The 212,016-nt window shown below is 27.4% G+C and overlaps 13 protein-coding genes across 29 annotated transcripts; 3 read left to right on the plus strand and 10 right to left on the minus strand.

The window, feature by feature from the left end:
- The first annotated feature begins 618 nt into the window (after positions 1 to 618).
- On the plus strand, positions 619 to 84,460 carry LOC111028604 (nitric oxide synthase, salivary gland). 3 transcript variants are annotated; one of them, XM_022307324.1, is made up of 25 exons: positions 619 to 1,091; positions 13,467 to 13,700; positions 38,486 to 38,625; positions 56,605 to 56,767; positions 57,999 to 58,090; positions 63,148 to 63,289; positions 65,424 to 65,563; positions 67,955 to 68,129; positions 68,203 to 68,304; positions 68,395 to 68,589; positions 69,037 to 69,134; positions 69,267 to 69,411; positions 69,566 to 69,670; positions 71,082 to 71,170; positions 71,259 to 71,378; positions 74,171 to 74,378; positions 77,379 to 77,511; positions 77,598 to 77,891; positions 78,750 to 78,919; positions 78,983 to 79,193; positions 79,511 to 79,598; positions 79,775 to 79,899; positions 80,015 to 80,160; positions 82,036 to 82,227; positions 83,941 to 84,054. In XM_022307324.1, exons 2-25 carry the CDS (start codon positions 13,482 to 13,484, stop codon positions 84,052 to 84,054), a joined length of 3,606 nt encoding a protein of 1,201 aa, XP_022163016.1. In that variant the 5' UTR covers positions 619 to 1,091; positions 13,467 to 13,481. The 3 variants fall into 3 exon arrangements, with proteins under 3 accessions (XP_022163016.1, XP_022163018.1, XP_022163017.1); XM_022307326.1 differs by having other exon boundaries at positions 74,171 to 74,345; XM_022307325.1 differs by lacking the exon at positions 619 to 1,091 and having other exon boundaries at positions 13,482 to 13,700; positions 83,941 to 84,460.
- Positions 84,461 to 92,024: 7,564 nt separating this feature from the next.
- LOC111028605 (pre-mRNA-processing factor 19) lies at positions 92,025 to 97,212 on the minus strand. 2 transcript variants are annotated; one of them, XM_022307327.1, is made up of 9 exons: positions 96,944 to 97,212; positions 96,247 to 96,396; positions 94,197 to 94,498; positions 93,916 to 94,110; positions 93,636 to 93,821; positions 93,313 to 93,516; positions 93,098 to 93,236; positions 92,784 to 92,988; positions 92,025 to 92,714 (listed from the first exon to the last, which is right to left on the minus strand). In XM_022307327.1, exons 1-9 carry the CDS (start codon positions 96,960 to 96,962, stop codon positions 92,573 to 92,575), a joined length of 1,542 nt encoding a protein of 513 aa, XP_022163019.1. In that variant the 5' UTR covers positions 96,963 to 97,212; the 3' UTR covers positions 92,025 to 92,572. The 2 variants fall into 2 exon arrangements, with proteins under 2 accessions (XP_022163019.1, XP_022163020.1); XM_022307328.1 differs by lacking the exon at positions 96,944 to 97,212 and adding an exon at positions 96,512 to 96,536.
- Positions 97,213 to 99,555: 2,343 nt separating this feature from the next.
- On the minus strand, positions 99,556 to 101,597 carry LOC111028611 (small nuclear ribonucleoprotein F). The gene is made up of 3 exons (XM_022307336.1): positions 101,464 to 101,597; positions 101,097 to 101,320; positions 99,556 to 100,204 (listed from the first exon to the last, which is right to left on the minus strand). Exons 2-3 carry the CDS (start codon positions 101,291 to 101,293, stop codon positions 100,132 to 100,134), a joined length of 270 nt encoding a protein of 89 aa, XP_022163028.1. The 5' UTR covers positions 101,294 to 101,320; positions 101,464 to 101,597; the 3' UTR covers positions 99,556 to 100,131.
- A 2,332-nt stretch (positions 101,598 to 103,929) lies between these two features.
- On the plus strand, positions 103,930 to 108,979 carry LOC111028597 (E3 ubiquitin-protein ligase RNF185-like). 11 transcript variants are annotated; one of them, XM_022307309.1, is made up of 6 exons: positions 103,930 to 104,232; positions 104,500 to 104,680; positions 106,579 to 106,710; positions 107,765 to 107,819; positions 107,892 to 108,003; positions 108,072 to 108,979. In XM_022307309.1, the coding sequence occupies exons 2-6, from the start codon at positions 104,526 to 104,528 to the stop codon at positions 108,167 to 108,169; spliced, it is 552 nt and encodes a 183-aa protein (XP_022163001.1). In that variant the 5' UTR covers positions 103,930 to 104,232; positions 104,500 to 104,525; the 3' UTR covers positions 108,170 to 108,979. The 11 variants fall into 11 exon arrangements, with proteins under 11 accessions (XP_022163001.1, XP_022162997.1, XP_022163003.1 ...); XM_022307305.1 differs by having other exon boundaries at positions 104,520 to 104,680; XM_022307311.1 differs by having other exon boundaries at positions 103,930 to 104,190.
- A 2,743-nt stretch (positions 108,980 to 111,722) lies between these two features.
- Positions 111,723 to 113,726, plus strand: LOC111028598 (tRNA (uracil(54)-C(5))-methyltransferase homolog-B-like). Of its 2 annotated transcripts, none has more exons than XM_022307314.1 (8): positions 111,723 to 111,878; positions 111,939 to 112,121; positions 112,275 to 112,445; positions 112,506 to 112,738; positions 112,823 to 113,034; positions 113,124 to 113,266; positions 113,332 to 113,410; positions 113,471 to 113,726. In XM_022307314.1, exons 1-8 carry the CDS (start codon positions 111,771 to 111,773, stop codon positions 113,683 to 113,685), a joined length of 1,344 nt encoding a protein of 447 aa, XP_022163006.1. In that variant the 5' UTR covers positions 111,723 to 111,770; the 3' UTR covers positions 113,686 to 113,726. The 2 variants fall into 2 exon arrangements, with proteins under 2 accessions (XP_022163006.1, XP_022163005.1); XM_022307313.1 differs by having other exon boundaries at positions 111,771 to 111,878; positions 111,939 to 112,169.
- Positions 113,727 to 115,928: 2,202 nt separating this feature from the next.
- LOC111028600 lies at positions 115,929 to 118,019 on the minus strand. The gene is made up of 2 exons (XM_022307315.1): positions 117,888 to 118,019; positions 115,929 to 116,996 (listed from the first exon to the last, which is right to left on the minus strand). Exons 1-2 carry the CDS (start codon positions 117,939 to 117,941, stop codon positions 116,298 to 116,300), a joined length of 753 nt encoding a protein of 250 aa, XP_022163007.1. The 5' UTR covers positions 117,942 to 118,019; the 3' UTR covers positions 115,929 to 116,297.
- Positions 118,020 to 124,281: 6,262 nt separating this feature from the next.
- On the minus strand, positions 124,282 to 134,960 carry LOC111028607 (ribosomal protein S6 kinase beta-2-like). The gene is made up of 13 exons (XM_022307329.1): positions 134,360 to 134,960; positions 129,433 to 129,476; positions 128,766 to 129,024; positions 128,483 to 128,616; positions 127,508 to 127,570; positions 126,776 to 126,904; positions 126,616 to 126,706; positions 126,436 to 126,552; positions 126,136 to 126,267; positions 125,958 to 126,071; positions 124,954 to 125,208; positions 124,499 to 124,887; positions 124,282 to 124,426 (listed from the first exon to the last, which is right to left on the minus strand). The coding sequence occupies exons 1-12, from the start codon at positions 134,468 to 134,470 to the stop codon at positions 124,507 to 124,509; spliced, it is 1,830 nt and encodes a 609-aa protein (XP_022163021.1). The 5' UTR covers positions 134,471 to 134,960; the 3' UTR covers positions 124,282 to 124,426; positions 124,499 to 124,506.
- Positions 134,961 to 139,898: 4,938 nt separating this feature from the next.
- LOC111028616 lies at positions 139,899 to 145,132 on the minus strand. Its single transcript, XM_022307341.1, has 10 exons — positions 144,906 to 145,132; positions 143,997 to 144,164; positions 143,703 to 143,927; positions 142,220 to 142,420; positions 141,979 to 142,161; positions 141,739 to 141,918; positions 140,899 to 141,088; positions 140,636 to 140,757; positions 140,409 to 140,559; positions 139,899 to 140,076 (listed from the first exon to the last, which is right to left on the minus strand). Exons 1-10 carry the CDS (start codon positions 144,966 to 144,968, stop codon positions 139,925 to 139,927), a joined length of 1,635 nt encoding a protein of 544 aa, XP_022163033.1. The 5' UTR covers positions 144,969 to 145,132; the 3' UTR covers positions 139,899 to 139,924.
- Positions 145,133 to 165,747: 20,615 nt separating this feature from the next.
- Positions 165,748 to 175,885, minus strand: LOC111028608 (gamma-glutamyltranspeptidase 1-like). The gene is made up of 10 exons (XM_022307331.1): positions 175,554 to 175,885; positions 170,400 to 170,615; positions 169,671 to 169,891; positions 168,527 to 168,722; positions 168,098 to 168,298; positions 167,625 to 167,853; positions 167,364 to 167,554; positions 166,737 to 166,977; positions 166,210 to 166,323; positions 165,748 to 166,131 (listed from the first exon to the last, which is right to left on the minus strand). Exons 1-10 carry the CDS (start codon positions 175,655 to 175,657, stop codon positions 165,970 to 165,972), a joined length of 1,875 nt encoding a protein of 624 aa, XP_022163023.1. The 5' UTR covers positions 175,658 to 175,885; the 3' UTR covers positions 165,748 to 165,969.
- Positions 175,886 to 179,168: 3,283 nt separating this feature from the next.
- On the minus strand, positions 179,169 to 185,737 carry LOC111028609 (gamma-glutamyltranspeptidase 1-like). Of its 2 annotated transcripts, XM_022307332.1 has the most exons (11): positions 185,504 to 185,737; positions 184,045 to 184,090; positions 183,358 to 183,561; positions 182,483 to 182,703; positions 182,120 to 182,315; positions 181,476 to 181,676; positions 181,015 to 181,243; positions 180,743 to 180,933; positions 180,403 to 180,643; positions 179,463 to 179,576; positions 179,236 to 179,388 (listed from the first exon to the last, which is right to left on the minus strand). In XM_022307332.1, exons 2-11 carry the CDS (start codon positions 184,056 to 184,058, stop codon positions 179,236 to 179,238), a joined length of 1,764 nt encoding a protein of 587 aa, XP_022163024.1. In that variant the 5' UTR covers positions 184,059 to 184,090; positions 185,504 to 185,737. The 2 variants fall into 2 exon arrangements, with proteins under 2 accessions (XP_022163025.1, XP_022163024.1); XM_022307333.1 differs by lacking the exon at positions 185,504 to 185,737 and having other exon boundaries at positions 179,169 to 179,388; positions 184,045 to 184,058.
- A 3,084-nt stretch (positions 185,738 to 188,821) lies between these two features.
- LOC111028612 (gamma-glutamyltranspeptidase 1-like) lies at positions 188,822 to 195,254 on the minus strand. Its single transcript, XM_022307337.1, has 10 exons — positions 195,032 to 195,254; positions 193,670 to 193,873; positions 193,102 to 193,322; positions 191,669 to 191,864; positions 191,180 to 191,380; positions 190,772 to 191,000; positions 190,505 to 190,695; positions 190,177 to 190,417; positions 189,333 to 189,446; positions 188,822 to 189,255 (listed from the first exon to the last, which is right to left on the minus strand). The coding sequence occupies exons 1-10, from the start codon at positions 195,040 to 195,042 to the stop codon at positions 189,103 to 189,105; spliced, it is 1,761 nt and encodes a 586-aa protein (XP_022163029.1). The 5' UTR covers positions 195,043 to 195,254; the 3' UTR covers positions 188,822 to 189,102.
- A 4,774-nt stretch (positions 195,255 to 200,028) lies between these two features.
- On the minus strand, positions 200,029 to 207,511 carry LOC111028613 (gamma-glutamyltranspeptidase 1-like). 2 transcript variants are annotated; one of them, XM_022307338.1, is made up of 10 exons: positions 207,465 to 207,511; positions 206,315 to 206,512; positions 204,479 to 204,699; positions 203,668 to 203,860; positions 202,998 to 203,198; positions 202,565 to 202,793; positions 202,302 to 202,492; positions 200,875 to 201,115; positions 200,367 to 200,480; positions 200,029 to 200,276 (listed from the first exon to the last, which is right to left on the minus strand). In XM_022307338.1, the coding sequence occupies exons 1-10, from the start codon at positions 207,473 to 207,475 to the stop codon at positions 200,124 to 200,126; spliced, it is 1,752 nt and encodes a 583-aa protein (XP_022163030.1). In that variant the 5' UTR covers positions 207,476 to 207,511; the 3' UTR covers positions 200,029 to 200,123. The 2 variants fall into 2 exon arrangements, with proteins under 2 accessions (XP_022163030.1, XP_022163031.1); XM_022307339.1 differs by lacking the exons at positions 204,479 to 204,699; positions 206,315 to 206,512; positions 207,465 to 207,511 and adding an exon at positions 204,025 to 204,196.
- A 1,533-nt stretch (positions 207,512 to 209,044) lies between these two features.
- On the minus strand, positions 209,045 to 211,870 carry LOC111028615 (gamma-glutamyltransferase light chain 1-like). The gene is made up of 5 exons (XM_022307340.1): positions 211,655 to 211,870; positions 210,375 to 210,565; positions 210,046 to 210,286; positions 209,422 to 209,535; positions 209,045 to 209,345 (listed from the first exon to the last, which is right to left on the minus strand). Exons 1-5 carry the CDS (start codon positions 211,742 to 211,744, stop codon positions 209,196 to 209,198), a joined length of 786 nt encoding a protein of 261 aa, XP_022163032.1. The 5' UTR covers positions 211,745 to 211,870; the 3' UTR covers positions 209,045 to 209,195.
- Between the last annotated feature and the right edge of the window lie 146 nt (positions 211,871 to 212,016).

Here is a 212,016-nt window from a genome sequence, read left to right on the forward strand (position 1 = left end):
GCGGCACTTAACCATTGGTATTTAGTGCCATCTGACTTTGGATTGGCTCTTACACGTCATCAGCTCGTGATGTTCTCCGTACCTATCTGTACTATACATCGTATACCATTAAACCATTATACCATTGGTCTGGTATATAAAAACAGTTTCTCTGTTTCACAGTTACTGTGAAACCAAACGCTGCGAGTCCGACGGATGCTCTCTTTCTTTTTTGTTACTGTATAGATCTGTACGCCACAAGAGAAAATAATATCACTCGTGCATTGTTTGAAAAAAATTAACGCATTATTCGCGTATATAATATTATTATAGGTACATCATACTACCGAGATCGGTTTTTCCCCGTTTTTAAGTGTTAATAAAAGGGAAAAAATCATGGTGGCCCATCCGGTTCACGAAACAGCAGCTAGTGTTATTGAATACAGATAACATTCTGCACATGGATCGCGGTATCACCCATATATTTATTATATTATTATTATGTTATAGGAATATTGTGAAGATAATGTCGACGGCGTTACCACGAGACGGTGGCGCGCGCGCCATTGGCCGACCGCCGGGCGGCGCGCGTGGCCGTTAAAAAGTGGCGGGCGAACGCGGCGTGCACGTCTCGCGAGGCTTCCGACACGGAACGCGTCGGCAGTAGACTTGTACGCGGAGGCAGCGACGACGACGACGACGACGACAAAATTATTATTGCAGCGTGCTCCTTCGAATCCGATTGTTGTGTTTTTTTTTCACCGAAGATTTTTCCATTTTGGTTTCACACGATCTCCGCCGGCTAGACAATAGTTATATAATAATATTTAATATTATCCAAAGCCATCGTCGCCGTGACGATTTTACAACACGACACCGCGTGAGACGCTCTCCCTGCAGACGACGACGAAATCGCTATCGTCGGGTATATGACAATAATAATAATAATATTATAACAATATCAACTGCAGCCAAAAGTGTGAAAAATCGCGATTTTCTCGTTTCGGCGAGAAGCTCGCGTTGTACAACAGTAGTTGTACGCGTCGCCGTCGGCCGCGGCCAGGAGAAGCGCAAGTCGTCGTCGTCTCCACGATTTTATCGTCGTCATATACGTAAGTATATTAAACTAATATATAAAAATAATATTAGTAATGATTATTTATGGGATCATAATATTTTTGTATTGACGATTCACACGTAATAAGTCTTCGCTGAAGAAGCTAGAAAGTCCACGGCACAATTGTTATTATAAAAGACGCACTCATAAATCATTTATTATTAAACAACATTTTAAAACTATATGCTAGTAAAATATTATATTTTATAATATAGTAGAACTGTTTGGCGTGGGGTAGTAGTTAATAGGCGTATCTGCCCTACCACTTCACGATTTTTGTCTAAACTTTAAATGTAATCTTTAAATTTAATGATATATTATATTATATATGATATACGCTTTAGAGAACCTAATTACATTACGTGATGCGGATAATGGTATCACTATCATACATGCATATAAAAATAGGCTATTTCATCATTATTTAATATTATTTATATGTCAACCATTACAATTTTTTTATGAGACATTATCATGATAAAAATTAGTGTAATAACTAGTTTTAATTTTGAGGAAGTTATTGTTATTATGCACTTACCTAAAATATATAAAAAAATATTACTTACGAAACTCAAAACTTGTTTGGGGTGATGGATAATTTAATTTAAAAATAATCAGTGTGTGTTAATACCAAATATATGTAGGAAGCATGTAGGTAGTAAACACAGGAAGTGTTATTAAACTGTCAATAAGTACATTATATTATTATACAAACAATTTTAATAAAATTAATTGTTTCAATGTTCACCAAAATATATTTTTAAATAAAAGACAAACAATTATAAAAATTAAATAAATAATAGACTATAATATCATGCATTTATACTATAAGCGAGTAATCAAATTGTTATGTTGAGTAGATATTTAAAGATTAAAGATCAGATTTATTTGTAAATACCTACATATTTTCACTATGACATGTAAGCTAATTTCGGTAAGTGACAAAAACGTTACAGAAGATTTTTATAAAAAATTGATAAAGATAGATAGATAAAATGAGCTATATTTGATTTTACATGTTTTGTCATAAATACATGTTTTTATATATTATTTAACAATTTTTCAATTTTTTCTTACATATTTAGACAATTTTACTGTTTTAAAGTGTTTTCTCCAGAGCTAAAAGTGATTGAAAATGTATCATTAGTAAGCCAATACTTAATAGTTTACGACTTGTGTAGTATAATATAGTCGGTAAGATGGTGTCGACCGGTCATATTTTTGACGTGGCTATACGTATAAATCGGTATAAAGCAATTTCACACCAGAATCGACGATAGTTTAAGCATTTTTTAAATATTTTATAAAAAATTAAAAATGCATGTTGTTATAAATTACAATCAAGATAATTAGATAAATCATAATTTGTTTTATTACATTTTATTACATACATTATTTTTTTTTTTTTGATAATTCATATTTTAAACATTTTAGCACATATTTATGTGTAAATATAGTTTTGTTGTATAAAAACATAGTTTGGTTTTATAAATACATATAAATCCGAGTCCTTATAATTATAAACATTATAAATTATGATCGGCCTAAAAATAAGAAATATTATTTTCTTTGAGTACTGAGATTGGAATTTTTATTTTATCTCAATAAAAACTATGGAAATTCTTGATTTCTAGTTCTTGATTTTTATTATTAATGTTAAATGGTGACACAACGATTAATAAAATGTTTGAAATAAAATAGAAACATTTTTAATCGAAATTCTTATATTTATTATTACCATTTTTAACAAGGTACTTACTGTAAAAAAACAAAACCATTTGTTTGACAAATAAAACACTAATTTTTCAATAATATTGTATTCATCCACTAGCGGTATGCATTATATCACAATAATATAATTAAAAATAATTTTAAATTAGTTTCATAAAACGTCGCATAGCGTTACAAACATAAAACGTCTAAGAAAAAAAAAACGATCACGTTTAATATAGGATAAAATAGTTAAACATAATTCAATTACTCTTGGTTAGGATTTCAAGGAAGGAATTCGGACATCTCGCCCCCGCATCGTTCTTTTCACCACGGTACCGTATTTTTCGCTGTACTGGACATTATATACGGCGTTACGGTTAATGTTTGGTTTTTTTTCATTTTATCTAGGGTGTTTTTTACAACAAGTTGACAGTTATTTTCGATTTAAATTTTAGACTATCTGATCGAATGAAGCGAGCTAAGGATATAATCGGGTGTATTAGTAGATGCAAGTGCAATCGTGTAGTGTATATACAAAAATAAATAAAATATCATTACACGTGAATTGTATTGTGTTGTTTGGTGCCTGAGTAGTTCAATAATTAGTTTTTTTACGAAGCTTTCAACTCGTTTTAAAATTCAAAATTTGTGGAGAATGTTAAGTTTTCATCCAGTAATTTGATTGCATATATATTTTTTTATTTTTTTCTTGTGCAGTAAGTTTAACGGAACCGTCCTATTAATGTGATGTACGTATATATTTATTTCATCATATGACGTCTGTAAAACAATTACATCGAAAAAGAGTGAAATATCTTTCAAAGAATATATAATATTGAATTTTGAAATCTATTAATAATGTTAAAAGAATTTTATAAGAAAATGAAAAATCTCATAGATGATCACATAACTTCATAAATTAAATTACTCATTAATTTTGATTTTTTTTTTATGTCCTAGAGCACAAGAAGATTGTAAATAAAATATTTACTTATAAATTATAATAATGGAGTAAGAAAATATATTGAGAACTCTTATACTTGTAGCTTAAATATTATAATTTATAAATACAAAATATTATTATGTTATACTTGAAATGATTACGCTAAAACAAAATAAATACCGAAAAAACGGCGAGCAAATAAAGATACAAATGTTATACAGTTTATGTGTAATTTAAAAGCTTTTATTCGTAATGTAAATTAAAACTATATTATATAATATTATAATTGAGATATAATTTTAATTTTATCTATGTTAGTAGTGCTTTATTGGTATACTTATCAATTATACAGCCAAAGTTTACTAAACTTAAATTGCAGGATATCAAAATATTATTACCAGGGCTTAACAACTACAACCAGTGTAGTTGTTAGAGCTTAAGATTTTGTTAGACCAATATCGAAGTAAAATTTTTATAAAAAGCATAATATAGATATAATATAATTAAATGCTCAGTAGACGCCACATTGATTTACTTTGTGAATTGAAGTACAAGTGAGATATCGGAATATTGGTTTGGCAATATCATTATTTTTTATTAATAGAACATGAAATAGAATATGTAAGAATGCAAAAGAGAATATTTTTTATATCAATAATAATTATTAAAAATTAATTATTGTTTAAATTGCTTTTATAATGATTTAAATTAGCCTAAAATTGCAGATTTCAATATTTATCACTACCTACTATCATTAAACATTACCAGGCAATGCTTTACTATATTATAATATAACCTATAAATATTATTTCTTCTTGTTGAAATACAGAGATAATACTCTGGATAAAACAAAAAACACGATCAATTCTTTAAATCAATTTAAAAAATAAGCATCTCAATAATTTCTATTAAATATTTTACAATAAATTCGAAAAAAACATTTACCAATTTATTGGAATTATTTATTTATAACATATTGTTACAATCAGATTTTTTTTCTTTTTCCAAACAATGTGGTTATGTGTGATTTAATAATAGAAATGCATCAATGTAATTACTTATATTATATATTTTTATTTTATATTTTAAATTTCAGTAGTTTCTTTTGAATAAAAATGAATATGTATTAATTATGTTTCTATTGATGACAATCTTAAATAGTTATTAATTGATATAATTATATTTATGCTACCTACTTTTAATGAACACAATTGTCTTCACTTATAGTAATAAACTATTGTCAATTGGCATTCAACATCATGGAAGATAATAATATAGCAGGTATGTCATATTGATGACCAGAGTGAGTGACAATGTTTAATAAACTCAATTTTCTAATATAAATTGGTGGTCTTAAATTTTAGATTTGTTTTAACTTGTATTGTGTTTCAAATACAAATAATGTGTTCAATAAAAATAATACGCTTTTATTCTGAAGTTATAATATCAAAAATATCTTGTTTACTTTTGTTGTTTAATATTAAACACAAAATTTAATAATATTATAATGTAATATGCAATTAATTTGTAGCATATTTCAACACTGTCTTAGTATAAAATCTGGGTTAGTGAATCCAAACAATCACGTCCGGTTTATAAATCTATAAATTGTAATAAAAATATAAATGTTTTTTCAATAGTTTCTCCACTAACAAAACTGTGTACCTACATACTTTAGTTAGTTGCAACGTAAAAAGGTATACAATATACATCAAAGGTTACTTCTAATCTCACTTACCATAGTAAATTAGCCATAAATATTTATTTATTAAAAAAATTGTTTTTTAAATTATTTTTGTTCTTATTATTTATTATCTCATTCATAAGTAAATAGTTATTGAAGTACTTACTTGTCTTAAGAAAAATGAATCATAGGAGTTATTATGGAAGTGTAATAATGGCTAGGGCTCGGATTTATATGTATTTATAAAATCAAACTATGTATTTATACAACAAAATAATGTTCATAAATAAATGTGCTAAAAATTTCAAAATACCTTTGTATTATTAACAAATAATAATAATCATACTACAATAAAATGTAATTTAAAAATGATTATTTATCTAACTATCTTGATTGTAATTTACAATTAAAATTTTCAAATTCTATCATAAAATTGCTTTATACTGATTTATAAGTATAGCCGAGTCAAAAATACGTCCGGTCGGCACCACCGTACCGACGATATTATACTACAGAAGTCGTAAATTATTAAGTATTGGCTTACTTATGATAAGCTTTCAATCACTATGATTTCTGAAAAAAACGCTTAAAAATAGTAAAATTGTCTAAATATGTAAGAAAACATTGAATAATTGTGAAATATGTAAAAACATATATTTATGACAAAATATGTAAAATCAAATATAGCTCATTTTATCAAAAATCTTATGTAACGATTTTGTCCATTACCAAAATTAGTTTATCATACCATAATGAAATTATTCAATAATATATATATATATACACATAAATCTGAGCCTTACTCACGACTTTAGTTATTTAATTCTCGTTCCTATTTGAAGTTCAAATAGACTACATAATTTTATTTTTTGAATAACTTTACAGTTTAGTTAATTGCAGTTATTAAGTAAATATTAGCAAAAACTAATTACTTCATAGGAATGTTTTCTGTGAACAAACCAACAACTTGTTACTATTTTTGTAGAATTTCAAATTTTAAATTGTTTCTTAACAATTAATAACTAATATGACTTAATTCGATTACGGTAGGTAACCAATAATACGTAGTTAAACTATTTATTTAAATTTAAAAAGTAATTATATCTCTATAGGAACTGTCAACTGTGAATGATAATAATAATATAACTTAACTAACCATATTGTGATATCAAGATAAAAACAAACAGTTATGTGTAGAATTTTGCTGTGTTTTAAGTCTTTATTAAATATAAAATAATGGACCAAAAACTAAAAATGACTGCTATATCGACTAAACAAACAAAATATCTGTACTTAGTATACTACAAAGAATCATTGTTTACCTGGTTGTTATAATATTATCATATTGAAAATGTAAGCTTTTATCAATATTCAGATTAATTTGTATTGTTAACCCATATAATAGTATAATGTGATATACTATTATATAGTATAAATGTATAATGACACAACTTTTTTACATTGGTAGGTAATTTTAATAATTTACGAAGTTTAAGAATATTGATATAATTTAATGTAATTCGTCAAATCTTTTGTCTTATAGTATCGTGTAATATATTATGTCAAATTATTTAGATTAAAACCATGAAATTAAAAAAGATATGAGTATAGCATGAAATATTAGGTATAAAATGTTTTTTTAGTTATATTCGTTCATATTATTTTTTTCTTTAAAATAAATTGGTATTACATTATGTTATTTTCTTTCCATGTATTTTAGTACCTTCAGTAAATCTTAAGAACTATCACATAATATGTTCTACAAAAATACATATATTAGCTATTTTTGTCAATTAATTGTAATTTTATGCTTTGTACCTACTACCTAGATAACACCTTACAAATTACAACAAATAATCACAGTTTATCTACTAATATTTCATGCACCACATATATTTTACGTTTATACATCGTAACTATGATCTACTAAATATAATTTATATTTTCATCAATTCTATTTGTTATTTAGGTGTATAACTTAAATGAAAACATTAAAAATATTATTTCTAATGTAAAAAATTAATTTTCTATTAATTTTTGTATCTAAAATATGTATTGCTTGTCATAATAAGTATAATACTGAACTAAAATATTATAAAGTGTATGGTATACTTAAAAAAAATTGAGCTGCCGTTTATAAAGTTAAAATCTACCGAAATCACTTTGGTAAAAACTGCTAAAAATAAATTTAAAGTACACTTTTTAAATACTTAATCTATAATTTATGCATATTTTCTGTTATTTGTAGGTTGGTAGATACCAACATAATAAGTTTTTTTATATAATACAAAAATGTATATCCTGTTTTAAAATAGGTAAAGATCATAGGGTTTTTAATACCTAGGTACCTATAATAATTGGTTATACGAAAATTAATTATTTTTTATTATAAACTAAGATACAAAACATATTATATTTACATAAGTATAGGTACATAGGTACTCAGATAATCTTATAATATCTATTGTAATACAAGTAGGTACATCATAATTTTCTAACTAAGTTATAAAAATTATAAACCTTCAAAATCTACAGATTGCACTATCCTCTATTGCATATCGAAAATTGTATGAAAAATGAGTTATCTATAGTGTTTACAGTTACTACCCATATGGTTACACTTCTTGTGAGTTGTAAACCATTTTTACTATATCCAATAATATGTTGCGTGTGTCAGACAGATAAAGCCATTGGGTGTGTAATATATATTGTTTTTACTATTTAAAAGTGAATAAATTACAATAGAAATTAATTTTTTTCAAGATAAGTTTACAGGCATTGAAAACGCATTTCGAAATTGTGTCTAAATGGAAATCATTCTTTCAATATAACCCTGACACTACCTTATACTGAATTCAGAATTTCTTATGTTTTTTAAAAGAAAATTATTTAAAATCTAATAAATCTATAAGTTATTTAAATATATTATTGCATATTATCGATAGTAATTAATTCAAGTTATTAGTTTGCATAATATTTATAACTTATAATGAAATGTTTAAAAAATAATATACCTTAAGTGTTTTAACAACTCAACAATAAATAAATAATAATGATGAAGTAAAATGCATGTTTAAAAATATTTACCGTGTTCGTTGAAAATAAGTATCAGATTAATTGTTTTACTTTCTTACTTCAAAATGTGTGTAACTGGCCTAGTAAATTAAGATACATGATATAAGACAGAGAACAATTAATATATTATTTCTAACTAACATAAGTATTTTAAGTATATATAAATATATAATTCGTACATTAGTAATATTTTTCATTCCATATTATTATAAAAATAATAATTCTTAGTAATAACTTTGGTATATTTTGATGAACAATTTTGAATTATCTGAATTGTTATTAAATGAATAACTTGTATTGGTTACTTAAAGGCTATGTTGTTTAATATTATAATATACGATATGTCAATGTGTGTATGGTTTATAATAATTGTGTGTAATTAATTCATTAAATTCATAATTATTGTAAATGCTATATATTTTCTATTTTTAACATTGTAAATTACATGCTTTTATGCATGGAGTAAAAAAAACAAATGTTTACTTCCAGTGGTTAGTATCCAAAGTTGAGATAGAAAACTAATTTATTTCAGTTTTTTTTTTTAGTACTTATCCTGATTAATAATATTATACATTTACACAATTACCTAATATGAACGTAACTTACCAATCTAATATACAACTCTTATATTTCTTTTTCTTATCACTTAAACCGTTTATGAAACTGTCTTAATATAATTCTGCATCCACTCGCTCATCGTTATCTACTAATCCTCTTGATAGACTTATGTTGTTATACATATTTTCTATAATCGTTCTTGTTGTATTTGATTTATACTTTGAAATTGTAATCTTATTACTTAGTTTTATTGCATATAAGTAATTCCAATACATTATAGTGTAACACCCTAGGTATTTCATTATTTTCCACTGTTTTCTGTACATAACTTACTCTTAAAAATATAAATTATTAAAAATCATGAGCTGTTAAAAGTAATTTCAATCTAATACTTCACAAGAAGAATAACAGATAAACTTTAAGTTTAAAAATAATTAGCAAAATAATCAGAAAAATACGGTTAAAAAAAATTAGTTTATAGAAGTAGAACACGATATAGCTGGATTGCACACCTGCATAATGCAGGATACTCTTCTCCCTTCGCTAACATTAGAATTTAGACCTTAGTGCAGGTTATGGTGTATTCAGTATTTAGATATTAAATGTAAGGGCTATAATAAAATATTGCATTCAAATAACTCTTCTGAGTTCATTGTACAACTCATAGATTCTATATCACACAGATTTTACTTTGAAAATATTAATTATTTAAATTATTTAAATTAAAAGAATTAGTCTAATATTCTAATCAAAAAAAAAAAAAATTCAACAGAAAGTGTCACTACTGGGAGGGTTTTCTAGCAAGCATTTCAACGTCACTGTAAATTAGCACGTATTCTTATAGTGCCCTCCGGGTACAGATTGTATATTTCTTTAAAAAAAAAAATGTGGTCATGTATTTATTATGGTAAAATGATATTCCATGAAGGTTTAAAAGAAAACATTTATTTTATTTGAAATTTCTACAAACAATAACTTATACAAATACTTTACTACTTTAAATAATATATTATTGTGATCAAATATTTAAAATATCATATTAGTAGTATCTATTCTGATGTATACCTATCACACTCCGTAATATTTTATTATGTTATACTACAAAACTGGTTAGGTTAGGTACAATACTATTCTAAAATGTATGAAGAAGACCATTATCTAAATTATCTACTCTCGAGTTTATTTTTCAAATTGTTTTTATCAAGAAATGATCTGAATTATAAGTGTTCAAACTCCCTATTTTAAAATCCCTGATAACAGCTTCTTAAAAAAAAAAATAGAAAAATATCACCAAGACTTCTCTATAGATTTTATAATGGATATATAAATATAATTTTCAACTGCGTATTCCAGTTTTTGGAAGTATGAAATCCAAATTTATTATTTTACGTAAAATAGATATTAAAGATGACATATTATTATTGCTATTTTAAGAGTAATATAGATTTATGGATCAGTCGTTACATTTAAAAATTGCATATTAGTGTAGAACCGTGCTCAAATCATTTACTTTTATTATGAATACTATTATTTTATTACAAAATCTACACCTTAGGAAGTTCGTAAAAAAAAAAATACGATACATTCAACTTTATTTCAGACTTTGTCAAATTTATAAACAACTAATCAAGAAAAAAATGACCAATGTTAATCAATGTAGAAAAAACGTATACTGCGTTTTAGACAGTTAACAGTTCTCGCTGATGAAGTTCGTCTCCAGAGCGATTTGTTTTTTTGATTTTTCCACACAGTAAATATCAACATAAAAAAAGACTCACCGATTGGCGATTTTCGCGTTAAACAAATACATAATAATATTTATTACTAAATATGTATCGAATACATTAACAAAAAAACCATATGTCAAAACTAAAAGCCATTTTTGACAGTAATAAAAAAACTCTTCATTTAAAATCAGGAACCAGCAGTCTGTTTGTTACCTGTTTGGTACTTGATAATACACACTGTCAATAGTGTTATTATTATTATATTGTCATTTTTTTATTTTGTCCGAAGGTATAATTTACAGGGGTACAACACAGTGTTTCAGCACACACCGATTGTATTTTTGTATTTTTTTTGTATTTTCAACATTATAAATAATTTATTACTATTATTAATTTTTACCGAAAAGAGGGTGAGGTGAAACAAAAACAATAATTATTATGCTCTGTATGTAAAGAGGCAGGCGACTGCGGTCAGTCGGAACGTTATTCTAACACAAGTGGCATATAATCGACCCTTCCGGTTCATTGGACGAACATAATACATACATCCGGTACAACAATAATACCCCCGCGAAGTAGAATAAGAAAAACGTTTTCCCCGATGACTTGCAAATAATATTTAACTACAAGCACAAGTCTTTGACCCCTTTCCCTCGCTCATATTATTTGACCATTAACCATCCCAAGACGTTTATTGAACTACTTTTATTTGTATTTATTATTGAGTGTATTGAGTGTACATTAGACTATTAATAGACTATTAAACGGTTTAATTTACAATACTTAGGGAAGGAAATAAACGAACGATAAAATTGTCTAACTGCGTTTACCCTTTCTTCCCGTGTGTATTTAATTGCAATTTGCAAAAACACACATACATTGAATATGTTGATAATTGAAAATTATATTTTTAATTCCAAATCAAATGTTTTTTATTCCCAACGTATGGTTTCTATTATATGTTCAACACCTTACAAATATACAATAGAAGCAAATCAACATTAAACTATAATTTTGTAACAAAATCGATGTACTCGTATGTACCTACCTATTTTAATTTTGTTTAAAATTTAATCTCAGTTTTTGTTTTTGAAAAGTTGAACTGTAAGACTTAAATATATTTTGTAATTTTATTTAATTTTTTGATTTGTCTTAGTTGTTCCTAAACTCCAATCATGTATAATTTATTTTATACACAGCTTATACTTTCTTAATTCTAGATTTTTGTATCTGTTATCACCTTTTGGAGTAGTGAAAAATGCTTCAATTTTCCACTTTAAGGGTATTCATGGTGTGAAAAATTATATAGGTGATACATTGAAACTTTTGACCAAATAATAGGGAAAAAATTTTAAAAAATAATTAAAAACGAAATTTTTACGCAACACCGGTTTTCGATAAAATCAATTTTGATTTTTATTGGAATTTAAAAAAGAATTACGTCACATACTTGAAATTTTCACAAAATATTTATAAATTGCATTTTTGCAAACATTGATAACATTTTCAAAATATTTTGACTCTTTTTGAACTATTTAAAGAAATTTGAAATTTTTTCTTTTTTTCTATTGTTTTCAGTTTGTTTTTATAAGAAGCTTAAAATATAAGTTTTTATTACTAGGCTATTCCTCGTAAGTTGTTCTTACAGACATTTAAAAAATATAAATTATACAAATAGAACAATTAAGTATAACAAGTATAGGTAGGTATTTGATTAAGATTACATTATTATTAATTATTACCGATATTCGGCAAATAAATTACTTATAATATAGTTATACGAATAAATTATATAAAATATCTTTAGACATAGACACTGTGTCTATACAGAGAATCGTTATGTACGTTTTGTATGTAATGAATTATCATTGAATTCAACATTTGAACATATATCCTATACAGTGGTCTACTAAACTACGAGGTACAATATTGCAAATCTATGATAACAGAGTGCTTTTTTTTAATTATGTAAAAAAAATTCTTACACGAAATTTCTACTCTCTTTTTAGAAATAATGGTAAAATACAATAAAAGAAAATCAATTATTCATTACACTCAAACATTTTAAAAGGGTTCATTGAAATAAACAACCAATAAGTCATTATGCTTAATAGTCAGGTAATGCTAAACCGATGAAAAAGTAGTTTAACCCAAAGAAACTCATTAGGGATATGCATTAATCTTATATAATTATTTTAAGGCTCTTAAGGACATTTTCAAAATATGATTGTTGTCAATTTTATCTGTGGTTATTATAATGGGATATACGTGTTATATTATGAAGAATATGAAGTAGAGTGGTAAATAATGATAATTTAAAATGTATGATAATAAACTATTAATGTAGGTAATATATTATTATAACATTCAAATAATAATTTTTTTTTAATTTAAATATTATATATTTTTATAATAATATTACTTGTCTAGGTTTAAGAATTGCAAAATCAATCGTAAATATCATTACTATTCTTCAAATATTTCCCAGGACTAAAACACATTAACTATGCGTTTGATTTTTTAATACTTACCTTCGTTATTGTCATAAAATACATTTAATGTAGGTACCATAGCATTGTGAGTGATTTGACATTTTTATAAATCAAAATAAATTTATGAAATTTAGTTTTAAATAGTTTTAAAGTATTTAAATATTTTGAATTAATTTAGAAATAATTGACGAGAATGGCACGTGACACTCCGGACGAATCAGTTCCACTAGAATTAGTCATACCGGGTAATACAACAAAAAGAGGATCGTTGGTCAGTAGTCGTTTCGTTGATTTAGCCGCTGATGGATTGTCAAACGGCCATTCAAACGTCCCTGTCCAGAAACCATTAAAACTGAAGAACCTAATATCCAAAGGAGAAGCATTCGATTCATTGCACCATAATTCTACCAAGGTTAGTGTTTTATTAATATTGTATATATTAATTAAACTTATCTTTTATTTCAAACCAAAATATGTGTAGTGTGCTTAAACAGTTGCATTTTAATTGAAACAAAAAACCATCCCGATTTGAACAATGTTCACGTATGTAAATGGCTTTGTGGGCCGCTAATATATGAAAAAAAAAAACGACAGATGCTTATCTGACTTATCTGCCGACAGAATTTAACGTTCAAAAGCCAACTCATCTCAAGAGTAGAACGAACCCTATTGTTAGAATCACGTATTTTGAACGGTCAAAAATCAATATTTTTTTATAGTCACACTGTATACAATTTATTTATTTTTCTTTAAGAAATCGTCTAATAATTCTGATCGAATCTTAAGAATATTTTTGACCAATAATTAAATCGATTTGGTAAGATATTTTTGTCGACAGGTATTTTAAAACTATATAATATGAATACACTATCATATAATACTAATAAAGTAATAACAGTTATATGGTTTTAAATACTAATATTTATGGAAACTGTAGATTGTAAAATCACTAAGAATTACTGACACGAATTTACTATAGTATTCTATGGTCATTGTTTTATCAGTTTTGAGTGTTTAAAAACTAAGCGTTACACTTGTAAAACGCACCATCTACAAATTAAGTAATTCCAATTGATAGAAGAGATATGTATAAATTGTTTAGGCATTCCCTGAAATCTTCCTAGAATTCCATCACAGCTAATCTAAAAAATTCAATTAAAATTAATTAATAAGCACATAATTTTAAAATCTCTAAATTCCTCGATAGAACTCAAAATCTAAAATATAAATACATTTCCTATACCAATATTTACCATGTTATAGGACACATCACTAATGGACATACATATTATACTTCGTAGTTCGTAGGTTGTACATAGGAGTCGTGTTACATAAACAATATACTGTATATTTTTGAATAATTTTTAGTTATCCGTTGTCAAACACATTATCGGCATAAATCCTGTTTTGAAAATATACATAATACTCTTTATTTTCCCATAATATATTAGATTATTTGTTCATACATTTTTTTCAAATTACTTGGTGAAAGGATTTGTATAACAAGTTATAGTGATTATATAAGTTTAAGTGAATAAACCACACTATGGTGTTTTGAAATCAGACGTGTTACTTAATCCTAACTACGCATCTATAAAATGCAAGCAACAAAGCAAAATCGATCATAACTAATAACAATATTTGATTTGTATATGTTTTAAGCTTCAATACATATTTAACATAATAATGATATTATAAACTTTGTATTTTTATTTCCTTATAAATATATAGATAGGTACTTATTATATAAGTGCTTAATATTTCCTCATATTTTATCAACTATTATCTACATTATTTGTTCAGAGTTTCTAGATTACCTATTCAATAAAATCATTATTTATTAGATCAATTGTGATTTTTAACCTACAATACTACGCCCGATTCGTTTTTACAAATAGTCTCTGAAATTTTGAGTTCAACAGATAGGCAGTATACTTCAAAATTAAATTAATAAACAAGTTTATTAAAAATATACACATACAAATGTATAAATATTATAATAAAATTCTAAAATATGCCAGTTTATTAAAAAATATGTATTTTTATATACACCTATAGTCACTACATTTACGGTAAATAATATCATAAAAGATTATTTACTTGGAAACGGAATCAACTTCGGTACCAATTTATTATTTAACAAAACGAAAATATCGGCTTACCACTTTTTCTATCTCTCTTAATAATAGATGAAACATGTATCGTTATTTTTAGGGGCAAGTATCTTATTGGAGTTGTATAGATTTTACATATTTTAAATAAATTGTCCATTAAGTACTTTTAAATAGGATATTATATCACGTTTGTCCAAAACTAATTCAAAAATATAAATCAAAGTAAGTTAAATGACCCATAAACTTATAATCTAAAGAAAGAAAAATTCGGCATATTAAGAAATAACTACTGTTCGATTTTTGCTGTCATTCTGAAGCTGATTAACGAGTTTATTCCGATTTGACGCAAATAAAAGAAAGTCAATTCCAAATCAGTTATGCTGTCGTTTTAGATTAAATAAGACTATCTCCATCATTAAATCATAATAAAACTTTAAATTTAAATAAAAACTTGAATCTCTATTGTGTTCTAATAATAAAAAACTTTTTATTCGATTTATCATATTGTAAATCTATAACATCGTTGTTGTTTTCGGAACTATCTGAATTCTGAATGCTTTAACAACAAACTAAAAAGAACGAACAAGCATTTGATTCCAAGTTGTCTTGAATTTGAACCTTTAAACATTTATTTCACTGTATCAAATACCAAATACCAATTAATATCCATACTTAATTATTCTATGATGCATAAGTAAATTACATAAAACGATCATAATCTGTAGAAAAGTCTATGAGAATTTGATATTTTTACTACATTTCTTTAAATAAATTACTGAAAAATAAAATACTTCTTAAATTAATTTTCTTAAGTATTGTTGCTTAAATCTCGTAGTCCGCTATATTCCCAGTAATCCTCCGAGACTCATTCAATGACTTTAAACGTAAATTGTGTCGTTATCTGCTGGGTGCATAATATTAATTACAAACCAATTACAAATTAAATACATTAAAATTTAAAAAATAAATGTATATAGTAAGTACAGTGACGTATAAATTAATTTTAAGAATACAACTATGAGTATCATTAATATTTGATAGCTTCTCTCCTCAAAATTTTTCCACCATTTTAATATACCGTTTTTTTGTTTTTATGTATTATAGATTTTACACGTATGAAATAATATACTTATTTCATAGCCCATAGGTAAAAATTTAAAGATCTTTCTTGTAAAAATTAAAAAATATTGTTTATTCAAAATAATATTTATTATTACACCACCACCGAAACAATTATTATAGGTGTAACGTCATATTAAAAATAATCATCAATATTGCAAAATTCCTCAAGATTAAAGTCATAAAGATTAATATAATATCTACGTTAAAAAATCAATACACATAATTAATGATTAGTTCTTAATATTTTTTTCACTTTTTTACCGAACCAGATTATAACGTAATCGCGTTGGTGTAGAAACTAAATTAATGTCAAATTTAATTTTGAGATGACTTGTGGTAAAAAAAAACTTGAACAATATTAATTTTTTCTTATTAAAAATGTATTATCAATTTACACTTTACCAATAAACTTTCAAGTTTAATTTAAAAAAGTATTTTCACCTATTCGTTTCCTAATAACATCTCGGTATCACAAAATAAAAATTTACTTCCAAACTGTTATTTAAACGTGAGGGTTTTATTGATTCCATTTTGAGGGTAATTATCATCCATTCTATTTAAAAATAATAGACAGAAAAAATATGTAAAATGTAATGGAATATTTTAGTGAACACGGTAGTTTTTTTAGAATCTAAAAAAGACTAAATCCGTCATAATTTGTGTCAAGTATAAAGACAAAGCAAGGGTCAATAGATATATCAAGGTTTTCAATGTAATATAGCTTTTTAACTCAAAGGATACTTTATCTTCAGAATTTTCTAGGAAGTTCTGCTGGAGAGTTCAATCGAATCCATATTTTTTACACTGTTCGGCCAATATTATGATTATTATACCTACCTATGTGCTTTTGTCGTTTCAAGTGTAATTTATTGTTGTTAGTCTTTTTAAAAAATGTTCAAGCTTCACAAAAGGTTGCATAATAAAGTTTAAAATAAAAAATATTCTAATGTTTTGTTCAAATAATAAAAATATACAGCGTCAAGTAAATAATATATACAAAAAAATACTGAAATTAAAATGGGTGATTACACTGTTGTATTCTCTTTATAGGTAGTAGGTTCCTACATTTAATTTGACAACATTATGTTCATTGATATATCCGATACTCCGTTACATCGATTTTAAACAAACACATCATATAAATAATATATAAAAACTAGGAACATTAATATAACATTATATTCACAATTTACATGTACCTGTGTAAATTAAATTTAAAATCCCTTGCACGTTACTATTTATGTCAGGTACGATGTGCAAAATACAAATACTATTTATTCAACATAATTCAATAGAATAAATAGTTCTTTCGTTTTTTAAGATCGATTGTGTCGTTTGAGATTTACAGATTAAATCTAAAAACCAATTAACATAACTCACTGATAGATATCATAGATAGCTCTGATTCTTATAATATTCAATTTGCATTCCATTTTATTTTTGAAATTGGTAATAATCTGCATTAAACACTTTCATTACAATATTCAGTTGATAATACAAATATTACCACTCTAATATGTACTAATTTTTTTGAAATAATAATTCATTAATTTATTAACTTATTAATCTCTATATCAATCGACGAAAATCTGGAGCTTACATATTTTCTAAAAATACTGAAATACTTAACAATCGAATAAATAATATTACAATTTTTTGCTATCTTGTACAAATACATTTTGAAAAAAATTATTACCTTTAAGCATTTCATATCATACTATTTTATATTGTTGATTTATTTCAAAAACATGTTCAATAAGAATCCATAGCACAAGACGCATTTAAAACGGACAATGATATTGAAATATACAATTTAAAAAATTATAACTCTAAAAGAATGTCATACTGTCAAAAAAAATGCACATGGATATGAAAATACGAATTATACGTCATTCATTGTCATAAATATAATATATTATATTTGTAATTTGTATTGTGTATATGAACCAGGCATTTATGTAATCCACGAGAGAAAATAATTTCTTTAAGTACCAGCTGCAATGTTCTAAAAATAAACACAAGGGAATTAAAATAAGAAGTAACAATTTGTTATTTTCTTAAAAATATTTTACCATTTCGAATTCGGAATCTAAGCCATTTATATATTGCTATGTAATATAAAAAGCGAAGTATATTTGACGTATTGTGAGTTCGGATGAATTCACAAACGTGAAGACGTGCTGTGACGTGGTAATGGTATATTCTATGCTTAGATCTGATTTTTTTCTTGTAGCAGTTTTAAAATGTCAAACACAAAATTATAGTAATTTCAGTTACAAATACTGAAATATCTACCTAGGTTTAATAACTACTATTGGGTATATATTTTAGGATTTTAATTTAACAATTATTTTATTGATATTAATTTTGAATACAAGACGGCATTCCATTACTCTCTGTATTCACAATAAGATAAGATTTAAAAACTATATTCTTAAATTATAAATCGATTCAATAAAATATAAGGACAAACTTTAAACTAAAAAAGTCTTGAAAATATTCTGCGTTAGTAAAAGTTCTTGTTTGTCCTGGAATCTGATTTTTAATTATAAAAATCTATAATTAAAATTACTCTAGATTGTTTCGAACTAGTGTATTTTTTAATTAGAGGATATATTCAATGATGGACATAATGTTGTATTGCATATTGAATGTATTATATATATTACATAAAAACTAACTTTTACTGAACAATTAATACATAACAAAAGAAAATCTGTAAAGTAGAAACAAAATATATAAGTGTTTGTTCATTAGTTTCGTGGACGGAAATTTTCACTGTATTTTAAGTCTAACTACAAATTATTGTAAATTTGGTAGGATTTAATTTTTATTAAACTAGTGTTATAATTAATATTTCATAATTATCAAAGAGAAGAAATAGATTTTTAAATCCCTCTTAAAAATTTATTTATAGGATCTAATATTCATAGACGTTAATTTAGTTACGATGTACACATTTTATAATAGACACAATGATAGATCATAGATTCGTAAACCATTTATACTTCTAATCTTTAAAAATACACACTCAACATAAAATACAAGAATATATAATATTTAGTTCATTTGGTCTTGATGTTTAAGTTTTAAATTATTTGTGAAATCTATAGTGATGATTATTATCATTTCCGTGTATATAATTATTTTGTCGGCATTAATGTATACCAAGTCAAAACTAATTTCCAAAGTTCTAATCTTAATCGAATGTTTAACATTTAAATTAATTAATTAACAGCAATTATATAATAAATATATATTTAAAGTTGAGTAAATTAATTTAAAAGCGTTCAACTAATTACACACAGAAAAATATATATTCTTTTGTCGAAAATTGAATAATTGAATGCTAATTGACACTAAATAAATCTCAAATATTCGAAATTAAATATCTTTAATACTTGACAAAACAATTATTTCCTTTACACAAAAGCGATCGTGTGTTTTGATTAACCATTAACATGATAAATTTAAAGTAAGATACTCATTATTTCAACAACTATTAACGTTTTTGGAAGTATTTTTTTAAATTATTTATATTTGTTAAACAAATGTTTTCTAAAAACAATACATTTTTAATTTCTTATGGCTTATTCTGAAGCAGAATGTTTTTGGATGTACTTCGATACATAAAAATCAAATTTCAGACAAGTACCTAGTCAATGAGTAAAGTAAGTATTTAAAGTTTAAATAAGCAAAATTGAGAGGTACAGAGTACCCCTCAAAATATTGGTCCACGACTCCACTCGTCTAAACTTTAAATACGTAGAACTACATATAAACTGCGTCAAAATTGATTTTTATAGACCTAAATAATCCGAATAATATTTTGCTTCAGTTTATGAAATAAAAAGTATTTGTTGCCGTTAAAAAGATTAGAAAACTCAACAAATGATAAAGATAAGAAATGATAAAAAATTTAATTATTTTTTTCAAAAATGTTGTTTTGAAACGACTGAAAATCAAATAAATTAAATATTTTCAAAAAGTTAGTATTTTCTGAAATATATATATGCGTTGAATAGATCATCCTGTAGTTAACTAAAGAGATGAATTAAAATAGGTGTTATGCACTTAAACTACTGTTACTGAATAATATTTGTTATTATTATTTTTATTAGCATATCTAGAAATTAACATGTTTATATACATCTAAAGTAATGTCTCTCTGCAGTATAAAATATATTTTATTATAAGCATTTAAGAATATAATCAGATAATAACATAAAACTTTCCGTATTTATTAAAAAAAAACTTGGTTAGGTAGGAAAATTGAAACGGAGATTTAACCATTACAACGTTCGTAAAACGCACATTATTTTTGTTGTTAATAACTTGGCAATGGTATATTATGAACACTAAAGTATAAAAACTCGCATAAGAAACACATTTTCATAAAAAAAATTACACACACTATATTTGAGCATTATTATAATCAAAAAAAAAAAAAAACATCACTCGGTATTCTTTCTACAAAAATATAGCCAGCTCTTTTATCAATAAATTAATTTTAATGATTATCTTTACGAAACATATACGCTGAACATTTTTAACAATTGTGTTCGTATTCGTTTAACTTTCAATGGAATCTACCGTTTTAGTATTGTTGTAACTTGGAGTATAGGATATACGTTTGGAAATGTTTGAAAATGTTTGGAAATAAATTAATGGTTAAAATTATACTATTTATCTTATTGATGTGAAAATATCAATATCATCTCAAATGGCTTCATTAAATAGTTCCAAAAAAAAGATCATTCATACATACGATATTATCTAAAACTATTTTTTTATTTTTAACTAGGACATATTTTATACTAAATTGAATTTAAATTTAAAAAAATTTCCATATTAATTTTAATGGGTACCTGCAAAATACAGATTTCTAATAGGAATAATATCATCGTGTGACGAATGATAAGTATAATGCAATATCATAGTATATTATGCGTGACGAGAACAGTCAATATTATACTCTAAAATATCCAATTTCTTTACCAATTAAAAAATAAATAAATAACTTGCATTGTCGGTTTAGTACAATACTCAAATTTGATATCAACAAATATACAATACATGACTCCAAGAGTAAAAATATCACATATAGGACTGAATTAATTGATTTTAATAATTTAAGTCATCTTCACGCCAGTGTCTTTGGAACAATGAGCTGGCTTATCGAGAAAAAGCATATCCAAATAAACTACTCGAAAATAAGAGTATAAAAAAATAAAAATTCTGAATATATTCTTTAGAAAAAATAAATTTTCTCCTGCAAGGAACACTTGACCTAAAAGGTAATGTATTCCTTGTTTACTCGTAGTTTGTTACATAAAATACATGTTTACTTTATACTTGAAATATAAATTTAAAAAAGTTCACACAAATTTCCAATTATTATTCCGTATGTTTGGAAGGATTTTATGTTACATCATATCAAAGAAATAAGTCAATTGTATTAATGTTCTAATGTTTACATAGCAATATGTGTACATAATAAATTGTTTATGTAAAAAAAACCATACAATTTAAATGTAATATAAATGTATAGGTATTTTTAATTGGACATTTTAAATTTTGGTGATAATTTTAATAAACAAAATATCATATAATATGTAAATTATTAACAGTGATTATTTTCATAAAATTCCTACCTATTAATAATTTTTTTAATTAAAATATTGTTTTCATATTAGCTATTTACATGTAATGTCGAATTGACCTTCATAAATTGTTATAAATATAAAAATCATATTTTATGATGATAAATTTAAGAGTTACAGCAAATTATATCGATCACTTCAATTTACAAAAAAAGAAGAGTAAGTGGGTAACGCTTTGCTGTATATTAGATGCCTAGAGAGTAGAGAGTCTCTGTAATGGATGTATTAAATTTAAATTCAGTGATATAAAATCATTGCATACGAAAAACGATTCTGGGAGAAGACGGCCTGTCAGTCTACAATACTACTAAGTACATATAGCCTATATTATAAGATATAATTTGAATTAAAGTAGTTTATTCTACTATTAGGCATTTGTACTACAGTAGGTTATATACAGTAGGAAACATTTTTTAACAACATTAATTTTTTGTTTTTAACTAATCGAAAATTGCATATGCTTGTGAATAGCTCAACAGGAAACAAAATATCTTGTGGTATATAGAAATTTCCAATATGAACATTCAGTGAAATTTGCATGTATCTAAATTCTACGTTAAATATTTTTTGAGTCACGCCAGAAACCAAAGTCGATTTTTCGAAACCCAATTTTGCGTAAATATTTCTGATTTTTCTTGATTTTTTTTCTCTTTCGATACTTTTGAAAACAATTGAAAGAAGCATTATTTTAACCTATACTGTAAAAAGATACCACAAAAAAACAACTCAAATACATCATTATAATTTATGAAATCAATATATTCATTGATTCACTCAGAATCTAAAATGTTCATTCAGTGATATTTTAATACACAACCCTATGACGTCTTATAACTTTTTATTGTAACATACGTTCAATCATATTATCCATAATCATACAACCCATACTATTCCAGATACCATTAAATGATTACAAATAATAAATAAATATTCAATGTAGTGCTAAACGTTTTGAATTAAAAGTATTCAAACTATTAATTCTATGTAATATATCAGTACAGCGGAGTACCCATATATATGAGACAATATTAAGTAGATAATTTTAAGCTTACAATCGCTTCTCAATAACATAATTAAGAGTATTACTTTTTTAATAGCTTATTAAAATATAATATGACATGAAAAATGTTTTAATATCAGAATTGTGAATCGGGGCAACACTATATTATAAACAATATTAGACTGTAGAAGTAGATATCTTACAGGTGTGCATTCGATTTAAAACATTTAATTATTGATCATGTGAGTTTATCAACTTAATTTCCGTTTAATACAAATGCCATAACAGTGAATTCAATTTTTGTAAGCCGCGATAACCAATTATCATATCTAATATCTCATATTTTATGCTTATGAAAACTAGATATAATTCCTAATGGAGATTATGAATAAATATGAAAAGAGACTCATGCCTTTATAATTTGAAACAAATAATTGAATACAAATTCGAAATAAGTTATATGTATAGCAATGAGAAATGAGAACAATAATTAAAAACTGTTTTAAATCCTGGCTTATAGGAATAAAGAGAGAAAGAGAGTGAGAGAGAGTGAAAGAAAAAGAGGAAAAGAAATAGTGATAGCAAATCAGAATTACTTCATTGGGATGCTTTGTTGTCAATATTTATTTTGCTGTATTCAAGGTATAATTTACTAAAAGTATTAGTAGATGCTTAACTAAGGTAAATTTTTGCATCAAAATACTATTCTTTTATACCTGGACTATAACCCAAGACCCAAGATAAATATCATATCAAAAATTAAAACCTCAATAAAGACAATTCACTTTTTCAAAGTCAATTTTTTTCTGAAATGAGTCGTCTCGGTAAATCGCGACTAAGATCATAAACAGATTGGATCCCGGTTGATTATGCCTTTTTAATTATTATTTTATTTACTTTAAGGAACACTACTAGATTTTTTAAGTAGTTTTATGTAAATTAAATATTTTTCTCATTAGTGTAGACAATTAAGTTGTCAATTTAAATTGTTTAGTAATCGATAGATGTATAACATAACTACATAAGACAGTGTTTCCCAAACTTATTGCAATGGTGACCCCTAAATTTAATCTTTATTGGGTCCCGACCCCCTGCTAAAAAACAAAAACAAATCAAGTATGCCATAAATATATAATATTCTTAGTATTATACATTTTATCATTTCCACCGATAAGATAACAAATGTTCCTTAATTGTAATAAAATTATGTACAGATTACTACAAATATTATGATATCTAATGTAAAATCGTTGTCATTCATTCTACAATACTAGTTGGACTTCAATTTACGGCTAAAATAACCTTAACCATAACCTTGGAGTCACGACCCATCAACAAAATGTTGCGACCCATGGTTTGGGAAACGCTGACATAAGATATAAACATAGGTAAATTCTGTTGTTATTTATTTTTTTATTTAAGAATACACCTTTTAATACACTAGTAATGCAAGATTTTGATAATATTAATTCATCATTATTAGCATTGAAACGAATAACTACAACAAGGCATTAAATAATGTCTAAATAAAAATTGTCAACATGTTATCCAAATATGTATAATGCAATATCTAAGAGTTAAATTTAAAAAAATTCACAAAGTCATAATAGTTGAATAAATTTGAATATCCTGTTGAAATTGGTTTATAATTAAATGAGTAACACGAAGCCAACGACTATTGTTGTCAGGTGCCTTGCGTTAAAGTCAAACGAACGCACTTAAGAATATTATACTATTTTCTAAATATACCTAGTGTTTACAATGGTCAAATAATGAGTGAACAATAAAATACAAATTTGAACATTATTACTAATTATTAATGACTCCAAAATGTAACCTGTAGTTGTTATATTAAAGAATATAATAAAATGAAAAATCAACAACAATTAAATCGAATTAATCAAATGTATACAGGCATTAATTATAAATACTATTATATACATATTTAAAATTTTAGTGGAACTGTAATTGTAAGCTTCGGCTCTGGTATATTTTCTGGTAGCAATGAAGGATTGTTTTTTGGAAGGTCAATAATACAAAATTACAAATAGTTATATTAAGAATTTAGAAAAAAAAAACGGGAATTTTTACTAGAAAAAAATACTGTAATATCATAATATTAATATAATCTATAAATGTATAATATGATATGGTCTAGACATTCTCCACCTATAACTCTTCGTCATGTGCAATTATTTATTATTAAATTTAAATAAACACATCCATTATGGTGACTTACTCAGTAACGACCTAAGAACACTCGGCATACTTAATATTGTTTGATAATTATTTCAAATTATATTATCCATTATAAGTAATTTTTTTATTTGTTAGTAGGTGTTTATCAAATTACTAAAAAGGGGCAAATGTAAAAATACTCTACACTGCAGTGTATTCATACAAATTTTAAATTTTAAAATTTTAATAAATAAAATATAATGTATATGAAAGAAAAGTAAACTTCTGTTAAAGTTTAATCTCTACATTACGAATACAAAATAATTATAAATTAAGTGCCAAATATTTTACATAAGGCTAATGTCATAACTCGTTGACAACCATTGGGGTCTGGGAAACTCTTCTATCCGCCTTCTATCTTAATAATATAAAAATAAATTAAATTGCGATTTGTGATACAATTTTAATGTCTATAAAAATATCTGTGAATAAGACCATAAATTGAGTTGGATAGCATGTTATATTCGCTATCTCTTTCATTCATTTTTTTTTATATACATTTTAATCTTAAATTACGATCAAATGACAGCATGTAGATAGGTAGCTACAAAATACGGTACCTATATAATCAAGTCTAGTGACCATTTAGAATCTCATTGTTGCTTATGTATCCGAAATATAAACCTTCAATAGAACAATTGAAAATGGGCGATAAAAACGTGTCGATGACCCATTAGTCTTTACCTACTAAATGATAATATCATCTCTTAACACATTTTGATCAAACTTTATTCCTTCTAAAAACAAAAATCATGAAAGTACATAACATTCACAGCACCACGCCAGCTACATTGAATCGTATTCATATAATATACAAATAAATAGTAGCAATATACATTATCATAACACAATAAATAATATGACTCAATAATTACATTTCAATATCAATTTTGATTATACAAATTTTTGTTTTATTGTGTAGATTTTTTACATATAGTTTTAATAATAGATTTCAGTACCTAATAAATAATATACTATTGTGATAAACGAATATTATCTATTTCTTTATGCAAAAGAGAAAAAAGTCTTTATTTGTCATTCTAATCATAGGTAATATTTAATTCAGTTTTATTTTTGTGTAAACATAATACAAAACCTTAAATAGTGTTATATTAAATTATGACATATTCTGACATCATATATTTTGTACATAGGTAATAAATTAATATATACTCTTTTACGTATTAACACACAAAAAATCTAACGCATGTATTATCTTTCCATACCTGTTAGTAAATGTATTGTAGGTATTCATTGGAGCGAACGAATATATTGAGAAAAAGCAAAAGCATTTTGATAGACTGCCAACAAACGACGTATGGATGAATTTTACAACTGTTCCGATCTTCCATAACATTTGTTAACATTAATAAACTGTTAAAAACTTACTGAACTCCCATAATAAATCTAAAAAAAATTGTTAATAATAAAATGAAAAAATAAAATATAATAATATTTAAGGATATATTATTACCAAAGATGAATAGAAGTAATTCTTATAAAGTATAAATTTATTAATCGTACGAAACACTTCCAGTTTCATATTTAAAATTCTGATGGGTTTAAACTTGATGCAAAATTTTTATATTTTTGAAAATAGAAGTTAAGCTCTTAGAAAATTTTTACTAAAACACTTCAAAATTGTTATCTATTCAAAACACCAAAAAAAAAAGGATTTTACCTAACGAGTAACAGGCACATTATTTTATTAAACTATAAAATAAATGAACCAGTACCTACTGTTGACAGTGACTTCTAAAATAAAAAAGGTAAACTTTGAATAAATTTGATATTTTGAAAAGTTGTTATTAATATTTAGCTTACATTCTTAATCATGATGGGTAAACAGTTGTAACTAAATTACAATGGAAATTATTCGTGAAATTTATTTTTATATTAAAGTATACACTGAGCGTGAACCATGGATTTTATATAAAGTTATTTGCATTTTTGTAAAACAAATAACGAGTACCAAACCTACCTATAATAAACCTTTTTGTTCGTAAATTGAATTATATTTCATATATATTTTACGAGTATTAACGATATTCAGTCGATATATTAATGAATACAAATGTTTTAATTATTTTTAAAAAACTCTGATATTTTCAAAAACCATATTATATACTACCAATAACTTTATAGACAATATTTACTGTGTAACTTTACTAAATACAATACAATAGATATTCAAATTATCACTAACCACGAGTTGTATACTAATAATTGCGATACTTAGTATAACATTAAAGCATTCTATCTAATTACTTAATAATACATAATAAGTGTTATTGTACTAAAAAGTCTCTATGTTATTTAGATTTAAAAATACATAGGTAAATGCTTATTAAGTTGATTTTAAAACAAAATCTAAAAATTATATACTCAAACGACAATTTAAAAATATTATTCTTACGATCTACCTACTAACAAAATATAAAATATTATCGCGGATACGATAAAATATAAATGTTTCTTATGTAATTGTATATTGTTTGTACAATTTACAAACATAATATTATATTGTATTATAACAAATTGCAGTGATGTACAAACCAGTTATTAAAAATTCAAAAAATATTTAATTTAGCATAGCAATTTTTAGCATATAATCAAATGGAGGTAACTGCCAATATCAGAGAGGATCACAGTTTGAAATAACAAAAAAAAAGGAGAAGGTAATCGCTCTGTTAAATAGTAGGTGTCGAGTGCACCTTGTCATTGAGTAGGTCACTAAAATGTATGCTTCTAAATTTGATTTCAATGATAAATCATTACATATTATAAAAAAAAAATTCTGTAAGTGAAGAAGGTCTGCCAGTCTGATATTATAATAATTTATTTCTACTTATTTTTTTGTAGTAATAGTTCAATAGGTAGAATTAATTTTTATTGAAAACATTGAATTTATTATATTATTAATATTCAGTTACAATAATAAAACATAATATTTATAATATTGTATTATAATACTACTGTTATAATTGTTTTTATCAATAACGACTTACTGTAGAACGGTGTAATTAGGTTCGTGATATAAATAAGCAATACCATGAAATTATTTTAAATGTTTTGAAAAAGTAATTCTCTATACAAATTATAAAACTATACGTTGAAGTTTCAAAAGTTAAACGAAAAATATTTTTGAATTCAAACAAAATATTAAATAACTAAAATTGTTATTGTTTGTTTAAATGTATGATTTCGTCCAAATTCGAACTTAAAATGTATTTAGAAAAAAAATTATGTTTATTTATTTTTTTAGATTTTTTGGTTTCTGTATGAACTGGATATAATTACATATTATGAAAACCTTTGCTATAAAAATTGATCATTTTATAAATTTGTAACTGCAAAATAATTTGTACATTTTCTTGATTTTTATTTTTTACAAATATTTTCAAAATGTGAAATATTTTATATTTTTACATAGATAAAATAATAACTTATAACTTTATGAGAAACCTAGCATATAACATTTTAATTTTTTCAACCAACTCGAAATTATCAAAAATGGCAAATGTCTATAAAAATGTGACAATTTTTTTAAATCGTACCATTTAGTGAAAAATTCAAATACCCATGGTTATTCGTTAGATAAAATAAGAAAATTGATTTGTCCAGAACTCTGTTTGCATATAAATTTCCGTCTTCCGTTATTGTTTTTTTGTTTCACCAAATTTTGAAGAATACTTGTGGCTTTGACTTTTTACATAACAATGTACCAATAAGATTCACTTCCATAACAGAAAATCAAAAGATTAATACTATAAAAAGAGTTTCCAGAAACAAAACAAAACACACGAGATTGTAAAAATAAATACATTCATCACTCCAAATATAAAAGAAGATTCTCAGTAATTATTAATATTATTACTATTTTAAAATTAATACCTATCTAAATCAGTATCTTTTGTTTGTTACTTATTATTTTTATTTACTAATTATTCGTAACTAATGATATATAATAACATTAGTTTAATCTAAAAAATTAAAAATGTAAACAAATAGAAATAATGATTTAAATAATTTCAAAGGATGATGCATTATTTTTTATTCGTTTTACATAACTTTTATAATACATAAATGTATTATGATATCAGGTTCCATTGTATTATAAAAATAGATGATTGTTGTTACGTAATACGCAATGCACAAGACGAAGCGACTAGAGACTCAGCTTTCGTCTTAAACATTCTTTTAATACATCTAAAGTTCGTTGATATTAAAAAAGTACTACAATGAGAAGATTTTTTCCCAGACATGTTAAAATTAAAATGTGTCATTTTTTATTGATTCTATTATTTTTGGCATGACATTTTTCGGAAAATACTGTTTTATCTCATTGACTTATTGTAATGAGTATTTAAAATATATAAATATGTATCCCTCCGAACCAAACCGTCTGTACTCACATACAATATGTGGAATGACCGTGACAAACTGTTACCATTTAGATGAAAAAAATCTAATTTGGATTGGTTTAAAATATAAAAATGATTGATAACTACCATAAAAATCGATTATTTAGCGAAAAATAAATACTTAATAAAATATTATGTATGTGAGTTCAATACAATCGTTTAATCTACGAGGGTTTAATTATTTAATGTGTTGAAATTTAAATTTTGGTTTTTGTCCTTTTTTTATAAGTTATATAAAATAAATTATTAATAATGTAAGACTCATACCATTGTATGTTATACTTCGGGTTTGAAATATTGAAGAAATTGTATAGATGAAGAAGATATGATTACAACTTTTGAAATTATTGTCAAACATTTGTGTCCAGTAAATCTGATTATGTCATAGGTAATAGTTATAAATGTATAATAATAATATACAATATACTAATGTACAATAGTGTTGTTTTTGTTTCATTTAGAACACACAATTTTATTAAATTAGGACATTTTTTGATGTGTTATATGATGCGACAATTAAACTTTGGAACTGATTCAAACCTAAATCGTTTGAGGAGTTAACAATAATATTATGATTTGTGATTTGGTCATGTATTATAAAGGTCACAAATTAACTTCCATTTAATTACTTTTAGAAGTTACAGATTTTTAGGCGGTCTGAAGTGTTAAGTATAAATCAGTATACCGCCTATCAGATTTCTAATTTTAGCTTAAAGTTGAACGACATATAACACGAAAATGGTTGGAGAAAGCACTATTCTATGAGAACATATTATGTGATTTCGTGGATAAAGGATAGATGAGAGAAATTGACCGGAATAAGGGTTTTACGTTGCAATTCGATAGTCTATAAGACAATAATTCAATGTTGCCAAATGCGTTACGATTAATACACTTCGAACTTTTTGGAAAGAAAAAATGCTGATTTCGATTTTTCTCTTAAGGCCACCTCGTGACAACTGGTCCACTTTCAAAATCACATTGTTTAAAAGTCAACACTATAATTATATGATTAATCTTTGTACCTACTCAGTTGAATTAATGTAGTTTTCAAAGAATCGAATATATGGCACGCATGGCACGCATCTTTGGTTTGATAAACTGACACTGAAAATACTCAACTTAAAATAAAAAGCATCTATTATAAATACTTATTAGTCATGATAGTTGTCAAACAAATCATATGCATGAAGTCAATCAATTTATTTTATGATCATTTAGATTAAATTGGATACCAATATATTATATCACTTTTTAAAATTGAATTAAGTTCTTATTTCGTTTAACGAAAAGTGGCAAAAAGTACTTTTTAGTTTTTATCTCCATTGTAAGTAATAAACGTCTACTGTAATAAAGTGTATATAGCATATTAATATGTAATTTATATTATATATAATTAAAAAACTATTAAGAAATTTTTTATTATTATTAAGCCATTAAATTCTCTATTTTTTTGTGTTAATAAATTGTCGTATATATCATATACACATTAAATAATTAAATAAAGCCTATATTTTAAAACCAATTACTCCAGCCTAACTCACAAAAATCTAAAAAAAATAGGAAACTAAATTCATCAAATAATAAGTTTTTAAACAGCAAATACAGTGATTATGTGCTATAAATGATTTTTAGTTAGACATTAAATGTCCACAAAGCACAGGTATGAACTCATTTTACTGCTTTATGATCCGATAATTTCAAAATAATTTGGACAGCTGTTTTAGTTATTTTAGTTATTAAGTCGACTCAACAATTTAAATGATTTAATTTATTCTACTTTTTTCAATAAAGTACCTATAATATTATGATTCGATATGTGTTATGTATTAAATTATTAATTTATTCAGTTTAAATGTAAACAAATTATTTTTTTGCTAAAAATCTGAATAATCTAAGTCTAAACAAACAAGTACCTATATAAAATTATTATAAATACTACTCAAAGTACTCGTACGTTTTATGAATAAAATAAATATTAAAATTAAAAACGTTTTACATAAATGTATTTATTCTAATTTAGTGATGTGCAATCATCAATATAATATAAAATAATTAAATAGATATAATATAATATGTGGCTATTATTTATACATAACATTTGCCAATAATTGCGATTAAAAACCAAATACTTCTAAGGATAATAAAGTAACACACCTACGATGTTATAGTCGGATACTTTTAGTAACTTAGTAAAATATGGCAAATAATTTATTATAGTTAGCTTATATTAAATATTAAATTGATATAATACATAAAAAAATGTATTTACAAATTAAAATTAATTATGCTCGTATTATATTTTAAATTGCATACTAATCTTAAACATATTGACAGAGTATGTGCAGTATTGATTTTCCACATTTATGAATAATAGCGTCGTCAATATTAGATGAAAGCAAATATTGAGTAGAAGTATGCGTTGAGACTTCATAAATACAAATTATTCAAATTATGAAACGACCTTACTAAATCTTAATAGACAAGGATAATTTGATAAGTTAGGTTAGTTTACGGGTAAATAATAAACTTAAAGTAAGATTTGAGAATGGATTAAACATATTTTGAGTATAGGTATTGTTTTCACTATAGAAACGATACACAGAGAAAAATACCAATTTAGAGACAATTTATTATGTCTTATAAATTCAATGTTGATAATTGAATAGTAAAGAAAACAGACAGTGGTGTCAGACAAGTAACTAAAAAAAATGCCAAGAAATAATTATAGATTACGTTATATAACGGTAAACAAGCATGACTTGATCCTGAAAAATTTAGCTCTCATAACTTTTTGAAACTAATTTAATTCCTGCTTCGCCGCTCACCCCACCATACACTTTTTTTAAAAGAACAGTAGTTTTTAGTATTTTTTTTTTTATTATTCCACAAATAAATTAAAAGTTTAAATTATTATAATCCAACGAGAACGCATAAAGTATGTTTAAGACATAAAAGGAAGTTGATTCAATGACTACATAGTGCAATTAACAGGTTTCTAGTCACTATAGTTATAACACCCTACAAGGAAATCGCGCTACTTCTTAATCTCTTTTACCTTGTGTTTTTAACCAAACCCGCTAAATAACGTCGGATTAATGACTGTTAGGAGAAGCCTTTCGGCAGCTTATGTGTCACTTGTAACCTAGCTGCCATTATATGATGCACCTCGCGAGACACGACGAACTAATAAATTTACTTTTTATACACAAATCTTGATTTCAATTAAAATGATTTCCTCTCCAGACACAAAATAATCCTCGTGCTTATAGAGCTTTTCGACATCCGAGTTTCGAGGCGAGGATATACACCAGACAAACTTCTTGTGTGTGGGTGTGTGTTTTGTATATTATAATAATCTGGATTCAATGGAAAGCCGACAGTACAAGCGCACGGCTAATAAACACGTCGATGCTTTTACCGAACACTCTATTAATAACACGCGTATAACGATAACCGAGTATGGGGAAACTTTGCGGCGCAGAAAGGGTGCAACTGTGTTAGGTTGGGTATAGAGACTACCTGTGACCTTCAGCTAGTTTTAGAATAAGCAATCATTATAATATTATATAACTATGCCTACAGTGCACGAGATAGTCGTGTGATTTAATGCACGCAGATTAAGATATATTAAGTATAATAAATACTTGTTTAAAATTCTTGGGAAAAAAAGCTCATGTCGGTTATCTAACAATAGTCTGATGTGTTTTGTTTCAATGTTTTCAACCAATTGTAAAAAATAAGAATCGATTAAGCTAATAGAAATCTGAGTGTTTTAATATACAATATTTATATTCTTAATAACTTATCTAAGGCATTATGTTCATTATTTTTTTTTTACCCATATTTTATTTATTTATTTTAGATTCTAAATGGACAGATGTATATATTTTTGATTTTTATCCGTTAATACTCTAATTTAATGTTCCTATAATAGCCATATAATATTGAAATTTGAAATTGGTTTTAACGTGACAACATTACAATAATGAGTGTGCATTTAAGTCCCTATAAAAAATTTCCAACCACCTTTCAGAAACTAAGTATGATTAACAAAATAAAAACTACCTAAAGTTTTTCGTTGTAAAATGAAACGTAATACAAAGCTATTTAACTCATAATAAATCATTGATATTTTTATAATTCATACCACAGTCCTGTTTTATATGAATAAATACATAATTTTCAAAAATGTTTTTCAATCAAATATACGTTTTACACCACATTTTCTTCCCAGAATTCATGGTATAAAACTTTCAATGACAGTGCAAAATATTTTTTGTGGAATTTTTTCATTGTTATTGTTATTACTATTATTTTTGTTTCTACGTCACCAATAACACCTAAGTCAATAATTGAACGTTATTTGTTAGTTTTTTTTTTAGTTGTATAAAATGAGAAATGCTTAAGAAATTTCATTAAAAATAAAAATTGGATTCTGGGATATTACAGTTACTACACCTAACCGACACGGTACAACGTTATCGAATGTATATCGATTTGAAAACACGGCTTCGGTGTATAAAATATTAGTATTTAAAATAAAAGTATATGTATTAAAAGTATTTACAGATTGACTCGTTTCGTTTAAAATAAGAAATGATTAATAGCTTTTGGATTTATAAACGATTTGATTTTATCAAATGTTTACATACAGTCAGTATTTATTGAGTAGTCCGGTGGTCTTATTATGAAATAATAACACATTATTATACGTCTCTGAATCTCATCTCATTTAACTGTTTATATAATTAAAAGACATTTACGATAATACCCTAGTAGGTGTACTAAAATATTTTAATTCTAAAGGCAAAGCAGTGTCTGTCGATTTCCGACTTATTGACACATGGGAATTAGGTTTTAATAATATCATTCGAAGAGATAATTAAGAGTATCTATAAACATTGCGCTTCGTTAATATCTTTTGATTTACGAATCAGGATATTTGACATAATATTACATAATTGTACTATACCTAATTTATATTATAGTATACAGCTCACAATAATAATAAACTTATTTTGTTATTTAAATTGGGTTTAAGTAATTTGTTTAATAATCTGATCAAACTAATATGTAATAAACATTTAATATCTAACAGTGATATTTAATCCCCTGTTTAGCACTTATTAAGCAAACAATGATACATCTTTATGGGTCCAATGACCTAAAAATTATACATACATTTTGTGATTTTTGTAGCCATCCAAATCTTTTAGTTTGGAGTATTATTATTTTCATCGAGACAATGTGATTGTAAATAACTGACATTTGTTTCTTCGTAACCGAGAAGCTCTGATGTTCAGTAGAAGCACTCCATATTGTCCTCTCAAGAGAACACTTACCCTAAAGGTTACAACATATTTTGTCATAAATATTGTCCTTATGTGTTTTCTTGTTTTGAGACTTTTTTTTGTTTTTAAAATTTCATCAGTCAATATACTTTTCTTATAAAATAAAAAATAAATATGCCTATGAAATTAGGACTTTATCTTCAGTATAATATAACAAAATAAAATAAATAAATACATATAACTATGATATAGACTAAAATAACTTTTATGTGGATTTACGTAAGCAAAATATACAGAGAAAATAATGAAAGCATTTTAAACAAAATTTTGAAAAATACATTGTTTATACCTAAATTAGAATATTGTTAACAAATAGTTAATTAATAAGTAAATCCACAAATTCAAAAATGTATATTTTCATAACAAAATAATTATTTATATAATTATGTAACATATTTTATTCATGACCATAATACCTTTATTTTTACGGTAAATAAAATAACTAATTTTTTTTCATTGTAAAAATTACAAAATAAATTAAAAGCTTAACCGATAGATTTACATTTTCACGCATGCACGTATGAAATTGTTTTTTTTTATTTGTTTAATCCATTGAAATATTGTCAAAAAAAAATTTTTTAAAAATTAACTTTTGAAAATTATGAATTCTAATAATAAATAACGAGTAATCAATTTTTACTAAAAGCAAAAAAAAAGGATCAACCAAGTTTAACATAATTTATTGTAATTCATTAAAAATCAAAATATGTGTAACAAGTTATTTTAAGATAAGAACATGCAATCTTGATCAAACAGTTTAAGTAAAATATAAATTCAAACTTGTTGGTTTTATTGCTCATAATTAATATATATTTATTTTTAAGAAAATAAACTTCACCTCTCCATGAAAAAACGTTTAGTTAAAGATTTATTTCTATTGCTTTTTATAATATATACTTATAAAGCAATAAATATGTATAATAATTACTTTAAACTATTGTTGAAAACGTGTCTTAATAATAATGTTTGTTTAGTTTTTCTAAAATGTACATAGACTATGATTTGATATTTATAAAGTGAATAAATAATAAATTCAGCTTATTATTCCCAAACTTGTGTTAAATCACTACTAAAAATACTTTTATTTTAATTAGAATAAAATAAAAATATGATTAAGTCTTTTCGAAAGGATATACGTCCATTTTTCTAATTTTTCCAATATTGGTTTTTGATTCAACGAATTTGAATTTGTAATTGACAGAATAACTAATGACTTAAATTGGTTATAAAATATTTAATGCAATCCTAAAACTTTTCATTAAAAAAATAGGTTTATATTAAGATTAATAATACATTTAAAAATTATAGTTTTTAATAGTTTATTTTATGAATTTATCAAGACATTATGACACAACTTAAGTAATAATGTACATAATGAATAATATGAATAAATTGAAGAATATAATTATTTAGACATTATTAATTTGTACTATACTTTAATATTGCAAATATTGTACTAAGTTTAAAAAATATACTTAAAAAATATGTAAATTACATTCTTATAAATAATATCTGATAATAATGGAATATGTTATGTATTATGCATTTATTTTATTATAAGTATAAATTAAAGTATGAAAATCAAAATTAAATTAAATTATTTCTTGTGTATCGATAACTTTTTTGAATAAACAAAAATACTATAAAGTAGTATCCATGTGTTACTTCTGGATCCGTCTCATATCTTTTCGTGGTAACTAGGTACATCATTATGTTTTACGGGCATTACTCATCTGTACAAAACATTATAATGGGGATGAGGTGACCGAGTGGTCTGACGCGTCCGCTGCGACGCAGCCGGTCGCGGTTCGATCCTCGGCTACCGGGCGGCATTTTTCTCCGGACAAGTCGCGGTGACCGGAGAACAAGTGCTGCCATCCCCCACCCCCGGGGCATGGCAGAAACCTACGGGTGCCCCATTCGAAATTCTGCCAAAAACAAACACACACGTGTTCCCCCCTACCGTTCCAAAAAATATACAATACAAACTACAATACAAATCCTACTACAGCTAATAGCCTCAGTTGCCGAAGCTTAAGTTCAATAAAAAAAAAAAAAAAAAAATTATAATTTACCAAGTAACAGTCCGTGGAAAACACACATTCACTAACTTTGACCACCAATTTGTGCCTCACACAAAAATATTTACTCTACCTTTACAAAGCGTTTGATTTTCTCAAACCTTTTTGAACATAAACTGAAATAGTTTTTTAACTTGAATTAGAAAACAATTTGGATAAAAAAAAAAGATGATTATTTTATACGAAAGAAATTAGTTTTCTACACGGTTTAAATATTTACAGTGTGCGAAAAAATTGATGGTGAGAGATTAATAGGATTTTCCCGGAATTGTATAGGTACTATAAATTGAATTTTTTTAGCGAATTATTGCCCGTACAACATTGTGTAGTTACCGCTGAAAGAAATGAAAATAGGGCTAGAAGGAACGAATATAGTATAATATTATTACTATAGATTTAATATTTTATTAAAACAAAATATGGAACGTGTATATTTGCATCACAGATTTCTATATAAAATCTATTATGTTATAAACTACCTATAGACGATAATGAAATATTTTAAGATCCCCGTAGCGATGACCGATTGTCAGAGCAAACAATGTAGAAGATTCTAAGTATTCAATATATCGATCCGAAATATACACAACTGATTACTCGGCGTACAGTATTTGATTTTTCGTAAGTACCTATACAGCGCTAATAGCAGTTAACCTACACTATATAGGCTAAAGAAAATACCACTCGAAATTATTAGAGTACGAGTAGGCTTATTGCATTTTTTTAACGCCCAAAGCCGCACTATTTGTTCTGCACAATTTCATCTGTGTACTTTATGTTAACACGTGAAACAAATGTTTATCTTGAAAATCCATGTTTTGGTTTTCGTTTACGATAACAAGTGTTTTAGCTTCAACGGAAAATAAATAGATAAATTAATGCAAATATTTACAGTGTTTCCTAAAAGAATTACAATTCATAAATTACATTTTCAGTTTTCCACTTAACATAATATTTATAAAAAATGAACATGGCTTTATTAATAATTTATTTTTATAGACTGAATAAAATAAAATTGAATGCTTAATAAATTCTAGTCAACTTGTTAATTTGATGTCATGTGTTTTTAAATAGAAAAATGACTGTATATTGTATGGGTGCGGTGATATTATAATCCATTTGGGCTATTATGTTTTACATTAAATCGTGATTACTGTGTTCATAATGTTTTAAATCTAACTAAAAACTGTAATGTTTTCAGCCCCCGTTGTGTAATGAAAAAGCATGTCTGGGCAGTGTTATGCTTCCACCGGCATTCCATAACTCAACCGTAAGACCAAAAACTGAAGTACTAGACCTTGCCGAAGATTTTATGAAACAATATTTTGCCTCCATTAAAAGGTAAGCATTTTTAAATATAGACAATTTGTGAATAAAATGTTGAATCTAAAACTAGAAAATGAAACTGTGTCAGCCCGAAGTGTGAAAATGGTGCCGATTAATTGTGTAAACTCGTATTTCTTTATATAATAAACATATACAAGCATGAGACTTATAATGTATGCATTATAACAAATTATAAAAAACTATATTATGAATACATAAACTAAGATATTATATTTTGAATTAAAAAAATACGCGATATTAGAAACACGAGGTGATGGAAAAAAAACAAATATTTTCAATATTAAAATATTTATTCTAAATGTTTTAACAAACATACGTCAAAGCTATCGTCTAGGTTCTTAAATTTACTCTTTAGTTCTCTTTACTCTATTCATTCTGTGGACCTAATACCTAATATAATGTTTTTACAGTAATTTTAGATCTAAAATTCTATAAACACATCTGTAATGGATAGAGGTTATGCACTGAAATATTTCAGAAACTAGATTATATAACACAATTATATTTTAAAATAATCAAAATTAATTGAGATTATTCATGTGTTGTATAATTTAAATGAAACTAAGAAATTGTGTGTAATAAATAGTAAGAAATAACTATATATTATATTATTATGTTTACGTTTCGCTAATTTTTTGAAAATAATATTTTAATCACAACATTAAAATACTTTCAAACATATTATTGAAAATATATATTTTACTATTATTAATGAACAACCTAAAGTTTTGCTTAATTTTAATTTTTTATAATATTCATGATGTTCATACGTCTTGTTATATATTTGTTTTGAAACGTCTCAGTCATCTTTAATCTTCCTCGAGGCTTAGCAAATATACCTACAGGTCTATTCAATATGGTTTTCTCATTCGTCGTCTATTAGTCCTCTATTATATAACTATTTTTAATACTTCTTATCTTTACTTTGATTCTTACAATACTTCAACTTTCGTTCTACATTGTTACTTTTCATTCAAGTTATCATTTATAAAATAAAATAAAATCTATAAGCCTACTTTTGTGGAAAATTTTTCGTCCGTAATAAACTTAATCGATCGATGTATCATTTATACAATACAATATATTATGTACCTGATGTAGTTGGGTGTATACCATATATATACTTTGTAATATTATATAGAAATCATAAATATATAAAGATGTTTTTGAAAAAAAATTCTAATGGACTTAATACGTGATTTATTTAGAATTTACTATTTTAGGAGTGCAATAAATATAATATGATTAAAAGTGCGTAATATGGAATCATACAGTGATTATAAAACAAATCTCAAAGAGAAAATAAATGCTAAATCAGTATTGGGGTCTAATTTTAAATTTAAAAACGATCAAAAAACCAGCCCAAACCAAGCTTAATTTATTGAAAATTAGTAAATGTTTTTTTTTTAAATCAGGTGTGCCATAAAATTCACTTTTTCCCTACTACACTTCAAGTGAATTTTTTAAACTACTTCAAAGATAAAAATTAAATAACCTCTGTAACTGATAAGTACAATTTCTGTTTATTTTCCAACAATTTTATAGGTTGAAAATTGCATAAGTTTATGGGTCTAACAAAAACCAGTGAAATTTTGAGATTTAAAATTTAAAAGCGAACAGAATTTAAATATTGTATAAATATATATTCATCGGAAACTTAGTTATCTGTATAATGACGCCAATAGTTTCTCATCAACATTAATTAAAACCATTTAAAAAATATTATTTCCCTTTTTTTTTTTATTGATATTTTGTAGTTTATAATTAATCTCGACAATTAAGTTAAATTATTTGCCTTTAATAATGAAAACAGAAAGTTATTTGTTCGATTAAATCCAATAATATGTATAAGTAATAATATCCACTGTAAGTAAGTACTCAAATTAACACAATGAATATGTTACAAGTTCTATTATTATGAAATATAGTTTTGGTAAAGTTTTCAAAAACATGATTTTTAAAAAAAGGTATTATTATTTATAAATAAACAAAAAATGGTATAGTAAACATTTGTTCTTGAATTTATTAATAAATAAATATATATGAGACTTAGAATTTGAGGTCAAAAATCATTATTTTATTCCTAACTGTAGGCACATTTGAATAATAAAAACGGAACATATTATTTTATTGCTTATACATTATTCTTTAGCTAAAATCGCTTCAGGTAAAAACCCAATAATGCTACACTTATAAATAATTATTTGATAGATCCATAAACAATAGACTTATAGATTTTTTTGAATCTAAAAAATGGACATATTTGGTGTTGGTATTTTGGTTTTAAAATGTTCTTAGTACAAATAGTAAGAGTTCATAATATTATTAATTATTACGTATAAATATATTATAATGGTAGTGTAAAATTGTTTAATTACATGTACTTTTTAATAATATATTTTACAACAAAAACGATTTAAATTTTTAAATAAATGCTCATTAAATATGTTATATAATATTATTTGATTTGATTTAAAATCGAGTTTTTAAATGATTCAACAAATATTATAATCGAATTATCTAGAACCAACACATGCATACTTACATTGCATACTTTAGCGCATTCTTTACATTTCTATTGTATAAATCACTGAAAAACGTCCATTATTCTTAACTTTTTACTTTCTTATAATATTGGTGTCAAAAGTTTTTGTTAATTTAATGTGAAATTAATTTAAATGTAATAATCAGGCCGATTTTGGGACTATGCTTAGCTTGTTAGGCCTTTAATCACGGCGTTACCTAAACTAAAGTTTAGCTACTGAGACCAAACACAGATATAACCGATTTTCCGGAAACTTGTGTCCCAGTGTCAGACTGTCAGGTGTATTTAGCGTTTTCGGAGTCAAGTGTATAGTATTACACGAAGAGTTTTAATCACAGTTACATTTACCGGATAGCTGGATTTAAATGACCCAGCCAAAGTTTAAAACGTACGGTGGGGCTTAAATGTTCTACAAATTAAGTCGATAGCATAATATACTTTAATATAATGCGTATTAAACAGATGATGTTGTTTTATTTTTGAGTTACTTTTGGCGCGCGGGTGGCAGACGCGTCACGCGTAGTATTATGTGAGCGCAATAAAATCGAAAATCTTTCAAAGGTGTGTCTTTTCCGTTAGTTAATTATACTCATCCGATGATGTTTATTATTGCGGCCCATCCGCCGAGCGTTCCGAAAATGTTACGACCCCAATAAAACCATACTGCAGTTTGCACAGCAGCTATAAGGGTCGTTCCGTGCGTATTTAACCGTGTGTATATATATATACATATGTGCGCACGACAGTTCAGGCGAATTACGATTCGGATTCATTTGTTTGATTGAAAAAATAACGCGGCTTTATCGAACAAATCGAATGTTTATATACGTATAAAAAAAAAGTAATAAACCGTGGAAGACAATAATAGATCAGCGAATGTCAAACGTCCGCAGTAAAACGATATTAGGCACAGTATAATTCCGTCGTATGTAGTCGCTCGTGGCGAGTGAACTAGGGACAATAATATTATTACAATGCGTGTAGACGACTCAGATGGACGAACGTTTTGATGGAATGATAAAAACAGCTAACCGGCCCCCTGCGCTCCACCGTAAAAGCCCCATATTCCAATAAAAAACAAAAAGAAAAGAAAGAATACTTCCGTCGTATAAACTTCGAACTGTCTCAATTACTACGATAGATGCTATTATTATTATATATATATATTATAAAGATGGTACTAACACAAAACAAAAAAACTCCAAAGAAAATGATTCCGCGTTAAATGGATATAGGTACTCTGCTACAAAACATTTTAGCTACATGTTCTAAAGTTATTCGACTGGAACTTTTAGTATATCTACCCGTTTTTCACATGTTTTGTTTTGACGCGCGTTTGTGATAATTGCTCCCCGGCAACTTACATGTTTGTAAATGGTGTGTTACACATTTCCAAATAAATACTATTGTATAATATTAATCTTTTTCTTCCCGACCAAATGTATAAACGTGTTCTAAACTCCCATGTTTTCTAAATTTAAATATTTTACGTCTACTTATAATTATAAAAGATTTTATTTCCAAGGTTAAAAAGTAAATTGTATCGAAATATTATAATTGAACATTTTAAAGTTACCTACTTACGTTTCAAAAACGCGACAAATTAAATAAATAACAATAAACCGTTTGTGTATTAAACACGTTTAGTTAAATTACCATATTTAGAAATGAGACGCACCATTGTATGTATAACGTTTGTTAAATTGCCTGTGACAACTTCATATAATATAATATCGGCTTATTGCATCATAATAAGCCGGTTAAAAAGTAAATATTACTCGAGGTGAATAACATTAGCCCGCTAGTCCTTTAAACTGTTAAGACTTATGAACAACATCATCAATTTCACGGCTAATTTGCATAACTCAAAGAGATTCGACAGTTTTATTTATTTAATTTGCAGTGTTTTATGATTAAGTTCAATCAGTATATTTTTTATACCAAAATAATAATTAATACTTTTAAAAAAGCGGTAAAAAATTATTGAATATGATTTCGTGGTGATTTATAAAATGTCTACTATTTTTCATTTAAATATAACACTAGGTTTTTTAAAAACTAATTCAACTAAAAATGTAGAAATGACAATTATACGTCTTGGCAGACTCTACTAGTTTAATAGGAAAATAAATTTGTTTTTACATTGTTTCTTTTTTTATGGAGTCTGCGTTATTTGAAAGACAGACGGTTTAACACTCAATACATCCAACACGCAATTTCATCAGTATAATACGCGTGCAATGTGTACAAAACTAACAATTACTATCTGAGAACAAGATTTTGACAGCCTATACCCGGGTATCGGTTAAAAACTACTAAAATATTACGTCGAAAAAAAAAACGCGTTAAATCTGCAGTAAGTAGTTATTATTTTTTAAGCCTGGACATTAAACACATACAAATTACAGTATAATAATATCCTCGTAATAGAATATGCCACGGACAATGTCATATTAAACCGATAAGGAAATCGTTATCTTTAAAACAATTAATTGTTTTATTATTTGTTGAAGTTTAAAATCGTAATTCAATATGTCGGACGTTACTATACGTAGGTACGATACACAAAGTCAACAGTATTAAATATAGTTAAATGATTTATGAATACAGCTGGATCCTAACAACGCTTTTACACAGTTATATATTTATAGTTAAGTATATTGAGCAACTTAAGGTTCTAATGGTTTAGTAGGTTTACGTAATAATTATATAAACTGAACATATGTATTTAAATAAAGGAAAGGTACGGAAATATTACCGGTTTAGCTTCTGCTAATGATCCGTGCAAATCGGGGTAAGCTATAAGCGCTCTGTTAAACATTTTAGTCACTAATAACGCAAAGAGATTAAGCCGATGGATTTTCCTCTATTTTTTCCCTCTTTTAAGTATCCCACCCATTTTAGACTAATTTTTTTCCATAACATAAATGTTATTTTTTTATTTTTTTGCTTCTTGAAATTATTTTACATGAATAACGACGTTAAAACGTCACGTTTCAAACAGCTAGATACGCAATAACAGGAAAAAACAAAATTACTTATGTAATCTTAATAGCTCTTGTGTATCCATGTCTTCCCATATTTGATATTGAAAACGATAGATTTTTACTTTTTTCAAGTTGTTGATGTTTGACATACAATTTTGTTCAAAACTTATATCGACATCATCACCAATGTCAATATCAATGTTACTTGGTTTCGTTTTTGTTTAGTATATATTTTATTTTGTATATTTTTGAAAAACAAATTATCTAATAAACTGTTCAATCACCTTCTTGTATTTGTTAGATACAGATTAAGATACGTGAAAAAAGTGATATTTCGGACAAACTCACGATTTCATAAATTGATAACAAAATATACACACACTAATTACTTTTTTTGATTCGTAATGAAAATATCTAATACACTCAGCGCTATTTATAAGTCATTAGTACCCTGAAAAACTATTTTTTCAATTCGAATGAATCTACAGTTTAAAGATGAAAATATAGCTATGTGCTAAAGTTTAATGTGGCTATGTTATGAATCGAATGCCAAGATTAATTATTTATTCACGTGTAGTCAAAATTTTGTCCTATAGGATTAAATTAATATTATTGTCCTCTAGTGACTAGTATTAATATGATTAACTGCATTATAATGTTCAGTATAAAATTGGTTTAATTTTTAAGGCGGTCAATGGTACTTAAGCCATATACCCAAAAGGTACTTATATAACACACACATATTTGGTTCACTGTCAATTCTCTAAAAAAAAACATATCATATTATATACAAATAATAATTAGGGATAACAAAAATACGATAATCATGCAAATTATCTAGTATCTGATAGTTTATTTAAATGTTACTTTATTATTCATAAATTATATTTTATTCAGGTTTAAATAATGTAATTGTTTTTAGTTCATCAATAAACAAACTAATAATCTTTAGCAGCTATTAAATAATATAAGCTACCATGGACGAATATTACATTTAAATAGGTATTTCTACACTATGTATTGCTTCATAGCCTGATATACATAATATTATTATCTAATAAATAGCCAACTTTTTGACTAGTTAAAATATGTATAATGCAACTTAATATATATATATATACAGTTTACTGGCTGATATATGAAAAAGTATACATATTTTGTCAGTGAAAATAATATTAATAATACATATCGTTTTTTTCAAATATACTTCATACTCGTGTTATTTTATTGTTAATGTACTTGTCTCGAAAATACATTATGTTTATACCTTCAAACTACGGAATAACCTTATCATTAGTCATATTTTTAATCTTTGAATGCATACATTAGATATTACACACCATTTCTCAAAAATTCTTAATATAATATACTTGATACATAATATTAATCAATAGTAAAGTAAGACAAATTCTTTATCAGACATAACAACACAAATAAATATACTTAATGCATATAGCCATATAGGTAATCCGTTTTAAGTTTTTACTCTTCTCAAACCGTATACAATACGATATTATATTCATATACGAGCTACTACCAGGCGCCAGCTGTATTATGAAAATGTAACAATGCATTTTAGACTGTGTGCTGAGCGAGGAACGTATTTTAATTTTATAAGCTTGCGAATAATAAATTTGATCAAGGAAACCATTTGGCCTAGATAGTTTATTCTCATTGAAAATAAAATCAACAAATAATTACTATCAAAAACTAATTTGTATATCAGATTACTCGTGTATGGCTGCTGTGTAAATTGTAATAATTATACATATTTTATGTTCATTAAAACTTAAGTATTATTCACTTTGTCGAAGTCATAATACATTTATAATAATATTAATAATCCTCTCATAAATTTAGCTTACTCGCGTTAATCTAAAGCACTGTTGATATAATATATAAATATAGGTACTAAAATTACTATTATATAAATTATATTTCACTTTGATTTAACATAGGTAATATAGAAGGTAAGTAAATGTAAAAAAGCCAGTCATATCTACATAACTAGAGTGAGTAATGCGACTATTTTGAAAGTCACAATCCCTGGATTGGTTTAATTTGCAGCAAAAAAATGTCCCCATAACTCTTGTGTATTTACAATGTTCCTGAGCAGCTTGTGCGTATTGTCTCCGCCCTCCGGTATCTTTCATTATTTTACTGCCGTATACCATGCACACGGATGTATAGGTTGTTCTTGATATTCCTCTCACACATTTCCTCTCAATCATACCTTTTGTTATTAAGTTGTGAAGTTTACCCCATTACCGCACTGTTGAGTTATTGTATTCTTTTTAAAATATGATTTCTAGCAAACTTATTTTCTCTGTTACTATTCGTATTTAATTCACCATCGTTTGTTTTCCGATTTGCCCAACTTTCATCTCCAATAGCTTCTACATTTTCAGTGCTTCTAATGTATGTACTATGCTTTGATTTTTTTTTTTTTGTTCATAGACCGCATTATGGTTTACCATTTGTTAAACGACCACTTTTTCATTACATTTCGAACATAATATTTGATGTTAGTATTTTTTTCTTTGGCATAAAAACCTCTTTGAGTATTAATTTTGATTTAATTTATTAATCTACCTACCATATAGTTATTTTTTGCTAGTCAAAATTGTATAGTAAAAAATACAAATTTTAGTTGTTTTGCGTATTTACTTATTATATAATTTGTCCAAAAATAATAAACTCTTTAAAAATCTAGCAATTAATCACAAACTATAATAAACATTTTCAAATTATAATATTTATCATCATAATAATAAATAGGTATTGCTTTAAAATATATAATAAAACAACGGTAATACATTGGCTTACGAGACCGCATGGCCTTAACACCACGTGCAGTCTCTCATCTTGTGTATATGTTCTTTATTACTACATACTACTTTTTTTTCTGAAATAAGTTAAAAACATTTTTAAACTTTATTTAGGCACCATAAGCATAGCTTGGTCAGGAGAAAATATACAACATAACATAATAGTTTAAGCCCCAGGTGGTTCGCCCATTTAGGTTATGTTAAGGTTCGGTGAGATTTAAGTTTAACACGGGCGTTGGATTAGAAGATCAATCGTGACCAAGTTGGCTTACTTAATTTACATTTGCGCCTAACATATAAATCTAAAAGTTACAATGAATAGACATGGTTTAATTTAAATGACGAAGTTATGTTAAACTTAAAACAAAAACAGATACATGTAGAAATCTAGGACAGAAAAGTTGTACAATTATTTGTATTTGCTTGTCAAAACGATTTATAGCTACCAAGGCCACAATCTTACTCGCGTTTCATGAGATCTAAAATTTAAATCATTTTTTTCTCATATTTTTGAACGTTTAGCACATAAGTTTTCCAGTAAAATTAATTTTGTATAAGTACCTACCTATTTAATACGAGTTGTGACTTTATAAATATTTTTAGTAAGTGTAGTATTTCTCATCGTTTTATAATATATTTTACAGCAAATAACTGTTATGCCTAACGGCCATAGCTGAATAAAATTAAAATCAATAGGTTTTATTTATCTACGTAATATTAATACTAATTTACGTGTTTAATATTTCAATTATCTGAACACATATTTTAAGAATTTTGTTCTTTGAATATTTCATGAATAACAATTTCAAAAATTGTTTACCCTACTCTATATATAAATATTACATAACTAACAATTGATAAATATTCCTGAAATCTGATGTCAAGTTTATACTTTGTATATACGAGTATTAACTAGGTATAATGTGACTTATTGTAGAATGTGGTTTATACAATAACTTATGTACATACTACACCATTGAGCAATAAGTTAATTGTAGGTGGATTCAATTCTAAAGCCCTCTTTAAGTACCTACAACCTATTTTTGCTTTTTCTTAGATAATATGTTTTTAATATTGGTGTAACTGTACAAAAAAAAATTATCTTCAAATAAGATTCTTACAAGATAACTTAAAAAAACAACAAACAATATGTCTAAATCTGAATAAATCTTGAAAATAAATTGTAGGTTTAATAATTATTACTTATTTAATTAGAAGTAATTTAAATAACTTATAATGAAATACTCAATATATGAATTATATTCATAGAAATCTGCGTCGAGGATAAAAAAATATATATATTTTATATTCAGTGTAGTTAACATTATTCGATATTTATGCAAATTCTATAAGATTTAACTTTGAAATATTTTATCACTAGGTCGTTATTTATTTACATGCAAATTACTTTTTAGTCTTAAAAATATAATGCACTATTATAAGATATTCCACGGTTATTCGATTTTTTTTTCTTTTTAACTATATCTATTAAAACGCTCCATTACCCTGACGTCTGGTTCACCCTTATTTCCTAAACATATATAAGTGCATTACCAGCAGATCGTAAAGTAGTTATGCGATTTTTGATAATATATCAAAATAGTTCAATAGCTGTATATACTATATATTGTGTATTAAACAATTTAATATTGATCTAAATTTATTTTAAATTAAAGACTTTAATTTTTCGAGATTATTGTAATTAGTGACTTTGAAAAATCTCAAACATAGTGCACTACAATTTTGTAATGAGCGCTCAAAAATTCTTACTATAACACCAATAGCAATCAATAAGCTAAGTGATCAGAATTATTTTCCCGATGATTTATCATAGCTTTCAATATATATTATATAATACACACAACTGGGGCGAGAGTTTATACTCTCGAAATAAATCGAAAATGCTTGTTGAAAATATGTTTTACAAACGATTTAATGGATTTTGACCTTTAATATCCAGTCGATTAAGAATGTGAAATAAATTATATTCAAATATAGCTGGCCAAAACAGGATTGAGAGTGTGTTTTAAAATTAAAAAAACACTACCTAGTTTTGATCGTATATTTGTTCTCGGTTTATTTATACGAATATACCCATGCATTATGCCAAGATAAGTAAAGCCATTATGTATACTCTGAATTTTAATTTCTCAAAAAACAGTGAGAGAACTGCAATAATTGTTAAGTGCAATTGTTGGTGTTTTTTTCTTTTTGAGCTAGGGAATGATTTAAAATTTTTTAGAACATTAATAAGTGTTAAAAATAGTACATTCAACTAATTCTCCAAACTGTAATTTATTATGGTAATTTTTATTTTTCCGCACTAGTTGTTCAAATAATCGCAACAATAAAGAAATAAAAACTAGCCTATTAACTATCTATTATAACTTATAAATGCATACCTCCCTTCGCTCGGAATTTAAAATATAATATATTTTATGCGTCTGATAATACACATTTTAGTTAATGTGTTTTCTCACCCTCGCAGTAGTAATTGAAATAAAATATCAATAGCTTAACATTATACAACTTAATAGTTTTCTAAAAATCGATAAAATATAATTGTTTGTATTAGATAGATATACAATTTTACTCAAACCCATAGGTAATAGGAACTATCGCAGCAAAAGGTGTTGTAATATTAGTATTGTTTGGGTGCAAAAAGACATGCAAAGGCATAATTTGATTCTGAGCGTGTTCTGAATTTAACATTTACGTATACTTAGCTTCCATGGATAATGTTATTTATAAAATATATTACAAAGCACATTTCGCATAACAGTAAAGTCCTTAATAGTTATTATTATAAGCAAGTTTCGTAGGTATCCATAGAGTTGATAAAAGTGAGCAAAAAGTTGGTGTGCGTTTCCTCTATTGGCGCGCGAGTATATTATTATAATGCAAAAACTTGAGCTTTCACTGACGAATATACCAGTGAATGGCACAGGGAGGATGTGTTATTTTGGCGAAGCTATTATAATAATACAACAGTATAGTAAAGTAGAAGTAGTATTGTAGAAATAGTGGTTTAAGTGGTAGTAGGTGGTACTAAACTGGTATTGGTAGTAGCGGGTAAAACGTATTCACCTGGGGGACGAATGAGTTATTATTAAGCGATCTAACAATATGATAGCTACAAAACTTCGTGGACGAACCAAAGTCAAAACGCGGTAGTCGTATATGGGCGAGCATACTAAATAGGTAGTTGGTAACCACCGCTCCGATAAATCACACACGCACACGCACTCACACACGTAGGAATCGCGTATATAGAAAATGGATAGGGATCAATGGTTAACGAAAGGAAATGAAACGTAAATGACCGAAACCTTCCGGCGAGAACTTTTAATACAAAAAGCCACTTTCTTTTAACGTTTTTCCGGAAAACCGTTCTTGGATCTTCTCCCAGTAGAATATGTGTTGTCAGATTTTTCGTTCCAAATGATTAAATGCGTTAGGCCGGCCGCCACTGCCGGCCGCCCCCGCGCTAACGCCACTGACTAATAGTAATTTGGTGAAAAATAGTAACGTACCTATACAGTTTAAGCGACACACATACGTAAGCACGCTGTTCAACGTGTGTGAGTGTATGTTTGTGTGTGTGTGTGTGTGTGTGTGTGTGTGTGTGTGTGTGTGTGTGTGTGTGTGTGGGCGCATTGGGCGTGATATTCGAATTGAACTACTTTAAGTATAATACTAGGTACTGATTTATCTGTACGACATTCGGTAGCGTGTACTCATTTGAAACTGATTCGTCCGTACGAGGAAACAACACGATAAAAATAAACGCAGTTAAAAAAAAACCTATTTTGTACGACAGCAAAAGTGAAAATATGATTTATTTCAAACCAGTTGATTCGCAACACTATGTGGTAAAACCGTTTAATTTTTTTCCCCCACTGTCATTACGATAAAAAATAAACATTTTGTGAGCGCATATAATATTATAATGCTATAATATCATTATTATTATTTGTTCACTATTGACCTATCATGTGATTGTTGTGCATAAAAAAAATAAACCACATAAACAGTAATGCGTCGCGCGCGTTTAAGCAATTTCCTGCTAACCATATTGTTAACTTTCATGATATGGGCATTTCGTGATACTACTTGATACGAGAAAATTATTACGACCTAGTATGTATGCAAATATTCTGGGGAGAAAAAAACATACTACTTTATATGGGTAATAAAAACCGTTTACTTTAGCGTAGACACCAGCAATTTTCCCGATTTGGCACGAAGTATTGTTATGCACTTGTGCCCTTATTATCCGATGTATTCATTATCCGTATAGAGATAAGACGTTAGACGACCAACTTAGTCGGTTGTGAAGTGATGAATAACGATTACCCGTTTACCCACATTATGAAGACTAAGTCTAAAATACTTACGACAGTTTTATACTCTTAAAACAGTATCGCGTCTATTATAACTTAGCATATTAATAATAATAATTTTAAAACCAGAATTAGCTGTCAACTACTCAACTACGTTATTTTTCGCTTCATTTTGCATCTCAAATTCACAACTGTATGTTTGGCAGAATAAAAATAATATCAACATCCTTTTTTTTATAAATTCATAGTTGAATGTACTTATAATAATGTATGATGCTCAACATGGCTTATTAAAATAAGCTAAACACATTGCAATTTAAAACAGGCCTTACGTACAAGTATAATATACACCTTGATTTATTTCACATCAATTATCATAATTTTCCAATTTTTCATTTTCATCGAACTTCCTTCGTGTTGAAACCTACCCACGTAACGATTTTCGACGTTTACTATTATGCTTGATAAAAACACAATCAGACATAACGATAGTTAGATACCTACTTGTATAGATAAAATATCATACGCGAGTCATCATTGTTTAAAATATTTAAATAAAAGCAAAGTTTGACTTAAACGAACATGCTGTAATACTCCGGACAAAGTACCAATTCAGAATGCCATTTGTTATTGTGAAAATATTGTTGTTGGGAGGTCATTTTATGCACCGTTACACTCGTTAAGCGATTACTCGCTACTCATGCGCATGGTTAAATAATATAAGAGATGAATTCATAGTATTCATTCCGTACATTAACGAAGAGCGAGTATAAAATCATCCGAACTTTTGTTGGACTTACACATTAGTATTTCGATTTTAATGGATTATTTATATAATCACGTAGTGTTGGCGAAATCGGTGGGTGGACGTTGTAAATATCTAAAAACATCTCCCGAACGAGAATTCCCGATTATTCAAATTTCACTGGACTCTAGAACCGGTTGCTTTTGATTTAAAATCGTTTTGAAATTACACAATTATCATCGTAAGATTTCATAATACCAAAACTCTCATCCCGACGTCCATCGTATTAAATACGAGTGGACAAATAGAGGTATAAAATGTGTAATAATATGTATAATAATCTAATTGTGCTGATCTAAACAATCGTATCCCAGAGCTCGTAAAAGATAAAACGATTTGTTTATATTATTCTACAGCAGCGTACCTATTATAGTACTGAGCGATTCAATTCTTGACAGTCCTCAACTCGATGCGTCTAACATTTGTTAACGTTAAGACGGTATGGGATCTATAGATTCCTATATTTTGCAGGTGTGAAGCACATTAGGATAAACACGAATTTCAGTGGATCAAAAGCTATTTATTAACGTGTAAACATACATTTTACATAATGCTTAATCGATAAACATTCGTCGGAAGAAATGCCTGGAAAAGATGTTGGACACGTTTCACACAGTGTTGTTATTATTATCATACTGAAATCCTACGCTATAGTAAAATGTATAGGTTGGGTTAGATTGCAATGTATTTGAGTACCAGTATTTAAATTCATTTATTCTCGATTATTCCATGAAGTTTTTTTAATGTAAATTTAATCGAATATACTTATGCGTTATTTTGGTTTTTGATAGTTATTTTTACATGTCGGCGGGACACCATTACACCAATATCAATCACTACCTATGTTATACATTATTTGTGACTAGAATGTATTATATAAATATTACAGAACAAAAATATTATACTAATATTAAATACTACATTACATCATAACTAAGAAGCTATCGCATACTATACTTTGTTTATCTGTTAAACCATGGATCAAAACATTGATATGTGGGAACTTAATTTAAAAAAGTCATAAATCATTAAACGGTTATTATTTTTTTCTGTCTAACAGCACTCCAGCCTTGCTGTCAATAAACGCTACCTACTCGAGACAAGATCGAGCGTGACCTATATTAATATTAGGGTTCAATGCAAAGTAGTATACAATGAAACCTATCTAAATACCGGACACCCTCGGTCACTGATATTTTGTCCACTATTCCGACTTACTGACTTACCCGCTATTCAAAGGATTCAGTTTTTAGTTTGTTCACAAAAACAATCCGCTGAAGGTATTCATCATGGGAAGTTTCACTGTACTTTTAACATTCAAGGTGATGAACTGGATCACGTTATAAGAACAAAGAGTGAACTCTCTAATCAAATATTTCATCTCCACTAGAATTCGGAAAGAAACTTGATTTATAATAAAACAGAATACCTACTAGCAATAATTGTCTGGTTTGTGTATTGACTAAGCACGAGAAAATAATATTGTATGCTATATTAAATTGTTATTTGTTCCACTGTTCGGATGTTTTGCAAATACTCGGTATTTGGTGAAAAATGTACTTGCACTATACGTTCAAGATTGAATATATCTCCGATTCTATAGTGGGTATTTGAGAAGTATTTACATTATTTGTTTTCGATTTATTTAATTTATTCGTCAACCAGTTTTTTAAAAGTATTATTTATAACAATGCCATGTGGCGCAAACGCACTATTACAATTTACAACACTAAAATATAATAAAAATTAATGTTATAATTATTATCATAATAATATTATAATATATTATATTATCCATATCTAAGAAACCACTCTTCGTCACGATACCTCCCACACCCGTCACCCAACGTGTCATCGCCGCCGAGCGACGTCAACCGGGTGGGTGAGGGAACAACGTTCGCCACGTGTCATACACCGCTAGAACGATAAATTATCATAATAATAATAATAATAATATATAAACGTGCCACAGGTAATTATATGCCTAATCTCGATATAAACCTTCTCAGACGGCAGCGTATTATATGCGTTTCTTGCGCTCGCGAGAAGGGTAGAAAAGGACTATTATTAATACAGCGGAGACCGCGTCGTATCGTTATACCCATTCAGTCACAATAAATTCGTCGCCGTGTGCTACTGTACACTAGCGTAGATATATAATAATAATAATAATAATAATAATAATATAGTAATCCACGCAGAGCCGTCGAGAGCTTATTCTCTATCCCCCCCCCCTACAGCTAACCGATGTACCCCGCCCATCACGTCACGTCTAACCGTCGTCGTTTCCGTCGCAATGATAAAATAATTGTCATTATCTACCTATATGTAATATTATGTTATTACCATTGTATTATTTTATACGTACATGCATACGACATGTGCTGTATACCCACTTGTAAACACAATACACGGTACACGCAAAATAATTGTTATAACAATAACAATAATAATTTCAAATACCCAGGTTTGCCCGCGGCTGTTGTGTATTATTATACAGAGTAGTAAATAGTTCTTTTATCACTAAATCGCCATTTTCTCGGTAAATTTATGACTTTTTGAAAACTTTTTCATATTTAATAATAATCTGAAGTCATTAATTATACACCACATCATTTGTTATCGTTATCATTTTTAAGATTTAATTTTTTTTTTGTTAATGAAAATACATTTATAATTGTATACCCCTTACCAATAAGCATTTAAAGTTCTGATGAATGGAGAATGCACCAACATTCTGAGAAGTATTACTGAAACGATTCCACGACTCCGCTCATCTGCTGGTTCAGAAGATTGACTAAGAATTAATGTATGATATTGTAATTTAAAAAAGTAAGAGAATTCAAAAAATAATGACAATAAAAAATAGCATTATAAATGTAGTCGAATACGTGGATAATTCGTAAATAATAATAATAGTAATTATATATATATATATATATATAAGCCTCATTGCTCGATCGCAATTTCGATCGCACTGGTTTTAGTAGGTAATAGCAATTTTCAGTTAACTGGCGAAATTGAAGTTGTGTGACGCAATTTTTTCGTCGACGTCAATCGATAAACCCTCCTTACGGGGGAAAGTATATTTTAGCTTTAAATGATCACATGCAAAAATAAATAGACCGAAGTATCCCAAAACGGAACGATGATTGAAAAAAATCGCCATAATTATAAAGCCACGGTCTACGACAACAGAGTCAGGCGTCGGTGCTAAATTTTAAATCATGAATTGTTTTACTTGAAATACTATAGCTGTGCATTTAGCGGGAAAAAGTGTGAATCTAGGAAAATGGGTCGTACATAATGCACACGTCTGACCACCCTCACCGACGTCGCCGCGTGGTCAAAACATTTTTATTTTATACCTTTTGTGGATCGCAAGGTGCAGGTATACTCAACCTTCTGACCACCTCAAGGATATCGTAAGGCGTAAACTATCATGTTATTTCGCAGACGTCTTATTCTATAGAACCCGGTGTCCACTTACACATAGTGGCAGAATGCTTGAGACTGTATTCTAATATACAAATGTATTATTTCACTCGATCGCTTTTTCATATTTATTTGTTTTGTCCGCATTATAATATAGTCTCAAATAAAGGAAATTTCTGAATCGTATGCTTACAACTTTCTATTGAATAGTAATCAATATTTGCCTAACACGTACTTGAGAGTACATAAGTTGTATAATTATAATATAACCTGCACCAGTAGCAATCTGAATGGGGTAGATCTGGGTCAAGATACCCTCTTTACTGTAGCATAGTCAATTATTGACGAAAAAAAAATGTTATTACAATTTTGTTATGGTACTGATATATTATAGTAATTAATATGAATTATAATAATTTGTAATATATTAAAATGCATGTAAATAGAAAAATTAAAATGAAATGGAAATAAATATCTTGATTTGACCTCTCCCAACACAAAAAAAACCCTGCTTGTACCACTGGGCTGCACGTTCCCTGTCTGTGGTGAATTCGTATGAAAAATCTGTTAGATACGCCGACGTGTTATACACATAGTATAAAATTATTTTACAAAGGTTGTATGAAAAAAATATATTAGTAAATATAATTAGAAAATTAATTTTATATTTAAGCATACCTATATTTTATGATGAATTGAAACTATATATTATTCTAGATTTAAATTTTTTTTAGTCACTACTCACTACAAATGTATCGAGATTAGTAGAGTGACTTTAAATACTAATTTACTCTAAAATAATGTTTGTATAGTAGTATTACTGTGGATTTTTAGATGTTTTCTGATATTATCAAGACATTTCTAAAATCGGTCATTATTTGTATAACTTGTATTCAGTGTCTAATAATTTAAGGTACTACGAGGTTCAATACGGTATAATACGGTATTATACAATAAAAAAATATCGTATTTTAATAACTCTAGGCTTTAGTTAAACGAGTTAATTTTACAACGGTTTTCATTTTTACAGGTCCAACACTCCAGCGTATGAGGCCAGATGGGAACAAGTTCAACAAGAAGTTAATTCTACTGGTACTTATCAACTTACAGAAACTGAATTGGTATTTGGTGCCAAATTAGCGTGGAGGAATTCGGCTAGATGCATTGGACGAATACAATGGGCTAAACTGCAGGTTTGTGTATTCACATGATTTATACAACTGTTGAACAGAGACATAGAGTTATATTTTAATTATATTTACGTCATAATATAATAACAACAGTCAATAATAAAACTCGAATATTTCAGTAATATTACGAGAGTAAAATTGTAAGGAATTGTTGATCGTAATGCTTATTATAAAAGACTAGTAACGAAAATCATTTTCGGACCAGATTAAATATGAAAACATTTGCAAAATAAGTCGGAAATATTATATTATATTTTATTAACTAATATTTTTTTCAAATAAATATATAATATTATGTATGCCATTTTGCAAGACTGCTACAATCTCACTATGCGTGTTTCTTATTTTTCACTGAGTTGCATATAGATTGTCAATGGTTGTATGTCTACCATACGTACATTTAAATGTTCGTGAAAAATAAAAATATCAATGAAAACATTTTTTTTAAGTTGTAACTTTAAGGCTACGCACGGATCATTTTTAACCCATTCTGCTGAACACGCATCAATGGTTCTAAGCAACCATTCAATCAAGACTATAATCGTTTTCTTTTACTAAATCATCTATACAGATACATTTTGAACTCAAAACCCATTGAGTATTCACGAGGGATTGAGAAGAAAACATTTGAACATTCGATGATAAGTCAGTTGCTGTCGGTGGTTATCTCGAATAAAACGTACATAATCTCATTCTGGTGTGTTAAAAATGAATTGAACTATAGACATTTGTCTGATAGATACGTCTCGTACTGTCCCAGATAATAAAAATGAATAATATTATACGTAAAATTTATCATATGAAACTCCTATACTCTATAAATATGAGTGCATAATGTCTCTGTATCAATTCCTTATAATTTAGCAGTATTATTTTTAAACACATGACTCTATTTATTGTACATTGCAAATGTTTACTATATAATTATAACTACGAAATCGCATAATATTATACATAATGTTACACTATAATACATCAGTTAAAATATTTGGTAGAATGCTAATTGAAATGCACAAATGTTTAACATTTTAAAGACATTTTTCGTGTTTTATTCGTGACAACACCTAATTATTTAACTATTTAGTAATAAGCTATAAAATATAAACTTTTAATATCATCAAACATTTATATAAAAAATAAATCGTTAATATTGCGTTCTCTTAATTATCCAGAAAGTATTTCGAATGTATACATACTTACCCGAATTTGTATGCAATTTTTGTTTATTTTTCAGATGTTTGATTGTAGATCGGTGACTACGACTAGCAACATGTTCGAAGCTATATGCAACCACATCAAGTACAGCACAAACAAGGGTAACATAAGGTTTGTAACCAAAATAAACATTATTCACAATACGCGGTACAAGTCTTTAACATTTCTCAAAACACAAATCATTCATCCACGACCACTATAAAATACCTATCTATGTATGTATATTAGCATATTAAACAAAATTCTGGAACCGAAACCTCTCAATTTATTCTTCTTCAAACCCTTATTATACACCGATGTTATTGTTGTTCTTGTTGTTGGTGGTGATGGTGGTAGTAGGGATGCTGACGGTGAAAGTAGTTGAGGTTATGGTGCCGGTGGTAGGAGTAGTGGGGGAATGGTGTTATATAAATAGCATCGTCGAGTAGTCCGATTTCAGTGTGCGTTTAATAATTTAATTTGCATACGCAAACCAGCGTGCGATACTTCTCCACTTCATCTAATACAGACAGAATTAAATTCTACAAGTTTGATTAAACTGTCAGCTATTGATTGGATGTACCACATGAACCCGTTCTTGTCACCTTTATTCTTGAAGATTTCGTTGTAACCAACACATTTGCATATATCAGAGAATAAATCGTGTCTTAAATCCAAAACAGATATTTCACGTCATCTTCTAACTAATAATGTATTTGACTACCGCGTTTGCAAATGAAGTACACGTAGACTATAAATATAACCATGAAAAAATTAACTCTTAGGTTCCTTTTAACGTTAAATATAGCTTAGGCATATTATATATATATGCAATATGTATATAAGTATATAAAATCTAATAAATTATAAAAAAATAATTAAAGAAAAAACTAGGCTGAATATGATATATTTTAAATATGTGACATTTTTGTTGAATACTGGAAATATGTCTTTATTCGTATCAAAAGGTGAATACAAAATATATTATTATCCAATGTAGATTAAAGTAAATATCGATGACAGATGGCAAAATAATCCACTAACGACTTACCAATAAAAACCAATAGATTTTCTTCTTATAGAATCGAAGGCCGTGGCATACAAATCATAATTTTATTTTTAAAACTGAATGATCATTATACCGTGTAGTGGCATATACCTAATAGCATTTCGTATGCAGTTACCATTACCGTAGAAATCGATATTCTATAATACTAAGAACAAAATTATTACGACCTACGTGTGAATGTTGTATCCATTTTTTTTAACTGTATTTTAGTTATTCTACCAACATATAATACGAAACATAAAAAAAAATTGGTTTTGTTATAAACTGATATAGTGCCTACCTACTAACAAAAATAAAAATAAGGTGTCATATATCTTTTAACTCCAAATTTACTACTAAAATGAATATTTCATAAGGTTTTCTTCTATAATTTTATCGTATATTTGACATTTATAAAAAATATTATGTTTATTACCTTTGGTACCATATTGGTGCTTGAACGCAATGAAAAAAAAGAATTCATTTAATAAATTAGTTTCGACTTATTGCAATTTGAGATTTATTTAACTATTATAAAAATGTTTTAGTAACAAATAAATTATAATATATCTGGTCACAGAATAAATTACCTTTCTTTTCATTTGGTATAATATATAATTATTAGAAAAAACTAGATGCAATAATGATATTATAAATTGAAATAAATAATTGATTGAGTGGTTCTTTGAATTAGAAAGAAATCTATATTAAACTAGTGTCAAATAATTGAGATTCAAAAGTAATTAATACATATTGTTATAGTGATTAGGTTGATTTTTGAACTTTGTTCAATTTAGGCTAGATTAGATTTTGGAGATTTCGCATGAATATTTGGTTGATTGTTGCATATTTATAATTATCAACATTTAATTTTGTAAGTAGATTTTTGTATTTTTTTTTTTTAGTATTTATTATCTTTCCTATATTTGTTTGTAGCCTGTCTGCTACACTTGAATTATTTACTGTGATCAACAATCTGATGCGATCACAATTGTAATGATCCTGTTAAGGTATGACTTTTAAATCGTTTTAACACCTTGTCAGTTATCTGGGATCGTTGTCATATTGGATACAACGTGGTCACGTGAAATGAAACGACAATTAAGCTGGAATGGCAAATAGAACGACATCAATGGTACTGAGGATACCATGACGTTTTGTTTTAAATTTGAAATTAAATAAAAAAATAATATACAGAAATTGAATGACCTTACAACTGTTGATATTTTCAAATATCTCTGTATATTTGACTGTTTACTCGAGCTTCCATGGAACAACAAAATGTATTCTTTTTTCAGTGAGGTGGAGTATTGTTGATGGCAGCAGAAGTACTATAGTATATATACTTTCTAATAAATAATTAACAATTTAGGTTGATACAAGTAAAACCATTTTAAATTAGTAACCATTTATTATTTTCCGTCAATTATTACGAAAATAAGATTGCGTGCAATAATTATTACCTATATCGAAGTAGATACAATCAAAGACTGATTTCCAACCGAATAATTCGTAAGCAATAAAATTATTCGACTTAGTAGAAATACAATTAACAGCAAGGTGTTATTTAAAAGTTTTATCAACAGAAAATGCATTAAATGAGATTTAATTTCCTGCGCCACCTAATATCGCTCGCACTTATTCCAGCATACAGTATAATAATATAATATATTATTATATATGTATATAAATTTGATAAACTCAAAGTTAGAAGTTAAGAGGAAAGGATTTAGCATATAGGAATACCAATGAACTTGAAAACTTTCTTATTAAGACAATTTTGCCAGTAAACTTTACATTTTATGCAATTATTTTGTACAAAATGAGCGTTCCGAGATTAACATTTTCCACATTATTGTCAATCTTAAAATTGAATATATAAAAATCAAACAGTTAAAACTTCAAATTCATCCAACTGATAAAATCTACTTCCAGCGTAAAAATACACTTTATTTTCTACTAAAATTTATGACTCATAACATTATTGTCATGAAAGTCACAGATCAAATTGCTTTTTCGATAAAATTACAGATATAGATTTTTAACCCGACAAACAATTCATTCGACAATAATATTCGCCTCTGTTCAAAAGCTCAACGATTCTCAGCATACATTTAAAAAAAAAATCCAATCGACTATTTACATTTTAGTTACGTTTTCCTACGCACAAAAATTCTACAAATTGTTTTCGACTTCACATCTATACACTTAAGTTCTAAATTCTATGATTTTCGTTGACTGATTATAAAGAATTTTGAATTTTTCTTTAAATAAATTCATTGAGAATAAAAACATTTAGCATACATTTAACTGGGTAGTTAAAATAAAATATCAACTACTTTACAAAAATTATCAGTTATAAATACTGAATTTATTTTTACAAACATAAACTTTTCCCGGTAAAGATTTTTGGTTTTACAACACTTTATTAAAAAGTTACAAAGATGAATTGAAAAGTTTCAACAGTCACTTACAATTTACAAAGTTTTGAAAGGATAAGTCTATAAGTTCTCTCTTGTACAAAAACACAGTAGGTAATTCGGTTGAAAGAACTTGTCACATTTTTTTGTTAGTCAGCGGAACGATTCTATTTACACTAAATACTTGTTATTTTAATTATGTTGGTTGTAACTTAAATAAACTATAAAAATATTTTATTTTTTCTAAGTGAACATAATTTATTATTTAGTAATTCATTCATTATGAACCAACAATCAGTTCTTACGTTCAATGTTTACGTAACACCACTTTGTTTAAACACAAAATGTTAAATTATAATAAATTTTAATTGAAACTGTTAACTTCTTTTGGCGGTTTTTGTTTTATTATTATCCGTGTTGCTGTTTGATAATAGGTACACTTAAAAATGTTTAAACATTAAAGTCACAATCCTAAATTTGTTTTATTATCAACATGCAGATATTGAGAATATTTTTTTTTTGTTTTTAAATAATATACAAATGCTTGTCGTAAAAAATATATTTTAAAAAATTGTTATGTCTTTATTTCTTTACTGTTAAAAGGGACTATGGTTATAGTTTTATATTTTAAGTATATAAAAAAAATATAACTTTGAGGATTCTCAATAGAAATAAATAATCATTATCTAGTTATAGTTTTGTGTTATCTACTGCAACATAAAACTTGTTGTTGTTTATTTTGTGTAACAATCTATGATTTGTGCAATTGGTATATATTAATAATATCGTTAAAAATATAACTACTTTATTAGAATAAAAAATAATGATATAATAGGTACTTAATAAATATTATTATAATATAATCTAATACGAACAAATTTTAACAATTAAATTAGACATATATGTATGAAAGTTGAAACGATGACTAAGATTATTATAATATAAGTATTCTTGGTAACGAATAATAAGTAAATTAATATAATATGTACAATTACCTAACTATACAAAATAAATGGTAAATTTGAAGGACTTAATTTTTTTTTGTATTACCAACCATTTTACTCGAAAATTCTAAGATGGTTACAATAATATAAATCAGATGCTACCCTGGGTTCAACGAGATACGTATAATCAACTATTATCAGCCAAATTTGTACCCTTCAATTTTAGGACCGATTCACTTTTCAGCCTAAGCAAACATTTTAATATTTACTATATCCTATACACATTGAAAAGTAATAAAAATATATTATGTTGTACAGAAATTATATAGTATGAAATAACTATATTTTTCGTCAATAATTATTTTATTAGTACCTACTACAAGTTTTAAACATGTAAAATGTTCGTCCAAAATTAATGACATATTTAACATATGCATGGAGTTATTATAGTACTGATCAAATACTGCAATGCAAATAATTTATTTTTATTTTTACATTGTATAATTCATATACCATATATTATGTTTGATCATTTTTCAACAATTAACTAAAACAAAATATTATTATAGTAGAATATTAAACTTTTTGATTTGGCCTTAAAGAGAAAAGAATGATTTTAAACGAAAAGATAATCGACTTTTTTTAATTTGTTCAAAAGGGGATGTGTACGATTTTGGTCCAAAAAAATCTCGCCCGTTCATAAATATTGTTGATGGGTGTACCAATAAAATAAGATTAAACATGATATACTTCATAATCAAATATTTATGTTTATAGATCAGCTATAACTGTATTTCAACAGAGGACCGACGGTCGGCATGATTTTCGTGTTTGGAACTCTCAACTAATTTCTTACGCCGGATACAAACAACCAGACGGAACAATCATTGGCGACCCGATGAACGTAGAATTCACTGACGTAATGTTATTTTAAAAAGAAAAAATAGTTTACTTTTTATGTCTTTTGGTCTTTAATAATAAACTTCCGAGTTCCGATTCTTATATAATATTGACCATGAAAATAATACGATATTTGTATACAAATGTTTACAAAGTATCAGGCAGGTATTATTATAGTGGTGTAGAATTGTAAGACGTACTTCGATTCCGTCGGTTTTATATCGATTCCACCTCTAATCCGAGTAGTTATTGAGTTATTTAACTTTGTGCCCCAAAAATAATAGGTCCACGATAATTGGTTTGGTAGATGTGAAGACTATGGGGATTTAAAAATTTTGGTGATTATTGTTAAATAATTATTAACTTATAACCATTAATAATTTATGAAAATCGTTCAACTGTAATAAACACCATTATAACATCTGTTTATATTTTTATAAAACCATTTTTAAGCACTATTACAATTAGAATATTTAATATACATTTTAATAAGTGAGAAACAAATAATTCTAATTTTGAATCAGGTACATCACATTTTTCAAAAAATTAATCTACTAATAATTTACAGAGGGGGGGAGTCTAATTTGAAAAAAAGTTTGTTTCGCCACAGAACACTCTTTAAGAAGTAAAAAAAATCAAAAATTAAAAAAAAATGGTCTAGGTATATTTTAACTTTTAATATTCCAAAAATCAAAATTTGAATAATTATTCAAGGAAAAAATAGGGGTGAGATACTTGGTGATATTACCTGTATATATTATGTATATTTTTTTAAATAAATTATATATAGTGATTGGATTTTTTAAATTCACTGTGTAACGTATTTGCATCATATGGATGTGATAATGATATTTTAAGATATATTATGCATAATATTAATGCACAATTGGCCAAGTTCTGGTGAACCATTAAATTAATAAATTTTTTATACAGCTCAGCATTGACAATGCAAATGGGTTATACTATTTTAGATTCCGAGCCGAGCGATGAATGTAATTATAAATTTAAGACTCGATGTAATCGATAGGTAAATATAATATGAACTGTAGTTGGTAGAATCAATAGCCGATGGAGTCGATATATACCTTTTTAAAAACAGAATGTTTTGGCGGAATCGATAAATTTGCGTACGAACTATTAGGTACAATTACATTTTGAATCCCCATCACATTTTGGGTAAAGTATGTTACTTATCAATATAATATGTTAATATTGTTTCCCTAATTATTATAGATTGTAGTATTATTCTATAAGTACTAAATACACAGTTTATATATTAATCACTACTATTGGGTACTATAACACATTTTTCAATACAATCTAAAGCCAGTCATTCATAAATTCTTCAAAAATCATAACAGATAGATGATAATGAAAAGACCTTCACCGCAAAAAATACTATACTGAATGCTGTCATTTAGTTTGTATTGAAACTGGACAACACATATTACCAAAGACATTCAATTAAGACTAAAATAATATGTCACAAAAAAAAATCATTTAATAAAATGAATACAAGACTTAACTAAAAAAATCACCATTGTTTACAATCAAATAGTAAAAATCCAAATAGTGAACTGTACGTAATGAAACAGACTGCACTCAAAATTAAATAATTATATTTGTCTATTAGTACTATTTATATTGGTCTCTAGAATATTAGACATTGATGAACCTACCTACTACCCATGACTCAATAGTTATTAGTAAAATATTTATAGTATTAGACATTAGCTAATATATTGTTAGTATATTGTTAATATATTGTCTTAGTTTATGGTTGTAAACTCATCATAATAATACGATTATATCGGTAAAAAGCCTCTCATTCACATAGCCACAAATATTTATTTATTACTTGTATGCATACTTTACTCAAAACAAGTCCATTATAAATAAATTGTAAACTCGAATTCCATCGTTTATATTATTTTTTGTTTATTATTACAATATAGTATTGTCGTTGTGCAAGCTAAATGTTTCGGTAATTCACGTGCATTGCGCGGAATGTGTGGTAGGTCAAGTGGGGTAGGTACACGGAATGTGTGGTAGGTCACATACTTTACCCGAAATATGTTGGTACATCGAATACTCAATTGCTACAATATAACGTGCTGGACGTAATTAAATCAACAAAGTGACGTGGTTTTCAGGTGTGTACGAAACTCGGTTGGCGCGGAAAGGGCACAAGATGGGATTTGCTGCCTTTAGTGTTATCAGCAAACGGTCATGATCCAGATTATTTCGATTTACCGAGGGAACTAGTTTTGGAGGTTTCGCTTATTCATCCTTCGTGAGTACAAACAATTATACTCTATAAGTGACACATTAATAAATCAAAGTTAAAATTCCGAAAATCAATACAATTCATCAATTGTTTGAAGTATACATACATTTGTATTAATACCGATTTGTTATTGATTACCTATTACCTACAATACTTACGTGGATACGTGGGACTTCAATAGAACTTTAAATTATATTTTAGTACAATGTATAAATAGGTAGTAAATAATATATACACATACTTGTATAAAATTATACAATCACTTTGGTCTTTCGCGTAAAAAAGTTACGCTATTATAATTCTATATTGTACTAATATATTGTCATCCGTGAAAAATACATTATTATTAATCAATTACTTGAAAATGATGGTCCATCGTGTACTTTAATATTTAACACATATATGTAGAAAACGCGAAGCACTAACTGACAACTGAGTTTTTTTTTTATTTAAATTATATGCCAAAGATACAATTACAATTGGCAATATTGTTTTACCCATAATTTGATTCTTCAAACACGAATTGCGTACCCAAATATTTAAACTAATAATTTTCACTTAGTTAACTTAGTAAATATTTGTACTGTGTTTTTATAAATATTTTTTGATACATAAATATTTGTTTGTTAATTTCAACAGTCCACGAATATAATATAACTAAACCACACAAATAAAAAAAATACATAAATCTTATGAAAATTGTTTACCATGTATAATTGGCAATTATACGTGTATGGTAATTCTTACTGGAATTTTCATTAAATTTCATATTCCGATATTTGAACCAGTAACGCAGTTTATAAAGTATATGACACATGCCGTCATAATAAACATGCGAAAAGCTATTAAAATATACACACATAACCTATGTATATGATTGCTATGAGTTTCATTTGATGTACCTATGTAACATGAAATATAGTGTTGAAAGGAAGTACAAAGTTCAGAGATAAAAAAAACATTATTTTTTCTTTTAACGAAGCAGTTTGATTAAAAACCAATAAAAATTCTAATAAAAACTAAAGATAATTTGCTTTAACAAAATATTAATTGATTAAAAATTGAAATATGATTATTATTCCATATATATAATAATCTTCAGGGCGGACGATTTTTGAATTCGCATATTCACATTTTATTCTCGAATCTTAGTATACTACCTTATAACTTCATGTTATTCATATGGCTTATAACTGAAAACTGATTTAATATTTATAATAAACTATAAAAAGTGTATTTTATCAAATTTTAATTACGGTACATGGACAAAATGTATTATGACATAATAATACACATACTACATATCTACATACCACCTTGTATAATATAGATGACACAATAATATTATGGATATTATTTGTATTTAAACATTATGATCTTAACTGTAGCATTCCAACACCTTTTCTACAAATATTTAGATTATCGGTCCTATTTATGCCTGTGTGTGATTATACAGAGTGAATCCAAAAGATAGTTCATATTAATTTTGTGCATGATTTTTCAGTCCTCTAGATTCACCCTACATATTTGTATTATTATATAATGCATATTATATATTATATGGGGATTGGAAGCGATGATTTTGTCTAACACACGTGGAGCCTAGGAATTTAAACGTGATTTCATTCCAACTTACCGATTGATCTAATGAAGCGATAAGATTTTTTTTTTATTTATTAAAAATTAAAATGTTTCATCATATTGTACATGCTATTACAAGTTTGTTAACAGTTTTTTTTTAATGAACAATTTCGAAATACTAATATTATTTGTTAGTATAAGATTTTTAAAACAGATTTGAATTTGTGGTCAAGTCTAACCCCTTGAGATCGAGTTCCCCGCATTTTTTCATTTTATCTCTCCAAATCCTTAGAAAAAATTGTAATAAAAAAGGAAATTAAATAATTAAATTTTTGGAGAAGTTAAAAATTTAAAAATTTAAGAAATGGGATAAACGATCTCAGGTAGACTTGATGAAAAATTCAAATCTGTTTTTAGAATTCTTATCGCATCATTAGATAAATTGGTACGTTGGAACGAAAAAAGTCTATAACTTCCTATGATCCCGTGGGTTAGACAAAGACAGAAAATCACAGCTTCCAATCCCCTTAATACTTCTGTCAAACGTACAAAATATGATTCATGGGTAATGATTTTAGTGAAGCCATTCTAATAAAGTAGAAAGTTTTGACTTAATTTGTTTTCAGAAAAAAGCAATTTTTTCCATGATTAGAAATGATATAATGTGTTTAAACCTCAAAGTATCAAAATATGATATTAACTTACGCACTGCAGATATAATATAATATATTAGTGTACAATATACTTAAGGAGGACTCCACTGTGCGTTTTAAATTTCCATCGCTTTATCTGATAGTTCCAACCAATTGTTTGTAGATTCGATTGGTTCTCTGACTTGGGTCTCCGGTGGTACTGCCTCCCTGCAGTATCCGGAATGATGTTTGACTGTGGAGGAATCCAGTTCACAGCGTGTCCGTTCAACGGGTGGTACATGAGTTCGGAAATCGGATGTAGAAATCTATGCGATCCACACAGATATAATGTTCTAGATGTAAGCGTTCGATGAGTTTTTGTTGTTTTTTTTTTCTTTTTGTTATTACTTAGAAGTTATTTACAACTTTCAGGACGTTTTAGAACGTATGAAAATCGAATTGAAAAATTATGGATTTTTGAAAAAAGACCGAGCTCTTGTAGAAGTGAACTTAGCCGTACTACACAGTTTCCAAGTAAGTCAATATATAAGGTTCTTGTTTTTGTAAACAATTATTATAGTATATTTTGACGATCTTAAATTATAAAATGTATTTTGGCAACAGTCAAACAATATTACGATAATGGATCATCATACCGCATCTGAATCGTTTATGAAGCACTATGACAACGAGTTAAGAACAAGAAAAGGATGTCCAGCAGATTGGGTGTGGATTGTACCGCCAATTTCTGGCTCCATCACACCCGTTTTTCACCAAGAAATGGTCAGCTACGAACTTCACCCAATGTATGCTTATCAGGTAATATTTGAAATTTTATATTAATAGACTAGAAAGATTATGAGTTAATTTACCATTGATACATTTATAATTTTTTTAATTAATCAAATTATTTAGAATAACATAGTTCTCATACAAAAACTTTTATATTGCTGTAAGAGTTTATTTTAATCGAAAAAACATACATTGTAAATATTAAAATCGTTTAAGCGACATAAGATTGGCAATATTGTTGAATGCATGTTTGAATCATTAACAAACACTTTGTAATTTAATATTAAAAATACATGATTCACAATTCACAAAAATCATAAACTTACATGAAATATTTAATAAATCGTTCTTCTGAAAAATAATTTCACAAAAACACACAATTGCTATAATTACATATTTACATCTAAAATGACTTCTTAATTCTTAAAATACATTAATAAATCACTAAATAATATTTAGTAAATATGTTCAAAGGAACCAGCCTGGAAAACTCATGTTTGGAAAAAAGGTCAAAATCAAGGAAAATCTTTAAAGAAACAGAGACGCAAGTTCCACTTTAAACAAATTGCTAGGTATTTAGAAAAAAGCATATATATATATCTATATATTATACAATATTGATATCTATATGGTATAGGTATACGGCTATACTTAATATATTTATTTTTCATTCAACTAAAGCACCTACATTTTTTTTTAATTAGAGCTGTGAAATTTACATCGAAATTGTTTGGACAAGCATTGTCTCGTAGGATTAAAGCAACCATACTATATGCAACAGAAACAGGAAGATCAGAAATGTATGCGAAAAAATTGGGTGAAATATTTGCTCATGCTTTTCACTCTCAGGTACATTGGGCGAATAATTAATTTACATTTTACCGATACGCATTAAGGCGCAAAAATTATATTAAACCAGTGATTATTATCTTTATATAACATTGTATTTATATTAAACGATATTTTATTTATAATTTGAATAACAATAAAATTTATATAAAAGGTAATGAGCATGGAAGAATATGATATGACAAGTATTGAACATGAGGCGTTATTGTTAGTCGTTGTATCAACTTTTGGAAATGGTGATCCTCCCGAGAATGGACAGGTATGTTTAAGTAATTTAGTTTCAATAAAATAGTCCGATCTTGTAATTTCACATTATTACTTCTCACATTATTATTAATTGAAAATATATACTAATGACTTAATACTAAATGACTAAAGTTAACACAAATAATATTGATGACTGGTTAGCCACAAGTTTTTTCTTAAAGATTTGTACATTACACTTATGCGTTTTATTATTATAACCTAACTATACCTTTTTTAGATGTGCTGTCTACATTATTATTTTTTAAAGCAGATGTATGAATAGAGTTGTAATTTCACTCAAGATAAAATATTTAGATAGGGAGGCGTAGATTTGATAAATGTACACATTTAATTGAATACAATTTACATGATTAATAACTGTGTCAGTTGGGAGGTGCATTTTTTTATTAATTTGGATAATCTATAATTAGTTTTTAATTTAAAAACCCCATTTCCTTGGCCCTGTGCCTCTCCAAAAATCATAAATATCATAGTCTTGCTTGGGAATCCTATATCAGGTATATGACTATTTCAAGAACGGCATTTTTATCCACTCAGAAAAAGATAATACCACGTAAAAGGAAAATAATGTATATATTTTATTAAGAAAATAAAACGAAACAGCGCAACTTTACTAACATTTGTTTTAAAAAAAGAGGCCACAACCCACAACTTTATGAATGTTCTTTTCTTTTTAGATTGTGAAAAGTAGGGTCATTGATATCGTCTATTGGTTAAACAAATAGCTTTGCACATGTTTTTAATATGAACATTGAACACTTTTTTAATCTAAAAAAAGCGCTTTATTAAATCTATATCTATCAATTGAGTATTTGTTTAATCATAAGCGTAAAAAAGACTACCAAAAAAAATTGTAAAATTCACGGAATACACTTTTTATAAATCAGTTTCTTGAAATTAAAAAAAAATAATAATTCAAATAAACTGACGATAGTCCCTTTTCGGAATCTAGTTTAATGTAGAAGAGGGTATTATTGGTCATTGATGGAGGCTTGAACTAAATAGATCTATTTCTAGAATTTAACACTTATTTTAACTTCTTATGTTTTTACAGTAACTTTGGTCAATTATTGTAATTAATATCAGTCTTGCCCAGGTTTAATTATGCCTATCAAGAGTTAGTCCTAAATATTTTACCCAGTTCTGGAAAAATTCTTTATTTAGTTGTACATACAGTTAGAGGTTAGCCAATTTTCAAAAGAAAGTACGAACAACTTTTTTTATTGACTCCTTAGAAGTCACGTTAATATAAACAAAAAGAAAACCCAGCAGAAATCATACTTTTATTTTTTAAAACAACCTATTTAAATTGTAACAAAAACTTATTCAAAAAAATAAAAAATAAAAACACAACTTTCCAATAAGAGTAATATTTGTTTTTGAGTTTATATTATTCATTACAGGAATTCGCACAACAATTGCATTCAATGAAAATGGAACACGAAGGCACTAATTCTAATAAATCACTAGCCGTTAAATCATCACCTCTCAGGTACTAGATCTTAGCCCGTCCAAACTTAGTAAAAAGACAATAAGTAATCACCATTATTAAAATATTTATTTTTAATATTTATTTTTAGTTCAGCGTCATTTATAAAAGCGAATAGTCTTTCAGAATGCCACCATTTAACTGAGCTAAATGATTTGTCTAACAGAGATTCGACAGATGTTGATAACTTCGGACCACTTGGAAACGTCAGGTATACAAAAAAAATTAAGCAAATAAAAAAAAATAAGTATAAATTTAAGTACGAAATGGGTGTTCAATAATTAGATAGGTACATAATTGGTTGACACATTGTAATCGTTATTAACATACCTATGGTAAAATAGTTATTGATTAACATTTATTTACTACCTATAGTCGGGACATAGTTATGATAATAATATTATGTGATATATAATAGTTTATTCTTTGACTCAAAGGTACTCAAAACGAAATAATGATAAATAAATACCTCTGTAAGTACAAATGAAAACTCTTAAGTATATAAAATATTCAAAAAGTTTCTACCTACTAAATATTTCATTGAATAATTTAACATTAAATTCATATCGTGTAACATAATAAGTTTTAATTTTTTCAGAAGATAGACAATAACATATATGCCCATATAGAATTTGACAAGGCTGGCCCATAGTTAAAAATTCAAAAGTTAAGTTAAATACCCCGTTACTTTGATTTGATGGGAAAACTTTAATTTTATAAGTTAGTTCATAACATACATAAAGTGTTAAATTTTAGGTGATTTTACACAGATGTATAAAATCAAGTTACATGTTTATGTAAACCATTCATTTATAATTTTGTTTATTTGAAAATTAGAAGATATCCTAGAAACACTAGGGTTCGGGTATAAAATGTGTTTGCCTCAAAAGTTGATAAATCCAAGACAGAAAATTCCTAAAATAGTAAAATGTATAATCATAATCAGTTTGAGTTTGACATGCATTGGTGCACGCACCGGTGCAGCAGAAGGTTGTTCATGTGCAACATCTGCAACAAATTTTAGCAGGTTGGCCGCGGGGCAGGTTATAGTCACTTCTGCCGGAAAAAATTAATTTGACTGATGGTAAAAAAATAGGCATCTTTATTCTATAGACATGCGTATCTGCTATGAAAGTCAGAGCACGCCTATGTATACATTTTACTCGCTTGTATATAATCGGTAATCGGTATTTATTTATTTATTTATTTATTTATTAATTATAAACGGGCGTGAGCCCATGATACAGATTTGTATGGTGTAATGTTGACATTGTGGTATTATAAATACAATACTTCGTTTCTAATATTTTTTAATTTCAGGTATTAATTGAAACAAATTTAACACTCAGAAACACGTAATTTATTAAGCTCGGGCACTGGAAAAGTTTTTTCCAAAAATCTTTGTAAAGCGATTAGCTGCTTCAAAATATGGATTGGGTTACTCCATGATTGATATAACTTTTATTAATTGTATAGTTTGCATTCATACAAATACTAATATGCAAAGTTTTCCATAACGTATTAAATAAAAATAGCCAGTTGTATTAACTCTATAATTCCCCTTTTTTAGCAACTAGGAAAAAAGTTCGCTGAAGAGTCAACTGCCCACCCTAGTCCACTTCAAATACAAGGGGACATAACTCCCAAATTCAAAACTAACAAAATTCGTCTATTTTTTAGATTATGCTATTTTTCTTTCCATAGTTATTATGTCTATTAATTATTAATTAACGAAGTTACAAGAAATATATTAGTCAATTTTACCTCTACTTCACTTATTTTGTCTTATATTATATCTTAACATAACAAGTTAAACAAGTTCGTTAACTTGACCTACCTTGGAATTTTATAGCAATAAATTTCAATTATTTTAAGATTAATGGTGTAATTTTGAAACAAAATTTACATAAACATCTAATGTTTGGTTCAAATATTTATCGAGGTAGTAATACTGTAATAACGCTAAACTCATAAATTAGAATGAACTAAAAAGGCGCAAAACACACACACACACACACAGAAATGCTCTTGACTGGTGATAAGATTTAGTAATCCACTTGAAAAAAAACCTCAATACCTTTAAAACTTATCCGAATGTTAGGTACCCTGCAGGTGGCATACGTATTAACAATTGCGTATTATATATGTATACCTGTATAGTGTAAATTTGGTAGGTTGGTAAATTATTAAATCTTTTATTTCTGAAATTTGAGGAAAACACATCATCGAAACTCAATTGTAGTAAATATAAGGCATACCAAAGACAAGAATGTACGTGTTTTAAAAAACATTCAAACCGAAAATATGCAAATAAATAAAGAAACAGAAAGTGCCTGTCTATTTTACAAATCATAGTGGAAAATAATCTTGCTAATTAAAAAAATTCAAACGCAGTACCTATCTACAGATATATTTATAAACTTAAAATACACCGAAAAAACATTTTCCTATATTTAAGTATAATTTCAATATTTCTTTTAATATGCCTTATCGTGCATACATAATGCATGTGTGGTAATTTCATTAATTTATTTTTGTACATACTTTATATTTTAGGTGTAACATTCAACTCCAAATAAATTTTAAATCCTTACTATTCTGTACATTTACATTTATAAATAGTTTAGTTTCTTTTCATATTTATATGATATACATTATACGTAATATTATATTATAAATATTGTAATTGTGCTGATGGGAATTGTTCCTTAAACTCGTTATTGATTTTAAATAACCAAATATTAAATATGAACTCAAAATATCGAACTCTGAAAAAATATACTCAACTTTTGTAGTACATTTTTCTCATTGAAGTTCAAAATGAAAGAACTCTACGACAACTGTGTAAACATCGTTTAAGAGCATAAATATGATAAAATAAGTAATCATTAAAGAATGAAACTATGTTTTCAATTTCATGTTATTTGTATAATGGAAGATGTAAAAAAAATTATTCTTGAATCGACCAAACTTAAAAGTAAAAATAATATTTACTCGTTACAGATTTGCGGTGTTTGGATTGGGCTCGAGTGCGTATCCAAACTTCTGTGCATTTGGATCGTATGTTGATAATCTTCTGGGTGAGCTTGGCGGAGAGCGACTCATCAAACTCAATAAAGGCGACGAGATGTGTGGCCAAGAGCAAGCCTTTAAAAAATGGGCTACTGATGTTTTTCATGTGAGCAGACTTAAAACAATGTTGACATCAAAAGTATTTATTTTATATTTCCAATTTATTGCTTTTCGTCGGAAAAGCTTTTGTATTCAGTTCAAACGTGTACGGTGATCCTTATTATTTAATACTTACAGCGATGTCTTCTAATAAATCATCAAAAATATTAAATTAAAAACCGATGATTATACGAAAACAACCACAAGATTACTCTTATTTGAAAACCCCCTGTAATATCGCAATCTAGTAGAATAAAAATAAAGAGAACTGTAAGTAGGGAGGTAAAGTTCCCACGTTGGCCATCAATGTTTAGTAGAATAAAGATAAAAACGCCACGGTATAGAGGAAATAAGAGATGTTAAAAATATAGTAATGACTTGCGAGTATGACTTTGATTCGATTTCCTACTATTTTATGGATACGCTCGTGTAATTTTCATTCTACTACTAAATATTGTCGTTCCCATGTAAAGAACTATAATTCTGTTTTTGACTTAAATAATTCCAAATGTAATGTCACTTACCTTGTTTGTAGTGATTCGATGAGCATTTTTGTTGCAATCCTTAATTATCCATGCATGGACTAATTCTACAATTGCGTACCTATACGTTATGTTATACAATTTTGTTGTAACAACCTGATGTTACTTATTATAGTGTGCTACGTTTAAGAAATTAAATTATTCCAGAAATTATTTTCATAGAATATGTTGATTTTTATTTGTAATACACATGGGACACCTTATAATTATGGATGATTTATTATGTATCCAAGATATTTTTTTCATGTTTATAGACTTTATACATTGATACGTCCAAAATATGAATATCCAGCCTTGAGAGTAATTTAATTTAAATGAGACTTTTAGAATATTATTACTTGATTATTAGAGTTTATGAAAATACCATATACTGGTATAATTAATTTCTAAAATATGAGTATCTTAAGGGTGTTTCCAAAAAAATGTCCTTTCAAAAATACTGAACATAACCCGATACAATTATATTGCAGATATACTCTAAAATCCAGCCTTTGAGAGCAATGAGATGTGAACTTTTAGAATATTATCATTTGATTATTAGGATATTTTGTTGTTAGATGTAGTTTATTTAGTTTATAAGTTTGTACATTTACATTTGAGGAAAGGAGACAAAAATGTATTGTACATTTTATGGCAATGTCGAAAAGGTAGTGCATAACATAACGTTTTTGTTTGAAAAATCAGAAGTATGAATTTAAACCTATGCAAATACTAAAATCAGTGCAATAATTTAACTTAAATTGAAAATGTTCGATTAGAAGTTAATTTTTAGAAAAGAAAAAAATTTGAGGGTGTCACTGCCTCACCGGTGTTGAGTGATGTGAATTTCGTGACCAATGTCGACTTGTGGACATGCACTGATTTTATAGAGATGCATTGTGCTTGTAGAGATGTACTAAATGCTGCGTTTTGCCAATATTGCACGTTTCCATTATATGACCGGTTTTGTCCCCTCTTAGATTTTCGCAACGCTGTATCACGTGTGCCGGCTGCCTGGCCTTGACACCCAAGCAAGGCTCGACTAATTAATGATATTTTTTAACACAAGTTAAGTTAAGTATTTGTCTTTTCAATTAAATTAATAATTCAGTTAATTGATATTTTTAATATATCGATTAAGTTTAAAATGAGTTAACAAATACTATTAACTTGACTTAATTTCAATTAGGTAATAAGTTAAGTAAATGCAAATTAAAAAATGCATTTAAGTGTAAGGTAATATATGCATAATAAAATAAATAATAGTCACTTGATAAAATATATAATATTAGATTTCATCTAAAAATATAAGTACAAAATTCTTCGTAAAAATATTGTTTTTTTCTGATTACATTTTCTGCATTCTGTAGAACTTATTATTATAAACCGTAAACAAAATAAGCAAAATATTTTTGTGGATAATACAAAAATTCAAAATTAACTTAATTGAGAGTATAAAAAAAATATGAGTTAATTTTAAATTAACGTAGAGTTAAAATTAACTTAAATTTTTATTTAACTTCTAACTCATTGCCTAATTATTTCCCAGCTTTGCGTGCAAATGCAATGCCTATATACTCTGCATTGAACTTCGTGTATTGGCTTGCATTTGTTGCATAATTTTGTTGAAGAATTATATTTCATTTGTGCTTAAATCTTTACTTGTAATTTGCTTCAAAAATTAATGTTTTTTTTTTAAAGTATTATTCTCGTGATTTAGCGTACTCGTGCGTGCTTGTTCTGTGACTTGTTTGTTTACGTCAATTTGTTGATTTTTAATGTTTTGTATATGTATAGTGAAGGATGTGAAACAAATAAAGAAATTTTAAGTTTTTAAGTTTATAGGTTACTTTATTTTTGATGATTGGTCCTTGTATAATATGTTGGTCTATTTTTTAAAATATCTATGAGTTGTATATAGATTCGGATGCTGATCGCGCATTAGTTTGATTTTTGTATAATTACCTTGTTATTGTAAAAAAAATGTATGATTTATAGTAATATTGTTGAGTTATTTCTTTTGATAGCTGCGCAATCGAAATTTTTTCATTGATCTGTTATTGATGGTTTCATCATATAATAATTTTTTTGAGTCATCTCTTCTTTCATTCTTTGTCAGATTTTTTTCGTATGAAAATATGAGCATACATTTGTGCGTGGACTGTTAGGAATTTCAGTAGTTTTAATGTTGATATTATTTATGATTATGATATATAGAAGCTAATTATTTTATAATTCATAAAATGTTTAAATTAATAAATTACGTTTTGATTTTCTACACACGTATATAGTCAATGTTGGTATTAAATCATTTTATGTATTTAATAATGTAGAAATTAGATATATAATAAATTACAATAATATCATCAGTTTAGTATAAAATATATTTTCAATCGGCTTTTATAACATTATACAACATTTTTTTTAGCTTCTGTGTTCCGTTTTTGGGGCCAGCCTAGCTACTAACACTGTTCTCATTATTTAAAAATATAAAGGACTAACATATTGCACACCATTAGGTTGCGTGTGAAACGTTCTGTTTGGATATGGACGAATCTCTTAGCGAAGCCTCACAAGTACTTCATAACGAAAAGCTGTCCGCGTCTACAGTTCGATTCGTGAATAATGCTGAACCGGACGATCTCCATTCCGGTACGTACAAGACGCATACAAATTAAATGTTTTTAGCATCGACAATTGACACCATGGTATACAATTGATGTATTTGTTTATTCTAGCATATGCGCACTATCACAACAAACGAGTTTGGACGTGCAGACTCTCCAACAAACAGAACTTAATGAGTGACAGCGAAGATGGCAAGAGTGACCGCGTGACACTGTGGCTGGAGATTGACGTTGATGATTGGGCAAAATCGGAGAAAATAATGTATCGACCCGGCGATCACGTGGGCATGTTTGCCACCAACCGAGATGAACTGGTATCTGGTATTATTCCGTACTTGCAATGTGATCAAGATCCCGACGAACCGATGGAACTTCAAATGCTCAAAGAAAAACACACATCATCAGGTACAGTTAGTAATAAACATCAACTTTTAAGTTGAATGTATATGAAAAATAAATGTGTGTGCGCAGTTTTGGATTTATTTTTATGTCTTAGACATAATAACATGCGTGCTCCTATAAATGCATACAAAATTAATTGAGTGAAATCTGCCATTACAGATGTATGCACATATTATTTTCCCGAAGAATAGTAATTTTATCCAAATCGCAAAACGGTAACAATAATGTATTGAAAGAAAACGTGAAATATTTTTTTTGGCATTTAAATATTTAAATTTTTGAAAATTTAAATTCGAAAACATACATTTCGTTCGTCACGAATTCCATTTATAAAAATAATTTATTTATGTAACTGGGTTATTTTTTTAAATTGCCTTCATCCCGAAATAAAGAAAATGTAAAATAAAAATAATTTACTGTCGTACATAGTCATGAGTTAAATACCTATTCAATTTTTAATAGGTACTATAACTAGAAAAACTCATAAACTTACACTGCAAAACTCGTGCTAGCCGATGACAGTCAACTGCAGAATCTAAGCCCCACATAATAGACCGTATTCTAAGATAAGTTTCGCAAGTGAAATTTATGACTCTAGAAAAGTAGAAAACTTTAAATCACCAACCATCCACTTATAACAAACCCAACGTTTTGAGAGTCCTTGAACATAGTTTAGCTTTTTTTATTCATAATGAATAGTATTACGAAGCTGTAAATTACTGGGCGTACATAATTAAATACTCACATCAAAATAAATGTCCATTTGTAGATTAACTAAATCGTATTTTGAATTCATGATAATACCTATGTATATCATACATAATTTTTTCTTATGCCCATTGACGTTGTTGGTTCTTTAAGGTGTCTCTAAGAATTGGTCGCCCCACGAGAAGATACCAAGATGCTCTTTGCGAACTTTATTGACACGATTCTTAGACATCACTACGCCGCCTACACCAAATATGCTACAATTTTTCGCTTCGTGTGCCACTGATCCCACTGATAAAAAGAATCTCATAGCATTAGCAACAGTAAGGCATTATCACATTTTGTTTTATGTCACTATTTTAAATTTTTATTTTCCGTGTTTATAGGATAGTGCCGCTTACGAAGATTGGCGTCATTGGAATTTACCCAATCTTCTAGAAATTTTCCAAGAGTTTCCTTCTATTAAACCACCCGCTGCTTTATTAGTCGCACAGCTTACACCGTTACAACCGCGATTTTACAGTATTTCTTCGTCAAGTTTATTACATCCACACAAAGTGCACCTCACTGTCGCAGTAGTGACTTATAAAACTAAAGGTAATTTTGATAAAAATTTAACATAAGATTAAAATATAACTAAATGAGTATACATATTAAGTATACCTAGGTGATTTTTTTTTTGTGAACCGAGTAATAGGTACAGGTCTAATCCAGACATTATACGATTTTATTTTACTAAAAAAATAGCATGCCCATAATTTAAAATCTTTGTATGATGGATGGATAAGGTACTATTAAGTTCATGAAAAAAAAATAGTAATTAAGTAATTAAGTAGAATATTAAAACTATATACTATTAAAATAAAAACATTGGTTTGAATGTACAAATCACTATCGTTTTTATTTTTGTTAAGGCGGAAAAGGTGTATTACATTATGGCGTATGTTCCAATTACTTGTTGGATGCTAACATAAATGACACAGTGTACATGTTTATTAGAAGGTAATTATAGTAATTATTATTATTAATAATTGTTTCTGAACCAACATAATATTATTATCGTGTCACCATTGACGATCAATGGAGCAATAACACTGTTGACTATAGTGTGAACAGACCTACCTACCTAATATATTATTGTAAACGTCTTTAATAACCGTTTCTTTTTCAATTCGTAGCGCACCAAATTTCCATTTGCCCGAGGACGTGGCAAAGCCATTAATACTTGTGGGTCCCGGCACAGGTATCGCACCGTTCCGAGGGTTTTGGCAACACAGATACGCACAGAAGAAAAACGGCATTGGTAAACACAACACGTTTTCATATCACCCATTATATTATAATATATAAATTATTATAATAACATTAACACGTCAGTTGTACAAGCGTTGTGCTCACTACCCTTTTGTCCGCCACAGATACCAAAATGGGCAGAACCATGTTGTTCTTTGGATGCCAATACAAATCGATGGATCTCTACAAAGCGGAAAAGATGGAAATGATAAAAGAAGGTGTATTGGACAAGACTTACTTGGCGCTATCCAGGGAACCATCCATTCCGAAGGTCAGTTCAAATTCGAATATTGAAACAATATTTATATTTAAATATAGGTACAAATGATTTGGATCGAATACGTCGCATAAAATGTTTTCGATTCACGTGGAGATCCAGAATACTGCATAACATCGTCGTCAGCTCTATATAATAACATGCTCAATCCAATAAACATTTTTTCTAAACGTTGAAAGAATAATAAACTGTTTTTATTCGTAACCAATGTGTATTTAAACTGTTAGCAGCTTGTGTGTCTATTAATATAGTACAGGTGCTAATGAAATCAAAAATACACAAGTCACACTCCTGTAGTCCTGTAAGACATCTTATAAAACCCTCATGATGTTAAATTCAATATTATTTATTTCAGAAACATATTTTATTTAAATTTCGTTCTAACTTAAACTCTCACAGTAACCTTTTAATCAAAAACTATCCTGGGGGACGAGGTGACCGAGTGGTCTGACTCTTCCGCTGCGACGCAGCAGGACACAGTTCGATCCTCGGCCACCGGGCGGCATTTTTCTCCGGACAAGTCGCGGTGACCGGAGAGCAAGTGCTGCCATCCCCCACCCCCGGGGCATGGCAGAAACCTACGGGTGCCCCATTCGAAATTCTGCCAAAACAAACACACACGTGTTCCCCCTACCGTTCCAAAAACCTACAAACCATCAATACAAAAACCTACAGTACCTACTAATAGCTAATGGCCACAGTTGCCGGGCTCAGGATCAATTAAAAAAAAAAAAAAAAAAACTATCCTCCATTTTACTCCCTATAATGTACGTAGAAGCCTCGAGAAACAGGGGCTAAGAAAATATGAATAAAAAGATTAAAAAACCTTAAGATGATACCTAAAGAGTACCACCAAGTCGGTGCCTGCCCATAAATGCTAACCTCCTGTCACTAACCATTATTATCAAATTCACTCGTTGTATAGGTACTTATTGTACTGCATAGGTTATAAATAGGGCTCGGATTTATATGTATTTATTTAACCAAAGTATGTATTTATACAACAAAAATATGTACATAAATATGTGCTAAAAAATGTATAATATGTATTATCAAAAAACAAAATTATGTACATAAATATGTGCTAAAAAATTTATAATATGTATTATCAAAAAAAAAAAATATTATTATTAATTAAAATGAAATGTAATAAAAAAAAATATTTATCTAACTATCTAATTATTATGGTTACAATTAATAATGACATGCATTTTTAAATTTTCGAATTCGAAAGATCGCCGATTATGTCGTAAAATTGATCTATATCGACTGAAAGATCTCTCAACTTCGACTGATGTTATAGGACAATATTGCACGTTGACTATGTCTGAAGGAGAAAGTTCTACAGTATTATTTTGTACTTTTTGAAACATGGGCAAGTCTGTATTAATAAATAATAAATCGTAAATGAACAAATTATCGAAATATGTAGGAAAAATGGAATTATTGAGAAATATGTAAAAACATGTACTTATGGCAAAATATGTAAAAATATGTAAAATAAAATATAGTTCATTTTATTGGAAATCCCTTGAAACGAATTTATCACTTACCTAAATTAATTTATCAAGTCACAGTAAAAATATGTATTTACATATAAATCCGAGCCCTAGTTATAAATAATTTAATATGAAATAAAAAATTATTTATAAAAACCTAATCGTAACTACTAGTCATGCTTTATATAACTGTTGAAAATATATGATTTTAAGCGAATGTGCATTCGAATCATTGACCATGCATCCACTCAAAACGATGTAAAATTAAAATGATACCTATTGTGTAATTGTTATTACTCGTATAATATAATACGCCAGTGACAATTAAACGAACCCGCTGTCTAATTTAACAATATTTTCGTTTCCACAGACTTATGTACAGGACTTGATGCTGAAAGAAGCGAAAATTATATACGAATTAATAGCCGTGGAAAGGGGACACTTTTACGTGTGCGGTGATTGTAAAATGGCTGAGAACGTGTACCAGACCCTCAAGTCGATAATTCAAGAGCAGACCGGCATGAATTCGACACAGTCCGATAACTTCATGTTGGGATTACGGGTACGTTCATACGAGATTTATGGTGATCGAGGCCAAAATGTCAAGAACGATATTTTTACTTTTTTAAGCACGATTTTAAGAAACGCATTCAAGCCATATCCACAGAATAGTGTGAAATACCTACTCGAATACCTATGTTTTATTTCATATTTTGAAAGTCACATGATCATATTTGAATATAAGAATATAGGGGGGGGGGCTAACCCCAAATAATAATTCCCGAAACCCAATCCCCTCCCAAAAAGAAGTTCACGAGTATTATGCTATTTTATATCACTTATAAATAGTATTAGAACAATACGATGTCACCACAAAATCATACATACATTGAAAAATACGTGTTTTATTTATATTTAGTCAACATTTAATGTCTGCAAATATTTTTATTTTTGGCCCTGCCCATTTCATATCAGAAATAAAAACATTTTGTTTTATTAAAGGTTGTTTTACTCAATAAAAAATTAAAAGTTAAACACATTTTTATAGTATAATCCTGTTTGATTATTACTAATTGTCATTTATATATTATGTTTAATATAATAATATTTCATTTTATTCCACATGGATAATATTTATAATACATTTTATTTAATTATTTAAAGCATAGGTTGGGCGGAGAATGGAGGTCTATTCAAATTTGTTTGTCTGATTAAATGTCAGTTAAATTTAAAAAAAAATTCAGCCAGCCCCATAAATTTACCATACCACTGCCTATTTAGTTATATTAACGCTCGATGAGTAGTAAATAATATCATGATGAGATCATACAGGTACCATTGTCCATGATTATCTACTATATTATACAACATGATTTAACGCCAAACGATATAGAAATATATTTCTGGATAAATAACAAAAAATTATTACAAGCGCTTTCTAATAATATGATATGAAATATGAGGATTTTTTTTTGTCCCATCCCTGTATAGAAGGAATTTTAAAACTCAAAGCCACGCCCTGCTAACCCACCCGACCTGATGCTAAGTCCTATACAAATTGTATTTATAGCGAGTTCCCGTTCTTCTCAAAAAATGAAGGTCTACGAGATAGGCACACGTCACTGATTCTTGGCATCGCGTTACGCTGTGACTTATACATCACAATATACTCATCGTCGTATATAATATACGATAGGTATACAAAACAAAAAAACACCTATATTGTTATTTATATCATATTATATCGTATATACGTTTTTATCGGTAAAAACGCACATATTATTACATTATTTATACCTCTGCGCAGGCGTGTTTAATAACGAATACCGAATACCGAATACCTAATATGATGACGGTGACCGAGGATTGTGATCTAAACACAATTATAATAATACAGTCGATAAATATCATAATCCCACGAGTATTTCATCTTTGGATCGTGATAATCCTATCAGTGTATGTCACACTAATGACATTATTGAGCAATTTATCGAACTGTGATGTACACCTACATGATTTTCAACTTTGCATGATCGAGAATGATGAGTGATGACCCGTGGCACGCGCGTTCGAGAAATAATAATTTAGTGATTCCTTCGCGAAATTGTATCTTAAAAAACGATGAATAATTATGTGTTTACACATTTTGAAAAACATATTGAGTATGGGACGTTAGAAATTTCGAATTATTTGATGGTGGACCCACCGGCAATGCACGCCATAAATGCAATATACTGATGTACTATTATTAACTATATAAATATGTGTTGTACAGGACGATAACCGTTATCACGAAGACATATTCGGCATCACTCTCCGGACGGCAGAGGTGCACAACAGTTCAAGGCTTTCCGCTCGGATCCGAATGGCGTCCGAAACGCTTCCATAACGTTCAATTTGGCCTACAATAGGCAACATGTTGGCTAAGTCAATAGCAACGATACAAGAATTTAGAGACAAAAAATTGTAAACATTTTACCCTTTATAAAGTATACGTAACTTATTATATTATTATACTTTTGTAGACACGAGTGTAAAAATATTTTTATTTTTTTCGGATATTTCCAAATTCACAATTATATGATAATTATTTATATTAATATGATGTGCTTGTCCAGTTATCCCCCTTTCTTCTACGCACACCCACTCATCAAGTCACCATCACACACACACACACACACACACACACACACACACACACACACACACACAATCATCGTCCTATGACCCGCCCGCGTTTGTGCAGTGAGTAGGAATATAATACTGTATACAACCCACTCTCCGAAAACATAAAACGTCTTTGCCCATTAATAATTGGATACTTCAAAAATGTGAATAAAATGTTTCCGTTATTTTTTTTTTTATGATTTCGTGTCCTCGTTCTGGCGATGTACGTACTACCCACTTATACGTTTTAAAATATTCAACGTTTTAAACGATCTCACATAGTATGGGTATGCGTGTGTATAATAATTAATGAAAACGCGCACGTTTCCGTTTTGTTTCGATTTCGGTTGATCAAAAAACCATATTACACAATATGATTAATGTATATTGATATGGCGCCAGTGAAAACGATTTTTGAAATGTTGTCAGATATAATATTGTAAAGTTATTTATGAATTCAATTTTAATTAATTCAACAGCGTTTGTAATTTAGGCAATATAACTGTACATATTACACATTATACATTACACTTAGGTATAGTATTATATTATATATATGGACATAACTATATGTAGGTACCTATATTATATATATGAATGTAACTTTAACAATACTTATGCGATTGAAGTGTTGTTAGTTAGGTATATTAATTGTATTTCAACGTACTTAGTAAAAGCATTCAATTTTAATAGTGTAAGTCACCAATTCTTTACTTTTTTATGTCCTAGTACAAATTAGAAATGTTCTCGAACCACTTGAAACTAATATTTAATGTTTAATATAAATGATAATTATAATTGTTTTCTTAAAGACACGTACCACCTACCAGAATTTCGCGTTTCTATCTATTGAGAACTTCTGATTTAAGTTAATAATTAAATAGTTGTAGTTTAACGTAAGTAATACTAACCATGAAATTCATCTTGAATTCGTTTGTAAAATATCCTCTATTGTATAAAATACATATAAATATATTCTTTTACGTTACCAAAAATATTTACATTTAAATCTTTTAAATCTATATTTAATTAAACAACAATACATGGTTTTCATTATTATCTTATAATCACTTTAACGCGTCAATTTATTCCATTTTTTTTTTAATAATGTTATATTGCTCTATACATATATTTCTTATTATAATATATACTTATTATCTTTGTTATTTTATACTATAATGAGTGTACTTAAATATTTTTATCGTTTTTCGATTAATAATTTTTAAAAAAAATCATTCCTATTGCTATTAATTATTATTATATGTAAATATTGTATTGTTTTTCGATTTAATTATGTAATATTATATTATATACCTAGATAATATTCTAGGCGTACGCAGATGTTTATATGGTATCTAAATATTGTTGTTCAGTTATTTAAATCGTATTAAAATTTATCTACTCATTATTTTCTTTGAAACATAATTAGATAATTCAAACTAATAAATCCATTTGTTAATTATAAAAGTTATACAAATATGTCTTATGAAAATTGTGAGTTTTTATTTTATTCTGATGGTATTCTATCGGTATAATAATTTTTCCATTACTTAAAATATACGTACTGTAAATAGTGTGGTATGAATAATATTAATAATTAGGGTTTGTCTTTGTATTTATAGGGTAAAATTTGATCTAAATATTTTTTTTAAAAAGTGAGGTGTCACGAGATGCCTATATAGCTACAGATGTGAAACATCGAAATCAGTGTGTATAGAAATTAGAAAATATGCATGAAAATTGAATGTAGGGCTTATTAAACAAAATAAACATGGCATAATAAAAAAACAAAATATTAAGAATTTTAAGGAAATATTCTTAATTTTAAAGGCGAATTAGATGTTTCAAACGTGTAATTAGTATTTAAGTAAAGAAAATAATAATTAAAAAAATTGTCAAAAGTTTCAATATTCTCTAGTGATGTTATTCTGAACTACAAACAAAAATAAAAATTAATCGATTTCCTCAAACATTGGTGTTGAGTAAATATTCCATTTTTCCGGTAGTATTTTTTTAGTTTTTCTTAATTATTGAAAAAAATAACTAGGAATTGTCTTATTTTAACCACCAAAGTACCAATACTAGATAGTAGATAGAATATTCTACCAAAAACAAGCACCAAGATTGAAGCAAATTATCTACTCCCAGACGAGACAAAAATAAACTCACTTCATTATACTTATAATATTATATAAGTAGTTACTACCTACTTAAACAAATACTTTTCTTGATCCATTTAGAACCTAGAGCAAAACTAATTGTAATATAATTGTACGACAAAGACGTATAACAGTCGTTCTGGATTTATACATAAATACCTAGAATCGGAGCATGAATAACATTTTACAACTCTAACTTTCACTCTTCAGACAATAATTAAAGTAATCAAAATAATTAAACATACTATATTATTATTGATTATAATATGTATCAAAAATCAATATCAATTTTGAGGAAGAAACAAGTACATATTAGTATAATTTTTATAATGTGTACATGTACAAGATAGGAAATTGTAGGTATTATTTTGACAACCGGGGCTAAAGGTCTAATATAACAATGATCAAAATATCGTGCAGGTTATTGAAACAATTATTTATACTCACTTCAAAAATAAACTAAAAATATTCTCATTCCGTGTTGGTAGATCAAATTTACAAAATGGAAGATACTACTTATTTTACTAATTTCTACCTATAATAATCTACAGCTAGATAATGAATTCATTAAGAAAAATCCACCGAAACAGTCGATTCGCGGATAGTTATAGACTATAACTTTTGTCGAGGTATTACAGTCACGCGCCGTAACGAAATATGTATTCCTATATTAAATCCGTTTACCGAGCCACCTACACAGCAATGTACTGAAATCGCCTATTCATTACGCCGGTCAGTGGTTTTACGTCGTAATAATATAAAAATGTCAATAAATTGTTGTAAAAAATAATGAGGTTTTTTCCCTAAAAATCACTCCATACAAACTACATGTAGACGAGGTAAAAATTTACCTTACCACAGAAGCCACCAACCCAAAAGTATTTAAAATGCATTTTTAAAAATAATGCATAAAAAAAATTTTTTTTTAATTACTTGACAAACCAAATTGAAATAAAAATTGTAGTATTAAAATGTTTTATGCTCCTCATAGATGTGTATAAAAGAATTAAATGGCCACTTTTAGCTGATATTCAGTGATTTTAACCGCAAAAATGCATGCATATTTCGATAGTTTTAAGTGCTCATGCAGTCATACTTTCGGGCTACTAAGTTCTAACTCAGGTAGTCAGGTATAGCTTATAAATTATAACTTAGTTCTAAGTATTTTAAGTTTTGATATGCATAACCACATGGTACAATTGTACCCCGAAAAATGTTGGTTCACTACTTCGCTGATCAAAACTTAAAATATTTATAGCTATATACTGTGTTGTAACTACTTGTTCAAAATTCGATTTTTATGGATCAGTTATTATTTATTATGAATAATATTTTGCTTCAAAGTACAATAAATTAGAAATTTTTACTTTCAATGATATTAAAAAAATGTTAAGACATTTTGAAATAATATAGCATTCATGCTTGTAGACACTTAAATGAATCATCTGGCTCGTATACTAATAATTAATAACTAATATGTGAGTATATCGTATATATTATGTACCTATTTACAGGTCCTAAATAATATATAGATACCCCACCTTAAAATGATATAGCATCAAGTTTTTTTGTAATTACTTATAAAATAACGATTTTATACGAGCCCATTGGTACATTAAAACCTCCCTGTAATATATGCCAGTATTTACTCGATCCCTTTCCAAAATCTGCCCCTATCGCATTTCCTGCTTTTAAATTAGTAATCAGCTCGTTACGCAAAATCTCTAAATACTTTCAAATAATATTAAAAGTTAAAGAATAGGTATATCTTTTATTCAATGATATAATACGAAAATACGAAAATAAGTCATTGAATACATATTCCATTCTAATACATGTTTTTCACTTTAACATATTAAATATCAAATACTTTATAGGGGTGTCAAAAGTAAACATTTCCCAGTGTCCTCCAACATAATTTATAAATTCAACACCTACCCAAAGAGTAAAAAAAAATTATCTAATGCCGACTGTGCACATTCTCACCACAAAACAAAAAATTAAATCCTAATCATTAAATCGTAATTAAAATCAGATTTGAAATCACCAACATAAAACATTTATAATTTTCCATTAAAATATCAAATAGAAAAATAGTCCAAAAATTGCATAATGAGTTTTTCACTACGCTTACGTATTACAGGTACCCAAATGCGACCCAAAGTGACCTTTTTTTCCTTTTTTCAATTCCCGATTACGACCCTTACAAATTTAAGCGAGAAATACTGTTTTCGGGGATTATTAAAACTAAACAAATATCATCCCAATCACGTCTAACGTATTTTGTTACAAATATAATACAGCGCATAAGCGCGTTCAAACGAACTAACAATATTCCACGAACATATTTTAATAATATTTAGTCTTCACGCATAATTAAATTCATTATTTTTTAATATTTAAATAATTTTAAAATGTTATAACATTTTAAACAACGCCAAACATGCCTAAATAGTAAGACATTTATGTATAATTATTCATTTGTTCCATAAAAATTAATTTATGAACTTCCAAAAATTATACTATTATAAGTTTACTGTATTAATAATTGTCCATGACTGATTAGTATTCAAAAGTTGAGATTTGTGTAATGAATTTAAGGCTCGGGACTTCTAGGAGTTTGCATGTTTTTAAATAATCATTAAAAACATAGCTAAGTAAAATAGAAATTTGTTTCATAGCATTACAAGTTAATATTTAAAATTTATAGTTGCATATTTTGCATATTTGACCATATTTCATTTATAAGTGCATATTTGACCATTTTTCATTTTATTAGTGCATGTTTGACAACATTATTTATACGAGAAGTGAGTTTTTAGTTTTATAAAAAAATTGTATTTTAAATAGATTTCCTGGACCGGATATAAATATTCAAAAATTAATGTTTGCGTTTTTCTTGCCTATCATTATAACTGTATTGTTATTTATCGGTATAACACACTCGTGATTCCCGATAGGCGATAAGCCGATAATGATACCAAAAAAACTATGACTAGTTGTAGATAGAGGCCAAACGATCCCCTGAATAGCAAGAGTTGACAGTTGGTGTCGTGCGTTCTTCGCATTTTGGTTTCGTGAAGTGTTTTTTCTTTCGAGTGAGCCCATAATAAAATAATTAAAAATGCCTAAACCAAAACCATATGATCGGCTTAACGATTTTGTAAAAGAATATCATTTTTTTTAAATGTATATTTTTAATAGCATATTTATTGATTCTTTAGGGCATAAATGCTTGCATATTTTAAGGTTTTTAAAGGCATGAAGTCCCTAGCCCTAGACTAATGATGAATAAAAAAATGAAATAATATTTTATTTTATTTGTACTTCTTTTATTCATGAGTAGATATGTTATTTTGTGAACCAGTGTGTTACTGTGTTTAGACGCAATCCGGGCATCTCCGCATACTACAGGTACTATAACTGCTGTTATTACACAGTGTCTTGTTGTGTTTTGTTAGTTTATACAGGAAGTTATAAATGGTCCGAAATTGTATTCCAACATTAAAAAATTAAACAACTGAAATGGCATGCATTATTATTTTAACTATACATCATATATTTGTATAATGTATATAGGGTACTCGTCGTACCACCTATTTAAAAAGTAATTATTCAGAGATCGGTCGCTTATCTAACAACCATCAAGATTTTGTTAAGACATGACAGTAAATTCACAAATTTTCTTATGCTAAATTTAATACATTAAAAAAATATATTTCTGTATCTAAACTCTGAATTACCATAAAATATGCAACCATCTGTGAACCATAAGCCTACAATATCCGCACAGAAAATACATGCAACTTTTGGGTTATTCTAAATCGACAACTGTCGTCTACCCTTAAAAACACTACAAACATCCTTATTATTACCAAAAATTTCTCACAAAATGCTAGGAAATCTAAAATATTATAAGAATGACTATTGACGGAGACGAACAATTTTTTTCCAAGTTTATTATAGTATCACAGGTAATCCATTTTCTGTGAGAAACTCAATATTTCAGAAAACATTAACGGTTTTTAAGTTTTTTTACACTTTTGAATGTTAACTAAATAATAACGCACATGTGTTGATATACTAAAATCATGATAATAATGTCACATTTTTTTTATTATAGTAATTTATTTATCAGACATTTAAAATAAACCGTTAATAATATATTTAATTGTAAATAATTGTTTGGAATAATTCATAATTATTAACTATAATCGTAGTATTAATTATATAAAACATAAAAAAATATTTTGACATGAATATTATAATTCATAAATTAATAATATTCATGTTTACAATCAGTAGAAGAAATATGAAACCCAACAATGTTCCCAATAAATAAATAGACATATTTGTGTTCATTAACAACAAGTGAACAAATGTATTAATTTTTATAAAATTGTATGATTTCTAGTTTCTACCAGTACCGCAACCCGGAAGGAAGGTAAGAGTTATGACTACCCCCCCCCCCCAACTACTTTTTATTATATTATAATTTAATGTTACCCAGGTATAAAGTGCAATGTATTGACCCCCCTCCAAAAAAATTGTATACTCCATTAGCGTTAAGAAGGACCTTGGCGGACGATTTGAGCACAGGGGCATGACTTAACCACACGGATTGTTGACTTGGTTGGACTACCGCCTCACAAAAACTGGTCAAAGCTAGGTTCCTTCCTAACGTGAATAGAGTATAGCTACGCCACTAATTTCAACACTTGTTGGGAATGACAACAAATATCTGATATTGATCAATAAACATAATGAATAGCCAATTGGAGATTTTAACCAAATGAGCAATAAATTAGTTTATAATATGTATTATATAATTAAAATAGTTTTATAATTAAATAAAATGTATAAGCCCTTGTTGGCTTATAAACTATTAGAACTGTTAATATAGATAAAGCAATTAAAAATTAAATAAACAAATATATATGAGGGTTGATGCAGCATGGTGATACAATGTTATAAAAATGCAGTTATTTTTAAACCATGCCAAAAGTTGACTGTAAATGTTATATTAGCATTAATTGTAATGGCATTGAGAAACATGTAGCTCTTTTTAAAATAATACGTATAAGAGATTTATTTTTTAGATTTTACATTGAACTATTATGTTTAATTATCAAGGCTCAAAAGTTGATGCATTGTGAGTTTTTTATTTATTGAAGTAGGCTTTAATCTGTCAAGCTAAAAATCTAATTTAGATGTTCTAAAAACAGTATCTACAATTTTTATTTTACATTTTTCGGTGTTATTTCTTAGAGATGTCATTAAAATAATTTAAAATAATTTTTCTGATTTTTGACATCATTTTTTTGAAAAATATAGCGAAATCCTCTTATACATACATTTAATATTTTCTATCTTTAATTATTTATTTATTATCTTTTAGAATAACAAAAGAAATAAATTCTAAAATTATCTACTTGTCCTAGTTATGTATGAGTACACTCATAATAGCAATAATATACCACAAATGCAATACTCAGCTGGTTTTCCCGATAAATGATAATTGTTAATATATAGGTATATAATGATAATTTAATATATTTGATGAGGTATCATTATTATTAATTTAAAACATTTTATTGACATTGCTTTAAATTAAGATTTCAATTCTTAACATGTTTAAAAAAAAATTATTTTTAATCAAAACAAACAAGTTATTTTTTTGCATTTTATGAAAATATTTCGATCATTTTTTTAATCATTTTTAAATAATTGATATACTATTTGAAGTCACTTTAAAAGTGTTTTAGGTCATCAACTTCAGAGCCCTATAAATGATGTACGAAAATACCTAACCAGAGTCTTGTTTGATAATTTATAAATGTATAAGCTACAGTTATTCAGTCATTTGTACTACTAAAGGTGAAAACTGAAAAACATCTTTTTTCTATACATATTAAGGAAATAAATTAATATAAACAAAAAAGAATTTCAAACATGATTTTAGGGGTTTCTTCTTTTATTAATAAAGTCTAAAGTTTTTGTGCAATATTGCAAGTAAAAAAGGTATACACCTTAACAGTTATTTTAACCTAAAATTGAGTCATAGCTTACAAAACGTCTGCTTTAAATTCCATAAAGTTTCAGTGTTCTGTCCATACTGGTAGAAGCAATAAATTGGGAATGTTTTCCAAATCTAATTCCTGTAGCCAATGCTGTGTGATCATTGAACACTTTTAATTCTTGCCATTGCTTACACATATAAACACTGGAAATAAAATTGAAAGTAATATGTGAGCAATATATTTCAATAATTGTGTTTACTATTTTTACTCACCGAACATCAGTTCCTGCAACACCCAAATAAGTTCCACTTTGGTCAAAACATAAGTCTTTGATTTCATATCCATCATCCATGACAAGAGTCTTAAAGTTCTTTAATTTACGTAAATCCCAAAGTTTTACACAGCAGTCATCTGCTGAAGTAGCAAGATAGTAACCATTTTCAGAAAATGATATGGCTGTAATTGGTCCAGAATGTCCTGTAAAAAAAAATAAGCAAAATGATTATAAATTTTAAGAAAAAACTGAATACATCCATTAAAAATTTATATTTAAGAAAAAACCAAAAAAACAAATTTTAATGTTTACCTGAAAACGTTGCCACATTTGATTGTTCCTTCAAATCCCAAATCACAACATTTGAGTCTGAAGTACCAGTTCCAAAAATAAGTCCATCAGGATGGAATTGTCCAGTAGTTAGAGTATTGTTTGAAGTTTGACTTGAAACCTATATTAGATACAAAATTTAAAGTAATATTGGTACATTCATTTTATTAATAATTAAATTAATAAATAATATTTACTTTGGTTAATAGTTTTCCTGTGCGAATATCAGAGAATGCCCAGTTCTGATCAACAGATGTTGACAAAACATAATCCCCAGTTGGATGCAACGACACTCCAGTTACAGGACCTTCATGAGCTCTAATTATTTGAGATAAGGGATTAGAAGCACCAACATTCCATACTCGAATTGTTGTATCAGGTGATCCAGTTATCACAACATCCTTAAAAACAATGATTATTTAAATTAAAAACAGAGTATTAAATTTTTTCATTTAATTACCATAACCAATGCAAAGGAGTTTCTAAAAAAATAAAGTTTTTAATTAATTTTAGGTTTTACCTCATTTGGATGATAAATGACTCGTGTGACCTTCTTTGTATGACCTTTCAGAACAGCTATGATTTGTTCAGTATCCTTATTAAATACTGTAGCGTTTTTATCATTTCCACCAGTCAAAATTTTACTAGTATCTTCACTGTGTATGTCTAAAGACAATATTCCTGGTACACTAGCACTATGAAGACCCTATAAAGCATAAAGTAAAATAATACCAGTTACTTAAATATTTAAACTAAATAAACTTTTTATCATTTATCAATTCATTACTAATATTACTAACTGGATGGGATGCCAATGTTTTAAATCCTTTCAATGATTCTTGGTCCATTAAGTCTTCTGGAACTGTACGTCCCCGTTTCTTTCTCTCTTGTGTTAAAACTGTAGCCTTCTCTTGTAGTTTCTTAATAATTTCATCAGTTATACCTGCTTCTTCGGTGGGCTGATTCGGCACTCCAGCTGCTTCCATAGCAATTGCCTATAAGAAAACAGATAAGGAATATTAAATTATATTTTTTTAATGTAAGCAATAGAAACATAGTTATACAACATTATTAAACATACAGGTTGTGGTATTGTAGTAGGTCCAGCATTTGCAGATGAATCAGCAACCGAAATTCCGGCTTGAGGTTTCAGTGTAGCCAAAGCCTCACGAGCAGCTGTCACTTCCTTAGTCAAACGACCTATCACACGACAAGCAGCATCATGCTGGTACAAAGCATGACTCAATTCTTGTCTAGCAGTTTGCAACTGTTGTCTTTGTGTAAATGCGTGTAACATCACTGCATCCCATTCATCTTGAAGCATTTTCAATATTGCAGGAATGCTAGTGCCAGTCACAGGTTTAGGTTTGACGATGGAGGCAGCTTAAATTAAAAATAAATAAGTTTTATCATTTATTAAAACAAAAAAATAATTTCCAAATAATTATTTTTAATATAGTAAAACATATTATTTATGATTAAATAAGACAAAAAAAACATTTTACTAAGGTCCTTATTTTCTATGATTGTTAATTGTTTAAAAGAGTAGACCTAGATAAAATGTAACTTTCTCAATGCATAACAAAAGAATAAAAAAATTGCATAAATTATAAAACTGTAGTATAAAACAATCATAAATTTATGATTTTATTTAACAAACATATAAAAAGATTGAGAAATGATAACACTATTTTATCGAGGTTTGAATACCACCAATAACATTGACGGTAAATATGGCAGTACTACACAAAACTCATAATTCTTATACTCATTACTCACAACAATACGACTAGCATAATTTAGATATTAGTCAATAAACAACAAAAGTATTATATTTATTACTACTCTGATTGTGGTTGTTACATTTTTTTGTTTTATGTATGGTACATTAAAATAGAGAAGAAATCTCCCAACTTATTTGGGCCATATAAACAATAATAAACAATAAAAATAAAATATAACATTTATAATCACATTTACAATATTTAAATGTAGAGTAGTAAATTTTTTTCCAAACTTAAATTGTATAAATTTTAATTATGTTAAAAATTGAATGAAGAACTATAATTATATGTATACTAAGTAATTATTTTATCATTGAATACTCCTTAAATCAAAATTTGTAAACTTTTTTGTAAAAAGACTATACTCATGCCACTGAGAGCGCTATTAACTCGCAAATCCAAATGACCGAACTCTGGGATTTTGTAACCAAATCCACTCTACCACCTATTAGATATGTTTTATGCTAGGAATGCACGAGATCGGATAAGTTATGGTCGCTGATCAGTAGCGATCTCTCGCAAGAGTTTACTCATTAAAAAATTTATAGAATGAATAATATATTTTTAGTTCTAATCATATTTTAAGTTTTTTGAATGACAACATAGTTTTAAATTCAATATTCATATTCCATAACAAAACATATTTCAAGTATTTTGATACATAAAAATTGAATTTAGTAGGTTATGGGTTATAAACTTATACAGCCATACAGGAATTTGAAACTAACTGTATATTATCATTCTTAAAAGAAAGAAATGTAAACATTTTGAGGAAAAAAAATATATTTTATGTTTTGTAGTTTTTAATAAGACAACATCTAAAAAAAATGTCCAATAAAATTTATACTTTTTAAAATAAAGAGTGTTCTATGATAAAAAAAACATCCAGTATTATACTTCATAAAAAATAAACAATAAACTATAAAAAGCTCATTTTGGGATTATTTGCAGTAATTATCAGGCCAGCAAAAACTTGTCGGCAGGCACATGATTTGTAATCAGTAGACTTCTTATGATTAATAAGGATATGATATAAGCTATAAAGCATTAGCTAACAATAACATAAATAAAAGCTGCATATAATCTCAACAAGTTATAAATGGTACAATTTAAACATAGACCTTATGCTAATAGACAGAGAGCGTTTGTACTTCTGGTGTCCACGCATGACGGAACTCATCAAGGCAGTACATCTTACACCACGCTAAATGATACAATTAGCTGTTTATTACTGTATATAATATATAACACAAGTTGGCCAGGCATGCTCTGCATATTAGTATATTAGTATAAGGTCTATGGATTTAAAATAGATTTTAAAATATAAATAATGTTACAATTGTTTACTTTTTATATCCACTAATTGTTCAACAGTTAATTCTTCGCCATTTATAGGATCGGTATTGTTTTCCTTGATATATTTTTCTATAAGACGTCTTTCAAAAATTGATCCAGAGACTGGTGATACCACGGGATGCTCTGGTACTTCATTAGAAACTGAAAATTAACAATAGGTTTAAATAAATTTTCATTTTCAAGTTATTTAATTTATCTATGGATACTGTTTTTTAAATCTATAATCAAGGTTATTATTTAAAAAAATAGTAGATACCATTTAACATAATAGAGAATCAGATTTGCAGAGAACAGTCATAACCTTTAGTAGAAGAAAAAGATTAGGTATGTAACTACGAAACATTTTTAAAATCAACAATGAAGAGTTTAATTTTTTTTCCAAAACATAAAATTGATTAAATTAATTTAAAAGTTGTTACTCATTCAATATTTTAATATTTTCAATAAATTGTTTTTCGAGATTTCAAATACGTAGAGTTTTTGAGGTCCAACAGAGTAACTGTGTATACCTATTATTTTCAAATGAAACGCAATACACACAATACCTAAAGTTGGACCCGGGAAAACAAATACAACCTAATATTGAGGAATAAAATGACGCCTATCGACATTTTACAGTTGTTTCTATAAATTAAATAATGATCAATAATAATAGTTGAGGATAAAAAGTATGATGGTAAATCCTTACTGGCACACACTAACGACATGATGAGTTTGTTAGCGCGTACGACTTGAGCACAACTTTAATATGTAAACAATCGGCTGAACGTTTTACGAACTCTACACTAAACACATTAAAATATTTAATAACGCATTCAAACACAATCCTCAGTCGAGTACTGTCGACCCAAAGACCAAAGTCCCGACTCCAGACTCCCAAAATCTGAAATGTATAAACTATTAAACTATAAATTATAATATAGGTAACTACAGTCTACTAGTCTACAAAATATGTACAAACCACAACATAACCTCAAAGTGTAAAAACCGGTACGATAAATGTTAGCCATCGGTGACTAAACGTATGACATCGCTGACCACGATTTAAGATAGTGCTATCTTAAATCGCGTCGCTGACCAGGGTGACTGATAACACCACGGAACAAATTGCATTGTTATGACCACAAAATACGAATAAAAATATACTGTCTTGTTATGATGATTGACGGTGCATAGTGGATGACACACACTTTGGCAGTTATAGACTTATAAGTTATAGTTCTCGCGGTGACTGCCAGCATGGGCAGCGATAATCGTGTTGCTCTACAGTCTACACTTCTACTCATGTGTATAGAACTGTAGACAGTTTGTCCATAGTTAATATTTAATAACAAAAGTTTACAAAACGCATAGTGCGTGCACACGACGTAATTATCGTGTTATATTACGATTGATGAACATCAGAATATTTCTGAACTTCTCATAGACAAATTTGTTAATAGGGATATGTCTCTATGGTATTTCTTAAAAGTTTCACCATTGATTATACTTGTCTGGTTTTTGATTTCAACGTTTTCGTTATACCTATCGACTTTTATAATTATTCATATTATAATTATATCAATGTAACTCAATTACGTCACCATACCACCCAATCACGCCTCGTCTATTAGTATTATAAGCCTTATAGTAATCATTTATGTAGGGGGCTATTAAGTATAAACCCCCTCAGAATTTGTAATAAGTTTCGGCAGCGTCGTCGATAGCACAAGGGAAAAGAAGTCTAAAATAGTAAAATCCCGCCCAAATAATTTCATCACTCTACGCCTATAATAGTAATTGACAATAGTTATAATATCTTGCAGAATACATGTCAGATGTCTATAGCATGTTCAACTATGAAGTTTGAAAGTGCATTTTTTGTTTTTATCAATAATTTTTTTTGAAAAATGACTATTTCCAAATTTTCTGATTGTTTTACTTTTTTGCAAATCTCTGCTTAATTATTAGGTATTTATTGTGCCACTGACAAAAACTTAGAAACTTGTTAGTATCTGGTTGTTTTCGTTGTTCTAAAAAGCTTGAACTAAAAATAATTTTTCTCCTTTGAATCATGTTTCCTAGTTGTAAACACAGGGACACGTACTTGCTCCTTATCTACTAAATTACTAATTTTTTTCAGAACACCTAAATGTAGTAGAAATGTAGAATACAAAAACTAAAAGTTTTTGATTTTTTTTTTTGAAAATGAAATTTTTCTTTTAATTTTTATGTATATTTTTACAGTTTTATAGAAAATAAATGTTTTGATAATATTTGTTGCTCTTTTTTTTTCTTTTATTGCTTATTTTAATATTGTTAAGTGCTTACATTAAAGTATTTAAGCATTTATTTTGAGGATACAAATGCCTAAGGCCTAACCCAGATCATCAGTGTATTTGTGAAAGCTCTGATAAAAAAATGTTAGCTTAAATAATAGACATTAAAAAAATTGAATAAGTAGCTTTTTGGATTTTTAGGAAGAATTCTACCATCTATTGAACATTTCAAGAATCTGTGGTTAATTGTTTTTTGATTTTAACCAAAAACTATGTTGATTTTGCCAAAAATATTCTTTTTTTTTTGATTATTAAGAAAAGTACTGAGAATTTTTACATCTTAAAATTACCAACTAGATCCTCTTTTACACAAACCACAATCAAAGTTGAAAATCAAAGCATATTTTCAGATTTTCTACCGTTATGTGTACCCACAAAAAAAACATACATATTATGACTGAAATACAATATAATTAATAATTACAAAATTGATACAAAGTTGGTACAATTCAATATGATAAGTACAATTTACCTGAACAACATAGACAACAATAATTGGGGGGGTGGGTGGGCTGTTAGGCTTAAGTTAGTACAGTACAGTAGTTAGCCAGTAGAACCTTCCCAGTAGATATTCCATGCCAGCTGCAGCCAAGTATGTTTCTTAACTTGAAAATAGTATAATAGGTGCAGCATATGTGAGCAAACAGTTATGATGTTATAGGCACACTTCAAGATTATTTTAGGTAGGCACCAAAAGATACTAACTTTTTAACCTTAATTATAGAATTTGGTAGTATTAACACATTAAAATACATTTTAACTGTGTTATTTTTACTATTTTAATTATATATTTTTTAGTGTGTATACTTTTCTTTACGGGGAGGGCAGTTTGCACATAGATAGTATATACATTTTATTCATGTATATAAAATTATCTATGAGTTTGAAAGAGTGGTTAAAAATAAGGTTTGCCCCATCTGCTAAATAACTCCGAGCATATCTATGAGGTACAGTATACAGTGGCGTTATTTTAATAAGAGTATTTTTTTTGCAGGCCACAAACACTGCCTGGAATTAATCCATTTTTCAGGCCTACCAATTTAAAAAATGGGCTAAATCACAATAATATTGGCTTTCAAATATACAAATGTACACCTTGCGCGGTCTAAATGAGGCCACTCGGCAGAACACTACTTAGACATTTCAGGGAGTTATTTGGTGGGACCTCTCAACTTAAATTGTTAATTTAATTTTTTTATATTCCATTTATTTTTTAAGATTATAATTAAACTATAGGTACTATAAGGCTATAAGTATTTAATGAATGTTGATTGATATGAATAAATTGTATTATATGACTGTATAGCAGTAATATATGGAAGCCCTAATTATGTCGGAGTCCGGTCATCCAGGGCTGTGGCAACTATGTATGGCTTTGCCACTGAATAGGTACCAGTATACTTTTTTTTTAACCCAAATATAAATAGAAAAACATAAACAAAAGTATTTAATTTTATTTATAATTTAATACTAATGTCTTAGTTTATACATATATATATATATATTAAAGTAAAATTAAATTTATTTTGAAAATTTGGTTGAGTTTTTAATACCTAATTCATTCTTTCATCTCTGCATCAGCCTCTTCATTTTCATCATCAACTGATCTGATGTAAAGAACGTTATTACACCTAGAATTGAAAAAATTTATTTATTTGTAGTTTTTAAAATATACTTAGATACATTATGACTACTGCATTTTGAATTACTATATTATAAGCAGGGCTCGTAAGTTCATGCACTAAAAATTGGCAAAATATGCATTTAAATGCCCTTACATTTTTAAATTATGCACTCAAAATATGCATTATGCAAATTATTTATGAGCAAATTTTAAAATAATAAGAATATATCCATTAATTTTAAAAGTATTTTATTCCTTTTAATTTTTATTTATTTAACAATCAAAATTAATAAAATGATTACTTATGAAGTTCATATAATCATATGGATTTGTCATCTTTATTAATTTTAATTAGGTAGTAATTTTTTGTATAATTTTTGTACACCATTATCCTGCACCTACAATGAAAATATTTGGAATGAAATATTAGTTATTTGACATTTTCACGACTCGTACAGTTAAACAACTCATCGGCGACTGGCGTGTGCAAGAAAACTATACTGTACCAGTGTACAAAATTGTAGATGCGGATTGGTAAGAAACATTGTACAGGTATATATGCTTGTAGAGGTATCGTTTTGGCGAGGAACTATACACGGCAGAGGATGGTAGTGGTAGTTAAAAAATTATTTCCGCGGTACTAAGTAAAACGCATAAAATCTAAATAGGGAAATACTAGAAAAGTAAGTAGTCACACGAAAATAAAAATAAATCAAAACACTATCATTCAGTAAACGGGAAAGTAAATAAGAAACAAGGAACATTTCAAATATTTTTCTGTGTAGCAAAAAAAACATGTAAATGCATGAACTTACGAGCCCTGATTATAAGTGTAAAGTAGAAAAATGAATATTTTTATCAGTTTGGAAAGGCATGGAAATATTTTGAGAATGACTTACCTAATCATAATTTCGCCTAATAGAGCTGGTTCACTACCCTCCACAAATTCTGTAGCACTAGCTAATTGTATGTTCATATAATTGTCAGTGGACACCAAAAATCCTTTGTATTCATGACCCCATTTAAGCTTAACGATTATGGTTTTACCCATAAGACCATTAAGGTATGGTTTTGGATTTACCGGCATAGTAGCCATGATTATGTATGTTATTTGATGATCGTTCTGTGAAAATATTTTGTAATAAAATTATGTAGATAAAATTATTGAAATTTAAAAACAGTAAAATTGTTTTACAATATAATTAAAATATAAGTGTTTTTCCAAAGGACCTAAGGAAATGACTGTTCTAACAAACTTATTATTACCTTTTAAAATTTAAAATAATAGCAGACGCTATTCACACGCGCGAGTTGAAAGTTGAAACTATCAAAATCAAACTAATAAATAGATAAACAATATATTTTCATTTTTTAGTCCTGCCGGCTGCCATTATCTTTTCCATGCATCCTGCCCTCTGATTGGTCGTAATCATGGTTCATAAACACGGTTGAATCACCTATTCTGTGGTCTAACAACAAAATATAAAATAAACAGAAAGCTAAAATTTAGCGGGACTTTACATATTGTTCGGCAAAACACTTGTTCCAATAGATGATGTTCCTTATAGCATGGTGTAGCCATTGAAGTATAGCCGATTATATTTTGTAAGAGTAACTATATATTATCATGGAGCAAAAAGTTATTCCCACTGTAATTTGATTTTCCATATTTTCAAATGATATTAATTATTAGTTATATTTTTTTAATGCATTATTTATGTTTAATATGTTAATTTATTAGGACTGAATTGCCCTAAAACTGAGATACATAAATACTAAGATACTTAGATACCTTAATTCATGGTTAAAACTGAAACATACCATGTCGGAATACATAGACAGAGGCCAGAATAGACACAATAGTTTTAAATATATAATAGTCACTCAATTACACTATGATTTGGACCAGAGTATCTTTATTCATGCTCATGACTGTAGCCTCGTGACAACAGTATATTCATTTTGGCATATGCAACCTGCAGATCATAGGTTGTTAATTGTAAATAGAACTTAGAACTATTATCATATAACTATTAACTATATATGTCTATATATCAGTAGGCTGACTGCCCACAGTCCTTACCTACAGTGGTTCAGGGATATAGATACTAGTATAGTGCTGAAGTAGTGATGTTAGAATTAGTTGGATGCATAGATCTTATACTATAAGTTATAAAGTATGGATGGATGGAAATATGCAAGTATCAAATACCTACCTAATGGAATTCATTAAGAAGATGAAGATTATATACCGTGTGTTCATCAATTTAGGGAACACTGAATTTCTCAGCTGGATTAGGTTGGAATAAATCAAATTTTTTTTACAAGCTTTTGGTATATAAATACACATTTTCTGATAAATTTCAAATTTTTAAACCCTTCGGTACGCGTATGCGCAATGCAACTTACTTTTTTTTTTAATAGCAACAGGTAGTTTTGATACCAAATTCGGATAGACTGAATTTTTTAAAGTCATTTTGACCCATTGACCATGGCTCTAAAACCAAAATTGACTGAATGAGAGCCATTCAAATATCAATAAATAATACATTTTTACAATTCACTATAAAATGCATGAAATCATTTATAATTATTTATTATTGGTTACTTTTTGAATATCTTTAAGTATTTTTTTTTTTTTTATACGTGTTATAAATAAGATTAACATAATATGGATATAAAATTATTTTTTCGTACCTAGGTGGCTATAGGGATAAGAACATCATAAAATATGTATGAACAAGATGTATGAATGTATGATATATGATCTAGGTTAAATTAATTTAGGTAGGTAAGTAGGTAGATATTTATTATAAATATAGGGAAAATTAAAGAATATAAATTATACATACTGATTTACAAATGGAAATTTTTTTTAATTTTTAATTTTTTGAATGCATTTTGAATGCACCAATGTTATTATTGCTATTTTGTATGAAACTATTTATTAATACATACAGCAATTTATTTTAAGAATTCGATTTGACATGCATCAAATACGTATAATAGTCAAAGGCTTATAAACAATATCACTCATTTTTATCATTCCGTTTCGAACACCGGTCTTATTTTTTTATCAAAAGTGACTAAATTTCAATTAAATTTACACTAACTTTTTTTGCTAGTTCCAATGTAATTTTAAGTGAATGTAATTAATTGGCATTTTGATACAATTTCATTTCCATACGTGTATTTGTCAGGTTGGGTTGAGAAATGAGAATTATCCTCACTTTTGGCTGCTAGCTTATCTACACATTATTGATGAATCGGTTTAATAATATATATATTGATCTATATTCTAATAGTTCATAGTACATTAGTACCTGTTTTATATTATTAATAATTATTCTATTGCATTATGCTATTGAACTATTATAATATGATGTATGGCGCCAAATAATTTGTATTAGGTACCGAGTACACAAATGTGATAAGGAGAAAGGGGCTGAATAGGCAATCACATACAATGTGAAACGCCAAAGTCTATAGAGCTTCCAGTATTCTAAATTCAAATCTATAGTATTTCCATCACGGTCCACGGACGTATGCTTCTGTGAATTCCATAGACATATGGTATAGTATAGTCTATATCATAGACCATACTCAAATTATATTATAATTTCGACTAAAAAATATAGTATACCTATATAAGTTACTACAGTCCGATCAGCTGATCCCGTGCCATTTCTTCTGTGCATCTGTGGTATCATAGAACAAACTGATGGTATGGAAATAGAATAATAAATAATGTTATCTAAAAACCTTGGGTAGTTACGAGTTTGGTGTAAAGATGTATAACACATAATCCAGATTAATAAATTATAAAACTGTTGAAAGCTTGCTGGTTCCCGCGTTCTAATTTTGTGTTATTTGTTTCCATTTCGTTCGGACTTCGGCCTGTCCGTTGTCGACTGTCGGCCATAATTCTATTGCCGAATCCCGAAGTGCATGTCCGACAATCGACGTATACCATATTTTACGACCTTATAATACGTAAGATTATTCTGAGCAAATACGTCATACATTCATCTAGTTGTAAGTGTAAAAAACAATGTTACATCATTCGTCGTTGATCACGTGGGAGTTGTTTACGTTTATATAGGAGATAATCGAAACTAAAGTTATAACATTGTGTACGTCAATCACAGACAATTACCATACAGTTAATGTTAATTAGCCGAGATCTATTTGTTGGTGTCAGATGGTGTGGACGACTAGTGTGTGTGTGTGTTTGTCTACAGCTTGAAATATTACATAGGACTTATGTTACAATATTATTAATTATTGCATTCCAATATTTAGTCTATTTTTGAATGTGTTAGAACGCAATGGCAACCACAAGCAACGGCTCAGATTCTTCACGAAAGAACACAGACAATAAAGAGAATGATAACAAAGATGAACAGAATAACATGTTTGAATGTAACATATGCTTGGATTATGCAAAGGACGCGGTTGTCAGTGTTTGTGGCCATTTATTTTGGTTAGTACCATTGATAAATTAAAACTATATAACCAAGTAAATTGTAATTTACATATTATATTTGTAAGTTGTTCAATTTCCCTTAAAATAATTAATTTGATTAGCCCTACCTTATGCAATACATTTTCATGAACTATGACATACATCTAGAAAGTTCCATTCGGCAATACATTCTAGTAAAATATACTTATACAAATTACAATGTTTATTATTGGAACATATATTACAAATATTACAATAGTTTTCGTTGTGGTTTCCATCACTATTTAAACACTTATCACAACTGGTCACTTGTTTCTGTGTTCATAATCTTTGATCATAGCAAGATGTTACCTATGATCGTCATGCGACAGGATTTTCAATTTGCTTAATTTTAAACAAACACAACTTGGAGTGTGTGATACTCACTAGTTAAATAATGGTTTTTTACTTTCTCAATAAGTAAATAGAAGTATGATAATGACACTGACATGATTTTAAATAAGAAACCTACTTTCTGAATATATTTTGTATGCAAAATGTAATTAAGTAAGTATAAATTAGAATAGCAATTAGTATTTTTAAACTAAATTACCTTACCAATTTTATAATAAATTAAATAATTAAAAAGGTTAAAATACATAACATTCTGTTAATCTACTTACAAAAAAAAATTCATATGAAAAATCTAATCAATTCCACATTGGTAATATAATATAATATTATACAGATTTATAAGTAATTATTTTTTAACCAGTTTACGGCTTACAAGTTATATGAGCTAAAATAGTCAAAATATGCACTACAAAACTATAAAAGTGGCTTTGTGAGGCGTGGTATTAAGTTCAATCTGTGGAATCACTTTAAGTGTACGTACTGGCCAGCATTGCTAGCTCTCAAGATAACCACCCAGGTTTTTAGTTATTAATCTTTGCCACACATACCAAAACATGTTCCGACTAATCGTTCCCCCCTCCGCGCACAGTACCAGGCTAATGACCTTAGTAGTTAAAGCCTTAATCCAAATAAAAATATAAAAAATGTATTAATTATTATTTATTTATTATTGTTGTATTGTTAGTTTAATAATATTATACTAAAAATTGTTTTATCAAACAAATGAAAAAGAAAAAAAAAAGATCTTACAACTGGAGAACTAGTTGCCAATTGGTGATGTTAATTATTGAACTGAAAAAAAACATTATTGGTGTCTAAATATGTGTAATATTCAGTGGCGTATTTACAAGTTTTGATTAGGGGGGTGTCATATCATAATAAAATAATTTATAATTTAGAAGGTATAAAATACTTAAACTCAATTCATCCTATTTTTATATTAACTTTAGTTATATTAGAATTAAAATTAAAAATCACAAATTATATTATAAAATCTAGTTTTCTTTTTTTCCTTGCCAATTCATCAATAATTTCATCGGTCTGACAATCTAAATCTCGGTGAATCGATGACATAGCAAGGCCATTAAGTCTTTTCTGAAACAAAATGCAATTCAAAATTTAGAACGTTTAATTAAGAAAATTTAAATTTGAAAATTTAAGGTCTCCAGGCGCCAAAAATCCTTGGGGGGTGGAAACCCCCAGACCCCCCCCCCATAAATACACCACTGGTAGTATTAGTAAAAATATATTTTCACTATTTGTGAAGTTATTTCATTTTTAAATATAACATCAATTTTGTAAACAAAGCATTTCATTTTTCATTTTTTTCACTAAAATTAAGAAATATAAACTTTTTTCTTAAATTGATGAAATATTCATTTAAATTTTCATTTTTAAAACCCATAGTTTTATATAGTTGATTTTTAAGCTGGGTCTGATCTCTAGCAATTACTATTATTCAGTAATTTAATTAATTACTTATAATATTATTTTGTTTAAACCTACAACTTTCATTGTTATAGTTGGCCATGCTTGCATCAATGGTTAGAAACTCGTTCAAGTCGACAAGTATGCCCTGTGTGTAAAGCTGTTATAAGTAAAGATAAAGTAATACCAATTTATGGACGTGGAAATACCAAACAAGAAGATCCCAGGTAAATTGAAATTGAAATTTTTTCAACTGAAATTAATAATTATAATTTAAATAAATACAACTTATTTTATTAGAATAAACATTATGAATTAATTAAAATAAATAACATAACATTAATAATATTTTTAAAAAATAAGTTTTATTACTGTGACCAGGACCGACTCAATGTGGTAGCAAAATAGGCGGCACTAGTGTGGGGGCGGCAAATTTTGAATGAATCAAAGTGATTTTTATAATATAATATAGTATGCTGAATTGTATGTTACAATTAATATACAAAAATAAATATGTAATAAGTAACAAATAATATTAATATACTATTGATACTTCGTTTACCGAGAACGTAACCAAATGTAGCTGTAGCACTTCGCATTGTTTTAACTCTGCCTATGTCATTCAAATCTGGTGAACGGAGCTTTTCCAAATTAAAAATAATTAAAAACTATTTGAGGTCTTCTATGAATCTAGAAAGGTTAAGTGATCTTGCTACAATTCCTAATGGAAAACCTGGAGTTTAAAAATTTACTGACTGATTTTACCCAAGAAAAGGGTCACAAAATTAATTTCATTTAATATATTTTTTAATATTTAATTAAATACATATTGTTGATCTATGATAACGATAATGAATGTGTAACGATGGTCAAAAATATTACTTGTTCTATTTCATAGCCAAAATTTATTTTAATTTTTTTATTATTATTTTGTATTTTGTAAAGAAAACTAAAGTCAGTCAAAAAATTTTTTTTTTAATAAAACAAGGGTTTATAGTTAAAAATGAATGTCCATATTTTATTCAACCTCCTCTTCTCCAAAAAATTAACTATTGCATAGGACAACTTAAATTAGATTTGCCTAGAGCGGCAAAAAACCTATGGCGGGCCCTGACTGTGACCTCTATCAATGCTCACATACATACAAACAATTTTAATTCTTTGTTTATGATATAAAATGTATTTATAATAATCTATTTTAATATCAACTTGTTACCACCTAATTTTTTTAATTATATTTAAAAATTCAATGTTTATTATTAAATTATTTTTTGATTTCAGAAATAAAGTGCCACCTAGGCCTGCTGGTCAAAGAACTGAACCTGATGCTAATACTGTAGGTCATCAACTAGTATAATTTTTATTTGTCATGCTAATATTAGTATAGAATTGATTTAAAAATTTTCAGGGTTTCCCTGGTTTTAACTTTGGAGATGGTGGTTTCCATTTGTCATTTGGGATAGGAGCATTTCCTTTTGGATTTTTAACATCGTTCAATTTCTCTGATCGTCCACATGGAGGTAAGTACAAATTAATATTTGTTTCATTTTTAAATTCTTACTTTCAATGATGACTTTAATTTAACTAGTTCCAGTTGGTGGTCAATTACCACAAGATGATCATTACTTATCAAAACTTTTCTTATGGATTGCAGTAATATTTATTATTTGGCTATTATTGGCGTGATTTACTTGTACAGTATGTTCTTTTATATTATTATTATTCTATCATTCATTGAATTACTATAGCAAGCACTTCACGGTGGCTTCTTTTTTTTATAATGTTTTTATTCACTATTTAGTTTTAACCTATTGGCTATAAAGCTTTTCAAATTGTTTTCAATTTTTATCATCCAAGGCTTAGTCTGAAATCCTTACTGTGATTATTAGTTTGGTTATTTTTTTGATACAAAAAACTTAAATTATAGTTTAATAATAAACTTTTTAACAGTTTGACAAATATTTGACCATGGTGTCGTTTATATTTATTCTTGGAACAGGCAATAATTTAATTAGTTCTGTTTTTTTACTAAATTAAATTTGCAAAACAAATATTAATTTTTATTCTGTATTATGTTATTATATCTAAAAAGATTTATTTTCAATTTCACAGTCTATTTGGGTTTTTAATTACTATTTATGATTATTATGTTATGATGGTTTTGTTTTGAGTTAATTATAATATTATAATGATTCTTTATGATTTGTTATGTTAAAATGGTATTTGTTTTTTTTTTTATTGTATTCATCCCATTTATAATTATAAGAGTATTCAACGCATAGTCTGTTAACTATTACACCCATATCTACTTAATTGTTAATATTAATTTCTTTTTTTAAATTTACTTGTCTCCTAATTCAATCAACCATATAAAATACTTGAGATTAGATGGACTAGAATAAAATTATTGTTCAATATATTTAATCATAAATCTTTCTTTTGGTTTGTAAACCACCATTATAAACTGAAAGGTTGTATACCAAAGGGCTATTAATTAATCATGACTTCAAATTCAATATTTGTATTCACAAATATCTATGATGTGTTTATTGCAAACATTATTTTATAAATAATTAATAGTTTGAAAACTTTATAATAATTTGAAAATTGTTAACAACATGACAATCGGTTAATCCCAAATAAAATAGAACATGTAAAATGACTAGTTTTATATTAAAAAATCTTGCACCACCATGGTTTGATTAAATTAAAATATTTCCTAATTTATTTATTTCAATTGTATAATTTTTTTAATCAGTTCATTGAATATCGCGGACAGTGGCATAGCCAGGATTATAAAATAGGGGGGTTTATGTATAAATTCAACTAAGTTTTTTATAATTTTTGTATATACATAATATAAACACTGTGTGGTAGAAGTTTAACTTTAAATGTAGCTTTTAGCTGAACTTGCTTCTTCAAAATATACTGTCTAGTTTTATTGAATTAATCTTTTGTAAATATTGTACTGTTATACAAAATTATTATTACATTCTTGATATTCTAAGAGATATTGTTCATTTTTCTGATAGATGCATTAGAACTGTATAAGCATGTAAAAAATCACGAAATTGATTCACCTTGGTGGTTCCAAGATTTTTATATTATTTTTTAGCGGGTCATTCAACTAAAATTGTTATGATTACATTGTGTTATATTCAGTAACATAGTGGATGCTTAAACTCTAAAATTCTTAAATGCATAAAGGAAATAAAATAAAATAAATATTGAGATATGCGTATATTGAGTACACAATATCAATTTCATAATATAATACTATTAGTGTTGGAGTAATTTAAAAATAACTGAAGAATATATTTTAGAATCAAAGGTGGCTCAAATCAATATGATGTTAAAAACACTAACTTTGACCAATAACCAAAAATGTGTTTGTATTAACCCAAATCAGTTCATAATTAGTATATTGTAATAGTAAATAAACTATACTCTTGACAGAGATGAAAATGAAACATTAATATTAAGTGATGTACAAATTTTAAATAAAAATACATGAACAAATTATGTTGATTCATTAAGGCATGGTGACAATGAAATATAAAACGATTGGCCAAGAATTTACATTTGATCCAGTTCAAGTAATAAGTATTAAAAAACTTTATTTATAAATACATTATATTGAATATATTCAAATTTTAGATCCAAGTTAACAATTAAAAATACATTAAATCTTAATATTATAAAATTAATCTACTTAAAATTATATTTTGTTATATGTTGATAATGTTAACATTTCAGAATTATCGTACTCGAGGCTCTTATCTTTTTCATACAACGATACAACCATGATAAAATAACAGTGAGTGAAATTATTTTTAGCTACGTTCAGTGGCGTAAACTTGGGATGGCGTAGTCAACCCTCAGAAAATTGGTTGAAATTAACTTCCAAATTGAAAAAATATTTAGTTTCTATGGTTTGTTTGTTAAGAAAAAACAACTAAAATTAAGAGTTTTATTATGTCTGAACTTGGATTTGATTGATGTAGTGGGTGAATACTAGGTATAAAAATATGATAATTTTCAACAGTGAAAAATGTACTGTGTGCCACTGACTACACGAGCCATGTACGCTATAGACTTATGCATATGTAATTTAATATTATTAATTTTTGTCAGTACATTACTAAATTACAATATTACTTAGGTAGGTAACTACCAATATCTTTTTGAGAGTTGATTATGTATATACCAGGACTTTGCAAACCAAATCATTTATTCGGGTTTTGGGTGTTAAAAAGACAAAATAAAAAATGTTAAAAAAACGTTTGAATTTTAATAACCATTAAACTAACTTTTGGATTTAAAATTAATAACGTAATTGTATCATGGATACAACGACAGGCATTTAAAATTATAAAACACAACTACACAACTACATATCATATATCTGTATTCTGTGGTCTGTGGATAGGCCTATAAACTAGAGAGCCTTGAGGCTCTTTACTATAAAGTATAATTTATAAGTCATTGCTGTACACGAATTAAGATATCAAAATTCGTAATTCGTGATGCTGTGGATACAACTCATACATATTAATATAAGTTATATAAGTTCTTTATTATCTATGATACACGGCCAAACCCTCTTATAGTCTTATATCTGGACTATAAACTCGCACGATTCCTGGAAACCCACCGGCCACCACGGCGTCTAAAAAGAAACCTGGTGTAGATATCTTCTTAATGATTAACCAAAACAACAAAAAAAGTAATTTTTTTGTATATAAGATCTATATATAAATAAGCAAAAGGAAGTGCGATCACTGGATGGTTTCTTCCCTCATCCTATACATGTGAAATCACTTGTGGCACATATTCTTATTATGCCTAGGGCATAGATTGTAATTATTGTATATTTCGATTAAAAAATAAATTTAAAAAAGTAATAAATGATACACCATAGACTGGCATAGACGGTTTAAAAAATATATATATTTTAAACCAAAACATCTAATTGATAACATTTATGTTATCACATGGATTATAAAGTTGAAAAGTTCGAGTGATAGTACTTCAATCACGATGTAGAGAAGTCCGTTTTTTATCCTGTACTCTGTACTTCTGTAGTCTGTATTTGCGTCCAGTCCGTGATAAACTTTACCGGTTAAATTTGTGATTTTTTTTGTAAACACTACATACCTGATGTATTTCAAAATTTAACAATTTACACTCTAGATACCTATATAGGCTTATTTTTATTTTTTTTCTGTAAAAACCTACATCTACTTGAATACATTTTATAAAAAATATTATTTTGGTTTTGTTTAAAATGTTTTCACCTTATTGTAATAATAGTTCATATAACATTGTAAATATTAAAAGGCCCATATATCTGACGTACTCGTTTATTAACCATTGGATGCAAATTCGGAAAAAGGTATACAAATAAGTTTGTTAAATAGTTAAGATTTCAATACTAAATATGATTTACTATTAGAGTTCAGTTATTACCAACGAAGTTGAAGTGTCCAGTACGGACGTACTGACTGATGAAACCCAATTTCGTGCTTTGGAAAAATCTGTTACTCCTTTATGTCGAATGCCATATGAGAAACAATTGGTTCTAAAACAACAGTGGACAAATACTGTGTGTAAAGAAGTGCGCAGTCGACTACACAATGTAAAAACCTTGATTACACTTCCTAAAGTCTTCCCTATTTCATCATCCGTATGTGTTTATTATTTAAAATTATGGACTTTTGAATACCTACTTGGGTTCTTATATTTTCATTAGTTATTCATTATTATTTTTTTTGTTATGTATGTGTATTAGCCTCAAATAAATGAATACCGCAATAAAGACGAATTTAATTTTCGACCTGGTATCGATGGTAACCCTAAAACCCTTGGATTTTTTGTGACTAATCCGTCTAAGGAAAGTATCTATTGTGTGTCTGCAATGAAACTAATTAATATGAAGCAATCGCATAAAGATGTTGCTCAGGTATGTTACATTTTTGTCTATGTCTACTAGATGTATTAACATATATTTTTTCAATTTAAGGTTTTTGAAGATTTTGTTAGAAAATCTGAATTGCCCGCTAGTTATGATCATATGGATGGTGGTTTTTGGCGAGGAATTATTGTGCGGAGTAATTTAAAAGGTGATAAAATGGCCATAGTGGTTGCTAATCCTAGAGGTTATACCAATGAAATCATGTTGGATGAACAACGTAGATTTAATGACTACTTGAAGAGTATGAATGTTGATATACAATCTTTATATTTTCATCCAAGGTAATTATTGAGCTATTGTTGTGCATAATAATATGTTAATTGAAATATTTTGTACTAAATATAGATTTTATTCTATTTGTTTAGTTTGCACACTAGAAGTTCAAAAGATTCAACATTCATTCTTGTTGATGGAGATAAATACATTTATGAGGAATTATGTGGTTTTAAGTTCAGAATATCTCCAGACTCATTTTTTCAAATTAACACCTTAGCTGCTGAAGTCTTGTACCACGAATTGTTCAATTTAATAAATCCAACAAAGACAACAACTCTGCTAGATTTATGTTCAGGCACTGGTATTATTTCTTCAAAATACAATCATAATAACAATTAAAGATTAATATTAGCATATTAGAAGATATTTAACATTAACTTAATTTCATAGGTACAGTAAGTGTAATAGGCAGTCAACACGTACAGTCCTGTGTTGGTATTGAATCTGTGGCGCAGGCCGTTAATGATGCTAAAGAGACTGCAAAAATAAATAATATACACAATTGTGATTTTATTGAAGGCAAAGTAGAAATAGTAAATACACATGTGTACCCTTTACTAACAAACCAAAGCAATTCATAATGTTTTTTTTGTTAAAGGTATTAAAACAAGTTTTGAATGAATTAAGCATGACCAGTGATTTGAGTGCTGTATTAAATCCCGGTCGAGCAGGCGTGCGTAAGTTGGCTTTAACATATGCAACATGTTAAATGTTTTATTAATTTTCAATGTTTGTAGATCCAAAAGTCATAAATGCTATTAGAAATAATAGATTGATCAACAGTCTTGCGTATGTGTCATGTAAAGCAGATAGTCCAATAACTATGAAGAACCTTGTGGAATTAGTTGTTAACAACAAAAAATCTCGCCCTTTTACTTTGAAGTCCATAAAACCAGTTGATATGTTTCCTCATACAAAACACTGTGAATTAATTTTCATGTTCAAACGTTAAATTGTATATGAAATTAAAACAAGTGTGTAATTATATGTTAATTTAGATTTGTTTCTAGTAAATTATTTTCATGACTGAACCACTAAACAAATGTATTTTACATAAATTTATTATATGTTTATATTTTTATATAAACTGGCTGGTCTACAAAAAATTGAATCCGGTCTGTTGAAAAATGGCTGAGATCTTATTTTTTTTTTATAAGGTTCATATTATTTAAAGCTATTTCCTCAAAAATACTCACCTCAAAACCAAATGCAATTGTCCTAGCGATCTTGCGTTGTTCTAAAAGGATTTTGGAAGTATTCTGAAGTTAAGGCTTTATATTTTGCTGCAATATTTACTTTAATTTCTTTTATGTCTTGAATTAATTTCAAAGAATTACCTATTCCTAAAATATATCCTTTTAGTAACTCACCAACCAATTTTTTTTTTTTGGAGACAAAAGTTCATGAACTGATACTGAGCTGATAGCTGGCACATTTTAGTGATACTGAGCAATTAATTTAGCAGCCACTCTTGACTCTTAAAATTTATAATTAGTGGATTTTCCCTTAATATTTCATAACAAAACTTAACAAATATTTACCTATGTGTCAATCTGTGAACTGTTTAGTAATTATCAGTTATTTTGAATATTTTTTACACATTTTACCACATCATTCTAGAATATGTGTAATTTACAGTTGACTGCTACCGTCTTGAAAATGCTTAAATTATTCAAGTCTTTGAACATCGCAAAGAATTATCCCCAAAAGCAGTGTCATTCATTTCTATAGTAAGTTGTAAAACCTAAATATTAGTACCTAATAGGTATTTGCTGGGGTTTGAAGTCTAATCTGATTTTAGTTGCAAAAAATTACTATTTATATATTGAGTTAATATATTTATTTTATTCAAAACTTAGAAGTCATTCTAGGATAAATTGTAAAGTTATAAAACATTTTTTTAAATAAAATTAGCCTTAGCAATAAGTTCTGAGATTTTGTACTACAATTTTATAAAGTTTTGTGACCACGATAACTTGTTTTGTAACTTACAAAAAAGTTAAAATTTGTAATCTTTAATCCCGGGTGTAGGGGTGATCTCACGCAAATGTGTTTGGTTTGAAATTTACTCAGAATTTCGAAACCAAATGTAACCCAAAATTCGAAATTCCTGACTTACCTACCAAATCAAATCTTGTAAAAACCATTTTAAGTTGGGCGGTCAGCGTGTAACCTGATGTTTCTCCTGAAATTGATCTGGTTGGCAGAATTTCCCCCAATTTTCACGCTTATTTGCTGTCTGCTTTCTCCATTAATTCATAGCATGTTTCTTACCCTAAATCCTTGACTAATATTGGCTTATGTATTCGAGTTCCGAGTGGTGGTCATCCTCGGCTTTTCTTCCCTTCTATTGATCCTTCTATTATTCTACCTATATATTGTTATATCGCAGTGTATGTCCAATAAGCTTAACTCTTCTAATCTTCAGAGAATCAGAGCTTTTAGGAAGCTTCTTTCTTCTCCTACTCTCAGAAAAACTTAATCATTTGTTATATACCTAATCTACCCAATTTATTTCCGTGATAATATTATGAAATCTAATTGATATTCAACCAACTTCAAATATTTTTGTGGTCAAAATATTTAAATTCTAATCTAAACATTTACAACTAAAAAATATGATTAAAATAACTCCCCAGAGAGTTGGCCATCGCCCATGGCGTATTTGACATCCTACGGGCGCCACACATATAATAGGTACAGATTAATTATTATATTATATATAATAGTGTGCGCCACATTTACTAGGTATAATTAGGTTCGGCGGCACCGTAATACATATATTACAGTGACTTAATTACTCAGGAAATTACGAGGTACACTACTGGTTAACTATTTTAACTATTTAATAATTTTTTGTGTACTCGCCTGCACAATAGGTTAGGTTCTTTCCTCAAAGTTTTAAAAATAATCATGTTTTTATACAATCAACCATAGCTCATTGGAGTTTTTTTTTAATCAGATAGGAGCGAATTTCCACCTTGGCACCCACCTCATCATAAATAACGCTACCTGTATATCTAAATATGTATGTATTTAAACAAAATATATATTAGGTACCTATTAATTATTATTATTGTACCTAATTTATATTAATACAAAATAATGTCCGGTATCTACAAGGGAGTACATATAATATATGTATTAAAATATTATCAACGTAACCGTATGATTGAAAAAAAACAAATGGAATTTATGTAATGTCAATAATATTATATTCCATTATTATGGTTGTATAGGTACCTATTTTATATCTTATATGATTGCAATAATAAACGGGAGTAAGTAACAATAACACGTTAACTTAACAGGTAACATAAAATATTATATTAGGTGTATCATATTATGAACGTCGCTGCTCGGATGTATACCTATCCTACCTATATACAATATAATTAATTATTATAATATTATGCTTTATATATAGCCTTTGTCACTAATGCTCAAATATAGGTAATACAGTAGGTATACACATGCGCACAAACGATATTATTATTATACAGCGTTGACGCGATGACTATAATTTATGACATATGTTGTAGGTAACAATAACATGGCGTCGCTCTACTTGTTGAACTTGGACGTTATCGACATGAGGCCCTTGGCCAGACCACCGCTCATGTTCATCGCGCCGCCCAGGTTGAGCGTTTTGCGGAGCATGGCGAATCCCTTGACCAACATCCTAGGGTTGAGCTTGATCTTGGACACGATGTCAGAGATCGCGTCCAGACCTCTGGTCACCTCGCCGCCGTTGACCATTTCGGTGACCAGCCGCAGGGCGTCAGTGCCCACCTCAGATTGCATGCGGACAACCGAGGTATACACCTCATTGGCTATTTCCTGGAAACCCTGCGAGGCATTCGGGTCGGTGACGAGGCCGGTGATATTGTTGCACAGCCGGATCTTGCGGTCAGCTCGCTGAGCATCATTGGTCACCTTGACCCGCCTCTTGAGCGCCCCCTCAAATGACGACCAGAACAGTCCGTTGCTGAGCACGTTACTCAGCGTGTTCCTCACTGACCTTACACCCAGCTGGCCGTACTCGCTTTCCCGGTTGATGTCCTCAAACGTGTTCCAGAACATGTCCTTGACGGCGGTCAAGTTCGGATACTTGGAGGGTGTTTCCGGAGGCGGTGCTGGAGCCTCAATATCTTTTGAGGACACCTGATTCACCCGCTTCACCGTCTTGACCCGCCTCACCGTCTGGCGATCAGCGCCTGCCGGCTGCTGCTGTGTTTGTTTATCCAGTAGTGGAAACGCATCCTGTAACACGAAAACGTCCAAATGGGTTACAAGATCCAAGAAACGATGACAATATTCGGACTAGGTAGTCGTTCGACCAAGTCGTACAACGGTGAAACGTTGTAATTCTGATGCCGATTTGATGTAAATACATAATTTACATTTATATATGACTAGGTTTTACAGTATTATACTTAGGTATACTTATAGGTATACACGCGTATAGTTATAGGTTATTACTGAGGTATTTAGTACCATTTATTGTAGGTACCTATCTATATTTATAGTCAGATAGCTGATCCAGGAGACCAGAAATTTTCTTGAAACTGTGCTTACTGCTGGGCGCTTGTCATCAGATACATAGATCCATATATATACAAACTTTAGGGAGGCGTGGCCTGTAGACATCTCGTGCAATTGATGATATATAAAAAAAGAGCTAATACTAATGAATAATGATTAGTAATAATTATTAAACAATAATATTATACATGAATATTATTTAAGTCGTCTGCATAGATTTTGAAGTCGCCTATTACAATGGCATTAGCTTCTATGAATATATTTAATAGTAATTTATAGTTATTTGTTTAGTTATAAATTGTACCTAATGACTTATGAGTACTAAACTTTGTGATTCTAGAAAACAATACTTTAACTCTACAAAAATAGTATAACTATAATATTAGACGTAGGTTAAAGTCTACAGGTAGGTAATTACCTATACAGTCTACTGAATTGTGAATACAGTACTGATTGACTAGGTAGGTACTGAATAATATAAAATATAAAATATATGAAGATACCTAGTAGGTACCTATACCAATCAATACCAAGTACCTAATCTATATAGTCTTCTTGTCTTATATAGGGTATATTTTATTAGGTAAAATTGATTTTATTTGAATTTACCTGTATGAAGCAAGAGCACAGCACGATCGCCAAAATTTGGATGTGAGCCATCATTGTGCTTTTTTGTTATAACATTCGCAGGTTAACACAAGTTCTGTATTTTTATACCCGAATGCTGCAACTTTTGCTGAACACGATGGTTCAAGTGAACAATAGTAAACACCTGGTATGTTAAATACCGTAATTACTGCTGTGCTATGGAAATTGTGTGAAAAAATAGGCATTACTTGGGTAATCGGCACACGTTCACATTTATATCTATACAGGATGTCTCACTGGTTAGGTAAACACTCCAAGTGGATAGCTAGGCATATTTAACGGGGGTTGTTTTAATTTAATATTTATATACAGAGAGGGGGTCGGGGTCTGTACACACATCTAATATAATTTTGGGTTATACAGCCGAGGCCGGTAAATTACCCAAACCACTCCCCGAGTAATACTCTCCATGTCTAGGTGTACGTGTAAATATGTAATAATAAATATACGATCCTCTTTAGCAGGGACGGATAACTGCAGGCGGCTGCTCATTAAGTTTAAACAAAATTGAATTTTCAGAACATTCGTACACGAAAAAGGAAAAGAGTGAAAATTCTTTTGAAAAACGGGTTGGACTGACATTTTTATAACCAGCCCTTAATTTTGAATTTACCATACCTGCTATAAAGGTAGGTACACCTCTTTTTTCATTTAAATTTTAGAACTCTTCAGATTAATGAAGTTGATAACTGTACACAGTCTGGAGTTAATACAATGTGATCTCGCTTAATGGGAATTATCTGATAAATCAATATTTTAAATATTAATACATATATTCAACTATATATTATATCATACTACAAGTTGCGTATCTTATCGTTTTTCAAGATAACTTTTATGGAACCTTACTTCTTAATATCTATATATTGGAAAACCAAAAAACATTTATAATAATTATTATTATTCGTAACTATAATTACTATGGTTAGATTGTTATACATTGTTAATTTCGCAAATAATTAACATGCGTGTTGACGAAAACGGTAGACACCCTCTATACACATCATAAACAATAATAATAGACAGAACGCGAAACCCTGTGTGGTATGGAAACCATCGATTACCTACATTGTATACACTCACAAATTTGTTCATTATAATTTTTTTTGTTGACTAATTGTTTTTTGTAGCCATATATACTCATATTTTTTTAAAATCGTCATTTTTACCGTGCAATTTACGCATGCAAAAATATAACAAAATGTTATTTTATATAAGGCATAATATATAAGTATTACTAATATTTGTTCTGTGGTATTAGGTACCTATAACTACCTAGCTATGCAAGTAGGTACTATTACTACTATTCAAAGGTGGGAATTATTGTAAAAACAAATTAATTTTAACTTAACTATAGTTGTTAAGTTCATAATTAATTTATGAACTTAACTAATTATTTAATTGACTGTTCAAATAATTGAAATTATTTCACTTATTTTCAGTTGAATTAAATTATTTAAAATCAATAATATTTTTTAAATTTCAGTTTCTAATGATTTTATACATCAGTTAGGTAGGTACCTAACATAGTTTTAAGGAAAAATAATCCATTAATTATTATTAGCAATAAAAAATAATAGAATAAATCTGTGAAGTTTCTTTGCAAAACAATATTATACAGATATGCACACAAAATAAATTATACCAAACAGACAACAGTAATAGTCGGCACTTCGGCAGGTACTAAGTAGGTACATAGACCTATTTCTTTTACCGAATTAATAATTATTAAAATACAATTTTTTTTTGTGTTTCATTATTTTATATTATTTTATTAATTTAACAATTAATCTTTGATATGAAATTATAAGTTGTATTGTTTTAATATTATATGCTGACCTTAAATTTCCATTTGATACACGGAATAATAATACTTGATAAATTATTAATTGACTAATTGAGATGTGCATGTCATATAACTAACATAATGTCCTATATAAGATTACGTATATACACTGCAGACTGCAGTGTACTTATATAATTAGTGTTCAATACAATTTTTCATTGTTTGACATTTTTGGGGCATAGAAAATATAAAAATGCTTATAAAAGTATTGTGTAACCTACCTATATCGGGCTATATAGTATGTCACAAAAGTTCCATATCACCGTTAGTTCTACATGGCAAATAATTTTATTTACGTACAGTTTTTAAGTAAGGACATTTTAATTGTATAGCATAAGATTCAAGTTTCTATAAATAAAAATAGGTAACAATTTTCTTGATCATAGTATACAAAATAGTATACAAAAAGTTATTAAAATTGAGTGAAAATCGACCAAGTTAAAGCAAATTAAATTGTTGATTTCGTAAGAATAATAGTTAGTTATGTAACCAACATCAATTGGATCGCAGATTTTTTATGACCTTCTGTAAATATCTAATTATTAGTGGAACCAGTGGAGGTTTGGAAAATGTATTATAATTGCAACATTATAATATAACTAGATGAATTTTGCCTGCATGTTTCCAAAAATCGAGACATTAGTCTATTAATATACTTATCTATAAGCTGCCCCCCCCCCCCCCAATCAAATTTTGGGTGTCTGCACTAAATGTTTTTGAGCGCTCTATACAAAACTTCCAATAAAATACAACCTATTAAAAGCGATACGAGTGTCCCATGCACATTTTCTACTGAATATATTATAATACTAGCTGAATATCCCAGGTTCACCTTTGCGTGTGGAGGTTTTTTTTTTGTGGCAAATCCTATAACGCAGGAATTTTGAAACTCTTATAAACATTGGACCCCTTTTTATCAACACTTTTTTTTTGAGTACCCCCTTCTTAGTTACTAAATTAAAATATATATAAAAAAGTCAGCAGTGGCGTACGCAGTGGTAGGGTTCTAGGGTTCTGACCCTCCTCTGAAATTTTTTCCTTCTACATAATAAAATGGGCGATTGAAAGCTCCGCCAGAATACCGGTTAGATAAAAAGGCAAAGAAAAGGTCTAATGTAAACTCCGTCATTTTTATTTTCTTACCTGTAATGGATATATGAAAACTTCGGCAGTAATTGTATAAAACTTAATAATATATCTCAACTAGAGAACTAGAGAAGCTCAAAAATCCAAAATGTTAGTGTTAGAGAATGTTATGAATAGTTATGATAATGGATATATTAGACTGAGAAGTCCTAATATTTACAAATTGTATTTCATCATTCTAGTGTACAGACATATATTATAACATAACATAACATACCTACCTAGGTTGACATTAACATATTTTATGATTATTGATTATTACAATTATTTATTATGATAATCAGATAATACACATGAAGATTTGGATGATTTATTCTGACAATTATTATTTTTATTAATTTTTGTATATTATTTGGGATATTATAATAACGTACATGATACGCCTGTCCTATAATAAATTAATTTTATACTGTGCAGAGACGTGCCTAGAAATTATTTTCGGGGAGGGGGTTCTATCTCCAGACCTAGCCTAATCAAGCTCCACATATATATTATATTATGGTCAACTTTTATTAATAATTATTTTTATTTTTCGGATGGGTTTTTAACACCCCCCNCTAGGCACGACCCTGATACTGTGACTTGATTTTCTTCAATCACAGAGTTTACATGAACTCAATTTTACCTGTTTTCTTTCCTGGCGGAGTTAACACTTATAAAAGGTACTTGTGGCGGAGTTTATATGCGCCCAATAAAATCTCACTTACACCCAAAATTAATACGCAGAGTAGATTAATCGTTTAACATTTTTAATAAATTAAAAATAATTTGTAAAATGGCAATAACATCGAGAAACATAGTTTCATTTTTTTGCTTATAATAAGACGTGAATCGTCTGCTTTTAGTGTCGTATAGTGTATCACCGGTTATTATAGTTATTACTACGTTTGTTACGAACTGAAGGGCCAATAGATGACCATTGACCAGATTAAACACTCTAAGAGTAAGCTAAATATTTGAGACTAAATCTATAGTAAGTTTTAACAAATTATATAAAAACTGTTTTGCAAAAATAATGTAAATAAGAATGAATTGGACCTCTCCCCCGCCCACGGGTTTGTAATTAATCTTAAATAAAACACTGACCGAACTAAAATCCTGGGTAAGCTGCTGGGAGTCAGTGACCTACCTTTATAAAATAATTCGACTTAAATGGGCAAGTCTAGGATTGGATTTAGCACTGTCTTGGTATTTATTTTTTTAACGTGGTATAAACTACTTACTTTCTTTACTTCTTTGACACCCCTAAAAACAATTTTTGAGATTTTCGTCAAAACTCAAAATCAATTTAATAGTTTTTAAGTATATAATATTGCTACATACATACATTTGGTTTTAAAATATAGTTTCATTATTCGAGACCATAAGTGCGACAATTTGATTCATAGGCTTGTACCTCATTTGCCTGAGTAACCAATACTCGTACATATGGCAAACATTTATAAACAAGAAAAAAGTTTTCATTTCCAGGATAGATAGTGTAATAATTATCTTGTGTGAACACACTACACACAGATTTTCTGTAAAAGTGTAGACATTTTCAACTAGACACAAGTGTTTTTTGATTTGAAAGTACTGTTTAATAGTACTCAAACAGTTACACACCAGATATACATTTTTGCTTTACACTTACCTACTGTTTTTAGTCAGGGCTCAGGAGTAAATGTCTTAGACTATCAAATATCAATTAGTACATAGAAATTATGCAATTAAAAAGGAACCAGTAATATATACTGATTAATAAAATTATAATTCTGTTACAATTCGTTGGATTTTCTCAAAATATTAGGCAACAACAATAAGATGGTAAAAAAAAACCATGTCTTATTTATAGAAATAACTTTTGTAATAAAAACAATCATTTATTATTAATAATTATACATTCCATCAATACCATTTTAGTGGCATATGATAATAGGCTACAGTACAGCCTTTAAAGTAATCATTTAATCCTCATTATTAATATATGATTCTCTACAATGAACACAGTAGTTTCGTTTTAAAATTCATTAAAATATCTGTACACTGAAATTAAACAACTTTTAAGAATATGGTTTGAATGCTGTATTATTGTTTATACATCATTTTCACATTCGTACATTCATATTTTATAATGTATGATTTGGTAAAAATATTAACATTAATAAAAAATATGGAGTTTGGAAAATCACAAAATTGAAAAGTATTAAAACTATGAGATATTTATGATTATTATCTCTAGAACAACAATTATATCAATTACTGTTGTCAAGATTATCTTTATACCCTATCCCCCCTCCTTCCCTACGGATTATAAACTTGATACAGATTAGATGAAACTACAATTTTGTATTCATTAATTGTTTGCAATTTTTCTAAAACACTCTTCTCCAATGTCAAAACTCTAATTAATAATTATACATAAGTTTAGTCCACTAAATTAATATTAATGCCAGCACATAGCATAATAGAAAAAAAACAAATTATTTTAGATTATAAAAGTAGCAACCTAATGTTTCATATTAGTACAAACATGTTTGTAATTCATTCATAATGTGTTTAATTAGAGATTAGAAAAATATATATATAAACGTAATATTGCATGACTATAACAGTATGTATTATTAGTACATAATTTTAATAATAAAATAGATTGTTGATAATTATTTAAAGTCTATTCAAGATATTAAGAACTATGAGTTGGTATATATAAATATTTTTCTATCAATACAAAGGCTTGGTATTGATAGAGAAATAACCTAACCTTGAGTTCAAAATGTTATTCTAATATCTGGTTTGAAAATTCTTTAGGAGGAAATATTACTAAATAATGGATTATTTCATACAATTAACTAGTTTTCACTATTTACATTGTAATAGGCAAATAAATCTACTTAAATAAAAATAATAACTAAAATAAAACACTCAATTAATAATTTAGCTAAATAACAATAACCTTAGCATAATAAGATAATTAAACCAAATAAACAGAATATATTTCTATTACAGTAGAAAATAAAATGGTCACAGTAATATAGTAATATTTAAAAAGAGAACTATTTCCTTGTCTGCCAAAAAAAATATCAAAATATTGTCACCCCAACCACACATTTTTTAAATTTAATGTTATCCAAGATCAGATAAACCTTGGCTAATAATAATTTACACTTATACACATAATATATTATATTAGAAATTAAAAAATTTCAAAAACTTATTGGAAAAAAAAACATTAACATTCAATTTAAATTGTAGTATAACTTAATTATAAAGTTAGAACATTTCCTTCAATTTTGGAAATTTTAACATTTATAACAACTATTGTAAATAATCTTACATACTATAAAAATTGTAAAAATTATCACTTTAAATCAAGCCAATGAATTAGCATTAAAATTTTTTTTATAAAATTAGCGATCCTTAAGGCCACAAGTTAAAAGTAGCCAAGATCTACCAGAAATAGCATTATAACCAACAAGGTAACTATGATTGGTTTGGAAACAGGTCTCTTCTAAACACATTGATTACCCTATAATAAAAATGTCAAGTGTCAATAAATAATCAGTCAAAATAAAATACAGAATTTTTACTGGAACTTTACCTAATTAATTAAATTTGAGCCGGTATACTAGACGTGGAAGCAACTTCCATCATCTCATCTTGATTTTGATTCAAGAAATTACTACTACTGTTGACTGTTGTCAACACATGAGGTCTATATGGTTTCCTTGCAGAGTGATTGTTGAATGGTCGAGCACATGCATCAAACAACCTTGATTGGTCTATTTCCCTGTGATTTGTAGTGCTAGCTTGCACAATTCGGGGTTGATCTACTGGTACTGGATTAGATCTCGCTACATTTGGATACTGCGATGGTGAAGATGACTTATCAGTTTCCATTTCTTCATCAATTCGGGTAGCAGAAAGCTGAGCACATGTTGATGCAATCGGTTCAAAATCACTGAATGGATTAAGATTCCGTGGAACATGCTGATTACACAAAAAAAATGTATGAACATTTCTGTTTAACATGAATAATTAAACATAAATAAGTACCCCTCTTTGAAATTGGTCAACAGGTCTTCTTGAGTCACATATTCCAGCTTGAACTACAGGTGTGGGTGCTGACTTTTGTATTCTCGTTTCGAGTTTTGGTTTCTTTGGCATTACATTCTTATGGAAAATATCCTCATCCTCCATTTGCTTTTCCATTTCTTCTGTTCTACACTGTTGATGTGCATTTAATGCATGTTCTCGACTTGTACTTGTGCCAAGAGTATCTAATAATGATGGAGCTATATAAGTAAAACCCTGAAAAAAAATATAATAATGATGATGAAAAAGTAGATAAATATACTTTTTCTACACTTAAAATAAACAGTAATACATTAATAATAAACATTAACACATTTTTAACTTCATAAAATAATTAAATATACATGGGAAAAGGTTAAGGGGCTAACGTGTGACTTGTTTTTTTGCTCAAAAACATGCCTTACAGGAAAATCTCTCACACCTTGTATAATAATCAGATTTTGATAATTTTTTTTGTTAGAAAGAGAGATACTTCTTATAGGATTTTAATTTTTAAAGATTTATTTATAAATCCTACAATAAGAGTTTGAATTTCACAACTTTTTACAAGGTTTTAATTTTTGTATTATTTTTCTTTTCAGCAATTTAATCAAAAATCAAAGACCAATGCACCATGTAGGAAGTATTTCGCTTTCTAACAAAAAAAAAAAAAATATCAAAATTTTATAATTCTATAAGACTTACGAATTATTCCTGGGAAGTCATTTTTTCGATACAATACATCATATAACCCCCCTTCTCCTCCCCTAAATAGTTATCGAACAGTAGATAACTGGAAAAGTATTGTAATTAGGGTGGCAACTAAAATACAAAATATAATTTTCAAATATTATAGAATTGCGGACAATTTGAAAAATTAGGCCCAGGCCCCTTAAAGCCTTAATGTAAACGAATAATGTTATACTATTATCAATAATATCAATACCACAATAAATTAATATTAAAACACAGCAGTCAATATTTACATCAAATTTAAATTCATCGTTATCATGTGGCATAAATGAATCTTCTACAGGTGAATCAACTGGAAGCTGATTGGTAAATCTGGAATCAAATTGTGTTGTGTCGTCTGCACCCGTCTAAATAATAATACCTCAGTAATTATGCGATCATACTGAAAAAGTAAGCATTAATTGAGCTTACTAATTTTGGTTTGTATGGAGCTTCACAAGTACGATTTATTATATCCTTCCAGACGATTTTTTGGAAAAACCGATGATTTTTTATGTCTTCTCCTTGATTTATACCAGATCCCAGTCTATGGCTAACTTGTCTCTGTCAATTTGAAAACAATGTTTACTTAATTGCAATTAATTTAAATAATTATAAACAATGTATAATAAAATATTAATTATTATCTATAAGTCAATTTTTCTCAAATTGCTTTTCAATATTTATATTTATATAGGTAATTAAAATATAACAAATTCATTTTTTACTTACTTTAAGTAATTTTCTCATAAGATCTTTAGCTTCAGGTGATACATATGGTGGCATAATAAGTTTTCCTCTTAGTATTTTTTCAATAGTTTTTTTTCTATTATCAGCACTAAAAGGGGGCTTGAAAGTAAACACATTTAAATTTTAATACTCATAATAATTAATTATAATAATACTACTCACAGTTCCTGTTAACATGTCAAACATAAGAGCTCCAAGTGACCACCAATCAACTGGTTTCCCATGACCACTCCTAGTTAAAATTTCTGGTGCCCTGATACAACAAATTAATGTTTTTTAGCTGAATTCTAATTCAATTTGATAAATGCTTGAAATTTCTTACATGTATTCAATAGTACCGCAAAATGTATGAGTCACGCTAACTCCATGAACATGTTCTTTACATAAACCAAAATCGGTCAGTTTTAAATGACCATCTTGGTCTAATAATACATTTTCTGGCTTTAAATCTCTAAATACACAAATACATGAACTCAATTTAAGTCATAGTTTATACATTTAAACAATGTTAACATACAAGAATATTATATTAAGTATCACATTGCTTTTAGTAAACATTTAGGACATTTATAAATAAAAATCATAATCATTTTTATTTTATTTATATTTGAGACACAAGAAAACCATATAACTATTAACTACTAAATACTAATTTAAGAAATCATGATCCAATTGAATATTGTATAAAATAGCAACTTTTTCCCACCATTATATTTTTTAATTATCATTTGTTGCTTTCTTTTCATTAGAAAAATATTTTTAAGGGCTTTGAGATGTATTGTGTTTTATAATGAAATTAACCTAACAGTGTAACAAGTACACTTCACCAAATCCAAATAATTATTATTATTACAATATTTGGATAAAAATTATAAATATCCAATCACCTTTAATGGCATTATGCCTCAAAACTATGCCTGTATGTATTATATGTAAAACAATTCTTAAATTTTAAATATTTGAAAATTGAAAAATAATTGATAATATATTAGATAAATGTAATAAATAAATATACTTAAGAACGTTAACGAGATATTTCTGGATAAATTAATACCTGTAAACTATGCCTTGACTGTGTAAATGCTGTATTGCAATAATAATTTCTGCCAGATAAAAGCTGTAATATTAAAATTATAATGGTGTCAATACATAATAAGAAAATGATATCGGCTAATGTTAACCAAACTTTTAAATCAATTAAATCAGTAGTTAACTGTGAAACCTAAAAAAAAAATACAAGCAATATTGTATTTTAATAATATAAGCACATAAATAAAAGTATTTTATTTTTAAAAAGTTAGAACTCAGTTAATACAAAAAATAATAAAAAAACGCTATATTATATAATTTATCTTTAATCATTATTTAATACAAATTTAAACAGAAATTACTCATTACCTATTCAATGCTTTAGTATGTCTTTGCAGTAATCATTACACATTTTTAAGTCACATATATCACCAGATACTACTGGTTTGAAAGTATTTACTTAGTAAGACCCACCTACCTTCCAACCTAAACCACTTTAATCAGATTTATGATAAAAGTAACTGTTATTTGATCATTAAAATAATTATAAACATAATTACTTTATTGTAAATTAAAATTATACATTGTGGTCAGTAAATGGTCAACATACCATCCACCTCACAATATATCGGTGGTTAAATGTTAAACTCAAATTGACTGGATACTACTAATAGAACTGTATAAAAAAGCAGCTCAAGGTTGAGTTACTTCAGTAGGTCAATTTGGCATGGAATGACCTATTTCTTCTATGTATGAAAAAATATAATATTATCATTTATTACAAACACATTTAGTGTTTACACTTGTCTTAAAATAAACCATAATTTATTTAACATTATTACAATAAAGTATAATATCATGAAATAAATCTCTTATTAATAATAATAGTAACAGTTAAATACTCAGTATTAATTTGTTGTAGAGGTTCGGGTTCCACAGTCACTACTACACAAATTGTTGATAATAATAAATAACTAAAATAATAAACAATGTACAATACCATGCTGTGTCTTCTAAGAATATTCCTTCTCGTTCTAAATGCATGAATAGTTCACCACCACTTAAATATTCCAAAATAAGATAAAGTTTTCCATTTGTTTGAAATGCATAGAACAAACTGACTATAAACGGATGCTAAAAATATTAAAATTAATAAATATATTAATTATATCCATATTTAAACTCTAAACACGAAAAACAAAATATCTGAGTATTGAGTATTTTGTAAATTAATTTGTGTGCAGCCAAATAATAGTATTGTATAAACAAAATTGAACTTGAACCTTTACAGCCTCGAGTATATTGCGCTCTGCTTTGGTATGAGCCATATCCTTGGAATTCCTTACAATTGTGGCCTTACGTAAGACTTTCATGGCAAAAACTTGATTTGTATCATTACCAGTCTTCTTGCGAACCTGAAATACTTTTCCATAACCTCCTTTTCCTAGTACTTTCAATATCTCGAAACAATCGGGAGTTAATTTTTCTTTGGTAAGGTTTACAGTTCTTTCTGATAACTTTAATGTTTCTACATCACTGGATCTATAATTTAAAAAACATAATTTTAATATTTTAATTTTAAAGATGTTCTGTTACTTATCAATTATATTTTAAAATTAGTAAAGCACTAAACTAAATTCCAAAATTGAACAATTTGACTGATAACTTTTAAATTTAAATGTTGTATGAACTATGAAATATCTTTAACAGTAAAACACTATTACATTATAATCACAGGTTTGTAGGAATTCTAGCATTTCTTTCACTAAGAATTTGTTTGAAACTAATCACTATAAGAAAAAAATGTTTAATATTACTGGGAATAATAATACCTAATAATAAATTAAAATAACATTCACTGAAAACATTGAAAAAAAAATTATAGTCTATATCACAGGATTGTTTTGAAAAGAAACATATTAAATACCAAATACGAAAAGATTATCTTACTTTTCATCATAATCATAAATGTTGGGTTCTTGAGCATAACATGCCTAAAAAAAAAACAAAAATTAAAAATACATCTTAAATTATTTAATATCTATGTAATTGTCATATTTTTTTTATTAAGTTTAAGCATAAATGTCTCATTTTTAATTTTCCAGGTCTTTCTATTACACCCTATACTTATAGATAAGTAAATAAAGTATAAAGAAACGCCTAAAATTAAACAGATCATTTCATAGCTTATTGGGTGTGTTCAATTTAAATTGAACTATATAAATTATTGTATACAAAAACAATTCTAAGCAAAGAAAGTCAGCCTATATTACTAAATATATTTTATTATATTATTGCCATTAAAATTAATTTATTTTATTATCAGTCGAGCTATTAGTAGTGCAGTAACCGGTTGAACTGATTTTTTCAAAATAATTGCATTTGAAAATGTCAATGTGTGTATGAAAAATAATATATTTAATAATTTATTTTAAAAGTTTCAAGGACCCACATTTTGCAATTGCAACAAAATCACTAAGATCGTTAATCGTCGTTAAAATATCTAATTTTATTCTAATTTTTAAACTTAAAATATCAATAAAAAAAAAAAACTATGCCTAGGTATATATTTTTATAGATCTTTGGTAAAAGTATGAGTTTCTTGTTATGAAAATTGTCTTTATAATTTTCAATTTTTTGCTTGAAAAATCAAACATTTTATAAATTTTTAATTACATAATAATTTGTATATTTTTGTAATTTTAATGATTTTTGTTGAAATTTGAACTTTAAATGCTTGTAAAAAAACAGATTTATTTCAGATGTTTTTTCCTGATATAAAAATAATTTATAAGGAACTAGGTATTCAATTTTCTATTTTTTTGACCATGCAAAATATTTTTTACTGACATTTATAGGAAAAAAAAATTGAAAATGTTGTCAGTGTCCATTAAAAATTAAAAAAGAATGGGTACATATTTTGAAAATCTTGTATGAAAAATGGCCATATAAAACTTGATGAGGATTCAATTGAATTACTGTAGAAAACAAAATTTTGTCAAAAACTGGTTTTGCTTAAAAATTCCCGTTTTTTTGGCTGCTAGCCAGTAGGGAATACTTATGCATAATAAATTAATTTCCATAGGGGACATCAATATAACCAAGTTTGGTTGGCTAGTACCAACTAATATCGGAATTTACAATCCTCAGCCTTTTAATCAATGAAAAACAAATAAAAAATTTTTTGGGCGGTAGGATGGTTATTACGGCCATGGAGGTAGGGACTAACAATCCCTCTTAATGTTCACCCTGGCTGTGGGATATTATTGATATTGTTATAAATAATTGATAGTTCAATACAAATACCAATAAGAAGTTTTTTCTAAAATGTATATGAGCAAAATACATGTTATATAATATGAAGGAACCTAATAATACATAATATATGTTATCTTATAATAATAGTCTACTCATAAAAAAGTAAAATAAATATTTTATCGGGTATTTTATTAATATTTTGTGCACACTTAAATGATGTAAAATTAAATAGTATTAAATAATTGAGTCTTAACAATAAGTAGAATGTTCAATTGTTTTTGTTACATTATCTTGAAATTATAATTACTATGGGCATTTAACAATCAATATACATGCGAATAAATGTTTAACAATTACCTACATATTAAAAATAAAATGTTGTACAAATAAGTAATATTGATAAAATAATATTATAATAACTTTGAATAGTAACAATATTATCTCTATTATTATTATCATTATTAAAATATACTTCTATAAATGTAATAACTAATAAATATAATTTAAAAAATCAAGTTTATGATTTGTAGGTAGGTTCCTAGTAAATTATAATGTTAAGAAAATTATTGTGAAAGATCTTTCTAAAACAATTTGGTATTTCATGTAATACTTCTCTACAATAATAATAATTTTTGTATAGCATGGTGTGACTTGGTGGTTGGCTTTGTGCTGCTAATTCCTGGATGGGTGACCACCCGGATTTTTAGGGACAAACACATACATGTGTTCCTCAACCAACCGTAACCCTCCTAAAAAGTGCTAATGGTCATGGTTGCCAATACTTAAGAGTTAAGATCAATAAAAATAAATAAATATATACCTGCATGAGTAATAATTCTATTAGTAAAATAGGTGGAAATGTCCTTAACATATTACTTTATTTTTTATAATAAAAACATAGTATTGTCTGACAACTGTATAGTTTATGGGTTTAATATAAGGTATTTAAGTAAAAAATAAAATGATGTTAAAACAATAAAATATCTCTGAACACATCCAATAACAATTTTTAATATTATTTTATTATTAGGTATCTAGATAATTTTAATCAGTGGTTATATGCAAAATTTAGAGTAAAATGTGCATTAATAGTAGGTACGGGTACTGATTTACTATTTTAATATTCAAAATTATCAACACAGTATGTATTATAGTGTAGATATTACTACATATATATTACTATATTACTAGATATTACCTTTTAAATTTTATTTAATAAAATATAAAACTATAAGTTTAAGTACCTAACTAATATTATTAGGTACAAATGGATAGTAAATAGATAAGTAAAAAAAATGTCAACAAAACCTAATAGGCAATTGTAATTAACTGCATTCAAGGTCAATAAGGTTACAATTCATATCGATAGTGTTTTTAATTATGAAAGTTTTGTTAATTAGTAAATTATCAGTAATCCATTCTCAAATTATTTAATACTAATGCAGTAATGCCATCCAAGTGCAAAATAGATAGGGTTCCTATATTATATTTTGTTAAACAATCTTATCTTATAAACCTATTAAGAAGATAGCTCGGAAGCTAGATACTATTGTACCAACATAATATCTAAGTATACCTACTTTAAAAATGTATAGTATTTGACTTTGTTATCTATTCAATGTACTAGGAAAATTCTAATGGCAATAGAATAAAAGAAGTAATAACAGGGATAATAATTATTATTCTGACTATTATATAATATTATGATGAAAGTTAAGATCTAAATAGAAGAAACTAGCATAATTGACTATCTAGTTGATAGATATAAATTTAAGGGTGGAGGATTTAATAGTAACCCTTACAAACACTTATATAATATTATATAAATAATAATATATGAAGAAAAATCTTAAGTATATAATATACAATTGTATTGCAGTAGCCACTACACATAAATTATAGTACCTTCTATTATTTAGTTAAGTATATACTTTGGTATAAACTAGATACCTATCAGTGGCACAAGTAGGTTTTTTGGGGCCCTGGCGCAAAAAATCTAATGGGGCCCCTGTACTTGTATTATATAGATGTAAAAAAGTTTTATTTACATTATTGTTTCTACATGGCTATTAATCAGCTTTTATAACAGAACTTGTTTTTGTTGCCTTGTGATTACTGATTTGAATACTATATATATTTCCAATAAAAAAACAGCAAATAACTCAAGAACTAAAATGGTCATGCTTTTGCAAAAATCAAGTATTTACCTTCCTACGCTGTTAACATAATATTTGTTAAATATTTTAAAACAATACTTTAGGGCAAAAACTGCATTCCCACCTAGTTCAAGTCATAATTAATATTTAATACAGTAATTTTATTGAATATTTAAACATAACATAAATTGGTTTATTTTCTACATTTTTCTTTTTGATGAAGGACACTCAATTTAGACATCAAACCTAGCCAGGGAATTTAAAGCATACCCTGGCGTCCCCTATTGTTGAGGCACTGATACTTAACATGAAAAGAAGAAATTAAAAAAAATAATTGTTGATAATTTTAAAATATTTTAACTAGAATGAAGAAATAAAAACTTATTCAATAAATTTGAACTCAGTCAATTTTCTTTTTAAGAAAATATTCTCTTTTTAAAAAATCTCAATAAGTTATAATAAATTAACTTATATCTAATGGTTTTGGCAATGTTTGGAAACAATAAAACTAAACAGGTTCTTGTCCATAGAATAAAAGTGTGATGAATATGAAATAGATACCTACTTTGCTTAGGTTAGTATAGACTTAACATACAGCTAATAAACCTTGAATAGTTAGGTACGAGTTGTAAAAATACTTTAAATGTATCATACCTAGATAAAATTAAAACTTACCAAAATAGTTTAAAAAAAATTGTATATGCTTATAGATAGTCAACATCTATTGATATTCAATAAATCCAAAAATTGTTGAAACAAAGTGTAAAAATGTATAAGAACACATGAGTATCATTTTACATGTGTAAGTAGTAGGTAATAGGTATGCACAATTGTATTCTATAAATTGCAAGTGCAATACTTCTGCAACATCCTAACACTTCTAAATATTCATTATTGAGTAAGAATTACATTTTTAGTATATTTTAATTTAAAGTTAAAATTGCAATACAACAGCAATAAGCTAACTTAAGAACATAAGAATACATTACCTACTTAAGTATCAAATTATATTCAAATAGAGACCTATCAATTGTAGGCATGTATATTTTATAAATGTATTTTTATCTATATTTAATTTGTCATAAGACAATATTATACTAAGTTCATTGAAATCAAACAATTCACATGTAAATCTCATGTAAGTGAGCCGAAGTGATGATCATGTGGTAAGCATAAGGAAACTGAAATATCACGGTTCACAAACGAAGTGTGTACATAGGGATTAGTAGATCCACAAGTGGGAAACTGAGAAAACCAGTAATTGTTGATTTCTGAAAAAGTAAAACAGAGAAAAATAAACGGACCTACCAAGTCAGATTCACCTATCCTATGTGCAATATTCATACCTAACTATCATATAGGAAAACAGACAGGTGTTCGTCAAAATACAGACACTACACAGACACCAACGAAATTGTAATACAATAGGTATACCTTATAATACAATTATTATTATGTCTCACCTCTTCGATTTCGAGTAATTCGTCGTCGGAATCGCTGTTGTTCTTCGGCCCGTTTACGGGATGAGCCTCGTTGTTTTGCAATTCCAAGTCAAAAACTACGACCTCGGCCATGGCTTTGGTGCGGAAGTGCGAGTTCGTTCTGGTATTTATATATTTTGTTACGTTTTATTCGATTCGATTGTCTTGTACGCGTATTCTGTGGCGGCGCAGGCGGCGACGATGCTAATAATAATATGCCGAATATCAAATGCGCGGCGTTTGCAAAACGGACGGCATTATACAATAATATTATTACAGCGCCGTCGGAGCGGGGAAACAAATAGAAAGAAACGCGAAATCAAAACGAACGATAGTATATGATATAATATTGTGTCTATAAGTATGTAAATCGCCTAATAAGACATGTTCGGTCGCGACATTATCGTCATACACTGAAATATACAGCCTTGTAGGTCTTTAACAATATATATTTTTATTTTTTACAATAATAATAATAGAAATGATAATAATAATAATAATAATTATTATTATTATTATTACACACGACGGCCTACGACGACGATGATACCGTTTTACGCTCAGATCATTCACTCAACGTAGTCACTGGACGGCGGGCGCACACTCGTAGAATGTTTCCGATGAACGGGACGCGGGTAGAATCGCGTGACGTGGGTGGGGTGGTAGAGGTGGTTCCGACGAAATATTGTAGTACGTCCTACAGTGTAGTGTGTGTATAGTATCGCCGATTCACAGCACATAGGTAGTACGTTGTAGTAAAATAAGCCTGCAGTGGCAGTTGTAGTGGTAGTAGTTGCAGTTGGCAATAGTGCAACGCGCGATAATAATAATATTATTATTGCTAAACCGCTGACGGTGATTGTTGTTGCGACGGGTGGAGGGGAACTGGCGTTCCGCTCCGCCCGCCGTTAAGGGGTCTGCGATAGTGGCAATCGGATCGGAATGCGCCGCGGAATGCGTAAGGTCCTGCTAGAACGACGTGACACGTGAGGTTAGCGAGTGGTTACCGATGGTTACCGAATGCCGTTACGTAAACGTAACTTGTCGCGGCGCGGCGACCACTATCGACCAATAACAGCTGCTGCTGCTTATCTCGCGGTTATATCGACTTTTTATGTACTTTAATCGACAATATATTTTATATAGGTAGTTATCGATCCTTCCATAGTTGTTGAAATCGTATTATAATCGCGCGTTGTATAGGTATTGGGTATTACTTTTTTTCCAATTTTAAGTAATTTAATATACTAGTACCTAATAGCTTAATTTTTTTAAATTTTTTTTATACATTTTGATTAAAATATCGCTTTGGGTCAAAAACCTTAAAAATGTAATGCAAGCTCTTAAGGAGTTATTATTATAACTATTTTATAATTTTTATAAACATGGTTTGAATGTTGACAAAATTCGTACGAATCACGAAAATTTGTAAATAATTTTGTCGTTTAAAATGTTAAAAATATTTAAATGTTCAAATTATATACCTATATAAGGATTTAAAATGTAATAGGTACAAAGTTTCTCATACCTACTTAGTCATACTGGAACGAAGTATACACGTAGGCACAGTTTTTTTATAGACATTTTAAGCTAAAATTTAGATAGAATTAGAAATTTAAACGAAAAATAATGATTTTAAATTTTTTTGCGGGTAAGTTGTAAGTACCTACTTAAAACTTTTAACATAATACATTATACACACAATAATGACATTTTATAATGTTATATTTTCGGTAGACATTAAATCTACTGTATTATTAAAAGTAAAATAAATTACTTTAGTAGTTTTATTATATTGATATACCTACATAAATCATGAAATAAACTTAGTAATTAGTAATATAGACTGACAGTGCGTCATCGCTCAGAATATTTTTTTGTAATCAATGATGTGTCGTTGTCATAGTATACGAGTTAGCAGACACTCAATTTGTCGACCAAGAAACTAGTTTTTAATGGTCTTTTACAATTCCTAATTCACCGACACTAATTTTTTAAGCTCGTTCAAAAAGCTATATAAAATGTAATACGAGCTGCCACAAGCTGTTCTTTTTGAAATCTAATAATATTAAAAGCAAGATTTTTCTATAAGCTAATGAACGTAAATTCAGACAAAATCACAAATATTTGCAAATTATTTTGTACCTAGTACAAATTGTTTAAAATGTTCCTTTTAAAGCTTTAAAGCTTAGTCTTGAAAGTTTAGTGCATTAACAATTGAAATAATAATGTACGTCGTATATCATGATTTATAGGGATATACCGAATACTGATATACCATAACCAAAGTTAAATATTTAAATATACATTTTTATAATTCATGCATTCTTTATAGCAATTATATAAGATAAAATATCAATGATATGATATAATTACATAATAATATCTACTATTCGTCTATGCACGAGACTATGATAAATGAGAGTATGAAACTGTTCATTTGTTCTTTGTATTTATCTCAATAATCTATGTTTTATTTTACACAATAATCGTTTCTTATTTCGACTATTATAATGATAATTTATTATGAACGGTCAAATATCAGAAAATAACTTATAATATTGGTGGTTTAACCTAATCATAATGGTTACTTTTGAGTGGTATGTTATAATGAAGTATTGTATGATTTAGGAGCAGAACCTATGTTATATATGTATGACTGAAGTGCTAGTATGTTAACAGATATATGATTTGTGTAATAGTTATTGTTTATTAATTGTAATTTGAGCTATCTAGTGTGAATAGTTGAATCATAATTCGATTAGGTTTAATTTCAAAATGAGTTGTTACATGTACAATTGATATATATTTTGATTTTTGTATAAATATTTTAAATAATTGATAGGTTAGGTACGTTAGATGCACTGCAGTATTCAGTACACATGACCTACAAAAGTACATCGTGTGTATTTTTGTATAATATTGAGATATTTACTTAGACTTAAGTTTTTATAGTTATTTTTCCACTTGACAAGCATCTACATTTCTATATGGTATAATGCATATTATACTTACGTCTTACATATATACTTACGTACTAATTTAATTTTTAAAAATAACTAACTTACAAGGCTACAATCACAGTGGCTTTTACACGTTTGTAGGTTACGATCAATTAGTCTAAATATTTATAATAAACATTTCTTTAACAATCTAAAATGTATCTATTGTTTGATTTATTTTTAAATATTTGTTCTTTTTAAGTTATATTTTCATAATTGATCAATGCAAGTAAGATAGTGTTCCGTGCCTTAAAGGTTTGTCGCACTGTAATTGTGCTATACCTAACTCTCCACGCTGCAAACCGGCCATTATCTGCTACCAAACTACGAAATAGGTACCTAATCACTCTTTCTTTCTTTCAAATTTGGACTGAATCATAGCCTCTCCTGTATCATTTTCAACTGATTGGGAGTGCTTCATGTGACTTCAATCATCATCTATGATTAATCAATCATTCTAATCTTTACTTTATTGTAACAAATTCAAAAATTGTTTTTCTCTCTCGGTTCAACTTAGCTTATATTGATGCTCTTTCGTCAAGTAAGTCACCTTAATCAAACCTACATTTAATTGTCTATTGAATATAGATTTTAAAATTAATTAGAAAATGTAGGTACCTATGAAGGGGCCTACTTTAAATTGTATCTATTTTTTGTGCGTCATGGTTAAAATATAATAACTTAGGTATGTTACCCACTATTATACTTCTTTATTAAAAAGAAAAGAAAGATACGGTTGTAAATACTATTTTATTCTTAGCGACTATAATTTAATACACAATCATTTAATATGTTACAAATAATATCATAATATAACTAATATAAGTATTTCAATTTTATGCTTGAGATTATTTTTCGACGATTCAGTGTAGAGTGAAAACCAAGAGTTCTTAAATAAAACTATTAAAATAATAGAAATTCTTATGAGCTTATTATAAATACTATTTGATTTGCAGTATTCATGGAACAATTATTTACGAGTTAATTTTTACGTACACTTGCAAGTTACACTATAATACATAGTACAAAATAAATGTTCAATGTTCTAAATCAAATGAAAACATTTCATGTGAACGTGAACTAAATAATATGTTTTAATTAACACGTGAAAGTAAATTAAAATGTACTTAGTTGTTTACAGTTTAGTGTACACAAATATTTTATTTTATTAATGAATTTTAATATTATAAGTTTGAAGTTACCTAAGTCATAAAATATTTTATAGATTATCTAACTTACAGCATTCGTTTCATTTATTTATTATGAACTATGAAGTATTCACAATAGTTGAAACATTTGGAACAATCCCAGAATGTACAATTTAACACATCTTGAAATTTTGCTTTGATTGGAATATTTATCATTGCTTTCAAATTTAAAATAATAATACACCACTCAACTGGGTGAAAGCGAAACGTGTGCCCAACGCACTTTCAAGAAAGAAAAACTTTCAATTTTTTCTTTAAAGACCTGCATGTAGTTCAAGGTTAATCACAAGTATTAGTTGTATTATACATACAAATTCAGGTAAGACTTAAAGTGTTTTTCTATTTAAAAATTGTAATGTTCAATATTATGGTGAAATTATTGTACAAATAATTCAATTTATTTCCAATATGAATATTATATATATTTTCCATTCAAACAAGTTTGAGACTTTGAGTTATACTTTGATAGGTGACCTTTGTAGGTACATATTATTATACATTTATGTATACGTATATAATATAGAGAACGTCTTGTATATAATTTTGTCTTGTGGATTAAATCTATAAACAATAAAGTAAACCCTTTTATTGAAAATTAAATACATTTGGATTTAGTAATTTAAAATAAAATAATTCTGATTTTCATATCAGTTTTCAAAATGAATTAAAAAAGGTCAATTTTAGTTTAAACTTCTTTCAAATGTTAAGTCCAAAATCAAAATGTTGAATCTAGTTTGTCGAAAAATTGTTTAAAAAAATAAGGTAAATCGAGAATTTTTACTCAAAATTAGTTTTTTGTAACATAATAGCTTTTGTGTTTTGAATGTAACTCCAAAAGAATATAACCCTAGAGCCTAGATATAGTATAACATTTTTCGAGCTATTTATGTAGGCATTATTTCATTTTTTTTTTAGTTTTCAATCATCTCGCAATCAAAAAGCTTGAAAATGAAATACAAGGTTCCATATCAATTGTTATTACTTATTAATGATACATGTGCACAATTCTTTTATATTAGCATTTTAAGTATACATTTTGCCGAAACTACATATTTAAACAAAGAATGTATAGTGGTATCCAGTTGCTCACCTTTTAAAATTATTAGAATGTGCTATTATGTAAAGAGTGCCCCTTGGTTTCAAAATATACTTCACAAATAACTTGAATGCAAGCAAATAGTCTTATTGATAGACGCATCATTACCTATCCATTTACTTTTTAATATTGATACTTGATGCATTAATTTAAACTAATGCAATTATTTAGAACACAAAAAATATGTACAAAGTCATAAAAATGATGATGTTTTATTGAAACTTGACAAAATTTGAATTACTTAAGTGTTTTTAATTAGAGTTAATAATTTATACAGTGAATTATCTGGTGACAAATCTCGAAGCCACCTGTCTAACAATGCAAAATCAGCGTTTTCCACCTCATTACAGGGATCTTGGGCTTTACTCAATGGTTGCGGAACAAAACGATGTCCTGTAACATTTTTTTTTCATAATTAATTATTAATATTACTATTCAAATATTTTACATTGACATTATACAGTTTTGAATATTAATAAATAATAATCAATAATCCTTAATATGTTTACTATAGCTGAATAATTGCAATACGAATAAAAACATATTGAACAATAGACTTTTTATTATTTATCTTACATTTTAAAAATAAAATACACAAAAAACCTACTTAATAATTTTAAGAAAAGTCGAATAATACCAAATTAATTAAAAAATTATGGTATAAAAAACTAGAATACTTTTAAAGTCAACTTATACGTATAAAACGTTCATAAAAACTAATTTACCTAAAAGACGTTCTGCTGCCCCACACAAACCACACCATTCACGATATGTCAGAATTTGACCACTTGACCATCCAATCATCTGATGCAAATCTGTAGCTTCCTGGTTAGAAAATTGTCTGCCCATCACTTCTCCTAATGCAGATATGAGTTTCTATACAAGTAAAACATTGTTAGAATAATTAGTATAGTTAACATTATATTTTCAATATAATGAAATTATCATTTACATTTTCATGAATTGTTCTTGTCTCTAAGTTAGTGTTATATTTTTCGAAAACTCTCGAATATATGACTAGACAGCTCCCAATAATACTTGTATTACTTCTCAAATAATCTAACGGTGTCATATCTGAAATATGCATGAGCATATACCACATATTTTAACAGTAGGTATACTATTGTAGTATTATGGCATTATATTGGCATATATTATTCACTTTTCAGTGTGGTCATATTAAATAATTGTAATTAACTTTAAAAAAATTATAACCTTTTAAGCTTTTTCTGTCTAGTGGTAATTCGAACCTTATGTTCTTTCTAGAAAATGTTCTTGGTAAACCTGGTAAAATTACCTCTGTATTCATTCCTAATTTAAGTTTTAATGCCTCTAGTTCATTATTGACTTCTTGATTGATTAGTATTGGTTGCATTTTGTATGCCTCTTGTAATGCCATGTGTTTCTAAAAAATAATTAAAATCAATAAATAATATTTAAACAATGCTAATTTTAATTGCATCATTTTTTTGTGTTTTGAAATTATTAATACGTTTTTGAATTTGCGCAATAATTTATTTATTTATTTATTATGATATAAACGGGCGAGAACAATTACAATAGTATGTGGAGCATAATGGTTATTGTGGAGGTACCATGTTATGTAATTAAATTACTAAGATTTAAATTAAACAAAACAACAGAAATACAGAATTACAAACAAAAATATCGATATTAAAATTATTAACATGTTGCATGGGTTTAAATAAAGGGGCGTTCTTACCATAAGAAGTATGCTGCAATGGCACATAAAAATGTAATTATTAAAAATAATATGAATTAATCATGTGATATTTATCCTCGGAATAATTCAATAATATAGAATTGTAAATTTGTAACTAAAAAATATAATATATTAAATATATAATACGATGTAAGACTATAGTTGCTTTAATTGTATTGTACGTATATGTATTTCTAAATATCCAACATTTAAAGTTTCATAATTTTAAATGAAATAATGTATTATTCTTAGTCATTTTTAAAATAAATTTACTTTAATGAGGTTTAAAAGTTCATTAAATATACTTAATTATATCAGAATTATATTTTAACCTTCACATCAAATTCATTTTCAACGTCAAGTAAGTGCAATTCTCTTTGAAGCTCTTTTAAAATATCAATGTCTATGAATGAACTTGTTTTTGGTTCTTCGTTAGTCTCTTCTTCAATTAGTTGAGCGTCATTTTCAGTAATTATACTACCATTTAATGAATTTTGATTTATAGTAGACACCTATTAATTGAACCAAAAATAGTAAAATTGTATAAAATGCATCCTGTTAAAAATTATGACTTGAGTTTCTAATGGGTCTTGGACTCCTTTAAATTCTTTATTATGTTGCCCTGATTTCTTTTTTCCTGATTTTTTTTGATTTTTTTTCCCTGGTTTAACAGGTTTTCCTCTTCTCCAAGTTACTTCTTTGTTTTCTTCTGTATCTTTTTGCACATCATAAGAACCGGGTAAATCTAAATGCCGCTAAGGAAAAAATTAAATGTTGTACAGTGTTCTCTGCTTATTAATAATAATTACTTACCAAATTAACGGCGATGTTGTCTGCTTGTTTTTCTGTAATAGTGATTTGGTGTCGAGGTCGTCTTTTTAATACTTCTTTTTTAACTTCTACTTTTCGTCCTAAAATACTGGTTGTATAATTTGGACGAAAATAATGTGGTATATGAAGCACCGAACCATGACATAAAGACAACGCTTCACAAAAATCTTGACCCACAACACCCTAAAATAAGTTTTAAACACAAGCCAATATGACAGTTAAAATGTAGGTAAAAAATATTATTGATAGTGTCTTAAATTATTTCATACAGATTAGACAGCAAAACGTAAAATACACCGTAAATACAATAACATTAATTATTACTAATTAAGTATATTATGAGTGAGTGTATGACATAACATTTAAAAATTTTATTTTATTTTTGGATAAAAATACTACAACTTTAAATTAATTTATCACAGAAGTATTGTACTGTAGAACATAATGCTTAAATTAATCACTATTACCAAATATTATTGTATTAAATAATATTACAAATAAAATTGTTTTATAATCTTATCATTGATCAATAGTGTTTTTGTGAATTTCTGACGTCACATTTTGAAGTTAAGACTTTGAGGGTGGTCTTGGAGAATATTGGATCTAGGTACTTTGGAGCGTCAAAACAAACAATGCTCAGTACTCCTCAAAATAATCAGGAAAAAAAAATAATAAGCCTTTGAAGTTCTAATTTTGACATATTTCAAAAAAATCACTATTTTTCATCCTTATTTTGTAGTTGAAAGTTCATATTTTTTTAAATTGTAGGTAATATTTTAGATTCAAAAATGAAACAAGGTTTCTCGTAAGTTGTTCTTAAGGGGATTTAAAAATATAAAATAAAGATTTTTTTATCGAATGGTTTTTATTTAATATTTAGATGTAATCAAAAAATATTAACTGTAAAAACTTGAAACTTTGATGTTAGGTAGATTATTTTTCTAAGACTCATGTTGAACTATTTATACCACGCGTGAACTGCGAAAATACTTTTACGGTTAATCTAAATCGTAGACCAAACGTTATACATGGACATACGGTATGCAGTTATTGAGGTTCAAGTTCAAGTTGAAACAATAATATATGGTATAGTATTATAATATTTGAGATGTATTAATTAAAAATAAGTTCTATTTACTGTGTTTCAAATCGAAAAATAAATTACTAATAGTTATATTAATAAATTATAAAATAGCTTAGAAATATTAGTATTTGGTTGACGTTTTCTCCGCTTTGAACTGTTTTTCGCAATGATACAACATCGAATTCAAATTTACCACTTTTATTACAGTGGCTTACGCTTAATGACAAGGTTCACTCAAAAATTACTACTTATATTATACAACAGAGTGACTGCTTTGAATTTTTATTTTAATACCTCATAAAAAATTATGGCTTATGGTTTCTTCTTTCGATTTGAAAAAAAAATATTTTCTTTATATTGTCTCACTTAGCTGTGTCTAACCGAAAATTTAATCGATGACTGTTGACTTCTACTTCGATTTAAATCCAATACAAGTCGAGATTTGTCTATTGCTAATTCAGCTGGAGTTTTTTTTTGCACGACAGTAGGCATAGGACTGGTAGCTCTAGAATCTGTTTCTGTATATTTCCTGAACAGCTCCTCTGGTACGATAATGTTAATTTCATCGACATCAGGATAGCGGTGTGGTGACTTAGGGTCCAAAGCCTACAAAATAAATAAATATAAAATGGCTTACTCAACTAATTTTATAACTTATTATATATTAAATTATACCAAAGCGTCCTTAGCTTTTTTTACTAGATCTTTAATTTCACTATCCAGTGGATGATTGCACAACACTGAACAACCATATGGATATGGATTGTACAACGATGCCAATGGCTTCAATACAATTGGTGCTGGGTTGCACGATACTCCAGTAATATCAATTGTTTCATCTTTCTATAATTTTACAATTGAACAAATCTATGAATTATTCATGAATGACGGTTTCATTAAATAAAATAATCAAAACTTAGGTAGAACAGTTATTCAAATTATTTAAATGTGTATTATTATTTTTTTTTTATTATTATTCGATACACGTGCAATGTGTCAAAAGTCAAAAATTACAGTAGCATTAAAAATATTGTGATTGAAGTATGTACAAACAAAAAAAATATATATATTTAAAAAACGGGGATTTGTATAGGCAATTTAGTTACTTTTATAAATAACCAACAGTCAATAGTTGGTATTGATTTTTAAATTAGATAATATAATTTAAAATGAAGATAGGTTAGGTTAGATTAGGAATAAGTTAACACGTAGGAGGGACATATATATAATATGGTAACAAAAAGTAGACACGAAAGTATATTATTAAATAACTGTTTACTAAAAAATGAACTCAAATATTTTTATTTTTGTTATAGCCATTGTTATTAATTTTGAATTACATATCTAAACGAAAAATTTTATATATAATCGTCAATACTTTAATAGTAATGAAATTAGAAGCAGTGACATAGATTATAATGTTATTTAAATATACGCTTTTAGTTCAATACTTAATGTTTCTGGCACATTGAAAAAAATCTAAAACGGATCAATTTTGAAATAATTTAGAGAGACTATACTGTGTCGATAAGTGGAGTGCATTAACCGAGTAATTTTTTGTTTAAACAATAACTATAACTTTACCTGATTTATATCGTTGAAATCAGCCTTCACCACGCTGGCATAAAGCCCAGTCCTACTTACCATGGTTATTGTATATAATTTTGGCTTGTAATGAGTGTTATAATTGTTTTAAATGGTGAAAAAAAAATAGTACGAGCGATTGTTTTTGCATTGGCCGCTTGCTTTGTTTTTATTTACATAACAATTACGTTACGATTACATAATGCTTAGATATAGCGAGTAATACGCACGTTATGTTTCTGATCGTGTGGTCTTTTTTATGACACCGTGCTTTGAACCAACGCCGTAACCCCGGCAACTCGATGGCTTTATCATTATGATAAGAATATTACATTTTTAATCGTTTACGATTTGTATAAAATAGAAACTGATGTTATAACATTTCATTATCATTGTATACATTTTTAATGAATACGAAAACTTAACGAATACACATTAAGACTAAAACATATAAATGCGCATTTATCTTATTATTTGTACAATATTATGTACCTATATAAGTAATCATAATCGATCTTGCTGATTATGTAACTGAACAAAAACAAAGTAATCGATAACAATAATTTATAAGAGATTATTTATAACACTCTATTAAAACTTTATTTAATTAAAAAAAAAAAATAATAACACTATTAAAAAAATTAAGTACCGATTGTATCAAAATTTTGTTACAAAAATCTTGTTATTATAACGACAATTTTCACAGAGAATTTTTGATTTTGAATTTCTTTAAAAAAAATACATATCCTAAATAAACTAAAAATATTAATCGTCTGGTTCTGTCATCTAAATAAAGTATTGATAAATGGTATATGTATAGGCAGGTCTTACGTCTTACACTTATATCCATGATTTGTTTAGATTTTTACTCTTTTGACTTTTAAGATGTTTTGATGTTGACATTTTCTTATGTGTAGGTATAAAATACTAATATAATAAAGTTGAATATTCATTTTCAGTATATGTTGGTACTTTGTTCATAATATTATTAAGTTGTGCTTAATAAAATGAATATGAAAAACATTTTACAATAAAGAAAGCGTCTGATATTACAAATCTTTAAAATAATATAATTATATACATGAATGAGACTATCTAGTATCTTCAAAATTATTTTTTTTGATCAGTCGTTTTTACTTTATACCATCCCGTCATAATGCCATAATAATGTCATATATTTATACTTAAATCTTACAGATAAAGATCAAACAGTTTTGTAGGATATTCAGGGTTTATGTGGTATTAGAAATTTCTGAGTTCTAGACCGTTCTCATTTTTCACCACCTACTTATTCTAATAATAGACAATACTATTTTACTAATTGTCACAGCCTTCTTGTTAAATATATAATATTTCTAAAAATAATTACCATCACAAAATAATACTGTAAAAAATATATCAATTCACGACATTTTGTTTAGTTATAAATTATAGTAGGTATTTTAATTTATAGTATTGAACCAAATGGGTAGACACCTACCGATGTTGTAGAATAATTACGTAATAAATGCATTGACCGAAAAAGGAACATAATATGCTTGGTTATATACATTCTACAAAAAGGGGTTCTGCACTTTTTTTTTATTAAACATATAGCTTATAATAAAGTACGCAAGGAAATGTGTACGTATGTTGTGTACCTACCTATATTGTATAACATATAATACTATGTTCTAAACAAATTTCATTTATTTAATTTTGAAATAGTTTTATCAAATAGATAAATTCGATAACATTTGTTAGTAGAACGAAAAAAAGTGTATTTAATTAGTTATGATATAAGACTAATACATGACGAACTGCGTATAATATATAGTGGGTATAGAAACCAGAGGTTCTCATTTTTTAATAATCACAAGTTATGTATTAAAATATATTCAATCAAAAAAAAATAGCTAACAACATGTAAACAAGGTACCTAAAAACACATTAATCATTCTTACCTTATTTGATTAATAAACTGGTTATCAAGATTTCTAATACACTTGCATGATGTGTTATTGTGAAGATACGAAACTGGAGTTGTATTTTGTTGAGGAATATATTATAATCGAATGCATTATGTATAATATGTTTTTGACACGTTATAATAGCGGTATAACAATAATATTATAAAATAAATCATATTGAATTAAGAACTAATTAACTATACCTATATCAATCATATAAACGGGGCTTCTTGTTTTTACTTTTACGTATTGTTATTGACTATTGGCTGACTGTATATATGTGATTGTACTTCTTTTTAATAATATAATAATTATGATGTGAAATATTATTATCACTGCAGCACGCACGTGTAGAAACAATAATTATTCTAGGCAGGGAATATAATATTACCTTTAATATATTGTTGATTAATCATGATAATAATAATAAACGTTAAAAATAAAAATATATCTCTTAATTTAGCAGTATTCTTTATTATTCATATCGAGAGTATTAAAAAATTAAGCATTTTGTTCGAGCTGTCCACTGAAATATCGTAACCGTAAGCCAGTGAAAACCACGTAGTGCTGACTGTGTCGGTAATAAGGGCGGTGGGAGATGGTGGGTCGGCCGGAGTTCATCTGTACCATCGATATACATTTCATACCAATATAAGAACCGGTGTTCTGAGGTCGCCGCGTGTAGTTCGCAATTATCATTTGTCGAGCGCTCTTCGGCCTAGACGCGGGTTTATTTGTTTCATTTTACACAGTGTACACTGTACAGCCTGAATAAATCATCAGAGATGGTGGACGAGAGGAGTAGCTTGACAAAAGTAGCCGGCAAGACCAAGGGAGTGTTTCGAAACACCAAGTATGGGTCGACTAACGACCAGAAACAAGTCATCGACACCAAACAGAAATACAGGAAATTAAAGTAAGTTTTGTGAGATGTTGCTTGAGTTTTGTTTATGCAGTTTTCGACGCTTTTTTTTTACGCTACTTCGTATACACATTACACGTGTGTTTGTTTGGGCTAATTTACTAATAAAATAGTATTGTAAGGGGATGGACATTTTTTTTTTTATTCACAACTTTATCTTGCGCCGAGAAAAAGCGATTGCGTTAGAAAACAATTCAAAATAACATTTGTAATTGTAAATTAATTTTAAATCCAACATTTTTTTTCTAAATTTAATTTCAATAACTTAACATGTTTAGTTATTTTAGTAAGCAATAGCCGGTCCAATGATTTGTTGATTAATACATTTTAAATATTAAGATATAAAGAAAAGTTATAGAACTAAAGTTTTCTTTTAAGTATCAACTTTTTGTTTTTGTCAAAATATCTACGTTACATACCAAAAGTTATATGCAGTACTTTTGATGGAGAGTTAAACACGTTTTGTAGTATAAGTAAACATTCAAATTTTTTATTTTTATTTCTCACTTATTTAAGAAAAATCATGTTAATAAACCTCTATTTTTAACAGATATTAACTATCAACTATTAATACTAATTATTTTTCTGAAAACAAGTTTTGAAAACAAACGATTAGTTTACAAAATATACTGAGTCATAAGTACATAAGGAACATTATTAAATACAAATAATTGATAACAAACTGAGAGACATTCGTTTTAGAGGTCTACCTAAATTATTTATTATATTTTATTATCACTAGGTTAATGATAAATGATATCTTATTAAAGTTTAATACTTACTTTGTTATAACAATATTATATACTCTTTCATTGTTATACCAGAAAAATTTAAATGATTTTTTTTCATTAGTTCATAATCATGGTGGTTATTATCGAGTATTAAGATGGTTTATTCTATAACCATTATTTGAATTTAATATTGCACAATTTTAATTTGAAACTTCAACTATTATACAATTTTGTATTCAGATAAAAATTGAATATTTGATCATAGTAGGTAATTAAGTAATTGATTTTTAAATTAGTTTTTATCATTTAATGTACTTTTGTTTTAAATGCATACCTATTAAATTGTATATTCGTATAAATATTTACAATAAATATGTTTAATATAGCCGTAAGTAATACATAACGTAACGTTGAAGAGCAACAATAAATTATTGAATCTAGGCACTAATTTAGATACTTGTTAAACATAATTTGGATGAAGATGTAACAATTTTAATTTTTAGTAAGGCATCACCTATATAATATTGTATAATATGCATTAAATGTAATATAAAAACTAGTATTATAATCAATGGTTCAATATACATAGTATATTGTGGCGTTGCATCAATGCATCATAACAACATACGTTGCTAATCCCTATCATTTAATTAAAAAAAATTATTCACTCCCTTACATGACCTTAAATTTCTTAAGCACATATCGAGAGAAAACTTAAGAAGAACATTAAAAAAAAAAATGTCGTTACGTAACATTTCTAATACTCGCAGCACAACGCTTGAAATTGTTTTGATCCAATTTTTTCTCGAGTTTCGTTGTTTTATCTAAGTGACATGAAAAAAAGTCATCTTACGAAACGCACATTGGTGTATAATGCTTACTTATATAGTTTTAAATAATTATATAATATAACACGGATTGTGATAAATGACACAATTAAGTAGGACGAAATTATTTTTTCTCGTGTTGAATATATGCATTAAATCGACTTCATACAATAATGTATTTTAAAATCTGAGGTTCTATTGCTGAATGAGCTCTTTTTAATGTGTTTTATGTCATTGTTATTAATATTCTGTCATATATGTTACTTATTGTGTATTTATGTACAACAGATGGTAAAATAATGTTTTAATAAGACCAAAATGCACATATTTATGTATAAAAATAATAGCGAAAAATTACATGAATAATATTGAATAGTGAGGCCTAAAAGAAAGAAGAAAAAGAAAATTTTCTTAACTAATATTGCATTATGTATTAGGTACTTACGGAATTATTTAAAGTTTTTAAAAATATTTTTTTATTTTTATATTTATTACAATATAAAATATTACCGTAAGTGTACTTGGAAAAAAGTTATGAAGGTATCTATTATATGTTTGTCTAATGTTTTTATTGTGTATAAACCGGATGTGAAACGATTGTTGGCTAAATTGTCAACGGACGTAAAATTAGGTCCAATGAACAAAGTTATATTGGTAAAATAATTTATTATTCTGTCTATTAAAAATCGCATCCTCTAACCCACTTTCTGTTAAGATATTCTTTTAGTATTTTTCTATTCTTTAGATGGACCACTATGAGTATTGTGAGTTGCGACTTGCAAAGTATATAAAGTTGTGCTACTAGTGTGAGTACAATTTATGGAAAATACTGTTTGGATTCTTTTCAGTTTTTATATTGATTAAATTACTTATAATGTATATTCGACCAATTTTTTTTTCTACTTATTAAATATGTTTATTCATGAAACACATTTAAATAAATCTTAAGAGATAATAATTATAATAAAACTTAGGAACAATAAAAGCATTGTGAAAATCAATAAATGGATGTATTTATCTTATATATTTAAATGAAAAATATGTTTAAACTGTAAAAAGTTAATTTTTTTAATTTATGCAAATATGGTTTTTTATTTATAGCAAAATATAATTAACACCTGTATGATATGTATTTGTGTATAACTACAATACATTTATTTGGATATCGTACGTCGTAAAATAGAATTTTCAATATATGTATTATGTTGTCATTCCATTTTATAAAGACTATTATAAAAATTATATTGGCGTTTATTGCAGTTACACATAACATAAGACGCATAAGAATCTATAAATTATGCTATCAAGTACAATTAATTATAAAAATACGAATTTGTTGTGAATGTTTAAGTTTTTGTTTTTTAATATTATGCTTTGTGTGAAAAATAAATTACATTCGAGAAAAAAGTTGTAAAGAACAATTCACAGAAAATATTGTAATTTTATTGTTTTATTTATTTGTACTACCGCGGGCTTATGGCGGTGATTCATTATTAATCCTATTGTTTTGTTTTGTATTAAAAAAGAAACATATACATGGTTTGAAAACGACCTTGAAAATTGTTTTTCTCATTTTCATTCAAACAAACGTATCGAATTTTCTGTTGATTGCAATTAATAGTTATGTATAACATAATAATGATAATAATAATATTATGTGCGTCATAATGATAAAAAATATTGTATTATATTAATTGATTTTAAAATAATTAATAATAAAAACATATTAATATATAAACTACAATATTTTTGCATTTATAAGCGTTATGTAATATATTTTTATTTATAGTGTTATTTTCATAAAACATGCTTATTAATCTTGTGAAAAATAATATTTAGAATATTAATTGACTTTTATATTGCTATATAATATTAGGTGTACTTGGGTTGTTTCAGTTTTTTGAACGCACCTTAGGATTTAATTATCATAATATTATATTATTATATGATATACAATATGTATCTTATTCAGAGAAATGTATTGAATAAAATATACAATTTTTTTTTAAAAATTAATTTTTACACAAAACATCGGGTGCTTGGGCCATCAATAAAATGTTATGCATATTAATATTATGTTTAATCATATTATTTTGAGCACACAATATTGTTTTCCAGTTTATTGAATTTTAAACTAATGGCTAATTAGTAATGATTAGTGTTAAAATGTTTATGATTTTGCATGTTTTTTTTTTGGTTGTCTAATAGCCCGTATTCTAATATAGAAATTTGATTCATCATGTTTAGATTCGAATTTCAATATTATATTTTGCACGTACCTATTTCGAAATGCAGTATATAAGTTATTATTTTGGAGATACAAAATATCAAAATAATGAAAACGCTATTAACTAAATATGAATCTAAGTTTGTAAATTCGTACATGACTGAAGAAACATTATCGCTTATTTATGGTCAGCAATTCTATATTAATACTTATTTAATACTATTAATACTCGAAGGTACATAAAATGTTTGGTAGTAGTGTGGAGCTTGTAATTATATAATTCTTTTAAACTCCTTCTTTAATTTTCTTTAAATAATTAAAATATAGAAATGTTCAATTCATATTTTGAAATTTGTTCATGCATATCAAACTATTTTTTAGTGCATAAGCATATGCATATTTCTTCATTTTTTGTGCATAAACATACTAACCCTAGTATAATGACTAAGTATAGTAAAAAATGCTAAACATTTATAATATTACTAAAAAGTGATATTAATTAATTTCATCACTCGATTATATTAACATAATATCTTTGCTAAAATTATTCAGTAGGTATAAATGTATAGTTATTTATAAGATTAATTAAATTGTAATTAAATGCACTTATAAAACTATTATGAAATAAATTATTTTAATGTTGTAAACATGAAAAATGAAATCAAGTATTACAATTTCATTAAAATTAATCTTGTTTAAAAAAATTCAATATAACAAATAAAGATATTTGATTTGATTTGCTGTCATTTTATAATTATTATCAGCTATGTCTGTTTACGAAAGTGCGCTATTATTATTATTATTTTTTGCTTCCAGAGTTTTAATAAAATTACCAAAATAAATTTATAAAACCATATTGGTGAAAAATTAACGCACCTGTGCAAAACTGATAAGTTTAAGTTATTATATTTACACATGTACTAATTACACTAATCGTGGATACACTAGTGTAAATACTATAATTATAATTTTCTATGAATTTAAATGGGTTCAATGTTCAAAAAGGTTGAATCTTGTATTCTCGTTAATACGTTGTATATATTGATAAGTATGATCTCACTATAAAACACTATTAGGAGTTTAGCTCATTATATTTTTCCTATTAAAAAATAAAGGAAACGTGTCGAAATTAATTTATGTGATTTGGTAATTTTTCTTGTTACTTTTATTGGATCAATAATATGTTATATTTTGTTATACTTATATATTTTGTATTACTTATAGGTAGGAACCTAGTATTTTAGTTATAGCTGATTTTGCTTTGGTATTTGTCTTGTACATTGTTACGTAATTGTGCCTATATCAACTATTTTATACAATTTGTATGCTATCAAAAATGTACTGTGACTATGAAAAGCTTATACCAGATGGCAGCTAATTCTTTGCTCTAGAACTAACCTGATACAAGTACCGTTATAATATGAATCCCCCAAAAAATTATGATTTAAAATAAATTCTGAAACTAAAAACCCCATTACAAAAATTAATTATGTGTTTGAACTCTTTTTACTAATTTTATAATTTTTATATTTCTTAAGCATAATAAGTACTAGACTAAAATATATTAATCTATTTTATATTTTATCTAAAGCAATTGCCTAAAGTATATTAGCTCAATAACTAGGTATTAATATAGTGCAATTATACTATTTAATTGTATAACATTTCTATACCTAACATTTTTAAACAAATCATGTTCAGGGGAGTTTTTAATTTGAAAAGAAGTGTTAATCGCATAACACTCCTTCAGTGGTATAAAAATCTAAGTATTTTAAAATGTAATCTTTAGTATAGGTACTTAAGAAGACTAAAAATCAAGATTTGAATAAATGTTTTTAATTAATGGTTAAAAGAAGGTGAACATTTGACGCTTGATATATCATACTGTATAATAAGTAGATATATCCATATAGGTAGTAGGTGTATACGTATAGTTGTAATAGTTACATAAGAAACCACAGAGCATGAGTTTGGAGATAACATTTTTTATCCAAATGTCCGTTAATACTTGACATACAGCTTAGTTCTAAATATATCAGTAGAGATCTTAATTAATTTATGATTAAGTCAAATGCTTTTATTGATAGGTACCTAGCTGTTGAAATATCTAAATATATTTTAAGAACTGAAAAATAAAATCGAAAACCTATTATTATTTATTCCTAACAATAATAAAATATTTTTAAACAAAGACAATTAATTTAATATATTTAAATTAATCTACTCGTACATAAATACTTATTATTGTTTCATCTTTTAATGGAATTTTTATTACACAAGTTATTAACATTTTATTAGGTAAAGTGTAATTATAGTTAGTTAAAAATAGTGATCAATATAAAATATGTATGTAAACATTTTAAACATTTTAGGACTGTCTTAACTCAAGTATAGAAAAAAAAATATTTATATAACTAACATATATATATAAAAGACGTGAATAAGCTAATATAATATTCATTTTCGATATTTTAAATGATTTTGTAATTTGTCTTGAAGTCTTAAGCCAAATTAATATCCATATTTCTCGTAAACACACCCGGTATTTAGACTTGTTTAACATCACATTTTATAAAACAAACATTGGAACATATTCATTACTCCCTATAGTTCTTTTATTAGCCAATATTTTTACTACCTCACTGGATTTTTTTAATATGTAATAATTTACATTTAATAATACTTTTTCAAAATTAATGCTTTAAAGTTACTTAATAATTTATATAGATGAACTATCTGTGGTTTAAAATTTGATTTTCATAATGTTTTTGATTTTTTTGTCAATTTTACCTGCTACTATTATTTTCATTGTACTTGTTATTATTATTATTAATGTTTTTTGAAAACCTAATCTATTTCATATCTTTTTGTGTATTTATTCTATAATCTGTTTTCTTTCTTTTTTGTTTAAGGACATATTGTCTGTTGAATTCATAACAAATAAATAAATATATACATTACATTATTTAAAGTTTGAAGTATTTCAATTTTCATGTAGGTAATTATGTTATTACTTAGGCTCTCGTCTTATAATTGTAATTTAATAATAGATCCATTTATATAACTAAAACTTCCGAATAGGTGTTAATAATTAATAATTCTGGTTTAACATTTATATTTGACTGCTAGATAACAACAGTCGTCTACCATTTAACCACAATCGTCAGTTAAATAAATTGATAATAAATTAACAGTAGGTATCAGAGTTCAACGCTAATTTAAAAATACTAATTTAGCCGTTAATTGAAAATAAACTAAAAAATAATATACGTTCTTGTGGGCAAGAACGAAGAGCACAATTAAAACATTCTTTAGCTAGGTACAACAATTCTATGTTCAAATTTGTGTGAGTCAAATCTCAAATACATATCAAATACGATATAACTTAAACATAGGTACAAGATCTACTTTTAATGTGTCGTATTCATATAGTTATATCGATACCACCGATGTATTAAATATTAATGTTACACAATATATCCTATTTTACTTTTAGAAACTAAAGAAAGTTCCTAAAGCCATTGCTATCAATAATCATTTTATAAGATGCAAAATTATATTAAACTAACATAGCATTATATAGCTTTGTCAGTGAAAATTATAAATATAAAAGACGTTAGAATGCACTATCGCACTGGGAAATCATCACTGGTGCAACAAATGCCGCATGCCACACGGGATAAAATAAAATAGTTATAATTGGGATCTTTAGATTTTCATGGTTAGGCGATTGTGTGATTTTTATGTTTCAGTGAAGATGATATGTATTATAATTATGAGGCGGATTTGATGTTAGACTCAGTAAACCATAGGTACAAGAAAATCGTGTTCACAACATATGCCATGGGCATGGCTATGACCATTATTGGATGTTTATTGGTGCTTTGAGCATAATCTAAAATTCAAATAGAACTGTATACGAACAATTTTAGTATAATACGAGAACAAATGTTGAAATTTAATTTTTCATTTTTTAGCAATGTAGCATACCTATTATAATATAATATGACAATTTGTTTTATGTGTTGAGTAAAGCCAGCCAAGTGAGGTATGTTCGTGAAGCATTTATAACATATTTCATTCCATTTTCAATTTTGGTAATTATTAGACTTATTACGTATTTCATTCACCCAATGAACGTGTCAATAGATAGTGACACCACAGGTAACATTATACACTTTACTTATTTTGAGGATCGTTATAAAAGTACCTATAAAGAATAATACTTGATATAGTCTAAATTAAGATTACCGATCACGAACATACCTCACTTTAATCATCATAATTAAATATTTTACCTTATTCAATAGGTACATTTTATCCACCTAAGATTGCTAAAAATAATTGTGTGATTAAAATATTTTTCTCTTGTTTCCTAATGTTATTTGTACCTACCATGTGCCATTTTTTTTTTTATGAACATTTGTTTAATTCAAGTAATTAAATTTGATTATTTATAATACATTTTTATAATAAATTGTATTTATTTTATTTATTAAATTTAATAATTTGTTTTTTCTTCTGCTAATTCCAATACGTTGTATATTGATTAATGATTATATGTATTTAGTATCCAGAGCCTTGTTCCAACCGGAAACAAAACAATACCGCCTCCTTGATTTATGTTAATATAACGAGTAGGAAAATAGTAGATCTAGTGGAAGTATAATTATTGATGAAGTTCTTCAATCAAATTGAATTTAAAATAAATTGAATTCACACAATTCGTCCCAAAATAATGTTAGCCCAGCGAAATTGTCGCCTTTGCCACCACCTCTCCTTACATGTCATCACTGATTATATTTAACAATATCTACTGCTTGTTCTATATATATACAACAAATATTACCATAATTATTATTTAAAAAATTGTGTACCATTTTGTTCGTATAAAAACCAAGAACCAAAAATAATATTTAAATGTATACATTATTATAACTTTTTTCTGTAAGAATTTATAACTAATAACTAAAAAAAAATAACAAACAGATGCAGGTAGGTATATGTTATGATTTTTTTTTAAATACATATTGTTATGTATTAGTTTATATCAGGTATGATTTTACTGATGTAAAATTCAAACTCTTGGGATACAAATTTATTATCCGTACAAATCGTGTTTTTATTTTCATTGTTTCGTACATGAATAGAAATTAAAATTGCATAAGGCTACTCTTAAAAAATAAACACATGCGACCATAATAATAATGTCGAATAAACAAAAAAATAAAAATGAAATAACTTGAACTGTCTCATAAAAAATTTGTACCTAGGTAATAGGTATACAATATTTACTTCGGTTATTATAGTTTGGCTTGTAAAATATAATTGCTTGTGGTTAGAATGTTATAAAAAAAAAAAATTATCAATACAAGACAAACCGATTTGTAATTTAACGAGCTTATATGGATAGCTTTGTAAAATTTACAAAAAAATGTATGTAGTTTGAAGTTCTTGATACAATATAATATTAGTACATTGGTACGTTGTATTCATTAATTCAGTCAACTGTCCCATCTACCATCAATGTCATAATATCAAACTATAATGTTATCCTTGAACATGAAAAATCAAAATACGAACATTTATTAGCCTTGAATTGGACATAGTTACAATGCACCGTAAAAATATTGTGTATTGGATGTATATTGTATAGGATATTGATAATTAGTGGTAGAGTTTATTGTGTGGTTGACCACATTTTCTCGACATAATATTATATTATTATATTTGTTTAACGTATGGGTTGTCTTTAGTTAAAAAAATCATTTTATATAATATTATTATGCATTAAAATCTATAGGTACATAATAATATTATGTATTATATTTATATTATTTTTTTTAGTTTAAAATATCTTAAATTATTATTATTTGATGCGAACATTAAATCATCTCTTGGAGTAGATCAAACTATAAGGTTTCTTCTATTGATACATTGAAGGCTACAATATACATGTATTCACTTACAGATGTATATTTTGTTATTTGATATCACAGGATGTAATAAAAGATTAAAAACAAGACTAAAGCTAGCTTTGATATTTGTGGCTCGGGTATCTATATATGTCTTAAGATTTCATTACGCCCATAGAACAATGTGATCTGATAGTACTAAAAAACCATTGAGGTTCATCGTGTAGATATTTTATATTAATAATACAACAGCTGAATATACGTTTAAAAATTTTTATAATTATTTTCTTCCTTTAGTTTACGCTTATTTAATCCATGTGTATATTTAATTGGATAATATAATATCATATAATAATATACAAGCTATTAGCTTTTAGAATTAATGTGTTTAATATCTATTGATTAAACATGTATAGTGTATACAATATATGCAATGTATAGATATGCATGATGTTTTATTTGGTTTTAGATTTTTAAAGAAGATGTGGAGGTGGAGGTCGAGTTCAGGAAAGAAAACCAATGAAGAATTGTTGGAAGAAGGTCCACCTATTGAACAGAACAAAGTGACGTTAGTCACATACGCACTTTGTTTTATTATGATGCTGGCTGGTCTGTCAGTAAAAATGGATTGATCTCAGATCATCTATTATAAAAAAATATATATATTTTGAATACACATGTTATTATATAATATGTGTGTGAACACCGAGGCTGATTTTAGCCGGGGGTGCATTTTAGTTATGATATTATTTTGATGCATTTTAAGTGGCCGGATGGCGCGATATTGTTGTTGTATTGTGCTAGTCGCTAGTGTGTTACCTACCTACATAATAAATCAACGAACTGTGAACCATGATAATAATATCATAATATGCAATTATTACTATAGTTGTTATTGTACTTGATACATTTTCCAAAATTCGTGTTGGACATATCACATACGATTAGTTTTTTGACTTTCGACTCTAATTAAATCTCTAATTAAATTCTAATTTCCAAAAATGCAACAACATAATTGTGTACCTCAACTTATTAACGAAATCATTTGATTTTGATCAAAATTTTGGAACTTACTCTGTTTTTATAAAAAAATGATTCCAACGACGATTTTAGCTAATAATATTCAATATCATGCTAGACAAGTTTAATTTTATCAATTACCAAGTTTTCAACTTCATTATATACTATATTAGTATGTTACGATTTTTTTTCGGGACTAAAAACATGTTTCATGTTTTTAAGAGTCACCCTTAAATATTAACTGTTAATCTGTACTTAGATAGCTTAATGGAGCAATAAATAATAGCGGACTATAATATAACCGATCATAATAATATACGGTAATTATTGTTGTTATTATTGTAAATATGTATACTTCTTAATTAATGCTATAATGGAAACTCGTTTAAGAGCATTTATCATGATAAATTATACATTAAGTGTATATATTTATTTTTAATTATTATAATTAGTGCACAGATTTACATAACATTACTATAATAATGAGAAATGAGATACACGAATATACGATTATAAATACGATACATAACGCAGTTTGGTAGGTAATAAGAGAAATGTATTTTAGTTATTGTTGTAGGTATACTTGAATTATTTAATTGTGATATTAAATAATCATACATATTGATTCTTTTAATAATAATTTACGCTTAAACATTTATTTGCTGTTTAATTAATTGTGAATTATTTTGTTATTTTATGTTTTAGCTTATATTGATTTTTATATCTACTAATTTGAGATACTTGAACTCGAGTTGTAACATTGTTAAATTTAACTAATAAACAAAATGAAAAGTAAATATTCATTTAGGTTGGATTGTTTTCAAAAATGATTTCTAGGGAATTCATGCAATACGAATATATATAATTATATTTAAGTTATATTTTTAATGAAAATAAATGTACATACAAAATAATATGATCATTTCGTTTATTTAAATGTATACTTATTTAATTTTCATTGTATTAATTTAATTATTTCTTAGTGGAACATCTAATGTTTTCATTACTTCAGATGTATTTCTATTTACATAGAAGTATAATAGCACCAATAGCTATTTATTATTTTTTATTTATTAGGTTCTATGTATTGCTGTTTTAATTTAGTTTCATATTTAGTTTTAAAACTCAGTAGGTACCTCGTGCCTACCTATATTGTTGATATGGACGACTAATCTTAGGAGAAGAAGTAAGCAATAAAGAAATATTATTTTAGCATACAAATAAAAAAAAAGATGGGTAAGTGGGTACGACTCTTCTCCACAATACTTATCGAGTAGGTAACTGTAATAGATGTGTGCAATTTGAATTCAATGATATACACCTATTGTAATTTGAAGGTAGACGAAAAATGATTCTGAGTGAAGTCTATATTGGTATAAGTCATTGGTTGAGTAACACATAATAATATACTTTTCAAGTTTCAAGTACTAACAAATAATATTTTTTAATTTACAACAAAATAACTAAAATCGTTATTCTTCATTTAAATATTTAATTTCGTTTTAGTTGAACTAAAAATATCTATAACAAAAATCGTGTTTATATATTTTTTATATATTTTGTTTACAGTAGAAACTACTAATGAGAAACCTAATTGTTTTAATTTTTCAAACCTTGCCAATAAAATATGATCATATCATTAACTTTTTACTACAAAATAATTTATACATTTTCGTAATCTTAATGAATTTCGTCAAAATTTGAACTTAATATGCTCATAAAAAAAACAGTGTTTATGTATTTTAAATATTTTTGAACTGCTATTTTAACAACTTATGAGGAACATTGTAATCAATTTGCAAGTGTTTTGACAGAACGAAAAACATTTTATAGATATTTATAGAAAAAAAATTACAAACTTTTAATTGTTTACAAATAGACCAAAAAGTGTAAAAATATTTTATATATATTTTTTTTATCTTTTATTTTTTCACGTAGGTATATAAAATACTAATATAAACATTTGGTGAACATTTAAAGTATCTACAGTAATTCGTTTATGAGAAAAAAATTTTAATGGAAGTTGTCAAAAACTGGTTTTGTTTAAAAATACCCGTTTTTCTATTTTCTTCGATGCTTTTGAAAACTACTAAGAATTTAAATTTCGACCTTGAATGCATATAATAAATTCCCTTTCCCCCCAGAAAAATTACTGGAGTTGAAAATGAAGCATCATTTTGATTACTTACCGTATGCACATAGGTACACAAACAAAAAACAAACTCATCATTATTGTCTAATCAACACATTCATTGCTCTGTTCAAAATCTATAATAAAGTGTTGTGTACTAGGTACAATGACACACCTATTTATTTCCGGTTGTTACGTTATATAACCTAACCAAATCTATCATATAAATCTGATGTAATTATTAATTGAGAGTCAATGCAGTGTGTTTAACCGTAAACATAATACTGTCTAATGTCTATTGATTATCGACGATTATTTTAATTTATAGAATACAATATAAATTTCAGTTTCACTAAAACACTTTCACCAGCATGTTTCAAACACAGAACGTGCCGAAAAAGAAGTCATTGAGTGAATACAAATTTCTCGAAAACAATAAACATCAATAGGTAGATCTTTGACAAAGATCTCCGGGACATATAAATACAATATTATGGTTAATTTTAATAGCAAACCTAGTAACGTGGTACAATAGCTATGACTCAAATACATAGGTACTTTGGTACATACTCTAATGAATCATATAAGTTGAGTGTTATTTAATAATATATTAGTTTTTAATGAAAAAAAACAATATTATTTAGAAATTATTTGTGTTTTATATTTTTGTCTCGGACAATAATAAATTACTTTCTAGTTTCTTTATCAAAAATTAAATTATATTAAAAATGTAAACATACTAAATTTACTATTAGTAGTTTAGCCAGTGACAAGAAAGTTATTTTAGAACAAGGATGAATGATTTTAGTTTACCGATCCACGATACCCAATATTTAATCAAGTATATTAAAAAAATGAATACATATTATATTAAATTAAAAAAACATTTAACACTTACCGTCGAATAAAATTATGTTTATTATTTACTTATCTTTAATTTAATGACGATACATTATTTAAAACCTTTGAAGTTTACACATATTTATTGATAGCTTCCTCTAGATATTCAGATTATCTTGTTTCTATTGTTATTATTTTATTTATGTTGGTGTTTGATTACGCATAGTAAGTACGTATATGATAAATATTATTACCTACCCGCCAAAAATTTGGAGTGTGACTGTTCCTCTAGACCTTCTTCACCTCATCACTAGTTCCTCTATAACTAACTACAACTAATTATTTTCTTTAAATGATACACCTATACTATTGTATTGTGTACAGAGTGGTGAGTAGTACAATGATAAAATTAGTTATGACAGAGTATAAAATGTGTTGTTAAACTAAAATAAGTTTTTTAAAAATTAATTAACCTAAACAGTATTGTTTGAATTAAATGTAATAATTATTCAACTGCATATTGTAAAATATGCATATACTGCACTGTATAATTCAACACTAAGACACTATTAAATGATAAGTATATGTGCCGAATAGACATTTCTACAGTACCTACATATTGCCCAAAAATATATTATAAAAGTACCTAGCATAGGTTCTCCCTTCTGTTAACGCAGTCAACAGAAGCGTTATTCAAGCAAACAAATGGTATGCATATTGTTAATTTATTCATTAAACAAATTCATATAATACATATTTAATGTTAAAAAAATAATAGACAAGAGAGCAGGAAAGTACATACAACTGTCTTATACTAACTAGTAATTAGTTTAAAAAGTTTCTCTGATTACCTACATGTAGACATGACAAAAAAATAATACTTAATAATTAGAAAAGTTGTGTAAAAGTTTTAATAAAAGTTTTAAGCGAAATTCAATCCACTAATACCAATGATACAAACATGAAACAACTATGTAAAAAAAGCGAAGAACCTTGTCTTACATTTTCAATCCTTGGCTATAAAAGTTGAACATTGAATACATTTTTAACTACAAAATCATTTTTCAATTTTCACTTTGAGAAATGTTGTCGAAATTTGAACTTTAAATGATTATAAAACAAAAACGAGCTATGTATTTTTAATATTTTTCAACTTCCATTGTTACGATATATCAAAAATCTTATCTTGTCTTTTGTATTAAACTTTCATGATTTTTGACCCAACCATACAATTTTATTTACATTCATAGAAAAAAAAAAAAAAAAACAAAATAAAAATAAATATTGAAAATTGAAAATTCCGCCAACAGCTTACAACAAGTCAAAAATATTTCGTGTAAATTTTATCAAGAATATAAATTGATGAAATTATTGTGGATATACGCTTAACTTTTTTTTAAATTTTCTCCAACAACAACTTACAAATAACCTTGAATTACATTTTCAAGTTATTTGAGCGAGTGAAAAATTATTTATCTACACGAGTTACAAAAAAAAAAACAAATATAATAGTTACAAATTTCATAAGCCCATAAATAGTTCAACACGAGTCAAACTATTTTGAAAACATTATGGTCTATAGAAAATGCTAACACAAATATTTATTGAAAATATCATGTTTAAATTGTTGGTCTATGGATCAGCTTTATTATTATAATCTACTCAGCTATGTCATTGAATAATGATCAAATAAACAAACGATTATTTGGCATCAAGTATAATGTATTTATAATATGTAGATTGTAAAATAACTGTTGCACACTCCATGGAATACTTGGACAAATGGACTACGTTTAAATAAACGAAAGTGATGGATACTAAACTGACATAAAATTGATTATTGCAGGTACAGGTATGTGGCATGAATAATACATATTATAAGTTTTATTTTACGATGAACAAATTATTAAGTTTTGTCTTCACTGAGGTTGTATTATTTCAACAGAGATAATATTTTCCCAGCGGGCTATATTATTATAACATTAATATTCCTATACCTGGTCATTAATGTTTCTTATAAAAATGCAAAGTAAAATTGGTTTAGATCGTATTTTTTTTTTAATACTTACCTATATCCGGAAAAGATCAATTAATAGTTTATTATTTCTTGGAATATCAATTAGGGCAACTATATTATTAGATTCATTAAAATAACGCGTGGCTTTTAATATTAATGAGGCTCTTACGTAAAACATGTTTGCAGCCTGAATAAATATGACCACCTATTGAGTACTAGCTACTATCTCTACTGCGACTTCATAAAGTAAAACGTAAAAACGTATCAAGTGATCGTAGTTGTATAAGACTTCAGAAATGCACTTTAGTGCCTTCATAATTTATACTTTTACATAGTAAGTTATGACTTTATGAGCAATGGAAATTCTGAGGCCTGACTGCCTGAGGTTCATCCGCATAATTTGTTTATCCAATGTTTGTATGTATCTGATATAGGTAAGTGGTCTAAGTGTATTTACTGTGAAGCAATCTTTGTCTGCGTTAAAAGTCAAAAGTAAACAATATTATAAAACCATTAAAATCGAGTTCTTTTAAATAATTATGTATTTTTGAAAATATGTTATGAAATACATATTTAAAAAAAAATATTATTTTCATTAATTTTTTTTTATAAGAAGTGTTTCAGATCTAATATCACTTTCTAATAATTCATGACAGATTGTTGCAAACTTGTTTTTCGATGATACTCGTACTTATATTTGGAATTATATCCAGAAATAGAGTTGGCGGCTGCTGTTCTCTTAAGTAGGGTTTTAATTTTTATGACAGTTATAAACAGAACAATATGAAATAGCTACACATTTAAATTTTGGTGAACTATATCGAGTATCTTATTTGTTTTTTAAGACTAAAGATTAATTATAAAAATGTTTTACATATCCTTCTGTGGCTTGTTTAATTGTTAATTGTTTAATATTATACTATATAAAATGATACAAATTGTATAACCAACTAACATAATTATATATATCTTTATATGTCTTTGGACGGAATAGAGTTCCGTAAGTACATAACATGCACTATAATAGTTAAAGCGTAGTTGTGGGTTTCTATAATGCAAATCATTTTTGATCAACTTATTTCCTTCTACAAAGTTGTGAAAAAAACTTGCAAATACATACAATTTACAGTTCTGATTACTAAAGATATATATTTTTGATGAATGCATTTACACAATATAACGAATTTTAGTTGTACATAATGTTTACTTGACTGTAGTAACCGATCAGGTGATATTTATGATTATAATCTACATAAACCATAAATGAGTAGGTAGCATGTAACATATTATAAGAATATAAATATATAATATATTGTAGTGCGATATCTTAGTATAACAATATAAGAGAACGTGGCTATAAAAAATACTAATTAGAGTTCTATATAGCATTTCGTATATGTGGAATTTGTAAGTGTTGTATGTGTAAATGTGTAAATATCTTTTAAACTCTATTATTTATAACATTAATACATTATGCTGATGTGTTCCCGATGTCTATGTGACATGATTAAAAAGTGTGGTATATAATTGTGTAATTTATCATGAACTATGTTGTAATAATTTTGAATGAAACATTCAAACATCTATATATTATATATAAATATCTAGATGTACAGCAGTACGTCCTACATCGGCTACGTCTTCAATCTTAAATGAAATTGACGCAATTTGTATATGTAATTTATAACCAATTGTATATGCAACTGTATGAGCGATACTCTTTTAGACACAGCTGTCTATCAGAATACAATTAGAGTAATATTTAAATAGGTACCTTCTTTACCTATACATATTTTTTTACAAACATTTTTTCGAAAAAATTAAATTTCTTACGAACCATTATTAAATCGTATGAATACGTACCTTACCTTATATTATCTTAAAACATACACAAACTGACAATATTATAGAGGGTGATTCGAGAAGTAGGCTCATCTCCCATGTTCCTTATAACAATTAATTTATTCAAATAATATTTTTTTGAATTTCTAAGTTTATTGATGGACCACCTTTTCCAACACTCGGGTACTGTAGATGTTCCAATATTTGTTTATACTTGACCAATTATGAAACCAATTTGAGGTTTTCAGAATAATTTACTGCTTAAAAAATATACTTTCTCATCAGTTGATATTTTGATAATCGTCGGAAAGAAAAAATATGGAAAGGGCTACACATTTTCATAAGAACGATCTTATTGTGATACAAACAACAAACCTTTAGAAAAGAATCATTCATTGTTATTCATTGAAAATAGAAATAGTTACAATAGTTATATTGTGATGTATTTGCAATCATAAATTAAACTAATTAGTATTATTAATTATAGTGGTTTGTTTAAATATAATATATATACATATATAAATAGTTCATAGTAATAAGTAATATTGTAAATTTCACATGACTTTGATCAAAATATATTAAATAAACAAATAGTCTTGAGCATACATCATCATGATTGGAACAATAAATGCACATAATCTTATTAATATCCTGACGAATTTCCTTTCCGGCGGAAATCTGGCATAGCCTCGATCATTCCTGACGGAGACCTGGCAATAGCTGATGCTGCTGAACCACCTGATCCGCCATTATCTTTCAATCTAATTACTGTATGACCAATATCTTTAAGTTTTTGTACTACATCCTGAAAAATGAAAAGACACGATTTTAATATTATATTATTTTATGAAATATATATATGTATATCATATTTATATTCCACCTTAGTCGTTCCGTATTCGTATTGAACTTGCATAGGCATAAGTTGATGGTAAATTCTAGGTTTATCTATTACTTCCTTCAATGTTTTATTGTACCATAGTCTTAGAGCGGATGCCTGGAAATATTTTTTTTTTGTCATTACTGTGGTTCTATACCTAATGTTAAATAATACTAAACCAGATTCAGAGTCATCAATACCCTATAACCTGAACTTTATTTATACCTTAGTACATTATATCAGATAATTCTTTTAACAGTAAGCATTAATTAAAAATTAACGTTTTTAATATGTTTTAATTGAATACAATATATATTATATACACATTAGTACATTACACATAAATATTAAATATGTTGATTTTGATCACTTTAAATTATGTAAACAATTTAAGAAATGTACTTTTGAAATAATAATAGTGTTTAATGTTTAAAGAATCACTCTCAACTTTGTATTAGGTTGCATGCATACAATATAGATCGAAAATCAAAATTTTAGAAACCAAATAAATAAATAAAATTAAATCTTACGTAGGAAGTAGCAAGAGTGATTTTCGAACCACCTGCTGCTCCTGCTGCTAGAACAAAATCACCATTTTCGTCGGTAAATATAGTTGGACACATAGAAGACATTGGTCGTTTTCCTGGTTTTATGAAATTGGACGGTGACGATGGAATTCCGTAATGGTTGGACAATCCCGGGGTGGAAAAATCATTCATTTGGTTATTAAAAATAATACCGGTGTTAGGGGACATGAAACCACAGCCGAAGCTAAAATAAATATAAAATACGGAGTGTTAATATATTTTGTAATTTATATCCTGGTGTGGCAGGACAACAATACCCCCCGGGGGTATGATTTTCCTAGGTTAATAGTACCCCTGGTACAAATCTCCTAGGATATTTATACCCCTTAAAATCTTATACCGGGAGTTCAAATATCCTAGGATATTCGTACCCCTGGTATGACATTTCGAGGGTACCTAGGTTTTTCATACCCCCGTGGGGGTATTACCTATTATCCTGGGGGCTAGGATATTTGTACCGGGGGTACTATTAACCTAATAAAATCATACCCCCGGGTGGTATGAATATTCGGGGCATAATTCGCCTATTACTCCGGATCAATTTCGGAAAAATTGGTAATCTATACTTACTGTGTATTGATTGTGTTGGTGCATACGACAACGTTTCCCTTCGAATCAATTGTGGCCAAATTGGCGGTTCCATGATTATCTGGCATAACAAAATCTGCTCCATAGTATTTAGGGTCCGACGAAGTGAAATTATCAGATATTTTATTTCGTATGCTATCAATGTAACTATCCGACTTAACTTTATCGTAAATCTGAAAAATTCAATTTATTTAAATGTATTATAGCTTAACCTATGACACGTTTATATTTAATAAAACATACTTGAGACACGTTTACAAATTTATGATCTCCTAAATGGGTTCTTTCGCCGTATCCAAATTTAAATGCCTCCACCAGACGATGTGCGTCCAAGCCAGCACTGGGTGCAGGTAAAATGCCGTCCAATACACGGAGAATGAATGCTAATATTATGCCAGAACCAGGAGGTGGGCCTGCATGTATTGTATATCCACTCTTTAATTTTACGGAAAAAGATTCTTCGATTTCAACACTGTTAACATAATATTATGACATTTATTTTTATTAATTTACTATTTAGGAAATTACGAATGACTCGTAATGAATAATAATCTATAATTTAAATAAAACAATTGTAGGAAAAACTATTGACAATAGAAATTAATTGTGATCATTTTATTTTTCTTATTTGGCCATATTTACAAGCAAATGTTGATGTTTTTAAATAATATTACAGAACACTCATAGAATATTTGATTTGAGAAGTGTAAACTTACTAATAGTTTGCTAAATCTTCTTTTGTAATAATACCATTAACTTTTTTTAAGTCGTCTACTATTTTCGATGTTAATGATCCGTTATATATGGCATCTGCACCTTCTTTTGCTACTGTTCTTAACGTTTCGGCTAACTTTGGTAGCTTATACATTTCTCCGGTTTTTTTCGAACGTCCGGTACTTTCATCGAAAAATGTTTGTCTACGAACAAATTATGAATACTTTTTAAACAATTAAATAATAGGTACCAATGTACTATAGGGGGCATTTAAATATATTAAATTATTTTTATATATTTCTTGTAATATATATAATTTAACTCGTATAAAAATGGCTTACAATTGTATAAAATACACAATTTTTTGAAGTATTATAAATTTGAATTTAGGATATAAATGTACAGAGGAATATTCTCATGATATATCATACCTGAGCATTGGATCAGCTTTTATTAATTCTACATCATCCTTCAAACTTATTTCTAAATGTTTACTGATCTTTATGCCATCTTCGCATAATTTTATTGTTGGTTCAAAAAGTGATTCCCAAGAAACTCCTCCTCCATATAATTTATAAATATCTGAATAACCCTTAAATGCTCCTAGAACTCCAGCAGCCAATCCTCCTGAAATGTTTCAAAACAAAAATAAAAAATTGATAGATATTTATCATTTATTTGTATAGACATCTTATTTTAAAAGCTAATAGTTGAAAATCGTTGCTCAATCATGCTCATTAATTTTATTGATAAGCGATGTAAGTATATTCTGCCAAGCGTACCTCAAAACTTACCTTATCACTCAAATATAATATAATTTACAATAAGCTTAAACTTGGATTTCAATTTTTGAATTAGTTCAGTTATATTATGAAAGTGATAAATTGTAATCATAATACTTATAGTTTCATACTAAAATAATTACTACTAAAATATGAGTAGTGTAAGTAGCAAGTATGTAATGAACAAAATTGTCAGTTAAAAGTGTAGAACATATTTAGGTACTTAAAGCTGAAGACATTATTATGATTTTCAGTAGCAATATGATGAGTTGTACCAATTTAGTCAGCAGGTAGTAAATGAATATAAATTAATTTATAATATGAATATTAAATGTCTATAAATACCTAACGACTAACAGACACATTTTATTTTACCCACACATGTACACAGTAATACACTATCTTTAAATACGAATTTGCAAAAGTTAGATAAATTAATATTATATTAGATATACAATAATAATTGTGAGGAAATGAAGATGTGTAGGAATGTAGGATATATACAAATTCTTAAGTTTATCAAGTTAATAAACTATTAATTATTTGCTTGGAAAAAATCAGGCAATTCACAATGTCTTATAATTTTAGCTATAGTTTATAAAACAATACAATTTAGACCATATATTGATATCATAACATCATATGTAATTAAAACGTCTAACAGATAAAATCAAGTTCAAAATTTCAAAGGAAAAACAAGAGATTACACTAAAACTGCGAAGCCCCCTCTCCCTCAAATGGCGTCTATGGTTATAAGTAAAAGCTTATTAAAATTTGTATTTATAGTAAATACCATTTATAGAACTCATTGGATCTTTTACAAACATGTTCGTAGTTGCTGCGGCTGGAGCTGTTTCGCGTGCATTGATCGACATTACTTTTTTGGTTGTAGCATTGTAGAAACTCATTATAAATCCTCCACCAACACCCATTTGATGAGGACATAAGGCCCCGTCACATAAAATCGTAGCTATTGCGGCATCTATGGCATTTCCACCTTTCGACATCACATCACTGTTTAAAAAACAATTTATTAACAATGCACCACAGATTTATTATTTACAAGCGTCTCAAATGTTTGAAATATTAAAAAAAAATAAAAATTATATGATGATTTTTAAACTAGGTTTGAACATTGCTGCTGACAACTAGAATATAAAATACTATAATGTCCTACATTCATGTTTATAAATATTGTAAATATGGAAGTTCTGTAAAAAAAAAGCAAGTTATATTTAAAAAAGAATATACATCTTGTATTCATTGTTAATATACAAATAAATATTTTTTTAAAAATAAAAACAAAATAAATAGTTTTTATTCGGAATATTTTGCTCCATAGATCATTATGAAAATAAGTGATGTCATGATCGCTTGCTTAAAAATATACTATAGGGATAAGTATTTAAAATGCATGAAGTACGATCTTCTTGAGGATAATGTAGTCATCAAAATATTTTTGTTGATCAAACTATTATTATATTTAAAATTAAATGTATAGTAATATATTGATTTGCATTACACTCCAATTTGTGCGCACGGTCCACCGTTTGATACGACACCGACCGTACGGTACAAGCCCATTGGCATACTTGATGGTGGCAACGGAAATTCAGGGTCAGGGGTTCTGGTGTTGAAACCATAATATTTTGAAAATAAAACGATGGCCGCAACTGACACGCCGAAAAATAGCAACACTCCGACTAGAACTAGAATAAGACATCGTTTTGACAGTAATCTGGAAATAAACAATACAATCCCACGGAATCATTTATTAGGTTTAATACGATTAGTAGTAAATATTTAATAAAATAATTTTGTATGATCGAATAAGGAAAAATAATTGCAGTTGGCTTTCAATATAAAAAAAGGTGGGCAGTGGGTACAGCTCTGTTGTACATTGGGTGCCACGTGGGTCATTGAAATGGATGTGTTTTATGAGAACTTTATTTTAACCTTTAATCCTTAGCTATAAAAATTAAACATTCTATAAATTTATAGCTAAAAAATAATTTGTAATGATTTTAAACTTTATTTGCTTATAAAAAAATCTCTGCTATGTATCTAATATTTTTGAATTATTATTATAAAAAAATATGAGAAACCTTGTATTAAATTTTCAAGGTTTTTGACACAGCGAAAATTTCTTATCAATATTGAATTATGTTGTAAATACTAATAACAGGTAATTTGGGTGAATATTGCTTAAATAAACAAAGTAAAATAACTATTTATTTGTATAATGAAAGATTCTAAATAGTGATGAATGTGATACATAATTCTAATAATAGGTGCAATTAGTCTAGTTAAAAAATAATCAACTATACGTGAAGTAGTGGAAATAGAACCCGATATGATTTTTTCAAATTCCATAGGTAGAATACTGAATAAGCAATCAACAAGTAATCGGGTCAATCTCACATTTATCAGAAGAAACTAAGTGATAAAGGCAATTAACATTGAAGAAACACAATTTGATACCTATTGGTTATTACTTATTATATATAGATAGTCTAAATCTAAATTATAAATGTTATATGTATTTAAAATCAAAAAGCTCTCTCTTAAAAATTTGAAGTTCTTATATAATAATGTTATTTATAAGAAGGAATGCATCATCATTAATTTGTTAAAACCAAACGTTAAATAATATGAATACATACTATACAACTATACTCAAATAGATTTAGGCGACTAAAGAATAAAATAATATTTTTCATAACAAAATGAAATATAGCACAGGAAAGGATTAAACTACTGTATGAAACAGACATTTAATCTATTTTTAAGTCTTCCTATTATAATAAATAATAATATTCATTAGAAATAAAAGTACAAAGCTAGTATGTATCATATGGAAAGCCAAATTTAATGTTCATCGTTAGAAATGTATGTTATATGAATATGTTTATGAAATTATTAATGAGCCACAAGAAGATCAATTAAATTTTTTAACGGGTTATCTAGAACTGTATAATATACATACAGTAACAAATAATGATACAATTATTATTATATTTATCACCAACTAAAGTCTAGATTACCTAGTCAATGAAAACTATATAACGTATGGAACATAAAAAAACTATTATTTATCAATCAGGTAATACAAATTAATACTTGGATTTATATATAGAATAAATAATTGTATTTGTTATCAATACACTATCAATTTTCTTATTTAAATTGCCCATTAAGAAATTTGTCGTACACGCACGTGTTGACAGTTGTAGTTGACTCCGTCATCCTAGCGCATACATCTTATGTTCAGATCTATTTTACTGTGTAATTTTTAATACTAGAATACTGAATTGGCCTAATATAAGACTTAAAGGTAAGTATATTAGCCGGAGCTCCACGTAAGTTTGTATTGATGTTTTAATTTTCAACCAAGTTACGACCCTTTTAAAATTGTCAGTTTTAGATGCAGGTACAACGCTCTCTTAATTTAAACTTCATAACTTAATTTTCAATAAGTATGAAAAATTAACTAGGTATATTATTCTACAATTAAGAATACAACATAATATGATATTCATCAATAATTATCAGTATCACTATAAAGTTTAAAAACAATTGATAATCCCACTATTTCCTACTAATACGTTCAAAACTATTGATTCCAGAAGAATGCATGATAAAGTTTCGAAGAGAAAATTATTAGGTATAGGTAATAAGTACACATAATTAAATAATTGTTTGTGTCAAACTAGGCGTTAGCATTTTGTGAAAACAAATGTTATATGACGAAAAGACATATGAAATAAATTATAACTTATAAGAATTGTAATAATGAGGTGCAATAAAAAAAGATATTCAGGGTGTTAAAATAATTCATGCCAATAATATCTTCTCTTTAAATTCATGTAACATAAAAATAGTAATAATATACAAAACCAATTAAATAAACTTTAATAGTATTATAATATCTTGTTTGAATTTAATTCAAAATAAAACATTGAAAAGAACCGTGTATATGGATAAATCAGTTTGTAAATAATCATCTTTTAAACGATATAAATAATAGCAAAGTACAAGAATTATTTTGAAAATTCAGAATCAATAACATATGAAGGTACAACCCACATATTGTAGAAAACTTAGCTAAAGGAGAAGAAGATGGAGAATTAATTAATAATATTCATTACTACCTATATGATGTTATCAATATATAATATATTATGTATAATTAGAGCATTGATATTTCTAATCGATTACAATAATTGTACTTTGTACTTATGCGTAGTATAGTCATACGTAAGAGCAGAATAGCCAAACTACAAAAGAATACATAATATAATAGCTAAGTAGATACTATACTTTTTTAATAGTTTGTCAACTGGAAAATTATATGCAAGGTACTTTTAACATTTTTTTTTTTATGGGATTGGTGTTCAATAAAAAAAAAAGATATTGGTCTAATGGTTATAATAAGTTAAATATTAAAATTCGGGAATAAGTGTGTAATTTTATAACTTTACAAAATAATATACCACATTGTGTGTTTAAAATTAAGGTATGGTGACATATTAGGTAAACACAAGTAAGGAAATGAAAAATGAAAAAAAAATTATTCAATTGTGTTATTAATAATTGATTATTATGGTAGTAGACTGTAACATTTAAGTAGGTATATATACAGGTAATCTGTACTATCTGTACAGGATCCAAAACTGATAAGATGCATTTAAAATAAGCCACGTGTATTTCGCACAGCATGTAATTTTATCACGTGAGTTCACATCATTTAAAAATCTATTGGCTTACAATTTTGCACAAGTCTATCAGTACCCTACTCAATGTCTTATAGGTTAACAAAAATATTTCACGTTATAAATAAATAATTGTTTAACGATTACCTATTATATTATTTTTTAGTTGTACATTTATTTTTTATATGTAAATACTAAATTGTAGTTCAAAGCAAATTTAATTTGTTATAAAATGTATACTGTAGTCCTATGTTGCTTAAGCATTATTAATAAAAATAATATTGAAAAAAGAAATGTTTTAGTAAAATTATTATCAAATATCAACATTTCATAAACCTACATAATTACTTATTTAGTATTTAGTATACTATATTTATTCAGAATTTTGGACGTAAGCCAACCACATTAAATTATAAATACAAACTAGGCTTAAGCTAATCATGTAAGGTAATGTACGTATACGTATGAAATCTTAAATATTAACGATTTTCTTATTTTATTGTAACTCAAAAACAAATGACCGCGATTATACTTGAAATTTTCCCCAAATATTTGGATTTTTTAAAAATGGAATAATTCATAAAATATTTTTTCTCCTTTTAATTTATTTATAAATATTTGAAATTAAAATAAATTTTTTTAGTTTTCTTTTCTATAAATATCAATAAAACTATTTTTGTTTGGTCAAAAATTTAATACAAGGTTTCTTGTAAGTTGTTATGATAGTAATGACATCAAAATCATGAGCATTTGCAAATTATGTTGTAGTTAATTATTAGTAAAATGTTCAATATTAATAGTTCAGGATTGAAAATTTAAAACAGAGTCCCTTATAAGTAGTTCATGATGTAACCAAATAAATATAGAAAATAGATGAACACAGTTTCAAATATTTAAACGAACGATAACTTTATTACTGTAGTTAGTTATTTTATTGTAATTTAATAATATTATTCGAGAGTATATGAATCATTTAAGGTAGGTATATTATTCTGCATGAATTAATTTAATCTACTGTTTTGCAAAAAGTAAAATAAATTACTAAAATAGCAATAGTGGCAATACTATCACAAAATATAATTAGTAGTGTCATAGGCTGTTAAACCATCTTCGCTCAGAATCATTTGACGGGTCTTAATCATATTCTCCCAATAATATAAGATACCATATTTTTCCAACGTTTAATTTCCTCAAAAGAATAAATCTTGACCCATTTTTCTCAATTTTCCATTTTCCTCCGATGAAGAATTAATTAAGAATATACTAAAAAATGTTTAAGTCATTTTATGAAAAAAAATAAATTGAGTTATTAACAATCACATTTTTTATAATTACCGCTATAGTATCTTTTTGTCAAACTATGTTTAATTAAAAAATTAATAAATAGCTAAAAAGTCTGATATATCGGCTGCATTGTTTAATAGTTTAATATTTGGGGGAAAATGGAAACCAACCTTTTTTTGAGGAAGAAAACGGTATCTTATTTTTGAAGAAAATGGACCCACTCGTTTCTTTTATGCAATGATTTATCATTTAATTCTTATTTAATATATCCATAATAGTGGACAACATGACAACTTAGAGCACAACTTATGACAGCAGAGCGGTATTTACTAGCCCACCTTTTATTATTGTTATTTTTTATATGTTTTTGAATGATTATAAACAAAAGTATTTTTGAATATTAAAAATATAGTTTTGAGCTTAACTAATATATGGATTCCTGTAAAAGCATTGCTAGTAATAAATGAAATAGCATTATATTGTATTAAATTGTATCGAATATGTAATATGGAGGAACCATATATTTGATGTTAGTTTAAAGAAAGTAAATATTATAATTGAGTTGCCAACTATCAAAAAATAACAAATATTTATTTAATCTTAAGTTTAATGATAACTATTTTTAAAACTATTTAAACTCGTCCCAATAATATAAAGTTTAAAAAAAACTGTCAACTCACTTAGAACTGTTCTTATGCGGAGATCCTAATATCGGTGTTTTGTCATTTACGTCGAAGGACGATATATTGACATCGGAATCGGCATCATAACGATTTTTATCCATTTGATATTATGAAATAACAAATAATTATGAATATTGAGTGTGAAACTAATGATTAGCATAAAAATCGAACGAAACGGACAGCGAAAACCGGTTACTGCGTGATTCGGAATCAACGACTTATTAATTACTTATCCGAGTATTGCGGTAGTGGTTGTAGAAGTAAAGGTTGTCAGTGGTAATATTTTTGTTAATGCCCAAATGAATTTTTTTTTTTTTTATTCACTAGATAAATTCCACTGCCATGTTGCTTGCGGTAGTGCATATTACGCAAATGTATAACATACCTACGACCGATACTAATTAATGCTCAATAATCGAACGCACCTGATAAGTGATAACCAATAATGATCATACTAGCCATTAAACTTTCGAGCGTGCTAATAATTTGACCGTTTAATATAACACACAAATAAAGCAATAACAATAAATATAATATTAGTAAATGAAAGTTATTATTAGTGCTCATAATTAAATTTAAAAATTTAATTGTTAGCTTCATTCTGGCTATTTATTTGGAACTATGTACAGGTGCCACTTATTGATGAAGGAGGACAACAATACATCCGATTTCTTCCAGTGTAATTTCTTAACTATTCCCTGAGAAAATCATTTCAGGATTATAATATGCTGGCAACCCATTGTTTAGTTTTTAATATAATAATATGAGTTCGGGATACTCAAATCCCATAATCTGCTAATGTCAAATATATTAGTGTTATTCTTGATAAAAAAATAACTAAGGGCCCCCATCTTATAGAAAAACCCTCGACAGTTTATTACATCTACTTCATCTAATTAAAAAATCAAAGCTCTCATCTGCACTAATTGTTTCACGTATAAAACTCCTTTGCCACCCATATAGGCATATGCGATCCAAATTTGAGGCTGTGCTGAGCCGTCTCAAATTCGCACTATACAAGCATTCCAGTCGATCATTCTTCTTGTGATAATCTCTGCACCTTGGTTTGTATCTAACACCACACTACCCTCTGACCTTAAAAATTAATCAGTTGACCAATTAGTATTAGCCACCAACTCTAAAAGATCTTTTTACTTCAAACTAAATTTTCATACCAATCCGTTAGTATTGCAAATATGATTCAATACACACCCATAAATCCCATCCATCGACTCGACAAAAAATATCGTAAAGATTTATTAACCTAAAATGTATCACGTTGAAATTCCATCACTGATTGTCCTCCATCCTCGTATTATTCACTGCTAAAATGTATATAAATTATCATAATTGTATATTGTGCTATTCTGACACAGATTGTAAATATTATTTTGATGAAAAAATAAAAATAATATGAGCTTGAAGAGAATGCACATTAATCACTATAAGACGTATGCTATATATGCGTTAATATACTTCTCAATAGTCAATATACAGTAAAATAAAACAATTATTTTAAATTAAATTGTTAAATCTATCTATAAAATAAATATAATTTAACATTAAAATTATAATAATGATAGAAGAAATATTAACCTGTAAGTATGAATCATTTTTTAAAATTCATATCACTAAAGTCTAAAGAGATATCAATGATAAATTATTATTATTATTATTGTTTTTTAATACAATTTTACACTAGATGGATTTATTATTTTGTTAATATAAATGTTTGTGGTTTTAAACTAAATATTTAAGTTGTACCTACTTACAATTTAAAAATAAAAGGTTTCACTAATGGACTTTACTAGATCAAATTTACCTTAAACTTATAAGTCACACGTTTAAAAATTGTATCTCAAGCCTATTAGTTTTCAATACAAGTAATGTATATATCATGACTTCATAAGTCACTACTAGTCCACCACAACCTCTAACATCATCATATAATATTAAATACAAACTATTATAATCTATGTATACATACGAAATACAATAAGTAATTTTGATTCGAAGGTAAATATAACAATACTATCAACATTTATAACAATTTTTTCGTTAATGTTATACCTATATTTATTTTCTAGATCAGTGGTTCTCAACGGAGGCGATATTGTTCCCCCAGTGGGCGGTGAAATGTCACCGAGGGGCAGTGAACTAGTTTTGGGCAATAGAGGGGCGGCAAGCGTGTTTAAGCAAAAACGTTGTACATGGTGCGACCTATAAAAATAACACATACTTGATAATCCACATAATAACTATTAGTTACTAATAGGTACTATGTTGAGCAATGCACAATAACTTATCTTTGATTGTTGACAAAATTTATTATCTTTATTATTTTAGCGATTGTGAGGGGACATTATATTTTATTATAGCTGGTACCTATATCCAACCTTTTAGTACACAGTTTGATTTGACCCGCGCATGTTGTATTAGTTTTCGTTATTATACTCGAATATTCAGTCGGTTAAAACGTGTTTTTTGAAATTTTTTTTCCAAAAATGTCGGATGCAAAAAGAAAATGCCGTCAATATAATACAAAGTATTTAAAGCTCGAATTAAAGTTTTTTTTTAAATGTTTAATATAATTTAAATTAATTTTTTTATATTAATTTCCTTATTACTAGTTCTATAAATAAAAAGATATCAAATATAAAAATTAATAAAAACATGGGTGATTAGATCATTTCAAATTTTTTTTTAATTTTTCAAACACCTTTTATTATCTATCTAAAATCTAAATCAATACATCAAATAACGTATAATACACTTGAATATTGTTCTAAATAAAAGCGTTCCTAAATTGCCTATCCAAAACGCCGTCTAAGACATTTACCTTGTGATGAATTAGTACGAAGATGATAAGCTTGAGACTTAAGTTCTACAAATGACTAAATTTTCAGACCACTATATTTTAATATTTAATATTCTACAAAATTTAAAAATTAGTTTAAAAACAACTACCATGCCACTAAATTTACGATTGCATTAAAAAGTATATAGGTTATCTATCATCACATACACAAAGGTTGAAAATAGATAAGTAATAGAAGGTCATATAAAATATCATAGAAGCTGATGAGATTTGTCAAGATTTTATCTCTCTCAGATTATATTATGTCTTTGAATTGGTTTATTAGACTTCACATTATAATGTCATGTGTTTTTTCTGTTATCTTTGAAATTTTGAAAATAAAAATACGATTTATAAGAATATTTCATACAACGCTTTGTTTTAAAAATGAAAATAATTTCGTAAATTTGTAACGAATACTGTACATTATTATTATTATTATTGTACGCCGGATATTAATATTCAAAATAAAGAATAATTAATGTAACATAACATCATACGAGTATAAAATTATGAAGTCAGTCTTAAAATTATTTAGATTAAGTTTAGATAAGAAAATGTCAAAGTTTCAGAAAAGAAGAGTTATTTGCGTTAATTATTATCAAGTATGAATAATGAAGCAATACAAAAATAGAAAAAAATTAATAATAAGTTAATATTAATATCATTCATATTTCGATGTAAGTATTCAAATCATTTATTGCATTGTATTCAATTTTTAGGAAAAAAGTACATTTAAAAAAGTTAAATATTGATATTATCATGAATAATATACGTATATTATACAAAAATGAACAATTTTTTTAAAATTATTATTATGGTTTAGTATCCAGATGAATTTCCTGGTCGTCGATAATCTGGCATAGCTTCTATCATTCCGGAAGCCGATTTGGCGATAGCTGTTGCTGCCGAAGATGCTGTAGTTGTCAGTCGGATCACTGGATGACCAATATCTTTAAGTGTTTGTATTACATCCTAAACAATACAACAAGGTAAGTAAATATTATTATCATAAAAATATTTTGTAAAAATGTCGTATTTAATATTACTCTTGTCGTTCCGTATTCATACTGAACTTGCATTGGTACAAGTTGGTGGAAAATTCTTGGTTTGTCTATAACTTCTTTCAGCGTTTTATTGCACCATAATTTAAGAGCAGACACCTTAAAATAATAATGTCTCAGTATTTTAAATCATGTACAGTGTAGAATAGAATATTATTTAGTTTGATATATAATAGCATAATAAAATTGGTTATGTTGTTCATTCAATCGCTTTTACATTTTTCGTTACAATACGAATGCTTTATTTACAATAGCTTATTATACTATACAAATACATATATATTTAAAGACAGGCTGCAATATTGAAATCTGTAGAAAAGCAATTAGGATTAAGATAAATTGACTTTAAATATATCAGATTAGAACTATAATAAACGTTACAATAAAATGCTAGTAACATTCATGATGTTTGAAGCACACTCTGTGGGAGTGTCGAGTTCAAGATTTATATATGTCGATATTATGAGTTTATAGAAGGAAATTTTTAATTTAATCAATAATTAATGTTTTACAGCCCCAATAAAAAACGTTATGTTCGAATTAACTTACATTAGATGCACGTGATTACAATACAAATATTCGTTCAAAATACATTTAATTAAATAATATAAGAAAAAAATAGTACAACAGTTGTAGGTACATGTACAAATATAATCTTATGTCAATAAAATAATAAAGGAATTACCTTACCACAGATAATGGCGATAAATGATAGCTAATCTAATACCTACGAATTTAGGAAAAAAATATCGTGAAATAATGTTTGAATGTTCCATCAAAATCAAAAATAGTATGTCTAGACTACGATGAATAAAAGTTGTGATGGATGCTAATACGGCGGTATACCCGGGTATTCGTAGGTAATATTATAACAGAAATCCAAAACCAAATAACTATTATAGAAATTAAGATAAAATAATCTTACGTAGGCAATTGCCAGCGTGATCTTTGATCCTCCCGCCGCTCCTACTGCGAGAACAAAATCCTTATTTTTGTCTGTGATAATTGTTGGGCACATTGAAGACATTGGTCGTTTGCCCGGCTCTATATAATTGGCCGGTGAAGACGGAATACCGTAATAATTAACGACCCCGGGAGTAGAAAAATCGTCCATTTCATTATTCAGAAGTATACCGGTGCTAGGAGACGTGAAACCACAACCAAAGCTGACATAAAAACGAAGTCGGTAAGTTAAAACAAGTCTTGTGATTAATATTTGATGTTAAATTATAAATGTCGAGTAACTCGTGTAGATTGACACTCACAGTGTGTTTATTGTACTAGTACTTATGACGGCGTTTCCCGTCGAATCAATCACGACCATGTTGGCAGTTCCGTGATTTTCTGGCATATCAAAATCACCTCCATAGTATTTAGGGTCTAACGAGGTGAAATTATCGAATATTTGACTACGTATTTTATTTATGTAACCGTCCGATTTCACTTTATCGAAAATCTACGAAAACAATTTCCAAAATTCGTAATCACTAAACGTCAACTGCGGATGGTCATAATGTATTTGGTCGATAAAACATACTTGAGACACGTTAACGAATTTGTGATCGCCCAAATGGGTTCTCTCACCGTACCCAAATTTAAATGCCTCCACCAAACGATGTGCTTCTAAGCCGGGGCTGGGTGCGGGCAACATGCCGTCTAACACTCTGAGTATGTAAGCTAGTATTATACCAGAACTAGGAGGTGGCCCAGCGTGTATTGAATGCCCATTTTTTAAGTTCACAGAAAGAGATTCTTCGACTTCAACTCTGAAAATATTTATTTTCGTTTAGTTTGTGAATCATTTCAAACATTTTAACAATGAAATCTATTAGTTCAAGATTGAAAATATAGCTTCGCACTTTTAGTTTTGTTAAAATTCAATAAAATTAACTTAATTGACAACACACAACTATATATTAATTATTTTTAAATAGCTAAAAATATTATCAAAAACCAAAATTAATTAGAAAGCTTATAAAATCATAACATTATACTCACTTATAGTTGGCTAAATCTTCTTTTGTGATTATCCCATTTACTTTTTTTAAGTCTTCTAAAAACTGTGTCGTTAACGAACCATTATATATGGCATCTACACCTTCTGCTGCTATGACTTTCATAGTTTCTGCTAACTTTGGTAACGTGTACATTTCCCCAGCTATCTTTACATGTCCAGTGTCTTCGTTAAAAAAAGCTTTTCTAAAAAACAAATTTCGAAATTATTGAGCTATGCAATTTATAGCTTGTCTATGTTAATACCTAATAACTGGTAAAAATGCTTTGTTTTTCTCAATAATACATTATGTCAAGTTGTAATGACAAATATTAATAACAATCGCCAAAATATCGAAGAATATAATTTCAGAAAGCTCGGAATTCAATTGAAAATACGATATGATGATGATCTAGGCCGATAGCTGGTCTAATATGTGATCTGCGTATGCTATGTCCTTATTTTATTTTTTTCAGTGAAAGTCGATTTAATGTTATTTAAATCTTTAACAACTTTTGATGATTGATTTATAAAACCATAAACATTGTATATTGTATAAATAGTCTGATAAATTTATTTTATTTTATTGTTTAAACAGGTACGAAAAAACTCAAGTATACATACAAAATAATGTAAGCTTTCACTGTACCTGAGAATTGGGTCATTTTTTATCAAGTCTTCTTCACTCTTTAGGCATGACTCGAGACGTTTGCTGATTAGCATGCCCTCTTCACATAATTTTATAGTTGGTTCAAATAGTGATGGCCATGGAACTTGACCACCATATAAATTATAGATAGTCGAATAGCCTTTAAGTTCTCCCGGAACTGCAACTGCCAAACCACCTACATATTTTTTTGTTTAAAAATGAATAAAATCATCCAAATAAGATGTTTAAATTCTCATATATTTAATATATAGTTTTTAAAAACATTAATTCATATTTAAATTAACAAACAGCAATTTATATCTTTAATATTTATTTTTTATTTCGTGTTTCTACGGTACGTACCGTATACAGATTTTTTAGGTTCTTTTACAAACATGGATTCAGTTGCCCCCGATGGTGCTGTTTCCCGTGCGTCGATTGACATGACTTTCTTGGTTGTGGCGTTGTATATACTCATTAAAAATCCTCCACCCAAACCCCTATATTGAGGACATAAAGCACCATCGCATATCATCGTAGCTATAGCAGCATCAACGGCATTTCCACCTTTCGATATCACGTCCCTTTTACAAAACAATACAGAGAATAAATAAAAACGTATACTTGGCTACAACCATTTTTAAATGTCATAAATACCAGATAGATTTAATGTATATGACATAATTAATAATTATATTATGTAAAAACAGTTTTATAGATAAAATGTTCAAACTGTTTGTTAGATTTGTATTAGAGTTAATACCTAAAGTTATTGTGTGGGCAGTGGGGGATTTACTGTTAATTCTAAATGTTTGAAATAATAAAATATAATAATCATAATATTTACGAATTTTAACATTTATCAACGTTAAAAATCGTTAACATTTAAATGTTATATGGGATGTATATTTATTTTAATTGTTAGAAAATAATCATATTCATTTTTATAGTATTCTTGTACACATTACTGTCTATTATAGTGGTTTTTAACTGGTGGTACTCAAGATGGAAGTACGTGAGTTTTAGAATTGGATCATTATATATTTTTAATTATTAAAAATATATATATATATATATTATTAAAGTAAAAAGTATTTCATTCAATTATGTGAAGCAAATGAATTGAAAATAAATACATTAAAGTAATAGCACTAAATTAATTATTAACGGTTGGTCAAGGTTGAAGATACTGCATAAAGAAATCACGTTATAGGTATAATGTCAATGCATATAATTACACTCCAATTTGTGCACACGGTCCACCGTTTGATACTACTCCGACTTTGCTGTACAAACCCATCGGCATACTCGACGGGGGCAACTCGAATTCCGGGTCGGAGATTTCGTTTACGACGTCATGTTGCGAGAATACGAAAAAAAGTGAAACTATAGCTATCAATATCGTCAGTCCTACCAGAATAAGGCAACGATTCGATTGTAATCTGAAAAAAAGAAACAATATTATCCTTCCGGGTGAATGATAAACGTCAGTGATTATATTATTTAAATTATTCGGAACAGTGTTGGTATGATTTTTAACTCCCCAAATTCGACACAAATTTTAATAATATTATACTTATACATCATACACGGTTATGTCTTAAAATTCAGTTTTAATGTCAGTAAAATGGTTTTGCTAAAAATAAAACGAAATATACCTCAGAATTGGTCTAATTTACTTACACTGAATTGACCTCAGTTAAATAAACATTTGTTTTTTGCCGTAAACTGAGTGTAATAGCAGTATTTTTTGATAAGAAATTGTTTTTTTTTTAAATTAATTAAATATAATATGTATATCCATGCTATTAAATAGATAATATTTCCACTATAGTATCTAGACATGAATTTCAAAATTGTATGGTTTAAGAATTAATACACAATAGAAGAGATAATTAGGTAGTACAAACTTAAATAAAACGTACCTGCATATAGCCATGTTGCGGTCTTCGTAAAAATGTTTTTCAATAACTAAAATAAAAATGTGAATTCTTACTTAAATTGTATGATTAATAATTATGACCATTTGTCAATATTCACTTCACACTAGCGTGTGTCTTACAACTTGTACAACATTCACTTATTATATAATAAATATTATAATTTAAAACTGTATAATCGTACAGATAACGAAAACTAAGACTGTACCTATAAACAGTTATATAGGTAGGTACTTAATACTTTTACTCTTAACGATGCGTCTAAAAAACGATAGATGGAATTAGTCGAGAAATTTGATTTACAACATGTAAACATCAACTTTTTATAAATAAAGATGTGTGAATGAATAAAAAATGATGGAGGTGTAGACCTCGTGGGCATATTAAAACAGTTAGGTTGGTTATACGCTTTGGTAAGAACTCGTTAACGCTTGTTAACTTTTGGTGACTAAGTCACCCCTCAAAATTGTTGCCACTTTAAACACTGGATAAAATGTATATATTATAATATTTATTTATAGAAATTTATCTTTTTTGTTGCTTTTTAGTTTTTTCCTAAAAATGTAGCTTTACAATTTTAGCACAGCTTAAGAGTTTATTAACGTAATACAAAGTTCCTCATCATAAGTTGATAAAAAATAATAGAGGTACATAAAAAAATTTGTTATAAGCATTTGAAGTTTAGACGAAATTAATTAAAAATGTTTGGTCTTTAATTTATTTAGCTGGTTTGAAAATTGAATACAAGGTTTGCTTAAGTATTTCATATTAAAACCGAAATATTGTTTTTGTTTTATAGACATTTTAATTCAACATTTTGATAAAATTCAATACTAAAACAAGAGATAACGATTTCAGTTATTTTTTTGAAATTGAAAAATATTTTTCTTGGGTGTTTGAACCTTATTTATGTATATAACGCATATTATCAAATTTTATAATAATATACACAAGTACATTTTCAAAACATTTAGATTTATTTCATGCTATTGCCTATTTATAGCTCATACCTCAATAATAATAGTTAAATAAATTACTAAAATAATTAATAACAATATATTATTTGATAATATCTGATAATAGGCTTACAAACTCTAACCTAGATTAATGCTCAAAATCGTTTTTCGTATGCAATAATTGATCATTGAATTTATATTTAACACTTCTATTACAGTAGCCTTCTCAACTCGTGGCCTACGCTTGACGTTGACTTCTACTATACAACAGAGCTGTCATCTACTTACCCCATTTTTTTCCAGTTTTTAACGACTCTTCAAATTTTTTTTATTTAAGTTGCATTATTTAGTTTTATACCTTTATGTTAAAAAACTTCATTTTTTTTTTTTAAATACGTCCTCAAACTATCAATAGTCTTCAATTTAAAATTTGTGAATATGAGCAAATTGTGAAACTAATAAGTTAAATATAAATAATAATATTTTACCTTGACTGTAGACTACTATTTTAATCTGTGACAGTAATGTTCCCCGGTATGAAATAGATATTTATTATGTTTAACATCATAAGAATTTTGTTTTTAAAGAGTTAACTCATAGTCTATGAGTCATAGTTCTTTAGTTTTCTTTGACAAATATAAAATATCTTGAACATGCTGAAAGGACACTATTGGTGGTTTATATATGAAGGTATGGTAAACGCATATTTTAAATCTATACTATACCATGGCATAAGCATAATCTTTGACCCACTGATATGATTGTTATTTTTATTTAATTAGAACAGACTTCATAGCTATCATACACAAATTATTGCAGTGAGATAAAAACCAATTATTTTAAATATCTATTAATATTATCAGACAAGCTGAGCGCACATAATTCGATTACAATTATGTACTAATAAATACGAATAACTGAAGTGACTAATGTAAAACTTATGTGTCAGTAAAGTAAATAATATTTGTAAAAAATTGTAAGTGAATCAAAATTAGAAAATAAAAATAAATTATATTCAATTATGACGTGATATCTATATTAAAATAAACCATAATCTCTTTTTAAATTCTGAAAATCGTGCGATGAATGCATTCATATGTCATGGGTGTTTAGAAAAAAAGGAAGTACTAAATAATATAATATCATGTAGGTATAAGTCTTTTTCTTCAATACATGTTGATAAAAATAATGTTTTAATTTTTATTGCTTAATTGAAAAAAATTAATACATGGTCTCCCATACGTTTTAATTTACACTAACAAAAATACATATACTCAATTTTATTTTCCAAAATTTGTAATTATAATTTTTACGAAATTTGATATTATATAAACGAAAAATAATAACTTTTTCCATAACGTATTACATTTTGAATATTATGTTGTAATTTCAAAAATGTTAACCATAGATTAGAAACTATTCATCATTATGTACGTTTATCTAACGACTAGTGTTGAGGCCAGATAAATAAAATTTTATCTAGATAAAGATAAATTATAATAATGGTATCTAGATAAAGATAAAGATCATCGGATAATTTTTTTTTATTGGTTTATAGCACTCATTTCTTATAAAATATAATAATTTATCATAGTATTAAGATGGTATTAGATCAATAGAGCATTCAAAATATTTTTAAGATTTTTAAATACATAAAAAATTTAAATTTAATTAACTAATAACTAAATACTAATCAATATGTAAATTCCATTTTAGACAATCATCAATATGTAAAAGTAAATATAACTGTATTTGTCTTAAAAATAGTTGGGAAAATACTTTCAAAGTTTGTGTCATCATGTTTACAAAATTCAATATGTAAAATAATTTTTTTAATTTTTGAATGGGTATTATTTTTAATTTTATATAGAAAAAATGTCCCTAAACCTTTCACACTGTAAATAGGTATATTAACATATATGTACTATATTTTAACACAAATGAGCAGTTTTAGTCTCGCTGATTAAGAAAATAAAATTGTCACAACTATTTATACTAATATACTAACTCGTAGAATAAAATAAATAATAGCATTTAACAAATTATATTCTAATCGTTCATCATTAAATTTTAAAAAATATAGCTAAAAAAAATGATGAAAGGTTTTGGTGCAACTGGTATATTTTACTTTGAATCATTTTAGAAATGTGATAATTCTTTTAAACTAATTTAAATTTAATAAAACATGTTTATTTTAACTGTCACTAAAATATCTTGTCGGTTCGTTTTTTTTTTACGAATTCACAAATTATTTAATCATTAGGCAAGCAGTTACAATCAGGATTAAAATTTATATTTAATACATACCAATCCTATATTTTTATTAATAGTATTATTAATTTAGTATATTCTACGAGAGCATTATGATTTATGATAGTAATATACCTAATACTAATTATTAATATAACAATATGTTGTTGGTCTTCTGTACAGTACAATATTTTAATATGCCTATAATAGGTACGTCAATAAGTCATGTATAATAATGTTCGGAATTGATTAAACTATACCAAAATCCAAAAATATATTGTGTGTGTATAGTGTATAGTACTGTATACCCATTAATTATTATAAATCAATAGTACCCAACTGACATAATTGACAATAATTGTATTACTATCTTCATGATAATAATATACTCTTTACTTAAGAACACATACGAGTATACTTATATATGATCTAAGCTCTATACTTTCCGTTCTCCAAAACTATAAGAATGACTTAATAATATTATGTTACCGAAAATATTGATAGTTATTAATAAAAACTACCTACCTACTTATTACTTAATGGTATACCAATAATAAATAAAACCCGCTGAATAAATTAAATTACCTGGATAAATTTATCTAGATAATGGTGATTTTTATCTTAGATAAGTTTGTAAATTAGTATTTTCTATTTATCTAGATAAGATAAAAGATAAAAGAATATATTTTATCTAGCTAAACTCAACACTGCCAACGACCAAGCAGGGTCGCGCTAAGTACAAAAATAAAAGAGCGCCTAAAAATTAACACATAGGCAATACAATACGCGAAAACTAGCCTGAAATAAATATTACAAGGAGCAACTCAATTCAAGAAAAAAATTTCTAGAGAAATCATAGCAAATTCGTACTTAAATAATGAAGTTTAAAAATACAATCATCAAATTGGAAATTTTAAATAGATGTGTATACTATATTTTTCTAATCATTCTGAACAGTATCAACAGAGTTATAGGCATAGGTTACTAATACCAAGTTCAATTAGAAATAATGGTACTGTATTCTTACCATTTTATTAGATAATATTCTCCTAGCCTACAATGCACTATCCGACATCAATGGCAACCAAAATATAAAAAGTATTAAAAAAACTACTCTAAAAGTTGTGATATAATTTTCTACAGTATTTTTTTTACACGGAGCCTGGCGGAGTGTTTTTGTAGGTTATTATTTTCAATATACAATAACATTTCCAAAGAATATTAAGAGTAATTTGAAGGTACTCGTTGCTATTCACACTATTCTGTACTTGTATGGTACTTTTAAGTCAATTTTAATTATTTACTTATAAATAAATTAAAATAATATCAGAATCGTACACAATGGTCACCTAATGATCACTAAATTATAATTTGAGTAGAAGAAAAACAAAATCATTGGCTATTTCGAAAAATTTAACCCAAACATATATTACATCAAATTACGTATATCGATTATTGGATTTAAATCGGGGGTAATATTTTCAGTAGTATTATTATTATAGATGATTAGAGATAGGCAATAATACACTGCAAATAAGCAGACAATGTTTATCACTTGTATATAATAGTATATTTAGCAATAACAATACATAAGTTTAGAAATAACATATTAATATAATCAAAAGTTGGAAGCCCAACCAATAAGCATATTTTGTTGAACTTATTAATATAATAATATAGGTAGTTATATATTTCAAAATTTTCATAGAAAATAATTATATAAATAAATATTTTAGATCACATGTCCTACATAACTTGCATGATTATGGTTTGAGATTAAACTTTTAGAATTAACTGAAAAAATATTGAAAGTTATCAATTAATAAACATTATCGTATTAATATCCTGATGTATTTCCTGGCCGCCGGAAATCTGACATAGCTTCGATCATTCCTGTAGCAGATTTGCTAATAGCCGATGCTGCTGAACATTTAGTATAATTAACTAGGGATACTGGATGACCGATGTCTTTAAGTTTTTGTAGAACGCTCTAAAAATTAAACAAAGTTAATTTTGATTCAATTATCTTATATAGATTACATAACACTAAAAATATGCTGATTTTACCTTAGTCGTACGGTGTTCATAAAGAATTTCCATTGGTACAAGTTGGTGGTATATTCTAGGTTTGTCCAATACTTCTTTCAGGGTATTATTATACCATAATTTATGGGCAGCCATCTGAGAACAAAAAAAATGCATAGTTTATATATATTTATAGAGTTTATAAAATAATCTTTAAAAGATAATCGAGGTCGAAAAATTTGTAAAAATACTAAATAATTCTTCAGTAGTTTTAAGACTACGTTTAATTCTATACATTTTAAATACAATTAGATATACAAATTTGAAAATAACTAAATAACGTATCAGTTTAAGCTTTACACCACAATATAAATTCAATAGCATAAGTTAGAAAATCTTAATAAATAAAATGAAAATGTGATTTTGAATTTGAAAAGCTTTCGGGTTATTACCTATGCATATTATTATTAAAATACAAAATAGATCATGATTGTTGCATCTTACATTTTTGAGTATGCTGAGTCGAAAATAATATTTTTAAATATACTTGAATAGTGAATGAAAGTATAATAACTAAACAATACGCGATTATTATATGATTTATGCTATATGAATAAATATTATTACGCATTATGATTTATGATAACACCAATTAATAAAACATCATATCAATCGAATAATAATTAGGTATATAACATTCATATTTTTTCTAGGAACCTAGTCCAAAATTAGCAAAAAATATTTTTGGCCAATAATTGTAATGGTATAGACTAAAAATCCTAAGCGAAGGGAAAACCCGACAAGGTAAATCGTCCTACTTATATCATAGAAATCAAATCTTAAAAGAGAAAAAATAAAAAATATTATATGGAAATATAAATCTTACATATGCTGTAGTAAGAGTGATTTTAGATCCTCCAGCTGCTCCCGCTCCAAGAACAAAGTCACCATTTGCGTCGGTAAATATAGTCGGACACATTGAAGACATTGGCCGTTTGCCTGGTTTTATGTAATTGGTCGGTGAAGATGGGATCCCATAAAAATTTGTAACTCCAGGAGTAGAAAAATCGTTCATTTGGTTGTTGAAAATGATGCCAGTGCTAGGTGACACGAAGCCACTTCCAAAACTAATATGCAATTAATTGACATGTTAATATTCACACAATAAGTTTCTATCAGTAATACATTTTTAAAATGCATAACTTCATACTCACAATGTATTTACTGTACTGGTACATACAACAGTGTTCCCCATTGAATCGGTTACGACTATGTTAGCCGTACCGTGGTCTTCTGGTGTATAAAAATCACCCCCATAGTATCTTGGATCTAACGAAGTAAAATTATCAAGAATTTTATTTCTTATACTCTCGATGAAACTATCCGAGCTTACTTTATTGTAAATCTAAAAAATAAGACAAATTAATAAATTGTTATAATATGTATTTTACCACATTTTATACGGTTGCACAACCACATACTTCAGATACGTTCACGAACTGATGGTCTCCTAAATGGGATCGTTCACCATATCCAAATTTAAAAGCTTCTACTAACCGATGTTCGTCTAAACCAACATCAGGTGCCGGTAAAATGCCATCCAGTATACGGAGAATATAGGCTAATATTATACCAGAACCAGGTGGCGGTCCCAAATGTATTGTATGTCCACTTGTTAAGTTTACTGAAAAAGATTCCTCGATTTCAACCCTAGAAAATATCAGTTTGAAATTTATTTTATGTTCTGAGTAGGTAATTAATATGAAAGTATTAAAAATAAATTGCAGAACAATGTTTGAATTTCTTAAGTATACCTAATACAGTAATGCCACAACAAAACAGACAATTATTAAATTCAAGTTAAGTACCTACTCAGTAGGTACACTTACTTATAATCAGCGAAGTCTTTATTTGTAATAATACCATTGGCTTTTCTTAAATCGTGCACTAATTTAGATGTTAACGATCCGTTATATATTGCTTTTACACCTTCTATTGCTATTATTTTCAGGGTTTCTGCTAACTTCGGTAACTTATATGTATCCCCGGCTGACTTCAAGTATCCACTGTTTTCGTCGATAAAAATGTTTCTATATAAAAATGACCAACGGTTTATTTTATTAAGTTTTCTATAATACCATCAATTGGTGATGTTAATGTGCAAAATTACAAGTAGGTACGATTTTCTAATCTTCAATTTAGATAATTCTTAGTCGATTAAAAATAAAAAAGGGTCAATGAATGTTTTTAAGTATTGATTTTTAAAAAAAGGAAGATTTTTCATATAAGAAATGTTACCTAATAATATAATTTAATAGTAATATAACATTATAACGTCAGTAATAATTACCTAATTGTAATCAATAGTTTTGGTATACCTGAGCATTGTGTCATTATGTATCAACTTTTCATCAAACCGCAAGGAATAATGTAGATGATCACTGATCGTTATACCTTCTTCGCATAGTTTTATGGTTGGATCAAACAAAGTTTCCCATCTTACTCCGCCACCGTACAAGTTATATATGGCCGAGTAGCCTTTAAGGGCACCTGGAACTGCAACCGCCAGTCCACCTAGATTTTCAAAATTACAACTAATAAAAATGTGTTTTAATTTTTCGTAAACTATTTTATTTATTATTGTATTGGATATTCACTTAGTTCACAAGAACTGTTTAATTTAAAGTACGATTTATACGGATATAACTTTATACATGTGTATTGTTTGTATTCATGAAAGATTCGAAAAACATAAGACAATTGATTACACATGTGTAGCCGTGTAGGGCTTGGATTTTGTAGTAAAAAAATCCTTAAAAAAGCATTTTACTAAGCCAAAAAAGCAAAAGAACCTTTTATTAATTTAATTAAAAAAAAACAAATTTATAATACACATTAAATTAAATATTAAAAAATGAATTAACGACCATATATTTAGTCAAGTTACTTTCAATAATAAACTCATCTTATTCCACCAAAAGCAGCATTTGTTACAAAATCCTAGCCCTAAATATATGACACATCTACTTAAAACTGTTGTAAAGGTTAATACTTCAGGAGTTCGAAATAAACAATTTTAAAATTGCATGCATTTGGGTCTTGAAAATGTGTGCATAGTAAGTGATCATTAGTGTGTGAGACTATGTGTAAAAAAAATAGCTGAGCACTCCCATACGCCCATGTACAAAGTTACCTATAGGAATTTCGCTTGTAAACAATTTATGCACATTTGTATGTATTCTTTATCCATCCTACCAATAGACTTAATAATGCAATAATATTTTAAACAACTGATATGAATTCGTTTTAATGTCTTCTTGAGATGGGTCAGTCCAAATTTTAAGATTTCTGATTTAAATTCCGAATAATCGAGTTTGAAAATTCCGAAATTTAAAAATATTCAAAGTAAATTTATAGTTGTCAGGGAGGGGGGAGGGGGGTTTTAGATTGGAGAGTGTGGACCGACCGATGTCAATTAAACGTAATAACGAATTAAAATCAGTTTTAAAAACTATTATCTCAAAACTAAGTCGTTCTGTGTATTATAATGGACAAGAGATTGGTACATGTTCTGTCTAAAATAACTTTCTGCCACCGATCTCTTTAAGTAGCTTACATTGATGCGATTAGATAGGTTTATGTGTAAGTAAACTGTTAAAATAAGTGCATTTGAATCCTTTACGAATTTACAAACAAAAAAAAATCAGTGTTTTTGTAAACGGTTATTTGATTACATCAGTCCGAATTCAACATTTTTGTATGGCTAGACCGTCAATAATTTATACTCGTATATTTACTATTCAGTACATACCATACATGGATTTTGTGGGTTCATTTACAAACATGTCAGTATTTGCCGCGGCCGGAGCTGTTTCACGTGCATTGATTGACGTTACTTTTTTGGTCGTAGCGTTGTAAATGCTCATTATAAATCCACCACCAATGCCCATTTGCTGTGGACAAACGGCACCGTCGCATAACAACGTAGCTATCGCTGCATCTATTGCATTCCCGCCTCTGGACATCACATCCCTGTTCCGAAAACAAAAAAAAAAAAACGTAAATATTTTATGTCATGAAAATACTACAAAGTTATATTGTCTATTGTAGTAAAGCGAAAAAACCGTTGGGAAGCAATTGTCCGGGGTTCTTGTTACATAATAAGATGTTGTGAAGATATTGGTGTGTCTTTAGGAAGATAACATATTTAATAAGCGAATATTTTTTTAACCGAGTTTTCAAGCAAGTATTTTCACATTAATTTGTGATTAATTGAAAACTTGTGATGGTGACTATACAATTTTAACATAGTTTATATTGTTATGAAAAATACAAAATGGCCAACAGTCGTATTAAATGTTTAGTAAAATTTATATTACACTCCGATTTGAGAGCAGGGTCCTCCATTAGACACAACGCCAACCTTGCTGTAGACTCCCATCGGCAAACTGGATGGCGGTGGAGGGAGTTCCGGGTCCCAGATTTCATTTTTGACTATGTTCAGAGAATAAAATACGAATAACACAGCGATGGTCATCAATATAACTAATCCAGTAAGAAGGCTGCATCGTTTTGAAGGTAATCTAAAAAAACACAGTATATTGTTTATCGTTTAGAGGTTGCAATGGTGATGTATTTATATTAGGCACCGGTTGCTAGAGTACTACATATAGTACTACATAAAAGTTGACGACTCGTATTCGGTCATATAATCGGTAGCCAGGGACAAACTAAGTACTGTAACGAAAAAATCGTAGTACGCTGTTAGATATTTTTCATCAACGAGGAATGTTTATAGTTATGTTTTTTGATATGTTTTTGTTATAAAAATAAAATAAAAAAAAATTTTTTTTAGATTTCCTTTTTAGGGTATTTACATGCCTACCTAATTGTTAAATTTATTTTAAACAATTTTAAAAATCTTTGAAATATGCAAACTTACACCAAGCTGATACTTTACTTTGCATATTGGGAAATCTGAGTACCTATTCAAATAGATATATTTTTGGACTATATAGGTTTGTTTTTTATGATTTATTTTTCGTTACAGTACCTGGTACTGGGTTGCCCAGATTGCCCCAAGCAACCGATTCATAATATAAATGCGTTGGTGTATCAACCTATAAAACACATAGTTTTATATAATAAGTATCATTAGATGATTGTTATATCAGTAATCAGGAAGTATTATAAGTAAATCCTACGAAAACAAGTAAAATAAAATAAACGCAATTCAAAATTAGTTTATTTTATAATATGAACATCAACGTAGGTCATCTATTTGAAGCATGAAATGTATTTATTTTTATTTTTTATAGTTTTTTTATTCAATCTGTTACAAAATAAGAGAATAATTAGAAGAATTGATAAATTTAGATAGAAGAAAAAAATTTTAATTAAAATAAATGACGAATGCCCTCCCAGTATCCCTACATGCGGCTGAGCTTGAAAATTAACTTTAAAAGTATAAATATTTCCTATATTTCTTATTTTACCTATATGATAACGAATTATGAAGTGTGATTAAAAACGTTCTTGGGCTAGAACGCTAGGTTATACCATATACCAAAAATATATCTAATAAAAACAGTAAAATAATCATTTACATCAATGAACCAAATAGTAAAAACTAGTGTGTTTGTTGTTTACCTATAAAAATGTCATTAAAAAAAATTAATTATTGCAATATATTTTTACATTTAGCATAATAATTTCAATCAAAGCTAACTATGTCAATTTACCTGATGATCATAATGATGATTTTTTTCTCTGAAGATTTGACAAATAAATGTGTTCAATTTAAAATCAATTAAGTTATGATAACAATAATTTTAACGAATATTTTGGTGCTTCTAATTAAATGTAATTACTTATGCGATTCTGCACGATATGTATGATATAGAAATTTACACTGACACTACCGAAATGAAAGTTAATGGTGTAAATATGTCTACAATATAACTAATCAACTGAAATCATACATGCATTTATATATATATGTTTAGGGGGTACTTGATATTTAATTGGACATTTAAAAGTCATAAAACAGAGAATCCGATAGGTATTAAAATAGCAAACAATTTAAGCCAAAATGATAGGTATAATTAACAATGTAATCACTACAAATTTAAAAATTATTTATCGTGTTATATTATAGACACTATATATAATATTATATATATATCCAATAAACCTATAAGTACAAATATACTTATAAAACAATAAAACGAAACTGCTATACTACCTAACCTTATCATAGGATAATCCGTAGTGAATCTTACTATATCTAAAGTATGCATAGTACCTAAAGTACTTGACTCTTCTTCAGGATATAGTGGTGGACATAGACGAGTGAAATACGGCGATAATGTGGCCCGTGCCATGAACCTATAATCGTATTTTATTTCGTTGTGATTTATTTCATTTTAGATTTTGAATGGAGCCATGAATGTATTGATTTTACAGTGATGTGTGTTTTATTTTTTTTGTGTGTCTATCATCAACTTTTGGAGCAGTAAAAATGCTTCATTACTTCAGCTTCTATTCTGGTAGAAAAGCGGTTCACATTATTGTTGGTAAAGGTAACATTCGAATTTGGAGGGTCAAACGTAAAAAAATTCTCAATAATTTTCAAAAGAGAAAAACTAAAAAAAATGAAGGAAAAACAGTAATATTTACATACAACTAACTTTCGACAAAAGTGATTTTGTTTTTCGGTGTAACTCAAAAATAAATAACTTTAGATACTTTAAATGTTTACCAAATATTTATAAGACCATTTTCAATGTATGCTCGAATTTTCAAAATACTCTAACTTTTTTGAGTTACTTAAAGGCATGAGAATTTTTCGTTTTTTTGCGAACTGCAATATCAAAAAACATATCATGAAAAATAAAAATATGTACTTGACGTAAGCTGACGATCTGTCTTGGCTCAGAATCGTTTTTCATATAAAATGATTTTATATCGTTGAATTTAAACTTAATACATCCATTGCAGTGACTCACGTGATACCTACCTATATTGTGCAGGAAAGCGGTACCCACTTGTCCACCTTTTTTAAATTTACTATGACGTAAATACATGTAATGTTTATTATACACTGATGTAGAATGATCAAAGTATGCATGTATGATATTTTGATTTAATCCTATTCAAAATTCAAATATCGTGATTAATTATCAAGGTTTATAGATAATAATAGAAATATAATTATATTATCATCACCTATATATTACAACAATTTCGAATATTTTATGTATACCTTTATAAGAACAATAAGTTATTCTGGCAATTTGAAAGACATGACTTTTTTAAGTAGCTCTCAAGCATAAAGTGTCGTATTAATTAATGTTGTTCATGCACTAAAATTTATCTAAAAAACGTCTCCACACTATGTTTGCAAAAAAGTATAGGTTCACATTAGAATTTCTAAAATTAACCCCCCCCCTCCCCCCAAACAACAAAAAAACCTCCTTAAAATATTGCAAAAAATTATAAAATTATGAAAACATAATAGATGTGTCTAAGTCAAAAAACTTTTGTACCATATATTTTTCACTACCTACTTTGAATATTTATATGATAAAATGGCTGTAACATAAATTTTGAATCACACTGTATAATTATTGTAATATTATATATTATGTATTGATTATCATGTACACGCCCAGTATGTATTATGATGACCTCTGTCCGTTTAAATAATAAAAAAAAAATGTAAGTACTATCATTTATTAACTTAAAACTTTGATAAATTTAATATATTGTAAATTTAATTAATGGTAAAAATCATCACTTATCAAATTCATAACCTTCAGATCACTGAGATAGATAGCAATGTACTGAATTTATGGAGCACTATTTCCACGATAACACATAAAACGAGCCATCTCAAAATATGTGAGTACCCAAACTATAGGATACTTAGTTATTGAACAGCTGAGTCCGAAATTTTACATTTTGTAATGGTAACATTCATTAAATTTAAACATAAAAATATATACCATTTGTTTAATATTTCATTTAAAGTACTTTAATTGGAGTGTTTTAGTTATCCTGAAAAGTTAATGAATACAAATCTAGCCCCCTAATGGTAAGGTCGATTACTGTAATTTGTAATAGACTCCAATTTTAACATAACTATATGTTTTTGGGCTGAATACACGATAAAATATTTCTGACCGATTTTTAGTAAGATTTTTGTTTTCATAGTTACTTATCGACAAAAACATATTTATAGTTCATAGACTTTCTTTTTAGAGGAAAAATATCGATATTACTATGGTTTTTTCGTTATGTCATAATAGCACCCAATCTTTTATTTTGCAAATTAGAGCACTAATTATTGTGCATTTTTCGGTAGTGACCTAATCTCTCCACTGTACTGTGTTAGAAAATCCTCCCCCACCCCCCCCCCCTTAAATGATAAATCTTATGAACTCCACCGGTGTATGTGTGAACCAGACAAATAATTACGCACCACATAATATTATGTTTAACATTTTAAACTATATAGTATTACTATTGAAATCCCTTATATTGTATCATATCATTTGATGAGTAGTTGTATTCTGTGTTGGATACTTGGATATAATATATTGTATGGAAATGGACAATGGATAATGGATGTACTCAATGTCGCAAGCTAATTATTTAAACTGCTGATAATGGGATTTCAGTGGCTAAGCCACAATAACGTGTGCCAATAATTATATGTGTGTGTTTGTGTTAGAGAATTATAGGAGTAGCCTAATAATACAATAGTGATTCTAATTTTTTGTACCTAAGTAAGATCCTATATAAATAAGCGTCTACTTCAGTTGAATGGGTAATCATACTATTATTGCAATAACAATATTGATTGACATAATAATTATGATGGATATACTTAATTAAATGATATATAATAGCCCTTATCGAAGAACTAATCTCCTTTAATACAAGGATCATTTTATAATACATTAAAATAAGAATAACAATAGGTAGCACATGTATCTGTCTCAGCATGAAATAGGCTACAACAATTATGTACCAAGAGATAACCTAATCTAACTTAACCCAGGACTTAAAACCTGTTTTTAAAAAATCGGTTACAACCTACAACTGGTTAAAACCTTGGTCTTTCGTCGTAACCAAAACTGAAAGCCATTTTATATTAAATTAATTGTATGAAAAACTCAAACCAAAAAAAACCATTTAAATTTGAATTGGTTTCAACTTTTAGTATTTCACAGCCATTATTGCACTATATTAGGTAGTTTGGTCTTCATACAATTTCATATTTAGTAGGTAATTAAGCAAATAAATGTAAAAATATACAATTCTTGATGAAATAAACTCAATCCACATTTTGCGTTAAGTGTTTTATCTTTATCATGAGTGTGTTTATGAGTGGTCTGAGAGAGAAAACAAATATTGCTCTGACATCCTCTTAAAATCTTAGATTATTAAATTAGTAATTTACTAGATTAATTCTATAATAGAAATTACCACACGAACACATCGAAATGTGTCAAAATGTCGCTCGTCCGCCCTCAAATAAAATTTCACTGTGAGCACATTATTTTTAGTAATAAACTCAAGATTGTTAACCATGTCTAACCTTGGTGTGATTTTCCAACAAAATCTAATGTTTTCATCTTTATGCTTTCACCATTATAGGTAAAATCTGTTCCAAAGCACTAAGAAATCTTGGTTTTATAATTAGAAACACAAAAGAATTCACTAATGTAGTCTACCTAATAACAGTTTATATTTAAATTATTAGACCATTAATCGATATTGCTCGGTATTATGGAACCCGATGCAAATAGGTTTGGCTGAATCATTCGAACTAGTTCAAAGAAGATTTTTGAGATACATTGGTTACAAACGTCAAGGTATTACTGGTGAACTTTCCACATCCTTATATATATACCTCTAACTACGATTCAAGAGAGCCTCCACTTGGAATGTCTGGACAAAACACGACGAAGCATTGATATTTGCTTCATGTCCAAACTGGTAAACGGAACTTTATCTTTTCCTGATCTTCTGGATCTAGTACAGTTTAATGTCTCAGTCCTGTCTTATACCTTGTCCATAAAACACCACCGAATATCATATGGTTTTAATACCCAATCGATCACATTGCACGAGAATGCAATCGATTAGAAAACTTCGACATATTCAATATAAAATGCCTGTCATCCCTAAAATTATAAACCTAATTTATGAACCTAAAATTTATATTTATATATATTTCTTTTAATTTTCGTTGCAAATTTTATTAGGTACCTAATTAAGTACTAATATCAATCAATATGTTCTTTTTACTTTACTACATAATAACCGTAAATTTATGTATTCTTATATTGTACTTAAGATTTCACAGGCGTTTAAACAAATAAATTCTATAGTACCTACTTAGTATATAAAACTTACAATTTCAAATGATTGGTATTTTAAGAAGTGTAAAATCCAATTGTGGTCATAACATTTTATTTACTAAGTAACCGACTATTTGATGTTTTATTCCAGTTCCTTAATAACCGAATTAGTTATATAATATTATGACATATTATGCAATATGCAGTGTAATTTTCAATTATTGTTCAATGTTAATACTGAATGAATATTATTATCAGTAATAATTTATGAATTATTTTCAAAGAACAAAACTGCACTTCATATTGTATAAAATACACTAGTTTTAAGTGAATATTTTTTATTTAAAATATCATTGTAAATGCTTTTTTTGATTATTGCAATTTTTAAATTTTAAAATACAATCAAAGTACATCTGAATTAGAATATGTACACAATAAATTAACTGAAATTAAATCTATAAAGTCAATATCCAGATATGTTCCCTTGTTGTCTGAAATCAGACATCGCCGTTATTATTCCTTCAGGTGTCTTGAAAATTCCTGTTACTGCCGATTTATCTTTTTTCATCATTCTCCTCACTTTATGACCAACATTTTTAAGTTTTTCAACAACAGGCTGTAAATTAATAATACGCAGAATATGAGAGCATGTTTATTAATTACAATGCATATACATTCAATTAATTAATTAATGGATATAATCGACCTTAAGCACACCGTATTCGTAATCGACCTGCATAGGGATCAACTGATGGTATATTCTTGGTTCTTCAATCGCTTCTTTTAGTGTCTTATTATACCATAAGACGAGCGCAGATACCTAGGCGTAATGTAAAAATCCAAAGTTATAAGATTTAAACAAAAATGAATATAAGTGCTATAAATTATACTTATTAAGACTGTCATACCAAAAATTATTCGTACTTATTAAACCTATGGTGTATGTTTTATAATTCAGAAATAGTTGTACACATTGTTTTTGTAGAACGAAATAAGTAGACCAAAAATATTATTCCTATTTTGTTGAGCTTATTAAATATATAATATGAACTTGAAATGTATGTGAGTATGTGTGCAGTTTTAATGCTTGCACAGATAAATTTTTAATTCAAATTTAAGCCACTATTTAAATAAATAGATCATAGTAGTGTTAGTTTTTCCTTAACTTTTAGCGGTAGATTATAAATGTTTGTACTTTATTGATGTCGACTCACGTATGCAGTGGCGAGTGGGATTTTTGATCCTCCAGCGCCTCCTATGACCAAAGCTACGTCCCCTTTGGAATCGGTTATTACCGTAGGACACATGGACGACATTGGTCGTTTGTAAGGTTGTATAAGGTTGGACAACGACGGTGGAAACCCATAAAAATTATTAGAGCGTGGAGTTGAGAAGTCGTCCATTTCATTATTAAAAATAATTCCCGTACTTTCTGATACAAAACCACTACCGAATCTAAAAGTAAAATAATATTAAATTTAAAACAATCATTGATTTAATCCAAATCATAATTGTATTTATATCACATTTTAATATCAAATGATTAAGATGCCATAGTACACTATTTATTAAATTATGGTTGATTTTTTATAAGTAGGTAATCAAAATCCCCGGAATTGTTGAATATTATTATTACTTTAGTTGAGTAAAGTAAATTAAAATTGAACGTTTCAAATAATGTTTAAATTATTATTATAATGAAAATTCTTAAAAATGTATTTCTATTTTATTTAGCCTCGATCGATATTAAAACTAATAATAAACACGGCTCCCACCAAAAGTTTTTCAGTTAAAGAGATAACTATATTATGTAATATCATATTATGTGGAATTTAGAAAAATTAGTTAATAAGAATTTTACTACCTATGTTATAAATATAATTTTAGATCTGTATTTTATAATTGGTCAAAACAACCCAAATAACTATGTTAAAAATGTGTGCTGTTCACATTTAACCGTGTTTAAGGTACTTAAGAAGGGCTAATTTCACTGACATTTAATATGTAACGCACAACGCTGTACATGATCAGCTAGTGTATAATATTCATATATAAATAAACCTATAATAATAGTTTTGATTCCTATAAAATTTAATACCCTGCAGCCACCATTGATTTCATCAATACAAAGAATCCACAAGACAAGCTGTAAATTATAAAAATGTACACAAATTACTACATTATTAACATACTTATAGTTTCTGATAATTATTGTAAACTAGCCAATATTTATATTTCTCAATCATTAGAATTAACTATTAAGTCTACTATGTAAGATATCTTGTTTCCCAATGGCTTATGTCACCTCGGATATTTTTATTGATAGTAATAAAAAAAAATTTTTTTGATACGTAATTTCTTTTAGATAGTTACTAGCATACTACGGTATTGAGCAACGCCTTATTTCCGCTCATTAAGCATACGCGTTGAACAACAGTTTTCTGTATACTTACTATATTTTATAAAATAGCTTAATACACTAGCTATTAAACATAATACGTAGAAAACAAAAATAATATTAGATGGATGTTAAATTTAAAGTAACTTTACCTACCTATTTATGGCAGGTATGTTGTGTTGTATGTGCTAACCACACAAACTAGCACATACAAAATATGATAATTTGATGACTTAAACTCACGGCGTGTTGATAGTACTGGTGACTGCCACTGCGTTTCCAAATGAATCCAAAACAGCTATGTTTTCTGTTCCATGGTCTTCGGCCAAACTGAAATCGGCTCCGTAGAACTTTGGATCTGTCGATGTGCATTCATCAGACATGTTGTTTTGTACACTATTCATGTACATATCCGACGTGACTTTTTTTAAAATCTAAAAACGTAAATAATTGACATCATTATCAAGTCTTATTGAGTTATTATTTTTTGGGCGTGTTGAACTAACTTCAGATGTGTCTACAAACATATGGTCGCCCAAATGAGTTCTTTCGCCATATGCATATTTGAAAGCTTCTACCAATCGCACAGCGTCCAAATCGGCATTGGGTGAAGGTAATTGTCCGTCTAACGTTCGAAGAATATAAGCTAATATAATACCGGAGCCAGCTGGTAAACCCGAATATAATTTGTAACCATTTTTGAGACTTATTTCGAAACTTTCTTCTACAAGAACACTATATATAACATGAAAACATTTTATGTATTTTAATTTTATGGTTATTTTGATCTGAACTGTTTGTTTTTAGATTTATACATTAAGAATACTCTGAATACTACATACTATGACTATATATATAGTAAATAAAGAAATTGAAATGTCTTGATGTTGTGTAATACATCTTTTTTAAGTAAGTTGTATTATGATTTTATTAACTCACGAGTAATCGGTGAAGTCTTGTTCTGTTATAATTCCCCCTGCACTCTGTATATCATAGGCCAATTTTTGCGTTAGTGATCCAGCGTACATAGCATTTGCGCCTTCATTTGCTATAACTCGTAGAGTTTGACCCAGTGTTGGCATTGTATAAATATCACCTGGCTTCATTAAATCTCCAGTTTTATTGTTGAAAAAATATTTCCTTGTAAAAATAATTGTATATTGTCATGTGGTTAACAAATTTCCAAATTTGATTATATTATTATAACCATGTAAATCATCAAATTTAACAAAATATTTAAATGCGTGTCTTTTAAGATGTGTGTGTGTGTGTGTGTGTGTGTGTAAGTGTACAATAGTAGTAGTATTACTGTATTATACAGTAACATTAAAAGTGTAGACGTAGTGACAGCCAGGAAGAGCCACGAATTGCTGATCTAGTGTTGAAGGGGTCAAGAAAGATTCTTATCCCAAAGTATAGAGTAAAGAATATATTTGTGTCTTAAGTTAAGTATATAAATAAATTATATGTGTAGTGAAATAATTATTATATTACATGTTAAATAAAGGAAACTCTGTATTGTGTCCGACAGAAGACACGTTAATACAATAATACGTTATAATCTTATTATTTAATGTATTTTAAAAACAATGTTTTCAAATAAGCTTACTTCAATCCTGTCTTTAAAATAAAATCCCTTTCTGCTTTAATATTGGCTCCTAAACGTTTACTCACAACTATTCCTTCTTCACATAGTTGTATTGTTGGTTTGATCAAAGAGGCCCAAGAAACTCCTCCTCCGTACAAATTGTATGATACCCAAGTGCCTCGGATCAAACCAGGAACCGCGACCGCCAATGCTCCTGAATTATTAATAATAATTTATTATTTTTATAATAACATAGTACTTTGTTTTCTTGAAGGTATACTATAGTCTACAGCTATTTAAATGTTATGGTTGACTTGAAAGAAAGTATATGTACAGTGGGTGAAGCGTGTTTTAATGCTATAAAATATTTATAATTACCTATTGAAAGAATACAACAGTGTAGCAGTGTCATCGTAAATAAAAGAGTAATTTCAATTTTAGAATTCGATTTAATAAACGATATCATCACGATTTCTTATATTCTTATTTGAGTTATTTCTTATATAAACGAATTTCAAAGAGTTTTAATGAAAAATAATAATTACTATTTGTTACCAACAAAATAAATAATAGTTTTGAATGTGCATAAAAAGTACATATTAGTATAGTTATTTATAGAATATTTAAATATTTATTGAACGTTCAAGTGTAGGTACCTCTACATATTTTATATTATAATGCGTAGTAGTATGTCATACATTGGAAATACCAATATGATGATTTAACTACGCAATACCTATCTATTTACTAAACCATTTACAATAGTTGTTATTATTTTTTAGAAAGCTTGATAACTGCGTCAATCACAGACTTTCAATATGTTTTTCCATACCGGTTAATGATTTCGACGGATCGTTGTCATACATAGTGTACTTGGCGGCACCTGGAGCTGTTTCTCGAGCATTTATAAATAACGATGTGTTTGTAGTTCTGTTGTATATGGTCATTAGGAAACCTCCACCGATGCCCGTTAAATCCGGGCATACAACACTGTCGCACAACAATGTACCTATTGCTGCATCTATTGAATTTCCACCGTTTTTCAGAATGTCACTATAACAAAAGTGTATACTGTATATAAAACCAATTATTTAGTAAGTTGTATACACGCCACTTTGTTTGACGTTGACACATAAATATTACATTATTATCGTTTAAAATTTGTCATATTATTTTGACGAAAATGTTCATTTTAGGTTACACAATTTACAAATGTATTTTACTAATTTATTTACACTCAAATTTGTTATCTCCATCATAAAATTCCTAATATTTTCGCTTCTTTGAAGGAAAACCATAAAACTAAAGTTAAATACATGGCGGTAGAAAAAAAAATGATTTGGAAAATATATTTTTTTGAATTCAAAAAGTAAGTACTTGAAATACGAAAATATAAATTAATATTTTATACAATGTCTATGAAATACAACATTTGTTTAAATATTTGAAAATATTTTATATAAAATTATGTCAATCCTTGCATATGTAATATTACGTACAAATAATATAGGGTTACCAACGTAAACACTAAACACTAAACATGTACCATATATTATATCAGGTCATCGAATGAAGTATCAAGTAGAGATATTTTAAACTTTAAAAGTCTAACGACGATTGGATTTTTATTGTATTGCATAAAATACCAAAATATATTGAAGTAATTTAGATTAAGGACCAACGCAGCCATGCAGATGCTCACTTCTTTTAAAGCTATGAATCGGCACTCGTGAGGTACTGATGCATGTAAAATAAATCTTTCAATCAATCACATGATTGTGATCAACTAAATAAATACATAATTACTCTGGAGCACACAGAACTTTCAATAGTTAATTTTCGCATCAATAAGCGCCTTGTGAAGAAAATACTTAAGCAATTCATAAATGTTATAACAAAATGAACTTAATTGAAAAATTATAAATATTGTCATTAGCTTTAAGATGCTATAACGTGCAAGTACTTTTAAGCAAAATTTTTCTAATATAACATTATAATTTACAAGTTATTAATTGAAGATATTTTAACAGATATTCCTGGTCCAAATAGAAAAAAAATTAAAGATAATTGTGTGTATGTAATTGAAAAAAATGAAGGGTAAAAAATCTAAGCATGAAGACATGTCGGGTAAAAAATATATTAATTTAGATACAACGCCTACCTTTTGAATTGTTTTAAATATGCACCAATAACGGTTCACGTAGAACATAGTTTTTTTTTTGTACAAACATATTTTAAGTGAAAGAAGATTTTATTTTAATGTGAATAATTTGGAAATGTACCTAATTATCAATTTTAATTCAAAAAATTAGTATTTATCTAATTTTTTTATATAGCTTTTGAATTTTTAGAGTGCAATTTATTATGCAAATATTTTTAGGTAAAATTTAAGAATTTTCATATGCAATTGTTATGTGTTTTCAATGCAATTAAATCCTGTCTTTATTCATAACCATAGAATATTGAATCCTTAGCAAAGAATAATAACACTTTAGACTAACAGTAAGTTAAGAATTTTTCCGTAATATTTTTCAAATTAATAAACATATAAATTGTTTTTTTTTAATGGCATTGAGTTTACTAGTAATTTGTGATGAATAACAAATCTTATTATTGACCATGATATATTTTTTAATGTTGTAACCAATATTGTTCTTAGTGTTCTTACGTTCCGATTTTTGCACATGGTTCTCCATTAGAAACGACAGCCGCATTATTATACTGACCCATTTCTATAGCAGACAGTGGCAATGGAGTCATTGGATCAATGGAGACATCTATCAAAGTTAAGTAACGATATGAAAGTAGTACTATAATACAAAACACCAAAATGCTTTGTAAAAGAAACAATTTTATTGATTGAATTCTGAAAATTATAATTCAAAATATAAATATGTGTGTTTATACTTTTTTTTTAAATGCATAAAAATGAATTTTAGTTAAATATATAATTTACAGATAAATAAAATTATTTTATCGGTTATTATGGGTAATCTGGGCGTCAAGTATTAAAAGTCGTATAAGATAATGCATTAGAGCGACATTTATTTTTTATTTGTTTTTTACCATTTGATGGAATTCGGGTGTCTACACTAGTTTTTTCAGTGAGCCCCGATTTTTTTAAGATAATTTTCCTCAAAAAATAATTTTTCATACCTACATGATTTAGTTATAATGTTTTTTTACTGCGATTTTTTTAGCAGAAATATTAATTTAAAATACGATATTTAGCTAAGCAATTAATTTAAAAAATTAAAACCAGTTAGTATAAGCTGTCCGGTGTAAATAAGACTATTAAAGAACCTATTTACTGTTTTCATTTAGAAATTCAACTAAATCGTGAAAGCCCTTTACTCGTTTCCATACTAACATTGTCAAATGAACTCAATTCAATTAATTTTAAAATCATTAAAAATTATTTCATATGTACACTATATATTTAATAAAAAATCATAACAGTAAACGGCAGTGGATCTAGAACTTACTAGATACTATATGTACTATCTAAAATTTTAAAATACGTTTAAATCGAGCACTATATGTTTTAATAATATGTTTTTTTCCAATATAATTGTTACCTAGTTATGTTTATTGATCATTAAAATTAATATTTTTGTTCTTTAAAATTTCTATTAATTCTGATATTTTGAGATCATTCGAAATATTAGTATAATAGCATTTGATTCGATGAAAAATGTTTCAACAATTTAGAACCACGATTTTTGAATACTTGACTGATAATTTCTAACTGAGTACCACATACGTACTCTAAGTAGGTTTCTATTATGTTTTATAACTAAGAAATCAAATAATCGTACTTAAAATACATCCTGAAGAATATAATATGTAGTATGTACAATATTGAATAATGAATATACTAAATAATATAGTTTAATTCACAATAACAAAATTAGGATTCTTATCTGAAAAAAATAAAAAACGTAAAATAATTATGTAAACTTAATTATTTAATATACTGTTTAAAAGAAAAATGTATACATCTAAAAAATAATAAACTCACCAGGTGGTTGATACTTTCCAAATAATCGTAAGTTTATACACCTAGGTATTATATATTTGAACAATTTACTTTATTATAAAGTATCAGTTGAAGGTGGGCACTATTGCTTTAAGATTATGTATTTTAATATTTATACCTACTTTTAAATATTACATACAAACGAAAAAAATATTTTCTTATTATTTAAGAACGATTTGAATTAATTATTAAACGATACCGATTTAATATCGAAGGTGCGCTTATTTGACGATTAAAATCCTATGTTGCACTATGATCTAAGTTAGTATGTTAAATAAACACACTATTCATCCGTTTTACAAAACCAAATAATTTAGTCAAACCGAACAATGAAATTTAATAACTTCTTTAGCTGAACATATTAAACGAATGGCTTTGTATTCCTTTCAAAACTTACATGTATTAGTAATTTATTTAGTTGAACGTAATAACTAAAAGACAACCAGTAAATTCAATAGATCTATATTAGAACTAATTTGTATACAGTGGGTAGTAACATAATTAAACCTTATTCTTACTAATTTCTTATGAAAAATTGTAATGCAAGTACGTGAAATTTAAAAAAAATTGAAAGCCTTGAATATAGATTCGACACAAACACATTCGGAAGAAAAATTAAATATGTATACAATAATTAATAAGTTTGAACAATTTTAAAATTCACTTTAGGTACATAACATTTAATGTTAATTAATAGAGCACCTGCCTACTTCCCTATCTTCAAATAGAATCTCAGACTGAACACAATATTACATCATACCTACTTTAAGACAGTAAAATATTAGAATTTAATATTGTTTAAGAAAATGTAAATGAACATATTATAGTGAACGTAGTCACGCTACTGTACGAGTAGGTATCTACATCAGAAATTTAGAACATAATATTACATTATTTTTCCGATGTATGTAGTATTCTTATTTGTGCAACTGATTTATTTTAGAAATTATTTTTAAAAAAATGAATTCTTTATTAATTTTCATAATTTTAACGTTTAAACCTAATTTCTATTATTTAAAAAAAATGTTACGGCTACTGAGAATATTTATATATTTAAAAAAAAGCGGGTAAGAGGGTAATCTCTTTTTTGTTTTTCCATGCGCTTTTGAAAATTACTGAGAATTTTAAATGTTGATCTGAATACACCAACTAGATTCACTTTCTCACCAGAAAAGATTCTGAAGTTGGTAAATGGTAATCGAATCCTTATTTCGACTACTTATCATGTACTCAGATACAAATAACAATAATAAAAAAATACACATTATTGTATAATCAATACATTCATCCCTCCGCTCAGAATGTAAAATAGTACGACGTGTGAACAATTGTATAATATTTTATTAAAATACAGGCCATATATTATTATACTATGTATTTAAATACAATAAGAAAATCAATGACTACACTGTTTAGGTCAATAGCTTTTAAATAATTGTTAAAGACATTTACATAATATACAATAATGTTTGTAAAAAAAGATAAATTAATTTAGAAGGGCTTTTTCGTATCAATATCCGCACGAATTTCCTGGTCGCCGGAAATCTGGCATAGCTACGATCATTCCTGATGCTAATTTCCCAATAGCTGTTGCTGCTGAAACAACATTGTTTAATCTCATCACTGGATGGCCAATATCTTTAAGTTTTTGAACAACGTCCTAAAATTAATAAACAGATAGTAATGTCAAAATATTTCGTTAAATAATATCTTTTATTATATATTTCAACAGTAACCTTTGTCGTTCCGTATTCATATAGAACTTTCATGGGAACAAGTTGGTGATAAATTCTAGGTTTGTCTATCGCTTCTTTCAATGTCACATTGTACCATAGTTTAAGGGCCAAAACCTGAAAAAAAATAAAAAGTATTAAATGTTTCTACCAACATTCAAATGTAAAATAACGTAAAATACGGTATAATTATAGCTAATTTAACTATGTGTAAGGTACTATGGTCTGGTACCTAGGAATAAAAATATTCAAACTAATTTATTGAAAATTGAAGTAGCTAGTAATATATGACAGCAATATTGATGTATTTTAAGATTGCACATTGCATGTAAGTATAATTATTTTAGCGAAAAAACGTTTTCCCCAAATCAGTGTAAAAATTATAAGAAAGCCAATTGTTGAAACAATGACTATTAAAAAGTTAAAATATGTAACACTTGTTGATCATATACTTACTAAGATTTAAAACCTACTGGTACAGTTGCAACTGTTGAATAAAAGAGATTTTAAATTGTATTTATAAAATTTTTAAATTTCTAACAAAAGGTATTGAAAAAAATATCTAAAAACTATATCTTAAAACCCAAAAACTGAATAATATTTCAATAGCAGTAAAATAAATCATACATAGGCAATTGTAATAGTAATTTTTGATCCACCTGCTCCTCCTATGGCAAGAACAAGATCACCATTTTTGTCAGTAATTATAGTTGGGCACATTGAAGACATTGGTCGTTTGCCTGGTTCTATAAAATTGGCGGGCGAAGACGGAATTCCATAGTTGTTTACAACCTCCGGAGAAGAAAAATCATTCATTTGGTTATTAAAAATGATACCAGTGCTGGGGGACATGAATCCACACCCAAAACTAAACGAAACAAAAACTAAATGCATTACTAGAATTTTGCAATTACGTGGACCAACTAAACGGTTTGATATGAATTATTATTCCTCACAATGTGTTTAATGTACTGGTGCACACGACAGTATTTCCCTCTGAATCCGTTACGACTATGTTAGCAGTCCCGTGATTCTCTGGCATATGAAAGTCAGCGCCATAGTATTTTGGATCTGACGAAGTAAAAGTATCGGATATTTTACCTTGTATACCATCCATGTAACAATCCGACTTTACTTTATCATAGATCTAAAAAAATTTAATGATGTTCAATTATAATAAATATTTTGTTAAAATATGAACTCGTTCATACATGATGTATACCTGCGACACGTCTACAAATGTATGATCTCCTAAATGAGTTCTCTCAACATAACCAAATTTGAAAGCCTCCACACCGAAAGAAAAACCACAATCATAATGATAAAAATATGAGTTGAATTGACAAAATTCTTGTTAACATAGGGCCAACAAGAATTATTTATCAAACGAACAACTATATTGTTGAAACTATTGAAGTTCATAAATTAGTTATATTAACAAAAATATTGTTACTCCAACAACTTTTTAATGTTGAATTTAAACTGCGATTTTTATCATAACGATAAATTATATTATTGTAATAACAACATTACTTTATCATTTTACAAATATAAAGTTCAATCTGCATAATAAATATTTTATCAGGTTAATAAAGTCTTTATCATTATGATATTGTACTTACTAGGTATGGTATAGCAAAAATATTGTTACTTAATAATATAATAATATAATTTATGTATTAAAATATCAAGTTAGTTAGACTTCTTGTGATGGAAATTTAAAATATGTTGGTATTCTCAAATAAGTTAAATAATCTGTTTAAAAACTAATACTAACTCAGAATAAACTTTATTTGAATTATTCTAGGATTATGTAAGGATATGTAAGGATTCAAATAAAATTAACCATGAAAAATCATTTACCGAATAATACAATACATATAAATAATTGTAGATTAATGTAGGTTGAAGTAGGTAGTCTTTTTAAATTAATAAAATATAACCACAAATTTTATATTATAAATGTTATTTTATTGTTAAACACATATGGTTACTTACTGTTTAAATCAGATAAAATTTGACCTAAAGTATGAAATGATTTATCAAAATTTGTAGTTAATGAATAAAAATACTTTTGTATAAAGAGCCATACTACACATGATTCACATGGATATTCCAAGTTAAACAAATGAAATAATTTAAAGCAAACATCTACAGCAGATAGTATAGTAAATAATTTATACTTAATACAATCGAAAAAAACAATTATTTCTTTAGGATTAGTAGGGGTACCTACAATAATAATAAATGGCTGAATTGGATTTTTTTCATTCTGGCGCATAACAATGTGTTCTTCAATTTCAGCTACAGAATTTTTAAATGTCATGAAGCTGTTTTGAGAATCTTTTATTAAGTATTTTATTTGACACTTCTTCCCATTATGATCTTTAGTAATTTTTTTTGCAGTAGGTACTAGTATAGCATGTAATAAATACAATAAAACTGTATTTTTACCATCTAAAAAATAAAAATTATAAATATTTTTATCAGACATGTACCTTAGAAAATCTATTAATTAAATGAATAACAAGTATAAATATATATCTGTGACTAAGTAAAATATTATAATCAAGACTTTTGACAAATAAGCTTTTAAGT

Source organism: Myzus persicae, unplaced genomic scaffold (genome assembly GCF_001856785.1).
Source record: "Myzus persicae strain clone G006 unplaced genomic scaffold, MPER_G0061.0, whole genome shotgun sequence".
Lineage (NCBI taxonomy): Eukaryota > Metazoa > Arthropoda > Insecta > Hemiptera > Aphididae > Myzus > Myzus persicae.

Coding starts and splice junctions, on each gene's coding strand:
- LOC111028609 (XM_022307333.1), bottom strand. Junction 181,244..181,475: donor GAAGATTTAGCCAACTATAA/GTGAGTATAATG, acceptor AAATATTTTCAG/AGTTGAAGTCGAAGAATCTC. Junction 180,644..180,742: donor ACTAGTACAATAAACACACT/GTGAGTGTCAAT, acceptor TTTTTATGTCAG/CTTTGGTTGTGGTTTCACGT.
- LOC111028605 (XM_022307327.1), bottom strand. Junction 93,237..93,312: donor CAGGAAAACTATTAACCAAA/GTAAATATTATT, acceptor TATCTAATATAG/GTTTCAAGTCAAACTTCAAA. Junction 92,989..93,097: donor AAATGTGGCAACGTTTTCAG/GTAAACATTAAA, acceptor TTTTTTTTACAG/GACATTCTGGACCAATTACA.
- LOC111028600 (XM_022307315.1), bottom strand. CDS start 117,941: ATGATGGCTCACATCCAAATTTTGGCGATCGTGCTGTGCTCTTGCTTC. Junction 116,997..117,887: donor TGTGCTCTTGCTTCATACAG/GTAAATTCAAAT, acceptor TTCGTGTTACAG/GATGCGTTTCCACTACTGGA.
- LOC111028604 (XM_022307324.1), top strand. CDS start 13,482: ATGGCACGTGACACTCCGGACGAATCAGTTCCACTAGAATTAGTCATA. Junction 38,626..56,604: donor TATTTTGCCTCCATTAAAAG/GTAAGCATTTTT, acceptor TCATTTTTACAG/GTCCAACACTCCAGCGTATG. Junction 69,671..71,081: donor ATCCTCCCGAGAATGGACAG/GTATGTTTAAGT, acceptor TATTCATTACAG/GAATTCGCACAACAATTGCA.
- LOC111028608 (XM_022307331.1), bottom strand. CDS start 175,657: ATGGATAAAAATCGTTATGATGCCGATTCCGATGTCAATATATCGTCC. Junction 170,616..175,553: donor CCGCATAAGAACAGTTCTAA/GTGAGTTGACAG, acceptor GTTTATTTCCAG/ATTACTGTCAAAACGATGTC. Junction 166,132..166,209: donor ACGAATACGGAACGACTAAG/GTGGAATATAAA, acceptor TTCATTTTTCAG/GATGTAGTACAAAAACTTAA.
- LOC111028598 (XM_022307313.1), top strand. CDS start 111,771: ATGTTTTCACCTTATTGTAATAATAGTTCATATAACATTGTAAATATT. Junction 112,739..112,822: donor TCTTTATATTTTCATCCAAG/GTAATTATTGAG, acceptor CTATTTGTTTAG/TTTGCACACTAGAAGTTCAA. Junction 113,035..113,123: donor AGATTTATGTTCAGGCACTG/GTATTATTTCTT, acceptor TTAATTTCATAG/GTACAGTAAGTGTAATAGGC.
- LOC111028597 (XM_022307301.1), top strand. CDS start 104,364: ATGTTAATTAGCCGAGATCTATTTGTTGGTGTCAGATGGTGTGGACGA. Junction 107,820..107,891: donor CTGAACCTGATGCTAATACT/GTAGGTCATCAA, acceptor AAAAATTTTCAG/GGTTTCCCTGGTTTTAACTT. Junction 108,004..108,071: donor CTCTGATCGTCCACATGGAG/GTAAGTACAAAT, acceptor TAATTTAACTAG/TTCCAGTTGGTGGTCAATTA.
- LOC111028611 (XM_022307336.1), bottom strand. CDS start 101,293: ATGGCTACTATGCCGGTAAATCCAAAACCATACCTTAATGGTCTTATG. Junction 100,205..101,096: donor TTAGGCGAAATTATGATTAG/GTAAGTCATTCT, acceptor TTTCAATTCTAG/GTGTAATAACGTTCTTTACA.
- LOC111028607 (XM_022307329.1), bottom strand. CDS start 134,470: ATGGCCGAGGTCGTAGTTTTTGACTTGGAATTGCAAAACAACGAGGCT. Junction 126,268..126,435: donor TTATGAGAAAATTACTTAAA/GTAAGTAAAAAA, acceptor TCAAATTGACAG/AGACAAGTTAGCCATAGACT. Junction 125,209..125,957: donor ACGATGAATTTAAATTTGAT/GTAAATATTGAC, acceptor ATTTTTTTTCAG/GGTTTTACTTATATAGCTCC.
- LOC111028613 (XM_022307338.1), bottom strand. Junction 203,861..204,478: donor TCCGTCGAAATCATTAACCG/GTATGGAAAAAC, acceptor TTAATAATTCAG/GAGCATTGGCGGTCGCGGTT. Junction 200,481..200,874: donor TCCCACTCGCCACTGCATAC/GTGAGTCGACAT, acceptor CATTACGCCTAG/GTATCTGCGCTCGTCTTATG.
- LOC111028612 (XM_022307337.1), bottom strand. Junction 190,418..190,504: donor ACCAGTACAGTAAATACATT/GTGAGTATGAAG, acceptor ATTGCATATTAG/TTTTGGAAGTGGCTTCGTGT. Junction 189,256..189,332: donor ATGAACACCGTACGACTAAG/GTAAAATCAGCA, acceptor TTTAATTTTTAG/AGCGTTCTACAAAAACTTAA.
- LOC111028615 (XM_022307340.1), bottom strand. CDS start 211,744: ATGACATTTAAAAATTCTGTAGCTGAAATTGAAGAACACATTGTTATG. Junction 210,566..211,654: donor TTCAGCCATTTATTATTATT/GTAGGTACCCCT, acceptor AAATTTTTTTAG/ATCTATGATAAAGTAAAGTC. Junction 209,536..210,045: donor TTACTATTACAATTGCCTAT/GTATGATTTATT, acceptor ATTTTTTTTCAG/GTTTTGGCCCTTAAACTATG.
- LOC111028616 (XM_022307341.1), bottom strand. CDS start 144,968: ATGGTAAGTAGGACTGGGCTTTATGCCAGCGTGGTGAAGGCTGATTTC. Junction 142,162..142,219: donor ACAACATCGCCGTTAATTTG/GTAAGTAATTAT, acceptor TTTTTTCCTTAG/CGGCATTTAGATTTACCCGG. Junction 140,077..140,408: donor GGCAGCAGAACGTCTTTTAG/GTAAATTAGTTT, acceptor AAAATGTTACAG/GACATCGTTTTGTTCCGCAA.